General features: G+C 57.8%; 6 protein-coding genes across 16 annotated transcripts; 3 read left to right on the top strand and 3 right to left on the bottom strand.

Annotated features, from left to right (window-relative positions):
- The first annotated feature begins 28,968 nt into the window (after positions 1–28,968).
- On the top strand, positions 28,969–163,559 carry CELSR1 (cadherin EGF LAG seven-pass G-type receptor 1). 3 transcript variants are annotated; one of them, XM_027070428.2, is made up of 35 exons: positions 28,969–33,029; positions 81,145–81,783; positions 98,488–98,710; positions 103,120–103,235; positions 103,618–103,706; positions 122,099–122,256; positions 123,292–123,455; positions 123,913–124,038; positions 125,419–125,585; positions 130,845–131,030; positions 132,064–132,177; positions 133,053–133,227; positions 134,284–134,425; positions 136,050–136,170; positions 138,019–138,202; positions 138,540–138,641; positions 139,217–139,311; positions 139,804–140,013; positions 141,224–141,407; positions 142,944–143,087; positions 147,108–147,312; positions 148,334–148,501; positions 150,121–150,247; positions 152,304–152,504; positions 156,950–157,124; positions 157,623–157,735; positions 158,091–158,170; positions 158,789–158,915; positions 159,545–159,670; positions 160,074–160,168; positions 160,447–160,550; positions 160,804–160,953; positions 161,420–161,653; positions 162,178–162,439; positions 163,202–163,559. In XM_027070428.2, the coding sequence occupies exons 1-35, from the start codon at positions 29,411–29,413 to the stop codon at positions 163,224–163,226; spliced, it is 9,150 nt and encodes a 3,049-aa protein (XP_026926229.2). In that variant the 5' UTR covers positions 28,969–29,410; the 3' UTR covers positions 163,227–163,559. The 3 variants fall into 3 exon arrangements, with proteins under 3 accessions (XP_026926229.2, XP_053055502.1, XP_053055503.1); XM_053199527.1 differs by having other exon boundaries at positions 162,163–162,439; XM_053199528.1 differs by lacking the exon at positions 81,145–81,783 and having other exon boundaries at positions 162,163–162,439.
- A 4,701-nt stretch (positions 163,560–168,260) lies between these two features.
- TRMU (tRNA mitochondrial 2-thiouridylase) lies at positions 168,261–185,534 on the bottom strand. Of its 5 annotated transcripts, none has more exons than XM_027070429.2 (11): positions 185,379–185,534; positions 182,292–182,457; positions 180,026–180,132; positions 178,103–178,225; positions 174,195–174,367; positions 172,622–172,675; positions 172,471–172,537; positions 171,083–171,183; positions 169,716–169,860; positions 169,287–169,369; positions 168,261–168,773 (listed from the first exon to the last, which is right to left on the bottom strand). In XM_027070429.2, the coding sequence occupies exons 1-11, from the start codon at positions 185,458–185,460 to the stop codon at positions 168,609–168,611; spliced, it is 1,266 nt and encodes a 421-aa protein (XP_026926230.1). In that variant the 5' UTR covers positions 185,461–185,534; the 3' UTR covers positions 168,261–168,608. The 5 variants fall into 5 exon arrangements, with proteins under 5 accessions (XP_026926230.1, XP_026926234.1, XP_026926232.1 ...); XM_027070433.2 differs by lacking the exon at positions 185,379–185,534 and adding an exon at positions 180,236–180,356 and having other exon boundaries at positions 174,195–174,308; positions 182,292–182,307; XM_027070431.2 differs by lacking the exon at positions 171,083–171,183.
- Positions 185,535–189,262: 3,728 nt separating this feature from the next.
- Positions 189,263–208,676, bottom strand: GTSE1 (G2 and S-phase expressed 1). 4 transcript variants are annotated; one of them, XM_027070435.2, is made up of 13 exons: positions 208,558–208,676; positions 208,051–208,383; positions 207,702–207,807; positions 201,597–201,654; positions 200,890–201,493; positions 198,738–198,908; positions 197,837–197,963; positions 195,874–196,254; positions 192,911–192,983; positions 191,888–192,127; positions 190,771–190,975; positions 190,131–190,343; positions 189,263–189,686 (listed from the first exon to the last, which is right to left on the bottom strand). In XM_027070435.2, the coding sequence occupies exons 3-13, from the start codon at positions 207,721–207,723 to the stop codon at positions 189,603–189,605; spliced, it is 2,178 nt and encodes a 725-aa protein (XP_026926236.2). In that variant the 5' UTR covers positions 207,724–207,807; positions 208,051–208,383; positions 208,558–208,676; the 3' UTR covers positions 189,263–189,602. The 4 variants fall into 4 exon arrangements, with proteins under 4 accessions (XP_026926236.2, XP_053055500.1, XP_014919012.3 ...); XM_053199525.1 differs by having other exon boundaries at positions 208,081–208,383; XM_015063526.3 differs by lacking the exon at positions 195,874–196,254.
- A 2,064-nt stretch (positions 208,677–210,740) lies between these two features.
- Positions 210,741–234,139, bottom strand: TTC38 (tetratricopeptide repeat domain 38). Its single transcript, XM_027070438.2, has 14 exons — positions 234,000–234,139; positions 232,893–232,970; positions 230,942–231,023; positions 228,962–229,133; positions 227,701–227,874; positions 225,024–225,099; positions 222,134–222,253; positions 220,192–220,251; positions 219,022–219,060; positions 217,904–217,985; positions 215,949–216,114; positions 214,281–214,440; positions 214,013–214,086; positions 210,741–211,916 (listed from the first exon to the last, which is right to left on the bottom strand). The coding sequence occupies exons 1-14, from the start codon at positions 234,030–234,032 to the stop codon at positions 211,823–211,825; spliced, it is 1,410 nt and encodes a 469-aa protein (XP_026926239.1). The 5' UTR covers positions 234,033–234,139; the 3' UTR covers positions 210,741–211,822.
- Positions 234,140–236,608: 2,469 nt separating this feature from the next.
- PKDREJ (polycystin family receptor for egg jelly) lies at positions 236,609–244,117 on the top strand. The gene has a single exon (XM_015063550.3). It carries the CDS (start codon positions 236,609–236,611, stop codon positions 243,431–243,433), a length of 6,825 nt encoding a protein of 2,274 aa, XP_014919036.3. The 3' UTR covers positions 243,434–244,117.
- Positions 244,118–248,746: 4,629 nt separating this feature from the next.
- On the top strand, positions 248,747–252,882 carry CDPF1 (cysteine rich DPF motif domain containing 1). 2 transcript variants are annotated; one of them, XM_027070439.2, is made up of 4 exons: positions 248,747–249,051; positions 249,491–249,603; positions 249,852–249,963; positions 251,996–252,882. In XM_027070439.2, the coding sequence occupies exons 2-4, from the start codon at positions 249,491–249,493 to the stop codon at positions 252,140–252,142; spliced, it is 372 nt and encodes a 123-aa protein (XP_026926240.1). In that variant the 5' UTR covers positions 248,747–249,051; the 3' UTR covers positions 252,143–252,882. The 2 variants fall into 2 exon arrangements, with proteins under 2 accessions (XP_026926240.1, XP_053055499.1); XM_053199524.1 differs by having other exon boundaries at positions 248,762–248,836; positions 249,485–249,603; positions 249,852–249,967; positions 252,044–252,882.
- The last annotated feature ends 392 nt before the right edge of the window (positions 252,883–253,274 follow it).

The following is a 253,274-nucleotide window of genomic DNA, read 5'->3' as shown; positions in this document are numbered from 1 at the left end:
AGCTCTTCGGGAAGAAATGGGCCACCCGCCGCTGTACCAGACACACTGCCAAGCTGTGTGGGCATCTCGGAAAGGTGACCTTGGAACAAAGGAGCGTCTCTGAGCGCAATTCGAGAAGAGAGATCATCAAGGGCTTTTCTGGCTTGTGGCGCTGGGGAGATTGCGTTCTCTGCGGAGCGGGGGCCCTGATGGAGTTCGTGGCTCCTTAGCGGGGCTTAGCCGGGTCCCGTGCCGCGGGGGGTGGGGGGGTGGCCGGCAGCCCCCAGCCCGCGCGGGCCCGGGATGGGTGCTTGTCACCGAAACTTAGGGTTCTGGCTTCTGAGACTAACGGAGCGTGCCACCTCGTGGCCGCGGGCGACAGTGCAGGGGCCGGGCGCCACGCCCCCTTGGGTTGGTCCTGGAGGGTCGCCCAGCCCCCCGGCCCTGCCCAATCCCCGCCCAAAGTCTGTCGGGGGGCGCGTGGGCAGGGGCTTCCTCCTTAGCAACCCCACCTTCTGCCCTTCATCGGGGAGGAGGCTGAGTCAGCTAACCCGGGTCTAGACTCTGTCTTACCTGTCGTGTGACCCTGGAAAGACCCTTCCCCTCTGTGTGCCTCAGTTTCCCTACTTTGCAGGATGGTGGTCGGGCCTCCCTTCTTCTCACCCCTCACCGCCTCCGCAGCCAGGCAGAGGCTGGCATTTGGCACACCTGGCCCCCGTGGACCTGTATCTGATGCCAGACCACTTGGTCAGTGGGGCTGGGAGACCAGAGGGAGGACTTGCCACAGCCTGGGGGCTGGGGGCTTCTCGGAGGAGGTGTTTCCAAACCAAGGAAAACATCTGAGGAAGGGCAGGCCTGGCAGAGGCCAGAGGGAGGAGGTTGTAGAGGGGTGACAGCCTTGTCTGTCCTTGGGCCCATGGGGCTGAACAAGCATGGTGGGTGAGTGGGAGCTGGGGGCTTGTGAGCAGGGGTGACCTGTGCAGGGGGGAGCCCCGAGGGTTTGTAACAGCAACAGCATAGGCTGGACCTTTCCCAAGGTGATTGTAAGAACAAGAGAGTAAGGTGGAGAGTTGGGATCCCATGGACCAGCTCCGTCCAGTAGAACTTTTTAGAGTGATGGGAATACCCTATATCAGCACAGTGCGGTGGAGTAGCCACGTACGGTTATGGAGCACTTGAAATGTAGTTGGTGGCCCCGGGGACAGCAGTGCCCAGACTATGAAAGTGCATCGGAAAGATATGCTTGCAAAGCCAATGAAAACGTGAGCCTCGTGCTTCCCACCGAGGCCAGGCAATTAAGAAAACGATAAGACCACGGAAGAACAATGTCATTCAGAATTCGGAAGACTCAGAAAATGGACGATGAGAGGAAAGGAACAGTTGAGCATTGAAGAGGCCGGAGAACAATGAGAAACACAAGAGAGAGCGATTCTGGAAATGAAGACAAAACGGGAAGCGACCCCCAAAGGGAAAATCACAACCAGCAGCGGCTTGAGGTAGCCGGGAGGTAGAAAGTAGGAAACTTTTTAAATCACAGAGAAATGAGACAGAGAGATAAGGGATTAGTGGAGAGAGAGCCATGGAAGGCAGGCCAGAAAGGTCCCGCGCAGGACTGGTGGTTGCGTTCCCTGGCCAGAACACCGGATCGGTGGACCAGAGCGAATACCGACACTGTAATTCAGGAAGACAGTCCTGAAATTTAAAACAAGCAAACAGGGGCGCCTGGGTGGCTCAGTTGGTTAAGCGTCCGACTTTGGCTCAGGTCTGTGAGTTCGAGCCCCATGTCGGGCTCTGTGCTGACAGCTGGGAGCCTGGACCTGCTTCCGATTCTGTGTCTGCCCCTCTCCTGCTCATGCTCTGTCTCTCTCAGAGATAAATAAACATTAAAAAAAATGTAAACAACCATGAAATTACATATGGGAAGAGCATACTGCCCGCTAGGAAAATGGGCCCCGAATGACGAACGCTGAGCAGGTGAGCAAAGCCACTGAATGTTATTTATTTATGTATTTTAAAAAGTTTATTTAATTTGAGAGAGAGTGCAAGAGCAAGCAGGGGAGGGGGAGAGGGAGAAAGAGATCATCTCCAGCAGGTTCCACACCCAGCTCGGACCCTGATGCAGGGCTCATTACCATGAACCATGAGATCATGATCTGAGCTGAAATCAAGAGTTGGATGCTCAACCAACTGAGCCACCCAGGCGCCCCAGCCACTGAATTTTATTTATTTTTTGTTAAAAAATTATTTTATTGTTTATTTATTTTTGAGAGACAGAGAGAGAGAGAGAAAGAGGGAGCACGAGTGGGAATGGGGCAGAGAGAGAGGGAGACACAGAATCTGAAGCAGGCTCCAGGTTCCGAGCTGTCAGCACAGAGCCCGACGCGGGGCTCGAACCCAGGAACAGTGAGATCATGACCTGAGCTGAAGTCGGACGCTTAACTGACTGGGCCACCCACGCGCCCCCCAGCCACTGAATCTTAAAGGAAAAGAAAACAAGACCCTCTGGACACCCAGGTAAAAAAACGTTTGTGTCACTTGCAGGGAACAAATAGCAGATCGCCATGGAGTGTTGACAGCCGTGCTTTATACGTATTTTGCAGGTCTGAGGAAAGAAAACGTGAGCCCAGAATATTACGTCCTGTCCAAACGGCCTTTGGTGTGAAGGTTGCAGGGAGACTGCTCGTGTTGAGGATTATTGCTTTCACGAGCCTTGACTCAAGTAATCTACTGAGAACAGGCTTCCGAAAATGGACATGAATGCAGAGACAGCCAGCTAAGCGTTGATGATGAGCGCTAAGTACGTTTTATCTTCGGCATTAAACATAAGTGAGACGGTGTGGGAACCCTGCGGGGAACGAGGGAGAGGGTACAGAAAGTCGGATCAGCTGGCCGCTTACCTTACGGGGGTGAACTAGACATAGAAATATGGTTTTAAATCAGATTATAGGGAAGAGGAAGAAAAGAGAAGGAATCAAAGGCCATCAGCTAATTTCATTATTTGCTCCTGCTTGGGGACCAACAGACAATTGAAGAAGAAGGAAGGGAGGGAGGGAGAGAAGGAAGGGGGGAAGGAAAAAGAAAAGAAGGAAGCAAGGTAGGCAGACAGCGAACCAAGGATATCACATAAAGATATTGACATAAAGTAATCGTTACACCATATGTAAGGTATAATAAAAAGAGAGGGGAAGACAATCATTTATCTAAAACCGAGAGTGGTATAAATATTTTTCATATTCTTTTTTTTAATGTTTATTTATTTTTGAGAAACAGAGAGGGAGAGTGGGGCAGGGGCAGAGAGAGAGGGAGAGAGAAAATCCCAGGCAAGCTCCCAGCTGTCAGCACAGAGCCCGACATGAGGCTTGAACTCATGAACCATGAGATCATGATCTGAGCCAAGGTCAGAGGCTCAACCAACTGAGCCACCCAGGTGCCCCTATTTTTCATACTCTTAAAAAATTAAAAGATAGTTCAAATTTTTTTTTTTTTATTTAGGGGGCTCCTGGATGGCTCAGTTGCTTGAGCATCCAACTCTTGATTTAGGCTCAGGTCATGATCTCACGGTTCGTGAGTTCGAGCCCCGAATCCGGCTCTGCACTGACCACTCGGAGCCTGGAGCCTGCTTCAGATTCTGTGTCTCCCTCTGTCTCTGCCCTCCCCTGCTCGAACTCCTCTCTCTCTCTCTCTCTCTCTCTCTCTCTCTTTCTCAAAGATAATAAACATAAAAAATTTGTTCTTAATAAAATAAACTTAAAAATTGTTTAATGTTTATTTATATTTCTTAGTATCTCTACACCCAGTGTGGGGCTTGAACTCATGACCCAGAGATCAAGAGTCACGGGCTCCTTAGATTGAGCCAGCCAGGCGCCCCCCACTCAAATTTTTAAACAGTTACCTCAAAGAAGGGAGAAATAACAGGGTTCTTCTTCGAAAATACTTTGTTTGGTAGGGGCACCTGGGTGGCTCAGTCAGTTGAGCGTCCGACTCTTGATTTCGTTAGGCTCAGGTCATGATCCTGGGGTCGTGGGATCGAGCTCCTCATGGGGCTCTGTGCTGACAGTGCAGCCTGGTTGGGATTCTCTCTCTCCTTTTGCCTCTCCCCCGCTTGTGCTTATACACACACACTCTCTGTCTCTAAAATTAAAAAAATTAAAAAAAAATAGATTGGTTAAACACTGTTACATTTTTAAAAATCCTAAAAAATAAAAAATGAAATAAATGCACCTAAATAACATATTGGATGGCCACACCCGGGAAATTTGTTTCCAAGGGACCTTAAAATACACAAATCTGTCTACACACCTCTGGTGGTACATAGCTTCAGGACAAAAAGAAATACAAATATTTAATTCCTTTCAGTGATCATGTCGGTGCTCTTGTGGGCATTGGGTATTGTTTTTCTGAGATTGTTGGGTATGCAGGGTGGAGTAAAGCACCCAATTTTCTCAATGTGCCATTTTTAGCTCAGGTGAGAGGAGACAGAGGTCAACGGGTTTAAGTAAAAAGGCTGTAGTTCTGGATCTGAGTACAAAGTCAGTGTAGACTTAATGTGTATTTCTTTAGAACCAAATGTTTGCCTGCTCTGTCCAGTGAAAATGCCTTAGAAACAAGGAACAACCCGGAGACAGTGAGCACCCTCTGGAGGAGATTGTGATCTCTAATTCCCCCTAAAAGGAACCAGCTTCTTGGAAGCAGGCTGACTCCGGGTCAGGGAATGTACAGGATGAGCCTGGAACATCTTATCACACCGAAAAAGCAAGAAGCTATCCAAGACCACTGGGGTCACATCAGAATGACCCAGATGGCACGGAACAGTCTCCCACTGACCGGGGATAGGACAGTTAGCTCACCAATAAGGATTGGAACTGTAGTGGATTGAAGCACATTATACATGCTTAAATCCATCCATTTATAATGACGCCAAAAAGACGTTCACATTTCCAGGACTCTAGGGAATCGACCTGTTATTTTGAAACTTATAAATAAATCAGCCATTTATCCTACGTTTCCTATGTGATCTGTAACTAAGGTGACCACAGAGTTGCTAGGGGGAGGTTTCTCTTTACAGAATTTCAACCAATGAATGAAGCAGCAGTGGTAGAATTTGACCATCGCCATTTCGCACCTCTTCGGGGATTAAGAGGTCCAGGGCGATGACAGGAAGTGACCATCGGTGGATCCTAAACCACAAAAAGAGAGAAATCTGACATTATGGCAACTCCTAACACGAAACTCACCACCACCCCTGCCCCACCCAATGAAGTCATCTTGCCAAAAAATACTGAAGCTGAATCTGATTAAGCTTCTAAATCTGCCCCGCACGGTGGCCACTACCCCCTCACAGAGCTATTTACATTGAAATTAAAATTAACTAAAATGAAAAGAAGTGAAGAGTCCAGTTCTGCAGTTAAACTAGCCACACCCCAAAGGTGGTGGGATGTAGGGGGTCAGGTCGGTGCACCCTCAAAGTGCCCCCGGCTCCTCCCAGGGGTGGCTGACCCCATCCTGCTCACCCACGTTCTCGCACAGGACGAGGACCAGCATCCTGACTCCTCCCGCTTCCTGGCACTGGGCCGGGCTGTCCTGGAGCGGGGCTTTCGGGGTGCGGGAAATGCTGGCTGCCGGGGACCCACACAGGGCCAGCCCCACTCAGGTGGGGCAGCCCCCGATTTCTGTGAATCTGGCAAGGAATGAGCCAGTGCTGAGGCCCACAGTGAAGACATGACCTGCTCCTGGTGCCCAGGAAGGTCTGTCATTTCGTAGATGTCCCTTGACTGGGATTTGTCTGATGTTTTTCGAGGGTTTAGACTGGAGTCACGGGTTTGGGGGAGAGGGACCACAGGGGTGAAGTGTCCTTCTCATCCCACCTGTTCAGGGCATCCGTGGTCAACCTGACTGAGCCCCCGACCTTGACCTTGATCACCTGTGAGTGTGTTTCTCAAGCTTCTCCACTGTAATTTTCCTACTTTCCATTTAGTACCCTTTGGGAGGACATTGGGACAGGAACGTTTGTCTATCCAAATTTACCTTTATATAAATTTTAAAATTTATATAAATTCTTTATAGAAATTAAAAAAAAATTTTTTTTAATGTTTCTTTTCGAGAGAGAGAGAGAGCGTGAGCGGGAGAGGGGCAGAGAGAGGGGGAGACACAGAATCCGAAGCAGGCTCCAGGCTCCAAGCTGTCAGCAGAGAGCCCGATGTGGGGCTCGAACTCACGAACCGCAAGATCGTGACCTGAGCCGAAGTCGGACGCTCAACCGACTGAGCCACCCAGGTGCCCCAGAACACCATTTTAATTGTATTACTTTGTGGAGCTAATATTTGTTTAGATCTACCCACCAATTTTCATCATCTTTATTGTGACAATATACGCATGACAAAATTTACCATCTTAGCCAATGTTTAGGTGTATGATTCAACAATACCCAGTGCATTCACACTCGTGTGCGACCATCACACCGTCCATCTTCAGAACTCTTTTCATCGTGCAGAACTGAAACGCTGTCCCCATTGGACACTCACTCCCATTCCCCTCCCCAAGCCCCTAATGACCACCGTCCGCTTTCTATCTTTGTGGTTTAGACAACTCTAAGTAGCTCACGTAAGTGGAATCCCACAGTATCTGTCCCTTTACGTCTGGCTTGTTTCATTGAGCATGATGTCCTCAGGATTCATCCATGCTGTCGCAGGTGTCAGAATTTCCTTCCTTTTTAAGGCTGAATCCCATGTCATTGTACGGATGGACCACATTTCGCTTAGCCGTTGATGGACACTTGGATTGTTTCCACCTTTCAGCTATGGTGAATAATGCTGCTGTCAGTATGGTGCACAAATCTCTTCGAGTCCCTGCTTTCATTTCTTTTGGGCGTGTACCTAGACGTGGGTTTGCTGGGTCATGTGGGGATTCTATATTTAACCCTTGGAGGAACGGCCAGACTGGTTTCCACAGCAGGGGAGCCATTTTACGTTCCCACCATCAACACACGGGGTTCCAATTTCTCCACATCCTTGCCAATGGAATGCTACTTTCTGTTGCTGTCTTTAAAATAATAGCCATCCTGATCAGTGTGAAGTTGTATGCCTTTATAAATTTTTTCAAAATTTATTACTTTTTGAGTAGGTGCCATGGACTGAATTTTGCGTGCCCCCCAAATTCACGTGTTGAGCCCCTCGCCCCCAATGGTATTTGGAGGTGGGGCCTTTGGAAGGTGATTGGGTTTAGATGAGGCCATATGTTGGGGCCCCTGATGGGATCTGTGCCCTGTAAGAAGTGAGAGAGAGAGAGAGAGGGGTGCCTCGGTGGCTCAGTCGATTGAGCGTCCGACTTCGGCTCAGGTCACGATCTCGAGGTTCCTGAGTTCGAGCCCCGCGTCGGGCTCTGTGCTGACAGCTCAGAGCCCGGAGCCTGCTTCGGATTCTGTGTCTCCCTCTCTCTCTGCCCCTCCCCCACTCATGTTCTGTCTCTGTCTCTGTCTCTGTCAAAAATAAATAAACATTAAAAAATAAAAGATAGAAGTGAGAGAGAGAGAGAGAGATCTTTCTCTCTGTCGCTGGTCTGTAAGCACTGAGGAAGAGCCACGTGAAGACACAGCCTGAAGGCCGCCATCTAAACCCAAGAGAGAGCTCTCACTGGGGACTGAATCAGTCTGATCTCAGACTTCCGGCCTCAGGGACTGGGAAAAATCTGTTGTTTAGGCCCCTGCCCTCCCCACCCCTCACCTCAGCCTGTGGTATTTCTTATGGCGGCCAAGCTGACTGAGACACTAGGTAATGTAGTCACATGGTTCAACATTCAAAAGGCACAAAAGGCATCCAGGAAGCCACCTCACTCCCTTCACAGCAAGTCACACCCCTGCCGGGGAGGGAACATTCGGGCCAAGACCCCATAGTGAGACAGATGAGACAGATGAGACAGTGAGACAGGTGAGAAAAGTGCTCTAGGGAGAAGGAAGAGCCGGGCAAAGGCCCTGAGGTGGAAAAGACATTGAAGATGCTGAAAGGCGGCCCAGAGGCTGCAGAGGGGTAGCCAAGGTGAGCCCAAACAGCTTGATGGGCACCGGGCCCTGCAGGGGCTTTGGAGGCAGACTGGGGTCTGATTCCTGTTCCATCAGCTCCCGGGGCACAAGACCCTTCTCTCTCTCTCTCTGCCTCAGTTTCCTTGTCTGTAAAATAAGGATGGTGATTGCGCCTACCTCACGGGGTAGTGAGTGCGTTGGCTTCTGTAAAGCCCTTATGCCTGGATGCAGGGGCGACGAGAGGCCTGTCTCGCCGTCTCCCTTGCCTGCTGAGGAAACCTTCTGTAGTAGCCCCCAGGGGACTTCCCCCGCTGGCCAGAGCCGCGTCGCACACCCGCCTGGACCAGTCACCCCCCAGAGGATGCGTGAGGCAGGCGAGCGGCCTGGCGGCCAGTGTGGGCGGCTCTGACCCGCCCCAGGATGATGCCGAGCGCCCAGCCCCACCCCCGCTGCCTGGCTCAGCTGACGCATTTTCCAGCAGACTTTCCCAACGCAGGAAGCAGGGGGTCGTCTACACGTACTCGGGCACGGGCTCCCGCGGACGCTGTGGCCAGGGGCTCCGGGCAGCTCTAGGTGTGGAGGCTGAAGTACTCCCACCAGGACAGGAAGGAGGAGGGCGGGTGGCTGTGCGCAGGCAGCCGAGATATCCCTAAAGATGCCGCAAGTCAGGGGCAGGTTGAGAGGGCAGGATCGCCTTTGAAGGAGATGACTCTGGCTGCCGGTGAGGAACGGACTGGAGGGACGGGGCGGGAGACAGGGGGCCGGCGGGAAAGCTCTGGCATTGTCCGAGAGGGAGGTGGTGTGGCCTGGCCTCAGGGGGTCCAGACGTGAAGGCAGAGGCAAGGGCGCCGAAAGGAACAGGTGTCGCCTTTGTTCATTTCCACCTCCGGGGACTCTGCGGGCCTGTGATCTTCCCATCACACGCGGGAGCCAGGGCTCCCAGAAGTGAAGCCAGGTGCCTGGGCCACAGCTGCCAGCATGACCTGGACTCTGGAGGGTCTGTTCCATTCCCCAAGGGCTACCGAAAGCCCCCGGGCCCCTCCAGGCCCCCTAAAACCCCTACATCTCCCTAAATTCACCGAGACTTCCCAAGGTCCCAGAAATCCCAAGACTCTTAAGGTCTCCCAAGGCCCCCAAAGACCCTCAAGTACCCCCATGATGCCCCAAGACCCCCATGACCTCCCCAAAGGCCTTAAAGATCCATCAAGGCCCTCCGTGGACTCTCGATGCCCCAGGCCATTCAGACTCCCCAATCCCTTTCCCAACCCGAGGACCCAAAGTCTTCTCAAGGCCTTCCAGGCCCCCCAGACCCCCCCAAATCCCCCAGTCCCCAGAATCCCCGAGCCTCCCCAAGTCCCCTAGACCCTCCCAGGTCCCCCAAGACCTGCAGGTTCTCCATGACCCCCCGTCTCCCCAGGCCTCGGGCCTCCCTCGCATTGCCTTTTTTCCTGCGAGGTCCAGCGGGGGTCCCCAGGGGGGGAATCCAACTGGTCAGCTGTTCACTCCACTGTCAGCGGTTGGTCTTGGGCTGACCTACGCGGGGGGAGGGTGCCCCCTCAGGGTCATGTGACCGGGCAGGCACAGCCTTGTGGCGTCAGCGTCAGACATGGCCGCCTATGGCTCTGCTGTCTGCAAGGCTGGGAGGTCTCCCACGGGAGCTTGAGGGCGTCAGGGGCCTCCCCCAGGAAGGGAAACGCGCTGAGTGTCGTGCAGGGGGCTGAGGGCAGGGTCTGAATCCCTGCGCAGGACCCTAGGCCCCCCTGGAGCCCCGCCCCACAGCCTGCCCTGCCCATCAGTGGGAGAGCCGGCACCCCCAACCGCACACCCCTCCTCGGGTCGGCCGGGGTCTCTCTCAGGTCTAGCACTGCCAGGGCCACACCCCTGCGTCCTCGCCACCCCTCCCTGGTCCTCGTCCCCCTCCCTGGAGGCCCAGGGCCCTGCCCAGACAGCCTCTCTCCGGCTCCTGTCCCTGCACGGGCTGAACCCATCCACCAGCTCTCACCGAAACTCCCACAAGCTGCAAACTCAGTCCCTACCTCCTTGCCCACAGGATTCCCCCTGGGGCAAAACGGTCACCACGAGAAGGGAGGAGGGGCCCAGACAGGCTCTGCCTCTGGGGGGAAAGCCCTGGCCCGCAGCCTCCAAAGCCGTGACCAGATGAGTGACCTTTGAGATCCGAGCTCCGGGGCTCCTGTTTTACGGGGGGAGGAACCCGATAAGGAGGCAGGAGGGTCTGGCCACTGGCTACAATGCCTCCACTGGCTACAATGTCTCTTTCTTGGTCCTCAGTGGCCTCACTGCACCCCTGGGACGTGACGACTTGTCGTGGCCGCGGGCTAAGAGCGCAGACTCAGAGAGGGGCCACCTGGGCTTGAGTCCTGGCTCTGTGGCATACAGGCTGTGTGATCCTGGGCAGGCTGCTAGCCTGCTCGTGCCGGAGTTTCCCGGCCTGTTAAGCAGGGATCCAATGTGGCAAACCACTCACTAAGCATGGTTACCAGGAGTCAGTGAGTTAGTATTTCTAAAGATTTAAAACAGTGCCTGGCACATGGTAAGTGCAATGGGAATGGAAACTGGAGATTTCGTCCAACTGTTCATTGTTCATTTAGCAAATATTTCCCCAGCAGGTAGGTGTTCGTACTAGGTCCTGGCTGGGCCCTGGGTTGGCAGAGATGAACCAAAGGAAAATACAACGAAGGTATAAGTAACCACATCCCACAATAGCCTGGAACTGGCAATCTGCGACGGGTCCCGGGTTCAGAGGAACATGAGAGTCAAGATGGGGCACTTCTGGGGGTGATCAGGGAGGGCTTCTTGGAAGAGGGGGCATTCAGGTGGATATGGTGGCCTGGGCTGGCAGGGACAGACACAGTGCGGCCATTGATTGCTGACCGATCTGCAGGAGTCTGTGCTGGGCTGGCTGCTGAGTCGGCTGGGACCAAGGACCTGAAATGATTGCACAGCCGAGTGCATCCTTAAACCCACTTGGTTGGGTGACCTGTACATCACGCCTGCCTGGCACTTCCCCCAGGGGGCACCCATGCCACTGGCCAGTGGTCTGGGGAGGGACAGGTGTGGGCTAACATCTTCCCCACACTGCTCCTCTCACAGATCTCAGCTGAATCCCGAGGCTGGGTTCTGCACACCGCCACGACCCACGAGGCAAGACCCCTGGGAGCTGGCCTGCCCCCCCCCCCCTTTCCCCCATGCAAAGCTTCTGAGCCTTCTTCGTCCCGATAGGCCTCCAGCGCTTACCAAGGCCCAAGGCCATCATAAGGCACTGCTGGGAGCCAACCTGGGAGCCCGGGGCCTGCCTGGGCAGACATTTGGCCCAGGAGCCATTGAGCTGCACTGACTTCCGGGAAGACAGCCAACACCCACGCCAGCCTGCCTGGGCATACCCCTCACCTCCCGGCTAACTATGACGCAGCCATCAAGGCCTGACCCAGCCATCACCTGCTCTGGGCTGGGCTGGGGTCTCCATGGGGCCTCCAGCCTTGGGGCTTCCCGATGAAACGAGGAGTCGCACGTGACAGAAAAACTGACTCCCACCAGCTTAAGCAGAAAAGGAAATGTACTGGGGCGCCTCAGTGGCTCAGTCGGTTAAGCGGCCGACTTCAGCTCAGGTCATGATCTCACAGTTTGTGAGTTCGAGCCCTGCATCGGGCTCTGTGCTGCCAGCTCAGAGCCGGGAGCCTGCTTCAGATCCTGTAGCTCCCCCTCTCTCGGCCCCTCCCCTGCTAATGCTCTGTCTCTCTCTGTCTCAAAAATAAATTAAAAAACATTTAAAAAAAACTTTAAAAAAATAAAAAAAGAAACGGAAAGGTATTAATGCATGTAACCGCATGTCCTTCAGGCACGGCTGGATCCAGGGCTCAAAGAGCTTCTTTTTGTGTTATCTCTATCTCATGGCTGTCCTGGGCCAATATTCTCCCCTGACAGCAGCCTGAGGTTCCCTCTGCCCAACTGTTCTAACATAAGTTTTAGAACTGGGCCTCACTGGCCGTGGGTGACCTGGCTGGGGTCATAGGTATGCCCCCGGAGCACGAAGGACTGGGTTAGGGCTACGCGGACCGTGTGGCCTGAGGGTGGGGGAGGAGACGGGGTGCAGTTAGCAGTCAAAGGGGACGTGGAACTGCCCAGGTGTCAACACATCTGTCCACATCGCTGCAGCTGGCCTCCCACCAGGCCGCCTGCTGCTTGGGCAGGAAGAGCGTCAGAGGCCTGTGCCCCAGCATTGCCCTGCACAAGGCCAGCAACAGAGCAAGGGCTCTAGCACACTGGCTTGGGGTGAGGCTCTCAGTGCCTCGGCACATGCTGTTCCCTCTGCCTGGAACAGCCCGCTACCCCTCTCCCTCCTCCAGCAAGTTCCTCCGCATCCTGGAGGTCTGGAATTCTGATCGAACACGTGTTAGACTCTCGCGCTCTCTTCCTGGCCTCCTGACCTCTCTTCCATAGTTTCTGTCTCCTTATCTCCCTGTGCCGCCTCCTGGGAGATTTCTTCAGACCCGTGCTCTGATGTGCTGATTCTCTCTTCAGCTATTTATCGCATGGGGTTTAAAGTTGCAACGTTTAGGGGCGTCTGGGTGGCTCCGTCCTTGGTTAAGCGTCTGACTCTTGGTTTCAGCTCAGGTCGTGATCTCACAGTTTGTGACTTCAAGCCCCACGTCTGTGCTGTCAGCTCAGAGCCCTGCTTGGGATTCCCTCTCCCTGCCCCTTCCCTGCTCACTCTCTATCTCTCTCAAAAAAATAAATAAACTTTAGAAAAAGTCTCAAAGTTTATATTTTCTTTTTTTTTTCAATTTTTTAAACGTTTATTTATTTTTGAGAGACAGAGACAGAGCACGAGCAGGGGAGGGGCAGAGAGAAAGGGAGACAGAATCTGAAGCAGGCTCAGGCTCTGAGCCGTCAGCACAGAGCCCGACGCGGGGCTCGAACCCACAAAACGTGAGATCATGACCTGAGCCGAAGCCAAACGCTTAACAGACTGAGCCATCTAGGCACTCCTGTTTTGTCATCTTTTTATTGCGAATTTATACTTGATTGTGCTTCATTTGAAGGAATCCTGAAGGCCTATTGGGATGCCTCCCTCCAGAAAACTTTTGTTTGTCTGTTTGCTTCTGTCCATCACAAGGGGGGATACTCCTGACCGGGACAGTTCTAATTTAATTTCTTACTTGGGATTTCCTTGTCCGTGACATAGACTAAACGTAACCCCAGCTACTCCATGAGAACACGCCTGTGGTTGCAAATGTTTTTTTTATTTGTATTTTTTAAACTTAAATTCAAGTATAGTTGACACATGATGTGATATTAATTCCAGGTGTGCAACATAGGGATTCGACAATTCTATACGTTAAGCTATACTCTCGACCGTAAGTGTGGTCACCACCTGTCACCATAAAACCTTATTACAATAGTATCGACTCTATTCCCCGGGCTGTACTTCTCACTCCCTGTGACCTGCTTATTTTATAGCTGGAAGTTTGTATCTCTTCATCCCCTTCCCCTATTTCCCCATCCTTTCAACCCCCTCCCCTCTGGCAGCCGCCAGTTTGTTCTCTGTATTTACGATTGTTTCTGCTTTTTTATTATTTTATTATTATTTTTTTTACAATTTATTTATTTAAAGCACAATCAGGGAAAGTTGGGGGGGAGAGAGAGAGAGAGAGAGAGAGAGAGAGAATCCCAATCCCAAGCAGTCTCCACACTGTCAGAGTGGAGCCTGCCTCGGGCCTCAGTCCCACAAACTGTGAGATCATGACCTGAGCCGAAATCCAGAGACAGACGTTTAACCGACTGAGCCACCCGGGTGCCCCAAACATCTGATTCTGGATTTTGGCTCAGGTCATGATCTCACAGTTTGTGGGATTGAGCCCCGAGGCAGGCTCCACGCTGACAGTGTGGAGACTGCTTGGGATTCTCTCTCTCTCTGTCTCTCTCTCTTTCTCTCCATGCCCCTCCCCTGCTTGCACTCTCTCTCTCTCTCTCTCTCTGTCTTTCAAAATAAATAAATAAACTTAAAAAAAAGAGTCAGACATTCAACGTCCTGGGCCACCCGAGCGCCCCTGTTTCTGCTTTTTAAAATTTGTTTGCTCATTTGCTTTTAAGACTCCACATCAAGGTCGAATCATATGGTATTTGCCTTTCTCTGTCTGACTTCACTCACCATAAAATACTCGACGTCCGTCCAAGTTGCTGCAAAGGCGGGATCTCATTGTTTTTATGGCTGAGGACTATCCCACTGCATATAAACACATCTTGTTTGTCTGTCCTTCATGTATCGATGCACATCTGGGCTGCTTGCATATCTTGGCCATTGTAAATAATGCTGCAATAAACATAGGGGTGCAGATATCTTTCTGAATAAATGTTTTTGTTTTCTTTGGGTAAATATCCAGTAGTGGCATTGTTGGATCTTTTGATATTTCTTTTCTTTTTTTTTTTTTTTAGGACCCTCCACCCTGTTCTCCACAGGGGCTGCACCAGTTTGCATTCCCACCGACGGTGCCCAACTGATGCTCTCTTCCCACATCTTCGCCAACACCTGTTACTGCTTGCTTTTTTGATGTGAGCCACCCTGACTGAGGTGAGGCGCTGTCTCCTTGTGGTCTGATGTACATTTCCCCGATGACGAGTGATGTTGAGCATCTGTCCGTGTGTCCGTTGGCCATCTGGATGTCTTCTTTAAATATTTACTCAGGTCCTCTGCTACGGTTGCAAACTCTCAAGGGAGATTATTATCGTCGTTAAATATCTCCTATCTGGAGCCCTGAAGCAGACACCCAGATTTCCCAGCAGGGTCCCTCTGCGGGCGGGCAGATTCCGTTGGCACCACTCTCTCCTGGAGAAGGTCGCCTTCTTTGAGGATTGCAGCTTGATGGGCGGAGTCTTGGGGTCACCTCCTGACCGCCCACCACTTTGCAACAGCTCAGTCTCCATCTCTTATGAGCACCCGGGGAAAATGATCATTGCTCATCTATCTAGTTCCAGCTCTTTCTCCTCCCACCCCCTCCTCCTCCTCCTCCTTCTTTTTTTTTTTTTTTTTGGAAGGTGGGGCTTTCTTACAAGCTCAGCGATGCAATGAAGTTACGTCTGTAGACATTTATCCAGAATGTGGCAGCAGCCTGGCATCTAGGGCGTCTGATCACCAGGCTGCCAAGAAGGCAGGTCAACTCACCACTCATCCTGGATGTCGTACCCTTGGCCGCTCGTGTGAGTCTCAGCTTACTTCCCAGTGGGTTATGTTGGACCACCCCGTGGAATGGGGCCTGGCTCACGCCTGCTTCCTCTCGTGCTACGGAAAGCCTGTTCGCAGACATCGGAGGCTGGCGACGGCACTGCCTTCCTGCTGACGGCCCGCAGGGGTGGGCTGGGGGCCAGGGGGGTGTGCCCGGGGGCACGTGCTGAAGGAGTCCTGAGGAGACGCTGGGGTGCTGCTGGTGAGGCTCCCAGAGTTGGCCCAGCTGGCCATGTTGATTGGACACCATCTAGAAAACCACCGGATTTCCCCTCTGTTTCAGGCAGCGTGGATACAACCCGACCGAGCTCCTTTGAAGATGGCCATAATGAAAGAGCCTTTACGACAGTGACAGGGCGCCCGTCCCTCCCATCCCCGAGGACAGGCCTGGGCTCCGTCGTCCCAAGGGCTTTCCGGCGCCACTCACGCCCACCTCCTCTCATCCAGGCGTGCCTCGTCCCACACTGTCCACGTCCACTTGTCTCCAGCCCAGCCCTGCTTGGACCCGTGTCCCCGGGGCTCTGTCCCTGGAGATAGCCCTGGCCTTACTCATCCCATGGGGATTGATTGATCCTCTCCCCTGTCCCGGGCCCCCCCACCCCCCCGCTCGGTGCCACCTGATGGGAAGAGCTGGCCTTGGCCTTCAGAGGTCACCTTTGGGGCAGACTGCAACACGGGGCACTGACGGCTGTAATGGACAGATGCAGGGGGCAGCAGAGCACAGGAGAAGGAGCACCCTGGCCGCCTCAGAGGCTGGGGAAGGTGTTGGGGGACCCCCAGGGGAGGCAACATTCAAAGTGTAACTAGAACATGAACCATCCCTTTCCAGAGGCACAGACGGGAGGGGACGGCGGGGGCCCTCGAACGGGGGAAGTGACCTCAGAGTGCATTCTGGGAAGACGTGTTACAGGGCTAAGACTAGACCCACGTTTCTGGAACCCCGATGGCTGGAGCAGGGACAGAAGCGTCATTCCGAAGCCACTCTTCCTGGGTGCTCGGGGGAAGGAGGCCGCCCTCGTGGGCTGAGGGTCACGGTTTGCGAAGGGCGGTAGAGTTCAGGCAAAACAGCACTTTGTTACTACTTCTCGTGGCTCCGTGGGTTGGCTGGGCTCAGCTGGGCGGTCAGTTCTGCTCGTGGGTCTTTCACGCAAGTGCAGTCACATGGTGGCCGGGAGTGGATTGTCCAACCAGCTTTTCTCTCACTTAGCTGGAGCCTGACGGCCTCTGGGTGGCCTCTCTCTCCACAGTGCCTCAGCCACGAGGGCCTCCCCACGTGGCCTCTCTTCACGGGGATGGTCAGCGGCCTTCCCACAGTGGAAGGTCCCAAGCTGCCAGATCTTCCGAAGGCTTAGGTCTGGCCCTGGCCCAGCGCCACTTTGGCTGCGAGATCGGTGGCCGGTCCGGATCTGGCGTGGGAGGGGACCGAACGAGGGTGGGGGCACCAGGAGATGTGGCTCATTGGGGGCCATCTTTGGAGCCCGGCCACGGCGTGGTAGATCTTGTGTTCAGGCTCAGGTCTATGTATGGGACACCCCAGCCATGTTCTTGACCACGAGGACGCTTCTCTTGAGGGGCCACGGCCACATTTGGGGGCCCTGCTGGAGTCACAGTGAGGCCCCACACCTCTGAGAGCTGCTCCCGCAGCCTTATATCTACGTGACTCACAGGCATGCGTACGGTGCCTGTATCAGCTATCCATTGCTGCGTAACAACCCCCCCCCCCCAAAAAAAAACTTAGGAGGGAGTCTGCAGGCTGGTTGGGCAGTTTTGCTGGCCTGGGCTGGCTGGTGCACCTGCAGTCACTGCGGGTCAGTCCGCGGCTTTGCTCTCGTGGCCGGGCTCCCAGGCTCCAGCTGGGCCAGCTTCTCCCTGCTCCCTATGCTCTGTCATCCGCCGGCAGGACGGTCGGGCTTGTACCCAAGGTGCGCAGGGCTCGGCAGGAGAGCAGAGGGGCCCGGGGCACTTAGAGGCCAGGCTCGGACGGGCACAGCAGCACTTCCACTGGATTCTATGGGCCAAAACTAGTCATAAGGTCGTCCGCCAGATTCACCGCGGGGAGACAGCTTCCCCCTTCCAACGAGCTGAGAAGTCACATCTCAGAATGCACGATGCCCGACGTAACGAGGGGCCCAGAGGATGAATGAACCTCCAGTGATCCGTCTGCCACTGCCCCTGTGTGACGGCCCCTTCCCGGTGCCAGCAGGCCCGCGGGGGATCCCCGTTCGGCCGGACACCTTTGTGCCAACCCTCGCCCCTCCACCTCACCCTGATGACAGGACCACGCGGGATGCCCCGCCCGAACGGGGCCAGCTCAGGAGCCGGGGCCGATCGCAGCACACGGGGAAGCAGAGAAAACAGGCCAGAGAGAGATGGTGAAGGCAGGGGCACAGAGAGGCTGAGCGGCAGGAGGGAGGGGCAGAAGGAGGCTCGCACGACACGTATTTGTGGTTTTCTTTGTGCGTATATTCGTGTGTGTTTGCGCACAGGTGCTTAAGATGGGAAGGCTCAGGTGACCCCCACGCCTCCCTGTGTGCACGCCCCAGCCCTTTGGGTGCCCCGCCGTAGAGCGGGTTCCTCCTGCTGCAGCTCTGCACCCCCTTCTCCCTGGCAGTAGGTTGCGGGCGGCTCATGAGAGCCCCTGGTCGCCGGGGAGGTGCAGGTGGGGGGACGGAAGGCAGCCTGAGGGACCTGGGTGTGCACCTCGGCCCCTCCGATCACTGCCGCTGATCCTCTCTGGTGCCGACCAGACAAGGACAGGCCGTCTCACCCTCACCGGGTTGGGGGGGAAGCGGGGGCTCCCAGCTGCCGCGTCTGCCACACGGCAGCCTCCCCACCTTCCCGGTGGGAAACCAGAGCTGAAACCGACCAGAGACACGAGAGCCTGGTTCACGCAGGACCTGCAGCAGGTAAGCAGCGGGTGACCGTCTCGCCATGCTGGCCATCTGCAAAGGGGCCATCTCCGAAGGGTCCTGGGCTCTGCAGTGGTCCGAGGTGGCCGGGAGCGAGGGCCTTTGTGCCGGTTCCTACCACGTGTCCCTGGGCAGGCTGCCCGGCCCCTGTGAGGCCCTTTGCATGTGGGTGATGCTCCCACGGGGGAGATCAGGCAGTATCGTTACGACGGTGGAGCTGGAGAATCGTGAGTCCTCAGCGGGAGTTGGTAAAAGCCAAACCAGGCACCCTTACAGCGGAAGAAGCAGAGATGGAATTCCTCCCCGGGCGCGCAGCCGGAGAGCAGCGGAACTGGAACCCAGATCCAGGCTGCATCTGCCAAGCCCACTTCCCCACCTGTCACCGCCGAGCCGGCCTCCCGGAGGAGCTATGCTGCACAGTGGGCTCATGAGCAGGACGTTAGTCAAAGGAGTGACTTTCAAATGCCATAATTTCTGTCTATAAGAAAGACAAGAGAGCAGAACTCTCGTGGGACTGGATGCCTGGGGCAGGTCACCTGCTCCCTGCTCCTAGGAAACTCCTGGCCGGGGCTTTGGGGTGACCCACCTGTCACCTGTCCCAGCCTGGGGCCTCCTGTGTCAGAGGGAGCAGAAATCCTATCTGTACCCGTGCTCTCTGGGCACCACCTCACCATGGTGGGGACTGACTAGTTTTGTAAGTCGATCTCCTCCCCACCCTCACTGCTCTCCCAACGATCCTTGACCACGTCCCTCTCCAGCTAAAAACCCCCATCGCCTATAGCGTAAAGGCTAGACTTCTTAACCCAGCCCCTGCCTGCCTCTGACCTTACCCCAACCCCTGCCCCCTACATCTCACCCTCAGTAATACCAAACTGCTTATGCTCTCCCCCCATCCCGACACACACGCACGCACACACACACACACACACACACACACACACGAGTATTCTGTTCTTCTTTTATGCTTTGGCACAAATTTTTGCCTCCAGCTAGAATTCCATATTCCCATCTACCTGGCGAACTCCTACTCACACGTTAAAACCCAGCTACCCTGGAAAGCTTTCTCAGACACCTTTCCCCCTCACTTTCTCTTTGGAGTGACCCTGTCCCCTGGTTTTATCCCACAGTATTCTGACCAGGATGTGTTCAGTAGACTGAACTCTGCGAAGGCAGGCCAGCACATCAGATTCCATGGGCCCCACATCCAGTACAGAGCTGGGCACAGGGAGGTCCTCCGCAGTGGTGTGTGGCCCGGATGAAATCCAGCACCCTCACCCCGCACCCCTCCCCCCCGTCTTGGCCCTAGGAAACATTTCGGTGTGAGGTTTAGGGGTCACGGTGGAACCCCTCAGAGGGCCAGCCTCGGGAATGCTCCTGGCCTCCGCTCTGGGACAAAGGCCTCCTTTTCTTCCCAGAAACACCGTGGTCAGGAGTGACTGCTGACGAATGGATACTTCAGGCTTCTGTGGACAGCACTGCCCGGTCCTTTGTCGTTGGCAGGCCGGGGGCGGGGCTTCCCCGCGGAAGCCCCGAGCTTAACCCCCACATGGCAGCCAAAAAGAGTGCCCCCGTTCTGGATGCCCACGTGCTAACCTCCCAAACCTGCGAATATGTTGTTGGCGGCAAAGGAGTTAAGGTTGCAGGTGGAGTTCGGGCTGCTGGTCAGCAGTTCCCTCCAGAAGGAGAGCCTCCTTGAGATGCGGCGACTGCCCTCCGTCGTCTGGGGGGGTCCAATGTGATCAGATCCTTGACCGTGGAAGGGCGGAGGCCAGAGAGCCGGTTTCAGAGCCCAGGAACGTAGGAGAGGCTGTGGCGACTGGCCGCCGCTGGCTCTGAACTTGGAGGGGCCGCGAGCCCCGCGAGGTGGGCGGTCTCAAGAAGCTGGGAAAGGCAAGAAAATGGGTTCTCCCCGGGCCCCCCAGGAAGGCTGCAGAGCTGCTGACGTTTCCACTTAACTCGCAGGAGAGTACACGCGTGGCTTAAGCCGCAGAGTTTGTGGGATGCTGTTACGCCAGCCACGGGAAATGGATACAGCCCATTTCACAGAGGAGGGGACTGAGGCCCAGAGAAGAGAAGGGCCTTGCCTGAGCCCACAGCCGGCGACACTGCCAAGCCTCCGACTCCCTGCCCGGTGCTCCTGTCCCTGCCCAGCGTCCCCCCCCCCCGCCCCCGACAGGGACAGAGCCCCCAGCAAACACTCGCTGTGGATTCTGCACAGGGGTGAGGTCGGAAGAGGCGGCCGCACCCACTTCCCGGGGCGAGCGGGCAAGTGAGCGGATTTGGTGGACAGACAGGCACATGTGCCTCAAATCCTGCAAAGCAACCAATTAACCAATGTTGACAGAAGTTGGAACCTGCAGGAAACGAGGCCTCGGGCAACAGCCCCTCCTTGTCCTCGGGTCCCCCCCAAGCAGGCGGCGGCCAGTCGCGGACGTCACCTGGATCTGCTGTCCTTAGCTCCGTGGGCGCCCAGGGCCCACACTTGCCGAGCACGCCTCCTGCGTCCGGACCCAAGCCCGGTGGCTCTGGCCAGTTAATGGTGTCCTCCCCACCTTTTTTCCCTTTTGATCAGGGCAGGGTCTGCTCTCCTCCAAGAGCGGCAGGACTCAGCACGCGCACCAAGTCCCAGCAGGGTGTGACTCATCACCCCTGCCCCTGGGAGGGCCCTCCCCTGCCGGCACAGCTGGTGGGGCCCCGAGGCTCCCCTGCTGCCTGGGGGGGACCCAGAGCCCGGTCCCCACGGCCCCCGCCCCTCCACGACTCCAAGAGCCTCCAGGACCTCAGGCTGGCTTTTTCCCTGGAGGTCTCGGCTAACGCCTCCCTTGGCGTGGAAGGATGAGGGGATGCCTTTTCTCCCTGGCAGGTCTGGGGACCGGGAGCCCAGTGGTGTTGGTGGCTCCTCAGGGCTGCTACGTCTCACCTGGAAGCCACATGGGTCTTAGGCTTGTCCCCCGCACCCCCAGTTGCCAGATGGCCAGAGTTCCCACGCTTCCTGGAATTTGGGATTCCCGTGGAGGCCAGGTGGCCCTGCCCCCAGGCCCTGGGGGAAGCCCAGAGGCGGCCAGGTTCCTTCAGACTCCGGGCCAGGCTTCTCTGCCCCCTGTCCTGCCCCAGCATCCCAGCGTGGCCCCCTCCCCTGTCCTCTGAGTGGCTGCTCTTCCCCGGTTCTCTGGGTGACCACAGTCGGGAGGCCTGCGCTGTGTTTCCAACACATCCACACAGCAGGCAGCTGGCCTCTGGTGTTGAGTGTTGGGGGGCTGGGGGGAGGGGAGGAGCGGACATTCCATCATGACAATGGCAAAAATAGCGCCCATCTTTCAGCCACTGCTCCCGGGGGCTGGTCCTTCTCGGCTGCCATGTCCCTCCCCGCAGCATGCTTTTGTCCTTCAGATAAGGACACCGGCGTCCCTCCTGGGAAGGGGACTCATGCAGAGCAGGCAGACGGACAGGATTGGCTCCCAAGCTTTGTGACCCTGGTGCAGAGAGCTTTCTCCCCCCCGCCCCCCGTTTTTTGTTGTTGTTTTTAAGAAGATGTAATTAGGATTTGGGAACTTTCTTTATTTGTCCAGGTCTCCCTCAGAATCACTAATGGAATCATCCTTGCCCAAGGTTATCTTCCCTGCACCCCAAAAATACTTTGCAAATGGAGTGAAACAAACAAGGAGGGAAGCCTCCCAAGTCACCCTCTTCCTTCCAGGAGGGACGTGCGGAGGTGGAGGCTTCCTGAGGGAGACCCGGGGGACTTTTCCATTCCGCCTCCCCACAGCCCAGGGTTCTCAGGACAAGTCTGACCCGCCAACGGGGGCCCCTCTTTTTTTTTTTTTTTTTTTTTGACGGGCCCTTCTGTAGACAAAGAGGCTTCAAGGAGGAGGACCCTGGTGAGTGCTCCCCAGACTGAGTCAGAGGGAGACGGTGTGCAGTGGGGAGTCCCATGCTGGGCCCAGATGCTGGGGGGGACCCTGATGACTCCTAATTCCCCCATCCCCACCCCCACCTTCACTCCAGGGGCAAGTTCTACGGGCTCCCCTCTGCACCCCAGCTCTCCCACCTCCACGGCCCAGCGGTCCCATCAGGAAGCCCAGACCGTGGGCTTCCAAATCTGCCTCCCATCAGCCAGAGTGACGATTTGAAAGCACAGACCCTTCTCTCCTGCACTCCACTGCCTGAGGTCTTTCTGTCAGACTCACGAGAAAAACCAAAGTCCTGGCTGTGGTCCATGTGACCCCCTGCCACTCCCTGTCCTCTACCCACAGTGGCCTCAGACACCCCCGGTGCACACACTCCTGCCCCAGGCCCTTTGCACTGGCCGATCTTCCCTGCCCTGAGTGTGCCTCTCCCAGATGTCCTGCAGGCTCCTTTGTCACCTGGCTGAAAGGCCTTTCCAGATCCTTTCCCCCCCAGTAGCCCACCTGCCTGCCCCTCCCCCCTGCCACTCTGTCGCCATTGTCTATTCTCTTCCCCTGAAGTGGAATATTTTCTTATGTTAATTGTCTGTATTCTCCCACAGGCTGACCTCTCCAGGTGAGGGCAGGGTGCTGCCTGTTTTGTTAGCCATGGCACTGAATGGACATAGAAGGAATAAATGCGTGCATCCACGCAAGAGGGAAGGAGGCTACCGGGGGCAGTGAACAGAGAGCTGGCGTATCCCCGGCCTCGCGGCTGCCGGGGTGGGAGGCCCTCCTCCACAGGCCCGGGTGCTGGGATGGGGGGCAGAAAACCAGAGGCCACTGGCTTCCCACTTCACTCTGTCCCCCTCCTGCCTGGGGCATTATTAGCGCCCCTCCCTGGACCTAGAAGGGACCGAGGAAAGTCCCCCAGGAAAGTCCCCTGAGAGCCATTGATGACGGTGTGGCTGTGGTCACAATGTCAAAATATACAAACAAAAAATAACTTCAAAAAAGACTGCATGCGATTTTTTAGGGAGAAAGGTCTTGCCTTCTCCCCCCTCCATTTAAAAGGAAGGGAGGTTATGGGGTGCCTGGGTGGCTCAGTCAGTTAAGTGTACGATTCTTTTTTTTTTACTGTTTAATGTTTTAATGTTTATTTATTTGGGGGGGGGGGGAGGAAAGAGAGGGAGACACACAATCCAAAGCAGGATCCAGGGTCCGAGCTGTCAGCGCAGAGCTTGACTCAGGGCTTGAACCCATGAATCATGAGATCATGACCTGAGCTGAAGTCAGATGCTTAACCAACTGAGCCACCCAGGCACCCCGAGCGTCGACTCTTGACTTCGGCTAAGGTCATGATCTCATGGTTTGTGAGACTGAGCCCCGTGTTGGGCTTTGCACTGAGGACGGAACTTTAAAAAAAATTGTTTAAAGAAAAAAAAAGGAAGAGAGGTTGTTCATAGTCAAGAAGTGGAAACAACCCAAATACCCATCAGGCGATGAACGGGTGACACATGTGGTCTATCCATACAATGGAATATTACGCAGCCCTAAAAAGGAACAAAGCCCTGATTCATGGTACAACATGGATGATCCTTGAAAGCATGATGCTCAGGGAAAGGAGCCAGCCATGGAAGGCTGCATATCGTAGGGTCCCATTTATAGGAAGTGCCCACAGAGGCAGACAGCAGAGGAGGGAGCTACAGGGGTGGGGTGGGGGGTGGAGGTGACTGCTAATGGCACCAGCTTCTTTTCAGGGTGATGGGAACGTTCTGGAATCCCACAGCGTGATGGTTACACAGCTTTGCGAAGGCACTCAACACCACCGAGTCATACACCTTTAAAAGGGTGAATTTTACCGTGTGTGAAATATATTTTTGAAAAAGAAGGGAGATATGTGGGGGGGGGGGGAGGTGGTTGTGGAAATAATCAAGTTAAGACGACGGGCTTCCCCCCACTGGCTTTGTGATGCTGGGAACAACAATGACAGACACAAGTACGTCTGCCACTGTGGATGTCAGCCAAGTGCCCAGTTTTCAGTGGCATCCGCCTCCCCCACTCCCACCACGGACGGGGTCTCCGCTCGGCTCTGGTCCTGCCTTTTGTGGCCTTCCTTGGTCCCCGGGAGCCCCTCCACCTGCTCCCTTCCCCTGCAGGGGCTTGGGTACTGGATCTGACCCTTCCTGGTCGGCCAGCCTCGGGTCATTCCCTGCGGGTTGGGGACCCAAGGTGTTTGAATGCCAGCTCTGCCCCCTGCCATGTGCTGTGAGCCTCAGTTTAAGAAGCATCCAGCAGAGGGGGAGGGGCCCCCTTACCTTAACCTGCTGAGTCCCAGGAGCCCCGGTGTGGCGGTGTAGTCGGGAGGCCGCGTGGCCCAGCCGGCTCGGGCCAGCAGGGGTGGCGGTCTCTCAGGGCTCCACCGCCTACATTACGTGTGCACAGGTGCCCATGAGGGCCTGTTGCCGGCTGGTGCTCTGCTCCCCGAGGGCACCTGGGGGGCCCTTGTGCAGGGAGGGAGGCAGGCACCTCCGAGACTCCGGTGGGGCAGTGACTGTGCTCGGCCACTAGAGGCCAGTGCAGCCTGAGGGGGCCCAGGTGGGCCTGCCCAGGACCTGCTCCGAGGGCTTGAGGACCAGGGCGGGACAGGGGCCCCTTGCTGCCTTCAACCCTGGGCTCCCCAGAGATGCCGTGGTAGCTCAGGACACAAGACCTGTGGCCACAAGCCCCAGTCCAAGGGCCTGGGGACCTGAGAGAAACCACAGCATTTCTATTTAGAAGATTCTGGTAACTTCCAACCAGGAAAACAATTTTATTTTTTGTCACGAACGATACGGGGTCATTCAGGAAAGCCCTAGTACACGAAACATTCTAGACTAGGTTCTAAACTCCCTTTGCCCCCTCACTTCTATTAACCTTCTAATTCAGTTGAGGTCCCGTCTTTGTTCCGAGTTTGGACTTTCTCGGGATTTCCCACCAGTCAAACCCCACCCAAGGTGAGGGGCCCCGGGGAGCGAAGAGGGGCTTGATGAACTCTGTTTGCAAGAGCTTGTTCCCTCTGAACTCCCCCCACCCCAAATAACAAGCCCCAGCCCAGACTTGCTTTCTGGCTTTCACCACTGGGGTGTTTCTTTTTGCCTCCTCCCCATTTAAAGATCGGTTCAGGGATTTACTGTGTGAGGAACAGAGTCCAGAATTCATGTGGGTTCTGAGTCGAGCCCCCAGCAAAAAATGTTTTAAGATGCTTTCCAGAACATGTGCAATGCTAGGGATCCACAGTTCTGCCTTAAAATTTTTTTTTTTAATTTTTTTAAATGTTTTATTTACTTTTGAGACAGGGAGAAACAGAGCATAAACAGGGGAGGGTCAGAGAGAGGGAGACACAGAATCTGAAACAGGTTCCAGGCTCTGAGCTGTCAGCACAGAGCCCGACGCGGGGCTCGAACTCACGGACCGCGAGATCATGACCTGAGCGATGTCGGACACTTAACCGACTGAGCCACCCAGGCGCCCCTGTTTTTCTTTTTAAAGCACTCGCTTCACGTGAAACACGTCAGGGGCGTGTGCAAAATATAAACATCAATTAGGAGTCACTGAGCCCCTGACCCCAGGAGTGGCAGCCGCTCCAGGCACATAAACCAATAGACAAGTGGCCTCTCCGGGCACGGGCACCACTGCTAACCTCCAAGCTCCTCCCACTCTGATGTGACCCCACCCCCACCCCCAGGAGGGGCCCCAGAGTCAGTGAGTGGATGCTCATCCTCAGACACGGTGGGGACCCGCAGGGAGGGACTCCCGCTTGGAGCCCCCCCCAGGGGGAAGGGCAGGTGGGCGGGGCTCAGCCCCTCAGGTACAGCCACCAGAGGACAGGCCAGCCCCCAGGCATATGCCTTTGCCCCCTGACCTCAGTTCCCTTTCGGTGAACACACTGAGAGTGGACTGGATCAGGGGCGAGCACAGACCCCCTGGGAAATTGCATGAAAGTTACAGTCCCTGCCTCTGCATGAGCACGGGCATGGGCATGCGCCCCTTAGTGCACAATTTCAGCCAGGACCACTGAGGAAGTGATAAAACAACCATGACCTGGTGCTCAGTGACGATGACAGGGTAGCAGGAAAAGTTAGCCCTAGTAGACCTGCCCCAGAGCCAGGCCTGTGCCAGCCTCTTTATGCAGTCTTTTTTTTTAAGTTTATGTATTTTTGAGAAAGAGAGAGAGACAGAGTGCAAGCGGGGAGGGCCAGAGAGGGAGACACAGAATGTGAAGCAGGCTCCAGGCTCTGAGCTGTCAGCACAGAGTTCGACGTGGGGCTCGAACTCACGGACCACGAGATCATGACCCGAACCAAAGTCCCATGCTTAACTGGCTGAGCCACCCAGGCAGCCCTGTGATTGTCGTTGGTTTTTTGTTTTTTTTTTTAAAGTAATCTCTACCCTCCACACAGGGCTCGAACTCACAACCCTGAGATCAAGAGTCCCGTGCTCCACTGACTGAGCCAGCCAGGTGCCCCTACCAGGTCTTAATAATCCTCTAATGAGGCGAGGAATCCAGACTACTCTTATTTCCAGTCACTCCTCCAGAGTTAGGCCCTGGTGAAGGTCACACAACCGCTTAGAGTCAGAACTGGACCGCGACCCCTCTGAGGCGCCAGCCCTTTCGGATTTGTGTTGTTCTGCTGACGCACCTAGAACCCCTGCGGTCACTTCGCGAGCTGCAGCCTGCTTTCCCGCAACACCCCACCCCAGCTGCAGCCTCTTCCCCCCACCCCCCACCCCAGCTGCAGCCTGTTTTCTGCAACCCCCCACCCCCATTTAACACTGCAGACACAGTGCCTGTGCGTACAGAAAGGTGCATGAAGCCTGAGCGCAGAGTTCGATGTAGGATCATAAAGCCGCTAGCCCTGTCCAGAACTGGACGTCCCCCGCTGCCCAGCCCTCCTCCTGACCACACTCACATCACCTCCTTGCAGTTTCTGAATCTTTCCTCTGTGCGCATTCCTAAACACGCAGTCTGGGCCTGCTTGGGAACCCACACGTGAACGGAACATTGGGGTCTCTCTCTCTCACTGTCTCGGGACATCATGTTAGCCAGGTCTGTCCATGCGTTCCTTCCTCCCCCCACCCTGGGACCAGGAAGTGGCTCAGAGTGGCCCTGGCGTTACTTCACAGCCTGCAGGTGTCTTGTTCGGGGAAAGCATGCCCACACCCAAACTCATTCACTGCATTTGAATTTTCAAAAACCAGCAGGCACAGTGCAGCAGAGCCCTTTGTTTATATAAACCCCAACCGAACCTATTTAAAGTTCCTTTTGAGAAATACTCTGGGGTTCTCTCTGGCCAGTCTCTGCCTTCCCCTCACCCTGGCCTGGAGCTTTCCACTGCAAAGCTCTGGGCTCGGGATCCTCCTTGTCCTCCCCACTGGAAAACTCCTGCCATCTGATCCTCCCCAACCAAGAGGAAGGAGGTCCTGGACGGTCACACTTGAGGGATGATGGACTGTTCTCTTTCCTTCCCCTCCCTCCATGCACACATTTCCCGAAAGGGCTTGCCAGTGGAAACTCCCAGATTAAAAGATTCTAAAGCAAATCTACATTTAAGGCTAATAATAACCTCTTTAAGTCGTTGCTAATGGGAAGAAAATGCTCATTTTTGGCTTCAGCCTAAAGATACTGTATCCAGTAGCTTTGAGCGCTATTGGTTGAGTTCGTCATTTTCTGCTGACCCCTACCCCACCTGCGCTCAGTCTGGAAATGTGGGGGCCAGCACCTCTCTTGTCAAAAGTACCTGCTGGCAGCACCTCTCACCCAGATCTTTCTACCCGACCGACCCAGGGAGCCTTCTGGGAAGGAGAGACGCCACTGACAGGCCTAGGAGCTGTACTGGGGTTCTGGCACCCAGAGTTCTCCGGAGGGCGAGTGCGTGCCAGCCAGGGGTGGCACAATACTAAAGCCTCGCCGCAGGTGGCGGTGTGGTAGAGTCCTAACCCCCGCCCCACAAGCTGTGCTCCGCAGGAGGCGGCGGGGGTTGGGGGGAAATGTCCACCCGTTTCCCGCACAAGGCGGCGGTGCGTTGGTCAGGTCTAAAGTTCTCTTGTGTCGTCTTTTCCCCGCAGGAGGCCCCGGGCGTGGAGGCGGTGAAAGGGGTGCTGTCACACTTACAAAGCGCCCGCAGGTGGCTCCCCGATCCCCGGCCGCCGCGCTGCGGGAGGAGCCAGAAGGCCCCCGCGACCGGACCGCGCGACCGCGAACGCTCCGACCGGGCGCCTCCGCCGTCCCCACGCCAAATCCCAAATGTCAACCCGGGTCATTTTCCTTTTCGTTTACAAGTTGCGCTTTAAACCCAGTGGGACCCGAATTCGCTTAGTTGCCTATCGCGTTTCCAAGCCCAGGGAAGTTCTGTGGCAGTAAAAGCACCTTAGCCTCCGGCATGTTGCTGTAAACGTGTAACCGCACTCCAGCGCTACCCGCGGTCCGCAACCCGGGGCGGGCAATCCGACCCCCTCCCGGGCACCTCCGCACCCCCCAGTCCCCTCCCGGGTCCCACCTGCGCGGCGGAATCCGCCGACCAATTCTGCCGGCGTAGGCTGGCGGGGGGGGGGGGGGGGGGCGGCTCCGGGCCGCGCCCAGCCAGGGACCAGCAGAGCCACCGCCCCACTGGTAGCGGCCGCCCGGGGGCCCCCTGCCCCGCCTTTCCCGGCCGGGCTCCCTCGGCCCCGCCCCCCCACCCCTCCCCGGGAGGCCGGGTGGGAGGCCGCAGGGGGAGTGGGCCCGGCCTCCAGCCCCCGCCCCGGCTGCGCCCCCGCGTCTCCATAGCGATCCTCCCGGCGCGCACCTCCGGGCCGGCTCCCCCCCGGGGCCGAACAATACGCGGCGGGGCCGGGGGCGGGGCCCGGCGGGGCCGGGGGCGGGGAGAGCGCGGGCAGAGGGGGCGCGGGCCGAGCGCACCGCCCAGGCAGCAGCCGGCCGCCGGGGTCTGAGCGGCGCGGAGCGGCCCAGCCCGCTCCCGAAGCGCTGCCCCCGCCCTGCCCGGGCCCGCCCCGCTTCCCACGCCGCCCGGCCGAGCCCGCGCGGGAGCCACCTGGAGCCGCCCGGAGCCGCCGCCACCGCAGGTTGATGCGCGGCGCCCTCCCGGGACGCGCAGAGGAGCCATCTTGAAACCAACTTCACAAACTTTCGCAAAGTGCTCTCGAGGTGGAAGCTGCGGGGGAGACCGGGAGCGCGGCCCCCGGTGTCCCCGCCGGGGCCCCCGGGGAGGCAGGGCGCGGGCCGCCCCGAGGGCCCGGCGCCGGGCGCGCAGGAGCCCTCCCCCGGCCGCGCCGGGTGCATGCGGAGCCGCGCCGGGTGCATGGATTGTGCTCGGGCGCCCGGCTCGGGCTCGGGCTCCGGGCCATGGCGCCGCCGCCGCAGCCGGCCGTGCTGCCCGCGCTGCTGCTCCTGGCTGCGGCCGCCGCCCTGCCCGCGCTGGGGCTGCGAGCTGCCGCCTGGGAGCTGCGCGTGCCCGGCGGCGCCCGCGCCTTCGCCCTCGGGCCCGGCTGGACCTACGCGCTGGACGCTGCGCGCACGCCCCGGGCGCTGCGGGAGCTGCTGGACGTGAGCCGAGACGGGCGACTGGCGGGGAGGCGGCGCGGGCCGGGCGCGGGGCCCCGGGGCTGCGTGCGCCTGGGGGGGCGCCCGCTGCCGCTGCTCGTCCGCCTGACCGCCCGCGGCGCCCCGACGGCACTGAGCCTCCGCCTGAGGGTGCGCGCGCACGGCCCGGGTTGCGCCGCCCGGCCCCGCAGCCGACGGGCCCCCAACGCTGAGCTGCGGGCGCGGGCTGTGCTCACCGTGCCGGGGCCCGGCGCGGCGCTCTGCTTCCCGGCCTCGGGCGGCGGCGGCGGCGGTGGCGGGGCCACGCTGCACTCGGCACTCGCGGCCCTGACCACATTCCCCGCCTGCAGCTGCCCGCCGCGCCCCGGCCCCCGCTGCCCACGCCACCCCGTCTGCCTGCCGCCCGGGGGCTCGGCCCGCCTGCGCCTGCTGTGCGCCCTGCGGCGCGCGGCCGGCGCCATCCAGGTGGAGCTGGCGCTGGAGGCGGCCGCGGGGACGCCCTCCTCGTCGCTGTCGCCGTCGCCGTCGCCGCCGAGCCGGCCCCAAGCTGGGGCCGGGGGCCCGCGGCGGGCTCGGCGGGGCGCTGGCGGCAGCACGACCCCGCAGTTCCCGCTGCCTAGCTACCAGGTATCGGTGCCCGAGAACGAGCCAGCGGGCACCGGGGTCATCGAGCTGCGCGCGCACGACCCGGACGAGGGCGAGGCGGGGCGCCTGAGCTACCAGATGGAGGCGCTGTTCGATGAGCGCTCCAACGGCTACTTTCTCATCGACCCCGTCACGGGCGCGGTGAGCACGGCCCGCGCACTGGACCGCGAGACCAAGGACACGCACGTGCTCAAGGTGAGCGCGGTGGACCACGGCTCACCGCGGCGCTCGGCCGCCACCTATCTCACCGTCACGGTCAGCGACACCAACGACCACAGCCCCGTCTTCGAGCAGTCCGAGTACCGTGAGCGCGTGCGTGAGAATCTGGAGGTGGGCTACGAGGTGCTGACCATCCGCGCCACCGACGGCGACGCGCCCTCCAACGCCAACATGCGCTACCGCCTGCTGGAGGGTGCGGGAGGCGTGTTTGAGATCGACCCGCGCTCGGGCGTGGTGCGCACACGCGCGGCGGTGGACCGGGAGGAGGCGGCCGCCTACCAGCTGCTCGTGGAGGCCAACGACCAGGGCCGCAACCCGGGCCCGCTCAGCGCCACAGCCACCGTGCACATCGTGGTGGAGGATGAGAATGACAACTACCCCCAGTTCAGCGAGAAGCGCTACGTGGTCCAGGTGCCCGAGGACGTGGCGGTCAACACGCCCGTGCTGCGCGTGCAGGCCAGCGATCGGGACCAGGGGCAGAACGCGGCCATCCACTACAGCATCGTCAGCGGCAACCTGAAGGGGCAGTTCTACCTGCATTCGCTGAGCGGCAGCCTGGATGTGATCAACCCGCTGGACTTTGAGGCCATCAGGGAGTACACGCTTCGCATCAAGGCCCAGGATGGGGGCCGGCCTCCGCTCATCAACTCCTCGGGGCTGGTCTTGGTGCAGGTGCTGGACGTGAACGACAACGCCCCCATCTTTGTGAGCAGCCCCTTCCAGGCAGCCGTGCTGGAGAACGTGCCTCTGGGCCACTCGGTGCTGCACATCCAGGCCGTGGACGCGGACGCGGGGGAGAACGCGCGTCTGCGCTACCGCCTGGTGGACACGGCTTCCGCCTCCGCGGGCGGCGGTGCTGGGCCTGGGCCCCAAGACCCCGCGGCGCCCGCGGACTTCCCTTTCCAGATCCACAACAGCTCTGGCTGGATCACGGTGTGTGCGGAGCTGGACCGCGAGGAGGTGGAACACTACCGCTTCGGGGTGGAGGCGGTGGACCATGGCTCCCCGCCCATGAGCTCCTCCGCCAGCGTGTCCATCACGGTGCTAGACGTCAACGACAACGACCCGATGTTCACGCAGCCGGTGTACGAGCTGCGTCTGAACGAGGACGCGGCCGTGGGGAGCAGCGTGCTGACCCTGCGGGCCCGCGACCGGGACGCCAACAGCGTGATCACCTACCAGCTCACGGGCGGCAACACTCGGAACCGCTTCGCCCTCAGCAGCCAGAGCGGCGGCGGCCTCATCACCCTGGCGCTGCCGCTGGACTACAAACAGGAGCGGCAGTACGTGCTGGCGGTGGCCGCGTCCGACGGCACGCGCTCGCACACCGCGCAGGTCTTCATCAACGTCACCGACGCCAACACGCACCGGCCGGTCTTCCAGAGCTCACACTACACGGTGAGCGTCAGCGAGGACCGGCCGGTGGGCACCTCCGTTGCCGTCATCGGTGCCACCGATGAGGACACGGGCGAGAATGCGCGTATCACCTACGTGCTGGAGGACCCGGTTCCGCAGTTCCGCATCGACCCGGACACGGGCACTGTCTACACCATGACCGAGCTGGACTACGAGGACCAGGCCGCCTACACGCTGGCCATCACCGCTCGGGACAACGGCATCCCCCAAAAGTCCGACACCACCTCCCTGGAGATCCTCATCCTCGACGCCAACGACAACGCACCCCGCTTCCTGCGGGATTTCTACCAGGGTTCCGTCTTTGAGGACGTGCCGCCGTCCACCAGCGTCCTCCAGGTGTCTGCCACGGATCGGGACTCGGGCCCCAACGGCCGCCTGCTGTACACCTTCCAGGGTGGGGACGATGGTGACGGCGACTTCTACATCGAGCCCACGTCCGGCGTGATCCGAACCCAGCGCCGGCTGGACCGGGAGAACGTGGCCGTGTACAACCTTCGGGCCCTGGCCGTGGACCGGGGGAGCCCAGCCCCGCTTAGCGCCTCGGTGGAAGTCCAGGTGAGCGTCTTGGACATTAACGACAACCCCCCGGTGTTCGAGAGGGACGAGCTGGAGCTGTTCGTGGAGGAGAACAGCCCGGTGGGCTCTGTGGTGGCAAGGATCCGTGCCAACGACCCCGACGAAGGCCCCAACGCCCAGATCATGTATCAGATCGTGGAGGGCAACGTGCCCGAGGTCTTCCAGCTGGACCTGCTGAGCGGGGACCTGCGTGCTCTGGTCGAGCTGGACTTTGAGGTCCGGCGGGAGTACGTGCTGGTGGTGCAGGCCACGTCTGCCCCGCTCGTGAGCCGGGCCACCGTGCACATCTGCCTCCTGGACCAGAACGACAACCCGCCGGTGCTGCCCGACTTCCACATCCTCTTCAACAACTACGTCACCAATAAGTCCAACAGCTTCCCCACCGGCGTGATCGGCCGCATCCCGGCCCACGACCCCGACCTCTCCGACAGCCTCAACTACACCTTCCTGCAGGGCAATGAGCTTCGGCTGCTGCTGTTGGACCCTGCCACCGGCGAGTTGCAGCTGAGCCGGGACCTGGACAACAACCGGCCGCTGGAGGCGCTCATGGAGGTGTCTGTTTCCGGTGAGTGGCCGGCAGGGCTCCCGCCAGGCCGCCTGGAGGGCCACGAGCCGCGGGGACCTGCCAGGGGCCCGCCCGGCATGCCGGGGCGCATTTGGGCAGGGCCCGGGCAGCTCTTTGGGGATTTGTGGCCTCCGGTTGGAAGGTTGGTGCCTCGGGCTGGGGGCGTGCTCCCCACTTAGGCCAAGAGAGTGGGAGGGGTACCCACGCCGCTTCCCACAGCATTTTTGCTGGGAGCAGGCCTGGGCTGCTTCAAGTTCAACACCAGGGCTTTTTGGCCCTTTGCTCAGCGGGCTGTGGCTCCTGATTGTGCTATTAAAACCTGGTTTCCAGGGTTAACTGAGTGGTTGTCTGGTGTGCTTGGAGATGCTCGGCAGTCAGCCATCCCTCCCCCTGTCTGGGAAGATCAAAGGTCACTGCCCGCCCCGTGTGCTGGATGGAAATTGCTGGATGGTTCCCTGAGTCACCCTGTAATATGGCTGGAGTTCGCTCCCTTGGTGTCTCTTTTCTGTCTCCTCCAGATAATAACAATCTGGCTCATGTGTGCTTGTCTGTCTGGGAGCTCTTTGAAAAGCGTAGCCTCGTTTGATCTTGGCTTCTGCTCCTGGACGCGGACTTGTAATTTGGGTGTTACTTAGAGGCCTGCCCGCTTCGGCGGCGGAGCCGGTGTGGGAACCCAGCTGGCCCTCTCGGGCTGGAGGCGCGCCGAAGACTTAGACGGTCTCGGCTCAGCCGGGCACGTGCTTGGTTGGCGGCAGAGATGTAGTCCTCTGTGCTGCTGACCCCCGTGCGCCAGGCAGGACCCGCAGGGCCAGGGAGAGGGGGACAGATAGAGGGTGTGGGAACCGGGGGACACGGCGGCTTCTCAAAGGGACCTACGCCTAGAGACGTGGTCGGCTGGCGCGGCCAGGTGACCTTAAGGATGAGACCAAACTGTCACCAGGAAAGACTTGGATCCGTGGGTCGTTTGAGTCAACGTTTCGGTTGACTTATTTCAACAATAAATCATTACGATCCAGGATTGCTGTGGGAGCCCTGCCAGCATTAAAAAGTTAGTTTTCCGATTTGTTTTGTCTTCACAGTTGGCCATCGGGGTTGGGTGGCAAACGGTTGTTTCCAGTTTCTGTGGTTTGCTTATAAGGTCTGGAGCCTACAGATCCAGTTGGGAAAGGTGGTGCAGCCCATCAACATGAATTTTGGCCGTATAGCCCATCCGCAAGTGGCTATTTCACGTTCTATGAAGTTGTGAATTACAGGCAGAGAATACGAATCTGGGCAGAGAGCGAGGAATAAAGAGGCCCTCAGGGAAACCTGTTAACCAGGGTGATGGATATTCCAAGTAATGGCCAATTAAAAAAAAAAAGGGCTCTTTTCCTGAATGCCCCTTTGCTCGGTTTTGTTTTTTCTTATACAACTTTACCTGCGGGATGAAGCAGAGTGGAGAGAGCCTGTATGAAAGCGAGTTGGCAACATCCTAGGGTTTCGATTTCACAGGGGACACACGGGGCTTTGGTGGGAGCGGTGTGTGTGGAAGGGTGGATGTTTTGTGTGTCTGAAGCATCAGGAATGTGCCCCCTCCCCCCCACCGTGTCAGCCGGATAACAGGGCTTGGGATGGATTTCATTCACAAGAGGGTAGTTACTGAGCGCTGGCTTGCCCGCCTGGAGGGCCTGTAGTGGGGACCACAGTCGAAGGTGGGTTGGGGATCTGTGCTCCGCAATGACCGTCTCAGGGACCCAGTGCTGGGCTCTGATCCTGTGGCGACATAACGCTGTGCCACTCGGGCCCTGGGCCTCAAGTCTTGATTTCCCCCTCCTGGAAACCAGTGTTTACCTTTAACTGGGTTCTGATCGGACATCGAACAGTTTTATGAACTCTCGCACTTAGACTGACACTTACTCCTCTGGTATCTGGGAGGTGAGCCATGTTCTGCCTCTTGCCTCAGAGGAAATTCTCGAAGAATTACTTGCGAAACCGAATATTCCCGTGCCTGATCCCCGGCTCTGGTTCTGGATGGTTTGAATATAGATCACCTCGGGATGATCTACCACCTCAGGCCGTTTGACGGCTCTTTTTTTTTTTTTTTTTTTAATTTTTTTTTTCAACGTTTTTATTTATTTTTGGGACAGAGAGAGACAGAGCATGAACGGGGGAGGGGCAGAGAGAGAGGGAGACACAGAATCGGAAACAGGCTCCAGGCTCCGAGCCATCAGCCCAGAGCCTGACGCAGGGCTCGAACTCACGGACCGCGAGATCGTGACCTGGCTGAAGCCGGACGCTTAACCGACTGCGCCACCCAGGCGCCCCTTGACGGCTCTTTTAAAGCTCCCCGGGGAAGCCAATGACTGGAAACTGGAAAATCTGTAATTCCAAAACAGCACAGCTTTGTGTAGAAACAGCACGGCACCGAAAGATCAGTCCTTCCGACTGAGCCAAGGTGGATTCTTAGGTTTTGTGAAGGAACAATGGGGAAAGCTGTTGTTTCGCACTGACGCGCCGTTTTCACTGAAGTGTTACTGGCTTTCCTGATTTACAGCCATGCCCTAAAGCCTCTGATGCATTATGACTGCCCTGGAGGGGCTGGACGGACCAGGCAGGCAGTAGGGTTTTGTGGGAGCCAGGCCAGGAAGGGCTGGGGGCCTCCAGCAGAGGGGCCTGCCCGGGAAGGTGCACCTGGGGGCGGTGCCCGAGCTGGGCGAGACAGAGAGAGACAGAGCATGAACAGGGGAGGGGCAGAGAGAGAGGGAGACACAGAATCCGAAACAGGCTCCAGGCTCCGAGCTGTCGGCACAGAGCCCGACTCGGGGCTCGAACTCACTGACCGCCAGATCGTGACCTGAGCCGAAGTCGGCCGCTCAACCGACTGAGCCGCCCAGGCGCCCCCGGAAAATGTTTTTGACTTCTGAAACGGTCACGTACAAGTACCTGCCGTTCTTGGATGATATCCAGCGGTACAAAATGTTCGTTGTCTGTGCGACGGTTTTTGAACGAGGTTTAAAATTCCGTGATTGGGACCTTACTCTGGACGTTTTAGAAAGGCGGCGTTTGCATTGTTTGAAGCTTTATGACTGATAACCCGATGGGATCCTTCAAGCAGCATATGCTTGCTTCCCCCCCCCCCCAGTGTTTGTTTATTTTTGATGGGGGGGGCAGGGTCAGAGAGAGAGAGGGACAGAGGATCCAAAGCGGGGTTTGTGCTGACAGCAGGGAGCCCAACGCAGGGCTCAAACTCACAAACCGTGAGATTGTGACCCGAGCCGAAGTCAGACGCTTAACCAGCTGAGCCCCCCGGGTGCTACCAAATACTTTTCTTTAATCGTTCCAGATGTCAGTCTTGGAGGAACGTGCACATTTTTAATCCGCCTTGGACACGCGTGTGCCTGCGGGGTTAGGGCCTTAAGCCGTGCCTTATGGAACACAGCACTTGGTGGGAAGTGACCCTGCATTTGTGGGCATTGCGGACCTGTGGGTGTGGGAAAGGTAGCCTGTGTGGGCTAAGAATGACTGGTGGACAGATCACTCAGGGGTGCCAGAAAAGAGTGAAACTCGGTGAAATAAGATTGAGCAACCTTTCTGTTGTTTACCTTGGTGGGGAGTATATGGCATGAAGTCGTCTAGGCCTGATAAAGTTTTAAAAGGTATTTTGCCTAGTTAAATACAGGATATCGCAGGGACTTTTAAATAGGCGATTGCAAACAAGGAAATAGAGAGATGGCCCCGTACCAGGCAGCGTCTGGGTGTTTGGTCTTCTGTTTTTCTCCCAGACTTCACAGTGAGAAAAGGATGGGCCAGCTCAAGCCGTTTGAGCTGTTGCACTGGATTCTCCAGTGACAGAGACTGTTCCAGAAAAGTTAGGTGCTGCTCGAAGCTGGTTAGTATCCAAGGGCTTCGGTAACTCTGGGGATAGTCACTTGCTAACATACTTTTAGAAACACTGGCTCACTGGAGTGCCTGGGTGGCTCAGTCGGTTAGGCAAACCGACTTCGGCTCAGGTCATGATCTCATGGTTCGTGGGTTCGAGCCCCCGCGTCGGGCTCTGTGCTGACGGCTCGGAGCCTGGAGCCTGCTGCGGATTCTGTGTCTCCCCCTCTCTGCCCCTCCCCTGCTCATGCTCTGTCTGTCTCTCAATAATAAATAAACATTAAAAAAAAAAAAAAGAAAAAGAAACACTGGCTCAGAAACAAAGGAGTGTTTATTCTTTTTTTTTTTTAGGTTTATTTATTTTGAGACAGAGAACTAGTGGGGGAGGGGCAGAGGAGAGACAGAATCCCAAGCAGGCTTACCCACTGTCAGCGCACAGCCGGACACAGGGCTCCATCTCACCAACTGTGAGATCATGACCTGAGCCGAAATCCAGGGACGCTTAACCAACTGAGCCACCCAGGCAGCCCTGGGAGAGTTGTTTCTTTTATCGAGCACCTAATGTGTGCCAGGCCCTGGAGAGCCAGTGTGGCTCCTGTGGTCTAGGGATGATCAGATTAACACAGACAAACACAGAACAGAGTTCAAGAGGAGGGAGGTGCAGGAGAAGGTGGGTGTGGGGACTCCCGCTCCCATCATGAGCTGAAGCACCTTCCTGGCAGGGGAGTGGGTGTGGCAGAGCCCCTGACCTGTGGGGGGTTTTGGTGGCTGTTAGGGGAGATTTGGGAGAGAGCCGGCTGGGGGCCGAGGGACAGTGAGACTCCGAGAGTGGGTCACCCGTGGTTGTTGGGGAGTCTGAGGGCACAGTGTGCGTGAGCGGGGGAGCGAGGGGGTGTGCAGAGGGAGAGGGAGACAGAGGATCCCAAGCAGATTGCACTGCCAGCTGCGGAGCCTGATGCTGGGCTCGAGCCCATGAACCATGAGATCGTGACCTGAGCCGAAATCAGGAGCTGGGCGATTAACAGACTGAGCCACCCAGGAACCCGAGGGAAACTATTTTTTTTAACGTGGGAAAGATCACAGGCAGGTGAGCCCTTTGGAAGGTGGGGGGGGGGGGGGGCGGGTGGCACAGAGATCACGTGTGGACATAGACTGGCTCTGGTGGTTTGTTGGTGACGCCCGAGCTCCGTCCAGGACGTGATGCCCGTCGGAAAGTCCACTTGGGGCCCGGCTGACGCGCCCGTTGTGACACCCGAGAGCAGAAACCTGTTAAGGAGGCGGGTAGTGGGCGCTGGGTGCCTGGGCCGAGCAGCAGGTCCCACCTGGGCTGTGTCGTGTGGCTCGGGGCCACGGGCCTCCACCCTGCCAGCACTCGGATGCCAACACAAGTAGATTTTATCGTGTGGGGCAGAGCGTGTGGAAAATATTCCTGAGTTTGGCATGGTTCTCCTCAGCTCACCGCCTCAGGGGCAGTCGTTTTCTGGTGTTTTCAGGTCCTGTGACCTGAACACGTAGGGTCACATGAAAGCCGTAGGATTAGAACCCTGGCTACTGAAGGGGTGTGGTAAGTGACCACCTGCCTTCTGGATGTTTGCTTTGGGAGGGTAACTGGGGTGGCCTGGGGAAGTGTGGAAGGGTTGGGGGTCCCGGGTTGTAAGGGTCAGAGTCTGAGGGGGATGACGGGGAACCCTCTGCTTTCCCCTCCATGAGCCTGGGGCCCCGTACACAGCAGGTGCTCTGCAGTATCCGTGGGTCATTCGTGGAACGACCCAGAAGGGCGTGGGGGGAGGGTCTGCCTGCAGAGACTGCACAGCGGCTCCTCTGCCCTCCCGTGGGGGACGGGGGAGGGGGGCTGGCGCAGAGGCAGGATGTCCCCCACCCCCAACTTTGGGTCCCTCCCGTGCCTTGCTGGGGGCTTGGCCCGAGGTGGAGGGTGTACTCCAGAGCCGCATTCTCAGGCTTTTGCTTCAGGTAAGAACTTGTGGATACCTGGTAATCGGTTCCCCTTTTTGGGTGTGAACATTCCAAAGCTGGGAAAAGCCTATCACCAGCCCTTTATTGTTTTGTCACTCCCGTGAGCGTCTCCTGACGTCCTGGAGAGGGGCCATGATTCTTTCGTAAACACACATGCAGGCACGTACGCATATACACGCCTGTGCGCACACACAGACATACATAAACGCACATGTGTGTGCACGTACATATATGAATGCATGCGTACATATATGTGAATACGCAGACGCCCGTGCAAACCCGTACACACAATGTATGTATACGTACGTGTACATGCACGCACGTGTGAACACTGACACCCATGCACACATGCATGCACACACAGACGCACACACATGCAATGTACATATACACGCACGTGTACATGCACGTGGACACAGACACCCATGCACACATGCATGCATACAGACGCACATACATGCAATGTATGTATACATGTACAGGCATGTGGACACAGGCACCCATGCACACATACACGCACATGTACACATGTGCACACATACACAGAAACACACATGCACACATATGCATGCATGCACATGCACGCACATGTGGACACTGACGCCCATGCACACATGCATGCACACACAGACGCACATACACATGCACATGGACACAGACACCCATGCACACATACACACACATGTACACATGTGCACACATACACAGAAACATATACATGCACACATATGCACGCATGCACATGCACACATGTGTGGACACAGACACCCGTGCACACAGACGTATACACGCAACATGTGCGTTTATGTGTGTGTACATGCATGTGGACACAGACACCCATGCACACCCATGCACATGCAGACGCATTCTTGCACACACTCATGCATGTACACGGACACACATGTGGACACGCAGACATCCGTGCATACATTCATGCACATGCAAACACACAGACGCACATACAGACATGTACATACACGCATAGACACAGGTGCTCACAGACACATATGTGTGCAGATACACAAATACACTCATAGAGACACACACACAACTTAACCAACTATTCTGAAAGCAGATGGTGAAGCATAAGCTTTCTTTGCGGCCACCCCGACCCACCATTTCAACCTCTGCAGGGGCGGTAGGGTCACGTTGGCTGGCTTGGCCGTCCCTCAGGGCCGGGGACCCTGCCGGGTTGAGAGTGTGCCACGGACCACGGGCCTCCCGTGAAAGGGGCCACGCTGGCCTTGGGCTCAGAGGGGCAGCCACCAGACGCGAAGCTGTCCACTGTGCAGACAGCGGCTGTGGGGGTGGACCCTGGGGCTACTTCTGCACGAGCCTTTCGGCCGTGCGCCGTCGGTGAAGGTGAACGGGGTGAGCTCTGAGCCCGAGTGCTTTCTCCGTTCATCTCATGGGGTGGGCTTCAGGCCGGAAATGGGTCGGCGGGGACGCACCACCCGCTTCATCATCATGTGCGAGTGTTAGTGATGAGACAAGCTGCATCTTCCAGGCCGAGCCCCTGCCCCCCCCCCCCACCACCCGCGTCAGATCTTCAGGCCTGATTCATAGCAGCCGTGGAGGTGACAGGGCTGGTTTGCTCTCCTGGGGTGTTTGGAGTGGTCCCGGCCCCCCAAGGTGGCCCCGGGGAGAGGGGCCTCCTGGCCTTGAGGGGCCCCGTGGCTTTCCCAGATCCCACCCACCCTTCCCCCTCCCCCGCAGACACTCCCAGCCTGAACGTGGAGCCCGTGGTGGCTGGCTCCGTGCCTCAGGCCCCCCCCCCCCCCCCCCCCAGCACAGGCCAGCAGACAGCACCTGCAGGGTGTGGGGAGGGCGCACTGGGGATGCCTGTGCTATCCGGACGTGGCAGGAGCGGCTGGCCTTGTCCGCCCGTTCCCTTTCCTGTGGTCAAGCAGCTGTGAGGGCCGCCTTCTGCACTGGCTGGTGGATCGTGTCTGGTTCCATGGGAGCAGTCTGGGGGGGGACGGGGCCACACTGCAGGATGAGGAAGAAGGGGTCCTTGGAGCTGTCCCTGCAGAGCCGTGTCATTGGAACTGGAGTGCAGGACCAATGTGTATCGGGCGGGGGGGTGGTGGGGGAGACCTGAACCAGTGCAGGGGTCAGAGTCAGAGGCAGTGTGCAGGTGAGCACCAGCGGGAGCTCGCCCCAAACTGGCTGACATGCCCTTGAGGGCTTTTTAGCTTCGAGAGCTCAGATCCTGCTGGCCAGGGGCTGGCCTGCCTTCTTCCCTTCCCTTCCCTCCCTCCCTCCCTCTATCCACCAATCAAGATTTTTCCTTCTTTTTCAATATCTTTTTTTTAAGTTTGTTTTTGAGACAATGAGAGCAAGCAGGGGAGGGGCAGAGAGAAAGAGAGAGAGAGAAAATCCACACTGTCAGCAATGGAGCCTGATGTGGGGCTCGAACCCATGAACGGTGAGATCATGAGCGGAGTCGAAATCAAGAGTTGGACGTCCAACCAACTTCTTTCAATATTTTGTGTTTAATTCCACCTCTGTATTTTTATTTTATTTTATTTTTTTAGGATTTAAGAAAAATGTAATCTAAATGATACTTGGGTAAGGTAAACTTACAGCAGCTAGTTCAAACAAAGTCATATGCTGTGTTAGCATTCGGAGATAAGAACTCTCTCGCAAGGCAATAAAGTTTTATCAGCGAGCTGAGCGTTGAAGGACCGTTTTCGTAGAGGGAAGGCGTTCAGCGGCCCCGCTTTGGAGACTGCCGCACACGGCCGTGGTGTGGCCACAGCTGTCCTTTGCTGCGCTGGGACGCGTCTCTGGCGTTGGAAAGAGCGTGAGGTTTCCCTGGCGGTGCAGCTGGGTGGTACCTGAAGTGCTAATTGCTGATGCCGGTCGAGTCAGCGCCCCCCTGGGCCTCAGTGTCCCCACTGAAATAAGGAGGTGGGATGGTCGCCCCCAGGCCCCCCGTCCTGACTCCAGCTTGTATCATTCTGTAAGTGAAGGATCAGAAAAACAGAAACGCAGCCTAGAGATCTGGCTACGTCCTGGGAAACCTTTTTCTTGCCAGGAACGCTGTAGGTGCTGAGAAACTATTTAAATTTCTCATTTGAAATAGCTCATTTAAAAGCCATTATGAAATACTCACAAATCACATACCTGGTAAGGGATTACTGTCTAGAATATATAAAGAGCTTCTACAACTCAACAACAGAGAAACAGCCTGATTAAAACACGGACAGGGGACTTGAGTAGACATTTTGCCAGAGAAGATGTACGAAGGGCCAACAAGCACATGAAAAGATGCTCCACACCTCTCATCATCAGGGAAGTGCCGGTCAGAGCCACGATGAGATACCGCCTCACCTTTAGGATGGCTGTTACAGAAACAAAACAGGGCAGAAAATACGGGATGGCTACAATGTGGAGAACCTGGAACCCTCGTTCGCTGCTGGGAATGGAAAATGGTGCAGCTACCGTGGAAACAGTTACGGTGGTTCCTTGAAAAGGAGAATTTTGCCATAGGATCCAGGAACCCGCTTTGGGGAATGAAGTAAAAGCAGGGCCTTGAACAGAACTTGAACCCCCACGCTCATAGCGGGGCAGTTCACGATACTCGAAAGATGGAGGTCCCGAGTGTCCACTGCCAGGTGATGAGCAAAAGTGGCATATCCATACATTAGGAGTAAAAAAACTTTTTTTAATGTTTATTCGTTCTAGAGAGAGAGAGAGAGAGCGTGAGCGGGGGAGGGTCAGAGAGAGAGGGAGACACAGAATCCAAAGCAGGCTCCAGGCTCTGAGCCGTCAGCACAGCCCGATGCAGGGCTTGAACCCACGAGCTGCGAGATCATGACCTGAGCCGAAGTCAGATGCTCAACTGACTGAGCTGCCCAGGCGCCCTTGGGATTTTTATTTTAAGTTTGTTTATTTATTTTGAGAGCAGCAGAGTGAGAGTGGGGAAGGGAGAGAGAGAGAGGGAGACACAGAATCCAAAGCAGGCTATTCACTCACGGTCAGTGTTGCGGAGCCCGATGCGGGGCCTGAACAGTGAGCTCATGACCTGAGCCGAAATCAAGAGCCAGACGTTCAAGCGACTGAACCTCCCAGGGGCCCCCTATTTAGGTCGGCGCCTTTCGAGCTAGCGGCCTGGGACACCCCACCAGAGCCCCCAAGGCCACCAGATTGTCAGAGGACAAGTGACCTCTGTCTAGGAGCTTTCAGCAGAAGTACTGAGCCACCTCAGAAAACCAGAATATTCCATGGGCAAGGTTGTGGGGAGCAGTGGTTTGGGAACACCGGACGCAGTTTTAGCTCAGAGGATGACGCCCCAAGAGGTGAGGAGGGACACTTACAAGGGTCACAAGTGCACACTCTCTCTGTCTTTATAGCTCTTGGGAGAGGAGGTGGCCCGAGTGAGTAAGAAGTTCTGGGGTCTTCTGTGACCCTGCCCTGTTTTTAAGAGTCCCTGGTGCCACCTCCCGGAGAAAGGGCTCGGGGCGTGGGGTCACGAGGAGAGGCACCTGGCTCAGGACAGGTGGTAGCCATAGTCCCTAGGCCCGGGTCTTACCGGATACGGTGCAACAGTGACGGTTGCAGGTGGGGTGGACCCTGCAGAGAGCCTTCTCAGGGAGGTCGGGAGCCAGCAGGGTCTTGAGTGGGTCAAAGTGAAGGGTGGGGGCCAGGGTCTGAGTGTTGGTGAGTGGCCCCATTTGGGAGCTTGGAAACTGCAGCTTCTTGGGGACGGGGTGGGGCCTTCTTAGGAACCAAGTGAGCTCATGGGAGCTGAGCAGGATTCTCCCCGGGCCTCAGGCGCCAGGGTCGGCAAGGCGGTCCGGTCAGGGGCCAGCGAGGTCTGGGGCAGGGATTAGGGCAGCGTCCTGGGATTGCTCTTGGCTGCGCTGTGTGAGGTCCTGCTGGGCCCATCCCCTGCCTCCTGGTTCCCGCTGCAGCGTGTGCACAGAGAGGATTTGAGTTCCGCGTTTGTTGTCAGAGTGCGTAACACCAGCTCCCTCTCTGTGCTCCTCCTGGAAGGTTCTGCTTCACCTACAGATCTTTTTGTAGGCTGCCTCCTGGACTTAATGCGGGCTTCCTAGGTTCAGGGAGGGGCCACGGCCGGGTCAGTTTGCTCCCGTTCCCCAAGGTGATGGGCTGTGTGTCACCTGTAACACAGGACCTCAAACCGGTAGCTGAAAACAACAGAAATATATTCTCCGCTGTTCTGGAGGCCAGAAACCTGAAATCAACGTGTTGGCAGGGACACTGCGTTCCCTCGGAAGGCTCCTTCCTGCCTCTTCCGGTTCTGGTGGCCCCAGGACCTTGGCTTGCACTGGATCACCCCAGCTGTGCTTCTGTTGTCATGTGGGCTTCTCCTGTGTGTGGCCTGTGTGGCTTCTCTCTCGAAAGGGCACCAGTCATACTGAACCATGGGCACACCCTTCTCCTCTCGACCCCATCTTAATTTACATCTTCACTACATCTGCAAAGATTCTATTTCCACATTGGCTCACGTTCACAGGTACAGGGGTGGGGAGGTTAGGACTTCAGTGTGTGCTTTTGGGGGACACAGTTCCACCCGCTACAGCATGGTGCCCTGAGTTCATTGTGTTCAGTCAGATGGCGGAGGTCTGCTTTGCCCGCGTGGGCACCTGGGCACAGCGTCCGTCTCCCTCACTGTGATGCCACGTGGCCCATCGGGATCCTGCCCTGTTGTCCTCTTTTCCCTTGGGGGCTCCCCCTGCAGGGCTGAATATTGCATAGGAGAAGGCTCCCAACTCCCCACACCCCTCCGGGGATGACAGTGGCCCTGGGCCCAGCTTAGGAGGGAGGGGGCGTGGGGGGCAGGTGGGCGTGGTTGGAGTCGACAGCACACCTTTGCCTTTTGTGCCTTAACGCCAGTGACACAGCTGAGGGAGGCACCTTTTCGGTCCAGCTCTCTCTCCCAAGCATGGAAAATTCTCTCACGTGTAAGTGAAAGCGCCCCAAATCTTCAAAGAGAGGATGGAAAATATGAAAGTGTATTGTTCTGAGCGATTTCCTGTGCATCTGGCACGTGGCCGCCGGAGGTCAGGGGCGTGTGTGTGTGTGTGTGTGTGTGTGTGTGTGTGTGTATGCGTGTGCGCACAGGACAGGAAGTCGAGCCGTGAGTTACAGCGTGTGTGCGAGGGCCCCGCACGGTCTGGCAGATACGCCCGAGAAAGCAGGCGGCGGGCGGGGCGGGGCACGTCGGTGACTGGGTTCTGTGCCCGGACAGCGCCGCTCACGGCCCGCTAGATGAGTGTGTTTGTGGGGAAACCAGGCGGGGGTGACCCCGGAGGCAGGAAGCTGAGGGCTTCAGGGTTGGGACAGCTGTCCGAGTCCCCGGTTGGCCTGGGAAATCCATTGTGTGTGGGGCGGGGATTCTGTTCTTCCTCCTCACGTTTGTGCTACCCACCGGCCTGGAGATTTTTTAAGTTTACTTATTTATCTTGAGAGACAGAGAGCGAGCAAGGGACGGGCAGAGAGAAGGAGAGAGAGAATCCCAAGCAGGCTCTGCACTGTCGGCATGGAGTCCAGTGTGGGGCTTGAACCCACGGACAGTGAGATCGTGACCTGAGCTGAAGTCAAGAGTTGGACGCTTAACCCACTGGGCCATCCAGGCGCCCCCTGGCCTGGTGTTTTTTCTGAACCCAAAGTGAATTTGGAGCCGTGTGAAAACGGGCCCCCTTCCTTTCCCTGCAGCCAGGGGAACTGAGGCAGGGGAGCCTGAGGAGGGGTTTTCCACCCTCTCTGCAATGACCCATCAGGCGAGGGCCGCCTTCAGCCGGACACCCTGGATTCTCCTTCCCCAGAAACAGCGTCTCTGCATCTGAGCTCTTGGAAGCTGACAACCCCAGCCTCCAAGTCTTTCTCTAATAATCCCTGCTGAGAAAACGCAGAAAGAAAAAGAAAAAAAGAGAAAAGAGGGGCGCCTGGGTGGCTCAGTCAGTTGAGCATCTGACTTCGGCTCAGGGCGTGAACCCGCGGTTCGTGGGTTTGAGCCCCGTGTCGGGCTCTGTGCTGACAGCTCGGAGCCTGGAGCCTGCTTCGGATTCCGTGTCTCCCTCTGTCTCTCTCTCTGCCCCTCCCCCGCTCACACACTGTCTCTTCTCTGTCTCGAAAATAAATAAAAATGTTAAAAAAATTAAAAAAAGAAGAAAAAGAGAAAGAAAACCCAGAAAGAGCGTCTTGTGGCATGCCCAGCCACGACGCGGGCTCAGGTGGGATCCCATGGGTCGGCCACAGGTGGATCTGGGAAGCAGGGAGGGATGTGAGGTGGTGAGCGCCTCAGCTCCCTGTTCCAGCCCTCCGGGCGCTGCCTGGGTTCCGAGAGAGTTGTTTTTACACGCCGTGCAAACCGGTGAGAGCCCGAGAGAACGCACTCTGTGACCCTGAAGGGGCACAGGGGAGTGAGGTGACTCTGACATGACCCCAAGGGGGTGTCAGAGTGGCGAGAAGGGGCTTTGGAAGTGGGCCCTTCTCGGTTTCGTTTGACCAGATCGCCTCGTGTTGAGGCCTCGCCCTGCCCCAGCAGCCTGGTCTAAGCCAGGTGTCCTTCCCATGCACTTCTGGTACCCATCGGCACCCTAGAGCTTGGCATCCATGCCCGCTGGCCTGCTCGCTAACCCCTGTGCTCTCAGCACCGGCCGGGGAGGCCAGTCGGGGCGAGCGTGTGTGCGGGGGGGCGGGGCGGGCGTTTAGTACTTTACTGAGGCAAACCCGACTCTCCAAGGCATTTTGTATACTCCCCTGCTTTTCAGAAACTAGCTTTTGTGGGGCGCCGGGGTGGCTCAGTCAGTCAGGCGTCCGACTCCTAATTTCAGCTCCGGTCATGACCTCACAGTTGGTGAGTTCGAGCCCTGAGTTGGGCTCTTTGCTGGTGGTGCAGAGCCTGCTTGGGATTCTCTCCCTCTCTGCCCCTCGACTGCACTCGCTTTTTCTCTCTCTGAAACTAAACAAGTTTTTTAAAACATTAAAAAAATAAAAGAACCTGGTTTATTAACCAGGTGAACCAGGCAGGAAACAGCCACTGTCGGGATCTCAAGCAGAGAGGAATCTGAGGGCAAAGGAATCAGAAGGGATTCGGGGCTGAAGGAGGGAAAAGGGGTGCCTGCCGCCCCCTCTGTGGCCTCCGTCTCGGCCTCTGTGCCCCGGGCACAGGTGCTGTCACCCCCTCCGGGCTGTCTGTGCCACCCCGGGGTTGGACGAGGTCAGCAGAACTTTCTCGACCGGAAATCAGACTTCGAAACGAATCCTCTCCAACTTGGTGCCCTGGGGGTGGCAGGGGAAGGGGGCCCTGTGGGGCCTCACGGGAGACGCAGGACCGAGACCTGAGCTTGGAGGGGCTCGCGTGGGTCCCCCTGCCTCGTGGGGTTGAGCAGGTGACAGCGACCCTGAGTTCTGAAGGTGACGTGGGCTCCGGGTGTGGGCTTTGGAGCGGGCGCCAGGAGGCCAGCGTGGACTGGGGTGCCCACCTGCCGGGCTCGGGGCTGGAGGGCTATGGGCGCGGGCGGGCGCCCCGGGGGGGCGGGGTCTCCGGGCTTTTCCTGCCCACACTTGCACTTGTGGAGCCGCGGGATGACTCAGATGGGCGGGGCTGGGCCGGCTTCCAGGCTGCAGCTCTGAGCCCCACGGCAGAGGGGCTTCTACAGACACCGGGAGGGGGGCCGGAGAGCCAGCCCCCATCTGGGGACGTGAGAGGGAGCAGCAGGGTGGGTGACGACAGATGGCCTTGTGGTGTCCTCGCACCGTGTCCCCCCCCCCCCGCCAGGGACTGGTTCTGACCTACTGGCTTCCGGGATCAGGACGTGAGGTGGGCCTCAGCTTTCGGGCCTCACAGATGGGCCTCCGGGGGCCTGTTTCGGCGTGGGGGTCTCTGTGTCACGGAGGTTAGCGGCTCACGTGTGGCTTCAGTAGTATGGGTTAGGAACCGTGATGGCATTATCCGCAGCCTCGCCGGCTGGCCCTCAGCGCTGTCATCTTGTGGTCTCGGCAGGTCCCTCCCTGCCCTGGGTGGGGTGTCCAGCGGGGTGGGGGCAGATGTGCGGTCAAGGCTAGAGGCAGGTGCATTCTGGAGAGCCTGTTCTGGCCAGCAGGGCCGGGAGGTGGGAGAGAGGTGGATATACCACGGCTCCAGGCCGTGGACGCCCCTCGCGGGTGCAGGGACTGAGGGTGAATCACAGCAGCCCACAGGCGGTGTGTCTCATCGCGGTGGATCTGAAGCCCCCCCACCCCCCACGTTGATCTTTGCTCCTGGCGTCTTCTGGTAGAGGAACTGCAGGGCGCGGGTGTAGACGTAACTGCTTCAGACTTGCCGGTGTGGACAAGGATGCGGGCTGGCCCAGGCTTCCTGAGAAACCTTCCCTGGGGAATGTTCTCGAACGTGCGTTTTATCTCCTCGCGGATTTGCAGACTGACTGCATTGCCTTCGGTGATCACAGACGCGTTGCCTGTTTTTGTCTGATTTACAGAGGATTAAAATGAGCAGTTGGGCGCTGCCGTTCCCCGGTGCCTCCCTCCTGGACGCATGGGGCCTCGGGCTCGGGGCTCGGATGTGCAGCTCAGGGACCTCAGGACGGAAGTGACTTGTATTTCCCTGCAGGCAACAGCGTGCCGAGCGTGTTGTGGCAGAATTGGAATAGTTGACGTCGGGAGGAAAATGAGAGGGATCCGTCACCCCACAGTTATGTGGCCCGGGCAAGGGACACGTTCATTCAGTGCCTGGGCTGAGTTTCGAGAAGGGAGGCAGGCGATTGTGTCTAATTCCCCAGAGACGCTCACAGAGCTGGCAGCGACCGAACACGGAGGGTGCCCTGGCCGCCTGACCCTCCGTCTGCCCGCCCCCCGCCTTCCTGCTCTGTCTGCCGTCAGTCCTCAGTGTCACCCCGGGCTGCCCCATTACGCCTTGGGGGTCCCGGGGGACCGCGGCCCCTGCAGACTGTCAGTCCCACGGCCCCGAGCGTCCCGGGTCCTGGGTCACGGCTGTCCGTGCTGGGGATGCCCAGCCCAAGCCCGAGGTGAAGACGTGGTCCGTGTTTGTTGAGTGAATGAAGGAAAGCAAGCCAAAGAGACAGCACAGTTAACATTGTGTCATAAAATAGAACAAAAGGAAAGGTTTACTCTGTGTCCTGTTTGTTTGAGGGAACTGTGACACTGAGACAAACGGTGTCCCAGTGGTGTGTGTGTGTGTGTGTGTGTGTGTGTGTGGCCTCTCAGAGCTGAGGAGGGCCCGGAGGAGGCCCCTTGGCCGCCTGTCTTCAGGGAGCTCCCCTTTGTGCTTGTTCCCATGTTTTTCTCTGTAGCTGTCGCATTTCTGTCCCATCCACGGTGTCCCAGTAAACGTGGAACCAGAAAACCTGCTGAGCAGACATGCCATGAAGAAGGCCAACACTGTACATTTTTGATTTCTGAAAGCTTTATTCTGGGGTATTAATAGAAGGTGCTTTCCAGAATCCTAAACGTTTTTTAGTTTGTTCACGACAATAAGCTGGAAAATTCTGGCGACACAGGAAAGCATAAAGGAGAAAGCAGGACATCGCCCCAAACCCCAAGCCCGGAGCAACTCCTTGTTGGCCTTCTGGTCTAAGTCACAGTTTCTCCTCTGCTCTTCCGGGCTTTCCACGTGGCCGTGTGCCTGCCGAGGGGAAGGTGGCTTTTCTAGACGGTCACATGCCTTCCCCTCCGGCGCTGGCGGGCAGGGCTGTTGTGGTGACGGCCCTCCTTTCACGGAAGGACTGTCCCTTCGTCCCGGGGCAGTGGGGCCTTGGAGGTCCTGGTGTGTGTCTGGCTCACTGTAATTACCTTGGAGGGGACGCCCCAGGGGGAGGGGGTGACAGTCCCCTCAGGATGGCCCAGCAGCCGAGGGGTTCACTTCTTCAAATGCTGAGCTTGGAGTTCTCGCTTTGAGACAGTTACTTGTTTCACACCAAAGACCTTAGCTTTTTGACTTCACCTTAATGGGCCAGAGACTGGCTCTGAGGACGGCCGCTGAGACACCCGTCCCTCTGTACTGGGCGCAGAGGGTCCCGAGCCAGCCCGGCTCACTGGTCCCACGGCCAGCTCCTGCATATCTCTGTGTCCTGTCACCAGTTGCCCTGGAAAGAACACGTCCCTCTCCCCCTGCAGCCCCACGGCCAGGGGCTCCCTCTCTCCTCCCTGGCCCGGTGCTGTACATGAAGGGTGGCCTTCCTGGAGGAGGCATGAAGCTCCAGCTCATGCCCCCTGAGAGGGACGTTGGGGCTGAATGGAGGCGGGGAGGGCAGCGGGGTCCTTCACGCCTCATTGGATGGGCCACATACTCAACAAACAGCGTGCTGTGTGTGCGGGTCACAGGGCAAGCCCTTGTCTGGGGCTGCCTCTGGGCCTTCCCCTTGTCCGCCCCCCGAGGTCCCTCCCTCAGGGATTTCCCTGGCCCGGCTCCCTGAGGCCAGCCCCTCCCCGGGAGCCACGGAGACCCCCCTCCTTTGTCTCCCTGGCACACCCACCTCTGTCCGCCCCCAGAGCAGGCCTTCCCTTCTGTACACTGTTGACATTTGAGGCTGGGGTGACCTCTGCTGCAGGCCCGTCCTGAGCGTGGTAGGATGTGGGGACAGCATCCCTGGCCTCCACCCACCGTGTGCCAGTGACACCAGAGTCGTGACAGCCAGAGTTGTCTCCAGACACGGCCACATGTCTGCTGCCCAATCCCCCCCTCCCCCACATTGAGAGGACTGCCCTGGAGCCGGGCGGCCAGTCCAGGGGGCCAGCTCCATGGCTGTCGGCTTGACCTGTGTCTCCTCTGTGCCTGGCATAGCCTCGGCACTGGGGGCCCCCAGGGAACCTTTGGGGCTCACGGTATGTGTGGTCTGGTGGGTTTGGCCTGGGACCAGTTGCATTAACACAGCACAGAGTGGTAAAGGTGACCGGAGAGCGGTGCGGCCCCGGGTCCCGGGTGGGACGTGGGCTCAGCCCAGTCCTGCCTGGCTGGTTGCTTTGGGGTGCCCATCACCCTCTCTGAGCCCCGGTCTCCTCATCGGTAAAGGGGTGTGACAAGTGCCATTGTGCAGATGTCGTGGGGATGTGGGAACTGCGGGACTGCCCCTCCCGTGCCCCTGACTCATCCCCGCACTCAGCCTGGTGGTGCTCGGGCTCCCGGGACCCGGCCAGAAGGCTACGCTGCCCATCGGGGCGTCCACATCCTCCTGGCCCCCAGCCCCTCCTCACCCACCGCTGGCCCTGGGGGCCCTGCCGACTGACCAGGGGTGGAGGGGGGTGCCCGCCCAGGAGCCGTTTCCCATTGGGGCGCCGCCTTTAGAACGGAGCAGAGGGGACGGCTGGGTGCTGTCCTGCCTGGACACAGGCTGCGGTGGCAGGAGCAACGGAAAAGGAAACCAAGAAAGGCCCCCGCGCCCCGGACCCTCCCCAGGACACGTGCTCCCCGTGGCCCTTGCGGTCGGGGGAGGCAGCGGGAGCCGCACAGATGGCTGGCGCCCAGCAGGCCTGCCCTGCGGTCCCCTCCGCGTCCCAGGTGCCCAGACTCACACCCTGCAGCGTCTGCTCGGCATTACCCTTGGATACTTGGTCCTGGAATCCGACTTTTCTGGGGGAAACCGAGGCTCACGGAGCTGGGGCCAGGGAGTGAGACCGAAGCGGGCGGCCGCGGTGAGGAAGGGGGTCGCGGCGAGGGGTGTCGGGGACACTCGGAATTTGGCAAGTAAGCGACGTCCTTTAGGGATGAGAGGGGCCCGTGCATGTGAGAAATGTCACACGTGGAAGGCTCTTCCAGAAGGGCCGTGGGGCCGGCAGGTGCCAGGGTGATGGACAAAGAGCTCCACTGTGACCGGTGCCCTGCCGCCCAGCTCCCCATGCACAGGTACGCACCTGGCCTTCCTGCCAGAAGCTTCCGTCCAGGAGGCCAGTCAGCTCCCAAGGTCAGCTCGTGCTGTGGCCGGAGCCGTGGAGGTGACATTGGGGCGAGAGCAGGGTAGAAGGGGCTCTGGTCGGGGGCCGAGAAGGCTTCCCGTGTTGGGGCTTTTAGCTCTGCAAACGCCTACGGAGCGCTGTGGGTGTCTGGCCCTGCCCCCGAGCTTCCGTTCCCTTCCTGGGGGGACATGAGGGTAGGCCACATGCAGCAGGGACTCCTGTCCAAGGAAACGGCCGTGCAGCGAGTGGATCAAGCGGGCAGGACCTCGGGCCCCGGGAATTGGGAGGTGCTGCTCTCCGGACGACGCTCCCCAGGCGGCCTGCATTCTGATGCTGGGGCACCGTCACCTGCCTACCTGCCTACCTGCCTGGGCATACATGCCACTGTGTCCCCAGCACCTCGACGCGCCTTGCAGGGTCCGCCGTGGTGGCCAAGGAGGGCTGCCGGCCGTCGGGGGCACTGGCCGGTGGGCAGGCAGAACGGGACGCAACGTAAGTGAGGTGCAGAGGGCCCTGGGGCGCCCGGCCTTGAGGTGCTGAGTGTCAGAGGGGCCCGGGCTGGCGGGCGGTCGTGGAGGGCCAGGGGCCAGCGCTCTGTCTGGGCACTCGCTGTGCCTGAGCGCCACGGGGGCCGAGCCTCCCCTAGCATGGTCGTTCCGAGGAGCTCACAGCCAGGGGACGGGTAGACAGATGACCGTGGCTCAGGACGCTGTGTTGAGGGGGCGGGAGCTACTGGGAGGGGGAGGTGTTTGTTTCTCCGTTGGGTCGGCCAGCACGCCTTCGTGGAGCACCTACCGTGTGTCCGGCTGTGTTCCCTTCTGGGGACTTGGCGGGGAGCGACGCGGGTAGCATTTACCCTCTAGTGCAGACCCCGCCCCACGGAGCAGGGGCTCCTGGCACCTCAGAGTGGGTGGGTGCCAGGGGGCACAGCCGGCCTGTTGCGGGCAGGGAGGGCCCGGAATGCAGCCTCTGAGGCTGGGGCGGTGGGCGAGGACTGGGGACAAGGGTCAGGGGTAGGTCAGTTGGACCGAGGGGCAGTGAGTGGCCTGGTGAGGGGGGCGTGGGGAGGGTCGACTGCTGGGGTCTTTACTCCCACTGCAGGCTGTGTGGGGGGCCTCAGGGGTGCAGCCTGTGGGTGTGAGGGCCCCGCTGGAGGCTGGTGGCAGCCAAGCCAGCCCTGCACTCAGCGTCGGGGGGGCTGTCGGCATGGGGACCCCCCCCACTATCTCAGGGTGCAAATTTGCCCCCTTGAGGGGAGCCGGGCGGCTCCTGGTCTCTCCTCAAACTGTTGCGGGCGCTGGGGAGCTGGAGGGAGGGCCCCCTAACCGTGAGGCGTTTCCGGGGCCCCCCGGCTGCTGCCCCGAGGGTCTCCGCTGACGTCGGACCATTTGGGTGCACATTGTGTGCGCCCGGTGCGCCTGGTGTCACGACAGACAGCGGGAAAGGCCCCCCCCCCTCCAGCCTCTCTTCCCTGCTGCTGGTCACCTTGCAGAGACATCTCGGCACCTGTCCGCATGTGGATGGTAGCACAGGGATCTGGGAGTCAGAACACAGCTCCTGATCTTGGCAGCTCTGTGCATCAGCTTGTCTCGGCTGCCGCGCTCCACCGGGAGCCGTGCGCCTCAAAGGCTGTTCCAGAACTTAAATTCGGATGTTCTAGAAACTTCTTCTCCCCCCGCCCCCAAGGAGTGGTCTTTGGAGACGGTGAGAGTTCCAGGAGGTAGGACTCGTCTCTGGACTTGTTGGGACTTGGGTGGGGCCGGGGGACAGAAGGGCTTAGCTGGCCCCTGCTTAGCTGGACCCTTAGTGGTCTCAGGCCTGTGAAGGGAAGAGTAGGGCTGGGGTCTGCAAAACTGAGAGGAGCAGAGGCGTTCTGAGGAAGAAGGAGGGGCTTCCTTCTTGGAGCTGCTGCTTTTCCAGGTACCAGGTGGGCAGGGCATGATCAGAGTGCTGTGGTCAGAGGCACTGCCCTGGCAGAAACTTTACTGGTCCTTCCAGAACCAGCAGTCAGCGACGTCTTTTGGTGGGGAGGGGGGAAGGATGGGTGAAAGAGATTTACTTTAGCTTTAAAAAATTCTTTGTTTTTAAATTTGTTTTAAACATTTTTCTTTGTTTTTACGTTTATTTTTGAGAGACAGACGGAGACAGAGCACAAGCAGGGGAGGGGCAGAGAGAGAGAGAGAGAGAGAGGGAGACAGAGAATCCGCAGCAGGTTCCAGGCTCCGGGCCGTCGGCAAAGAGCCTGACGTGGGGCTCAAACCCACGAACCGTGAGATCATGACCTGAGCCGAAGTCGGACGCTTAACCGACTGAACCACCCACCAGGTGCCCCTAGTTTTAAAAAATTCTTAAGAAGCTTACTAACCATGGGGCGTCTGGGTGGCTCAGTCGGTTGAGCGTCCCACTTCGGCTCCGGTCGTGATCTCACGGTTCGGGAGTTCGAGCCCCCGCGTCGGGCTCTGTGCTGACAGCTCGGAGCCTGGAGCCTGCTTCCGATTCTGTGTCTCCTTTTCTCTCTGCCCCTCCCACGCTCATGCTCCGTTTCCCTATTTTTCAAAAACAAACATAAAAAAATTTTTTAAAAATGTTTTATAGTCTTGATTTATACCCTTCTTTAGGAAAAGGGAACAGTATTTCATGTTTGTCCATCATCCCTAATTGTTCTGAAAATTGCCAATTTGCTTTTGCAGTTAGATTCCTTATCCTTTATGTTTTTAATTAATTTTATTTTTATTAAAAATTTTTTTTTAACATTTATTTATTTTTGAGAGAGAAAGAGACAGAGCATGAGCAGGGGTAGGGACAGAGAGAGAGAGGGAGACACAGAATCCGAAACAGGCTCCAGGCTCTGAGCTGTCAGCACAGAGCCCAGCGAGGGGCTCAAACCCACAAACCGTGAGATCATGACCTGAGCCGAAGTTGGACGCTTAACCAACTGAGCCACCCAGGCGCCCCTTAATTTATTTTTTTAATGTTTATTTATTTTTGAGAGAGAAACAGCGTGTGAGCAGGGGAGGGGCAGAGAGAGACACACACACAGAGTCGGAAGCAGGCTCCAGGCTCCGAGCTGTCAGCACAGAGCCTGATGCGGGGCTCAAACTCACTAACCATGAGATCATGACCTGAGCTCCCCAGGCACCCCATCCACAGGAGGTGTTTTAAAGTCTCTTCTTCCTGTTCTACCTCTGATGGAGCGAGCGTGCATTCTTTAAAAAACTTCCTGACTTGGCCCAGGCTGTTCAGTATTTAAAGTTAATTGAGAAACGTCAGAGAAAAGCAGGAGAATGTGGGGAGCGATCGTGGGGTTCAGATGTCACTCACCTGGTGACCTCGGGTCTGTCACTTAATCTCTCAGAACCTCTATTTCCTTGTGTGACAAATGGGGACCGTGGTTCTATTTCACAGGTGTTTGCAAAGCACCTGGCAGAGTATTGGCCCTGCCATCAGGGCTCTGGGAGAGGGGCCTTTGTCGCTAGTGATTTCGATAGCTTATTGTCCAGTAAAATATCCTCTCTTCTTGTGGACCGCTTTTCTGCGTAGTTGATCGAAAACGGAACGATCTTGCCCGGCTCCTTCGGAAGAGACTTCCCTGGTACGTCCCTGAATGATGATGATCGTGCGATTTGTCTTTATTTCCAGTTCAGGTCAAGGAAGCTTGCGATTACGCCAGAGCGAGCGTAAAAAATATTCAGGAATTCTTTCCGGGGAGTTCGTGGAAAGACGCGTTCGAGTTCTTTCCTGCTGGAGCCGTTCAGATACCGAAGGGTGATGTTGGTTTTAAAATAACCCTGCAAAGCTCTGCCTTCATAGAGAGTCTTCAGCTGTGGCCTGAGGTGTGTGGCTGGTAACGCCTGGTGACAAGTAGCCAGTGATGGTTACTGGCGCTCCGGGCACCCCCCCCCCCCCACCCCGCTTCCAGGCCGCTTTCCAGTCTCCAGGCGAGGGGCGTGTTGGGGCGTTTCGTTGTGCATTTGAATGCCTGCAGGTCCCTGGAAGGTAGACCAGAGGATGTTTCTAAAGGACACTTCCGGCCAAGTGCCCTATGGCCGCGCGCCCACAGAGTCATTGTTGTAAATTCCCCCAAAGATCAAGAAGCACTGGTGTGACAGGTGTGGGCCGAGAGGGCCTCTGTTCTTTTGTGACAAGTTATGGCGTCATTTACGCCCCCTTTGGAAGCGGGAGCCCGCGTCACTTTGCCAGTGGCCTTTGTGCAGGGCTCCCATTCAGCCCGCCCAGTCATCTGAATAGGCCCCAGCCGCCGCTGTCATTGTCCCCGGGGTTACTCATCAACCGGGAGCTGCCCGTTTCCGTGGTTACTGCAGGGCTGTGAATGTGACCCCAGCCTTGGGGGAGGGGCTGCGGCAGCTCCTTATAAAAGGAGTTGAAACCCTGCACTGGGGTTTGCTGCCATGATCTGAGAACTTTCCTTGTGTCCCCTGCGTCCCTGGGGGCTGTGAGTCCCGGATTTCCTATTAGAGCAGCGCTGCGGGCCTGGGGCTAGGGCTCCCGAGGAGGACAGGCGCCCACGGGGCCTGGGGCGCTCCCGAGGAGAGGGGGCAGGGCTTTTGCTCTAGGAGGGGCTGGACATCTGGTGGCCTGGGGGTCTGAGAAGAGGTGGCTGGGCCATGGGCCTGGGGCAAGGGGGGTGCTGACCCCCCCAGTTTAAGAGTCCCAGTGGAGGGATACCCTGTGCTTGTGCTGGGGGTGGGGGGGTCAGGGGCAGCCCGGGCTGTGTCCCTGGTCCTTTTTCTTTTTTTAAATTTATTTGAGAGAGAGAGAGCTAGCACGAGCGAGTGCAAGTGGGGGAGAAGAGGGAGGGGCAGAACGGAGCCCAGGCAGGCTTGGCACCCTCAGCCCCGAGCCCGTAGCGGGGCTTGAACCCACCAACTGAGAGACCGTGATTCCAGGCAAGACCCAGGCACTCAACCGACAGCCCCCAAAGCAAAAGCAGCTTTTTAAATGTTTGTTTACTTATTTTTGAGGGGAGGGAAGGGCAGAGAGAGGGAGAGAGAATCCCAGGCAGGCGCTGCACTGACTGGGGACTGGATCTCAGGAACCATGAGGTCATGACCCGAGCCCACATCAAGAGTTGGACGCTTAACCCACCGAGCCACACAGGTGCCCCCGTGTCCCCGTTCTTGCTGCTGTAACAAAGTCGTGACTACTTTGTGTCTACACCAGTCTACACCACGGCTCCCTGAATAAATAGACACGTAACAAGTGAATTTGCAGCATCAGAGCATATGGGAGTGTTTACGTTTCGATCAGATCACCAAATTGTCTTCCAAAAATACGTCACTGGTGGGACGCCCGGGTGGCTCAGTCGGTTGAGCGTCCGACTTCGGCTCAGGTCATGATCTCACGGTCCGTGAGTTCGAGCCCCGCGTCGGGCTCTGTGCGGACAGCTCGGAGCCTGGAGCCTGCTTCGGATTCTGTGCCTCCCTCTCTCTCCGCCCTTCCCCCGCATGTGCTCTGTCTCTCTCTCTCTCTCTCCCCGTCAAAAATGAATAAACGTTAAAAAAATTTAAAAAAATTGCCCATCGTTCAGTTTTTACCTGTCTCTGATTCGTTTGAGGGGGAGCTTCTTTTCAAACAGTGTCTTGACCATTAGCGTTTCTTCCGTGGCCAGCTCCTGCTCTTTCTCTAGGTGGTTTCTGGTTGGGGTTGAGCATCCCAGCCCCAGGGTCATCAAAGTGCCCCAGGTTTTATTTCCATGTTTTCCAGTCTTATCTCCCTGCCATGCCTGGCTCTGTTTTGGGCGATGGTGGGAGGCGAAGGCTGGTTTCCCCAGCTGTATCAACACCTTTATTTGCGGACTTCACGCCCCTCCCCTTTATCTGGAAAGGCGCTCCCATGGCAGTTTCCATGTGGCCCTTCCTACCCGGCACCATCATGCTGTTGTAATGACAAGTACGTTATAGCATGTTCTGAAAGCCAGCTGGTTTTTTTCCATCATTTTCTTGGCCATTCTTAGGGATTTTCTCTTTTATGCAACCTTAATGCTCACCTTGTAAAAAGGGCTGTTGAATTAAACACAAATCTCCTGGGGGCAGTTCAGTCCAGACTCTTGATTTTGGCTCAGGTCGTGATCTCGTGGTTGGTGAGTTCGAGCCCCATGTCGGGCTCTGTGCCGACAACGTGGAGCCTGCTTGGGATTCTCTCTCATTTATCTCTCTGCCCTCCCTCCCTCTCTCCGTCTCTCTCTCTCTCTCTCAAAAATAACTAAATAAACATATATATATATATATTTTTAAATTCCATTGGGAACTTTGGTGAGAATTACATTGTGTTTATGGGTTACTTCGTGCAGTGGGTTGAATAGTGGCTCTCCAAAAAGGTACAGGTACCCGAAACCTGTGGATGTGACCTTACGTGAAAAAGGGCCTCTGCAGGTGTAGTTACGCCAAGGATTTCAAGGTGAGATTTTCTTGACTTAGGGTGGACGCCCTAAATCCAATGACAAGTCCTGAGAAGAGGAGGAGAGGGGGCGTGGAAAGAAGAAGGGTCCGTGAGGGCAGGGGCAGAGATTGGGTGGTGGGTGGTGTAGGACCAAGTGAAGAGCTCAAGGATTGCTGGTCACCGCCAGAGCTGGAAGAGGCAGGGAACAGGTTCTCCGTGGGAGCCTCCAGAAGGAGCCAGTCCTGCCAAGCTCGCCCCTGGATTTCAGACCTAGGCCCCCCCAGCTGCGAAAGGATATTGGGTTATGCCACCCACTTTGTGGTACTTTGTTACGGCGGCTCCAGGAAACGAATACACTTTGGAACAAAGTGGTTTCTCTACGGTGTTTTTGTTTTGTTAATTTTTTTTAATGTTTATTTTTGAGAGAGAGGGAGAGACTCACAGAGTACAAGCAGGGAAGGGGCGGAGACACACACACACACACACACACACACACACACACACACACACACAGAATCCGAAGCAGGCTCCAGGCTCTGAGCCATCAGCACGGAGCCCGACGCGGGGCTCGAACTCACGAACTGTGAGAGCATGACTTGAGCCGAAGTCAGACGCTCAACCGACGGAGCCACCCAGGCGTCCCTACAGTGTTTTCCTATTTAGAAACATGGAACGTTTCTTCATTCCTTAATGTCACCTCTGCGTGTTGTAGTAAAACCAACCTTGTTTTCCACATACGTGTTTCGTTTTAGGCTCATCTCTAGGGATTTTGTGGGGTTTGCTGCTCTTGTGATAAGGACTGTGTGTTTTCCGTTGCATTTTCTGACTGGCTGTTGCTGGGTGTTAAAAAGTAAGTAATGAATTTTTGTCTTACGGTTTTGCACCCGACCATTTTATCAAGCGGTCTTATTAATTAAAATAATTTCTCGGGGCGCCTAGGGTGGCTCAGTTGGTTAAGTGCCCAACTCTTAGTTTCGGCTCAGGTCACGATCTCACGGTTTGTGATAATCGAGCTCCGAGTCCGGTTCTGCACTGACAGTGCGGAGCCTGCTTGGGAGTCTCTCTCTCTCTCTCTCTCTCTCTCTCTCTCTCTCTCTCTTCTGCCCTTCCCCTGCTCATGCACACTCATGTGTGTGCGCACACTCTCTCTCTCCACAATAAATAAAAAATAATAATTTCTCAGTCCATTTCTCTAGAAGAGCTGTTGTATTGACTCCAAACAACGTAGGTCGTGTTTCTTTCTTTGAGCAATTTTCTCTCTCCCCCCTTTTTTTTCTGTCTTTATTTCACGGTCAGGTGGCCTTTACCATCTCAGACCCTGCGCAGACCCGTGTGTTTGTTCACAAGCAGGATTAGGACCTCCTGGCATGAAGTCCAGTAGTGAACTCTTGAGCAGAGATGTGTGCTGATGCTGGTTGTTGGTAATCTGTTAGCTCAGTTTTGGTGGCTTGTGAAAATACAGGTTATCCATTTTCTCAATCAGTATTCATTTGGTTTCTACTGTTGGCCAAACTTTGTTTTAGATGCCAGGTATGCTACATTGTAGTAGAAGTCTTAGCCAAGGCAATAAGACAAGAAAAAAAAACCCACCTACATGTAAACATAACACTCTATTACGAATGACAACACTGCTATTATTCACAGATGATATCGTTACCTACAAAGAAAACCCAAGAGAATATGCAAATAAATGATTTAAATAACGAGTTCAGCAGGATTGCTGCTACTTGGATAATACGCAAAATTACGTGTGTTTCTGTGTACCAACAATAAATGGAAAATGAAGTGACATTTATTTGTTTTTGAGAGCATAAAAGATCAAATAACCAAAAATAAATCTAATAAAAGTAAAATGTTGTGAGAAATTTAGGAAGACTTAAGAACATGGGTGGGGGTGGGGGAGTGGCTAACCATGTTCATGGAGTAGAAGTCTTAGTATTGTAAAGATGTCATTTCTCCCCAGACTGTTGTACTGATTTAGTGCAGTAGTAACCAAAACCCATATAAATTTTATATGTAAATAAAATTGTACGTAAATATACATGTAAATGAGATGGGCTGAGAAGAACCAAAGCCATCTTGAAGAAGAGCAAGGTGGGGGACCTGGTCCGCTGGATGCCAAGGCTTATTAGAAAGTCATTGTAATTAAGAGGGTCTGCCAGTGGCCAAGGATAGCCAGATAAGCCAGCAGAATTGACTAGAGAGCCCAGAAAACAGACTCCATATGTCTAAAAGCACAGCCAATTGGGATGCCTGGTGGGCTCAGGCAGGAGAGGATGTGACTCTTCATCTGAGGGTTGTGAATTCAAGCCCCATGGTGGGCATGGAGCCTACAAAAAAAAAAAAAAGTACAGCCAATCAAGTAACAAGGAATAAATGAAGAAATCAGAGCTGAATTACCCTCCATCAGGATAGTCTGCCTGCTTTTTTTTTTTCTGAATTTGCTTCATTCTGAATATTCTCTTTTGACCTTTCTTCCAGTTCACTAACTTTCTCAACAACAGGGTGTAATCTTTTCTTTTCTTTTTTTAAAGATTTTATTTAAAAAAATATTTTTTTTTACATTTATTTATTTTTGAGAGACAGAGAGAGACAGAGTACAAGTAGGGGAGGGGCAGAGAGAGAAGGAGACACAGAATCCGAAGCAGGCTCCAGGCTCTGAGCTGTCAGCACAGAGCCCGATGCGGGGCTCAAACTCATGAACTTGGAGATCATGACCTGAGCCGAAGTAGGACACTTAACTGACTGAGCCACACAGGAGCCCCTAATATTTTATTTTTTAAGTCATCTCTACACCCAACATGGTGCTCAAACCTACAACCCTGAGATCAAGAGTCACACATTTTACCAACTGAGCCAGCCAGGTGACCCATAGTGTGATCTATTCTTTTTTTCTTTTAAATGTTTATCTTGAGAGAGAGAGCATACACACGAGTGCACCTGTGAGCAGGGGAGGGGCAGAGAGGGAGAGAGAATCCCAAGTTGACTCTGTGCTTTCAGCACAGAGCCCGATGCAGGGCTCGAACTCACAAGCCGTGAGATCATGACCTGAGCCAAAGTTGGATGCTCAACCGACCCAGCCACCCAGGTGCCACCCGTGTGTGATCTATTCTTAAACCCATTTACTGCATCCCTAATTTTGGTTATTGTATTATTGAGTTCTAGAACTTTTTTTGGTTATTTTTATCTGCCATGGACTTTTTCTACAGTCAGCGTGTTCCTGATGAAACTTTGTCTTGTGTAACGTGGGGAGCACAGAATTCTAAAGTCTGCATTCTACAACTCTTATGGGGCTGTTTCTCATTGTCCCCGTGGCTGTTGATTTTCGTTCAGCTTGTTTTGTCTCCTTGTATGCCTGGTTATTTTTATGTGCTGGATGTTGTGTTTTCATAATCGTTCATAGAAATCATATGAAGTTAAGGATGCTGTTGTCTTCATCTAGAGAGATTTACTTTGGGTTTGGGCAGGTGCCAAGTGCACTAATGACCTGGGGTCACCATCTCATCATTTAGTAGGGATCGGCTGCTGTTACCAGTTGTAGTTAACAGTCTCCAGATCCAGCATAGGGGTTGGTCAGGGACGCTCCTCAGTGCCTCACCCTTGACATGTGCCTCTTCCGCGGGTGAGCTGGGGACACTTAGGTTCTCTGTACACTGTGGCCCCTCACCCCTTCTTTCAAAACGTGCTGTAGCTTAGCTGGTAAATGTAGTCATCCGTGATTATGCTGTTTCCATGGGAGATGTGTTCTGGGTTGCAGGATGTTACAACCCGCTAGCGAATGGGGGCTTCCTGCGGGAAATACTGTTCCTGAGAAGCAAATGGCGGTACACATCCTATGCTGCAAATGTGGATAGCCTGTTAGCCAGTGAAGTTAGTAGTGGGACCTGCACACTTTTTCTAGCGAGTAAGGTCTTCTCCTGATAGAGTTAAAAAGAGATGTGCTAACCAGTGTTGGAGCCCTGCAGTTGTGTAGATCCAGAAAACACAGACAGAGTCACCAAGAAGTGACCTGTGATGTCTTGTTTGTAACAGCCAAGGATCAAGGGTGTCGAGAGATCTAGGATCAAAAAGTCACAGCAGTTGTCCTCTGGCGTCTCAGGGAGACCCGTCATGGCCCACAGAAGCCGGACACTTCTCTTCCATTGACCGTTGCCTTCGGCACATCACGGGATGCTGGAAGTTTTCTCTGCCATTGGGGTTACCATGGCAACAAGCACCTCGCATCACCTGTGGCCTCTGTGAGTGTGACCTTCCTGAGTTGGCTGCTGGTCTGCAACATCTTCCTGCCCCCGTCACGTGTCACTAATCACCTCATTCGCCCCGCCAGGAGACGAAGCCGTGTGTCCCTGTGGAAGTAGATCCTGTCTTTGGTGGCAGAGTTCCCGGGGCACCTCCTTGTGGGATTATAAAACCCATGTCCTCCAGCGTGGAGCATCTTAGGAGGGGTCTTGGTTCTCGGCACCCCCCTCACTCCCATCCCGCACGCGTGCTGTCCTGCAAAGGCAGCACTCGAAGTGGGCGCCTCTCCCGCACCCGCGTCCTCTATCTCGTAACCAGGTCCTCTCAGAACCTCGCCCACAGGAAGGCTGGGAGGTATGGGTGTCCACATGCAGGCGTTGGCTTCGCGCAGCTCTGCCAGAGGACCCCCAGCGTGGGAGACAAGGCGCACGGCCCTGCCCTGGGCTGGCCTGGGTGGAGCCGTGCAGACCCGCAGGGCCGGTCCGCGCTCGGACCCACAGGTCCCACGGCCACAGGCCAGGGGCCCACGTGGTGGTCACATGAAGTTCTCCCAGGCGCCTGGGCACCCGCGTGTCAGGAGAGCCCCCCCCCCGCCCCCGCGTAGTTTACCCCTCTGTCCCTCAGCAGGCGCTGGGACCTAACGAATTTTCTAGAGGAGCCACTCCGTCGTGGTCCTCGCGGGCCCAAGAGACACACAGACAGAGGGGAGGGCTTCCTGGTGACGGTGGCCAGGAGGCCTGACTAGCTGGACAGAAGGATTGGTTCAGTCTGGTTCCTTATATACCTACCTTTCTGTCCCCAGAGAAAGTTTAAATACTTTCCATGTTCGTTTTGTCTACCTTCCAATCCTTCCTCCTGTTACCAAGAGCGTATTTCTGGCGCACAGGAAAACGCATCCACGTAAGAGCAACCCAAGTACTGGGGTCGCTTGAATGGAAAAGAGAATTAAAGGGGTGATTTTCGTCCGTGGTTGGAGTTCGGTTGGGAAGGACTTCAGGGCAGTGAGACAGGACTGTGTTTTTGAGCGAAAATTGCAAAAGCTCTCTGTCGCTCGTTTATATAAATGGCACACAGACACATTCGCTAAGACCACGCGGCCGACGACACGTTTGAATTTTATAACGGTAAGTGGGGATTTGGGATGAGCCTGGCCTGTGAGCATGGAGGTCGCCGGCAGCACCAGGCATGAGGGTCAGCCTCGTTTCTGGAACGAACAGGGGTGCCCGCACCCCAGGATCCGCCTGGAGCCGGGGAGGCGTCCTGGAGTGGACATCCAGCTTTGGCCGCTCTCTGTCCCCTTCTCCTCCCTTCTCCCTCCCACGTTGTCCAGTATAGAGGGGGCAGAGAGAGAGGGAGACACAGAACCCCAAGCAGGCTCTGGGCCCCGAGGTGTCAGCACAGAGCCCGACGCGGGGCTCGAACCCATGAACCGTGAGATCATGACCTGAGCCGAAGTCAGAGCTTAACCAGCTGAGCCACCCAGGCGCCCCCTTCTGTCGCTTAAAAGGGAATCCCAGCCCCCCACGTCTGCGGGCCACCGCTGGTGCCACATGAAGTGGCTCTTTCACTTCCAGGTCATGTCTCCAAGGTGTTGACGTGATCGTGACCCGAGAGTGCCCAGGCGAGTGTCCTTGCTCCATCTCTCAACGTGACTCAAACCTTTAGACCGAGAACAGGAGCGTGTGGACGGAGGCTACGGGTGGGAGGTTTCTGGAGCCCAGCTTGGCTCGGCGCTCCTGGGGACCCTGGAGACTCTGTTCTCAGGTCTTGTCTCATCAGATGTGAATTCGTGTGCGGACCCCGTGAGTCTGAGGGGCACGCGGGAGCCCAGCGGTTCTGGAGAGCCTCGCTTGTGGCCAGCTCAGCCCTGCAGGATGTGAGGCCGAGCCGTGAGGGGAAGGAAGGGCCTGCTCTCACGCTGACCAGGCTGGGCCAGAGACCTTGCTGTCCTTGGAACCTGGAGGCCACGGAGGGTAGGAAACTCGGGCATTTTCCTGGATGGACCGAAAGCTGTTCTGAGGGCTTAAGAGAGAAACCCAGGCCTGCTCCGAGCGCTGGCCTCTGTTGGCCTGCAGAGGACTGGGCTGGCGATCATCTCTGAGTTTTGGGGAGGCTGGGGCAGCGGAGGTCCCTCAGAAGCCGAGCGGTGGCTGCCCCCTGGGTTAGAAAGAGTGCGACGGCCACCCTGCACCTGCAAAGGCGGGGGGGGGGGGGGGGCCGGAGCTCAGGCCTCTGTCCTCCCGCCGTCCACACACCCTTCACGGCGGTGGCGATAGATGGCGTTTTGCTCTGTCCCCAGAGCAGAAGCTGTGGGAAAGCCGGGCCTCGGGTTAATCGTTAAAGGACCACGTCAGAATGCACACCACCCACACCCAGAAGTAACCCCGAGACAGTTACCGGCTGGCACTTTTGGCGTGGCAGCCTGAGGAACTGGGAACAACAGCCACTTGCTGGTGAGAAATTCCGAGCAAAGAGAATGCAATTAGGCCTTCCCTGAGACTGGTTACAGTTATTCGCTTCGGAAGAGCTCGGTCCCTGGCCGTTCCTCCGGGACCGTGTACGACCCCCAGGAAAGTGGCCTGGCCCTGGCTGCGTGGGGTGTGGCCCCTTCTGGGGGCCTGAGCAGATTTATCCCTTCCTGCCACGGTGACGCCAGATGTCACATGCTGAAAAGTGCCACCGCAGGGCGAAGGAGCGGTCTCCTCTCTTCAGCGGCAAACGCTGTTTCTGGCAAGTTCCTGCTGCGGCGGGACTGGGGAGGCGTGTGGGCAGTGCAGGAGACCCACCTCCCTGTGCCCACTCGCCTGTCGGAGTTGGGGACTCTGGCAAGTAAAACCACGTCTCCCTAACAGTCCCACTGGGTCCACACGCATTGCACATGCACACGCTCAGGCAGGCGCATGTGCACGCACACGTGAGCACATGTGGTTCACTGGTGCCCCTGTGGATGCTGCACACGTGTCCTCCTGGCTGCATGTGGGTCCTCGTAGGTGACCGTCACGGGCCGAGGCTCTGGAACAGGGAAGGCTGGGCTCCTTCATAGGACACGGCGGCCACGTCCCCCAGACCCACCTGCTGCTTCGGCCTCCGAGGCCATCCCTGTGTCCCCACCGGCCACGTGCCCCTCGAGGCCCAGCGGGGAGGGTGCGGGCCTGCGGCGTAGCTCTCCTGTGAGTGCCTCTGGGAGAGAGGGCACGCCGGGCTCCCTTTGTCACCAGGGGCGTGACATTACAGGGACAGATACCAGCTCTGAGCGAGCTGACCACCAGCCTTCATTGCTGAGGCTCACGGTGGCTCCTGCCCCTCCAGCCACCAGCTCTGACGCCCTCCCCCGAGCACCCCCAGCTCTCTGGCACCCCTCCCCCCAGCACCCTGGCACCCCTCCCTCCAGCCCTCCCGGCACTCTGGCACCCCTCTCCCCAGCCCCCCCCAGCACCCCACACCCCTCTTCCTCCCACCCGCACTAGCACCCTGGCATCCCCTTCCCTCCCCCACCAGGGCCCTGAAATCTCTCCCCCCCACCCCCACCCCCACCCCCACCAGTACCCTGGCACCCCTCTTCCTCCCACACCTTCATTCTTTTCTTTTTTTTTTTAATGTTTATTTTTGAGAGAGAGGGACAGAGCATGAGCAGGGGAGGGACAGAGAGAGAGCTGGAGACACAATCCGAAGCAGGCTCCAGGCTCCGAGCCGTCAGCACAGAGCCCGACGCGGGGCTCAAACCCACGAACTTTGAGATCATGACCTGAGCCGAAGTCGGACGCTTAACTGACTGAGCCACCCAGGCACCCCCCCCCCTACCTTCATTCTTACCCTGGACGCCCCCCCCATGGCACTTCCCATCCGAATTGTCTGTGGCCCCCGCTGTCACCTCCTTCCCTGAGGCTGAGGAGGGCAAGACTGCCTCAAGGGCAAGACTCGGTCTTTCCCCTTGGCGCCCCTGGATCGGGGCCTGGCTCACAGAAGGCCGCAATGTTTGTTGAATTAATGAGTGGCAACAGTTTTAATTAGTTAATTTGAGTTTGGGTTGCAGATTAGGATCGTTAAAAAGATTTATCATGCCCAATAATTTTTCATCGTAAACAAGTTTGTAAGCGTCGTCGGCTGCGGTGACCCCTGCGCGAACTTCTGCATCGGGACCTTGGGGCGCCGCACGAGGGAAGTCCAATTTGTTACTTGTAAGTCGTCTCTTAATCGCTTAATAATAGGATATCTGCTATTAGCCTGATCTCTGCATCCGTTCAGACCCACGCGGAAGGCGCCAGAGCCGACTTGGAGCTGGCGTTCTGCAACAGTGTGAGTGCGCCTGTGAGCGTGCAGCGTGTATGCGTGCCCGTGAGTGCGTTAGCGTGTGTGCGTGTGAGAGTGAGGGAGGCATCGCGCGGAGGAGGGCGGGGGCCGGAGGCGGGAGCGCGCACACGGCAGGTGCTTGGTGGAGAGCCAGGAGGCCCACAGGTGGGGAGCAGAGGTGAGACCCCACGGCCTTTAGGGAACGGGGCTGGCAGGCGGGCGTGGGGGAGAACTCTGCCCGGGATGCATCTCGGGACATTCCTACCGGACCGTGTCCTGACGTGTGGCCGTGTGAGATCGTGTTGAGAGCAGAGAAGGCCATCGTTGTCATAAAGGCCGACTGTGGTTCGCAGAGGCAGAATACGGTTCCGTTTTCTCCCTCTGCCCGAGGGCGGCCGCTGGTCGCCCCGGCTCCGGTCCGTTCCCTGGACTGTGGGGCCCGGCGTTCCCCGGGGGGACCGCATGGGCCCCGGCGAGCACAGACGGTGCGGTTGTGGATGGAAGTGGACGACGAGCCGGGTCAGCCGCCCATCTCGGAGATGCGCTGCTCTCCGATTTGGAGACGCTCCGACCCGGGGCAGGTTACAGGGGACGGGGCGTCAGCCGGCCACACGTTATTTTGAGCTTCACTTGAGATGTTCCCTCCCCTCGAGCCTCCCCGATAACGAGCCAGACGGAAGCTGCTTAGCGCGCTTTGAGTCTTTCTTGAATGCGCTCGCTCGCCGACTCCAGAATAGGCCCGCAGCTCATTAATTTCAGGGGATGGGAGTGGGGGGGGGGGCTGCTGACAAAGGCCACAGAGGGGGGCCACCGAGCAAATATGAGGAAGGAGGCTTGTCTCCCGCCAGAAGCAAATGCGCGGTGGAAAGTATCTTTGTCCTGCTCTGTGAATACTGGAGACTCATTTCACCATCTGGATGGAGGGGAAGGAAGCCCAAGAAAAGTAATTAAAAGACTCCGCTGAAGAAGCACACGTAGGACGGAGGGGAGACGGGAGGGAAAGGGTGCTTAAGATGCTCGGCTTTCTTGATTTGCTGCAAGATTTATGTTCCCCGTGAGGGTGCTGTGACTTCTCTCCTGCTTCCTCCACAAGGCTTCCCGGTTAATGATCGAAACCACAGCGTGCTACCTTGCTAATGTGATGCGAAAGCAGACTCTTGAAATTTAGGATCGGAATTTTCTTAGCAAATATTTAACCAGGAAAAAAAAAAATCCTTGCTTTTCTGTTCTCGGCAGTTGTGAGTTGCAAATTAATAGACGTCTGGGCCAATATTTGATCTTTTCTCCAAAAGAAAATGATTTGTCAGCTCTTCACTCAGCTGGAGGGGGCGGGGGGGGGGTCCCTGGAAATGATCTGTTGATGGTGGTGGGTGACTGGGCTCTTCGTTCCCCCGGGCAGCATGTGGGTGAGCTCACGGTGCTCCCGCCAGCATCTCCCACGGGCCTGGGGACGCCGTGAGCAGAACCCCCGTGCCTGGCCAGAGCAGGTGGAGCAGGGAGTGACCGATGGGATTCTTGGTGTGTGAGCAAAGCTGCCCTTTGTCCCGTGGGGAGTCCTGGGCTGCCCCTGGCCCTTTGAATTGAGGAGCCAACCCATCAAGGGGTCAGGGGTTTATTATAGCCTCTCAGTGCTATTTGCATTTCAAAAGAGGTCTCTGTAAAATTATTCTGGAAGGGACTTCAGGGCCCCTGAGTGGGGAGACATTTAGGGGCCAAGAGGGTGGCCCTGTGGTCTGGATGCTCTGTGGTCTCTTGAGCAAGGCTAAGCCCATGGCAGGCAGCTGCTACCACAGGCCGGTGTAGGGGGAAGGTCTTGCGCCCAGCAGGGGACTGAGCAGCCAGGGTGGGAGGGCCGTGTGCACGCCGGGTCCCCTGACCAGCTCCCCACCACCTCAGCTGGGTCGCCCGCACCTCCCTTTCTCTCCGCCCACACCCCTGGGTTTCTGGACTGAAGGCTCTTGGTGGTTTTCCCCACAGGTGCGCCCCAGCTGGGCCAGGGTCTGGGAGCCCTGAGGACATTTTGATTTCTGTCTTGCCTCGAGCGCCCTGTGCTGAGTTGTGCTTCCCCAGAAGCAAAGGAAGCATATCTGATGCTGTGGGTCCCAGTTGCCTATGTTGTTGCACATTTGCTCTTAAATAGGTACAAATTATTGGTATTAGACATCCTTACAGCTCCCTCTCCTCATTAAGCCTCTACAGTTAATAATTATTTTCTCTCTGTAAAGCGTTCGGGAGACTAGACACGTGCGGGCTGCCAGGCCTCCTCCCTGTGCCGTAGCGGGAAGGTTGCAGCCTGTATCCCCATCTTCCGAAGGCTGTGTGCCCTGGGCACAGCCCCTGAGCCTCTCTGGGCCCCACGTTCCTTGCCACTGGGCAGTGGAATCTCGCAGTGTGGCTCTTGAAGTGGTCACACATGTCTGGGGTGCAGGAGATCCCATCACCCTGCTTTTACTGATGAGGACACTGAGGCACGGGAGGTTCAGGAACTTGCCCAAGGTCACAAAGGTGAGCGGCAGGGCAGGACCGTCTCACAGCGAGTGTCTGCGAGAGCCAGGCAGAAGCGTAGGGCCTTTAATGGCCAACTGTTTGTGGCCCATGTATCACGGGGCAGCGCTCTGCCCTCGTCTGTTGGTTAAAGCTGTCCTAAGCCCACCTGCATTCAACAGGAAAGGGACACAGGCGTCGCCTCTTGGTGGGGGGTTGTCAAAGTATCCATGGCCGTTTTTTGGGGCCACCACGTTCTTCAAGCCCCCGAGTCCCAGACAGAGGGAAAACCTCACGTCCTTTCTGAGCGTCCTATCTCTGGGAACAGTGTCCCCCCCCCCCCCCATCATTCAAGCCAGAAACCCCTCTGCCTCTTTCCTTTGGTTAATAGTCCCCCGTTCCACTCCTAAAGAAACTCTAATAGAATTTCTTCTATTGGAAGAGTTCAAATATACCAAATATGGTCAAACCGCATGCGCGTGTGATATAAAAACACGTATTTTGGATTTGATCGTCGGTCGGCTCTGCGGTTACGAAAGTCGGGATACGACCTCGTCACAGATTCGAAATTCCAGAACTGTCTTATCTCAGGGTTTCAGAAAATAAAGGACCCTGGACCTGTCTCGTTGCGCTGTGGCTGTTTCTGGCATTTGTATAAAGGGGCCGTCCTGAATGTCATCTACAGCCCTAACCTTTTCCCTTAGCGCCATGTTGGTGTTCCCAGTTATGGTCGAGTCATTGTCACCATTGCACGGTCTTCCGTTCTGTGAACCTGCCCTCCTCAGTCGGTCTCTTCTGCTGCTCGGGCGTTCTTGTGGACGTCTCCTGGCCCGTGAGGGCGCGGCCTCCCCTGCAGTGTGTTCCCTGCGTGGAGTCGCGGGCCGTGGGGCAAGGGAATGTTGCGCACTCTTAGGTAGCAACAGGTGTTTTGCAGGGTGACTGGACCAGTTCACCTTCCCACCGGCAATGAACCAGGCTTCCTCTCCTTGCTTGTCCTCTCTGCCACCTGTTAGGGCCCGGTTTCTTAATTTTTGCCAAATCGCATCTCACTGTGGTTTCCATGTGCATTTTTCAGATTACTAATGACGTTGGCCCATCTTTTTATTTGTTTGAGGCTCAAAGACGTTTTGGTTTGTGGCTTGTCTCGTCATTGATTTTTATTTTTATTTAAAAAAAAATTTTTTTTTTAACGTTTATTTATTTTTGAGACAGAGAGAGACAAAGCATGAACAGGGGAGGGGCAGAGAGAGAGGGAGACACAGAATCTAAAACAGGCTCCAGGCTCTGAGCTGTCAGCACAGAGCCCGATGCGGGGTTCGAACTCACGGACCGTGAGATCATGACCTGAGCCGAAGTCGGACGCTTAACCGACCGAGCCACCCAGGCGCCCCTCGTCATTGATTTTTAAAATGAGGTTTTTTTGGGGGACATCTGGGTGGCTCAGTCGGTTAACTGTCAACTTCAGCCCAGGTCATGATCTCACTGTTGGTGAGTTTGAGCCCCCTGTTGGGCTCTGTGCTGACAGTTCAGAGCCTGGAGCCTGCTTCGGATTCTGTGTCTCCCTCTCTCTCTCCGACCCTCCCATGCTCACACTCTGTCTCTCTCTCTCAAAAATAAATAAACATAAAAAAAAATAAAAAAAAAAAGAGTTGGATGCTCAACTGACTGAGCCACCCAGGAGCCCCTATTAGGTTTATTATTTTTTTTAATAAATTTTTAAAAATGGTTTTCATTTTTGAGAGACAAAGGGAGACAGAATGCAAGTGGGGGTGGGAGTAGAGAGAGAGGGAGACACAGAATCCAAAGCAGGCTCCAGACTCCGAGCTGTCAGCACAGAGCCCGACGCGGGGCTTGAACCCACGAACCGCGAGATCATGACCTGGGCCGAAGTTGGATGTTCAACTGACTGAGCCACCCAGGCGCCCCTGTTAGGTTTATGCTTAAGTGCAATGTAATTTTGCTGCTGTTATACAAGATACGTTAACAATTACATTTTATGAGACTGGCCTAAGGACGCTCCATGCCCTTCTCTCTCGCCGCCTTGCTGAGTGCTCGTGTGCATTCTCACAGGTTGTCTGTGGAGCCTTTGGTGTTGTCTGTGTTGGCACTCGTACCTGTGATGAGTTCATCTTCCTTTCCATTCATTCATTCGGCGTATCGTTCATCCATTCATTCTCTTGCACCGACCTTGGCCTCCGACACCGTATGGAGGGAAATGGTGGCGGTGGGGACCGCTGGTGAGTACTGTGTTTGCTGTTGGGGCTTTATAGACGCCCTTCAGTGGTTTAAAGGAAGCACCAGTCTCTTCTGTTTGTCAAGAGTCTCTAAAGTTTGTTTTTTTCTGAGAGAGAGAAGGACAGAGAGAGAATCCCAACCAGGTTCCATGCTGACAGCAGTGAGCCTGACGACTCAGGGCTTAAACTCACAAACCGTGAGCTCACGGCCCGAGCCAAAATCTAGGGTCGGTCGCTTAACCGACTGAGCCCCCAGGCACCCCAAAAGTCTTTATTATGAAGGATTACAGAATCTTATTGAATCTTTTTCTCTATTGAGATGCACATATGCTTTCTAAACAACACGTGGTGGCCTTCCTGTTCCACAGGGACTGGAGGGACTGAAGGACTTGGGGCTTGGGGCGGCCCTAACCTTCATCACCAGTGCTTCCTGGGGACAGTCAGAATTTCAGAGGCCCTGCTGGTGAGCGTGGGGGTCGAGGGCCAAATGCGAGTGCAGCCCAATGTTGCTTGGGGAAATAGAAACCTCCAGTGTTACGTGAAGCTGGGGGGGCAGGTGTGTGTGCACAGAAGTCCAGCTCAGAAGAGGAGCCAGGGAGGGAAGGGGACGCGTGTGCATTCACACACGCGTTACCCACCGGCAGGGAGGCCGAGGGTCGCCGGCCACTGTGACCATCCCGTGGCTGGAGCAGGAGCGTGAGGAGGCGTCTGCCCGGTGGGGCCGTGGATGGCCCAGAGCCTGGAATGTTCCAGGCTGGCTCCTGTCCCTCCCCAGTCTGTGGGCTAGGGGTGGACCGCTTGCGGGCGGCCGGGTAGGTGTGCGCAGGCCCCTGGGCTCCGTGGCCAGCGGGCGGGCCGGGTTGGGCTGGTGTCCTTGCTGTGTCCAGGGTTGGAGAATGTGGTGGTGTCGCTGGGGGGCCAGGGGCCACATGGTCTTGTTGGAGGGTGTCGTTTGAGAACAAGACAAGGCACTCCAGCTCTCTCAGACACAGGTGGTGTTTAATCTTTGCCTCAGGGAACTCTGCCGGTTTTCCTAGGATTTCCTTGGAAGGGGGCAGAAGGGTGGCCTTTCGGGCTCCAGCGGGGAAGGAGGGCGGGTCTGGGCAGGCTTTCCGCTGGCCCCGCTGGCCGAGGGGAGCCCTGGACGGGCGCCTGTTGGCATGGGGGCCTCGGGCCGGCCCGGCAGCCACAGGGCACTGAGCCCCGAGCCCAGACGCTGCCGGGCTCCTAGTTCATCGCTGGAAGAAGAGTCTGGAAACATTGGTGTGGCTTCCTTGAGCGGGCTTGTTGACCGCACGTGAGCTGTCCCCAGCGGCCGTCCGCAGTGTCCCGGGCACTTTTGGTTGGGACAGGCGTGAAGCCTGCCTGGGAGCTGGCGCCCCTGCCCCGCTGCTTCCCTCCTGGCCCCAAAACAGCCTGTTTCGGGACCGGGTCACCAGCGTGCGTCTCTGTGCGGTCAGACTTCTGGACTCCTGTCCCCTCATTGTGCAGTCGGTCCTTGGAGCAAACGAAAAGCAGGGCAACAAATGTTCCCGGGAGAAATTCTGGGCGATCCCGGAGAAGCCGGAGGCGCCCGTGTTTTCCCTGCGGCTCTGCACCCCCTTGGGTGAGGCCCCACCCCGGCAGTTACAAGGCGTCTCTACGGGAGACGGCTCCTTCCGGCCCGCAGGCCACGGCGGCTTCCGGGCGCCCTCCACTCCTCTCCCCTGACTTGGTTCATGGCTCGGCTTTAAGGAAATCGTTCTTGAAATGCCTTTTAAAATATGCCACCCCCCAGCCCCCTTTGGCATTAACCTTACTTAGCCAGAACAAATATCTTCCTTGATATTTTCCCCGTCTTTGGATAACATCGTGCAAAATAAAGCAGATTTTTATTGCGTCCTTCACTCTCGTTTTTACTTTTGTTTTTAACCGAGGTGAAATTCAGAGCACATGAAAGTGTCCAGGAGGCGCCTGGGGGGCTCAGTCGGTTGAGCGTCCGACTTCGGCTCAGGTCCTGATCTCGAGGTTCGTGAGTTCGAGCCCCGCATCGGGCTCTGTGCCGACAGCTCGGAGCCTGGAGCCTGCTTTGGATCCTGTGTCTCCCGCTCTCTCTGCCCCTCCCCGGCTAGCTCTGTCTCTCTCTGGCTCAAAAAGAAATAAACATTTTAAAAAATGATAAAAAGAAAGAAAGAAAAGAAAGAAAGTGTCCGCGTCAGGGTGGACAGCTCGGTGGGGCTCAGTACGTTCTCAGTGTCGTGCGTCCGCCCTGCCTCCCAGCTCCGCACACGTCTGTCCCCCCACAGAAGGCCTGTGCCCATCTGGCACTCACTGCCCGTTGCCTCGGCACCCCCCAGTTCGTTTTCTGTCTCTATGGTTCCACCTGATCCAGACATTTCCTAGAAATAAAATCATACAATATGTGGCCCTTTCCTTCTGACTTTTTTTTGTTGTTTTTAATGTGTATTTATGTTGAGAAGAGAGAGAGAAGAAAGGGGAGGAATCTTAGGCAGGCTCTGCTCTGTCAGCACAGAGCCTGATGCGGGGCTCGAACTCACAAACTGCAAGATCGTGACCTGAGCAGAAATCAAGAGTCTGCCACTTAACCAACTGAGCCATCCAGGCGCCCCCCGCCCTCCACCCGACTTCTTCACTGAGCACAGTGTTTGAGATTTACCAGTGTTGTGGCATGAATTCCTTTTTAGGGCCGAACAGTACCGCGTGCGTTGTGGGCATACGCATTGTGTCTATCCGCTCGTCTGTTGCTGGACACTCGGGTTTCCCCCTTTGTGGCCGTTGTGACTGATGTTGTTTTTCATGCGCAAGTTTTGGTGTAGATACACGTTTTCAAGTCTTTCGAATTCCGCCAGGGAGTGGGACCCTGGGTCATCTGTTAATTCTCTGGTTAACTGTTCGAGGAACCAACTCTCAGCTTTTAGCTGGAGGCTCCTTATCTTGACCAGAGCGCCCTTTCGCCACGTCTCAGCCCACGGCTTCTGGAGCCACTCGGAGCTGAACAAAAACCTTCCCCTTTGGGGTGTGGGGCCCGTTAACAATTTCACCTTCAAGAGGGTTCCCGCAGCTTGGACGTGGTGAGCGAGGTCAGGGTCGGGGAGGGGTTGTAAGCTGCAGAGCCCGGCCGCCCCCTCCGAGCGGGTGGGCTGGGCCCAAGTGGGGGACCAAGGGAAGGGGTGACGGTGGGGGGGCTTGAAGGGAGAGAGGGCCGAGCACTTGCCAAGGTTAATGGGGAGGGTGCCTGCTGTGACTGGGGGCTGGGGGCTCTGTGGGGGTGTGATCGTCCCCCAGGTAGGTGTCAGGATGTGGGGAGGGCGTGGGGCCTGCAGGGCAGGGGCAGAGGGAAGGCAGCAGAGGTGGAAGTTCTAGGGGCGAGGAGGACTCAGTTTCCAGAGGAGGAGACACCCGGAGCGTGGGCTGCCTTAGGGGGTTGTAGGACCCTCCCTCTCGGTTGTCAGACGGAGGTCACATGGCATGTGGGGAGGAGGGGGGGCTGCTGGCTCCGCTCTCTTTACCCCCCACCCCCTGACGCCAGGCCCAGCAGCATCGGCTGCCTTCAAGTTCACTGCCAGATGACCCCCTGGGCATGTTGAGAGCACGTGTGAGGGGCGTCTGGATGTCGGTAAGACACCTGAGGGCCCCTCCTCTGTGGACGGGGCGGGGGAACAGCCTCTTGGTGGCCGGTGTGCACCCCGGGTCTGACGCTGGCCTTTGCCCCGCTGTCCCCCACACACGTGTCACCCCGTTCCCGCGAGGAGAGCCCGCATCCTGAGACGAAGGTTCTAGGTGTGGCTCTTGCCGCCCAGAGAGGAGAAGCCGGACGCCCTCCGGATAGCAGGGCAACACAACACTCCTCTTGTCTGCCCTCAGTCTGGCCTCAGAGACACGGCCAACGCCGCTAGGGAGGCTCCTGAAAACCACTTCAAAGTCCCCCGGCTTCGGGTGGGAGCCCCGAGCAGCCCTACCTGTTGTGAGGCCTCAGGAGAAGGGGGGCAGGATGAGGGACGGCACACAGCCTTTGTCTCAAACCTGCTGGACTGGCAACCGGGGCCCTGGGGCTCCGGCTGTACCCTTCAGGCCTGGCAGGGCGTTGCCGTGGGAACCCGGGGTGTCTCCCTGAGCCCGAGGCGTGCATTGGGGTGGGGTGGCCTCGACCCCTCTTGGCACCGGCTTTGTCTTCAGCTGCCGGTCCCCGTGTGTTCAGAAAGTGCCTTCTCCTCCTCTGTGTGCTTGGGAGGTCCTCCCAGGCCAGGTGAACAGTCCTCCGGGCCCCCATCCACCATCGGTAGGGGTTGAGGCCAGTCAGTCCGGGCCTGCCACTTGCTGCCCAGGGGACCTCGGCTGGGCTTGCTGGTCAGCCTCTTTGCTCCTCCGTGTCCTCATCTGTGGAGGGCCAGCAGGGGTGTCCCTCGCAGGCTGTGACAAAGACTGAAGGGGTAGTACTGGGCAAGACGTTAGAAGGCAGAGGTGGGGCCCCATGTGTGCACGGACCACTCACTCCGTGAGGGTGTTTCTCCTGCGTCCACCCCAGAGGCCAGCGGCACTGAGGACCTCCATCCGCCTCTGGAGCCCTGTCTCCCCCCACCCTACGTGTCCGTCTGTCCCGGGCGGACCAGTGTGCCCTCAAGGTCAAGCTCACCGGGAACCTCCGGATGCGGTGTTTTTTGGAGACAGGGTCTGTGCAGATGTGACCAGGTAAGCTTTGAGAGGAGGTCACCGTGGCTCGGAGTGGGCCCTCGCCCAACGACCGGCGAGGGGACTCTGGACACAGACCCACATGGGGAGGAGGCCCCAGGCCGACCAGGCGGAGATCGGTGAGGTGCACCTGCCGGCCAAGGAGTGGCTCGGCCCCCCGGCCGCTGGGAGAGACTCCCACAGAGCCTCCCTGTGCAACCAGCCCATGACACCTCGACCTCAGACTTCTGGCCTCCAGACCGAGGATAAGTGCGGTGTAAGCTGCGTAGCCTGTGGCACCCAGGACACTGACGCACCCTGCTGCCAATGACATGCCAGGCCTTGCCTCTTGTTCGCTTCGTGTGCCAAGAAGTTGTTTCGTCTCCAACTGCGCGACGACTGCCGTCCCTCCGTGGACACCCACCTCCCCGCCGCCTCCCGGGGGCGCCCTGGCACCAAGTCTCGCAAACGCGGCTCTGTCCCGTGTCCCCGACAGGCCCCCGGCTCCTTGAAGGCCGTGGCGTGACTTCTCCCCGCAGCGTCTGGGCCCGCCACAAGGGACGTGATCGTAGAGGACGGTGAACCTCTCCAGCAAAGCCAGAGGGGTGGACAGGCCCGGACCCCCATGGAGACCCGTGAGGCTCTCGCGTTGCCGATGGCTTTGCAGGAAACACGGCCGGTGAGCGTCCCGCAGCCGTGGCACCTTCTGGCCATCTGTTCTGTCTCTCTCCTGCTGTGTCTCGGGGACAGCGAGGCGACTCGTGTTTGCCAAGGAAAGCAGCGGAAATGGCACTGGCCGGATCTGGGGGCGCCGCGACCCTGGCTTGAAGCTGTCGTTCACAGCCGCGGAAGAAATGCCTGCGGCACAGTCTGGGGAGAGCCCCCTGCAAGCTCCGTGCCTTCTGGAATAAAAAGGGGCTTTTGAACGATAAACCCGATGGATGTGCGTGCAGGGAAATAAAAAGATACAGGGAAGTATAGAGAGGAAAGTAAAAGTTACCAGATATCAGCAACCTGAGATTCCTAGGACCTCACATCCCTCAAAAGTGTCAGGGTCGTTGGGGCGCCTGGGGGGCTCAGTCGGCTGAGTGTCCGACTTGGGCTCAGGTCATGATCTCACAGTTCATGGGTTCGAGCCCCGCGTCGGGCTCTGTGCTGACAGCTTGGAGCCTGGAGCCTGCTTCGGATTCTGTGTCTCCCTCTCTCTCTGTCCCTCCCCTGTTCATGCTCTCTCTCTCAATAATAAATAAACTTTAAAAAACATAAAAAAAAAAAAGTGTCAGGGTCGTCCAAAGCAAGGGGAGTCAGAGAAGCTGTCCCAGCCCAGAGGAGCTAAGGAGACGTGACAGCTAACTGTCGTGTGGGGTCCTGGATGGGGGCCTGGACGGGGGCCTGGACGGGGTCCTAGACCAGGAAAAGGGCAGGAGGTGAAACTAAGGAACTCATGTAATAGAGTCAGTAATAGGGGAAACTGAGTGCCGAGTGTATGGGAACTCTGTACTGTCTCCTCAGTTTTGCTGTAAATCTAAAACCGTTCTAAAATAAAAATCCAGGGGTGCCCAGGAGCGTCTGGCTCGGTTTCAGCTCAGGTCATGATCTCACGGTTCGTGGGTTTGAGTCCCATGTCGGGCTCTGAGCTGACAGTGCAGAAGCCAGCTTGGGATGGGATATTCTCTCTCTCTCTCTCTCTCTCTCTGTCTCTCTCTCTCTCCCTCTCCCCGCCCCCCCCCGCCCCTCCTCTAGGCACTCTCTCCCTGTCTCTCTCAAAATAAATAAATAAACTTTAAAAGTAAAATAGGGGCACCTGAGTGGCTTAGTCAGTTGAGCGTCCGACTTGGGCTCAGATCATGATCTCGCGGTTTGTGGGTTCAAGCCCCACGTCGGGCTCTGTGCTGACAGCTCAGAGCCTGGTACCTGCTTCTGATTCTGTGTCTCCCTCTCTCTCTGCCCCTCCCCTGCTCATGCTCTGTCTCTCTCAAAAAATAAACATTGAAGAAAATTAAAAGGACAACAAAATAAAAATTGGTTTAAAACAAATTCAGCGGCTCAGGTAGAACCACTGTCAACATCACAGATACTTTGCTCTCCTTCCCGATAGATCTCTGGGCTCATGTACAATAGCTTCTTTTGGTCTGCGTGAGAAAGTAACTAATTTTTACCCCAGCATCCTGCTGTCAGATCTGCCCCGCTGTCACCGCTGTGGTTTAGCAGGCCGCGCCCTGTGGTTGGGACAGCCCATTTGGTTTCCACGGGCCCCATGTATGGGCAGTCAGGTGCCTGTGGCGGCCTAGGAATCCAGCCCAGACGACATACGTTCAAGGCAAGGCCATTGTCTCCCAGAACCTGGGGTGTCCAGGAGGATCCCTGGTCTGAGAGAAGCTGACCGTGAGATCCACATAAGGCGCACGTTTTGTTTACCAGCACATGCGACGTTAGTTAATAGTTAATGCTATATTCTGGCCACGTTCCCGCTCCGTCCCTGAGTGGAGATGTCTGTTCTTGGAACGTGGCTCCCTGTTCGTGGGCATTCCTCAGTGCGGTGCCCTCCTGGCTGCCCGCGGGTGGGTGGTTTAAGATGAAAAGGATGTTTTCGTAACACGTGCCACCAGAGAGTAAGCAAACGATACCCAGTATCTTGTATTATTATTGTGGGCATATGGAAAGGGAGGGAGGGAAGGAAGGAAGGGAAGAGAAGGGAGGGAGGGAGGAAAGAAAGAAGGAGAGAGGAAAGCTAGAAAGGGAAACAGAGAAGAAGACCTCACCAAAAAAATAGCTTCGATGGGATGCTGTTTGTGCACATGTGTCTTGGGGTTGAGAGGTGAGACTGGAAATCATCCTTCTTCCCTGCCCCTCCCTCCCTGTGTTCCCCCCCCCCCCCACGAATGTTTATCTGGCAGCTTCTGAGTGCCAGCAGCTGGTGCAGCAGGGTCAAGACCTGCAGGTTCTCAGTCCTCAGGGGCTCACGGAGGGAGAGATGTAAACCGCAAAAAATCAGGTTATGCCACTTCTGGGTGGGGAAAGTAGGGCGGTGGCAGAGCATAGGTGGGGGACTTGGAGGTCCCCTGTGATGAGAGACATTCAGCTGAGGCCTGGATGGCCGAGGAAGCACCCCCGCCCCCAGCCAACAAGGAGGGCGGTGCTCTAGGCAGAAGACAAGGTGTGCAAAGGCCCTGGGTCAGGAAGAGGGAGCGGGGTGGCAGGTGGAGGGTGATGGGGACACGGAGGACCACCAGATGGGGTAAGAGGTGTGTGTTTTATTCTGGAAGCCCCTGGGGGCCCTCAGGGAGTGGCATGATGAGGGGGGCATTGTAGTGGGAGGGGGACCCCAGACTGCTACAGGTCCAGCCCACATTCCAGGGAGGGGAATAGATGCTCCTCTTGGGGGGGACCGACCTGCATGTGGGGTTGGGAAGAAAGGACAGCGCTCTGCCACAACGTGCTTTGCCACTTTCTTTTGCCTTACTTTACTCCTCCTGACTGTTCTGGCCCCCGGCCCTTTGCACGGGAGCGGCAGGCATGTCTGGCCACTGACTCCGGTCCATTTGTGCTCCGTTGAAGCTGTAGCCAGAATGAGCCCTCGCCTCGTGGGCTCTCCACCCCGAGGTGATGCCAGTATCATTTCCACTGTCGACTTCGGCCCTGCTGGGTTTTCGCGGGGACTGGACGGAGCAGTGACAGCACTCTGTGCCCAGCTTTCTGAGCAGCGGTGCCTTCGCTGGGGTGAACTGGGCTCCCCTCCAGGGGCGATGCCCATTTTCTCAGGATCTCAGGTTTGCTGTGGTCGTCAGAGGGAGCACCCGGGAGCACTGTGACCTCGGGAGCAGTTACGTTTTCTTGTGTGGACAGGTTTTGTGACTCGGGGTCCCTCCCAGAGTGGCTTGTGGCTCCCAAGGGCCCGAGGAAAACAGGCCCAGTGTGCAGAAGCCTCGATGCCTCTGTTCCCCGTGGTTTTAGGCTTTGTGCCTCCGTGGGGACTGTGCTGGGGCCACAGCGACAAGGTGGCCTCCAGATTGTGTCATTTGACCTGCCCTCTCAGTGGTCCCGGCTTCCTGGAAACAAGCGGGGCAGGGCTCCCCGCCATGGCTCCTGCCCCTTGGCGGGGGAGGCCCGTCAGGCGTGGGCTGCGAGAGGGTGGGAGAGGGTCCTTGCCTGGCAGGGGCTCACTGGCCTGCACAGATGGCCCTGTGCCCCATGGGGGTGTGCTCGTTGGGGGCACAGGTACAGGGACCCAGAATCTGAGCTGAGCCAGAGGGATATGAACTTTGCTGGGTTTTTCTCAGGGTCCCATAGCACATTTGAGGCAGGGCCTGGGAGGCAGGTGAAAACCCCCTGGGTGGGGGTGCTTGCACCTGTCAGGGTGCCGGGAAGGCCGATGGTCCCACCCCACAACCACCCTGGGGAGAGCCCCTGGGGCCAGCCCTTGGGTGACTCCCCTGATTCTGGGCTTAGAACGGCCTAACCAAAACATCCCATCCCTTTCCCGTCTCGCAAAATCCTAAGTAGCTGGTTTCATGGTTGGCTGACCCTTGTCGGTGAGGTGCAGCCCTGTCTTGTACGTGTCTTTGTAAAGCAGCATTTGCCGAGCGTCCGCCGTGTGCTGGGCACGTAGGGATGAATAGGGTGCAGCTCAGCACAGAAAACCCTTCAACGTGGCGTGGACCAAGGCCGTACCTGGACGGCAGCATCCTGGACGCCGTGGGGTCTGGGCTGGGCTGCGGGCGGGTGGGATCGGAGTGGGGGCTCCCGGAGTCTGAGACGGGTGCAGAGGTGGTAGAAGGGGGCTCAGTGGCCCCACGTGTCTGGAGCAGAACGTGCGAGGCGGGGGACCCAGGTGGCGGTGGCCCCGGGATGTCCTGCTGAGTGGTTGGGGGTCCGCGGGGTTCTTTCGAGCAAGACAGACTCAACAGGAGCTGTGCTTTGGGAAGCCGGGTGTGGAGGGAGAGGAATGGGGGGCCCGGAAGGCAGGGGTCAAGGCGGCGGTCGCGGTGGGGGCGGGGCGTGGGGCTGGCTTCGGCCGGCCGTGCCCGGGTGGGGCTGGCGGGGACCCGGACCCCGAGTGACCCCGACCCTCCTTGTGTCCACAGATGGCATCCACAGTGTCGTCGCGCTCTGCACCCTGCGGGTCACCATCATCACGGACGATATGCTGACCAACAGCATCACCGTCCGCCTGGAGAACATGTCGCAGGAGAAGTTCCTCTCCCCGCTGCTGTCCCTCTTCGTGGAGGGCGTGGCCACGGTGCTGTCTACCACCAAGGACGACGTCTTCGTCTTCAACATCCAGAACGACACGGACGTCAGCTCCAACATCCTGAACGTGACCTTCTCGGCCTTGCTCCCCGGCGGCGTCCGGGACAAGTTCTTCCCGTCGGAGGACCTGCAGGAGCAGATCTACCTGAACCGCACGCTGCTGACGGCCGTGTCCGCCCAGCGCGTGCTGCCCTTCGACGACAACATCTGCCTGCGGGAGCCCTGCGAGAACTACATGAAATGCGTGTCCGTGCTCAAGTTCGACAGCTCGGCGCCCTTCATCAGCTCCACCACCGTGCTCTTCCGGCCCATCCACCCCATCAACGGGCTGCGCTGCCGCTGCCCGCCCGGCTTCACGGGCGACTCCTGCGAGACGGAGATCGACCTGTGCTACTCCAGCCCCTGCGGCACCCACGGCCGCTGTCGCAGCCGCGAGGGCGGTTACACCTGCGAGTGTCTGCAGGATTTCACAGGTACGTGTCGCTCCCCGGGCCCCGGGCGGGGTTGCACGCGGGGGGGCCCTCGCCGGCTCCCTCGGTCCACTCCCCTGCCCGGCGCCAGTCCGTGGCCTTGGCGGTGACGCCGGGAGCCGCACGTCCTTAGCCGGCGGGCGGGCGGGAGGCAGGCTTCCTGACGAGCCCTCCCAGGTCCCTGTTGACCGCGTGTGACTGGAGTCGCCCTCTTTCCGAGAGCGATGACGGCGTGAGGGCCACCTGAAAACCCACGTGCCGGAGATGACACGCGCTTCCTTAGGCGGCTTCAGGTTGGAGGCACTTCATTCCGGGCTTCGGGTTTAATTGGCTACTGTAAACAGTGTGACTGGGATGGAGATCATGAGCCGCTGATCACACGGGTCTGGAGAGCCGGTGTTGGTGTTTCTCGCCCGGTGGTCGCCGTAGAGGTTACGTCTCCTCCGCCTTGAACGCACACTTGCCCTGAGACGTCCTGACTCGTCGCGAAGACGAATTGCTCCCCAGGCAGCCGGCGGTGGGTGTTTAGAAATAGGTAGTCCGAGCAGCACGATGCGCACGTCCTGGCCTTGGCCTTCGATCGCGTGTTGCCTAAGATCATGGCCCATTTGAAAAACAAGTTTCCGGTGGCCTGAGAGCGGTCTGGCGTTTTGGGGAAGCCGTCTAGGATTAGGTGGGACCTCATTCATACCGGACGTAGCTTCGCGATTCCAGTATGGACTGTGGCCCCGGTTATCCTGTTTAGTATAAACAGCCGAAAAATCATTATCTGCTTGTGTGGGACGTGGCACCGTTTATGGAGCTTAGCACAGGGGTTTACGGCATTAGCCGGTGTGTGTTAAGCAGGAAGAGTAAACCCGGGGTGGGGGGCACAGTGGGAGGAAGACGGCCGTGCCTGGCTCTCTGAGTCAGAAGAGGAGGAAACGCGCCAGAGGGAGGCCGTTTGGCAGCCTGAGGAGGTGGGGGTTTACCGCGTCTGAGCCCCAGCCTGGTTATGATCCGGAGTACAGCGTGGCAAGAAAGGCACCTGACCGCCTGCCCTGTGTCCTCCCCTCCTCCCCATGCCTCTTTGTGGCTGGCTGGCTGTCCGTCTGTTTTGTGAGGCTCCAGAAGGGTCTGCCCCGCTGGCTCGGCGTGTTAACCCTGGATTCCTGGCTACACTGGGGCTTGGTGGTGGGCCTGGACGGGAGGCTCAGGAGACCCCTGCCCCCGCAGTTCCTGCCTACGTTGTCGGGGCTCTGGCTGTGCCCACAGGCCTGGACCAGGCTCCCCTCTCCCCCACTCCTCCCTGCCCTGGGTTGTAGTGGGCACTCACCACACGGTCCCGGTGCGCCCCGACCTCTCCTTCCCTGATCACCGTGACCAGCTGGGCTCTCAGCTTCTCCTGAAGCGGCTGACCAGATGTGCCAGTGCTGGTGACGGGGAGGCCTCCCCCGTGAGCTGCTGTCCCCTCCCCCCTCCCTTGCCTGTGGCCTAGACGGGGAGTGCTTCCTCCCATGACTTCAAGTGGTGATGCTGTGGCTCTTGACCCTGGGAAAGGGCTGGTGTGCTCTAGGGACTCAGCTGGCGTTCAATTACTCCCTTGCCCCCCGAGTATTAATGGAGTGCCTACTGTGTGCCCGGCCACTGCACACATCAGACCTGCCCCTGCCCAGTCGGGTGGGGCACCTTGGGTTGTCTGCGTGACTGGCCCTTTCACTGATCAAGACACGTGGCAGTGGGGGCCTGGCAGGGGACAGTCCCTCAGGCACCCTCTGCGCTCTGATCGAGGCCTAGGATGGGGTCTAAGGTGAGTGGGGAGACCAGCTTCGCCTCGGGGGCCACAGCAGCAGGCCTGGGTTCCAGAAGTCCCGGACGTAAGCCCAGGGCCATGTCTGGGCTGGGTAAACCGTGGCTGCTAGGGACCCGTGGATTCTCTCTGAAGAGGGATCGACCTGCTACATGGAAGGGACTTCCAACGTTCTTAGATTTCGTTTTCATCACGGGAGTCATTGCTAGAGAAATAATGACCGGAAACGGCCCCGCGTGTCAGAAGATCCGCTGAGAGGCCGTGATTGGCGTGGGACCCATCTGAGTGTCTCTGGCCCTGAAGTCATCATCTGTGTTTCCCTCGGAGATAAGACAGGCCCAGACTGATTGTTTGGACTCAGTCCCCCTTCCTCCGTCTCTCCCTTTCTCCCTTTGAAGCCCCCCTCCTCTTGCGGGAGGTAATTGCGTTCATTTGCTGGTGCTGAAGGCTGCCTTGTCGTCGAGGGGGTTTTGTTACTTGCTCCTGGGTAAGCCGAGCCCAGGCCGCCGTGGGGAAGTTGGAAGCAGCCCAAGGCCCCTGGAGGACCCCGGCTTCCTGTGCTGCCGATGGACAGGAGACGGGCTGGGTGAAGGAAGGTGTCAGTTAATCTGAGGCGAAGCTCCCTGAATTTGGTGCTGGAGAAAACACCCCCAGCAGCAATCCTGTGTTTTCTTAAATCCATGCTGGCCTGAGAGAAGGACCGAGGCCCCAGCGATGGAGGGCTGTGCGCTGGGGCGGTAGTCGGGGTCCGCAAGTGACCCCACTCTGAGAGCAGCAGGACATTATGGCTGAAGGCGTCATGGTCGCCGTCCTGATTTCCTCTAGAACTCGGCAGACGTCTGTTCTCGGCCCCTCGGTGTCTTGGGTCGTAAACAGCGGGGTGTGGTTTTGGCTAAACCCCCCCAAAGGTCGCCGTCCCCTTCTTCCTAATCCTCGCTTCTGCACCTGTTGCCTGCTGCCACCACCTCCCTCAGAATCCGCCTCAGCGCCGTCCCCTGCTCTGGAAGGTTCTGGAAGGTTTCCCAACTTCCTCGGTGCTGTGTTTATGTGTTGGTCGCTCTGCTCTCACCTTGGGTGTGATCCCCTCATTACCCTGCCTCTCAGGACAACGGTAACTTAGGGCTAATATTCACTAGCCTTCGGTGCGCTGTGCTGTTCTAGATGATTCCACATGTGTTACCCCAGTCCCCACATCAGCAACATGGCCCCGTCTGTAAGCGGAGAGACGAGGTGCAGAGCAGCACAGTATCTGGCCCGGCCGTTCTAACTGGGGTGATTCTGCCCCCGGGGACAGCAGGGGGTGGGATCGGGGGGGTGGAGGCCACACGTGCTGCCCACATGCTCCGAGGACGGCCCCACACAGACAGCAGTCCCGCCAGCGTGTCTGCGGGAGCGCAGAGCCACCGACTGCGTGATGAGTGCAGGTTCCCCCAGGTCTTCCTGGATGTCACCTCCCTGCCTCCACACGTGTCCCCTCCTCTCGTCCCCATTCCCTGCGTCCGCCCCCTGCTCGGCACTGGATGGCCACAGCACGGGGCACACAGAAGGTGCTCAGTAAGTGCTCATGCACACACGATGGGGTCAGGGGTTCACTGGCCTGGCCTGTTCCTCCCTGTAGCCAGAGGAGGCGTCCTGGAGGCTCCTTCTGTACGGTGCTCGGTGCTCCAAGCAGTGCCTTTGCTGCTATTGTCACTGCGCTGGAGGGGACTCGGGGGGATGGGGTGGCGCTAAGGTATTTATGACTCTGTCCCGCTGGTGTGAGAGCTGGCCCAGCTCCAGTTCTCACAGCACAGCTATGTGCTAACGCGGGCTGGCAGGCCTCCCCCTCCTCCCATACATGCATCTTCTCGTCACGGAGAACGAGGTGATTTATCATCACAGATGAACGTCTGCCCACGGGGTGCATTCCTGAGAAGGCAGCGACTTTGATAGCCCGGGGGGCAGGGAGAAGGCTTTCCTCCGCACTCTGCCTGTCAGAGGGGAGGCCTGGCTGTGGCCCGGGACCTAGACCGTCAGGGTGCGCCCCCACCTTGGCCGCCCTGGCTGTCTTCTTCGTAGGGTCCTGTTTGTTCTCGAGCGTACGATTTGTTTTACTGGACCCTGCATCGAAATGGTTCTCCTCAGCATCGAAATAGGTGCTCCTTAGCAGAGATGTAGTCTGGGAATCACTGGGTCAGTAGCCACTTAGGAGTCTCGGTGATGCTGGGTTTAAGCTTTGTGCTAACTACCCCTGGGTGGAATGTCCCGTTTGTGCTGTGTGAGAGCCTTCCAGGGAACCTGACTGCCCCCCGTGGTGGCCTCCCTTGGACTGGGGGTCCTGACTGTCCCCCAAGGTAGTCTCTCCTGGGCTGGGGTCCTGACTGCCCCCCATGGTGGCCTCCTCAGGGATGGGGCCCCTGACTGTCCCCTGTGGTGGCCTTCCCTGTGCCTCCCCTGCTGGGGGTCCCGACTGTCTCCCGTGGTAGCCTCCCCTGGACTGGGGACCCTGTCCCCTGTGGGGAACTCTCCAGGATGAGGACATCTGCCTAAGCTCAAGGCCAGAGAAACCTCTGGTATACAAACCGAATCATCTTTTCTGTTCATGGAAAATATTTAAAATCACTTCTGGCACTTCTTGGATTCTGTTAAAAAAATGCACATTACCCCCAACTGCACGTTTTATCTTGAATTCTCCTGTCAGAGTCATGGTATTTCCGTCATCACGGGATGCACGAACGTGCTGCACAGTCCCAAGCAGAAACCCCGCGCCTCCGCGTGAAACTCTGTGTTCTCAGCTCCACGGCCATCTGTGAGGGGAGGGGCGTCCACACCGTGCGGGAGAGGAGGTTTACCAGCTCCTGCCGCGGTTCACGGGATTGGAGGTCCCCTTGGAAGAATCGTCAGCAAGGCGAGTTTCGTCCTTAAACCAGGAAGTTCGTCATCATCATTCAAAGTGAAAGTCATTGGGGTGCCTGGGTGGCTCAGTCTGTTAGGCAACCGGCTTCGGCTCAGGTCACGATCTCCTGGTCAGTGAGTTTGAGCCCCGCGTCGGGCTCTGAGCTGACGGCTCGGAGCCTGGAGCCTGCGTCGGATTCTGTGTCTCCCTCTCTCTCTGCCCGTCCCCACTCACGTTCTGTCGCTGTCTCTCTCAAAAAGAAATACACATTGAGAAAAAAAAGAATACATGTTCTTTGTGGACATTGACGGGTCCCAAGGAACTGCCCCACGTCTCCAGTGCCACGCAGGAAGTGGAATTTGAACCATCTGGGGGCCGAGCTGCTATTTGTATGGACGACGGAGGTTTCTGTTAGCATTCTGGCTGAGTTTGGACACGCTGCTGTTTGAGAACTGGCTTGGTTTTCCTCTGAGCTGATTCGGTGGTGAGAACACCGCTTCCCAGCCTCGGGGTTTGCAGCTGCCGGGTTCACCTTCCGCCAGCAGGTTCTTCCCCAAGGTCACAGGACTGTGCCCAGACCCTCAGCCCTCCCCCCTCCTTCCCTCCCTCCCTCCCCCTGTGGTGGCACGGCCAGCCCACTCACCACTCTGCCTGGGCCGGGGGGCCCTATGCCTCTGTCTCCAAGGGGTACAGGGCCCCCGCCTGTCCCCACCTGCACGTCTTCTCTCTAGGAGACCTCCCCACACCTACCCTCACCCCTACCCTCAGATATCCTGGGTCATTAGAACCAGATCCTAGTCCTGTGTCTGAGACGTCATCTTGGGGCTCATTCTTGAGACATTGTAGACAGAGGCAGCTGCAGGCCCAGAAGGGCACACGGCGGGGGGGCCCTGGGTGGCCCCACCGTGGGGACTGTGACTTCTCAGCCTGTGCTCAGGCCCCGGGGCAGTGTGAAGTCTGTGTCCCATCAGGACTGGCTGGGGGCCGGACTGTGCGGGTCAAGACCCTCAGCCAGGCTCTGCCTCATTCTGGAGCCTGGACACCTCCTGAGCCGCCACCGGTGTTCTAAGCCCACATCCCTGGCCTGTCCCCTGGCTCGGAGGGACCGTGACTTTGCTCCAGGGGGTTGGAAGTGCCCTGTTGAAGGGGCCAAGGTGGTGTCCCGGGCACTCAGGCCCCGGTGGTCGGCTCAGCTGACCCTGCCTGGTCACCACGTGCGGGCAGGTGTCCAGGGCCCTCTGGTTGGCCTCCCACCAGCTTTGGCAGCCGAGACCTGTGATGTTTACTCGCGCTGTGTTCATTTAGTGCCTGCTGGGTCCTCAGCCGCTGCCAGCCAGGGGCACCACAGCGGGCTCGTGCTGGGGGGCGCAGCTCCTGGTCCACTGAGGCTCAGGGAGATGCGGAAAGATTTAAGGGCTGCGGCTTTCTGTGGGCGACTGTCCCCAGGAAGAGATGGCTCCGGAATCTGGCCGGTCTCCTTTGGCGTGATGAGGGTTGGGTCAGTGTCCTGGGGCTTACCTGGGGTCTAAAATAACCCTGGCAAGGCCCTTCCGTGTCTCCTGCAGCTCCTGGTGGCCTCAGGTGGCCCTGGGCTTGTGGCCACACCGCTCCCATCTCTGCTTCCGTCCTCGCACAGCCGGCCCCTGTCGCGTGAGGACAGATGTGACGGCAGGGGGCTCACCCGGGTGATACGGGTCGGGTCTCACATCCCAGGACCCTTAATTCCATGGCATCTTTGGCCTATGAACCGATGCCCACAGCTTCTGGAAGTCGGAACCTGCACGTGTCTTTTCGGGGCCCCTGGTTAGCTGACTTGAGGGTTGGTTATTTTCTGTGCCCTTCACCCTCTGATGGGCGTGAGGAGTGGGAAGGTGGGGAGAGCACCCCTTTCCTAAAAGGAGGGGTCCTCGGGTGTGGCTCGGGGCTGGCACTTGGCTGGGCCGCCTTTCCATCCCGGGGAGTTTAGAACCCACACTGATTATTCCGGTTAGCCGGGTTTCAACCCTCAAACATGTCGGTGACTCCGGTAAGAAGAACCAAAGAGGTGGGTAAGCCAGAATCGTTTTCCTTTCCTGCTGGAATGCGTTTTTTATTTATATTCAAAAAAAAAAAAGAATGGGTGTGTCTGGAGTTCTGGGAAATTGCTTCAAAGACAATAATGAAGTCATTCGAGAAGGCTCAGAGGAGGCCCAACCTGGGCAAGGTCTGGGCTTCCGGCTTCCCCTCCCTCCCGGCGGGGGGGGGGGGGGGGTCGGAGAGGGTGGGCGGCAGGTGTCTGGGCAGCAGAGGCCTTTTCTGGCAGCCTTGCCCCATGGAGGGGGAGGCTCCAGGGCAGATCCAGGGCAGAGCCAGTCACCGGGAGGTGAGAAAGTCAAACAAGGAGTGTGGGGGAGGGGGGATCCTAGTCCCAAGAAGCGAGTTAACAACCGGGAAATCACAGTACCAGCCTGCCAGGTGCTCAGCTCAGAGCTTTGCAGAATTAGCACATTTCACCTTGATGCTAGCCTCCTAGGTGCTAGGGGTTGCTCCAGGGCAAGACACAGAAATCCTGCCGTTGGGGAGGGATTTGCAGCGGGGGAAACTGAGGCACCGGCCGGGGGCTTGCTCAGGAAGCCTCTGTCCCGGGACAGCGGTGTTGCTCCTGAGGGGGGTGTTTGGTAGAAGGGGCCGCCGAGGCCCTGGGTGGGTGGAAGGATGAATGGGCATGTTTTCCCAGTGTTTAACCATTTCTGACGGAGACCCTCAAGTGTCCCCTGTCCCTTGTCTCCCGTCTCTGTGCTTCCCCCGAGGAACCACGCTGCTGGATCGTGTCTTGTTTGTTAAGATTTACCTTTGCAAAGTAACCTGACACCCACGGTGGGGACTGAGGTTCTGTGTCCTTGTGTCTGAGGACCTGACTCTGAAGCCGTCCCGTGTTGGTGACGGTGGGGCCTACACTCTCTCCGGACGCTCTGTCCTCCGTGCGCCTTATCGATCTTTAATTCTGCCTAAACTTCAAGCTCCAAAGTGTCTTTTGTGCTTCAGACCTGACTTCTTCCCTCGCTGACTTTGAAAATACTGGTTTTTCTAGTTCAAAGCCCTTGGCTGTTTCTGAGGACGAGGAGGGAGCGAACTGTCCCTTTATTTACTGAGCAGCTTAAGTCATCAAATTTGTACGTGCCCTTCCCCTCCTGTCCAGGAGGGTCCGAGGGTCTCTGTCTGGCCGTGCCCCCCTCTCCCAGCTGGCTGGGGCTCCGTCACCTCTCTGGTCTCCGCCCGGAGCAGCCACGGGGCAAGTTCTGAAGCTTGGTCTTGGAGGTGCCGATTCACATCAGCCTCGCCCTGGTTCCAGCCCCGAACCTCCTCGCCCCTCCTGCCACGACTGTCACACAGCTTCCACCCCACACACACACTAGATACACATCACACCCCAGAGACATACCTACACAACACACACATCTCACACATGCACACACATACCCCACCTCGACGCCACCTGCTTGCCTGCCTGCTCTCTGTGCAGTGACACCGAGGTGCCCGGCTACCCCTTCCTCTTGCACAGACATCCTGCCCGACCGTGACGTCCCGGTGGCCAGGACCAGGGCTCTCCCGTCCCTCTGCTTGGGCCCCTTCTGGAGCCTAGTGGTCGCGCTGCCCCTCTGGCCACGATCCCCAGTCGTTCCGGCAAAGCCCAGTTCACGGGCTCCCGGACCCAGGCGTCCTCTCTTTCCTCCATTCTCCTTATCTTTAAGGAACTTGCTTGTTACATACAAAAAATGATATGTTTTATACACGGTGCTGGGCCTCCGTTTCTTCATCTGTAAGATGGTGACTAGAACGGTCCCCATGTGGGACGCCTGGGTGGCTCAGTCGGTTGAGAGTCTGACTTTCGGCCCGGGTCACGATCTCGAAGTTCGTGTGTTCGAGCCCCGCGTCGGGCTCTGTGCTGACAGCTCAGCCTGGAGCCTGCTTCCGATTCTGTGCCTCCCTCCCTCTCTGTCTGCCTCTCCCTGCTTGTGCTCTGTCTCTCTCTCTCTCTTAAAAATAAACCTTAAAAAAACGAAGAAAAAAAAAAAAGCGGAGTCCCCATGTCTGGGGATTAGAGTAGCAGCGATGGCCGGGCCTCACTGTCCTCCGTAACCCCGTGTTCCCCGCAGTCACCTTGCAGGCGAGCCCTTGGCTCCAGCCCTTGCCCGCTGGGGCCTCTCCTGGGGATTCAGCCACAGACTGAGTGAGGGTCTGTGGCTCAACACTGCAGGCCGGGGGCGGGCAGGCAGTGTCCCCTCGCTCTCAGCCCCGAAGCTGGTGTAGGACAGGCATCCGGTCACGGGCATGTGCGTGAGGGGGCTGGAGGGGCCTCGGCGCTGGGGAGCTTCTGTTTCGTTGTTAAGGGGAGTCCTTCCCCAAATTTCTGCTTGGGGTTCTGCACCGGGGCCAAGACCAGGAGGCCGAGCCCTGTGTTCCTCACCTGCGGGGGGCTTGTGGTTTACTGTATGCATTATTGAGTGCGGCTATCGGTTTGCCCAGGTGAACCCGATCCTTGGCGTGGGGGTGGGGCTGGCACTCGTCACGGTGGCAGGGGGTGGTGGGGGTGCATGGCAGGAGAGGGGAGATTCTCCTCAGAGTCGGAATGACCCAGAGCGAGCATCTGACCCTGAGCAGGATGTCAGGATGTGAGAAGCCCGAACTTGACTTGAATGAGGACTCCCAGGAAAGGAACGATAAAGTTAATTCTGGACAGGAAGTGTGTCTGAGAACATGTGGGTTTCATTTTAATAGTGTTTCTAATGAGAACTGTATCAGATGGTAAAGATATGGGGCTCACTAAGGCTGATCCGAGTTAGTTACCTAAAGTAAGATCATTTTTATTTATTACTTCATTTCATTTCATTTCATTTCATTTCATTTCATTTCATTTCATCTTAGAGCATGCAGGTGGAGGAGAGGGGCAGAGGGGGAGAGGGTTAGAGAGAGAGAGAGAGAGAGAGAGAATCCTAACCAGGCTCCAACCTCAGTGCAGAGCTCATGACCCTTGAACTCGTGACCCTGCGATCATGACCGCAGCCAAAATTAGGAACCAGAGGCTCAGGCGCCTGGTGGCTCAGTTGGCTGAACGTCCAACTCTTGATTTCAGCTCAGAAAATGATCGCACAGTTCGTGAGCTGGAGCCCCACGTCAGGCTCTCACTGACAGCGCAGAGCCTGCTTGGGATTCTCTCTCCCTCTCTCTCTGCCCCTCCCCTGCTCATGCTCTCTCTTTCTCTCTCTCTCTCTCAAAATAAGTAAATAAAACTCAGAAAATAGATTCAAAAAAACAAAACTGATTTTATCACGTCTCTTCCAAGTTCGTGCTCGGTGATGTCAAGGTGGTAGCCTGAGATTGACCGAGGGGGTGTGCACACCGTGGAAATGGGAAATGGGCAGGTCGGGGCTCCCCTCACCCGGGCCGGCTCTCAGGATTCGCCAGCACCCCACTGCATAGGACCTACATTTAAGAGAAAGTGTTAGTAGATTCTTACAGTGTAGACAGATGAGCTGCGGTGGCTGCTGTGGGAAGTGCCCGTAGGAGACCCGGGCTTGGCCTGAATGAAGGTGCCAGAACCCAGACAGAAGGAGCTTCCCAGGCTCACCTCGCCCGTCTGAACACCCAACACTCCCGAGTCCTCACTGGCCTCTTCTCCAGAACGCGCGTTTAACTATAAAAGTAATTCTTCATTCATTACATCAGCATTTTCCCAACACCGTTTGAATCAAATACACGAATTAGTAGCTTTTATAATTCCGTGCAGGCATTAATCATTGGCTTGGACCCGGGAAATCCTGGCATTTTACGATTTCATTTTCCGAGCATTTGTCTCATCCCTGCCGCGCGCTGGGCGTGCATCGGGCGCCCCCTCTGCGCCTGGCACCCTCTGCGTGCCGGACGTGCTCAGACTTGGCTCCAGAGACCTTGTCCCGCCCTGGAGCCTGGGGACACAGATGCTAACGAGCAGCCCCGCAGCCGCTGCCAGCCTGGAGCCAGAAGCTTCTGGGCCTTTTAGCGTCTGTCATGGGTGCCCTGGACCTGGTCAGGCAAATGGGTGCAGCTTGCTGGGACGGGACTGCAACCGGGCACAGGGAAGCCGCCCCCGGAGGCCAGGCCCACAGGAAGGGGGCCACCACCAGGTTATCATTGGTGACCACCTGCATCACCTGTCGTGTCCCCGACAGCCCTGGGAGGAGGGGGGCCACGCGGCCGGAGTGTGGGGCGCGCGCGAGCAGGGCGTTCGTGGGGGCAGAGGTGTGGCTGAGGGCCGGGCCTCGGGGCGGAGTGGCGTCTTTGTGGAGCCGTGCGTTGCCGCTAAGCCAGCGCCTGGCAAGGGGAGCGTTCTGAAAAGCTCTCTCTGGAGTTACGTGGAGCACAGGCGGGTTCGCAAGTCAGTGGGCGGCTGGCCTGGGTTCAGGGCGTCTGTGGCGAGGTGGCTGTGGTTGTGTGGATGGAGGCTGCACCTCTGGGGTGCAGGTGGCAGTGGAGGTGAGGGATGGGACTCCCTGAAGTGACGGGGGGGAGGGTGGCGGGCGGGCACTGATGGAGATGAGGGGGGGCACTGATGGAGGTGAGGGGGGCACTGATGGAGGGGAGGGGGAGGGGCACTGATGGAGGGGAGGGGGAGGGGCACTGATGGAGATGGGGGGCGGGCACTGATGGAGATGAGGGGGAGGGGCACTGATGGAGATGAGGGGGGCACTGATGGAGATGAGGCGGGGCACTTATGGAGGTGAGGGGGAGGGGCACTGATGGAGGTGACGGGGGAGGGGCACTGATGGAGATGAGGGGGAGGGGCACTGATGGAGGTGACTGGGGGGGGCACTGATGGAGATGAGGGGGAGGGGCACTGATGGAGGTGAGGGGGAGGGGCACTGATGGAGGTGAGGGGCAGGGGCGGGGTGTCTCTGGGCCCTGGGCTTGCCTCCCGTTCAGATGGTGGGGGCCCCTCCACCAGGGAAGAGGAAGACGGGGTTTGAGGTGTGGGCTCTGTGGGGCGGTGGTTGGGTTGGTTGGTCGGGCCCAGAGGAGCGGGCCGAGGCATGGCTGTGGAGGTGGGGAGCCCCCTCGCTGGCCTTCGGACAAGGCTGGGGAAGAACGCCCCTGAGCGCAGAGGAACCAGAGCCGAATGTCACTCAGAAGCCGGCGAGGCGGCCTCATAGGTCAGATGCTGCGTCACCTCCGGGCGCTGGTTGCCGAGGCCAAAATTTACCACGACCCTAATTTTAGGACAAACACAGAAGGCTGCTGTGGTGGGTTAAGTAGTGTCCCCCCAAATTCATGTCCAGAGCCTCAGAAATGCATCCTCATTTCAAAATCGGGTCTTTCCGGATGTATTAGTTAAGGCTCTCAGGATGAAACCATCCCAGATTTGGGGCCCCCCGACATCTGGTGACTGGTGTCCTTGTAAGAGAAAGGAGGGGATTTGGGACACGGGACATATGTGCATGTGAAGGCAGAGACTGGAGGGGACGTGGCCACAAGCCCGGGAGCGCTGGAGTGGGGAAGGCAGAAGGCCCTGGAAGGATTGGGACCCTCCGAGGAAACCCCTCCTGCCCACACCTCAGTTCTGGCTTCCAGAACCACGAGAGAATAAGTTTCTGTTGTTTTAAGCCATGCAATTTGTTGTCATTTCTTCCACCAGCCTTAAGAAACCAGTATTTATTGGAAATGAAAAAAAAAACTTTACGGTTAAACCAAAACAAACGGCTCCATGGAAACAGCTTCATTCGCAACTTATATTAAAAAAAAATAGCACGATCTTGAAGAAAAACAGGGATGACCCCCCCATGGGACCACCAGGTGATCTGAGTGCTCAAGTCCCCGTGTGGCCGTGGGCGGGACGGGCCCCGTCACGCCAGCCGTCCTTCTGTTCCTCCTGGGGAAGGAAGTTTCCCTGCAGCTCTGGAAAACTGGTCTGTAAGCAGGAAAACCGGGAGCCAGAGTCAAGGTCACATCTTCGGGGACCGCAGAGCTCTCGGGCTGGGCGCGCGGCCTCCTGTCTCTGGGCCGCGGAGGCAGGCCTGGGGAGGACATCTGCAGGCCGGCGTGCAGGCAAGGGCTGGGCTGGGGGCCTCGGAAGGCTGGCGGGGGCGGGGGGACGCAGGAACACCTGGACCCGAGCCCGCGACGCTGGTTCTGGAACGCCTTGGGGCGGAGCGCTGTGGGAAGGGCCTAGTGGGGCCTCCCTTTGTTTGCTGTCACGGTTTGGGGAGCACTCCCCCGCCCTGTCCCCTCGCTGCGGCTCCGTTCCAGAATACTCTGTACTTGGCCACCGACATGCCAAGCTGGAACTCGGGGAGCAAACACTCCCACATGTCATACACGTTTTTCAAGCAGAGATTAGAGAGTTTGAAGTGTGCGGAGGACAAACACACGTTAAGCTAAGCATTGAAAAGGAAGGCAGGGAATTTAAGAAGCCCGCGGGCTGTTCACCTGGAGGAGGCCGGGAGCACTGGGTCGCGAGTGTGAGGGGGTGAGTGTGGGTGGGGGAGGGTGTGAGTGCACAGGCGTATGTGTGAGGGCACGTGTGTGCACAGCTGTATAAATCAGCACACCTGTGAGTGTGTGTGTGTGTGTGTGTGTGTGTGCACTAACATAAGCCGCATGGTGGCCGAGCCCAGCGCTGTGGCGGGCGGGGCACCCTGGTAGCCCCCCAGCCAGCTGGGGCCAGCAGTTTCCATGGAGGGTGGAGCTCGAGGGGGTCCAGGTGGGTCCGTGGGCTCCTGTCCTTTTCCTCTTACTTCTGAGCGGGTGCGAACCAAGCCTCTCTGCCAACGCGACCCTGGGTCAGCCCCTGCCCGGGAGAACAGGTGGGTGGGCTGGCCGGGGCTTCTGGCCTGGCCCTGGGGGTCACTGGCCTGCTGGCCCCTTCACGGTCCTGGACTTTAGTTAGGAAGTCTGCGATTTCAAGCCACCCCGCCCCCCGTTTTCGATGGGGCTCAGCCTGGAGCAAATCGTACTTTTTAGGCGTTGCGACTGGGGCTACGTGGGGGAGGGGGAGGGAAAGCCCAGAGTGTTTGGGAGCACCACTGGTTTGCGATGGTGACCATAGGTCAGTTTGGCCTGTGCCTCAAAAGTGAGCTTCTTGGAAGCACCCCCTCGGGTGGCTGAAAGGGTTTTCTTACGCTGGTCAGCGATCGCGCTCTAGAATCCTCACCGTCAGAGCTCGGCCTCCAGGAACACTCTGAGTCCCCACGATCTGCGTTCTCAGGAGCTGCGCCTGGGGGTCGGGGGCGCAGGACGGGCCGGAGAGGAGCAACAGAGTCCTCTGCTGACTGTGTCCCCACCTCCGGAGACGGCCAGCTCTGGGCCAGGGCACCAGACCCTCCAGCTACTCACAGGGTGTGGGCTGCCCCAGCAAGGGCGGCTTCCTGGCTTGGGGGGGTCCGGGTGCAGAGTCTGGTGTGAGCCATTAACACCCACTCTCAACAGCACCTCATTTTCCTTGTTCAAGATTGATGAGATCCTAACATCACCCTGCAGTCCGTTCACATTCTCAGCGATCTCGCACGTGCCTGCTGTGGGCTGACTCGTGTCCCCCCCCGCCCAGACTCGCGGGTGGAAGCCCTGACCCCCAGCCACACAGGATTAGCGTCCTCGCGAGAAGAGACACCAGAGAGCTTGCTCTGCACGCACGTGAGCACAGTGGGCACCCGGGGACGGGCTCTCACCAGGTGCTGGGGTGGCCGGCACCTTGACCGTGGACTTACAGCCTCTAGAACCCTGAGCAATGAATGTCTGTTGTTTGAAGCCACACGGTCTGCGGGTATTTTGTCAGTCAGCCTGGTTGGCTAAGGCGACGCCTGGGGATCCCAGTGACTCCTGGGCTCCAGGAAGCTGCTGTCGCTTGAAGGCCACTGTCCCCGCACCACGGCCCCTCCTATTAGACGTCTCTGGAGTTGTGTGATTCACATCCCTTCGTACTGGTCTTGTACTAATCTAAGAGCACGGGCATCACTAAGGGAAAATGGATGGATATGACTGTTTGCAAATACGACGTCTCTGTGGCTGCAAGTATGTAAACCTCAAGCCAGGAGGGAGCGGCCACAGAAATGACAGAGGAGAGTTGATTTCCTTCGTTTATGAGGAGCTGATAGGAAAACATGCACAGGAATTACCAGGTGGCTCCAGGGACAGCAAATGCACATTGTCAATAAAATGCACAGAGATCCTGGGGGCGCCTGGGTGGCTCAGTCGGTTGAGCATCCGACTTTGGCTCAGGTCATGATCTCGCGATCTGTGGGTTCGAGTCCCGCGTCGGGCTCTGTGCGAACAGCTCGGAGCCTGGAGCCTGCTTCGGATTCTGCGTCTCCCTCTCTCTCTGTCCCTCCCCCACTCTCACTCTGTCTCTCTCTCAAAAATAAATAAACATTACAAAACCCCAGCACAGATGTATATTGAAAGTGATTTGCAATAGAAGAAGCTATAAGCTACCTACATGCCATCAATAATAGAGTAAGGAACGTTAGTGACTGAAGCTTTGATGGGTCCTCTAGTGGAATTCTGTGCAGCCAGTAACAAGGGGCGGAAGCAGGTGCACTGACAGGAAAGGACTCCGAAGAAAGTGATTCGTTCCTGAGGGCGTGCAGGAGACCGCTGAGGGCTTTTACTGCCCTGACGTGTTTTTGTACAGTGATGGGGGGGAGGGGGGCAGGGGTGCAGATGTGAATGTCATACGTTCATTTTGAAAGGTGTTCATGTAGTGGCACGTGGGTAACTCAGTCAGTTAAGCATCTGACTGTTGATACTGGTCCAGGTCATGAGCCGAGGTCTGTGAGATCAATGCCCACATCAGGCTCTGCGCTCACAGCACAGAGCCTGCTTGGGTTCTCTCTCCCCCTCCCTGTCTCTGCCTCTCCCCTGCTTGCATGCACGTGCTCTCTTTGAAAAATAAATAAACAAACATTTCTTTGAAAAGGCGCTCATTTAAAGTCAGTAACCGGTGGGGGCGTCTGGGTGGCTCAGTCGGTTACGCGTCCCACTCTTGATCTCAGCTCAGGTCTTGATCTCAGGGTTGTGAGTTCAAGCCCCGTGGTGGGCTCCGTGGTGGGCATGGGGCCTACTTAAAACATAAATGAAATGAAATGAAAATCAGTAACTGGCCAAGAACATTGGCGGGAGCTGGGGAGTGAGTGCCTGCTCTTTAGAAGCTCCAGTCCGTTCACAGGTCTTGGCGGGGTGCTGGCGGCTCCCCTGTGTGTGGCAGAGGCAGGCTGGGCCGCGGGGTTGGGCCGCCCTCCCCGTCCCTGGAGCGAGCATCAATCGTGCCGGCAGACCGCTGCCGGCTGCCAGCTCGGGGTCCACCCCAGCCTCCCAGAGCGTGTCCCCCCTGTTGGCGAGTGCGGGGTCCCTCCCTGCCGGCGGGGTCTGACAGGCCTCTGGAGCAGAGGCAGTCTCTCTGGGGAAGCCTCCGGGACCCTGCTGTCACCACGGCGGGATGTGGGGACACCGGGGCGCCTGCCCTTGGCGAGCTCCAGGCTGGCGAGGGGGCCAGGCGGGATTACAGACACACCGGGGTCCAGCGTTGGCCACGCTCTCGGGGCAGTGCGAGGGGGCGCGTGGGGCGGGAGGCCTCCCGAGGTGGTGGCCCTGGGCCCAGCGTGCTCCCTGCGTGCAGCCTGGTCGCCCCCTCTGTTCTGACTGTGCAGCCGTTGCAACAGGCACGGTTGTGGGAGGGGACCTGGGGCCCCCCCTTATTCTCATCATGTCTGGATGATTCTCGCAGAAGAGAAGGCCCTGCTGGGCTAGCGGGGTGTAGCGTTCACCCCTGCACGTTCCTCTGTCCCCCGAGCGCGGGGACCCCGGCAGGGCTGGGGCAGGGATGGGACCTCTGTGGAGGAGCCCCCTGGGGTGTTTCCGGGGAACTGTCCCGGGATCGCCCCCCCCGGGAGCGGGGTGCCACCATGCGGGACGACTGCGACGCGGTCCTCGGAAGGCCCCGGGCCCTGCAGTGTCTACGCGCTGCACGGAGACGGCCGCCCGCGGGTTGGGTTCCGGGGCCGCAGGGTGACCTCTCCCCGCCCGTCTCGTCCCGCAGGAGAGCACTGTGAGGTGAACTCGCGCTCCGGCCGCTGCGCCAACGGCGTGTGCAAGAACGGGGGCACGTGCGTAAACCTGCTCATCGGCGGCTTCCACTGCGTGTGCCCCCCCGGCGAGTTCGAGCGGCCCTACTGCGAGGTGACCACCAGGAGCTTCCCGCCCCGGTCCTTCGTCACCTTCCGAGGCCTGAGACAGCGTTTCCACTTCACCGTCTCCCTCGCGTGAGTGCGTCCCGAGCGCCCCGCGGGAGAGCGCCTGGTGCTGCAGCAGCCGTCTCCAGGGGACAGCGGGGCGGCGTCCGGGGGCCTTTTGGTCACAAGGGCAGAATTGGGGGCCCTTAGGGTCGCCTCCTGGTGGGGACGTGGCACCTGTGCCCTTGGAGCAGACATCTGCTCCCTGCCGGCTGCCCTTTGAAGACGGGCTCCTCTCTGGGGGGTCCTGTCCCCCCCCCCCCCCCCGCCCACCACCAGGCGAGGGGTGCAGTGCAGCCGACAGGCCCTGGGGGGCGCTGGTGGGAGCTGCCGCCCAGAAGAGTCGGCTGTGAGGCCTGGTCTTTGTGGTGAGTGGCCAGGCATGTGCCACCGTGGCTCCAGCCCAGTGGAGCCCGGTGCAGCCGGGAGTGTGGGCTGGCTGCTTCGGGGGAAAGACCGTGAGCACAGTGGGCACAGGGCAGGCCAGGCCTGTGGACAGGAGCTGGGAGCCGGCCTGTGCCGTCTCGAGGGCCGCACGGTGCGTTTCCAGCGGTGAGCGTGGTTGGGGCCGGTGCCCTCAGTTTGCTTCAGCTCATGCTTGTTGAGCACCTGTTATGCCAGAGATGCTCTGGGTAACGGGTGACTCAGAAAGACTTTAGACACATCCTTAGGGATCTTCAAGTCCAGTGGGAGGGACTCTAGAAATGCATGCTGGGAAAGGCTCCCCGATCATGTGGAGATCCCGGGCAAAGCCAGCTCTGGAGGGCTGGGACGCTGGACATGTGGTTCAGGCTCCCCGACCTCTCCCCCGGGAGCCCCTCTCTTCAGAGCTGCCTGAGGCTCAGGGCCCACCTTGGCCTCTGCCCCCGCCTCTCACCCTGTCGCATCCTACGAGCCCCTTGAGCCCTCGTCCTCCTGTCCCCTGTTTGGCCGCTTGGCTTCTCCCTTCCCCGGCCCCAGCACCTTGGCCTCATCCTCTCTCCCTGGTGAGCTGCTGTGATGGCACTGGATTCGTCAGCTTGGCCAGAGTCAGCCTGAGTCCCGTTGGGCCTGCCCCCTGCCACACGGGGCTTGAGTTATCAGTGGGTTTTCTGCACTGTGGCTGGGACCTTCTCCCCCTAAACTGGTTCTCCACCCAAGCTCATTGGTCGGGGGTGGGAACTCAGGCCCGACTTCCTGATCCTGATTTTTGTCCTGATTTCAGCTTGTTTATCATGCTGAAGTCTCCAGGGTGGGTACCCTCCCTCTTTGAAACCTTTAAATCACTGCGCAGGGTCCCTGGCTGCCACTCCCTGCTCTCAAGCTCCCGGAGAGCCACGCCTGTCACCACCGTGCTCTGGGGAGGCAGGACATGGGGCTCGGCTTGGCCCTCCAGGCCTGGATGGCTGTTTTCCTTTGACTATAAAGGCGGTTTCGAGGCTTGGGTCACTTGGAGTCCCATAGTTTTGAGGCTGTTGCCTGTTTTATTTGGGCCATGGTTCCACCACATTCTGTAGAAAGGCTGATGAGGGTCCCTCCCTGGGGCGTGGCCTGAGGGCTTGGGGGCGCAGAGGAAGTGTCTGGGGCAGCTGGCCCTCAACGCCGACTGCCGAGCTGGGCCCTGGGTGCCGGGCCCTGGATCCTGGCTCTCTGCCCGCTCGGGATGCCAGGTCTCTGTCCTCAGCCCGTAAGACCTGCACCCAGAAGTCCCACCATGGGGGCACAGCCTTCCAAACTGGGGCTCTGCCGTGGGGTCCCCAGCCACTCTGTGCCCTGTGTGGCTTGATGTTTAAAACATCATGCTCCTGTGGGCGTCCGCCCTCCCGATCAAAGGCATTTTGGGTCTCCTAGCACGTGTTATCCCTGGCCTGTGACGCGCGGGGGTTGGGAGCCTGTGACTTTGACGACCGCGCAGCCATGGCCCTCAGTCACGTGCTGTGCCGCGACCACCGGCAGCGAGTGAGCAGCAGGGAGCAGGTTCCTGTCGGAGGCCGAGCTGAAAGGGGACCAGAAATGCCGGTGCCGGAGGCGAGCAAGCCCGGAAACCGACAGAGGAAGTTTGTTGGCTCCAGACTCAGGGAGAATCTGAGAAATGAAGCATTTGATTAACGTCCGGGTAACGTAATGTGATTGATGTCCTCTTGCTTGTCAGATTTGGTGTCTTTAGCTGATTCCGTTTGCCAGCAATTTATGGGCAGTTTGCCGTACGCGTGGCCACGGCCAGGGCGTCAGGGCGCCGCTGAATCAGTGAGGAGTTTTTTAGGGAATGGCTTCGGAAGCAAAAATCCCGAGAAGTCCTCCCAGAACTTGAGCAGAAAAGCAGCTACGCTCTGGGGGCCGTGCTTCGGGGGTGGACACCCCGTGGGAAAGGTGGAGTGGGGCGCCTTCCTCCTCGTCCTCCACCCCCTGCCCCCATCCTGTGTTCTTGGCCTCTTCCCCAGCCCCTCGCCGCATCTCCGTCTCTGTTTCTGGTCTTTCCTCCTTGTCTTGCCCTGTCCAGACCTTCCCCTTGGCCCTGGGTCTCTTGTTAGGGCTCTGTGTCCAGCGGGAGACCTCTGGGTGCCAGCTCGGGGCGGCGGGGGGCATGCAGGGCCGTTGGACACGAACACCTCGTACCGACTCCCACCTTGGTCCAAGGAGAAACCCACGGCAGAGGCGCCTGCCCGGCAAGGATTAGGCGTGACCCAGGAGTCTCCGTCTTGTCCGTAATCCGTGCCCTTCTTCTGCCTGTTTCCCCGCAGACCCAAAGCATCCCCTTCGCTGTGCGGGGGTTTTCTCTACCGTGTCATTGGATCTTGCTGATGTTGTAAACAGAGGGGGAGGTCAAGATGTGGACGGGACCTGTTTGTTTTAAGGAGCTCAAAGGAAAGGCTGAGGTCAGATGCCCGAGGCAGGGTCTGACACTCTTGCTGCTTGAAAACAGATAATCCAACCTTGAATCAAAGGAAATAATTTCCCCCACTTAATCTCCGGTGAGACAGACATCAAGCTCGCTCAGGAAACAGTTCCCAGGTTCCTATAGGAGACGTTCTAGGTTTTCTGTAACCAGGGTGTCGGGAGGCGCCCCAGGTCTGGTCGAGCTGGCCTTCTTGGGACCCCGGGGTTGGCTGAAAGATCTCTGAGAATGTTTACGTCTTGTTGACATACGTGGGTTTTTTTTTTTTAAATGTTTATTTATTTTGAGAGACAGAGACAGTGCGAGTGGGGGAGGGGCAGGGAGAGAGGGAGAGAATCCCAAGCGGGGCTCGAACCCACAAAGCCATGAGATCATGACCTGAGCCGAAACCGACGGTTGGATGCCTAGCCAACTGAGCCACCCAGGCGGCCCCAAATAAGTGGTTTCTAACTCTTCAGATGCCTGAAGTCGGGCAGGTCTGTTCAGTTTCACCCCTCTGGTTTCCAATCATGCCTTCATCCGTTCATTTGTTTATTAGCACGTCGTTATTAAGCACTTATGTGGACCAGACCCTGTTTGGGGCTCCAGGATGCAGTAGTGAGTGAGAGGCAGTTCCTTCCCTTGAAGATCATAGCTCTTACACACAAATAAATAAACAGCATAACTTCAGAAATAGACTAAGTGATGTCATAGATTTGAGCGGGTGGGGGCACCATGTAGATGGAATGAAGTTTACAGAAAGTGCAGTCAGTGTCTCCTGAGAGATCTGCGGAGCCAGGGAAGGTTGTTGGGGGGCGGACAGCAGGTGCAAAGGCCCTGGGGCAGGGAGGGGGTAGTGTTTGGGAGCGCAGGGAAATGGCGGTGGAGACTAGGGACAAAGGCCCTGAGGCAGTCATCACCACCAGCCTCCCTGCGTGGGTGGTATTGCCTTGAGGAACGTGCACAGGGACGTTTCCAGTAACAGAACATGCACCGCACGTGTTTCTTTTTCTTCTTCTTCTTCTTTTTTTAAAGTTTATTTATTTTTGAGAGAGAGAGAGAATGGAAGCAGGGGAGGTGCAGAGAGAGAGGGAGGCACAGAATCAGAAGCAGGCTCCAGGCTCCGGGCTGTCAGCACAGAGCCCGACGCAGGGCTCGAACTCACCACCCGTGAGATCATGACCCGAGCCAAAGTCGGACGCCCACCCGACTGAGCCCCCCAGGCGCCCCTGCACCACACGTGTTTCTGTTCACACGCCTCTAACTGGTGCAGTGGCTGGGTCGTCCTCCTAGGACACGGTTCAGATGTCCTCTTTTCCTGTCCTCCCGGCCGTGGAAACCAGATTCCTCTGTGGTATCTGCTTTGCTATTCCCAGAAAAGAACATCGCCAAGCAGGTTTTATGGGTCGCCGACTCCTGATGAGAAAAATGAGTTTCCCGGGGACGAGAGTCTTTCCTGAGTTGGTCCCCACGCTCTCGCCCTCTGCCGGCTGGGCGTGCCGCGTCGTTCCCCTGACCCCGGCCGTCTGCGGCCCCTCGGTGCGGGGCCATTCGTCCTGTGACGTGCTTCTGCTTGGCCCCACAGGTTTGCCACCCAAGAGAGGAACGCCCTGCTGCTCTATAATGGCCGCTTCAACGAGAAGCACGACTTCATCGCCCTGGAGATTGTGGGCGAACAGGTGCAGCTCACCTTCTCAGCAGGTGGGGCCTCCTCCCCAGGAAGGAGCCGCTCTCTGAGCCCTTCACGGGCACTCTGTCGCTTGAAACTACCCTTGTCCTTTGCAGCACCTTTAAGTGTGCTCCCTGCCCGTGCCCTGGTCCTGTTGGGGATCTGTCCTGTGGGGGGAAATGCAGAACGCACGAAGGTGTTCATGGCGGTGTTATTTATGATGCTGAAAAGACAGAAGGCCCGGCTCAGGGTTCCAGACATTGGGGAACCGTTGGGCATCTGATCTGTAGATTGGAACTATTTAAAGAGCCGTGAAGCACGTCGTCACCCACGTTGTTGGCAGAGAACGTCGATCCAGGCTGTCTCATCTGTGGCCCGCTAACCTGTGCTCTCTCTGGACTCCCCCACCCGCAGGTGAGGCTACCACAACGGTGACCCCGCAGGTCCCGGGGGGCGTGAGTGACGGGCGCTGGCACTCGGTGCAGGTGCAATATTACAACAAGGTAGGACGGGGTGCCCCCCCCTCCCCCCCACACACACCGCTTCCCGCCAGCCTGGGCGACCAGTGGCCAGGCCCCAGCAGCTCTTCTGTCTGAAGTCATTCATTCATTCATTCATTCATTCATTGTTTAATTTTTTTTTTAACATTTATTTTTTTGGGACAGAGAGGAACAGAGCATGAACGGGGGAGGGTCAGAGAGAGAGGGAGACACAGAATCAGAAGCAGGCTCCAGGCTCTGAGCCGTCAGCACAGAGCCCGATGCGGGGCTCAAACTCACAGACCGCGAGATCGTGACCTGAGCTGAAGTCGGACGCTTAACCGACTGAGCCACCCAGGCGCCCCTGTCTGAAGTCATTTATACTCCGAAATTTAAAAAGTATATACTGGCTGAAAAAGTTCTTTAGGAAGTGTTTGTTGAGGGTCTGTGTAAGTGTCCCCAAGCCCTGTGCTGGGGTCGGGGAGACTCGGGAACCCCCAGAGGTCCCCCTGCAGTGGAGGGAGGTGTGGAAAGAGTTTCTTCATTGCAGCTGCTTTGGCTTGGGTTATTGCCGGTGGCTCCGGTGGCTAAAATTCCAGGCCATTCAAACACAGCTCCAAAGCCAAGATTGTCCGTTCGTACCCGGATGTAACACGAGAGTCAGAAAGGTGGAGGAGATGCTGTGGAGGTGTGGGCAGTTTGGTTTCGTTTTATTTTGCCGTTTCCTGGCTTGTAAGGAAAGAGGGTGTGTGTTAAGCGCTTTCATCAGAACTACCCCACTTTCCATGGCTGTAGCGTTTGCAAGCCGCTTTTCTCTTTCCTGGGAAACTCCAGGGCGCCTCCCACCGAGGGTGGGCGAGAGACAGCAGCCTTCTCTTGGGCACAGATAATGAGACTTGTGCCCCTGTGTCCTGGGGGGTCAGGAGCCCCCGAGGACGGGGCTGTGCCCCGTGGGCCTCTGTGTCCCCGTAGCTCGGGGCACGATCCCTCTGAGCCCAGGGACCCTTCTGCCTGCTTGAACCTGCTGCAGCCAGCTGGACAGACAGGTGGACAGAGACACGCCCCCTGGCTTCTCCATTCATGTACTCTGGGTAGCTTTCCTGCGTCCAACAGCGATCATGGGGGCTGAGCGCCAGCTAAGGGTGCAAGCCGGTCAGAGTGGGCCGAGGGAACCCTCCCCCCCCCCCCCAGAGCCCGTGCTTCTGTCAGGGGAGCAAAGACCACATACCTGGTGCATTTTCTTTCCTGCCTGTGTGGGAACACACCTCCCCCACCAGACCCGGCTGAAGGCTTTGCCGGCCGTGGCGTCCCCATCAGAGTGCCTGCACGTAGCGAGTTCTGGAATCTGCCGATGGCCCAAACAACAGTGTGTCACAGTTGGGCGGGGTCGGGACCGCTGACTTGGCTGCCCCTGCCTGTGCCCTACTGCACCATCCCTGGCCGCCACCCGCACAGAGGGAGCACCCACCCTCCAGGGGCCTGCCTGCCGGCAGCCAGCTGTTAAACACCACAGCCAGGCAGCCCCCGGCACGTCCCGGAGGAAGGAGCCTCCCTCCAGGAGGCACGCAGAGGTGGGTCCCCGGCAACCCGCCCCTTCCGTTCCCAAGGCCGGCCTTTCAGCAGCAATGAGCCGCTGAGCCAGACCCTCCGCGCCAGGATTAGGCCTTTCCTTTCCTGGAGCTCAGCTGTTTCCTCTCTTGCCTGAGGTTATTCGATGGAGGGAACCCAGCAGTGTTCACTTCTATCTTAAGGCCTCCTTTGTGGGGTTTGCCGGCCACACAGTCGGGGAAGTGTTCGCAGAGATGATGCACCTCTGTCTACTGGGGGGGGGGCGGGGAGCAGGGGCGGGTATTTTTTGTCTCGCTGCCCGAGGCTCTTCTCCAGATGCAGCGACGACGATCTGAGTGGCCCACGGCCAGGGGTAGGCACATTTGTTTGCAGGGGTGAGAGGGCTGCCCGTCCCAAGGCAGGACGCCCCCGGGATAAGGGGTGAAGGCAACCCAGAAAATGGACCCTAGGGGCTGGTTGTTCTGCCCTCCGGCCTCTTGTTTTGTGGTCCTTGCCGACTGTGGTCCTCGGTGAGGCCTCACCTGCAGGCCACAGGTCTCCCCAGTGGCTCAGCCACGGGCCCCTCACCTGCACTCCATTTACAAGACAATGTATCTGAATAATTCAGGGCTGTCAGGGAGGGTAGAATGGTGGAGAGTCCCGCCCCTCGCTCTGGTTCACACGCCCTCCCTCCTGTGTCTCCCAGGCGGGTCTGCTCTGCGTTGCCTGCGTGGGAACTCCCTGGCCCCCACGGACCCTGCCCAAGTCTTCAGGGGGCGTGGGGGCCTGGGAATCTGCCTGGGCCTTTTTATCAGGCAGGAAGCAGGGAACCCTCAAATAGGATGGTCCCAGCAGGGCTTATCCCTAAAATAGGGTGTGGGGCATCCACGAGGGCTAGTGTGGGACCCTGGACTGGTGGCCGCAGCGGGGCTGTGGCCGTGGCTCCCCTCAGGCCTGGAGGAACAAGGGGACAGCAGAGCCCAGAAAGACAGAGACCTGGAGAGAAGCCACTTACATGGAGCAGTGACCTTCCGCAGAGGCTCTCCTGACAGCTTGCCCTGCCCTCCCCCTGATCTCCTGTTGGGCTCCCATTGGCCAAAGCCAGCCAGAAGCCGGACACAGCAGGCCCTTGATAAGGTCGTAGGGTCGGCCTCCCACGCAGAGAGCAGGCAGTCAGTTTACTTTTTCTCCGCTTGATGACGTTGTAGACGAGAAGGTCTGCAATTCACCTTCCGTGAGAGGAAGGTACACTGGAGTCTTTTCTGGAAAGGTGTTTCCAAAGCAGCCTCTTTGCACAGGCATGTTGAACTTTGTCAAGCTCGGCGGAGCCCCTCCCGCACCCCCCCCTGCGGAGGTTCAGGGCTGGTCTGGACTATTTGTGATCCTGACTCCTGACTCTGTCGCGGACGTGCATTGTTTCCGAGGCCCTCTTAGAGGATAAACGTGTGCACCGCCAACTCGCAGAAGAGCAAACGCACCTGATGGGAGAGGTTTGCAGAGTATTTGGAAATGACGCTTTATTCCAAACTCGGGTTTGGCCGCAGGGTGGCTGCGGGGTGGGGAGACTCAGGCTCCCTGTGGAAACGGCTCTCACGTGGGCGTCTCATCTCTTTGCTGTTCCTGCGGAGGATTCTGTGCAAGGGGGCACTGGGTCCCTGAGCACGGGCCTGCTGTCGTGCTGGGTGTCTGCAGGGGTCACATCGAGGCCCCTCGCCGTGCCCCAGGACCTCTCCGCCGGGGCTGCGGGCATAGACCCTTGTTAATGAGAGGTTTAGGATGGTCCTGGGGAAACCAGGATGGCTCATGTCCGCCTTGACCGTGGCATCAGGGGGTGTCCGCCCAAGCCAGCTGTGCGCCCCGGGAGTCTGCACAGACGTGTAGACTGGGCAGACACGGACGTGCCAGGGAGGCGTGCTCCTGGGACACATCAGGCAGGGTGGCCTGTTTGGGGCATGGGGCTCGAGGAGAGAGTGGGTGGTGGGAGTGGTGGTCACACAGGGCCAGATCGGCTGGGGGTTTTGATGTAGGATGAAGAAGGGGTTGAGGAGGGCGTGAGGCGTGTTATGTAGGTGTCCGCACCTCGGGACTATTGACGCCTGTCATTAGCGCCTCATTCTTTGTTTCCGAAGGGTGTTAAGCAGTGACCCTGACTTCTATCCATTAGGTGCCAGCAGCACCCCTCGTTGTGACAACCAGAATTGTTTCCGTCTATTGTCAGGTGTCCCCACAGGTGCCTCAGCAGGGGAACTGATGCGTTGGCCGGCCGTACCCACCTGGATGGGACGGTGGAGTCCCTTGAGGCTGGGCTGGCCACACGGTCCTGGGTAGGCTTGGCCCGTGCTGGCTCGGGGCCACTCCGAGATGATGTGGGCTGCGTTTAGTAAGCCCGGAAAGTATTTTCATTAAGAAAGGAGAGCTCGAGTTAAATGGAAACCCCCTCCAGCATCAGTATTCTCTCCTTCTGATTGGACAGAGCATCCAAGTGCTTCAGATTTCCATGACCTTGGTGAAAGGGGCTGCTGGGTGTCGTCAGGACCCTGCCCTGTGTTTCTGGAAGTCACTCATAAGCTCTGGGGTCTGAGCCGCACATTAACCTCCAGGAATCTCGAAGGGAGTGGGTGATGTGCGGGGCAGTGCAGAGGAATGACCCCACAGGCTGCCCCCTGGGCTCGGGGTGGGGGTCTCCCTCTGCACGGAGTGCTCCAGAAAACCCAAGGGTTTCTGCCCAGAGTCTTGTGTCAGGCTGGTTTTGATGGGAGCCCTCCTGGGGGGTCATTCCTACAGACCCCCTGTGGTTCAAGTGTGTGGCCTTGGGGTTGTGGCTGCCTGGTCTCCCTGATCACTCCTTGCAGCCCTTTCTTCATGCCGTGTGTTCACTCACCGATATGTGGAGCGTTTATTGAGTGTCTACTGCATGCCAGGCACTGTTCTAGATATGGGGACGCACAGAGCACAGAAGGGGTAAAGCCATCACCTGGGAGCTCCTGTTCCAGAGACGGGGGAGGGAGAGAGAAGAGGGAGGAGGAGGGAGGGGAGGAGAGGGAAGAGGAGGAGGGACAGAGAAGGAGCAGTGAGCACCTTCCTTGAGCTGACTCTTCTGGACAAGTCGGCCTGCATGACCTCGCCCCTCCCCACCCCTCCAGCAAGCACTGGGCCAGGCAGGGGAGGTGTGGGGCTTGTGTTGTTTGGGCTAGAGCCCCCCAAGAGCCTGTCCTTGTGAGATGTGTCCAGAAGGGTGGAGAGTGGCTGTTAATAGAGAGTGATCGGCATGTGCTGCTTTCTGAAACGGTGCAGATGTCAGCAGCTGTTAACTGTTGTTTTTCATGAGAAGGGACACGTAGTTCTCTTGTCGAGTCCGACTTAGGGGGAAGCGGAGAAGTTATTTGGCAGAATAGAGGGTGGTGCAGCCGTGAGGAGGAATGAAGTCGATTTCTGCGTGCTGACGTGGAAACGATCTCTAAGAATGTTGTTCATGGGTTTAACAACCACACTGAAGGCCGGGTTGTAGACCGCACACTTTTTAATCTCAAATTGCAAACTTTTGGAAGAATCGCAAAGTTTAAATAAGAACTCATTCCCTTTGACCAGATTCCCCAGTTGTTGACATTGTTCCACGTTTGCTTTATTATTTTCTACCCCCGCACACATAGCCTCATGTTTCACCTGCTGGTCTGAGCACCCTCGATGCTCACACCTGTGTCAGGTGTCACTGTGCTGGATGTCGGCTGTGTTCTAATTCCGTCAAGCTCTCCCAATGTATACGTGTTTTTTTGTTTTTTGTTTTTTTTTTTTTTTTTGCTAGAACAAGGAATTCTCTCTTCTTTCTATTCATTTATATTTGGTATGGTTTCACAAATTCCTGTCTTACTCAATGGACCATAATCTATCCTTTTCATTAATTCGATGTTCAGATTAGTTCTTGTTTGGCCCGTGTCTCAGATTTGGCCAAAGGGACACAGGTGTAAGGGCCAGCTGTATCTAGCTCCGGCCTTTTGACTCCCCTCGCCATTTTTATTAGTGCGCCTTTGCTGGTTGGCACAAAAGGACGTTCCAGGCTTATCTGGTCCTCAACCCCAGCCCTGGAATCAGCCATTTATCCATAGAACTCTGGATTCTTTTTGCGACAAACGGCATTTAGAAACCAAGATTCGGGTGCCAGGTGTGCTTGGTGCTGCTGGGGTGTCTCACTCTCTATTTCTTTCATAGGCAGAGCTGGGACATGTGTCAGTGTGTAGTTGTGTGTGCACAGACTTGTATGCACACATGGAAGTTCACGTTTGTTTCATCTCTACTTGTTGAAAGCCTCAAATTCCATCCAACGTAGGCTCATTCTAGTGTTTTCCTCTTTTCATGTTTGTAACCCTCTTCTCTCAGTGAGAAACCTGTTCCCATTAGCCTCAATCTGGCCATTTATTTTCTCACTCCACCATTATTTAAACAATGTGCTGGCCCACTAGGCCACCACCTTGCAAGCCGCTCCCTCCCTGGGCCTGACTGTACCACTGACTCCAACAGGTGCCAGGAACAAGAGGCCTTAATGGAGATTTGGCTAATGTATCAAATTATTCAGAAAGTAGAGGAAGGAAAGAAGGAAGGAAGTTTGTTATAAAACTTGTTGTGAATTTGTAGGCAATGAAAATACAAAATGCCAAAATATGCAGGATGCAGCTAAAGCAGTACCATGAGGAAAATTCATAGCACTGAAAAAATACTATCAGAAAGAAAGTCTCAAATCAATAATCTAAGCTTCCACCTCAAGAATCTCCAGTAACAAACACACTGAAGACCTGGTTGTAGACCGCACACTTTTTAATCTCAAATTGCAAACTTTTGGAAGAATCGCAAAGTTTAAATAAGAACTCATTCCCTTTGACCAGATTCCCCAGTTACTGACATTTTTCCACGTTTGCTTTATTATTTTCCACCCCACCCCCCCATATGTCCTCATATTTCACCTGCTGGTCTGAGCACCCTTGATGCTCACACCTGTGTCAGGTGTCACTGTGCTGAATGTCGGCTGTGTTCTAATTCCGTCAAGCTCTCCACACGTGTGAGTTGGCAAAAGAAACTCAAAGCAGGCAAGCAGATGGAAGCAAATAATCAGAGCAGAAATCAGAGGAGTTGAAAATAAAAAAATACAGAAAATCGATGAAACAAAGAGCTTTGGAAACATCAATAACACTGATCACCTTCTAGCCAGATTGACGAGAGAAGGGAGACAACACAGTTCCCAGTGTGAGGAATAAAACAGGATATCAGCACAGACCCTGCAGACACTGGTGGTTAGTGGAAGAATTCCACACGCAATCCTCTGTATGGGCATTTAGGACCCAGACAAAACGGTCCAATTTCTCAAAAATGCAAGCCACCACAACCCACCCGGTATGAAATAAAGAATTGGACCACCTTGCTGTTCAAGAAATGGAATTTGTCATTTATTAAAGGACATTTTTTTAACATTTTATTCATTTTTGAAAGAGAGAGAGAGAGAGAGAGAGAGCGCACGCGCGCAAGAGCAAGAGTGGGGGAAGGGCACAGAGAGAAAGGGAGACACAGGATCCGAAGCAGGTTCCAGGCTCTGAGCTGTCAGCACAGAGCCCGACGCGGGGCTTGAACTCATGAACCGCGAGATCATGACCTGAGCCGAAGTCAGATGCTCAACTGACAAAGCCACCCAGGCGCCCTTGGAATTTGTCATTTAAACACTCCCCAAAATGAACCCTCCAGGCCCAGATGGTTTCACTGGTTAGTTCTACCAAATGTTTAAAGAATGACACCAATTCTATACATCCCTTCCAGAAAAATAGAAGAGGAGGGGACGCTTCCCAGGTCACTGGGGCATTAGTAGTACCCTGATATGAAAACCAGATGAAGACAGCACAGGGCACCAGAGGCTGGTGTATCTCGTGACCCCGTGCAGCTCATGTCCCCGTGGAAGCCTGTACATGGCATGTTCACAGCAGTCCCGGACTGGACTCCGTGGGTGAACACTTAAAGGGACTGTGGTGCATCCCTTGCGTGGAATGTGGGCTGTGACTCACGGTTCTTGCAGCAAAGACACATGCTGAGTGACAAAAGCCAGCCTCACAAGCTTAGGTACCGCATGATCCCATTTACAAAATGTTCTGGAAAGAACGAAAAGGACTGAATTGGAGAAGAGAGTAGTAGTTTTCCGGGGCCGAGGTGGGGGCAGGAGGGACGCAGGTGTGTCTGTGGAAGGACCACAGGTGGGGTCCTAGTGATGATGGAACATTCTCCATCCTTCTGTGATAGTCTTCTGTTTTGCAAGATGTTTACCGTTGGTGGAAACCGGGTAAAGGGCACATCAGATCTCTCTCGTTATTTTTCTCAGTTATGTGCATGTCTGTGACTATCTCAAAATAAAAGGCTCGACTAAAAGAACCTTGAAAGACATGGGGCACCTGGCTGGCCCAGTTGGTGGAGCCTGCGTCTCTTAATCTTGGGGTTGTGAGTTCAAGTCCCACGTCGGGTGTAGAGATTACTTTAAAAAACCTTTAGGGACACCTGAGTGGCTCAGTCAGTTAAGCGTCCAACTTTGGCTCCGGGCAGGATCTCACGGTTCATGGGTTCAAGCCCCGTGTTGGGCTCAGTGCTGACAGCTCGGAGCCTGGAGCCTGCTTCGGATTCTGTGTCTCCCTCTCTTTCTGCCCCTCCCCAGCTCGCACTCTGTCTTTGTCTCTGTCTCTCTCAAAAATGAATAAACATTTAAACACATTTTTAAAAAATAGTAAACTTTAAAAGTACTTTGAAAAAAATATAAATATGTGCTGGCATATGCATATTTTTTTTCTGAAGGGTATCCCCCTGAAAAAAAAACAACAAAAAAACCCCAAACCCATCAACAGCATGTATCAGAAAACTTTTGCTAGGTCACAAATCACCGTAAAGCATGGTGTCTTAAAACATCAGATATTTATTATTCCTTGTGATTCTGTGACAGAAGCATTGGCTGTGGCTCTTTTGTAAACAGCCTATCACATGCTGGACAACTTTGGGGGAGAAACATGAGAAAAATGGTATGTTTTGTGTTCATTTTGTACCTTTCTGTGATTTTTTTGTGTGTTTTACATGCTCTAAATTTTTTTTTTTTACGTTTATTTATTGTTGAGAGACAGAGAGAGACAGAGCAGGAGCAGGGGAGGGGCAGAGAGAGAGGGAGACACAGAATCCGAAGCGGGCTCCGGGCTCTGAGCTGTCAGCCCAGAGCCTGACGCGGGGCTCGAACTCACAGAGTGTGAGATCATGACCTGAGCTGAAGTCGGACGCTCACCTGACTGAGCCACCCACGTGTCCCTCTGAGGGTCACTTTTTTTTTTTAATTTTTTTTTAACGTTTATTTTTGAGACAGAGAGAGACAGAGCATGAACGGGGGAGGGTCACAGAGACAGGGAGACAGAGAATCTGAAACAGGCTCCAGGCTCTGAGCCGTCAGCGCAGAGCCCGACGTGGGGCTCGAACCCACAAACTGTGAAATCACGCCCTGAGCCGAAGTCTGACGCTTAACTGAGCCACCCAGGCGCCCCCGTGTTTTACGTGTTCTTAAGAGTATAGCAGGAATGATGGGTGATGGGACTACGAACCAATTTTGTTTTCTTCCTTTTAACTTTCTGTTTAAAAAAATCGTTTGATTTAGAGAACGTACGAGACAAAGAAGCCAAAGTTTTACAAGTTTAGGAACACTTTTGCCGAGGACATCAAGGTGGGAGACGAGAGAGGCCAGGTGGGGGTCTGTCGTCGCCGCCCCCGCACGGGGGTGGGGGGTGGGGGGTGGCATCACACTGGCTTTGCTTCTCCCACGGACAGAGCTGCACAGTGACGTGTGGTTAAGGTTTCCTCTGGGCAGGGTCACCCCGTTCATCCTGAGCCTCCAGTCTGGAGTTTGACTGCTTTTGTTTCCTCTCCGGCTGCGTTTCCACGGATACAGCCAGTTTCTCGGGGACCAGAATGGCCTCCGCTGTGTCGGCCCCCGTGGGTAGTCGATAAATCTCGAACAGCCATGCTCGCATAACAGGTGCATTCCATTTGCCCATCAAATCGGAGGGCAGTGTCTGTAACCACGTTGTCCTTCATCTGGGCCTGGAGGGGTCGTGCCTCCCAGGGACGCCAGTGGGCGGAGAGAACAGTGTCCTGAGTGGCCTCTGGGAGGGTCCAGGTGGGGTGAGGGGCCCGGCCTGCGGGCGGCCGAGCGGCTGGAAGTCGCCTGCTTCTTCTCCAAAACACGGCCTCGGCAGATGGTAGGCAGCCACCTGCTGTGGAAACATACCGATTCCCCGGGACACACACAGCCCCACCCTGGGGCTTTTGTGTCCACGGGCTGTGTGGAGAGCCCGCCTCCACCCGGGCTCCTGGTCGCGTGGCGGTCACTGTCCTGCACCTGCTGCCTGCCTCAGCCCTCCATCCGTCCCAGCTTTCCCGGGCGCCCCTCCCCCTCCCAGGCTTCCTCTCTTTTTTTTTTACCTCTGCCCTCACCCCCCGGACGAGGACATTTACCGACTGGGGTCCACACGTCCACCCATGAAGGAGGAGGAAACTGAGGCTCAGAGTGCGGCCAGGAGGGTCAGGGCTGGGGTCCAGGGGCTCTCACCCACTCGTGGGCTCTGCCTTCTGCAATTTGGATCCAAGGGCTAGCACAGATTCCCTGACCCTGGGGGCCTTGGGAGAAGCCAGGGGCCTGTGGGGTCTCTGTGCTGCTGTCTGGACTCTGGGAACCGAGAGGGGCCTGTCAGGGTCCCAGCAGGAGCAGACAGGGCTTTGCAGGAGTGTGTGTGTGTGTGTGTGTGTGTGTGTGTGTGTGTGCGCGCGCACGCACATGCATGTTAGTGAATGTGAGTGCGTGCGAGTGTGCACGTTTCCCATAAGCCCTTCTTCTCTCTTTGTCTGAGGTGGCTTTTTGGAAAGGTGGCCTGTGGCCTGTAAATCTGTGCATTCTAAGTGACCTGGTCATTGCCGAGAGCTGTCATCCTTTCTCTCCTGGGAGGAGTGGGTTGAGCGCAGAGCCTGCCCATGGGCCCGGGTCCCCTTCTGCGTGTGGCCCCAGCAGGCCCGGGTGTGTGGATCCCACATGCGGAGTGACGTGAGCTTCTTATCTAGTGCCTGAAGGTCCCCCCAGTTCGTGTCGAGCAAAGCCCCCAAGAGAAGGAACGTTACCCCAGCTTTTTAAGAAAGTGCTGTTTAAACTCCGGGGACCCCAATTTTAAGCCCTCTTATTTGTCATCGGAGAAAAGACCACCCTCTGAGCAGATCTGCACAAACTCCCTGGCTCCCAGAAAACCTGGGGGGCCTGCTGGCCGAGCAGCGGGGGGACCTGCCTCCTGCCGGCAGGGACCACAGCGGAGGCTCCCGGCCCCCTCACGGACCCCAAGAGCTTTTGTCTGGTGAAGGGTCGGGCTGGTGAGCGGCTGGCACCGTGCCCCGTGGATCTTTTCCAGAACAAAAGTCATCCCCACGGAGATCAGGGGCCCTCAGGAGATGCCGATTTGTATAGAGTGCCGAGCACGCAGGCCGCCTTCCAGCCCTCGGCTCCCACGTTCCCCCGCGTGTTGTGCGTCCGTCAGAAACGCACAGGGTTCCTCCTCTACCTGTGGCCACAATCGTGCGTCAACTGGAGTTAACCACCTGCCCGAGAAACAGAAGACGCTGGTGTGATTTTTTTTTTTTTTTAATGAAACTCCAAAGCGAGCAGCGGATTCTGACGTTTGTCGGAAATCTTTTCTTCTTAAAGCTCCCCAAACAAGAGGAATCTGCTGGCACAGTCCAGCACGTTCTCGGAGAGCGAACAAAGGAAGGACCCCGGAGCTCTGGCCGCTCCGCGTTCAAGCCCCGGAGAAGAATCCGAGCCTTTCCCTGGAGATGCGTTCACGTGCAAACTGTTGACTGCTCCTTTCTTCTTCAAAGGCGTGAAAAGAAGTTTGTTGTTTTTTTAAAACCACAGGAAAACATACAGAAGCAAAAATACAGGGAGAAGAGCCATTTGCGCGGTTTTCTGGCTTTTCTTCCCATCCTCGCCCAGCAGCGCGGCAGCCGTGAACTCTGCGGAGCGCCCCCTTTGCGCCCGGGGTGGTGCCACGGCCTTCGCGTTCATTGTGCGTTTCGTCCCACGAGGGAGGCGCTGTTTTCACCCCTGCTTCACAGAGGGGCCTGGCGGGCAAGGCAGCCAGGTGACTTTCCCCAGTGGGGTCAGGATGCGAACTCGTCGGGGGCTGTGGACGCTGCTGTCCCGTGTCCCCCGCCGGCCTCAGGCCCTCCCAGCTGGGCCTCACGTTGGGGCAGCCAGGCCAGCTCCAGATACACTCTGCAGAGGGGTTCAGATCCACTTCTCTGTTTTGTTTCCCAGTGACCTTAGAGCGGGTAGCTGTGAACTTTGTGGCTCTCCGGGAGGAGCTGCCCGGCTCGGACTGGTACGTAATCCACACCAGGTCACCAGCAGGTGAGGGAGTCAGGAGCGCCTGCCCCCCTCCTCAGCCTCGCTGTGGGCAGGAACTTGGCGGCCAGGAAGTGACCTGCCTGATGTCCCATCAGGCGTGCAGGCAGCCATTTGCTGCCCGTCCCCTAGGGGGGGATGCTGTGTCCCCAGGAATAGGTTCCCGGCGTCTTTATGGAAAAAAAGCCCAAAATGTCTGGGCTTGTTTTGTCCTTAATATATAGATATATATACATATTTTTAATTTTTAATGTGTATGTTTGAGAGCGAGCATGAGTGGGGGAGGGGCAGAGGGAGACACAGAATCGGAAGCAGGCTCCAGGCTCCGAGATGTCAGCACAGAGCCCGACGCAGGACTCGAACCCACAGACCGTGAGATGGTGACCTGAGCCAAAGTCGGATGCTCAACTGACTGAGCCACCAAGGCCCCCCTGTCTTTTTGTCCTTGATATTCAACTCAAGAAGTATATATTTTACAACTTAATTTTGGGAGACCTCGGAGTTTCGGCTGGCAATTTAGTCGACTTCTTAAAGCTGCTGAACAGGCCCCAGCCCCCCCCCCCCCCGATTGACAGGGCAGATGAGGTGGAACAGGGGAGTAAGCCGTGGCTTCGGGGCTGCCTCCAGGCCCTGGGCCGCTCACACCGGCCCCACGAGGGGAGGCAGCCGGTTCTCGGCAAACAAGCCGTTTTGTCCTCATGGAGACGCCGAAACGTGTGCTGAGGTCTGAAGACGCCTGGCCGGTTCTGCCACCTTGGGGAAGCTGGTCTAGTCAGTGTTGCTCTTGGGTTCCTCGCACGTTTCCGTGGCAGATCCGGGGCGCAGGGGAGTCCGCTCACTGTGCGTGACGTGGCCGCGCCCTGTCATGGGATTCAGTACGAGTGGGCACGTGAGGTGACCGCAAGCGGTTGGAACATCGGGGTGAAGCCGCCGGGTCCCTTAGCCTGTCCTTCCCCTGTTCCCCCACTGCCCCTTTCCTGCGCACTGTTGCACGTGAATCCCTGTAGGCTGGTCAGCAGCACTGTCATGGGGTCCACAGCTCCCGTGTGCAGGCCTGACCAGAGAGCAGGTGTCCTGGGAGGCGGTCCTGGCCCGCCTGGGGGGCAAGACCCAGTTCACACCCGCGTGTTATGGGCGGAGCTGAGGCTCGCAGTCTGGTGGTTGAGCGGAGTTCACGCAAAGCCCCGCGGGGAGGCTCCTGAGGAATTTGGTGTGGATCCTGGAAGCCTGGGCCGGTGGGGCTGTGTTCGGCAAGCCCTCCCGTCCGGTCTGAACCCGCTGTGTTTGAGAAGCGACGGCGGGGTACGCGTTCGAGGAGCGACGGCGGGGTACGCGTTCGAGGCTGCGTTTTGACTTCTCGCGACGTTCCCGCAGCCCAGCTGCGTGTGAATTCTCTGGTGCAAATTTCGGTTGGTCGTTCCTGACACAGAGCGGGAATCCACTCCGTTCCCAAGCCTGGCCGCTCCAGGTATCTGGTTTCGAGGAGCCCCCGCGTCGCCTTCCCCTGCAGCCCACGTTTGAAACTGAACCCCACTCGCCTCCCCGATGAGGAATTGTTTGCAGCGGGTTAAAAGGCTGTAGAAACGTGAGCGCTTTGTAAGGACCAGACGCTTTTGTACACGCAGGCAAATCTCCACCAGCTGCTCTAGAGCAACTGGAAGGAAGCGTGGGGGAGGGTCTGCACCCAGCGCAGAAAATAAATTGAAGGGAAAGGAAGAGGGACAGGACCCTAAGTGGTGACTTCGGTTTGGGGGACGCCATCCTTCGCCCAGCCTGTGTCCAGCCCCTTTGGTTGTGAGAATCATTGCCACGAGGTGTCTCTATTTCCTGGGTGTTTTTCTTCTGTGCAAATGGGTGGCACACTTTTAACGATTCTTAGGAGTATCCGGGGCCGTTCGTTTTGTCTTCTCTTGTCCCTGTGCGCCCTTCCGTGCGCACAGAGTCTCGGCGCGCTCTCCTCTGCCTGTGCCCGATCCCCGCGTCAGCGCCCCGAACGAGCGGCTCAGACTGCTTTGTCTTTTTCAAACGCGACAGGTGGACGCACAGAAGTAAGCCTGGTGCTTCCACGGCCCTCCGATTTCCTTCCCACTGGGGATTCCGTCGACGTGCCGGCCGCGCGGGAGGGGACGCGTGTTGTCTTCCCCGGGCGAGAACAGATGACCTGAGCCCAGATCAGATACACCTGCTGCTGTCTTTGTTCCGCTTCTCCGTCCTGCCCCGTCACGGCTGCCTGTGCAGTGACGTGCGCTCGGCCCACCCTGACCGAGCGCTTTCCCTCTGTCACGCGTTTCCCTGCCGGTGACCGTCTCCGCAGGAAGGCCACGCACTGTCATCCCCGCTTTAGAGACAGAAATGGGGATGGCGCTTCCCAGAGGTCGTCCAGGTAGAGAGTGGCCATGGGGGTCGAGGAGGGTGGAGGCCCATCCAGAAAACTGGCTTTTTTTCTTGTTGAGATGAAACTCACATCACATAAAATGAACCGTTTTATTTTTTTGAAGTTTATTTTTGAGAGAGAGAGGGAGACACAGAATCCGAAGCAGGCTCCAGGCTCCGAGCTGTCAGCACAGAGCCCGACGCGGGGCTCAAACTCACGAACCGTGAGATCGTGACCTGAGCCGAAGCCCGACGCTCAACCGAATGGGCCACCCAGGCGCCCCCCAAAATGAACCATTTTAAAGTGAACAACTTGGGGGGGTGCCTGGGTGACTCAGTCGGTTGAGCGTCCGACTTTGGCTCCGGTCACCATCTCACGGTTTGTGGGTTCGAGCCCCACGTTGGGCTCTCTGCTCTCAGCACGGAGCCTGCTTCAGACCCTCTGTCCCCGTCTCTCTCTGCCCCTCTCCCCACTCATTTTCTGTCTCTCTCTCAAAATGAAATACACTTTAAAAAGTAAAATAAAATAAAGAAAAGTAATAATAAAGTGAACAACTCTGTGGCACTTGGTGCATTCACAACATTGTGCAGCCCGCTGTCTCCGTCAAGATGGGAAATATCTTCAGCCCCCTGAAAGGAAACTCTGTACCCACCAGCGGTCTCTCCCACTTCCCCCCAGCCCCCGACCCCCCGTGCCTGCTTCCTGTCTATGGACTTGCCTCTTCTGGGCATCTCTTGGAAACGGAATCCTACAACAGGGGGCCTTGGTGGCTGCTTTCCCTCGGCATCATGTCCTGGAGGTTCATCCGGTCGGTGGCTGGTGTCAATTCTTTGTTCGTTTAAGGCTGAATCGAACTTCCATGGAATGGAGAGGCCACGTTGTGATTATCCGTCCTTCTGTTGCCGGACGTTTGGGTTGTTTGTGCCTTTGGGCTCTCGTGAGCAGCACTACCGTGAACACCAATGAGCGGGTTTTTGTGGGGGTCTCTGTTGTAAGTGTCTCGGGTCTGTCCCCAGCAGCGGGCGTTGCCAGGTCCTTTAACCTCTGTGTGTAAGTCATGCGTCTCAAGTCCCCTGCCTTACGGACTTCCTGTACGATGGCCGCCCCCCATGCTCTCTTGGTGTTCTCCCGCCGGGGCTGACCGTGCGGTGGCTGTCGTCACGTGTGTTAAGCAGACTGGCGGGCGTGTTAGGTTGCTGTCCCTCGTGCTGCGTGTTCTGGGGCAGCCTCGGGAGGGGCGGGATGGTGGGGTTCTCCCGGGCACTTCACTGTGTCTCCCCTGCTGGCCCTTTCAGTTCTTAATCTGAGAATGTGGGGTTCTGTGGCCGAAAGGGCCTTCGCTTCCGACCTGACGGCCCCTGGGTCCGGGAGCAGGAATCGAGAAGCAGGTGTTGGACGATGTTTATCGGAAACTGTCTGTTCTCCTAAAAGTCGCACTTGCTGCTTTGATGAAGTAACACCAGGTTTTGAAATCTCTCTTTTTTTTTTTAAGCTGATTTATTTATTTTGAGAGAGAGAGAGAGAGAGAGAGAGAGAACAGGAAGGGAGGGGCAGAGAGAGAGGGAGACACACGATCCCAAGCAGACTCCACGCTCAGCACAGACCCCAACGTGGGGCTTGATCCCATAAACCGTGAGATCATGATCTGTGCTGAGATCACGAGTCGGACGCTCAACCGACTGAGCCCCCCCAGGCGCCCCTGAAGCCTGTCGTAAGGGTGGGCTGCTCTAAATACCAAGGTTGATTTTTGCAGGAGGTAGAGGGGGGAGTCTTTGCCTCGTTTTCCTGCCCATCCTGCGTGGATCCTGGAGCTCTGAGCCGGTTTGCGGTTTTGCAAACAGGAGCTCTGCCTCATTAGAGCTTTGCAAGTGTAAATGCCATTTTCGTCTCCAGAGAAGTCTCCCGCCCATCCCCCCAAAATGCAGATTATACGTTAAAGATAACCCAGGGCCACACAGCCTGGGGATGGCTCTTCCCCAGGGATGGCAGCTAACACTTAGGCGTCCTATAATAAGCACTTGTGCCTGTTTTCCAAAGCGGGCTGCTGTAACTGAGCGAGCAAGCAGATTATTTTTTATACTCATCTGACTTGAATAACCAAAAGCGAAATCTTTAAGGATAGAGCTTATCAGGTCTCATGATCATCAACTGGTGTAAAAGAAACTGAAGAAGCTTATCCAGGAACTAGGATACCGGGTGGCATTAGATTTACCGAAGAAGGCTTTCCAGGAGACTCGTGTATCTCATTTAATGTCATTCTTGACGTCGCTGTAACATAGTGAGGACAGGTATTCTAATATTTGTATTTCTTAAAGACAGGGAAACTGAGGTTCACTGACAGGCCTTGTGCAGTCAGATGGTTGGCCAAGAGGGAGTGGTAGGCTTCCCCGGCATCACCATGTACAGTGGTGCAGGCTGTGCACTGCCCAACTTGGGACGGGGTTGGGGGGGGCACCACCAGGGTGAACAGGGCACCCCCTGGCATCACACGGTGTGGCCACCTGGCTGAGCTCCTGTTACCAGCAGCTTCTTTGTCCTGCCTTCTGGTCCAGTGTGCCCCATCAAATGGATGCTTCTTTATTCCTCTGAAAACCTGAAGATTTCTTTTGGCATCAACTGTGTCGTTGTTATTTTCCTATTAAGAGGTACGGAGGTGATTTGGTTAATCCTCTATTATGTTTACAGCTCCTCGTTTCCAATACTGTTGTAAAGAAGTACCAGTTTGTATCGTCTTATAAACACAAGCGGATCCCAGAACTCTCAAGTGGGGACACTGGGCCTGTTGGTCTTGGGGGTGATGGGAAGGATTGCTGGGGGCTGGAGAAGGCGTGTGTCTGTGGGGAGGGGGGAGCCGTGTGCCGACTGGGAGGCCTGGTGGCACTACGTGGACCACCAGCCACCCATCTGTCTGTGGGTTGGACAGACGGGGAAGGTTGCCTGGCCCAGCCCGTACCAGCCCTCTGGCCACCTGCTATATTTCTGGAACTTTGAGACCCGCACACTCTTGTTGTCAGGCTCCCGGCCTCACGCCGGAAGGATGTCCGAGGGCTGTCTGGGTGGACGTGCTCAGTGTCCTTGAGGGACAGGCCAGGAGACCGGTGGGGGACGCCCAGGGACAGGGCCGGCTGGGTGTTACTGTCATTGGACACTAACCACAGCTTCCTTGAGAAGGGAACCTGCTTCTTCCAGAAGTGAGCCGGTTACCCCCCAAGTCACCGATTCCAGAGGAATTCTTGTAACCAGCCCTGGGTGGGGAGACTGTGTGTGAGGCCCGCAGGGACGGCCGAGGGGGGAGGCTTAGGAGGCAAGTGGGGCTTGGCCTTGGGGCATGAAGGGTGGTTGACTTTGGGGCCAGTAAAGGGCATGGGAGGGTCACTCCGGGACGAGGAGAGGCCCCTGGGCCCAGGAGTGACCAGGAGCACCCGGGGGTCCACGCTCCAGGAACATGGAGGGGTGAGCAGGAGCCTGCTCGGGAGGCATGTGGCCAAGGCGTCCCAGGGCTTTGGCGTTGGCTCCTGTAGCAAAATACCACAAACTAGGTGGCTTAGGACAACACGGTAATGGAGGCCAGAAGGCCGCGGTCACCGTGTCCGCAGGGCCCAGCTCTGTCAGCGGGCACCAGGGGAGGGTCCCAGATCCCGGTGGTGCCGGGGAGCCCCTGTGCTCCTTGGCCTGCCGACGCAGCACTCTGTCTCTGCCTCCGTTGCCACGTGGCATCTCCCCGTTTGTCTGTCCCTGGGCCTGCCTTACAAGGTCACCAGTCACATCGGATCAGGGTCCCCCCTGCTGTGGCATGACCCTGCTTAGCTAATTACACCTGCAGACCATTCATTTCCAAATAAGGGCACATTCGGAAGCTCTGGGAAGGACGTGAATTTCAGGGCTCCCCAGTACAGCCGCTTCGGGGGAACTAATTTAAAACAAGGCCGTCCACACATGGCCTGGCCACGTCCTCATCCCCTGCGGACGGGAGGCATGTGCTGGCGCTGGTGAGCCCACCGCGGGCACTTGAAGGGGACACACTCATGCCTTCTGTGCTTTCTGTTCTCACAGCCCAACATCGGCCGCCTGGGCCTGCCCCACGGGCCATCTGGAGAGAAGGTGGCCGTGGTGACCGTGGACGACTGTGACACGGCCGTGGCTGTGCGCTTTGGCGGCCTCATCGGGAACTACAGCTGCGCTGCCCAGGGCACACAGAGCGGCTCCAAGAAGTGAGCATCCCCGGGGCTTGGCGGGGGAGGCCCAGGCAGTCACCCCCTGTGACGGCTGCTCCCAGCAGGGCCGTCCAGGGCGGGACCCTGAGGCAGGGCACCTGGGGCCCCAGCGGCCTGGCAGCCCCTGTCCAGGCTGGAGTCAGATTCCCTCCCCTTGTTTGGGGCACCTTCCCTCTGACACGTTAGAACCTTCTAGAATAAGTCCTCTCATCAGTTCTGCCGAAAGTAATGGCCAGACCAACCCCGAACGGCCTGGCTTGTGACGGCTGGCTTGATGACCCCAGAGACTGTGGGATTGCTGGCCTCGATCCACCAGGCACGGGTCCCTGCGGTCCGGTGTTGGGTCAGTAAACCTCCCTCTGGTACGTCCCGGAGGTTTTCTGTGGATCATCCTAACTCGGAAGCCCAGACAGCCCTAAGGCCAGTTTTGTGATGCCGGCCCCACCAGCCAGAGCTTTGCTCCTTCCTAATTGCGTTGTGGTGGAGTATTTAAGAAGCTTTCGACGTCCACAGTTGGAGGACCCGATCCGTGCCGGGCATGGGAATGAAATATGCCTGTTTCCCCCCACCCCACCCAGCTGTGCCCATTGTACCGAGAAGAAAGCTGTCGCCTGGAGACATTAGACCCCTTGCCCAAGACCACCCTGCTGCTCGTGTGGAACCAGGGCTCTCGTGTGCTGTGACCTCTTTAAGGTCATCAGAGCCCGGGGGGGAGGGGTAGTGCCACGATTTGGCATTGACTTGTGCCTGCTGGGCTGCGTGTTTGGCTTCGACTGGCCCAGGCAGTGGGTGGGACTCCCGTTTGCCCGGCTCTGATGCAGGTTTGAAGAGTCTGAGGCACAGAGAGACGTGAAAGCCAGTGGTGGCCCCAGAACCGGGACCTGCCGTGTGTGGTCTGACCTGTGGGCTGCCCGCCTCCCCTCCTCCCCGTTCAGTTACGGACGTTCAAGTGGATGGGTGTGCCTGGCGGCCACCGGGATGTTACAGCAGCTTCAGGGCCCCCGACGCTGCCTCTCATCTTTGCCCCCGCAGGTCCCTGGATCTGACCGGCCCTCTGCTCCTGGGAGGCGTCCCCAACCTGCCCGAAGACTTCCCCGTGCACAACCGGCAGTTTGTGGGCTGCATGCGGAACCTGTCCGTGGACGGGAAGAACGTGGACATGGCCAGCTTCATTGCCAACAACGGCACCAGGGCAGGTGTGAATGACCGCTGGGGCGCACGGCCGGGCGTTGGTGGCCTCCTCCACGTCCTGGGCAGTGACTTCTTCCTAGAGCTGACCACACCTGTGTGCAGCTAGCGGTGGGCTGTTAGGAGGGGGGCCCGGGCTCACGGATGTGCTGCTCTTGGGGCCTGGGCGTTTGGGGTGCCTGTGACACCGCCGGGCTGGGCAGGGCACTCGGTCCCCCAGTCTTGAGCATGTCACCAGGTGACCCGACGTCCCTGGACACGGGCAGGGCTTCCTGTACCATTCCGGGTCTGACCATCGGACTGCCACCAGAGGGTCCCGGCCTGTCCGCCTCCCCTCGGGGCTGCTGCTCACCGGGCTGCTTTCACACCGCGGGGTTGGCGTCGGGGGCAGTGACCGGTCCCCCCGAGGCACGATCCCTTCACGTCTCCTGCTCTGAGAGCGTACCGCGTGCCCTGTGTCCTCAGGTTGTGACGCTCAGAGGAACTTCTGTGATCGGACGTGGTGTCAGAACGGGGGCACGTGCGTGAGCAGGTGGAACACGTATGTGTGCGAGTGCCCGCTGCGGTTCGGCGGAAAGAACTGTGAGCAAGGTAAGGGCCTGGCATCCGTGCCCGCCCGACCTCGGGGCCTCGGACGCATTGCTGTCGGGTGACGGGGCTCACGCAGGCTGGTGCGGCCAGGGCCACAGCCTCCAATGGCGTGTGTGTCCCCAGGCCTGGGTCTGGCGGAGAGAGAGGGTGGGGACGGGGGGGCTGCAGGAAGCTTGGGCTGCAGGGGGGGCCCGGCTGCCGGTGGGACACACGCCCACACCCAGAGTTCCTGTTATGGAGGCCGTGGGGCCCGGCCGGCCGTGGCTGTGCCAGAGTGAACAGATGCCAGCATTGGATTTGTAAGAGCAGGAAACAGACGGGCCGGGGCCCGTGAGGCTGTGGTCCCCCAGAGGCAGCCGCCAGCTGGCGTGCCCTGTGCTGTTGGCGGGTGTGCCCCACCTGGGGGATGTTCCTCTGTGTGACAGCCGGGGTCTGGAGGACACGGGGCAGCTGGCCGGCACCCCGTTTGTGCAAGGGTAACACACTGGATGGGGTGTTGATCCACCTCTGTGGTCCCCCCAAACATCTGGAGCCCTCGGCTGGCCAGCGGCCTTCCCACCTCTGTGCCCATGATCAGGAAGAGAGAAACAGTGGCCCGCATGCCTGGGCATCGGAGCCCCCCCCCCAGACACAGATGAGGGTTGGTTAGGCCACAGGGTCGACGTGTTTCTCCGGGAACACGTGTGTGGTATTCACTGCAGGCTCACGCCGTCCCACGGGGAGACCACCCTCCCCACAGCCCCGCCCCCGCCCCGTGGGCTCCCCGCACAGCCCCGCCCCTGCCCCGTCGGCGCCCCACCCAGTAGGTGTCACGTAGGGCAAGGGAGGTTGGGCTCACCACGCCCCCCAGCACCCCATCTGCTGAGCCCAAGGATTCTGAGCCACGACATCCAGCCCGAGAGCCCCGCCCATCATGCCCTGGCCAGGGCTGGGAACCCCCAAGCCCCAGCCTCACTCCCGGTGAAAGTGGCGCGTGCCCTAGCGGGCGGGCTTCTGTAAGCCGCTGGCTCCTGTGCTCGGAGACCTAGAGATGGATGCCCGAGACTGGCCTTCGTTTTCGTTTGGTTGGTTCGTTTGTTTTTGAGATAGAGTGTGAGCAGGGGAGGGGCAGGGAGAGAGGGAGAGAGGAGAGCGCTGACAGCTGAGAGCCCGGCGTGGGGCTCGAACCCACGAACCGTGAGAGCACCACCTGAGCCGAAGGTGGGTGTTCAGCTGACCCAGCCACCCAGGTGCCCCTGAGACTGGCCTTTGTATTGCAGTGAAAAAGGCCCAGAAATTTTTCCCTCCCCTCTCCCGGGAGCCCGTCCTGCCCCCCTGCAGCCGGCAACGGTTCTCAGAGGCTCGTCTGATACCTGGGGCCCCGCGTTTCTGTGTCCGCAGTCATGCCTCACCCCCAGCGCTTCAGCGGGGAGAGCGTCGTGTCCTGGAGCGACCTGGACATCACCATCTCCGTGCCCTGGTACCTGGGGCTCATGTTCCGGACCAGGAAGGAGGACGGCGTGCTGATGGCGGCCACCGCAGGCATGGCCTCCAGGCTGCGTCTCCAGGTGAGGGGGGACCACGTCCCACCCCGGGCGAGCTGAGTGGGGCAGCCAGAGCCGCCCAGGCAGCACCCCCCACCCCCAGGAAGCACGGGCTCCCCGTGCACACAGGCAGGGAACCTCACCCCTGCGCCGCCTCCCTCCGCCCGCACCGGCCCGGCGGGGTCCCCAGAGCGAGGAAGAAAGGAAACACGAGCCTGCTTTCCCAGCCAGCCGCACAATCCCGCCATTCATGCCAGGGAAGAGCGCAGGGAATCCGGTGTGCAGCCACGATTCCCCCTGGGGGGATTGATTCCAGCACTTTCTTTTCTTCCATTATTCCTGAGACGGGGGGTGGGGCGCACGGGGCCAGCTGGACCCAGCAGCCCAGCTCCTCAGCTGCGAAACTCAGCCAAGGCGTGTTGTAGACAGCGGCTGTGGCCTGCGGGCATTTCGGAACTAGAGGGGACGCAAGCTGCACCTTCAGGTAGAGATGGGGGGCCCGGGGCTGGGGTGCCGCGTGTAGGTCTGCGCCCCGCGCTCTGCTGGGGCTTTCCTCGACATCCCGAACGCTGAGTCTCCTCCCGCGTGTGCTCTCTTTACCTTTTTGCAATTTGCTGTGTTGTCTATTTTAAGTGTCAGATAAGCAGAGTTCCTAAGAACCTTTTATTTTCTTTTTTTTTAATGTGTATTCATTTCTGAAAGAGGGAGAGAACACAAGCGGGTAAGGACCAGACAGAGAGAGGGGGAGACACCGAATCGGAAGCAGGCTCCAGGCTCTGTGCTGTCAGCACAGAGCCCGACGCGGGGCTGGAACCCACGAAGCGCGAGATCATGACCTGAGCCGAGGTCGGACACTTAGCCGACTGAACCACCCAGGTGCCCCTCCTAAAAACCTTTAAGAAATGGTTTAAACACACCGTATTCGTTAATCTCTGTGCCACAAAGAGCTCCCCCTGCATTTTCCCAGCTCCACAGAGATTGCACTTGGAAAAACAAGGAAAGTTATGGCCGTTTGTGGAAGTCACCCAGCGGCCCTGTTAGCCTGCCTTCGTGCCTCTGGCCCAGTGTCCTGGTGGCCGGAGGGAGGGGCTCTCACCGTCGACGCCAGCCTGCGGTTTTGCGATATTCGAGGGCCCAGGAGACCCTGCCACCCGGGGAACCTGGGTACGGGCCTGCTCTCTCTCGGCTCCTGGTGCCTTCTGTCTACAGTGACGGGGGGAACAGGAGGTTCTTGAGTAAACCCTCCACTTCCGAGCCCTTCGGCCAGGGGGCCACACCCAGGGATTGTCCCTCTTAGAAAGCCCACTTTCTGACCCTTCTCAGAGCTGATCTGCCTCCTGATGCAGCAGCGGCACGTGGGACCTGTTCCTCGCCACTGCCCTGGGCCCAGGGACTGGTCCTTCTGCCCAGTGAGGAGTGGCCTTAGTTCCCAGAGTAGGCTGTGCTGCGGTCAGAAGGTCAGACGTGAGATGGACCCCACGGAGCGTCCACTCCAATCTCTTTTTGCTCAGCAGAGGCCTAGAGACTCTGGGCTCTGGGTCCCGTGGTTCCCTTGTGCCCCGGGCTCTGTAGTGCCCACAGGACCCCCTCCCATCGCCCCTGTGGGCTGTCCACCTGGAAGCACTTGGAAATGGCAGGGGCAGCGGGTGGGGACACAGGCACTGTCCAGCGCCTCCTGTGGGCTCTGTGTCGGAGGTCAGTGTGGGCAGGACCTCGAGGGCTCCCAGTGGACAGGCGGGCCCCAGACTCGCCCACGGATCAGTGAGGACAGGGTGCCAGGGGGCCACGACTAACCCTGTCCGGGCAGGGGGGCTGGGGGCTCAGAGCCCTGACGGAAGCCTCTCTGTCTTCCACCTGCCCGGCTCACCTGCGTCACCGCTCAGCGGCATTTCCAGCGCGGACCCATTCGGGGGTGCTGAAGGGGGTACCTCTGTGCCTCCGATAATTTCAGCTGTCGCTGTTTCTCCTTAGTAACTCGTGACTTCAGAGGTTTCCAGGCAGTCCCAGAAGCTAGGTCCGGGCCAGAACTTGGCAAGCACACTTTTGCCTCAGGATGGCATTTTTCTCCGTGGTTATCTCACTGTGGAAACAAATTAAATTGGCTCTTTCGATTCAGGTGATGAATTGGAACTTGTAGGTTGTCCTTTGGCAGCGGGGTCTCCGTAGGAAAAAAGTATGCTTTCAGGAGGAACAACACTGAAAGCCACAGACTCCCGTATTGTTTGAGTAATTACGTTATGGGTAGCTAATCCAAAAATTTAGGTGTTTTTTTTTTTTTTTGGCCAGGGACTGTGGCCAGCCCCTCCCTGTGGAAGGCTGGGTGGCAAGAGTGGTGGCCTTGGGGGGAATCCTCCAGACCTCGGTGGCCACCCAGAAGGGCGCTCCAGGGCCCGAAGGCCGGTCAGCTGGGCGTTACTGGAATGTTCTGGGTTATTGCCATGTGGTGTGTTTGAACACAGGCCTCCTGCAGACCCTGTAAGCTCTGTGGGGCGGCCGCGTAGGTGTTCCTGGCCTCTGCGGCAGGCCAGACAAGCTACGTAGTCCCCCTGCAGCCCAAACAATTTGGGTAATTGCACTCAGGCGCCCTCGCTTCGCCTGCATTGTCAAGGGAGATAACCTGGCCATTGTTGAATGCTGCCCCTCTTAAATCCGGCGACAGACCTGAGGTGGTGAGCAGTGACTGTGCATGGGCCTGGAATTCATTCTATTGCCTTTGTCTGTAGACATATGTCATTTTTATTGTTGATCCACTGGCCTCAGGGTTTTGTTGCAAGGAAAGAGCATAGCCAGGGAGATTAAGGACGTTGACTTAAACTTCTGTGGACAAATGGAGACAAAGCCGAAAAAGGTAAAAAAGTCCTCTTTATTTCACTCTCGATTAAGACCCAAAACCAAAAGGGGCGCCTGGGTGGCCCAGTCGGTTGCGCGTCCAACTTCGGCTCAGGTCACGACCTCACGGTTCGTGAGTTCGAGCCCCGCATCGGGCTCTGTGCTGACAGCTCAGAGCCTGGAGCCTACTTCGGATTCTGTGTCTCCCTCTCTCTTTGCCCCTCCCTTGCTTGCACTCTCTTTCTTTCTCTCAAAAATAAATAAACATTAAAAAAAAATGAAAGGAAAATAAACATTAAAAATTTTTTTAAAAAGACTAAAAAGCAATATACGTTATTGGTTGCATAATCTTGGTAATCACTTAAAAACATTTTCTGTTTTCCATTATGATTTCTTCTTCGATCCTTGGGTATTTAGAAGTATGTTTCTGGATTAGCAAACAGGTGGCGTTTTCTAGTAAATCATTTTGTTGTTGATTTTTGCATAGTTGCAGGTCAGGGAAGGCATGCTGTGTGATTTCAGACCTTTGAAACGTGTCGAGACCTGCTTCACAGCCCAGCATTTCATCGTTTTTTTTGTGTATGTCCCACCTATGCCTTGAAAGAATGTGTGTTCTATAGCTGTGTTCTGTAGTGTCCTATATACACGAAGTGAGTGAAGTTTGTTCATTGTGGCATTCAGACTTTCTCTGTCATTGTTGATTTTTGTGCCTGCTCAGTTGCTGAGAGAAGGGAGTTTTAAAAGTTTGCAACCCTTCTTGTTCCTTTTAGTTCTGTCGAGTTTTGCTTTATACATTTTGAGGCTATGTTATTAGGTGCATACAAATTTAGGATCGCTTTATTTTCCTGGACAAGTGACTCTGTCATACTATGAAAATTGCCTTATGTCTAGAATTTTTTGTTTGCCTTCATGTCTACTTTGTCTCCCTTTGTCTCACTCTACTTTGTCTCACATTAATAGAGCTACACCAGCTTTCTTTTGGTTGGTGTTTACGTGATGTGTCTTTTTCTAACCTTTACTTTCAACATTTCTGAATCCTTATATTTTATGTTTGTCTCTTTTAAGCAGTGCATTCGTAGTTGTTTTTTTTAACCTATTCTCTTACTTGAAGCCGTCTTTAAACATGAGTATCTTGGGGCGCCTGGGTGGCTCGGTCGGTTAAGCGTCCGACTTTGGCTCAGGTCATGATCTCACGGTCTGTGAGTTCGAGCCCCGCGTCGGGCTCCGTGCTGACGGCTCGGAGCCTGGAGCCTGCTTCCGATTCTGTGTCTCCCTCTCTCTCTGCCCCTCCCCTGTTCATGCTCTGTCTCTCTCTGTCTCAAAAATAAATAAACGTTAAAAAAAATTTTTTTTTAATAAAAATAAACATGAGTATCTTAGGTTAGTTGCAGTGCTATTTTCCCATCTCCTTACATGTCTTTCAACATGGTAGCTCCAATCTTGTCTACTGAAGTGTAACATTTACCTACAAAAGGAAGAGTCTACTGGTCACCTGAATCTGTCTCCTTGAAAGTTCTGTGATTCCTCAAGTCTGTCCTCGAGTCTGTGTCTGATGATTCTATTTCATGGATCCACCCGGGGCGGCGGGGGCAGGGGTGGTCTGTTTCCATCCATTCTTTCTTGTGTCTCTTGGTTTTCACACACACTGTCTTATCTCCTTGGGTATGTGGTTATTTTTGATCGAGTGCCGAACATCGTATTGAAAACACAGATAATTTGATGCCAGAATGGTGGTGTGGCTGTCCCTCGTGTTTGCTTCCGACGGGCACCCCCACATACCTTGGGTGGGTTCCGAATCCCAGGTTCTGTCATCCTAGCCCCAGGAGCCTGGAAAGCTTTGCTCCTCTGTTAGGCTCAGCTGACAACCATCAGCGGAAGGAGACCCTGAGCTCCTTTCTGCAGATTTCCATTTGCTACCTGGTCGTGGCTCTGTAACCCAGCCTTGGGTCACTCAGCACTGCATCTTGTGTTTCTCGGTGTTCTCAGGAAGAGGGTTGGTCCACGAGGGGAAACGAGATCTTGGCGTTAAAGATGTTTTCTTAAAACAGGAATGTCTTAGGCCAGTTACTTGGCCTATGGCTTTTTTTTTTTTGGTTTTTTTTGGTACATATATATAAATGTGGTGGCTTGAATCCCATCTCATAAAGTGGAACATCTGCCTCCACAAATAAGAACCCGGTAATCATCTGAGTCTGTGACTGTTCCCAGTAATTAAGCCCCACGTGAGTTATCTTACCTGCCCTCTGTCCACATTTGACACTTCTTGCCACGGAAAAAGGCATAGGATCTTGAAGAGTGTTACGGGCAACAAGAAATTACACTTGGCCTACTTTTTAGGTTTATCTGTGGCCCAGTGCCCTGTTTGCAGGGCTCTGTTATGTAAGTGACTGCAGAGTATTTTCTGTTCTGCTGTCGTCACATCAGTTGGTAGGTCTGGCTCTCCCTGTCCTACAGATCCTGAACAACCACGTCCAGTTCGAGGTGTCCCACGGCCCCTCGGACGTGGCATCCATGAGGTTGTCCAGGTCACGCGTGACTGACGGGAAGTGGCACCACCTGTTGATAGAACTGAAGAGCGCCAAGGAAGGCAAAGACATCAAGTACCTGGCGGTCATGACCCTGGATTATGGGATGGACCAGGTGAGTTGGCACCTGTGCCCTCTTTGGAACAGGCACCTTCACCGGGTGTACGGAGAACCGAGTGACCCCTCCACGTGCCGGGACGTGCCGGAGCCCTGGAGGGTTTTGGGACACGTGTTCGGGCCCCCCTGAGTTTGGGTCTCACATCCTGCCTTACGCTGCGGTCACCAGTGTCTGTGCCTCCTCCCCCTGCCAGATGGCCAGCTCCTGGACTCAGGAACTGGACCCCATCCGTCTGTTATCCCATCGTGGTGCCCTTGGCACCTGTAGCAGTGGTCTCTTTCAGCAGAGCTGACCAGAGTGACGACTGTGGCTTGGTGCTGTGCCTCTGGGGCACACAGATAAATAACACACGGGTCCTCGCCCTCAGGGTGGGTGGCGCGTGAAGGTGGGTGAGCAGATGAGCCCGGGTGAGCAGAGGGGGCAAGCGATGGGCGAGTGGCATTCAGAGCATGCTTGGTGAACCACACTGGGTTTCTACTGGTGGCGGCTGGTAACGAGAGGCCCTTTTTCTGGGACGTCCGCCCACTTCGGGGGCTGCTTGTGAGTTTTCTGCCCTCGAGGTCTAGGCGCATTTCCCACCTGGCTCTGAGGATAAACAGCTGTTCTGTTCCACGTGCAGCCTTGCAGGGCCTGAGGGTCCAGCAGCGACGTTCGTAGATGCCTGCCGTCCTGCTCGTCCTTTCCGTTCGCTGCTGTCTTCTAGTTCACCAGCATTTTCCTGCAGTGGCTCATCAGCGGTGCCCCTTGTGGAGGTGGGAGGGTTGCCCCCGTCCCCCCGGCCGGCCATCTTGGCTGGGCCGGGCGGGGAGGACGTGCATCCTGGGACCCGGTCCCCACTCCTGCCTGTCACACACAGACGGCTGCGTTCTCTCCTGAGAAGGCCGAGCCCGGCTCGCCCCTCTGTTTGGAGGCCCACGTGTCCTCGGGCTGTAGGGAGCTCGCCCAAGTGACCGCGTCGTCAGCCTCTGGGCATGTTCTTCCCAGAAGATGTTTCCAGAATGTGGATGTAGCCCCCCCTCTCCCGCCACAGGACACGGTGCAGATCGGGAACCAGCTTCCGGGGTTGAAGATGAGAAGCATCGTCGTGGGCGGCGTGTCCGAGGATAAGGTCTCCGTGCACCGCGGTTTCCGGGGCTGCATACAGGTAGGGCAGAGCCGTGGCGCCTGCCCCCCCGTGGGCAGCTCGGGGCCCTTGGTCCGCCTGCTGCTTTTCAGTGAATGAGTCATTCGTCTGATAGCCGACCCAAGCTTAACAGTCCCGCTTCCAGCTTAGACCGGCCCTCCCCGTGGTCCCCTCCGGCCCTCCCCCCGCATCCCCATCACCGCGTCACCGTCCACCACGGCAGCTTTGCCTTCACGTCCTGTGTGGCACGTGCCCCCCGCTGCCTCCCCCGGGCCCCCCCCCCCCCAGGCCCGCCTGAACCTGCTCATCCCCCGGAGCAGGTGTCCTAGCAGCAGCCGGAGTGACCTGTCAATCGAGTAGCTCCGCTCGCGTGCCCCTGGCCTCCCACTGCGGGAAATGAACTCCCGACCTGCCTCCCCTTCACGGCCCCCACCCTCCTCGGTGACCGGGCAGTGCCGTCTCTGAGCGCCAACCCCCTCCCCCCGCCAAAGCGCCGTCCCGCAGCGTGGAACTCGCCGTGTGCGTCCCCACCGCGGTGATGTGCAGGCCGCCCCGCTACCCGGATGCCCCCGGCTCCCACGAGACGCCACCTTCGTCGGCGGCCGCGCTCTCCTGCCACCCGCATTCGCTTTTCCTTCAGGACACCAGCCACGGAACTGTCGGAACGCGGACTCGCTCTGACTCCGTTTCCGGGCGGCTGGTCTACCCACCTGGTGCTCATGCCTGCCCTGGTTCCACCTCCCTGCCCCCCACGCAGGTCCCAGCTCTGTGCATACGTGAAGGGTTGCTTTTTGACGACCAAGAGAACTTGGGGCCCTCTTACCCCCTGGTTACTTTGGGGGGTTCCCCCCACCCCAAGACACAGGGCTGAATCCGGCTGCCCCTCTTTAACTCAGGGGGTGAGAATGGGCGAGACGTCCACCAACATCGCCACGCTCAACATGAACGACGCCCTCAAGGTCAGGGTGAAGGACGGCTGTGACGTGGAGGACCCCTGCTCCTCCAGCCCCTGTCCCCCGCACAGCCGCTGCCGCGACGCCTGGGACGCCTACTCCTGCATCTGTGATAAAGGTGGGAGCCCCGCCCACACCCCCCGGCACCCTGCAGCCCCTGAGCAGAGGGCCGTGCTTTGGCCTCGAAAACACACGGAGGAGAGCGGCCTTGGAGCAGCCCCCGACCCGTGCGGGTCTGCGGAGGGCGGAGCCTTGTCACTAAGGAGTGTGCCCTCATTCCCCTCTTTGTTTATATTTACTTATTTTTGTATTCGCTTTAAATGTTTATCTCTGAGAGAGAGAGAGGGAGACTGCGAGTAGGGGCAGAGAGAGAGGGAGACACAGAATCCGAAGCAGGCTCGGGCTCCGAGCTGTCAGCACAGAGCCTGATGCGGGACTCGAACCCATAAATCGTGAGGTCGTGACCTGAGCCCAAGTCGGATGGTCAACCGACTGAGCCTCCAGGCACCCCTCTTTTCATTTTTTTTTTTTTTTTGAGAGAGAGAGAGAGAGAGAGAGAGTAGGAGAAGGGGCAGAGAGAGAGAGAGGGAGAGAATCTCAAGCAGGGTCTACACTGTCAGCACAGAGCCTGATGCCGGGCTTGAACTCACGACCCATGAGATAGTGTGACATGAGCCGAAGTCAGACACTTAACTGACTGAGCCTTCCAAGCGCCCCTGGGCCTTCTCTTCTTAAAGTTCGTTCCCATGTCTGGTCCTCACCTGAGGCACAGGGGACACTCCAGGCTTTATCCTCAGGGCACAGGATGAGGGGAGGGAAAGAATTCGGGAACAGCCCACACTGTAGAAGATTATACTCTCAGCCTGAACGTTGAGGTGCTGCCATCCTGCTCCGCTCGTACCCGTCCCCCGTGTGTCCTGGGGAGGCCGGGCCTCCTGCCCTCCTGGGGGGTCCCTTTCTTGCCTTTCCAAGTCTGACCCACCGAACGTTTGTGCTTCCCGTGACTCCCCCATTTCCCTCGGGGACATAGCCCGGAGAGTTGGGGGAGCCACGACGGATCGCTTGAGACGTCTTGCCCTGCAGGCTGGGGCTCCAGAGGGCGGGCCCGTGATGCCTCGGGCAGATTCTGGCGGGGGGGGGGGTGGGGGGGGGTAATGCTGGCCTGTCCCCGCAGGGTACTTTGGAAGGAAGTGCGTGGACGTGTGCCACCTGAATCCCTGCGAGCACGTGTCGGCCTGCGTGCACAGCCCCAGCTCCCCGCGGGGCTACGTGTGCGAGTGTGGATCCAGCCACTACGGGCAGTACTGCGAGAACAAGTAAGACCCCGCCTGTCGCGTCCAGCGGCTCCTTCTCGTGACGCCTCTCCTCTTGTCACTTAGCACAAAGATACGTAGGATTCCAGATAACACGGACGTGGCCGTTTGTTTGTTTTTCAAATTGGGCCAGAAACGAGTAAGAGTTGAACTGGCACCTGGGACCAACCGCGTTTGAGCACGCTCCCACTGCGGGGACATACGGCGTGACTCACGTGTGTAGAGCCCAGCCGTGCACAAAGCAGGCGGGCACTGGGGTGCGGGGGGCCAGCCCTGCAGGCCGGGCACAGAGCGTGGCTTTTTGGAGGCCACGGAAGCCTGGCAGAAGCGTGGCAGGATCGAGCGTGGGTCTCAGAGGGCCCCGGCCGCCGCGTGGAGCGCGACGGGAGCAGGTGAACGCCGGAGGCAGGGAGGCCGGGAGGCTGATCGTGCCCCCGAGGGCTGGCCTTGCGGGGGCAGAGGGCGGCAGAGGCGGGAGGGGGAAGGTGCCCCGCAGCTCTGGGGTCCCCAGACTGTGAGTGCAGATCCGTGAGCACCTGGCTGGAGCCCCCGGCTCGGCAGTTCTGACGTGGTTATTTTTATGCCCCTGCTGTGTACACAGTCAGTACTTAGTAATTGCTTGCCAGGTGGGTGAGGGAGTATGAGAGGTTCGCTGCCGGCTGGGCGGGTGGGGGGACGGAATGCCATTAGCTGAGACGGTGAACACAGGGCGGAACCCGAAGGACGTTTGCTTGGGGAGGTGCGTCCCACAGGTAGGGGGGTCTGCAGATGATGCTCCGGTGTGTGGTCAGGGTGGGAGCGGAGGTAGGGTGACAGTGACAGGCAGCGGCCAGAGCCCGGGAGGGGTGAGCGTGGCCTCGTGACCTTCGACGCCGCACGTCTGCGGGCCTGCTGGGCTCCCGGGGCACGACCGGGCCTGTGTCGTGATTCTGAAGCCACCACTGGCTCCAGCCCATGGCTGCACGGAGCCGACCACGGTCCAGGTCACATCCGTGGAAAGGCAGCTCTGAGCGTCTCCGGGGACGTGGCCAGTGTTTGACTCAGGGCACCCGGGAAGGCGTGGATGCCCCGGAATCCCTTACTCAGGATCTGCCCGCCGAGGACCTTTTGCCGATAGGCGCCCCCCCCGCCCCCGGGTCCTGCGGAAAGGTTGCCAGGGCAGTCAGGCTCGGTCTGCTCTGTTGGGGCTGGGGTTGAGAAAGTCTGGCCCGGCAGTGGGGTCACTTGTCACTGAGCGCCCCCGTGAGCCAGGCGTCCTGGGGTGGACACCGACGGGTGCCGTCCCCGCGGCTTGGAACGTGGCGAGGTCACGCTGATGGGACGTAAGCCCAGTTTGGGGTGCTCGCCTGTTCTTCCGGGTAGAAGAAAAAATAGCGAGCAGACAAATCATTTTAGAAATAAGTTTTGCAGGTAGAAGCCCTCCGGACATGGGGCCCCTGGAGGCTGGGATCCTGAGGGGTCACGGGAGAGTGAGGCTGGGGACGAGCAGGGGGGATACGGAGGCCACCGCAGGGGGAGGGAGGGGCCCAGAAGCAGGGTAGCTCGGCCTCCTGGCCTGCGACAGTCTTCGTCTGGCTCCAGGAAGGGTTATGCACACCTTCCCTCTGCTGGCCTGTTTTCCCAACAGGATCGACCTTCCGTGCCCCAAAGGCTGGTGGGGGAACCCCGTGTGTGGACCTTGCCACTGTGCCGTCGGCAAGGGCTTCGATCCTGACTGCAACAAGACCAACGGACAGTGTCAGTGCAAGGTGAGGCCCGGCCCGCGGGCGGATGGAAGCCACGTCCCCACCGCCACCTTGGGGAGCCAGCCCCGCGGGATGGGCGAGTGCAGGGACGCGTCTGTTTGGACATAGATACACACACCCATGCGTGCACACACACACACACCTCGACGTGGACATATATGCACGTGCACACACACATATGTACCTGTGCATGTGCACACACATCCACCTAGACATACACACACGTGTGCTCAAGCCCTAAGCCCCGGGAAATCGCGACTCACCGATGTCCCCGGTACACCGGGGCTGGTCTTTATCCCTGCGCTGGTTTGGCCCGTGGGAACCCGAGTCCTTGGCCCCGCGCCCCGCTGGTAACCGGAAACAGTCTCTGAGAGCCTGGCTCACCCTCGCACCACTGCCAATCTCCTACTTTCCTGGTCTTTTATCAAATTTCCTCTCCGCGATGGCTGTAAGTTTTAATCTATGAAAAGCTTTGGGGCGCCTGGGGGGCTCAGTCGGTTAAGCGGCCGACATCGGCTCAGGTCGCGATCTCGCGGTCCGTGGGTTCGAGCCCTGCGTCGGGCTCTGGGCTGATGGCTCAGAGCCTGGAGCCTGCTTCCGATGCTGTGTCTCCCTCTCTCTCTGACCCTCCCCCGTTCATGCTGTGTCTCTCTCTGTCCCAAAAATAAATAAATGTCTAAAAATATTTTTTGAACTATGAAAAGCTTTGCCTGCACCCCACCTGGGGTGTCTGTCATTCTCCTGCACGGTGCAGTCACCTCGTGGTGCCAGTCTGCCACAGTGCTCTTGGGACAGCCCGTGGGAGACCGCCTGCCCCCGGGTGTCCTGGAAAATGCCACGCACCTTCAGAATCGTGTCTACACTGCTATGTCGAGCCGCTGGTCACTTGAAACCCAGAGGAGAGATCTGCCCCCGTTGATGAAGGTCGCAACTGCCAGGGCGTAGGGTTGTGCCCACCCAGGGAGGGAAATGGCCGTCACGGGTACTCTTGGCCGTTCAACATCAGTAACGTCCCCCGTGCACCATGGCGCTTCCAAAAACCGAACGCTGTCTCCTGAAACGCTTACATCTGCTCCAGCCGGAGCAGGTCAGGACCGGGCCAACCACATGGAGCCAGACTGGGTGGGTCATCTGTGGGAGGAAGGTGGCGAGGGTATTTGGGAAAAATGTACCTGGGATTTGTTCTCATCAGAAATTACAGAAAATGCACAACAGTATATTAAAGGTGACGGTGACACCCATCTCCCCTCCGGGGGCGACTGCTAACATTCTAGGGCCTTCTCCAAGACACTAAAACACACAGAGTGGGGACAGTCCCACGCTCCTTCCTGACACAGGAGCCCGGACACTGGCCGTGGCTCTGCCCAAGTCACAGCCCCATCCCAGTCTTCAGCGGGGACGCTCGAGTGACCTGGCAAGGGCAGCGTGGCCAGTCAAAGCCTGGATGGGCACAAACCCAGGACCTTGCAGTCTGAAGCCTGTGCTCTGGGCCGTCACCCTGACCTGCCCAGTGGTGGACACTCCGGTGGCTTCTGGTTTCTCTCGGTTAAAAAAGACGATGCAAGGGCCATCCTTGTCCTTCAATCTCCATTGGAATCCAGTATTTTCTAGGACAGATAGGCAGGCTTCCCACAAGTCTTTGCTAAGAAGTTAGAAGGGTGCTTTCCTGGAGACTGCACCTGCCCGTCCGCCATGGCGGGCGCCCAGGAAGCCCCCGGCGGGGGGATGTGGGTGGAGGGCAGCAGAGAGAGGCCCAGGAACCGCGCTGTAACGTTGACGCGCTCCGGAAGAATCGAGGTGTAGAGCCCCGCCCGTGTGCGGAGTCCCACGCACGGCTTCTGGCTTTCGCAGGAGAATTACTACAGGCCCCCGGACCAGGATGCCTGCCTGCCGTGTGACTGCTTCCCGCACGGCTCCCACAGCCGCGCCTGCGACATGGACACTGGGCAGTGCGTCTGCAAGTCGGGCGTCATCGGCCGTCAGTGCAACCGCTGTGACAACCCTTTCGCCGAGGTCACCATGCTCGGCTGTGAAGGTCCGAGCTGCCCCTTGAACCCCTCAGGCCACGTCGCAGGGACAGGCTGCTGGGCGTGTGTGTGCGTGCGTCCACGTGTGCACAGAAGACTCCCGGGGCTTGGGGAGGGTCGGCAGCCTCCCGGCCTGCCTGTGTCCACAGGAGCTTCAGGTGACCTGGCCCTCGCGGAGGGCATGGGTCAGAGCCAGGGCCCCGCCCTCCCACGTTCTCACGCTGATGAGGGAAAGTGCAGGGGTCCGGTTCTCGACACGGGTGCAGCATGTGGGGCGCTGTGCACCCTCGCGGCCACGGCCATGGCCACGCCCGGCTGAGTGGCCTTCTTTCCCCCGTCCTCCAGTGATCTACAATGGGTGTCCCAGAGCATTCGAGGCCGGCATCTGGTGGCCGCAGACCAAGTTCGGGCAGCCGGCCGCGGTGCAGTGCCCCAAGGGATCCACGGGTAAGTGCCTTGGCCTGTGGCATCCATTCCAGGCAGGAAATTGGTTGAGGCACGTGGCTTACGGGAGACTTGGCCGAAGCATGGGAACTCACGGGATGTTCTGCGTTGACGAAATTTTGTTCCCTTAACTGTCAGTGGCGAAAGCTGGAAGGGCTGTAACGCAGACACGAAGGGCACAGTGGCCGGGATCGGGCAGGCTGCGTCGCTGTTCCCAGCGCTGGGTTCTCTGTCATGTGGGGGTGGGAGCCGCGTCCGCGCCCCGAGGGGGGTCGGGAGGTCCAGTGAGACCACGCATCAGAGTCGGATTCGCAGCAGGCGTGCAGACAGACAGACGGACGCTCGTCATTTGGCAAACGACGGAGCCGACTTCTCTTTTCGTGGACTTGCTCACATGTTTGCTCCTAATCGCTGGGCGGCCCACGTGGCACCTGCCTGGCCCCAGCCCCGCCCAGGGCTGTGCTTCACTCCTGGAGTTCCCGTCCCCGCTGAACAGACGGGATTTGCGTGCATTCAGGTAAACGAGCGTAATTAACAATTGGAATTTCAGGGTTTCCTCTCTGTTCCCCGTTCCCCAGGGAATGCAGTCCGGCACTGCAGTGGGGAGAAGGGCTGGCTGCCCCCGGACCTCTTCAACTGCACCACCGTCTCCTTCGTGGAGCTCAAAGCCATGGTAGGCTGGGCCTCGGGGGGGGGGGGGGGGGCGTGCACGCGGTGGGGTCAGGAGAGGGGGCAGGTGCGAGGCCTCCGCATCGCCCCAGCCAGGGGCTGGGCATGGCTTGGGTGCATCAGCGCCCACGTCTGTTCTGGGCACCCACAGCCGGGCGTGGCTGCTCCTCCCGTCAGGGCCAGCCCCGCGCCTAGATCTGGAAACGCGGAGTCCCCGCATTCCGGTCCCCTGCCCCCGATCTCGCCTGTTTGTCCCCGCGTCCCGCTCTTTGTTCTTCCCTCGGTGGTCTCTTTCCAGCGCCTTTTGGCCTGACAGCCCCTCCTTTCTGGTTCCATAGTTAACGACCAAAGCTCGTTTTGGGGTTTTGGACTTTTAAAGTTCTCATCTGACGAGGAGGCTTTTACCGGAAGGGAACAGATTTCTGAGTGACAGGAAGGAGCAAAGCGGCCATGGCAGCCGTGCGGACATCTCGGGTGCCCCCCCCCCCCTTTCCAGAATGAGAAGCTGAGTCGGAACGAGACGCAGATGGACGGCGAGCGGTCCCTGTGGCTGGCCAGGGCGCTCCGGAACGCCACACAGCACGCGGGCGCGCTCTTCGGCAACGACGTGCGGACGGCCTACCAGCTGCTGGGCCGCGTGCTGCTGCATGAGAGCGGCCAGCAGGGCTTCGAGCTGGCGGCCACGCGGGACGCCCACTTCCACGAGGTGAGGCCGTGGAGCAGGGAGCCCTCGGGGAGGCCCCCAGGCCGAGGACGCGTCTGGGCCCAGGCGTCCTGCGGGGTTGGCGGGCGGCCTGGGTCTGCCCTCAGCCGTTCAGGGTCGCCGCACCCAGCATCCCCAGGGCAAAACTTCACTTTCCGCGCCGGAGCCGGCACGGGGGCCCGTGAGACCGATGGCGGGTGTCAGGGGCATTTTGGCGAGGGCACGGGCGGGTCACGGCCTTGGTGGTGGGGACAGTCACGGCCGCCGACCACTGACCACTCAGTACCCGCGTTCCGTGTGGTTTAGTGACTCGGCCCCTCACGCCCACATCCCGTAATGTAGCATGGTTACTGCCGCGTTTTACAAGTAGGGAAACTGAGGCAGAGAGCGCCAAGGGCACGTAGCCTGTAAGGGGGCTCCAGAGTCTGTGCTCCCACCTCGAGGGCCTGCTTTCCAAGGACACGATGTCTCCTACGAAGCACATCCTGTTTTCTGTTGGAGTAACTGGCCCCTGAGTAACGTTTGCTTAGAGCGGTGGGTGAGGAGACGCTCATTCGTCCCGACGTTTGTAAAGTGCCGGGCGGTGAGCAGTGTCACCCGTGCTTCCTCCGGACTCCTCTCCGGACCTCCCCATCCTACAGAGCCCCCGGGGATCCTCTCATCCTCACGGAGCCCCCAGGGAACCTCTCCATCCGTAGCAAGGCAGGGCCCCCTTGATTGCATTTCAGTCCGAGCCCCAGTTTGGGCCGATGGAATTCGTTCTTATTTCTGAGTCTTTGCAAAAAGAAGTTCCCCTCCTGGTTTTCACCCCGGAGCCCCTGTGGACAGCCCGGGTCACCTAAACCCTGAGACGTCGGGGTGGGGGGTCAGGAGTGTCACCACAGGGTAACCCGCTCTGTGTCCTTGGGCCACATCGCTACGTGGTCAGCAGAGGGGACGGCGGGGGGCTGGAGTTCTGATGCAACCGAGGGCCCTCCCCGTGCCTTGTCCCCTTGGCGTGGTGGGAGGGACGTGGGGACGCCCTCAGCAGGCTTCTCCGTGACACGTGGCTCCTGCCTCTGACACGGAAAACAGGGAGGATGTCTCCCCATCCCTGAGCCTGGGCCGGCCTGGTCTGGGCGAGCTAGAGGCCTTCCCGAGCCGGCGTGCTCCCGGCCATGCCAGTTCGGCCCCGCTCACCGCCTGAGCGCCCTCTGTGTGTCTGTCTGAGCAGGACGTGGTCCGCACGGGCAGTGCCCTCCTGGCCCCGGACACCCAGGCCGCGTGGGAGCAGATCCAGCGGGGCGAGGCGGGTGCCGTGCAGCTGCTGAAGCGCTTTGAGGCCTACTTCGGGAACGTGGCGCGAAACGTGCGCAGGACCTACCTGAGGCCCTTCGTCGTCGTCACCGCCAACATGAGTAAGGGCGCCGGCCGCCCGGGTGCGCGCTGTGCTCCGGGCGTGGCCCCTGCTGGGCCGTCTTTAGGGAAGGGTCAACCAGCTGTGTTTCCTCGTCCGCAGAGAGACAGGACCCCCCTCGTCCTGGTGTGTGAACCGGGGAGACGCACACGTCACTCTCGCGCCCAGAGAATCGGGGGCAGCTGAGGTGAAACGCTGCAGGCTGGACCATGGGGGTCCTTCCAGAACTTGGCTCTGAGGCTGTCTAGGGAAGCGGGTGTGGGGTCTGCCTGCAGGCCCAGCCCTCCGGGCTCACGCCGGGGGGCGCGGACCCAGGGAAGGACAAGGGGGGCAGGCTGGCCAGGCACCTGGTGATGGGGGAGCATCTGTCTGCCCTTCCCGAGTCGGGGGCTGAAGGTCAACAGAGCAACTCCCTCACGAACGGAGTCACCCTAGCGCCCAGGACGGGCCATTCTGAGGTCCGAGGGTTTAAATGCTTCCTTCATGGGGAGCAAGGCCCCCTGCACACCCACCTAGACAGAGCTGGCAAGCCCCTGGGCGGGGGCCATCTCCCTACAGGCGGGGGGCCCTCGTCTCCTCTTGCAAATGTTTGTTAACACCCAGGTGGGGGGCACCGGGGCAGCCCTGGGGATTGCTTTATGTATATCCGTCACCGGAAGGGCCTGACTGAGCCTTAACCCAGAAGTGGCGTCCCTGCCGTGAACCCTGGGGCTGACTGGGGAGGGGCCCTCGCACCCTCACCAGATGTTCGTGGGGTCTGACCCTTCCCGAGCCCCCGACTCGGCCTGCCCTGTGCTGGGGTGGAGGCGGGCTCGGGACCCCGGCACCACTGGGGGCACGGAAGAAGGGTGAATGTGCTGGGCGTTCTTGTGTCTGCCCTGGAGGAGGAGCAGGAGTGGACTCGGGGCGGGAGCCCAGCCCTTGCTTGTGTGGGTGGCTGGCGATCCCCCCTTCATACCGGGGGGTGTTGAACCAGACAGACGGCTCAGTGGGCTGACTTTGGGGGTCGCCCCGGGGTAGCTGTGGCCTGTTGGTCACCAGGCCCCTCACTGCAGAGGAGACCAGCACCAACAGAGAGGCGCCCCAACAGCCTCAGTCTTGACAGTGTCCGAGAGCAAACAGGAGTCCGTAGCCCTGGGGTCCTGTCTCTGCCAGACGGGGAGACAGTTCCGGTTTCTCTTGCCTCCGCGGCAATCTGTCCGTGTAACCTGCAAGGCACAGTAGCTGCAGGGGTGACACGTCATGGTGGGGGGGGGGGCAGGAGGTGACTCTGCTCAGGTACCGCCACTTCTGCACCACGCTGCACCTGAGACCCCAGCCAGACGGTCCCCAGCGCCCCGTGATTTCTGACTTCACGCGCAGCCCTCGCGCTGTGTAACTCTTGGCGGGTTTAAAGAACGCGGAAAACAACCAGTAGATTCTGTCTGAAAGATCAGCGGTCGGGGCCGCGGCTCCGCGGTTTGGAAAGGGTGACGGTCGAGGGAGCTGTCGGTGGCGGGAGTGGGGGATGGATGACAAGGGAGGCCTGTCCCCACAGTTCTTGCCGTGGACATCTTCGACACGTTCAACTTCACGGGAGCCAGGGTGCCGCGGTTTGAGGACGTTCGTGACGAGTTCCCGAAGGAGTTAGAGTCCTCTGTGTTCTTCTCGGCCGACTTCTTCAGACCCCCCGACAGGAAAGGTAGAGCCCCGCAGACACCGCGGCTGCCCTTGGGGGGTCCCCCTTGTGGGAGTTGGGGGGGCTCCTCCCAAGGTCCTGCGACAGCGAGCAAGACGGTTCTCGGTAGCAAAGCGTGTTGTGTGGGTTTGCGGCACAGGCCTACCCTGAGTCGGGGAGCCGGGCGCGGGGCGGTGGCTGGGGTCAGACCCCAGTGGCCGCGGTGGGTCATTTCTTTTTTTTTTTAATTCTTTTTAATGTTTATTTAGTTTTGAGAGAGAGCACAAGCAGGGGAGGGGCAGAGAGCGAGGGAGACGCAGAATCCGAAGCAGGAGCCAGGCTCCGAGCTGTCGGCACAGAGCCCGACGCGGGGCTCGAACTCACGAACAGTGAGATCATGACCTGAGCCGAGGTCGGATGCTCAACCGACTGAGCCACCCAGGAGCCCCCGTGGTGGGTCATTTCTTACAGATACTTGGCTCATTCGTGACGGGATACACGAGAGAGTGCTTAGGTTGTGTGTGAGCTGTTCTACCCCGACGTACAGGGAAAAGCTGTCGGTAAAATCTTAGAATCCACCCGCCCCCCAAAAAGCAAGCCAATTCTTCAGTCCTGGCTTAGGGTTATTTACCAAAAGGCTTAAACATTTGGAATTTTCTTAAAGTATTTTTCACCGATGCACTCCAGATACGTCTCAAAATATAGGGGACTTGTGACATTCTGTAACGGCGAATTTAAAATCTGGAATGTTTTTGGTAAATTAGTTTTGTCAGTTCTGTGGTATTATTATTCAAGTGCCAATTTTTTTTTTTATTATTGACTTTTTTTAAACGTGTATTTTTGAGAGACAGAAACAGAGCATGAGCGAGGGAGGGGCAGAGAGCGAGGGAGACACAGAATCGGAAGCGGGCTGCAGGCTCCTAGCTGTCAGCACAGAGCCCGACGCGGGGCTCAAACCCATAAACTGTGAGATCATGCCCTGAGCCGAAGTCGGATGCTTAACCGCCTGAGCCACCCAGGTCCTCTGATGTAGGGTCCACCTTGACACTGACCCCACCTTTCAAATAATTTGGGACCCATTTGGGTTTCCAGCTCTCAGCAGTTTGTCCACAGCTGCCCTCGGAAGGGACGTGTACGTGTACCTACGAATATGGCATCTTACCTTGCCCTAAAAAAGCAGGCTCTTTCCCTGACATTGTCGGTGTTTCTGCTTCTGGACTGACCCCTGGGTCATCCTCTCTCTGGGAGCCTGTGGCATCAGGAGTGGACACGCGGAGCCTAAATGGCTTTAGAAGGTCCCGTGAGAAAAGCTTCTGGCGCCTGCTGCCCTCCTGGCCTTGGGACAGCCGCCGGCTGATGCGCAGGTCCCCTCGGCCCCGCACGTGGTGTCTTACTCAACTCGTCGGTTAGCTACACCACCAGCCCGTAGTAAACTCCGCCAATTCTTCTGCTGATGACAAGACTCAGCCCCTGGCTCCTGTGACCTCCCTTGCCCTCCAGTTTCTGCAAACACCTGGCTCACCACGTGGCAGAGAAAAGTATCCTAAGCTCCCGTAGCCAAAAATGAGGGCGGGTCTCCCGGGGGGAGAGCTTACAGGAGGTGGAGGGGGTGCAGCCCAGCCCCCCAGCCCCTTGGTGTCCCACTGTCTGCTTCTGTCCCTCCTGGAAGACCGTCTTCCTCGCCTACAGGACGATGACTTAGATGGAGCCCTAGGGTTTGGCTCCGAGGCCTGGCCTCTGCCCACCTTTCACCCGCCGCCTCGGCCTTGCCAGCCTGACTCAGACACTGACCTTCCCACCTTGGCCCCAGTCTTTCTTTGCCTTGACTGCCCCCCTAGGCGGGCTTTTGTCCCAGCTCTGGACTCCGGGCCCCTTTTGTCCCCATGCCATGACCCACCCTTGGCCCAGATGCCTTGCCCAAGGGGAGCCTCTGGGACCCACCTGCTAGCCGGCTGGTTAGTTAGAGATGCAGAGAGCCAGTCAAGTCGTAGGAGAATCTGAGGCTTTGGAGCCAGCCAGTCACGGAGGCCCAGAGCAGACACTGGGAAAGGGCGGGACGCTCCCAGGAGGCCACCGTGACCCGGGACGCTGTCCAGTGCACCCGGCGGCCTCTAGTGTGATGTAGTGCTCCCCAGAGGCAGCAGCCCTGCTGGAGGAGGAGGACAGAGCCCTGGCGAGCCTCTGCTGGCAGCCGGACCGTCTCCTGCTTCCAGAAGCAACTAGAAGAGAGGCGGCAGGCAGGACCAGGGGGAACTGAGTCGGCATGTTTATCTGGTGCCCACTCCATGGGGTCATCCAGGAGTGAAGTCCTCGTGAATGTTCTTGCTGTGTGAAGATAGTCACATCCGTCCAGGTCAAGTCTGAGCCCTGGGGGGGGCATCCGGCTCTCGGGTGGAGGCCCCGGGCAGGGTCACCCAGCCTGGGGGAGCGCCTGGCCCTCTCGCTCAGAGAACCCCGCAGCCGGCACTGCCCTCTCCCCCACCCAGAGGAGGAGCTGGGGGCGGCTCAGGTGGGTGACCAGTGTGCCACAGCAGGCGGAGTGGGTGGTAAGGCCCTGCAGCTGGCCCGGTGAGGAGGCCTGGCCTCGGCCTCCTGCGCTGACCTTCCAGAAAGCCACTCAGTGCACACCTCGGAAAACAGTGACCTTCGAGACACCGGGAGCCTCCTGCCCTGCCCGACCCCAAAGCCAGTGTCACTGAGCAGCCTGATGGGACTAAACAGTGCTGCGAAGCAGTCAGTGACCCTGGGCGGGGTCAGGAGGTTGAAGGTGCCCTCTCAGAGGGCCAGACATCGGTTGGTCAGATGGCAGTCTGCTGGGATGAGTTACTTGTTCTGGGCTGGGGCCTTTCCGTGTGCAGTGTCCCCCTCCAGGGGTGGCAGGGATGAGACCCGCCCCCGCCGCACCTCGTGGCCCCTCCACAGGCTTGTCTCCCGGGGCTCTGCCCCTCCCAGAACCCCTGCCCTCAGGGCTCGGCCCTCCTGTCTCCCTGGAGCCCATGCTCAAGACGCGCTCAGCGCTGGGCGGTCTGGATGTCTGCAGGGGTGACGTCTGCACCAGATGCTGCCAGGGGCATTTTGTCAGTCGCTGAGAACGTGGGCGAGTGTGGCCAGGTTCACAGAGCATCGGAGGGAGTGTCCCTCTGCCGGTGGGACGGGCAGGGCCGATAGCCCCTCCTGTGACCCCGTGTGGACACTGGGACTGGGGAAGGTTTGGACCAGGGTCTCTGGCACCCGTGGTTCCATGCCGCAGGTGGTGGCAAGAAATTGTAAGCGTCTACGCCCCCATAATACGTGTGTTGACTTATTGACGTGGTCTGTACCTGACGTCTTGCATCCCTGGAGCACGTATGACCTAAAACATGCCCGTGAGTCACATGGGATAAAAGCGTGGGACGCAGACCCACACGAACGGCACCCTGTCCCTCCCGCGTGCTTGTGGGGCAGCCCTGGCAGAGACCCCTGCCCCCGGGGGAAGGGATCAGCCGTCAGCATGTGATACTTTGAAATATACGTAAAACGTACTGCCCTAAGCACCCTTGGCTGCAGAGTTCAAGCTGCGTCCTGTCCGTCCGCACTCGGGCAGCTGCCGTCACCCTGAGCCCTGGAACCTTCACCTTGTGTCTCCCCACGAGACACTCAGGCCCCGGCCCCCCGGAGCCCCCCTTGTACTGGCTGTGCATTTCCCGGTGCCCACGGAAGGGGAATCGCGCAGTACTTGGCTTCTCCCTCCGAGCATCCTGTGGTCCGGGCTGGTCCACGTGGTGGCAGCTGGTGGTACTTTATTCCCCCGTGAGGCCGAAGCCTGTCCCGCCGTGGGTGCAGAGCACGTCTGGGACCGAGAGTGTTCCCTGCCTTGGCGCTTCAGGGCACGTGCCCGGAAGTGGGGTGGCGGGGTCACGTGGGGCTCCGTGGTAAACCTTTTGAGGAGCCACCTGCTGTCTTCCCCTGAAATCTCAGATTTCAGGCGGCGCTTGCTCGCGTAGGACGCGGTTTGTGGGGGACACAGGCGTCCGGACCCCATCCTCACGATCGGCTTCGTTGCAGAGGGCCCCACGGTGAGGCCGGCCGGCCGGAAGGCCGCCCTGCAGACGGCGCCCCCGGGGCCCGGAACCGAGAGGGAGGCCCCGTTCAGGAGGCGCAAGAGGCACCCCGATGAGCCGGGCCGGTTCGCCGTCGCCCTGGTCATCATCTACCGGACCCTGGGGCAGCTCCTGCCCGAGCACTATGACCCTGACCGCCGCAGCCTCCGGTAAGGCTTTCCTAAGTTGCCACCCGGACGTCTGAGGACGTCACCCCGTGACCCTGGTGCAAGGCCGCAGACCGCTACCTGCGGTCTCCCGGGGACAAGGTTCTGGGTCTCCGGGCGGGGCCTTCCCTGGTGTTTCTGCCCGGAGCGCCCCCTCCCCAGCACACACCCCGCTCGTGCCTCGATGGACACCGTTGCTGCCCTGCACTCCGCGGCGTAATTCCTGCCCGGGGGACTGTCCCCCCCCCCCCGCCCCCGCACCCGTGTGCCCCGGGCCGCCGGTGGCCCCCCTTCTGCCTGGAGAAACGAATGCCGCCCACGGGGGCTTCGTGGCCCCCCTCAGAGCTGGGCCGCCACCGAGGCTTTGCTTTCCAACCGTCGTGTCATTCTCCACACGTGTCCCTGGCTCCCCAGTGTTCATACTCCTCCTTCTTCGTGGCCGGATGAGATTCTGCCGTGAGGTGTAATTATTCCGAGCTCCGGTCGTTTCCAGGGCTTCCACAAGGGCAGCGACACCCTCGCACACACCCCTTCTTTCTCTTCATTTTAATTTATTTAAAAAAATTATTTTTAATGTTTATTTATTTTTGAGACAGAGAGACAGGGGAGCAGGGAGGGGCAGAGAGAGAGGGAGACACAGAATCGGAAGCAGTCTCCAGGCTCCGAGCCGTCCGCACAGAGCCCGACGCGGGGCCCAAACCCACGAGCCGCGAGATCGTGACCTGAGTCGAAGTCAGTCGCTCAACTGAGCCACCCAGGCGCCCCATCTTTCTCTTCATTTTTAAATGTCCGAAGTCCACCTTTGACCCAGACATGCCGCCCACGTCCCCCGCACCTGTCCTGGCCGTCGCAGAGCTGCTGCCTGGCCCGGGCCCTTCTCCGGAGCAGCGGCTGAGGCTCCAGCTCTGCCCTCCTGGGAAGACGTGTGCCCTGTGTGTCCCTGGGGCGTGTCCTGGGGTCCAGGGCTTAGACGAGTGTCTTCTGAGTGTCCTTCCGTGTTCCCGCTTCTCCCCCCCGCCCCCAGGTTGCCTAACCGGCCGGTCATTAACACACCAGTGGTGAGTGCCGTGGTTTACAGCGAGGGGGCCCCGCTCCCCAGCCCCCTGGAGAGGCCCGTCCTGGTGGAGCACACCCTGCTGGAGACCGAGGAGCGCACCAAGCCCGTCTGTGTGTTCTGGAACCACTCCATCACGTAAGGGTGACGCGAGGAGTCGGCAGCCACCCCCACCCCCAGAGTTATGCGTTTATGGGGGGGGGGGTCATTGCTACAGCCCCCAACACTGTTGGCAGAGTGTCTTACGGGGCAGGAGGCGCATCCTGGGGGTATCAGAGTTCCCAACACAGTCCCACATACGCACGTGCACATCTGTGTGTGCACGGATGTACGCGGCTAGGAACACAGACAGGCACCCGTGTGCACCCGTGCGCACAGATGCTCATAGACATCACCCGGGAAGGTCCACACAGAGACAGCGCCATGCACCTGTTGGACTCCGCGATCCGGCAGCCAACGAGTGCCTGATCGCCTCCAGACGAGGCAGGGGCTCGTTCTAGACGCGCATACGAGGCAGGAGTCAGAGACCGGGCCCAGGGCCCCTTCCACAGACAGCAGAAAGTCCCAGATGTGTGTGTGTGGGTTGGGGGGGGCATCCTTTTAACAGCCAGCGGTCCCCGACCTCACCTGCCCACCCATGAGATCAACCCAGCTGCCGCTGGGGCTGCTTTTACCCTTCGGAGGCCATACCTGCCCCCCCTCCTCCCCCCCGCCTCCATGCTTGAAACGAGGATGGAATTTTGTGCATCTGGGGGTTTGTTTCTGCGCCTCACGGACATTCCCTAACGTCATGGTTCACGTGGATGGAGAAGGTGTCCGCCAGGCAGGGCTCCAGCCGCCCTGTGCTGGGAGCTGGTCCCCAGGGAGAGCCCTGCAAGGGGCTCCCCCTGGGCCACGGGCTCGGCTGCACAGAGACCTCGTGTCTCCTTGATTTCCCAAATTCTGGTTAATGAGCAGCCAGTATCGTGTCTGGAGTATAATAGACGCTTGGCTCACAAAAGAGAGAAAGAAGGACCCGCTTTCACCGCGAGGGAAGCGTGAAGGTCTGTTTGGCATGTGTTAGGCACAGCAGTCTCTCATGGTCGCCCGATTGAATCCCAGCAATTAGCTGTAGCTCTAATTACACTCTGGCTGCTTTCTGTGGTACCTATCACCCCCAGATGTTAGCGCTCTTGACAAACTGGTATTAGCCTTCACATCCCATTTCACAGGGGAGTAAACTAAGGATCAGAGAACTTACTTGATTTTCCCAGAGTCAGGGAGGGCAGGGCGCTCTCTGAGCCTGAGACACGCCTGTAGCAGCCTGTAGTCATCTGGGGTTTCCCATCAGTAAAACGGGGGTAATAATCGGCCCCTGCTTCCGGGCGCTGCCGTAAGACGTTGTGCAATCTGCAGATGAGAGCATAAAATGAACGTGAGACACTATTTCGTAAACCACCTAGACTCAAAAGAAGACAGAAGTACAAAGCGGCCATTGTAACCACTATTATTTCTGACAAAAGGGGCGTCCGGTGACCTCAGACATCCCCATTTAAGTTTTACTGCGAGATGATGCATAAACCACGAACTTCAGAGGGTAGAGGCACTCCCCCGCCACGAGAGGGAAGGGAGAGTGTCCACGCGGTCCCAAGGGCTGCTGTCCTCCTAGAGGGTGACCGTGGCTTCTGTCTCGGGCGACGTGAGGATGCACGGGGGCAGCTGGGCCTCGGAGACCCCCTGGAGGAAGCAGCCGTCTCACGCCTGCCTTTCCTCTGCAGCATCGGCGGGACCGGAGGGTGGTCGGCCAAGGGCTGCGAGCTTCTGTCCCGGAACCGGACCCACGTCGTCTGCCAGTGCAGTCACACCACCAGCTTTGCCGTGCTCATGGATGTCTCCAGACGAGAGGTGGGCGCGGCCCCCACGGGCAGCCCTGCCCACCTGGCGAGGGTGTCCAGGGATGAATCCCTTTGCACAGCTAGCCTCCCCCCAGACCTGCCCCCTCAACGAGTCCTATCTTCCCTCCCGGGCATCTCCAACAAACCCAGTCCATGGTTAAAACCTGTGTTTGGGGGGGGGGGGGGGGGCTGGCCAGAGTCTGCCAGGATTTCCAGAACAAAACTCCTTGGAAAGAGTTTTCAAAGAGCCCGGCTGTAAATTAAAACCCACGGTGGGAGACCCTGAGCCTCAGACTGAAGAAGGCCCTAGAATATACCCTTACTTCAAAGCAGGATTCTCCATGTTTTTCTACCCCACTTTATTTTACTTTATTTATTTTTAATGTTTATTTCTGAGAGAGAGAAGGTGGGGAGGGAGAGAGCGCACATGTGAGCAGGGGAGAGGGGCAGAGAGAGGGGGCACAGAATCCGAAGCAGGCTCCAGGCTCCGAGCCGTCAGCACAGAGCCCGACGAGGGGCTCGAACCCGCGAACCGTGAGATCGTGGCCTGAACTGAAGTCAGACACTTAACCGCCTGAGCCACCCAGGCGCCCCTGTTTCTACCCCGCTTTAAATTTTAAGGGAGGAAAGAGCCGGCTGGCCGGAACAAAGCGAGTGTCTCCCGTTAGCACGAGACACGCGTGCTGGCCCCGGAGACTCAAAGGAGGGGGCTCTGTCAGGAGCCACGGAGGCCGGCTGCTGTTTAACCTCCTCGCATTTTCCACGGCCTGGGAATGCAAGCCGGCCTCTGCCAGCCTGAGGGTGGATGGGGTGAATAGAGCAGCGGGCCCCCCAGCAGGCATGGCAGCGAGGTCAGCCTGGGCCCGGACGTGTGTAGACGTTGGTGTCTCAGAGCCAGAAGGGAGGCCTCACCTGTCACCTTTGTTTCAGACCTGGGATGTGTCCTGGGAGGCCAGGCCGTTGTCCCTCCCAAGGGCCCTCTGGTGTGCAGGGGACCAAATTTGTGTCCCACCGTTGGGAGGGTAACAGCCGTGAGTTGCTGCTGATGGCGGCCAGGGTGACGAGAGGGGAGGGTGTGCCCCCAAGCCTTCCCCTGACCGTGGAGCTGCTCTGAGCAGGTGGCACTTAGGAGCAGGGAGCCCTGGGTTCTGACCTGGAGGGGGTGTGTTATTAGTGGCCCTTGTTCACCTAGGGGCGGGATGGGGGGGACCTCCCCGAGCCAGGAAGCTGGGCACTGCCGGGAGCAGACTAATAGGTGGGGAAAGCCGAAGTTCGGGGACATGAAGTCAAACGGGAATAGGACTCCCCGCTCCCTGCCCCGGTGCCTCAGGGCCAGAGCCCTCTCGACAGCCGGGCACAGCCTCCGGGCCTCCCCAGTGCCGCACCTGCACGGGCCGCAGAAGGAGAGAGCCCTGAGCCCTCAGCGCCCCGGTCCCAACCCTGTCCCGGCTCCCAGCCTTACCCTGGGTGGCCCGGCTCGCAATTCTGTTCGAGTCGTGAGTTCAGAACGCTTTCCGGAAGTTACTGGAGAGCCCAAGCTGGTCGTTTCCCAAGTGCCAAGACTCCGCCCGGGCACCGGGCCGTGGACAAACGGCCCGTTTTGCAGAAGCACAGGAGACAGTTGCAGTCCGTGCCGCTGGGGCACATCTGCCTGCTGCGTAAAGTGAGGGTCTGTCTGGAAGAAGTCCCTCTCGGCTCAGAATTTGGGGCAGGCGGGCTCCGCACCTCCTGGAGAGTCGGATTTACGTGCGAGGGTTTCTGTTTTCATCTGCGCTCGTGGTTCTTATGATGGCAAAACACACACAACACAGGTGCACTCCCTTAGCCACGTTTAAGTGGACCGTCCGTTCACCGAGCTGTGCCCCCACCCCCCGGTCCCCTTTTGCCCCCCACCCCCCAGCGATTCATTTGGCTTTTGTCCTCAGTTCTTCGCCAGCCTGGGAACCACGTCACGGCCGCGTTGGTTCCTGTCTGTGATAGTTGCTACGTTAATGAGCCTTTACTGTCCACAACCTCCATCAGAGCGAGGCCCTTACGTTCTCCTGCCTCGCCCCACCTGCCCGCAGCACGGGGAGGTCCTGCCCCTGAAGATCGTCACCTACGCTGCCGTGTCCTTGTCCCTGACCGCCCTGCTGGTGGCCTTCGTCCTCCTCACGCTGGTGCGGACTCTGCGCTCCAACCTGCACGGCATTCACAGGAACCTCATCGGGGCCTTGTTCTTCTCCCAGCTGGTCTTCGTGATCGGGATCACCCAGACCGGAAACCCGGTGAGGCCCCTCTGCCCCCTCTCCTTGCGGGTCCCACCCTTCTCCGAGGCCGGGGCACGTAACTCGCGAAGGAGCGAGGGGAAGTGGCCGCAGCGCAGACGCTGAGTGGGTTGGCCTGGAGGGAGGAGGGAGAGTGGGAGGTGAGCTGAGGCTAGCGGGGGCCCAGGGCTGGTGGGCCTTCTGTAGGATGCGAGAGAGCTTAGCCCCCGACATGTCGGGGTGGAGGGAGGGACGGGCTGCCGGCCTCGGCAGGGTCCCCGGGGGCTGGGGTGGGGATCAGCCGACGGGACAGGTAGTAGGGAGAAGCACAGGGATTCTTGGGGGTTTGTGGCTTAGGCAGCGCCTGGCTGGGGGCAAAGCATTTCCCGTTTCTACAAAGGGGACTTGTAGAACGCCAGGGTCACAGCACAGCATGCCCACGGGGGGCACGGGTGGAGGTGTAGGCTGTGTGCCCAGGCTCTACACACACGCCTGGGCTTACTGGATCCCCCCGGGGCCCCGGGAGTTGGGGGCATCCCTTCTCACAGGTGAGGAGCCAGGACCCGAGAGCTTGAGGGACGGTCGGAGGCACACGGCACGCCCTGTGCGTGTTCCCTTGTGTGTCCGTCACAAAGTGGGGACCCTGATAGCCCTGGGGAGACGCGCGGCCAGCTGAGCACCACACGTGCAGATGCAGCGAGGGCGGGAAGCGCACCGGTTATTCTCGCCTGACCCCGATCTCTGCCAGGGCGAGCCGTGAGCCCTCACTCTCTCTCACTGGGCCCTTCCGAGGGCACCGCCACCGATTGTTGGTGACATGGGGGCCGCTTCTTCATTCCCCTTGCAGCAGGGACCTAGCGATTGTCACTCTGTCACACCCACCAGAGACCCGGATCCCACAGGCCCTCCCATCCCTGCCTGTGGAGCCCACCTTCCCGACATGGACGCAAATCGCGGCTCATGAGTTTCACGTGCCCAAATGGTGCCATGGTGGGCCCGGTTAGGGAAGGGCTGACCATGACGGTGGGAGGGGTCCAGGATGAGTGGGGACGGGTTGGGTGTCGACCGGAGCCCTAGGGGCCACGCCAGGCATTGTGCTGTGGAGAGCCGTGACCGGGGCTGCATGGCAGGAAGGTGACCGGAGGGCAGAGTCACAGCCAGGGTGGGGTTGTTTGTCCTGCGTCCACAGGATGGAGGCCTAGCACCAGGACAGCAGGCACGGGGTGGACGGCGGGCGTCGGGGCCAAGTGCACAGAGAGACCAGAGGGAAGGTGCCTTAGGTCTCCAGAAGGGGGACAAGGAGGGGAGGATGCCACCAAATGAGAGGGACACTCGGTGGCTGGCCACGCCGCTGGGGGCTGGGGAGAGTGTGGAGAGGTGCGTGGGGAGGCGTCCCCGCCCGTGACAAAGAAATGTATGCGAATGGGCCAGCCCTAGGGGAGGAAGAAGGCGTGTATAAAAAGACATAGAATGTTCTAGCCCACTGGTCAGAATGTTCTAGCCCACTTGCATGCCTGGGCTCCTCCTCCTCCTTGTTGAGACCCCCTCAGGCGGCCCGACCTCCTCAGGAGGAAGGGGGGAGGTCGAGGCAGGGTGTCACAGGCAGACAGCCTTGAAGGCCTCAGGGACTTCGCGGCGGTGACTCATGTAGCAGCGGGCTCGGCCGAGGACAGACCGCAAGCATTTGCCAGCCTGCCCTCCAGGGTGCCCCTTGGACTGGCGGGAGGGGGGGCCCTCCCCCAGGGTGGTGCCGGGCAGGGGTTTCTGGGCATCCGGCCGGGCAGGTGCGCCTCTGCCCCAGCGCAGGTCCTTATCGGCGCATCAGACAGGTGAAGGCTCTGGGTGGGAAGCCACATGACTCATTTCAAGCCCTTCAAGCGTGCCCTTGAGTGGTCTCAGCCGCGGCCGAGCCGCACCTTGCAGCTAAGTAGCACATGTGAAACGCAGGGAGGCCGCCCGCTTATTTCGCTGATTTCGAGCACTGACCCATCCCCCTGCCTGGAATGAGCTTTCAGCCAGCGGCGCACTGGGGAGCCGGGAGGGCAGGAGTGCCGGCCGCACATAACTAGGGGCCTGGCTCGGCGCCTGGGTTTCATGGGGTTTCTGCAGACTCGCAGGCCCATCTCTGGGCGAGGTGTTTCATCTCCCGGATCACTGGCAGGTTAAAATGATTTATTGTGCATTAGCATTTTGTCTGTGTTCTGTTTCTGCAGAAGGTAGTACGTTTAGTGCAGAAGTCTGTGCGTGTCTTAGAGCCCCATTAAATTGTGAAATGTATTTCTAACAATTTTTTTTTCAAAGGGTGGTTTCTGTGGGTTTACTTCTCCCATTATTTAAGGCAACACGCCAGCCCACCTCATTGTCCTTCCTTTTCTGAGCCAACTGTGCTCTGCGTATGGGGCACGCTGGGGCTGTTTGGTGTGGGGTTCCCCTGCCCCGGGCTCACCCTTGGCATCCCGACGGCCCTGCCCATCGCTAAGGGCAGACTCTCCCGTCTCCTGACTCTTGAGTCAGGCAAAGGGCAGGATGTCCACTCATAATCTAAGATGCTGCGTTTCCTTCTTTGTCCTGTGTTTGACGAATGTAAATGCTAAAATCGTTTCCTCCCACCTCTCCGGGGTTCAGAAGAACCTGGTCTGTGGAGGTTGACGTGGCAACGGGCGTCACTTATGTGCCCAGCCGGTTCGTGCTCTGGTGAGCTCCCCACGGGGAACATCGAGCTGGCACCTGAGCCGAGCAGCCTTCAGTGTGGGTCAGGGTGGTGGCCCTGTGTCTCCTACTCCTGTGTCTGTTGGGTGGGGTGGGGGTGGGGTCTCCCTGGGAACCCCTGGGAACCTGGGAGCTTGTGCTGATGGGGCAGCAGCCAGGATTGGACAGAATGTCTCTCGGGAATGGGGCGGACTGTGGCCTGGGGGAGGGGTAGTCGTAGCCCTGTAGCCTGGAGTCGGGCCAGGAGGGGCACTGCTGGGTGTGGGTGGGGCCAAGAGTGGGTGGGCCCAAGAGGGGCGGAAAGGAGGGCCCCGGGGACCTGGATGTGGGTGTGGCTGGGAGGGGCGGGGGGTGTGGGTGGGGCCAGGAGTGGGGTGGTCGTGGGGGGCGGGGGCTGGGTGTGGGTGGGGCCAAGAAGGGCGGCAGTGGATGGGGCCTGGGTGTGGGTGGGGCCGCGGGGGGTGGGACCAAGAGGGTGGGTGGGGCCTGGATGTGGGTGAAGCAAGGAGTGGGATGCGGCCAAGAGGGGTGGGGTCCTGGGTGTGGGTGGGGCCAGGAGGGCCAGGCCTGGGTGTGGGTGGGGTCAGGAAGAGCAGGGCCTGGGTGTGGGTGGGGCCAGGAGGGCCAGGCCTGGGTGTGGGTGGGGTCAGGAAGAGCAGGGCCTGGGTGTGGGTGGGGCCAAGAGGGGCAAGGGCTGGGTGGGGGGGGGGCCAAGAGGGCGGAGCCTGGGGCTTTCTCTTCTCGCCCCTTTCACAGTTACCCTCTCTGTAGCGCCTGACCAGCTTCTTAGGACCTGGCGGGGCACCTGCCCACATCTCGCAGCCAGCCGGCCTCGGGACCCCTGGCCAGTTCAGCCCCTCCCTGTGAGGCTGCTCTGGACCTAGGCACAGGGCTGTTCGAGGTCCCTCCTAGAGCACCTCGCACTGCACTTTCACTGGTGGCCTCAGAGACTTGACTCCCTGTGACCAGTGTCCCCAGCCCCTCCCCGATACTGCTTTCTTCCCATTTGAAGGGACACGGGGCTGGCTCACCAAGGCCTGGAGAGGCCGGGATGCTGACCCTCGGCTGCCCTGTGGAAGTTGGTTTTCTCCTCCCACTGGTGGGGGGGGGGGGTAGCCCTGCCCAGCTGAGGACTGAAACAGAGCAAATACTCTCGTCTCTGTTCTTTTTGGGAGGCAGGAAGTATATGGCTCCGTGAACTCAGTGCAGGCAGGATGAACTTATCTGACAGTGAGGTCACGAAGCGTGGGGCCTCCCCCTCCCTCTGACCACACCTGCTGGACCCTGGAGACCCACACAAGGGTCCAGGGTGGTGGGTGACGGCCAGCATCACAGCCTGAACCGCTGCCTCTGTGCTTCTTGAACTTTAAAGCCAGTGTCACGAACATGCAAGTTTCCAGCTTCAAATGGAAACCCTAGAGGCTCTGCCTACCGTTCGCCCCCTGGCTGGATCGCTCCAGGCAACGATCTGGGTTGAGGAGTGGGTCCCCTGAGGCCCTCAGCAGCCTCACTTCCTGTCCTCTGTTCCACGGTGGGAGCCTGAGGCGCTGTGACTGTGCCCAGCCATTCCTGGTGAACCAAAAAGAAAAACCAACTCACTCGGCTTCCCTTCTCAGACCTCCATACCCTCACGTTTGCAAAGTGGTGTGATTTGGTCACTAGCCTCCCCGCCCTGTGCCCCTTTGGCCCTCGGCCCCAGGCGCGGCAGGCGCGGGCTCCCGCGGGGCTGGCACTGAGCCGCACTCCCTTCCGCACAGTTCCTGTGCACGGTGATCGCCATCGTCCTGCACTACGTTTACATGAGTACCTTCGCCTGGACCTTTGTGGAGAGCCTGCACGTGTACCACATGCTGACCGAGGTGCGCAACATCGACGCCGGGCCCATGAGGTTCTACTACGTCGTGGGCTGGGGCATCCCGGCCATCATCACAGGTGAGGACTCGAGCAGCGGCCCAGCTGGGGTGGCCTGGACAGGGCACCCGCCACCGTTTGGGGAATCCGCGTGGCGCTGCGGACACAGGTGCCCGTGTCAGGTGAGCCCGTGCCCCCGGGCCCAGGCGGACGAGCCCTCTGGCCTCCTCTGCCTTTGGTACCCAGCTCGACTGGCCCCCAGTGGAGGAGCCTCTGCCCTTGGGTCTGCACACACGATTGTGAGCCTTCGGTGCCCGCTGCGGGGGTGCATCTCCCGTCAGGTGTGGGCTCCCTGGGAGCTGAGGCGGGTCCGTTCGGGCTTCCGTCTGTGGCCGCCGACACACAAAAACTCCACGTCCGCCTGCTGTGTGCATGGCTGGGTGTGGATGTGTGGTCTCTATGTAGCATGTACGTGGAGTGTGTGTGCAGGGCTGGCTGGGAATGCCCGTCCCGTGACCACTCGCCCCCCGGGAGGGGCCTCTCCCGCGCGTGGCCCTCACCCCCTCCCCTGCTGTCCAGGACTCGCCGTGGGCCTGGACCCCCAGGGCTATGGAAACCCCGACTTCTGCTGGCTGTCCCTTCGAGACACCCTCATCTGGAGCTTTGCCGGGCCCATCGGAACGGTTATAATTGTGAGTCTGGGAGTTCCGCAGAGCCCACGATTCTCGGGACATGGGAAGTGGGGTGCACGGGCTGGAGGCGGTTTTGGGGGCCAGCGGCTCCTCAGAGTGGCCTATTGGGCGGGAAGGCCTGATCTCACGGTGACGAGGCCTTGCCCTTAGGCCTGTGGATTCCGGGTTTCCTTCCACATCCGTCTGTGGATTCCGGGTTTCCTTCCACGTCCAGGTCCACGGTGAGGCCGCCCATTCCAGCCTCTCCTCGAGATGCAGGCACAGACCCTCCAAAGCGTTTGGTCTTTGGAGATCTGTTGAAGTGATACCCACGAGCTGGCCGCCTGACTTTGGTGTTTTTGGAACTTTTTTTTAGGTCAACACAGTCATTTTTGTCCTGTCTGCAAAGGTGGCCTGCCAGAGAAAGCACCATTATTATGAAAGGAAAGGAGTCATGTAAGTGGGCGCCCACACTGACCCCTGGGGCAGGTCAGCACACCCAGCAGAGCCCCCAGAAAGCACCCGTCACCCAGCGGCCAGGCCCTCGGCCACTCCCCAGCTTGGCCACTGGGGTGGCCTCGTGGGTGGGTGGGCAGGGCAAAGTGGGGAGAGGCCAGGGGCGCTGGGGCGCATTGTGGAGGAGAGGGAGGGGGCCCGGGGAGAGGGGCGCGGGGATCCCGGAGATGTTGGGGCGGAGGACCCGAGGCGTTTGGTGGTCGAGACGCTGAGGGCTCAGGGAGGAGGGGCAAGCGATGAGGCTTGGGCTCTGTCCCCCTCACCCGGGTCATGTTAACAGATGGGGATGGAAAGGGGAGGGACGATGACAGCGGGTGGGGGGAGGTGCCGAGGTGCAGGGCAGGACGCAGCAGAGTGGGGTCAGGCAGGGCGCGGTGGGGGGTGCTCTGGAACTTTCTGGGTCGGTGACGACGGTGATGTTGCGCCCCGCAGGAGTGGAGAGGTGGTGGGTGCTTTAAAATGGTTTTGGGAAGGAAGGGAGGGAGGGGTGGACCAAAGGGCGCACCCCTGTGGAGGGGAGGGCGGGGCCGAGAGTCACTCCCGCCCCTCCCCCCGCAGCTCCCTGCTGCGCACCGCCTTCCTCCTGCTGCTGCTCACCAGCGCCACCTGGCTGCTGGGGCTGCTGGCCGTGAACAGCGACGCGCTGACCTTCCACTACCTGTTCGCCGTCTTCAGCTGCTTGCAGGTGGGCGGCCGTCAGGGTGCGCGGGCGGCCTCCGCGTGGGCCAGCCCTGGTGAGGCCACGGGTCACTTGTGCTCCCTCCCGTCTGAAACGCCCGGAGGGCGTCCCCGGGGACATCCTTGACCCAGCGTCCAGGCCGTGTGCTCGCTCTCAGGACACACGGGGCCACAGCAGGGCGGTGTGCCAGGGGTTACGGTGAGGCCGCCCCGCACACGGTTCCGCCCCCCAAGGAACCTGTTGTCGCCAGCCCAGCTCTGTCCATGGGTTCCTCAGGGACCCCCACCAGGGCACCGTCCGTAGCCCAGCCAGTGCGGGGGCTCATTCTCCCTCCGCAGGTTAGAGTAGCTCCCACTTGTGTCCTCAGGGAGGGTGTTGGCCATTTAAGTTCACACCGAGGGCTTCCCAGTAAGCTGACTGAGGATGTCACGTTGGGGACACGGATGGCCTGGCATGGGGGGGGCCTTCCTGGCCCTTGGCTGCCCTGCCCTGCTCCCCGGAGCAGGCAGAAGCCCTGGGGAGGGGCGGCGCCCTGTGCGTTCCCAGGCAGGTGGGTGGGCAGTATGGCGGCCACAGGACACTGGCTGCTTGCCCGAGGGCCAGTCCCTGCCCTGACCGGCCGCCCCTCCCTCCAGGGTCTCTTCGTCCTCCTGTTCCACTGCGTGCTCAACAGGGAGGTCCGGAAGCACCTGAAGGGAGTCCTCGCCGGGAAGAAGCTGCACCCGGATGACTCGGCCACCACGAGGGCCACCCTACTGACGGTAGGCGGTCCCCAGGGACCCTGCGTGGGGCCGGGGGTCCTTGTGGGTGTCCAGACCAAGCGTTAGACACAGCTGCATGGTCTCGGAGTCCCTCTCAGAGGGGGCATCACAGAACTCCCTTGGAGAGTGGCACCGAGCCTGACACCATCCCTCATGTCCTGGGGAGAGAGCACAGGGTCTCTAGATGGGGTCTGTCACAGTCACAGCCCCACTTTTCAAGGTCTCAGAGGACAGGGTGGGACCCCAACAAGAAGCCGTTGCTGTGGGAAGGAAGCCATTCCCTGACCACCGTGGGGGAATGGGCACAGTCAGGGTGCTGGCACTGGGGCTTGCCATGGGGACAGAGCCATCCTCTGTACCCCGGTGGCCTCTGCTCTGCCAGTGACCATGTCCCCTCCCCCAGCGCTCCCTCAACTGCAACCACACCTACAGCGAGGAGCCCAACATGTTCCGCACGGCCCTGGGCGAATCCACAGCCTCGCTGGACAGCACCATCAGGTCAGGCTGGAGCCAGGCGTCCTCGCTCGGGGGGGGGGGGGGGGGGCAACTCTCGGGGCAAATGCAGGCTGCCAGGCCAGCTGGAAAGGCCCCGGCCAGTGTGCTCTGCTGTTGTAGTTGATGAGTTTCTCCGTGTGTTCTCGGGGTCTCTCATGGCAGAGAACCTTCCAGAGCCCCACGGGGCCATCTTGGCACATGCCCAAAGTGCTCAGTGATGTTGGGTGGCCATGTCGTGCCCCTGAGTGATGGTGCTGAGCCCACCCTCTTATGCTCTCTAGGGACGAAGGGGGCCAGAAGCTCAGCGTGTCCTCTGGGCCAGCGCGGGGTGGCCATGGGGAGCCAGATTCGTCCTTTGTCCCCAGGAGCACCAAGAAGCCCCACGGTAGGTGTCCCCTGGAAGCCGGTCCCCCATCAACCTGGGCATCTCCCTCCCAGGTGGCCACGGGTGACAGCTTCTTGCTGGCTCTTGTCTGGCCCACGGGCCTCACGGTCACTGGACGTGCAGCTTCGAAGAGTCTGCGGCCGCGTCGCATTCGGAGGGTCAGCAGGGAGACGATTTCTCCCCAGTGCCCGGGGCCCAGCTGGCCCCATTCTGCCCTTGGCCTGAGCCTCTGTCCCTCCCGTCCACCCTGCAGGCCACGATTCAGACTCGGATAGCGAGCTGTCCCTAGATGAGCAAAGCAGCTCTTACGCCTCCTCACGCTCATCGGACAGCGAGGACGACGGGGTGGAGGCCGAGGACAAGTGGGATTCGGCTCGGGGCCCTGTCCACAGCACCCCCAAAGGTGAGCCAGCAGGGCTTAGCGAGCTGGGGGCCGGGGCTTCCCAGGATGCAGCAGCCTGGGAGGGCAGCGGGGGCGGGGGGGGCGGGGTGCTGGCTGGGGGAGGGCCCTGTCCTCAACATCTGCAGAGCAGAGGCAGGGAAGTCTGGGGGGGGTGGGGTTCTCTCTGGGGACCCCCACTGCAAGGACTGCACAAGCTGGCCCCCACCGTGCTGCAGGTGCCGGTGTGAGGCTCCAGAGTGTTGGGGTGCCACGGGGAGATTGCAGCCTGGGCCCCCACTGTCAGGACCTTCGCTCCCTGAGCGCCTGGAGGGCGCGCCCCTGTCAGGCCTGCAGCTCCGGGAGGACCGGGCCACTTAGGATGCAGGCTCCCCACGGAGGGACACCGGGGAACCTTCCAGGGGGTGTATGTAGCTGCAAGCCAAGCAGGGACCCTCCCCGCTTGGTGATGGTCCCTCCTGTGCCCCAGCGGACACTGCAGCCAACCACATCCCCGCCGGCTGGCCCAACGAGAGCCTGGCTGGGAGCGACAGTGAGGAGCCTGGTGACAAGCCGCGCCTGAAGGTGGAGACCAAGGTCAGCGTGGAACTGCACCTGGATGAGCAGGGCAACCACTGCAGCGAGTGCCCCCCAGACCAGGAGAGCGGGGGCCCGCCGAGGCCTGCGGGAGTGCCCCCCAACCCGCCCCCTGAGCAGAGAAAAGGTACCTCAGAAGTGGAGAGGGCCCCGTTGTCCCCAGGAAGCCTCTCCTAGCAAAGGGGGCGGGGCGGGGGGGGGGGAGAGGGACGAGGACCGGACAGAAGGGGTATCATCTGGGAGGGGGCGGGGTCCTGGGGGCGGGATGCAGGCTAGGACCAGGACAAGTGGGCTGGGGGGGGGGGCGGTGTAGGCGGGGGCGGGGCCCGGGAGGGGCTGGGTGCAAGTGGGGAGGGGCAGAGGGCAGGTGGGGGCAGGGCAGAGTGTAGAGGGGCGGGGTGCAGGTGGGGCAGGGGCGGGGCAGGGGCGGGGCGGGCTGCAGGTGGAGCTCGGGCAGGGCCCTGGGTCCTGGCCGGCATGGGGGCTGCGCAGAGGCGGCCATTGGGCCCCGCCGCCTGGCGCTGAGACCCGAGGAGAGAAGGGCAGGGGCTGAGGGGTGCGCGGGTGGGTCCGCAGGGACCAGTCCGACCGGAATCCCCGCATCCGGCAGCGTCAGCCTGAACGTGACCTTCTCAGTCTCCGCACCAACAGGCATCTTGAAAAACAAAGTCACTTACCCGCCGCCGCTGACCGAGAAGAGCCTGAAGTCCCGGCTCCGGGAGAAGCTGGCCGAGTGCGAGCAGAGCCCCGCGCCATCGCGTTCGTCCTCCCTGGGCTCGAGCGACGGGGCCCGCGCCCCCGACGGCGCCATCACCGTCAAGAGCCCACGCCGGGAGCCGGGGCGCGAGCACCTCAACGGGGTGGCCATGAACGTGCGGGCCGGGAGCGCCCAGGCCGCCGGCTCCGACTCCGAGTGAGTAGCCTGGGCCTCGGCTGCGGGGCTGCGGGGCTGCAGGAGCAGCCCCTAGCCAGCCTTCCCTCTGTCCCTTGTCGCGGGACAGGTGTCCAGTCCAGAGAGGGGCGATGCTCAGGGGCCCAGGGGCTGCGCCGGGGTACCGGGGAGGGGAGGGGCCTCTGCGGGGGTCAGGACAAGTCGGCCCCAAAGGAAGCGGACTTCTGACCTGGTGGAGGGGGCGGGGGCTGGCTGCTGACATTGAGGCCCTGTGGGGGCCACAGTGGCCAAAGCCCCCAGGGCCTGTCCAGCCCTGAACTTCCAGAACTTCATACCGTGCCGGACCAAGCACTTTGTAAGGATCTCGTCCAGCTCGTTACTGCCCTGTTTTGTGGTCGAGGACGCCAAGGCTCTGGGGCGCCCCTCTGCAGAGGCGAGGAGCTGGGATCTTGGCCTCTTCCCGTAGCTGCTCCCTCCCACAGACTCCCAAGGGAGGAGCAAAGACCGGGAGCCAGGTCCTCTAGAACGGCTCTCTTAAAACAGAGTTCGGTTGCTAACCTTGACACCCCACGCTCCGCGGCGAGGCTGGCTGTGTGGACACTCAGACGGGCCTGGCCTTCTGGGCAGCTCAACCCGCCCCCTCTCCTGCCTAGCGCAGCTGTGTCCACATAGGAGCTTGCCCTCCTCGGAGCCCCCGGGCATCCCCTGTCCCCTGACTGGGGATTTCTGCTTCCTGCCCCCTGTGGGACCTCGGCCCACCTGCTGGCTTCTTCCCACGTACAGAGGCAGCAACGAAACCTCAATCTGAACCATCAGGAAAGCGGGACATGAGCCCAGCGCCTCCGTCCAGGCCCCTGTGCTGCGTCAAGACACCCTTGGAGCCCAAGGGACCACGGCCTTTCCAGTGAAGCAGGCCCTGGCGGTGGGGGTCCCTGTGGCAGCAGCCCCCTGGCTGGTGTGACGGACGGTCTGGACACAAAGCTCTGGGCTGCCCCCAGGGGCTCAGGGCCCAGCTGACCCCTGACAAGTGCCAAAGGCCACAGGCACAAGGAGGCGTGGACTCCCGGAGGCTGGCACAGCTTGATCCAGACCCAGAGCCGAAGCCGTGCGCCCGCGAGCCAGGAGCGGGCCCAGGCAAGAGCTGGCCTCGAGGGAGAGGAGCTGCCTGGCCTGGCTGGCTCTTTGCAAAGACACCCCTCGTCTTAAAGCAAAGGACTTTGCTTCTTTGAAAAGGTGTAGATGCTTCTGTATATTTGTATGGAACTCTGAGAAGGCGAAAGCCTGTGTATACTTTGCATTTGTACAGATTGATACTGAGAGATCTGCAGAACGACCGCTATTTTTTTTACACAAGGGAGAGTGTACGGTTGTACTTGAATCTGGCACGCATCGATGCAGCTGGTGTCCCAGCCGATCGGAGGTGGGAAGTGCGTCGGGAGTGAGGTTGTCTTTAAACAGAGGCTCCTGCTGCTGCTTTCGGCCAGTACACAAGGACTGTGGGCATTACACACAGCTGCCTGAATTCACACACGTTTGCTTTCGAGACGTTTGCCATCAGCTCCCAGCTGCCTCGACGGTGGTGGATCTGAGACAGAGGCAGGGTGGGACTCCTGCAGGTGCCCCACGGCCGTCCCCCACCCCCGGTGCCCACACTGGGCCCGCTCTGGGCCCTGCAGGCCTCCCTGGCCCCCTTCCCAGGCCATGTGGTCCTGCAGGTGGGGACTTCTGTTCCGCTGCTCCTGTCCCCAGTGGGACCTCGGTGTTCACACGTTCCCGATTCAGACGGAGGTGTGAGGTCTTCCAGGAGGCCACGTTCCTTCCTGCCAATTCTCCAGCTCTTTTAGACTCTGAGGATCTGCGGGAGGGCTGGGGCCCCACCCCCGAGTCCGACCAATTGCTTCATTTTGCTTCAAATGGCCAATTGTGCACAGGGACAAAGCCGCAGCCACACTTGTCAATGGTTACCAGGCTGTTTTTTGGAAGCTCATACCGAGGATCGGCTGGGGCCGTCCCACTGTGGGCAGTTGGCACAGTGCGGCCCAAGGGCTGTGGAACCGGGCCCAGAATCACTCAGACACGTTTCATTCGTTTTCTTTGTTCTTTGAATCAGGCGCCCAAATAAATTACTAGCACAGCTGCTTCCAAATACGAGAAACCATAAGATATGCTAACATCAGGTGACTTCCACGGCGCAGTATTCTGACGGAAAGGAGGGCGCTGCTCGCGACACCAGGGACCGCGTATGTGAGACCAGTCTAAGGCCACGCACTTCACACCCAAGGGAAACAGCCCCCACGGTCCACAGGCTGGAATGAATGATGTGCCTTAACAGGTGAGTGGCCTTTTGAAGACGGAAAATGATAGCATCAGTAAGTGTTTACCACCGACGAGACGCTTCCTACGTAAAGGACGTTTTGACATTCGCGAGTCTGAACACCCACCTTCACACCATCACGGCCTCTTCTGCGACTCGGGCCCTTTCAGGTGGTTTTTGATTTGATCAGAATTGTTACCAAAAACCAATGGTCAAGTTTTATTAAGACAGGAAAAACTGTAAACCTATTTTTGTGACTTAAGACTTTATAAGAGATGAGACACTGGAGATTTTTTTAACAAATGTCTATTTATTGTTCAGAACACTGGAATCGCAACAAGAGTCTGCAATAAATTAAGATTTTTGAACGTGTGCTTCTGCCGTGCTCATCTCCCCCCTCCCCACTGCCCTGCCCCCCTTCCTGACGCAGCTGTGGAAGGGACCTTGGACAGGATGCCGAGGACAAGCCGGGGGAATGGTGGGGGAGAGGAGCTGTACTAGAACTTTCTGTCCATTCTCCTGACAGAACTCTGGACAAGCTGGCCCTACTTGGGTGTGCAAAGGCACCAGCCCGGGGCCTTTCCCTCAGGATCCGTGCACGTGGTGAGGGTGACGGGGCCTGGCAGTGAGGTGCCCACTTGGGAAAGAGGCACGGGGGGGGGGGGGGGGGGGAACACGTGTTCTGCTTCTCAGCCCCCACCCCTCTGGTCTGCCAGGGTCTTCTGAAGGTCACCTGGGGGGTACAGCCCTAGAGCCTGCTGGCCCCCAGCTGCGCGGACAGGGCAGTGGGAGGGGCCAGAGTCCCAGCTCAGGAGCTTGGCCCGATGGCGCCCCCTGGCCGACAGCTGCCCCTGAATCTCTGAGGCGACACAAAGTGGCCTTCCACAGAGGGCCGGTGGCCTCAAGGGCACAGGGAGGGCGGGCAGAGCCCAGCAGGGGGAGGAAAGCACTGCCAGCTGGAAGGCTGCCCTGCGCCTCAGGTGAGGCCTGGGTGGCCCGAGCGGCAGCGGCGGGTTTGCGCCCGTCCCCCACCTTCCTCCACCGGCGGCCGGCAGGCTGCGGATCTGGCCCCGGGCTGATGAGACGGGCAGCGCCTCCCTGCGGCCTGTGCCCAGGGCGCTTCCTCCCTGAGGGTCGCCTTGCACAGAGCAGGGTGGGCCGGTGGGGCCTTCCCAGAGCGGCCACAGCTTACAGCTGGGCTCATGGGCAAGAGGCCCAGCCAGCAGGGCAGTGCATCAGGGGACACGTGGGCCCGGGGAAGGCTCCGTGCTGTCCCCTGAGCAGGCAGGACGAGGGTGGGGTTCCGGTTCCGGCCTCCCCGCCACCGCACACCCAGCGGTGGTCCGCCTTCTGGCCGAGGCCGAAGCCCCACCTCTCGGGACGCACTCCTTTACCTGGATCACGGGATGGCTCCCAGACACCCCGGGGCAGGCCCACTCCCCTCTTTCAGCCTCGGGAGCCTCCTGCTGGGGGGGAACCTGGGGGATGGGCCCGGAGCTAAGGGTGGGGAGAGGGCAGACTGAGGAGGCGGGACAGTGGGGTTTCAGCTCTTTGGACGGCATCGCTTCCCTCATCAGGTGGTGTGGGGGCCCACTCTGGTCCTGCCTCTGGGAGAAGGGGCTGGCACCTCGCTCCCGGCCCCGCTCAGCGGCCTGGTCTTAAAGCCCCCCAACACTGCGTCACACGAAGCCAGCCACAGGGCCCAGCGCACTCCGTGCCCTCGGCCCAGGCTGGCAGGGACATGCGGTCAGGCCAGAGGCTGGCCTCCCTGCAGGCTGCAGCCCCCACACCAAGGCTGAGGCAGGCGCCGAGCGGGGTGCCCGGCCCAGGCCTCCCTTCCCGGCTACACGGGACGGCGGCCCCTCTGCTCTGAAGCACAGCCGTCCTGACGCACACGGAGAACCAAGGGCAGCGGGACCCCGTCCAGACACAGGTCTCAGTCACCCGCCCCCCCTCCCGACCTGCCACACCCGACTGCCTGAATCCAACGGCCTGCCTCCTTCTCCAGGCCCACAACCCACCTGATCTGTTCGCTCCCACCCGTACCTCAGAGACCAGAGGGATTTTCTGCTCAAAACCACCTAGGCCTCCCTCCCGTTCAGAAGGAAGCCCACTTCTCACGGTAGTCCTCTGGGGCCTGTGATCTGCCTCAGGGGGAGGGGGTTCACACCCCTGGGACCCAGACCCAGGACTGGTCCTGTCCCCACTACAGGCCCTGAAGGGCGGGGCCACGTGACAACCTTCCCGGGTGCTTCTCCTGCAGCACCATGCCTGGAGGGCTATGCTACCTCTAGTCTAGAACCTTCTGTCCTTAGAAGACAGGGAACCACACTTCTGGCCCCCACAGAAGCTCAAAGCACCAAGAATGTGCTGGGTCTGAGGCCAGTGAGAGAAGGGAGCCCAGGCTCTCTGTCCTTAGCAGAGCAGGGGGCTGAGCCCTTGGGGCGAAGCACCAGGAAGCCTGGAGGGGGTGCTGCCCTGCCCAGGCCCCACCTGCAGGGCAGGCAAGCTGGAGGCAGTGGGGCCCAGACACGGCCAGGCGTCCCTAGGAAAGGCCGATTTCCTGCCTGACCCACCTGACAACTCCCCCACACCCCCAGGCAGAGCGTCTCCATACTTCCCACTCCCAAGGCCTGGGGCTGTTGCCCAAAGGAGCCCTTACTGCACACACAGCAGGCGAGGGGCTCTCCAGGACTCTGCGGTGATGAAAATGCCCCGGGGCCAACGCGTGTCTGTCGCCCACTCAGCACAGCTGGCTCTGAAGTTTTTATCCTCACTTGCCAGGCAGTTCTCGGCCTGGCCTGTGCCACAAAATGCACGCATGCACGCACACCTATGCTACGGGCTGAGTTGAGTGTGCCCCCGCCAAAACCGGAATGTCGAAACCCTGAATCCCCAACGTAACAGTATTAAGAGATGAGACCTTCGGAAGGCACTTAGGTCACGAGGGTGGATTCCTGGGTGGATTCCTGGCGAACGGGGTTAGTGTTCCTGTAAGAAGCCCCAGAAAGACCCCCTCACCCTTTGGCCGCGTGAGGACACAGCGAGCGGTCGGCTGTGAACCTTCAGGGGAGGCTCGGCCGACCCCGCTGGCACCCTGACCTCGGACTTCTGGTCTCTGCAACCGCGAGGAGCAAACGTGTCGTTTGTAAGCGGCCCCACCCGAGATGGCCGGTGCCAGCAGCCCAGACAGACGGAGACACACAGGCACACGCTGCCCTCCTCCCTGGGACGCAGGCCCCTCAGGCCTTCCCTGGGAGGCAGCCGGGGCACCGAGCATTCTGCAGGGGGAGGGGGGCCTCTGGTCCTCAGGCCCTCACACACCCCGAGGGCGCCCTTGCAGGTGGGGCTTGGCTCAAGTCCAACACCCGCCCCCATCCCCCGCCACAGGGGAGGGAGGGCACGGTGGGAGCGGGGAGGTGGGAGCGGGGAGCGAGGCCTCCAACCCTCCTCCTGCCTCTGAACTGTCTGCCTGCCTCTCTGCACCTGCGGCTTCCACCCCCCAGGAGACCCCCGTCAGAATCCGTGTCCCAGACAGATGTTTTATTGACTGCTGCTGTCCCCGCAGCCTCCTCGGCCAGGTCCCCTGCGTGCCTGCAGGTGGGAAACTTTCCAGGGAGCATGAAAGAGCCACTCTAGAAATGGGGCACTTGGGACACACCCACTAGCCAGCAAGTCTTTCTGGCCAGAGCGCCGACTTGGAGAAGCCAGGGCTGGCCTCTCCGGGACTCTCCTTGGCTCTGGCGGCTTTCTGGAAGCTCAGCCAGCCTGGAGGGAACTGGGGCCGCACACCCCGCCAAGCTCCCCCTCGCTGCCCCACCCCAGGCTCTGTTCCTCCGTGTCCGCGCCTGGCGCTTGCCAGCAGCCGCGCCTCCTTCAGAGCGTGGGACCCAACCCTGGGCCGCTGCCCGGGCCATCGCTGGGGCCCTCGGTGGACACCCTGGACTTGCTCTTGCCCTTCTGGAGTATGTAGGCAGACGGCCCCAAGCGCAGGATTTTCCCGCTGCCCAGACACTCATCCCCTTTGTAGAAGACGGCAAACTGAAGAGGAAAGAGGCCCGTGTCACCAGCAGTGGGACCTGGCGCCAGACGCCCACAAGCAGCCAGCAGTGCGGGGGTGGGGGAGAGGGGGAGGGGCAACGCTCTGCCTGCCCCTCCTCTGTCCCCGCCCCCACGGGCCAAGACAGGGCAGCTGGGCCTCCCAGTGGCCAAGCAGGAGCAGCCCTCACTGCTGTCATGCCTGGGGGAGGCATGCCGGGCGCGGGGCTGGCCGCGGCTTCCACCCTCGCTGCCCGGGTGACCTGAGCACCCACACCCGCTCCGCACGTCAGCCCCCACCCCGTGAACTGGGTGCCCTGGTGGGGAGGAAGCGCGGCACGTCCTTCCGGAGCACGAAGCCCACTGGCCAGAGCCCTCTCAGCTGAGCCAGTCCTAACGCCCAGGGGCTCCAGGCCCTGCACCCCCAGGGGTCGTGTGAGGCCCCGTCCTGCCTACCAGCCGGGCTCTCCCTCCTCCCTCTGCAGCACAGCACAGGGCCGGGCGTGCCCGACTCACCTGTCCCGGGGCGAGGGCCCGCACGGCCTTCACGGCCGTCACCCACACGGTGCCGTCTTGATTGAGGGTCAGCACGCACGGCACTGTGTACGAGAGAGGGGTCCTTAGAGGGGGCACCGGCCTCTCCACGCGTGGTCTGCCCCAGGCCTCGCACCCCCAGGGAGGAAGGAGCCCCGCCCGCCGGGGCCCACAGGCGCACGCACCACCTACGGCCCGGCCGCCACAGCCGCAGCCCCTGCCCGCGGCACCGACGACGGAGGCTAGGCCGGCCTCGAGCCTCCCGGTGCCGCTCCCAGGGCTGGCCCTTGAACAGGGGTTTGGAAGGGGTCATCCAACCTAACGGTGGGGGACCGTCGGGCAGCGGGTCTCACGGCGGCCGCTGCTCTCAATTGGGCGCCCCTGTCTGAAGGGACCCTCCCGCTCAGTCACCTAGCGCCATCTGGTGGCGGAACCGGAAGTGGCACTCCATCATCTTGTCGCGGACCAGGGCGGCGGGCGGCTCCTCTGCGATCCAGTGCACGCGGCTGGTCCGCAGCAGGTCCCGGTACAGAGCCGGGTGGTCTGTCCGGGGGGCCTGCGGAGCGGAGCGTGCAGGTCAGGGCACCGAAGCCCCTGGCGGGGGCGCCCACCCAACCGCACGCCTACTGGTAACTGGGGCATCGGCCACGGAGACTCGGGACCAGCCCACGGCCTTCCGGTCCCCGTTCCACACGGGAGGAAACCAAGGCCCAGGAGGGAAAGTGTCTCGTCACGGTCACACACGGCGGGCGGCTGACCACAGCACGCTGCCTGCAAGTTCACGCCTTGCTGCCCCCACCTGCCTGGCGCACGCTGGCTTGTCTTTCAAAAAGGTCACCTCAGGAAGCCCATCACACACCAAGCGGCTGAGGAGAGAAGGGACAGGGCAGGCTCCCCGGGGCTGTGCTGGGGCCATCTGCCCCTGGGGCCCTGTCCCCACCCCTCCCCCCCCCCCCGGCAAGGATATCCTCATGGGGACAAACGTCAGCTGATGACCCTATGGGTTTTTCTAAAAGCAAAACAGACCACTGAAATTTTACTCTAAAACCACTTTAATTCATACACGACCACAACCCCTGACCCGGCTTCTATGCCTGACAGCTCTTCCTGGAAGGAGATACCCAGAATCAGGGGGCGAAGCCAACTGGCCTCTCGGCCGGTGTCTAAGACAAGATCCCCCGGTTATGTGACAGCATGAGATGGCACCCCGCTCTCTCAGAGCAGGGCCACTGTCAGGGGGGAGGGGCTATCCTGTAGGATGTTAGCAGCACCCCGGCCTCGATCCAGCAGGGGACACTGCCGAACGTCCCGGGGTGCAGGGCAAACGCACCCCCTTTGTGAAGCCCTGCTCTAGAGCCCAGGGACGGGGGGTGGGGGGGCACGGAGGTCCGGGGCCCCGCTGTGGCACACAAACCGGTCTGGTCCTGGCTCCGCTTGGACCAATGACTTGCTGGAGCCTGGGCGAGCCCCGTCCCAAGCACTGAAGCTACCTCCTCTCTGTGGACCTTCGGGCTCTCTCCTAACAAACAGTATCTACACGTAGCAGCTAACGACACAACTGCTAGAGCGACCGGTGTATGGTAAGAGCCCAAGGAGTACCTTAAACAAACTCCTGGTACCTTGGGCCAGTCCCAGGAGGACGCAGAGGAAAGGCAAGGGTGGTCCGTCAATCACTGCCGCTCCGTAGGGTCTCAGCAGCCCTGCCTGGTCTCACACACACTGTGGGCTGTGCCAAACACAGACCTCTGTCACCTGCCTAAAAGGCCAGCCCGACTCACCACAAACACGTCACCCTTGGTGCCGTCCTTCTCCACCACATACCAGGGCTCGCGTAAGCCGCCTATCCTGGCTCTCTGGCCCAAAGTATACAGGAACCAACCTACGGAAATACAGTTTCTCAGGGGACTGGCACCAGCCCCCTCCCAAACAGCACACCCCTCCTAACCGGAAGGGGTGGAGGAAGGGGGACAGTCAGGAGGCTCCGCGGACCACCGCCGAGGGGTAGTCCTGACCACACAGCTGAGCTCGTCCAGGCCCTGCCCCGCGCCTGGGTGAGGCTGCACCTCGCAGCCCCGGAAGGAGCCAATTCCACTTGCTGGACCGCCCGACCCGCGAGCAGCAGGAAAGCTCCTTTAGAAGGTAGACTGGGCGTCCTCCGGGCCCACGACCCCTTCCTGCCGAGCGTCCACCAGCCCCTCTGACGTACAAACCGCACGGGGGCTGTGGCATCCGGGCCGCCCCCGACTGCTCTGTGCACTCCTCCATCCCCGCGGAAAAACATCACAAGACCAGATGGCCAAGCCACCACCCCCTCCCTCCCTCCTGAGGGGATCACAGTGCCCCGGGCCACCGTGCTGGAGACGGGCAGGCAGCACCCTGCAGTTCTGTCCCCAGCAAGGCTGTCGCCTCCACCTGTCTCCGCTCGGGGACGTAAAAGCCCACCCCCGACAGGAAAGTGAAGCCATCTACCCAAACTGGGGCGGTGGATTCCAAAGAACCACCTGTGAGACTGGCCACATCTGAGCACCAGCCCCTGCCCCCCACCAGGTCAGGCACGCTCTGGGTCAAGACCTACCTGGCCATCCAGGGCCCGAGGGCTTCTCTGGCTCCAGGGCACAGACCCACCACTCACCAACCCAACATCTATCCCCCCCCCCCCGGGCTGTGAATGCTGGCGCCTGATTAGTCGGTCGCAGCCTCCCCACACCCGCTCTGTGCAAGCTCACGGTGCCCCCCTGAAAACGCCTGCGCGTGAGCAAGCAGCACCCCAAGTGCAACACCGCTGCCTTATGCGGACACCCTCCGATCCCACCTCTTCCTTGTTCTAGATCTGGAAGCTCCTACTCTGGAATCAGTCGATCACACTTCTTCCACGAGGGTGGAATGTTTTCTTTTCATACAGATAATTCCACGTGCAGGGACAGAACACCTAACCGGAGAGCGAAGTCTTTCTGACTCGGATGGCACCCCTCTCTGAGCCGCAATGCCTCCCGGCCACAGCCGCCACCACGCTCCCTCGCTCACCCGCGACCCCCACCCACAGGCTTCTCAGACTCACGGGCAGATGTGGAAGGAATTACAGGCTTCTCGCCTCAATTTCCCACAGCGGAAGCCCGCTCCACGACTCGGGGAGTTTACAACAGGGCAGCCCGAGGCTGTGTCTCACCTTTATGTGTTCCCAGAACTCTATTGTCTTCTATGGAAATAAATTTACCAGGCCGAGGCTGCAGATACTGGAAAACAAGCACTTCCTTACTAACGGATCCAAGTCCAGAGCAGAAACACGGGTCCACACTCACGCGTCAAAGAACACTCACCTGAAGGATGAAATTTTCAAAATTTCTTTTACCGACGAAGCAGATGCCCATGCTCTGAAACGAAAGGAGGGCTGTGCGTGAGGCGAACGAACAGGCAGCCGGCGTCCGCACGAGGACACGAGGACCAGCCAGGCCGGGAGAACGAGAGACGGGCACCTGGGCCTCGCCGGGCCCCACCGCCTGCCTTGAGCCTCGGCACACCTCCGGGCTCCGGGCCTGGCTTTCCTCGGCCAGCACCCACAGACACCAGTCACACCCACAAACAGACCCGAGGGGCCCGCAGAACCTCCTAGCCTCTCCTCTTAGCCGGGTCTTAAATAATGGACCCCGACCCTGGATCTTATGAGCTCAGCGAGGCCACCATCACGTCCACCCCTGGCAGGATGTGGCCCCTGCGCGGCAGACGTCAGCCCAGCTGCCCCAGGAGAGAAAATGACAGCCGTGCGAGCCGTCAGACCACCGTCCGGGAGCCATGGGGGACACGGGGGCCAGAGCAGGACCCGGAAGTAGAGGGGGTGGGCCAGAAGCTGAAGCATCACAGCAGAGTCCGTGGAAGAGAGGACGCCCTCAGGGAGGCCTACTCCAGCACAGAAGACACGCTGGAACGCGCTCCATGCGGCTCCTGTCCCGTCACGGCTTTCTGGCCTGTTCTCTACGGTGCGTCTCTGCAGTGTGGTGCCCCCTCCCCCAGCTCCCGCCACAGAGCCACACCCAGAAATTGAACAGGTAAACAGAGGAAGAGAGATGATGGGTGGCGGGATGTGTCAAAGGATGTGGTCCTGGGAAGGGACGGTCATGCTCGTGCCCAACCCTGGACGTCACCCGGTCAGACCGAGCGCACCGAGCCTGCGGGACCATCCCCTAGCACTGAACCTCCACCACGCTGCCCTCACCTTCACTCCAATGCATGGGCTCTTTCTTGCCTCAGGGCCTTTGCACATGCTCTTTGCACTATTGGGACTGTCTCCCCCCACCAGCCCTCTCTGTGACACTAAAGCCTGTTCATCCCGAGGTCTTAGGTAAACGTTAACTCCTAGGAGCCCGTCCTCGGGTGGGGGTCAAGCCCGATCTAGTTAGAGCCCCCTGGTGTGAGGAATTCCTTTCACAGGATCCTCTAATGTCCTACACAGACGTTGTCTAATTTTACGGTGGTTTGCTTCGTGAAGACACCGTGTACTCCTCACCCACCCTCACAGGCCCGGAGCACAGCACCCTCGACTGAGGGGCTGGACGAGTGCAGGCAGCGCCGGAGCCCTGGCCCGGGGCATCTCGGGGCCTGGTCCTCACTGTGCCACCCTTGCCCGGCAGGCTGGGCCAAGAGCACCCACTGAGCCACCACGGCTGCTGTGAAAAGCTGCCCACCCCGGAGTGGGGCCGCGGAGGGGTCGGGGGGGGGGGGGCGGAGAAGTCCCGTCTCAGCGGCCTTCTGAATGTGCACAGGGCCTCCCAGAGCGCGCGACCCCACTCTCTCCTGACGTTAGAGCCTGGGGAGGACACGGGGCGGTGACCCCAGGGCCCTGCTTCTCCCCAGACTGCGGAGAGGGTGACGCGAGCACAGCGCCCTCGACCCTACCTCTTTCTTCTGAAGCACATGATGAAGTCTGTTCTCTGCAGCTATTTTCTTGACAAAATCTTTCGTTAATCCCCCCAGAGGGAAAAGGGTTCTCCTCAGGGCATCTTGGGAAACCTGGCTGAGAAAGAAGGTCTGGTCTTTAAAGCTGTCAGCTGCTTGCAGAAGCTTTACCGCTGCCGAGAGTAAAGAACAAAACAAGTTGCAGAAATAAAAATGATGGTACTTTGCTCCGAATAACGTCTTTCCCTCTACTCGGACTCTCCCTGGCCTGTCAGAAGCAAAAATCTATACTCACAAGCAGACTACTAGAAAGACAAAAAACACAACAGACGATCACCACGGGTAAGGGGAGAAAAACTCTCCCTAATTCATCTACCATTAAAAACGATGCAGGGGAGGGGCGCCCGGGGGGCTCAGTCGGTTAGGCGTCCGACTTCGGCTCAGGTCATGATCTCACAATCTGTTGAGTTCGAGCCCCGCATCGGGCTCTGTGCTGATGGCTCAGACCCTGGGGCCTGCTTCGGATTCTGTGTCTCCCCCTCTCTCTGCCCCTCCCCTGCTCGTGCTCGCGCGCTCGGTCTCTCTCAAAAATAAACATTAAAAAAAAAAAAAGATACAGGGAAGGCGGATTTTATGCGATAAGGAAATTTATTCCAGTTCGCACATTAGATGACAGTATTTTAAATGCCACGTGAAACCGTTCTGAAGTGCTAAGGTGAACTGTCTAAAACGCGCAGCCACGTGGGAGGCGAGTGGGTGACAGGACCCCCAGACACCCCCCACGTGGGGTCAGCTGTGCGGTTCCCCACACCGCCACAGTGTCGCGCCCCGGCTGCCCCCAGGCCCCAGGCCCGCAAGAGTGCCTCGAACTCCTCCCCTTCCTCAGCTCAACGCTTCCTGCTGAGAGTCACACAGGAGTCTGTGTGGCGCTCCGGTGCCCCCACTAGAGAGAAAACCGTCTCTGGCTCTCAGGCAACGGTGCACAGGTGTGACTGACCGTGGCCCTGGGACCCCGCATCGGAGGCGGCCCAGCTCCAGCACTGGGCCCCACTGACCCGGCCCGGCACGCGGTGGCACCTCCACGACTGGGACCGTCAAGCTCCCGCTCCGAGGTTCAGGGACCGACGGGAAAAGCTACGCAGGCTACCGGTACACGGTGCCGAGAGGCCGCCACCCGTCACCCTGAGGGCACACTACCTCGTGCGACGGGCCCAAACACACGTGTGCCGGTCAGCCTGGCACAGTCACGTGTGGAACACGGGCTCTGTGCAGGTCATGTTCACCCGTGACCTCAACCCTGATTCTCACTTTTGCCGTGCAAAGTTGGACTCTCCCCATTTTACAGACGAGGAAACCGAGGCTGGGATCACTGAAGGGGTTCAATGGAACGGTGCAGGTGCAGGTGGGTGCTATTCCCTAGTTTTCTAGGCACAAAGCAACAGAATCAGTTGAAAATGAAAAACAGAGTTCGGCCACCCGGCCATCGGTAGGCATGCTCGTTTGCCTAATGCTCCTTGTTGTTTCAAAACAAAACCCAGTCAAACAGCGTCCACATGAAAACCCCAGGACCTTGGAAGCAAATCCTCACAGTTTGGAGTTTTTTAAAACAAACTCAAAAACTATGATTTAAAAAAAAATTTTTTTTTAATGTTTTTATTTATTTTTGAAAGAGACAGACAGAGCATGAGTGGGGGAGGGGCAGAGAGAGAGGGAGACACGGAACCAAAGCAGGCTCCAGGCTCCGAGCTATCAGCACAGAGCCTGATGCAGGGCTCGAACTCACAAACTGTGAGATCATGACCTGAGCTGAAGTCAGATGCTCAACCGACTGAGCCACCCAGGCGCCCCTCAAAACCTACGATTTAAAAAAAACAAGTTGACAACCGTTAAAGCACGGACAGGAACATCTGGGAGATATGCACGTGCCAGGAACCTTCGCACAACCCTGAACCTCACGCCCGTGGCTGGCCGACGGCGCCCCCACTTTGCACAGGTGAGGTAACCAGACACAAGGCCAGGGCCCAGGAACGTCGGCTCTGGGGGCCACCCGACCCTGCGCGCGCTCTCCCCGGGGCCCGGGCCCAGGCCAGGAGGCTCTATTCCAGGTCTCTGGGGCAACTAAGTAAGAATTCAATAAAAAGCTCTAGTGTGCCTAAAAAACACACTAACACAAAGACACGGTTATATTATTAAGACCACCACACGTTAAAATTACTCAACAAAACAGAGGTCAACGCAATCACAAGTTTCAGAGTGCCTGTGGCCTAGCAGAAAGGTCCAGACGGCTCTGGAAGGCAAACCGTGTTCTAGGAGACAAGTGAGCATGCCTGTTCCACATGGAAATAAACCCTTCATCTACTCAGGACCCTTCAGTCCGTATTTACTCGGTGGATCCTGCTGTGGCGCCCCCGAGTGGCGGGGTCTGCGCTCTTCCCCCGCGTGGAGCGGCTTCCAGAAGAGTGGCGGGGAGCGGCTGGGAGGGGGGCAGAAGGCGCCTGTCCTCTCCCCCACGTCTGTACCTGAGGCCAGAGGCCCAGCACCTGGCAGACAGCAGTATGTGCTGGGCCTGCGCAGGCCGGGAAGGCGATCTGAGCGCCCTGTGCCGTGGAGGAAGAAGGGCTGCCGGGCAACAGCCAGCACCCTGGGGGCCCCTGCAGCACGATGGCCGTGGCCTTCCGACCAGGCCCAGAGACACGGAGGACAGAGCCCAACTGGGGCCTGGCACAGCAGGACGAGCGTAAGCTGTGGAGCCGGGCAGAACTGGGCTGGGATCCAGGTGTAATGCGGCGGGATTCTCGCACAGAGTCGCGACCCCGAGGCTCTTCTTTCCAGGAAGCAGCTTTATTCCTGCCGGCGCCGCTCAGTTGGGTTCGTACCCAAAAAACGGAGCCCCGAACTCCACGTGGCGTAGATTTTTTGTGTGTTTTTTACTTCTTTGTCTTCCATATATAGTAACACACAAACATGCAGTCTGATTAAGTGATCTCACGTTACAAGGTCATGAGGGAAGGCGCGGTCACGTACGTGTGTGGCCAGCTTGCCTTGAGGTTTTTTTTTTTCTTTCCTTAGGGAGGGGACCCTATCACATTACCACCAGAGGCACCCTGGCCAAATGACTTCATCCAAGCCTCAGTTTCCTCATCTGTGAGACGGGACAAGACTATCCACCTCCACTCTAAGAGGAGCCAATGGAACGTGTGCCTGTAACAGCCTGGGCTTGGGGCAAAGGGGAAGGTGCCGTGAGGCAGGCGGTCAGCAGGGCGCACGTGCACAGTGCCAACCCTTCAGTGCTCCCACATCAGTGGAAACTTCCCACTCGCATATGGCTCTGGGCCCATTTTGTCTCTCACTTTATGGTGACGCGAATTCCTCTTTTCTACCAACAGATGTGTGCCAGGACAAGCCAGCAGTTGGGCGTTTTTCTAGAAAGGTGAAACTGTGCTCCCTCTAACGCACATAAACTGATCTGCATACGTGATCTCTGTGAACGGATTTTCCACCGGCCTGAGCATCAGGCCCCAGCACCTGGGTCACACTGGGTAAGTTCTCGAGCCCTCGAGAACTTGATGGTAAATAACGAGGCCTGTGAGCACTCCAGCTATCAAGCATCTCCTCAAATATCACGGGAACCCTCAAATCACCAGCACCCAGCGTACAGAACTGGGCTGCACACCAGATTCAGGTTCCAGCCAGCCGGTGCCCAGGCGCCCGACCGGGACTCCCGCTGCCTAATCCCGGGCTCTGAGGGCAGACAGCCCTCTTGGTAACTGTACTTTTTCAAAACAAGCAAGCTAGTCTGGAACACAGAGACCTGGAGGGCCTGCTCAGAGAGCGACCCGTTGCTACTCTCCGAAACATTTTCCTCTGTGCACAAATACTTAAGGTCTGACCTGGGCGCTTTAACTTACCATTTCTAACTTCAAATCGATCTCTGAAAAGCCCTTCTGGCCTCTTAATGCGCTTCTGCTGAAAGACTTCCTCATCTTCCAGTGAGGTTCTGGCATAGTGACCTGTGGCGACCGCGTCTGCTCCTGTGAGGTTTTTAAAAACACAAGATCAAACTTCAGACGCGCAATGGCCGGCCGTGGCCTCCTCGGGCCTGGGGAGCTCAACGAAGCACGCGGACGCCGAGCCTCGTACTGGATGGTCTGCAGAGGGCCGCCTCCACACGGGGTCGGTCCAGGGGAGGGAGGCTCACCTTTAACTCTTCATTTAAACTGATACAATCTTGCTACAAGGTTCCAGTGCAGCTTTAGGAACCTGTGAAGAACCTTTAAGACCCCACAGCGATCGCATGGCCCACCAGATGCCCGGTCTCCTCACACGCTCAAAACCGTAGTCAACACACAATCCAGGGACCGGTCACGCCCCCCCAGAACAAAATGGGGCTAAATGTCAGCCCCCCAGACGCGGCCCACCGGGGCAGGGCACGGCAGACGCCAGACCGCAGGCTCGAGGGCCGCTCCTGGGGCCCCAGACCTGGGCCCGATAGCGTACGAGAATGGGCCGTCGAGCCTGCATTTCTTTCTCCTCACATTCAGTTCTGACGTTAGCCATTCAAAGTCATCCGGACTTTTGGAGTCCGTTTCGCAGGCGTCATCGTGGTCTGTGAACCCACGTTCTGCCACCCCCTCGGCTGCGGTCGCTCGTACGCTCGATCCGCGAGCCTGCTCTGGGCCCACCTACGTCGCCACAGCAGTGCTGACGGGACAGAGAGGCCAGCAGTCTGGTGACACTAGTGGACTGCCCGCACAGGACAGTCACAATAACACGTCTTGGCGCATGGCCGCACACGGCAGGGTGAGCCGCCCGGGACAGAATGAACCGAGGGGCCAGAAGTGGGAGCTCCGGCAACAGCAGGACACAGGAACAGGACGGTGGGCGTCACAGCAGCAGACACGCAGACGGTCCGAGCAAGCAAGTGGGCATCAGGGAAGTTCACACGAAGGAAGAGGGGCGCCCCAACGGGCACACGGACACGAGCGAGGAGAACTACCAGAGTAGACAAGATCTGCAGGTCAGCCGTCTACAGGTGGCAGGGCCACGATGGGTGGTTTTGTTTCTAGAGGGCGCGTGTGTGTGCATGCAGGGCAGGGGCAGAGGGGGACAGAGAGAGAGACAGAGTCCCAAAACGGCTCAGACTCAGCACGGAGCCCGATGTGGGGCTTGATCCCGTGACTCCAGGATCACGACCTGAGCAGAAATTGAGAGTCAGACGCTCAACTGACTGAGCCACCCAGGCACCCCTCGATGGGCTTTTACAACAGACCACCAAAACGTGGCTTCAAATCCAGAGAAACAGAGACCCAGAATCCAGAATCAGGTACAGACCCAGACCTGTTCTCAAGGCAGAGCAGAAAGCCACGAAGAAAGCCTGCTGAGAACGTCTCAGCAGGACTAGCAAAAAGGAGGACCAGCAAGAAACCAAACGCCGACTTTGCTGAGCTCTAACTCAGGCTTGGGAAACTTCCGCTAACTATAAGCACGCCTGGAACCGGTGCTGTTCTGAGCAGAACTGGACCTCAGCTCTCAGCTCTCCGCCAGTGACCCTGTGTTTCCGCAGGATGTTCTCAAGTTCGTGGCTCCTGAACCAACAGCACAGTCCTCGCACCCACGCGGTCCACGGTGAAGACGCGCGCGCTCTTCCGTGCGACCCTGTCATTTGCATATTGCCAGAAAGTTCTTTCTTACTCGGTGAGATAGAATATTACTGTTTTCACCGCTTCCTTTCCTTCTGGAAGACGAAACTGTTTACGAGGATTTGGCTGCTGACTATCTCTGAAAACCTTGTGACTTTAAAAAGATTAAATGGAAATAATGAAATTACTTACCGAGATTATCCACAGCATAATGGAAAAAACAGCTGAATTTGATATGCTTGTTGCAAACTATGTCAGGATTGGGAGTCCTTCCTTTCTCGTATTCACTTAAAAAATCACTGGAATAGAAGAAAAAGACTTTTGTTTCTGAGTGCGAAACATTCCTCAAAAAAAAATACGTCTGTTAAGTTACTTGCTTAACTTGGTTTCTCCTTCTCTTACCAAAACCATAATTTTCCGTAAAATAGGAGAGCTTCGGTATACGGCCGTTTCCAGTATTTTCATCAAATATTCCTTTAAAGCCGGGGGCACTTCCCGTCTGGATCTATGACAGTGAATAAACCTGGACAGAAAGTCAGGTATCACCGGCCACTACGGCTCAGCGGCCGTTCTGTCTCCCCAGAGGCTCACGGGGCGCGGGGGAGGGAAGGGGGACTGACCCAACTCCAGCCTCCCCTGACTTCGCCCACAAAAGGCGGCTCGAGTGAAGAACGTGCCGGAGACAGCGCGGGAACGACCTCATCCAGAGCGACAACCGGGGCTCTACTAGCTGTTCCACCAGCGGCCTGGCGACCCAGGGCCCTGGGCAAACGTGCCAGCAAGGACCTCTCCCACGTGGCTGACACGCTCCAGAGGGGCCCTGGGGGCCGCCAGGGCAGCGGCAGCCCAGCTGGACTCCTGTTCTAACCGGCCGGCTGCCCGGACACAAAGACCGTTCGGCAAGAGCTTCGTGTCTTAGAGCAGTCACTTCGGGAGGACCACGTCCGTGTGTACTCGCGCGACAGGTTGTACGGTGGGCAGGTGGGACCGTGTCGCTCCTCACTGACCCACGACGGTTACAGACAACAACGCTGACCGCGAGGGTCACGTTATGAAGACAAACTAAGAACCTGCACAAGGTCCCAGTCACATGAGCATCTCCAACCTCAGCAGGCGATGCCGAGCTGTGTTCCTCCCGCCTGTCACTCCGCTCAGAACGGATAAAACTCGTGTTGCTCCGTACTTCTCTTGTTTTAATTGCTAGAAAGTCATCGAGGGTTTTCCTTTTTAATGTCGGTTTATTTTGAGAGAGAGGGAGAGAGAGAGAGAGAGAGAGAAAGAGACAGACAGACAGCATGCACGAGCAGAGGAGACGCAGAGAGAGGAGGAGAGAGAGAATCCCAAGCAGACGCTGCGCTGTCAGCACAGAGCCCAACGTGGGGCTCGAACCCACAAACCGTGAGCTCATGACCTGAGCTGAGATCAAGAGTCAGACGCTTAGCTGACGGAGCCACCCGGGCGCCCCCAAAGTTGTCAAGCGTTTTATTAAACCGTAAACTAGTTAAGGTAGAATCCATGCTTTACTCTCTTATGTCCACAGCCCCCAGAACATTCTCTACGAAACAAGTATCGAGTGAATGTTGAAGAGGTTAAGCGTTCATGCTGGTTTACAAAAGCCAGGGGAACCATTCCCTAAGCGGTGTAACGAAAGACAGGTCAGTGGCATCAGCAAGAACCAGAGCGGAGCCTGTACAGTGGGAGGGGAGAAGCCCTGCCTGCACCCCGCGAGGGAGATGGCAAGAGACCCCTGAAGGCCAAGTGGGTCTTGGACAGAATTCAGAAGTCTCTGAGCCAGAGAGTGCTATCTTTATGTCCCCAGAGGCGGCACTGGGCCCAGGACAGAGCAAGCACCTAAAAATCATTGTTGGGAATGTTATTAAGATCTTTTTTTTTTTAAGTTTTATTTATTTAAGTAAGCTCTACACCCAACGTGGGGCTGAAACTCACGACCCCGAGATGAAAAGTCGCATGCTCTTCCGACCGAGCCAGCCAAGCACCCCCGTGTTAGATTTTTAAAGTCTTTGTGTGTGTATGTGTTTCGTGTTTTCAAGAGGCAGAGTGGATCACCTAATTCTTTTTCCCAGAAGCCCCCAATCCCTGACGCGCACGGGAACCACCGTGTGGCACCTGCCAGGCAAGACCCCGGCCTTAGCTACCTTCCCCTACGTCAGCAGCAGAAACGACTCAAGGTTCACGAAGGCATTAAAGAGACTTCTGGCAGGTGGCACAATAAGGAGAGCCAGGCTGCTCCGGGACCCAGGCATGGCCTCTGACGAGAGCTCCCAGGGCGGCTGAGGCCTCCCACGCGTGGCCTCTGGCACCAATGCAAACAGCACTGCCCGCGTGTCTCCAGTCTGGCCAACTATGGCGCGGCTTCCCTGGGAAGGGCGGCGCGGCTTCCCTGGGAAGGGCGGCACAGCACACGAGGAAGCCTCCCGCGTCTCTGAACCGCACTCACCTGAACACGTCATTCCAATACTCTTTCACGTAGGACACTTGATGGAACGGGATGTCTAGGATCTGGCAAACTCTGTAAGCATCTTCACAGTCTCTGTCGGCAGTGCAAACCCCGTGTTCATCTAGCGAGTCCCAGTTCTTCATGAACACCCCCGTCACCTGGTAGCCTGGGGAAGGGAGGAGGCACAGATCAGAGTCCATAACCAACCCTGGGTGAAAAGGCAGCGGCTTCTGAGCTCCGAGCAGCTCCCCGGCGGGCCCCCCTCCCACACCACACCACCATCTGCTGGTTCGCCCAGAGATGTCTGCTTTGCTACAAGGCCCTCAAAGTGACTCACATCTTAGCCCAAGACACCTGACTTGCCGGCTGGCTGAGATGCTCCCTCGGCTACACTCCCACAGCACTCTGTAAAGGCCTCCGACATCACAGTGCATGGCTGGACTGCAACTGTTGGCCAGCGTTTACCCCCAGGCAAGCAAGATGGTATATTTGCATCTTTGTGTCCCCCCCTCTCCCCCGCATCAGCACGATGCACGCCCAGCATGCGGGAGAGGCTCGGCAAATGAGTCATGAATCAGAGAGCAGGAACTCAACTTTTTTTTTTTTTTTTTTTTAATGTTTATTTTTGAGAGACAGAATGCGACTAGGTTGGGGCAGAGAGGGAGGCACAGAATCCGAAGTAGGCTCCAGGCTCTGAGCTGTCAGCACAAGCCGGACGCAGGGCAGGGCTCGAACCCACAAACCACGAGATCATGACCCAAGTTGGACGCTTAACCCACTGAGCCACCCAGGCGCCCCTAGGCTATTCGATTATAAATGCTATACTAACTTTATCTTTTATGACCCAGTTTTTCCTTTTCTGTTGTAACAAAGTACCTAACCAAATACTGGAAAGACCAGCTTAGGTGAACTACCCAGGTGCCTGCCTTGCAGGAGAAATGTTTCTTTCTACATGGGTAGGCTCAATGTAACAAAAGCCAGAACACATGACTCCAAAGAACAGAGACTGGATGACAAAGCTTTGCCAAAACTAACCTACAAATTTGCAAGACCACCCCCACCCAGCTGGTTAATCCGGTTAATCTGGCCCTCCCCACTCTGCTTCCCAGAGCACCTGACTCCCTTCTCTCTCTCTCTCTTTTTTTTTAATATTTACTTTTGAGAGAGAGGGAGAGCACAAGTAGGTGAGGGGCAAAGACAGAAAGAGAGAAAGAAAGAAAGAGAAAGAGAGAGAGAGAGAGAGAGGAGAGAGAGAGAGAGAGAGAGGGAGAGGGAGAGACACACACACACACACACAGAATCCAAAGCAGGCTCCAGGCTCTGAATTGTGAGTTGTCAGCACAGAGCCTGATGCGGGACATGAATATGCGAACCGTGAGATCATGACCTGAGCTGAAATTGGACACGCAACTGACTGAGCCACCCAGGCGCCCGACTCCCTTCTCTTATAGCTCATACCACACTGGGCTCTGTTGGGTGTGTTCCAATCAGCCCCCTTCTGCAAATCACTGAAGCATGGAGCTCTTCAAAGGGCAGGGACTACATCTCGTCCAGCCTGTCCCAGTGCCCATTACAGAACCAGAGCCAAAAAAGGGCTTGTGGAATGGAGAGAGCTCCACGCATCCCATTCACACCTGCATTCCAAGTGCCCAAAAACGAAAGGCTCACAGCAGAGGGTGCACGAATGTCACTTTAGAACTCCACTCATCTCTAACCTCATCTGCCTGCTCATTCTTCCCTTGGAGACGGAACCCGCTTACAGGGGCACCAGGCTCAGGCGCTCTAGGACGGGACCTTAGCGCTTCACCCATCCTGAACTTTCCAGAGGGCACATGACAGCAAGTGCACCTCCAACAAGACCAGGAGAGCCTGTGATGCCAAGGAGAGGACCAAGCTCTTCCTTTGCTGAGTCCATCAGCTTCCAGCACTGAGAAGGAAACCCCAGGAAAGGCTGCCATATGAAGTGAAACAGTCTGGAGCCTGGCTGGGGGGGGGGGGGATGACCTTCCTGAAGAGTAAAACCGTGTATCTGGCCTGCCCACGTCACTCAAAACATGTCACACACGTCATCGGGGACCTTCCAGGGCTCTGCAAGTCTGCCCAACCTAAAGTGCCTAAAATAACATCTTAACCAGGGCGCTACCTGCTTCTCTACCCTCCTCTCCTTCCACCTCCCTCTGGCCAACACTGCCACACCTCTGACCTTCTGCTCCAGCTGTGGACTCTGCCAGAAGCACTTACCTCCATACTGCAGGCCCCCAATTCTCTGCTTAGTGAAACCCTAGTCTTCCTTCTTCAAGCCTTGCCTCAAACACCATCACCCTCTATGATGCTTTGATTTTCCCGTCCTCAAGTTAGAGATGTTTCTATTTAACACCTTCAACTATGCCTTTCACGAAACCTACAGTTGTTAGTGTGTGCTAATAACCACTGCTGTTTTCTCAATGCCTGACATGTGCTGGGCACTGGGGTAAAGCTTCTGTATGTGTTAAATGCTTCCACTAAGCCAGTGAGGTAGGATTAGCTCCACTTCACAGAAAAGGGGAGCTTAACTAACGTGCCTGAGGTCGGGAACCCCTCATTCATCCCTGCATTCCAAGTGCCCAGAATGAAAGGGCTCACAGCAGAGAGTGCACGAATGTCGCCAAGTGGATGAGGTCTCACAACGAGAAGGACCACACAGATGGGGAATTCAGCTCATCTCGGCTCCCGACCCCGGGCACTCTCTAGACGCCAGCAAGGCACGGCGAGCACCGACGATCCGCTGACATCTCGGCAGACGCGCTGAGGACGCGTTGGCACCTCGAGGGCAAGGGCCTGTCCGGCGCGGCCCCTGGGCCGCGGGGGTCAGCTCGTTCAGGGCCGCCCGCGGCCTCCCAGGGTCAGCGCCGTCCCCGCCGCCGTCACTCCAGGCAGAGGGCTTCGGAGCCGGGGAGAAGCGCGGCCCCCCAGGGTCAGGATCCCTACCACTGGGTCGGTAACCGGGCTGGCGGCGCGCGGGGGAGCGCCCAGGCGGTCGCGCGTCCTCGACCACCCCGTGGAGGGTGAGGGGCCGGGAGCCGGCGTCTCCGAGGAGGGGTCGCTCACCTCTCCGCTTCAGCAGCAGCGCGGCCACGGCGCTGTCCACCCCGCCGGACAGGGCGCACACGACGTGCCGCGCCACCTGCATCCGCACGCCGCCAACCTCCCCAACAGCAGTCGCCGCTTCCGCGCCGCGCCGGAAGCCCCGCCCCCGCCGCGGCGTTGCAGACGCGGCCCGGGCGGAAACGTGTGTCCGCGCGCGACGTTCCGCCCTTTGCCCGGGCTTCCGCTCCCGAGGCCCCGCCCACGCCCCCTGCACGCGCACCCTAGCTCGGGCTCGCTGCCGCAGCTGCGTGGGCTGCTCCGGGGCGGGGCTAGCGTCTACTTCCGGGTGCACCCGCGGACGGGCTGGAGGCGGGCGAGGAGACGGGGGAGGGGAGGAGCTGGTTTCTAGGAGAGGGCACCTCTAAGCAGGAGAGCCAAGTGATCTCATCTAAATTCAGGAAGATTCTCCTGGGTGCCCTGCGCAGAGGACGAGCTGGGAGCCTGGTTAGGAGGCGTGACAGCCACCTAGGGAAGAGATGTACTTGCAGGTAGAATCTAGCCCTTGCTGCGCGAATGGCTGTGGGGGGATGAGAAAGACCGTGGAGGACTTGTTGTTTCTCTTCCCGGAGGAGGGGGTGACCTGCCCGATCCGTGTCAGGTGCCTGGGGAGAATCGGCTGTTCTGAACGAGTGCGCACGGGAGCGCACGCGTGGGGCAGCCGGGCAGAGGACCGGTGGCGGGCACATTTCTGGAGGACAGAAACAGGAGAACCCGGAGACATTCGCTGGGCCTAAAGGAAGACAGTGGGAAGGCAGAGGGGTGAGGGTGTGGTGAAGGCAAAGGAAGAGGACCAGATTGGAAACCTGAACGGAGCAGGGCGGGCGGAGAGCCTGTAAGAGCGAAGAGGTGGTCACTGCGGAGTACCAAAGCAGGGGATTGGCCCGGCTCAGACCAAGAGGGTCACGGGGCCCAAAGGACTGATTTGGGTTGACACCAGAAGCTGCGTGGTCCGCACCAGCAAAATACAGGCATTCTGTAAGTCAGCGACTCTCAACTTTATTCACTTCAAACCCAGCGTCACGTTTTACAGGGTGGCCCAGAGGTGACACCAACCTACACACAGAACCACAAAGAATGCTTCTCTAACCGGTTTTTACTTTTGCAATACGCCACGTACATATAATAGATGTTCCGTTTGGTTCTTTTTCATTTTGAAATACTGCAGTCCACCAACATAGTGGTGAAGTCTAAAGTAGTCCACTCCACTAAATTAGTTTCATGTAGAATTTGAACCATGCTTTGAAAATGCCAGGGAGGAAATGCGGCAGCAAATGCAAATAAATGGAAATCGGGCCAATAACACCCCCCACCCCCCCCACCCCCCCCCGCAAAGCTTCAGGTTAGAACTGGGCTCGTTTTCAATAGTTTCTTGACAGGTTGACAGTGGGCGCAAGTGTTTAAACTCGGATGATTATTAAGGCAAGGCATTTGCCTGAGGACAGAACTACCTCGAGGGTCTAGAGAGAAACGAGGAAGGCCCCCAGTCTCCATTTCCCAGAAGAGAAGCAGGAACTGCCAGCTGGAGAGTCGTGGCCGCCGGTGCCACGAGCATGCACAGGGCGAGCTCCCCGACAGGCAGGAAGGTCACAGGGCCCCTCGGGGAAACAAGAACGACTGCTGTTTCTGAAGAGGGTGTCACCCAATAACACATCCAATGAGAGTATCTGTTTCATCTTGGACTTCCCAGAAGAGATGAGTAAACACAGTATTTGGCCACCTGGCCTTGGGGCAAATTTTGGGGTGAACCTTTAGTGGGGTCTGTGGCAGTGGCTGAACCACGGGGTGGGTATTTTGGCTCAGTCTAGAGGACCACGCCCTTCCTGGATGTGGCAGTTTGGTACAAGGGCAAAAGCCCAGTTTTCCTGCCCAAGCAGAGGGATTTTTTTCAGGTCTGCTACACCCCCCCCCCCCCCCCCCCCCCGCCAAAGTGGCTGAGACAGGATACATTTGCTACATTTTCTGCTGCTTTTCAGTTAAAGGCAAGGTATTTCAGCTACTTTGGATGGCGCAGCGATAGGAAAGACAATGAATTCTCAAGTGCCATGTGCTAAGAGCGATGTAAGATTAGATTTCAGAGGCTTGCACCAGAAAATTAATGAAATATGATAAAAACCGGGTGAAGTTGGGCCTCTTAAACCCAGGAGGGTGGCCCTCTAGTGGCAGCCAAGGTCCTGTCTCCAGGGCCAGTGTGTCCTTTCCCACACTGAGCCCTTCGGGTGGTGCACTTAGGAGGAAAAAGAGAGCCTGGGGGACGTTCTGCCAGGAGGTGCTGCGTATCCTACACGTGCCTTTCGGGGGCCGTCTCCCACCCATTTGAGAATTAGAGTCCTATTACTTCTGTCTTGCCTGAGGACACCTGCAGATTGGATGGCACCCCTGGGCCCCAGTAAGAGCCTGGCCGCTCCTGAGGCAGCCTGGGGGGAGGGGCCCAGGACGGAGTGCCCAGCTCACGCCCTGGGTTTGGATGGGATGGCCAGAGCCCCACTAGGTGACCGTGTATTAGCTAAGAGTTCAATGCACCTCCCTCCCACCACTAGGCAGGGAAGCCTGAGCTTTGCCCCCCACCACATCCCCGGGGCCACACGGCCTGCCTCATCTCCATGAACACGTGGGGCACTGGGCCGGCTCAGTCCGTGGAGCGTGCGACTCTTGACCTTGGGTTCGTGTAGAGATTACTTAATAAATAAATAAAACTTTTAAGAAAACAACATGGGAATGAATTGATTCAGTTCCAGGTTTGGGGTTTTCCCCTGTGAATCGCGGGGCCACGGAGGAGGAGTGGGCCGCTGGGCTTCCCACAGGATCCCTGCTCCCACCAGCCGGGGGGGGGGGGGGTGGGGGGGGGATTCAGACAACAAGGTGAGTTGCTCGGAGTCTAACCGTGGTCTATTCAGACGACTGCGCGAGGCGCTCACACGTCCGAGCAGCCCCGCCTTTGAACGTAAAGCTTCTACCCACAGGTGCAGCCATCCTCTTCGGGACGTCTGCTTCCCCTCTGCAGACACCACAGGAGTCACCTTCCGGTTCCCGGCGTTAACCAGAGAAAGCTCAAAGTGCAGTCCCCCGCTCCCCGGCTCTCCCCGCTCAGCCCCGGTCTCGTGCAGGAAACACCAGGTGGGAGCCCAAAAAGCAGGTGCACGTAGTGCTGTGTGCTGTGAGGCCACCGAACTGAGACTGAGAAATTTCCTCAAGAAGTGAGGTCTCTATACACACCAGTGGCTCGCAGGCTAGCTGGCTGTCAGAAAATATTAGAACGGCTTCAGGCAGGGACTACGCTGCCCAGTGGCCCTTAGCTCCGTTTCCTCCTGCCCTCGGGCCAAGGGCTCCAGCTTTAGCACAGCCGAGGGGTCCGCTCCTCAGACAGGTGGCTCCTTACCTCTCTCACCTCCCCCTCCGTCCTGGCCGCCACCTCCCTAGAACGGCCCGCGCCCAGGGCGTCTGCATGCAGGTGCAGACTGCTGATCCTGCCCCCGACCGGGGCGGTGGGGCTTGGGGTCTGCATCTAAACCAGTATTTCTTCATACTCAATTTTGAAAATCACTTGGGGAAGGGTGTCCAGGTGGCTCAGTCGGTTGAGCGTCCGACTCTTGGTTTCGGCTCGGCCCGTGACCTCACAGTTCGTGGGTTCGAGCCCCACATCAGGCCCCGCAGCTGGCAGCTCGGAACCTGCCTGGGATTCTCTCTCTGCCCCTCCTATGCTCGTGCTTACTGTTTCTCAAAATAAATAAGTGAGCTTCTAAATAAAACCACTCGTGGAAACAGTGTGACTAACATCAATCTGGCATACTGATTAATAATTAAAATAGTCACACCTGCTTAAAAATCAAGATAACCTTAAAATCGAATTCTGCTTTAATACATTTTCATTTATTTTCCAATTTAATTTAAACCTAGACTATTTACCTTTTCATGCAAACTTAATTTTAAAAATAGTCACTTGCCATTTTTACACGCAAAAGACACAAAACAAAATCCTTCACCTCCAGCCCAGCGTGTGGGGCAGCGGTAAGCTCGGGGCCGATTGCACAACATCCCCTCTAGGCCCGGGACCCTTACTTGGGGTTGTTTGTTGTAAACAACAACCACGAAACAACTGCTCCCAAGATTTATTTCTAAGGGTTGAAAACCACCTTAGGACTGGCAGTTCTCTTAACGAAATGTAAAACGCGAAGGGTTTTATTCTCCTCAGAACTTGAGAAGTGGCGAATCAACATTCTCCTTGTCAGCCTCGGGACTCAGCTGGATCAGAGGAGAAGTCAAGTCTATCAGCTGCAAGACAGAGGCGACGGGGTGAATGGCGCGGCCGCGTGGCCCCTCCCGGCCCGCGAGCCCCCTCCGCCGCGGCTCAGACACACTGAAAGTGCAGCTAGCATGTCTAAGAAGCCGGAAGGAGAAGATGCCACACGGAAGAACTCTGAGTCCTTGACACACATGTGCTCCCTCCTCACAAATCGGGCCCTGGGGGACCCTGGAGCGACAGTGATGGGACCCCTGCCCTCGGAGAGCTCCCGGGCCCCCAGGCAGGATCCCGCAGCAGGACTTGGTGAATTCCAAGCTCATGCCACCGCTGGAGGGTACCCCAATACGTGTCACTTTAGAGACCTCAGGGGCTGCTCTCGAGGGTCACCGCGACGTGCCCTGGGAGGAGGAACAAACCCAGAACTGAGACCACCCGAGGCCAAAGCCCACATGGAACCACCTGCTACTTCTCACCTGTGCCACCTCGTGGAGAGGCTTGGACGCGGTGGTTCTGTTCATGTCCGGAGTGTTGATCAGCAGGTCAATCAGAGGTCTGCCTTCAGAGCCCGGAGCCACGCTTGCTTCTGGAGTACCGCCCAGGTCCACAAGAGGGGGGCTGACGAGGGCTGGGCCCTCGGCTTTCGGAGCGATGGCAAGTTGCTCCAGTCTAAGATCCACAAGAATCGCCTAGACGAGAACACGAGATCTGAAGGCAATTCTGGTACCTTTCTGTCCACCATGTTGAGAAAACAGGAAACCCAAGGAAGGATGGCCTTTAGCGGGGACAGCTGGCTGTGGTGTGCACGTACCGATGGGTGGAGTTCTCTCCTCCTCGGCCACCCCCACACGGCCCCCCAACTCCGTCTGCCGCCCTCTGGCCGATGGCCCACACTAGGGCTCCCACCGGCCTCTCCCACGGTCACTCTGCTTCCTACTGCCCGTCCTCTGGGCAAACACAGGAGGAGGGGAGAGGCTGGAGGTCCTGACTCCCACTCTCTGGCCCTGGGGGCCCGGGGACAACAGATGAAGTCCCAGAGAGGCAACTCGGCGGACCACCGTGCTGAGTGACCACGCGGCTTGGGGGCAGAGTCCAGGGTCCCGGAGAACACGGTACCTCACGAGGGCATGTGTCTTCGGGTGGCCGGGCCGCAGCTGGCACTCCTTCTGCAGTGATGCTTTTTGGAACAGCCAAGTCGCTCTTTTCAGGAGAAAAGTTAAGTGCCTGTGGCACAGCCGACGGGGGGGAACAGGACCCGTCAGACGACGAGTCCTCGCGCCTGGAGGCAGCCTCGCTCCTGCTCGCCCTGGTTGGCGCGGCTCTGCGGGGAGAGAAAGGGCAGACCCCGTGAGGGACCGTAAGTGCTGGCTCGTCGGGCTAGGATTCTGTTCTGGGAGGAGACGTGTCACACGGGGCAGGGCGTGCTGGCTTTGGTTCCGGCTCCATCCGCGACAGCTCGAGTCCCTTTCTGACCTTCAGCTTCCTCGTGAATAAAAATAAAAGGCCCGAATGGTCTCGGAGGTCCTTTGGCTCTAAAAGCTTACCAGCCTGCTACCCACACGGGCCTGTTTTACGCCCTTCCCTTCAGTCCGCGAAGTGGACAGAGACACGCTTGCTCCACGTTCAGGTAGAGAGGAGAGAAATGCTCCGATGAAAATGAAGCAGGAAAACGGAATAGAGTGACCGGGTAGGGAGGCGGGACTTTCCAGAAAGGTCCCCGAGGTTGGCCCCTGAACGTGGACTTGAACCGTGGAGGGGCAGCGCATCCCAGACGGAGAGGACGGCCAGGGCAGGACCGTCTGCCACGCGCTGAGGGAGGGGGCGGCGGGGCTGGAGCAAAGTGACAGGGACGGGGGCAGGGGAGGCGGGAGAAGCAGGTGGAACGGACGCGGTAGCAAATGCGGAGTCTGTTTCTCAGGAAGCCTGAGTGTGGTCACCCCTGGCCAAGACTACGGGACTGTCCTGGGGGCCCGGTTGCAAAGACCACACCAGACCCCAGACCCCGGGTGTGGGTGCACCTTACTGAGTCTTCTGCCCAAAGGGCTCCCCCCAGTGAGAGGCCACGGCCCACGGCGACGGGGTGATTGGCAGGTGCCGTCCCTGCTTGCCCAGCCCTTCAGCCCAGTCGGGACAGTACGCTGGGTGGGAACGAGGATGTTGGAGCAAGCAGGTGCCCTCCCGCGCTTCAGGGAGCCACCGACAGGCTTCTGTGGCCATCGCCTCTGCCTCTTACCTCACTGCACATTTTTTCCGGAGTTCAGAGGAAAGCCGCGGAGCAGACACACACAGGGGAGAAGCCAGAGCTCTGGGCACAGTTTTAGGGGTCACCCGTGGAAGGCTGGAGAGCCGACGGCTGGCGGGCGTGGGCAAGGCTGACCCACGCCTCGTACTCACAGGGGTCGTCATACTGCTTAAATGTCCTGGTGAGGCCGGCCCAGATGAGTGTCCAGCGGGAGTGCTGTGGACAACTACCCTGGAAAGACAAAATGAGAGTCTTCAGCAGGCATGAACAAAAAGAAGATTCTATTCATCCGATATGCTAATGCAGTAAAAAGTCCTGTGACTTCAACAGACGAGACTCAGGCCTGCGAAGCCCGCTGGAGGTCTGCTCTAGGGAGGCAGGGCCACCGCCAGCACCCTGGGAAACCCTGCTGTCTCCGGACGGAGCATGTGAACGCACCTCGTGGGAGGTCCGCAAAACATCTAAACATCACCTCTGACAGCGTAGGTATTTCCACGAGGAAATCCAGAGCCACAGCGGGGACTGCCCAGGCTCACACGCACACAGGGAGCCGTCACTGCGTGTTCATTCATTCTAGCGCTCGGGTCACCTGAACCCCACGTGAGCGCACAGGACTGAATGCGGGCACCCGCGGCTCATTTCTCACACATCCCGCTTTCCAATCTGGCGATACGTGTGGCTGTAACCGCTGGTGAATCCTCCTGCTGATTTGTTCTGCGGTTACTGATAAAGACAGTCTGTGTGGAGTCAACCACTATTTTAAATAGGTCGAGGGTCGCCGGGGGGTTCCGTCGGTTGAGCGTCCGACTTCGGCTCAGGTCATGGTCTCACGGTTCGCAGGTTCAAGCCCCGGGTTGGGCTCTGTGCTGACAGCTCAGAGCCCGGAGCCCGCTTCGGATTCTGTGTCTCCCTCTCTCTCTGCCCCTCCCCTGCTTGCACTCTGTCTCTCTCTCTCCCTCTCTCAAAAATAAACGTTAAAAAAAATAAAATCAAAGGAAGTGGACGACTCCTCACCTTCCCACTGATGTGCAGGAATATGGCCTCTGTGCCCGACAGGACTTTGGCATTGCACTGTCTGCAGGCTCACCTGAGCAAGAGAGGAAGTGTGTCCCGTCAGTCAAACGTGGATCAAGTGACAAACCCACCGCAGGGCCCTGTCCCTACTGTCCCCGTGTCTGCTCTACCAGGACAGCTGGTGTCGCGACCACAAGGGTGCTCGCGGCCACGGAGGGAGCCCGCTGCCACGGTCGCAGGGCCGCGTGTTCTAACGGCGTGGGGCTCCCCGTGGCCTCTCCGGCACTGAGTTTATGAGAACAGTTTGGCCCAGGGTGAATGATGAACGGTGTTCATGGACAGCCCTGTCCCTGACACCGTGAAGAAAAGAGAAACCGATTTCAGAGGCGCGTGAGGCGTCATTAGGGGCACGGGCAGCAGAGGGTAGCAGCCGACGGGCACTGGGACTGGTCCAAGTCGGCGAGACCGGCAGATGACCGTGTGGTTGGAGGAAAGGCAGCCAGAGGCACGCCGTGGCCTCGGGCACCCGGGAAGAAAGGCAGCCGACGCCGCCAAGCACACTCGGTGCGCCCCGTGCCGTGGACGCTCCGAAGAACCGCTTTCAGCCAACACGCTGAGCTCCCTGCCATGGAAACCTCAATCTTATCTCCAGGGGTGACCGCTCCCACGGGGCCCGAACCCACACCTTCAACCACCTGCTCGGCACGGCCCTCAGCACAGCCCCGAACTGTGGCACCTCGCGCTCAACAGGTGCAAACCGGGCCAGTGGGCTCTACCCGGGGCTGCCGTTCCTCCAGCCCTCTCCTGGGCCCCTGGGCGTGGGAGGCAGCACCCGGGCGCCCCGCGGAGGCCTCCGGGTCACTCCCGAGTCCCCTCCCACGCCGCCACGAGCTCCCCTCCCCCCATGGTCTCCTGTCCACCTCACGGCCGGGCTGCCACGGAGCCCTCCCAGCTTCCATTCTTGCCCACGAAGGCCTGTTCATCACTCAGGGGAGGGATCTGCTGGAGGCCAGGACTCCCCACCTAAAACCCTCTTCCTTAGCACCTGCACTGGCCCCCGGCCACCTCCGTCCCCACCTCTCATGACCCTTCCCCTCGTTCACTAACTTGGCTGAGGTTGCTAGTGTTTGATCAGTATCCGCCCTCTTCTTCTCAGGAAGGAACCTGAGCGGGGCGAGAAGACAGCACGTCTTAGCACCCCTGGCAGGGAAGCACGGTCACATGACTGAGGCCTGAGCGAGGGGACAGAGAGGGGCACACACAACTTCCGTAAGCGCTCTCGCAAGGTAGGGGTGTGGTCCCCTTCGCCCGTCCCACCCTCGCAGCTGACGGGGCGGAAGGTGGGGCTGCAGCAGCTGCATTGGAGGATGAGGAAGAGACACCGGTCACGGCAAAACGAGACAGAGACGGCCTGGGTCCTCAAAAGGCTTCAGGGCATTAAAGGCCACCTGTACCGGCCAGCAGTGCTGGAGACTTCAAGAGACAAGCACCTCTACTTGAGTGAAGCTACAGGGACCCTCTCCCTTAAGGCAGCTCTGCACGACCTCCCACGTTACGTGGATTTCTTAGATTCATCTGCCTCGACCGAGCACCTGCCACCTGCCACCCTCCAGATACCACGCCGGTGCCACTCATAGCCAGACAGGGAGGCAGCCCGGGTCCTTGGCCACGGAGGAAACACACGCGTGCAGAGGGAGACTCCGAAAGGCCAAGGTGAGGACAGCCACTGGGAACAACGGCCACCGTTCGCACAGGGCTGGAAACTGCCCACGTCCCACCGGCCACAGCAGGGACCTCGGGAACACGCAGCACGTCCGGCAGGGACCAGGCAAGCACAAGTCAGCAGCAAGGCCACCTGTTCCCAAGGGTATAGGCCACTCGAGACCTGCCCCATCGAAGCTTTAAAACAATCCTCAAAAGGCTCAAGTTGACCTGCGATTGAAATGCCCGCCAAAGCAAGGTTCTACTTCTTAAAGCAAAGCAACAAAATGCAGATCTTCCAAGATTTTAAACCTATACTGTAAACAACGATTACACACGAAGAGGCAGGAAAATGTGGTCATAATCAGGAAAAAAGTCAGTCACTAGAAACAGACCCCCAAATGACCGGGAAGGTGGCATTAGAAGAAACAGTGTAAATCAACTGTCATAAATATGTTCAAGAACTTAAATAAACACCATAAGGACAAAGATGGGGAAACTACAATGTCAAAAAAGAAAAATGAACTGAATGGGCGTAACCACAGATTAGACGCGCCGCAGAGAAAGACAGGTAAGCGTGAAGACAGGACGTTACAGATGTCAAAACTGAAACACAAGAAAAGGGGGAAACCCCGGGCCTCCATGACCTACAAGCCACATTGAGAAGTCTAGACACATGTAGTTAGGGTCCCTGTAACTAGGGGCAGCAAGCAAACAGAATCTGAAGAAATAAGAGCCAAGTTTTTTTTCCAGAATGAATTAGAAACATCAACCCACAGATCAAAGCAGCTCAGGAACCCCCAAGAAGGATAAACTCCAAAAAAGCCACTTCAAAATTCGTAATAATCAAAATGCTGAAATTAACAATAGACAGGAGCTCCTAAGAGGAGCCTGGGAGCAGTGATGTGACGGAGGGAAGAATGCGGGATGGGGATTCCACTGAGTGCTCGTCCAAAATGATGCAAGCTAGAAGATGCTAGGACAACATATTCAAGGTGTTTTAATAGCGACGCCTGGGTGGCTCAGTCGGTTAAGCGTCTGACTTCGGTGCAGGTCATGATCTCACAGTTCATGGGTTCGAGCCCCGCATGGGGCTCTGTGCTGACCGCTCAAGGCCAGGAACCTGCTTTGGACCCCGTGTCTCCCTCTCTCTCTGCCCCTCCCCTGCTTGTGCGCATTCTCTCTCTCAAAAAAATGGATAAACGTTAAAAAAAAAAAAAAAAAAACTAAGAAAAACATACAGAAAATGCTCCATTCCTCACCAGTAGAAAACTTGGGGACCTTAAAGTGACTTGTTGGGGTGGGCATCGCCTTTGTCTTGCAGGGTAGCCGGGAATCACGCCCTCTGGCACTCCCGGCCGTATTCAACGGAGACGGCGGCGACCAGCTGGAATGAGAGCTCAGCCCCGGGCCTCCCTGTTCCAGAGTCCGGGCTTGGGCGACAGCCGCGGGGGTGAACGCCTTGGCTGGCTCCCTTGTCACCTCTGCAGCCGAGGTCCATTTACTCCTTCTGCAGGACGCGCCCCCAGGGCCTCCCTGCAGGGACTGCCGGGACACAGCAGGTCCCACTCTGCCTGACTGGCTGGTGCATGACACAGGCGGGGAACTGTTCGCAGGAAAACTTGCAGGTTCACTTGATTTAGCTGGAAGAGGAGACACGACGTCTGGTTATGGCTGAGGCCTGGGTCACTTTTAAATTATGAAGTTACTTGACAAACACAAGGTACGCTGTCTTCACCGTATCTACCTGAAAATGTTTTCAAGTGAAGGAAATGTATTTCTATCCTCACGATCTCCATGTAAGAGAAACACAGGACCTGTGAGCAATATTCCGTACACCCGTCAGGTAACATCCTCAAACAGGACAAGCTGGGTCGCTCATGGCTCAGCCGAGTGCGTTGTAAGGTACTAACTCTAGACGCAATTACCAGGACACACGTAAGCGTACGTAAATTCGAACTCTCCCCCTCCACCGACTGTGTCAACAGCAGACATCTACGCTGGCTGAGCAGACACAAGCGGGCGGTCCAGCCGTGCCTCTGGGCAGGGAGGAAGGGAGGGAAGGGCGAGAGGAGGCGCATTCATCACTGGTGGGCTCCCTCGAGTCCCAAGGAGGCTGGGTCGTGGCCATCACGAGCGCCATTTAAAACAGAAGGACGGCGAACGAGGTCCTCAGGTGCCAATATGCCCCGTGCAGAAGGCAGGCTGGCGAGATCCCAAAGAAGGCCTCGAAGAGAACGGCTGATGCCATAGCTCTTTTCTTCAGTGCGTAATGGCTTTACGGCGCTCCCCCCCCCCCCCCCCACAACCGTCCTGTCTGACCCAGCCTCCCCAGTGTGTACCACGCAGAAAGACCCACACTCAGGCCCGTTCCACGTCCGTCTCAACCTTTAGCGGCTAGGAACGCAGGGCCCCCGAGTGAAAACAGTGCTGACGCCCCGCACCGCCGCGGCCACTCAGGCCTCACAACCTCCGACGAGACAGAACTTCCTTTCCCCGAACGCGGGCCACGCGCTCCTTCTGATGCCCGGAAGAGCGCGTCCGGGGAGGCTCTGTCCTGCGGTGTGTCCGGTTCCGGGAACAACTGGAGTTCTCTTGGCCGCCACCTGGCAGCGGGGGCTCCAAATCACGTCGGCCTAACTCCAGAGCTCACGCTTTGCGGTTTGACAAAACGCGCACAGGTCTGCACCGCAAATAACGCGTGGAAGAGGGCGGAGTCCTGAAGGGAATCCAGGGCTTCCCCCCACAGGTCACGAGGGCTTCTCCCCTTTACCACCAGATGGCGCCCTTGGCTTGCGAAGGTTACCACCGTGCAGAGGCGGGTTTGGGTCGGGGTTTAAAGAAGCACAGGCACTTACAAGGGCCACGTGCCCTACGTTATCTGGAACAGTCCTATTTTTAAAACCTGTGTGTGACTACATGTCAGTGGGCTGGTCTCAGCGTCCTCGTGTGTCGCGGGCACGTGGAGCGTCCACCAGCTTTGGGACGGCTGGAACCACCCTGCCCTAAAACCCCTGGCCTGAGCGTGCCCCTTCTCAGAGGAGAAACCCTGGAGGGCAGGGGGCCCGACACAACGTCTCCTGCCCCAGACCGCAGCAAACCCTCCAGAACCTTCTGCTGAGTCTACGTGGTTCTGTGAAAACAGTCTCAGTGGGTCAGATAGCATTCAAGGCCTTGCCTCTCGAGACGCGGGCGGGTCTGGGCAGGAGACACTGGCTGGCTTACCTCTGCAGGTGGCCGGAGAAGCACACACACTGGAAATCCCACCAGAAACAGACCCTGAGGAAGACGACTTCCTTGAAAGACCGCCAGCACACCCACTTGGTTTTAACAGGGTCCTCTTCGGCGCCAACTGAAACATTAAAAAACAGAGTCATCGAAGATTGTTATCTACCCATTACTTTTTTATGCCAAAATTGGGTTTAAAAATATTTTTTTTAATGTTTATTTTTGAGAGAGAGAGAGAGAGAGAAAGTGAGCAGGGGAGGAGCAGAGTGAGAGGGAGACAGAAGATCTGAAGCGGGCTCCTCGCTGACAACAGGGCTCCGACTCATGAACCATGAGATCATGACCCGAGCCACCCAGGCACCCCCCTAAAATAATTTTTAATAATTGAGTAATCATCATCTTAAGTGTAAAGAAAAGGCCAAGCAGTACTTCTCAAGCGCGGTCTTCAAAGCCCTGCATGAGTGAGAAACGTGGGGGACTCCTGAAATGCAGATGTTGGGGCTCTGACCCTGCCCCCCGAGTCTGTAGCTGGGGCCCAGCTTCTGGCGAGTACATCAGCGGTTCTCACACGCAGCACCGTTTAACCACAAAGCTGCGGGCGCTCGTCTCCAGGCCTGTGAGCTGCGGTTTCCAAGCACGGACATCCCATCTCGTCTGAGGGCAGCCGGAGCGGCGCAGACACACACAGGCTCGGAGAGGCGGACTTTTCCCAGTCCACGGAGCCCCCCACGCACGCCAGGCCGTGTTCTCTGCATTGCAGCAAGCTGCCTCTCACGGGTCCCAGTTTCAACCTTCCTAAACTTGACTTCAGTCAGAGACACACCACATGGTACCCAAAGCCGCCCCTTTATTCTCCTTGCTCACAGGCCACACCCACCCACAGCCCCGGCAGACCCACCTTGCTCAGGACAGGGAGCGATCGCTTGCCTTGGACCAAGTGGCTGCCTCCGGCCGGCAAGCTGGCGCCCTCCCGGGCAGCACTGGATTTGTCAGGGGGCACGGCCCCGCGGGATTCCTTCTCATTTAGGTTTCTCACGCTGGAAGGGCTAGCTGGTATCCTTTTCATAGGCTGAAAAATTGCAATTTGAATTGAGAGCACTGTCTGGCCTTGAACAATGCGCAGATGCACCAAGGCGTCAATTTCGAGCACCAGCAGCACCGTCTATCTTCCCAGCGCTGTACGTACTCAGTTCACCCGTTGGATGGAAGGGATGGAAGCGGACACGGCAACTGGCTTCCTCTGCCAAATTACCACGGACAGAAATGACGATGGCGTTTGCTTCCTCATTTAAAACAGCAAAATAATACTAAGATCGTTGCAGGAGAGAGATCCCCTAAAGCTATTCCTCAATCAGGATTCTTATTTAAAGATGATGAGGAAAGTGACTCTAGTGACAAAAACTCTTAAATGCTGTATGGAGAGGAATCACTCATTAAAAGGTCATTTCCTCTCCCCGAGAGGCAGCTCAGTGGCAACGAATCTTCTCAGAAGAGTACTGAGAGCCATTTTTCTTTGGAGAGCAGAGTCAAACAAAGAATACATTTCTGACATATTTAGACGCAAGGGCATTCCTGGCACTGACCCCTGCGGATAAAAATAACCCCTTGTAACAAGGAGCGCTAATGAGAAGCGGCAGCAGCTCATAAGGTCAGAGCAAGGAAACAATCACTTTCTTTTTCCTTCACAGCATTTTAAAACTTGAGATCTACCTCATGGACGTAAGTTCGCCATCTGAAGGTGTGCGTTGTCAGTGGTTTCTGCACGTTCACAGTGCTGTAAGGCCACCGTCAGTATAATCTTAGACCATACTTGTTGTCCCTGAAGGAAACTGCTAGCCATTAGCAGGTGCCCCCGCCCCCCTACTCCCTCAACCTCCCCGCCTGCACACTGGCTAACCTACCCCCCTCAATACAATTCGCCCATCGTGGTCCTTCATGCCAACAGGATCGTACAGCAGGTGACCTTTGGCGTCCGGCTGCTTTCACTAGGCAGGTCTTCAAGGGTCATCCATGTTCTACTATGTACTAATATGGCATTTCTTTATTGCCTGAGTCCAGCCCACGTGTTACACACAGAAATCCGTGCGCGGGTCCACGCATTACATAGAAGACCCGTGTCCCTCTTGTTCTGGAGACCTCACTTTGGAAATTGACATCCAAACGGGCTCCGGCAGGAGGAGTTCGTGTGATTAAAGGAACGACGGCCCAGCTCCTTAGGGGAAGCGATGGCCAGCACGCCTCCTCCGTCCAGGGTCCAGTGCGGCACAAGCGCCTTTAGCTCGGATCAGTTCTGGGTCCTGAGCGCAGGGAGTCGCACGGTTCGGGAGATGTGCTTGGGGAGGGAGGGCGCTCCCCGGCCCTCGCTAGCTGTTTTGCACGGACCCAGACTTGCTCATGACCCCACACAGCATCTCCGTAACCAGCTCAGAGAGCTGAGGCCCAGGGCCCCGGTTAGGAGCAGAGCTGAGAAGCGGTGCTCGGCGGGCTCCAACCTGCTGCCTCTCCTCGCAGCATAACTTCCTCCCCTGAGTGAGGCCGGGTCAGCGAGGCCTGGAAGCAGCCGTGGTGTGACCCTCCCTTTCTCCTGCCCTAGCGCTCTGCCCTACAAACCGCAGGGGCTAACCGCACCCCAAAGACCTGCCCGGCCACTGCCACTGCCCAGGACGGCTCATCCATTTAATTCCTGGGAGGAGAGCAGTCTCAACAAAATCCGGTTCAGGGAGGGGAACTGTTGGAAGCTGCTTGTTAATGCAGATGAAACCCCTAATGAGCAGGAAATCCGAAGCTGTAGCATCTAGGAAGGGATGTTTTTAAGTCATCCCAGGAGGAAGGCAGCCGCGCCTGCGTCCACATGCACCCCAAACCCAGCTCCCCGTGCCACTCCTGCCCCCCATGGACTTGCGGTTCCTCTGCTTCCCAGCCCTCAGCCCAGCTACGTTTCCAAGCTTCTCCCCACAACGGTTTCCGTTAGGGCCATAAACCGCGAGGGCTAAGACGCGAGGGAGCACCTAGTCCCGCACACGCAGGTCCTGGCACGTGAACGTGTCTACCTGCTCCGCGGCCGCATGAATGGTTTTCCCTCTCACAGACGAAGCTCGGGGCCGTACCAACTGGCTGATGACCTTTTTCTGAGGCCCTGCCTGGTTTGGAGGGGGAGCAGCACCGGGTTCCACCGGCAAGGAAGAGCGAGGCGAGTGCAGAGGTCCCTGCGTCTGGGCTTGGCCGGCCTGGGCAGATGCTGCCCCCCAGGGGGTCTGGCTCAGCGGTGCCCTCAAGGGGCTGTCCGACAGGTAATATGTCTCCCTCTTCAGCGACCTGGGGCTCTTCCTCATTTCCATTTCTTTCTCAAACAGGTTTATTTTTAATTTCGATTCCTGGATAAATCTCTCCACGCTCTGGCTCCAAAGGTCTTCGGGCCTGGCCGCTTGGGCTGCCCTGTTTTTGCTTTTGCTTTCGATCTGGAAGGCCAGCAAGTGAGCCTCCGTGTACACTTCCACAAACTTCTCCCCAGTGAGAGGGCTCCAGGTGAAGTGACCTTCCGAGCCTGGCAGAAGTGGTTCTTCGGGAACGTGGGGATTTAACTCTAAGCTGGCAGCGACACATCTTTCTTTATGCCCCACGGGTCCAAAGAAGACTTCATCATCTTCGTTTGCACTGTTTTAAGACAAAAGGATCATTAAGGACACTGGCAGTTAAATGAAAGACCTTACCGAATGCGGTTAAGCCCAAGGCAAGGGAAGAAAACTCATCCGTTTACCTTGAAGAAGACAGTGAAAGATCGAAGTCAAACTTTTCATCGGCCAGGAGAAGAATGTCTGTGGGGGGAAAGTCCCGTGTTATTTGAGGGCTGGGGTTGATAGAGAGAAAACATTACCAGTCTCTACAGCTATAAAAACAATGACAACATTTCACTCCCCAAAGTGTACCTTATCATGATTTTAACAGTCACCTCATCACAGAGGGCTCAAGGTTATCTTGGTTTTTTTGTTTTCTTTTTAAAATAGCATCAGCCGTTGTGTGTTTGCTGAGCTGCCCCAAAAGTCTAAGTCCTTATCTTTAAGGTATAATCTAAAATGCATTCACCAAGTCATTGAACTAGTTTTTTCTAGACTAGGTAAGTCATTTTCAGGTTAGAGCATTTTCAAAAAACCACCTGCTTCAGGTTCCCTAGAATTAAATTCCTGGCTTACAAGCCATAGAATGCCTACTGCTCTTTGAAAATCAAATTCCCTATCATTCGCATGTGCAGTCGCCACTCCATTCGTATTTGCTGACTCCCTTCGCTTCTAGAGCCCAACTCGCCCCAGAAGAAACTGCACTCTGTATCCCCCATAGCACCTCCATAGGCCCGGTCTAATAAGCCTGCTCCCTCCACCAAACCTCCAGCTCCCAGGCAACTTCTCCCCCCCTCAGCTCCCCCCACCCCTGCATCGCCTTGACCTGACCTCTGTCACCACACTAGCCCTGCTGCAGATGTCCCTTCACTCTTCCGGGGCCCCAACTAGACTGTAAGCTCCCCCAAGACAGCAAATGTCCACCACTCTCCCAAACTCCCTCGTGTCCAGCAAGGGGCCTGGACACTTGGCAAATAATTATCGAAATGTGCTGAACGGGTATTTCCACCACGTAAAGTTGATACAGTGCTTTCACAAATCACATCTTATTTGACCCTCATAAATGATGCAGCACACTTATTAAAACCATAAAGATTTAACATATACTAATATCCTAATTAGACCCTCGTTAGTCACACCAATTTTTCTTAATTACCCAATCAAGGGAAGGGTAGAAAGCACAAATGCACAAAAAAAGTAAAAGGAAATAAGCAGAGAGAGAGGAACTGAAAAGATTCATAAGCTAGTCTGCTCAATTCCAGGCACATAAACCTAAGAGCCTGGCTGAAATGGATAATTTTCTAGAAAACGGAGTTTATTTTTTGTATTTAAATTACTTAAATTGATTTATTTCTAAAACGGACTCCAGAAGAAAAGGAAAAGACCTTAACAGTTCAATGACCACGAAATAACTGCACAGACTTATTCAAGGGCTCTTCTCCTCAAAAGAGCCCAAGTCCACGATAGTTTCACAGGAAATTCTGTCATGTCTTTCAAGAATGGATCATTCCAGAACTATTTATATTGCTCCACAGGATAGAAAAAAGGAACTTTCAACTCACTTCTATGAAGCAAGCATGACCATACCAAAAACCTCTAAAGTTAGCTCAGAAGGAAAGCAACAGACCAGGTTCCTAACATAAAAATCCTAAATAGGAATATTAGGTAACAGAATCCACCAACACATTAAAAGAAGAAGAATAGGGGTGCCTGGGTGGCTCCGTCGGTTAAGCGGCCGACTTCGGCTCAGGTCACGATCTCGCGGTCCGTGAGTTCGAGCCCCACGTCGGGCTCTGTACTGACGGCTCGGAGCCTGGAGCCTGCTTTGGATTCTGTGTCTCCCTCTCTCTCTGCCCCTCCCCTGCTCGTGCTCAGTCTCATTCTCTCTCTCTCTCTCTCAAAAATAAATAAAAACATTAAAAAAAAATTTTTTTTAATAGAAGAAGAATAATAGATCGTGACTAAGTGAAGTTCGTTTCAGGACTTCAGGATGGCTTAACTTTACACAACCCAGTAACACAATTGTTCTATTACTGGATCTGAAAGGAAAGCCGTAGGTCACAGCCATCTATGCTGACAAGACACTTGAAAAACTGCCACGAACTTTGTTGACTTTAAAAGCCCTTCCTAAAAAGTAATGGGTACCCGACAGATACGTGTTGCCCTACGAGGAAGCATCCACCTAGAGCCCAAAGCCAAACTGGGGTTTAATGGGATGCCGTCAGAAGCGCCCCTTCTGAAGTCAGGAGCGTACATGTGCGATCAGTCAGGACAGGTTAACCCGCGCCGACATGACAACCCCCGAGTCTCTCACTCAGCCTCTAATTCTGCTGAGGGTGGGCTTGGGCCCTGCTCTCCGCCCTCCTCTCTGCACAACCCAGGAGCCTGGGGAGCCTGGTGTTGGTGCGGAAGAGAAGGGAAAGAGCAAATCCCGTGCCAGTTCTCGACGGCCCGGAAGTAACACATACACAAACCACACTCCCATTTCACTGGCCGCCTTTCCCGTCCCCCGAGCTGAATCCTGCCTCAAGCAGGTGGGCAAGTACAATTCTATCATGTCCCCAGGAGGAAGGAAAAAAAAAATAGAAAGGGGGAAAAAAGAAAAAAGTGGAAATACTAATAAAGAGCACCAGAAACCACCATCTCTATGTAAATTAACCCGCAAGTCAGCATGAGGGATAATGGAAGTCCAAAGAGGAAACTCCGTGAAAGCTGGGCACTTGGAGACGATGTCTGCTGTCACAATTCCTGACACAGATCTGGATACACTAACTAACACAGACAAGGGAAAGAACCTGGAGGCAAAAATACCATGGTGCACAGGTGCTAAGATTGTAGACACCAAAAAATCGCATGAATACTGTCATGAGTAGTGAAAGGATGCAACCAGGTGGCTGAGGACAAAATCATCACACAGCAATCTACGGTATTCACGCCTACCAAGAACGGTTAGAAGACACGATGGAAGACAAGTCCTCATCACAAAGACCTACGTTAGCGGCAAACCCCACAAAATGCAGATACACAAACCTAGCAGGAAACACGTAAGATTCACATAAAGAAAACTCAGTATATGATAAAAGTAGCCTGCGAAATAAAACGGGAAGACAGAGTATTCGATAAACGGTATTTTCCCTTGGAGGAAAATACATATAAAAGGAATAAGAAGAACCCACGGGGAAATTATGTTATAACCTGGAGTGAGGAGGTCTAACTATGACACCAAAGTGGAAGCCATAAAATAAAAGACTGATAGTACAATGTATAAATAACAATTTTAAAACTCTGCATGGCAGAAATCACCATGAGCAAAGACAAAGAAACAATAAGCAGGGAAAAAGTATTTGCAGCTCACATCACAAAGGGCTCATCTAGGAGCAGTGCCTACAGACTGCTAAGAAAACAAACAGTAACAGAAGAACTGACGAAGGGTAAGAGCAGAGAAAATAACTGATGAAATGACATAAAACAAAAATAACCCTGAGATTCCACTTCTCCCCTATCAGATTGTCAAAGATCAAAAAGTCTGGTGCCATGCGGGCAAGGCTGCGGGGGAGAGACCAGTTCCCAGACTGCTGGGGAAGGTGTCACTTGGCCAGCCCTCCTGAGTCACCCGGCAGCACCTACAAAGCGCAGGTGTCCCCCGGCCCAGCAAGCGGACTTGTGGGAGTACATCTCACGGGCAGTCACAGCGCAATTCGCCGCAGCAGCCTTTGAAAAAGCAAGACACCGGACACAAACTGATTAACGTCACCCACAGCAGATGGGAGAAATTATAGCACCCAACCTACCCCCCCGAAGATGGCCACCACAGAGACACAAAAGAGAACAGGAGCCCTGTGTTGACTTACAAAAAGCATCAAGATAAATGAGGTGCCCAAACCAGGACGCAGCACAGGGCCCCATCCGCTAGAAAAAGAGGACACTCGGGGGAGCCTGGGTGGCTCAGTCGGTGGAGTGTCAGACCTCAGCTCGGGTCATGATCTCACGGCTCATGGGTTCGAGCCCTGCGTCAGGCTCTGGGCTGACAGCTCAGAGCCTGCAGCCTGCTTCAAATTCTGTGTCTCCCTCTCTCTCTGCCCCTCCTCCATTCGTGTTCTGTTTCTCTCTCTCTCTCAAAAGTAAATAAATATTAAAAAAAAATTTTTTAAGAAGAAAAGGAGGGCAGTCAGCCGACAACATATACACATACTGGTTTCCTCTTGCACAGATTAGCTCCGGAAGATCGAACGGACCAAAGACATCGATGGCCTTTGGCGGGGCGGCTGGGTGGCTGAGGGGGAGGCTGCAGGAGGTGGCAACGGGCAGGGTCAGATCCTGGAGGGTTTGCAAGCCCAGGCAAGGAGCTCCTGTTTTATCCAAAGTGCAACAGGAAGCTACTGGAGGTTTTAAGCGGAAGAGTTATGATCTACCTTGTGTTTTCAAAAGGTTACCCTGGCTGCTGTGTAGAGTGGATGAGAAAAGCAGGCGGTATCTCCTGAAATCACGCATTGGCCAAAGTGCAAAATGTCCGAGTGGGTGGAAGTGAGTTAATGTGGCTGAGAGGCACACGGTGGCCCCTCCGGGTGGGGTTGGAAAGAGGGAGATGGATCCAAAATCTATTCGGAAGGTGGAAATCGCAGTAAATGATGATTGAATGAACACGGCCCCTTCACAACTTAGCTAAGTATATGGAGGAGCCGTTCCCTTCCATGAGAAGACAGAGAGCAGCCCAAGAGCGGGGAGATGGGGGCACACTGAGTATGAAGTGCAGGACAGGGGAAGATGCCAAACAGGTGGGTGGATATACAGCCCAGAGCTCGGAGGAGAGGCTGCGCTCAAGACAAAATGCGGCACCACTAGAAAGGAGATGGCTTTTCTAAGTTTCCTTATTATTTATTTTGAGAGAGACAGAGACAGCCCAAGCAGGGGAGGGGCAGACAGAGCCCAACACGGGGCTTCAACCCACGAGAAGGTGAGATCAGGACCTGAACCGAAATCAAGAGTTGGACACTTAACAGACTGAGCCAGCCACACGCCCTGCAGATGGGGTTTAAAGCCATGGGAATGTCCGAGAGCCCTGGGGTATGGATACAAAGAGACCCCAGAGACCTCGTCCTGGGTAAGGTTAGCTTCAAAAGACAGTGGAGGAAGAGGAGGCTGCAAAGTGATGGATAAACCAACCAGAGAGGTAGAAGGAAAACCAAGGCTGCCTTGGAAGCCAGGTGAGAGGGAAGTTTCCAGAAGGAGAGGTCAGATGTCATTGAGAGGTTGACTAACAAGAACAGAAAAGGGATAACAGGTTTGGCACCATGTATGTTGTAAGTGGTGAAAGCAGCTTGAACAGAGGGGTGAGGACCGAGGGGTTGGTCGAGGAACGTGGGAAAATCGCAGAACAAATAGAGAAAGCTCTGGAAGGCGGGCTCCCAGAGTGGAGGATATGGAGACAGAACAGAACGTATCTGTGTGTCAATGACAAGCAGGAGCGAATGAACGGACAGGCACAGGGTGAGGCCACGGAGGGAGGCTGACACGAGGGGTGTCCTCATTAGCGGCAATGAGGATTCTACACGCACAAGGAAGGGACTGGTATCTGAAAGGGAGGAGAAGGGGGTGCAGCGGCAAATCCCTTTCTAGACAATGAACAAGTGAGGGGATGGGCAAAGTCTCTAGCACGGTTTCAGCAAAGCGGAAGCGATCCGGGTACCCCGTCTGCCTGCCGCACAGGGGTGCGTGAGGAACAAAGGATAGGGGATGTCGACAGGCTTTAAGAGAAAAGGCGGGTGCGGCCCTTCCCTCATTCTGCGAGGCTGGATTCTCGCCGGGGTGCTCAAACCAGACAGGGACAGAGCGAGAGGAAAAGCCGCCAAGATTCTGAACACACCTTGGCAAACAGAAACCGGCGACAGACGCGGAAAGAACGCACCGAACTCCCTCCCACAAGTGTGTGAGTTCCTGCGAAGTGCCAGGCAGTGTTCTCCGCACTGGGTGTACACAGCGAGTAAAACTGGAAAGGATCCTGCTACCACGATGAGAATCTAAAGCCGTGTTGGGGAGGGGGGGCGGGGTGCGGTGCGGGATGCAGAAAACGGAATGAAGGAAGCCGGAAGGATGCAAACCCCCTGAAGACAGGGATCGTGAGCCGCACGGGCACAGAGCACAGGGTGAGCACTGAATAAGCCAAGGAGTACGTTCTCACAGAAGCATGAACGCCACCTGCATCCTCACTGAGCTCCCTGCACGGCGGCGCTGCGGCCACAAGGACATACCATCCTTCTTGGGAACCTCCATCCCTGCCTCTCGAGACTGGCTGGCTGAAGGCGCGTCGGTCGCCAAGCGTGTCCTCCTTTCACGACGAGGGCTGTCAGGAAGTCACTGCGGGAAGGGCGGGGCCAGCAGGTGAGCCGGTGTCAAGGCCCAGGACGCCCCCACCCCCACTCCCGACCCCTCCGCCCCCTTCCAGCGGCCGAGCGCCCCCAGGCCGGGAGCTCCGGGGGCCCGATCGGGCCGGCACACCGCGGCCGGGGGCCGGACCGGTGGGGGAGGGGGGGGGAGACCCCGACAGCCCCGACCGAACGCGCGAAGGGACCCCGCAGCCCGAGCCACCCCGCCCCTCACCCGAGCGGCGGCGACGCCTGGCGACCGCACCTCCGCCCGGGATTTAAACGCGGCGCGGCGAGCGCAGCGCGGGCTGCCGATTGGCCGGTTTGAACGGGCTGCGCAGCGTCGCTGCGCCCGGTGCATCCTGGGGGCCGCGGCCGGGGGAGGGCGGCGCGCGTGCGCACTGCCTCCGCGCGCGGGTGGGCGGTGCCCGCCGGCGTTCCGCCGTGAGCCCGCGGTGGGCGCGCAGAGCGGGGCGGGGCTTCCTTGCTGCGGGTACCGCGTGCCCGCCGGTTTGGCCCGGGGTGGCTACGCGTGACAAGGGACGTGGTTCCGATCCCAACTCTTCATCTGTAAATGGAGAGACTTCATTTCCTACAGCAGGATGTTGACTGTGAAGACCGAACAAAATAGGTGCACCTGTCTGCTTCGTAAAGCAGTTCGCACCGGTTATAATACCGTAGCAAGACCCGGCCCCTGCCCCTGCCCCTGCCCCTGCCCCTGCCCCTGCCCCGAGGAGCGCACCGGGTGACGCTGGTTTGTGCCCCCGCCCCCCGGGCCAGGAGAAGCTGAGTGGTGGCGGAGAGCTGTGATGAGGGTCTGAGCCTGGCCAGAGGTGTGCGGCCCAAGCTTCCCCTGGGCTTCACAGCCGCTGGGGGGGGTCCTGCGGGGGCAGATTGGAGGAGCGCGCAGGGTCCCGTGATCGAGTCTGCATGGGGGAATGCACAAGTTGGGGCAAGATCCCTGATCTGAGCGACGCGAAGCACTGACGGTGAACAGGGCAGTCCGCGGCAGCTTGAGACTGACCTCGCTTGAGCCTTGGACTGGCGTTCAAGTATATGTAATACCCACCTCGTGGGCGGGACAGTGGCATGAGGGGGTCCCTTCAGGACACAGTGTCATGAAGCCGTTACCCTAGGTATCTGGCACTGGTGGATGTAGCAGGATGGGGGAAGGAGGCGCCAGGGATGACGCCTAGGGTCTGCCCTGGGAAGGAGGGAACTCCAAAAGGGAGAGCACCATTGTCAGGCATGATAATGAGCTATTTATGTGGGGCGGGTTGGGTGGAGAACTGTCCAGAAGGCAGCCATCCTGGGCCCCGGACCTACACCAAGAAGCCTTCCAGGCCGTCTGGCATTTGGACCATCCACACCAATCACCCCCATTTCACTGTGGTCCCTCCTCACTTCTGATCCTGAGTGCAGCTCCCCAGGAGACTGTGAGCCTAAAAGGCAGGGTGGGGTCACAGTCATGTGATGTCCCCAGCTTCACCCAGCCCAGCACTGGGCCCCAGGCAAGAGCTGAGAGCTCGGAAGCTAGGTATTCAAGGGAGGTGGGGAGTCTAGCAGCTTGGAAAGAGCCCAGCCTGCCCTCCGCATCCCCTTTGGCTGGTCCTGGCATCCCCAAACACCTCTTTTCTATTGAAGGGCTCCCTCTATCACCTTCAACTTCTGTCTTCACTCCCCACTGCACTCTGATGTGCTGGGTCCCTGGACCCTGCCTTTCCCACCCGAGTCTCTGTCCAATGGGTCCTTTCTGAATTCCATTGTCTTTTGCTCAGATTCCTGCTTAACTACGTAAGAAAGAAGGTGCCAGGCTGACCCAGGTACAAATCCCAGCTGCAGGTATCCGTCAGGAGCCTTTGGGTCGCAAGAAACAGGAAACCAGCTTCAAGCTGGCTTTAGAGGAGAATTTACTGGCTCAAGGAACAGAGGTGCAGGAATGGCCCTGGCTTCAGGTCTGGATAGAAAAAGGGGCTCGAAGGAGGAGGGCACAGGGTCACGTCCTCTCCCAGCTGCCTCAACGGGGTCCTGCACACCCTCAGGCAGGCTGGTTTTGCTGGGCCCACAACCCCGGGAGCCCCAGGCTTCCCTCCACCTACCAAGGCCTCTGGTAAGACACAGCTGGTCTCGTACTGCCAGTGCTCAACCAAGGGCCCTAAGGCCTAGGCCTGCCTGACCCAATCCCCTGCACAATTGTAGCAAGGGCTCAGGGGGTGCCTGGCCCAGATGTCAGGTCCCCACAGCCCTGGGGTTGTCTGCAGGGGGTGAGCGCCCCCAACGCCCGCTCCCGATGCTCCTCTCCCTGTATCGTGTCAGCACCTAGGAGGTGCTCAGGATCAGCACTGATTATCAATAGCTTGTTGCTGCTGAGTCTAAACGGTATCGTCCTCCATCTGTCCTATTGTGGGCCTGCCCATCAGACACATTTCTTCCCTCCCCCAATAAGATTCTGCTTCATTTCACCAATGTTCCTCGACGGGTCCTCAGTGCAGGCCAAGTGCTGGGTGGTGCTGGGACAGATCCCATCCCTGACCTGAGGAGGTCACAGCAGGGGAGGAAAGGGCATCCTCGCCAGCCTGCCCCACACGAGTGGAGGGCTTCTCCGAGGAGAGACCTGGGTTCCGCCTTCCCCGGCCACTCTGTGTCTTGTTTGGAACCAGGAGAGGGGAGGGCAGATGGAGTGTGAGCCTGCTGTGTCATGGCATCCGGCAGGAGGGGACAGCTCAGGATTGGAGGGCAGGCTCGCCTTTAGAATGTGTCTCTATCTCCCGAGTAGAGACAGCACCCCTCTCGAAATCCTATTGTAATTACCCATTGACTCACTGCCCCACCCACACCCCAAGTTCAAGGAGAAGCCTGCCTCCTCCCCATGACCCAGGCCTGACACATGGGACATGTGGAAAGGTGTCACCAGCAAGTCAAAAGAACTGATTACCTAATTTATTTTAATCTCAGAAAATTTGTCTAATCGATTTGGAGGCCTCCACTGCAGGAGACCTGCCCCCTGCCTGAGTCCCTCCCTAATGTCAGCTTACACTGAAGGAACCTGAGAAACATTTAGGGGCCAGGATCGCCCCTCACGGGCGCATTCCAGTGAAATCAGCAACTCCCTGATTTAAGGGCCAGGTTAAGAAAAGGGGGAAACTGAGACTGAGGCAGCATTTGTAAAACCGGCTCGGATCGTGGTAAAGCCACGGGCCACAGTGCTGTGTGTTTGTTGCCACAACAGGGCAACCCTGGGCTCAATCCACACGCCCCAGAAAGTGTGTCAACTCAGTGCCTGTGCACTCGTATGATTAAAGTCATAGCTGGCAAAGGGAACCACATACCCGAGGCCCCTTGATCGGCACCACTGAAGCCCCCTGGGAAGCTCACAGACCTCTCCAGAGCCGGCAGAGGGCCCCCACATGCTTGTGCTTCTTTGAGGTTGGGGGGGGGGCAGCTGGGGGACCCACAGACGGTGAGGTGAGGCCTTGCGGAGGCCCAAGGCGAATCTTAGGGCCTCCACTAGCTGTGACCCGGGCAAGTCACTTCCCCCATCATGGGGGCCCTCAACCAAAAGATGGGACAACAGATCTAGAATATGAGGAAGACAAGGTGAGGGTTTATCCCAGGGGCAGCCTGGGGAGAGGGGGTCCCCAGGGGCTGTGTGGAAGACTGTCCTCCCTGAGCTGCGCTGGCCTCCAGCCAACCCCGCCTTCCAACCCTTGAACACCAGGAGATGCGGGAGTGCCCTGCGAAGATACAGTTTGCAAGGCAAGTGGTAAAAAACTAGTTTGGTTCTAACTGCTTGAGGCTGCCCCTCAGCCCTGAACAAGGACGAAAAGATCCTGACTCGTGTTTAAAGTCGATTGGTGTCCCCGCTCCCTGTAACGCTGCTGGTTACAGGGCTTTTTGCTTAAAGCTGCAAAATTACTCAACAGAACCACCTAACGGGCTCTAGCCGCTTCTAACCCTCGAAGCCAGGGGGCAGCCGATCTGACCCTGGGGAGGGGGCCAGGCCTAGCTCACTGCAGGAGGTGGACGGCCGCAGCCTTTCGGATGAGCCGTTGGGTCAGGGGTGAGTTCGGCTTCAAGGCATCACGCTCCATCAGGAGGCTCCTGTGGAAACAGGGACAGGGTCTGTGGTGGAATCTTCTAGAAGGATGTGGGGCCTGATGGTTCCCGGGCCCCAAGGCAGGACAGGCAGCTCGGCCTGGGGCTGAGATGAGCAGAAAGCAAGTTGCTCCCCTTCCCGGGCTACCGGAGAGAGGGGACAGGAGGGACAGAGCCCAGCAGCAGGAGGCCTGACCTTGGCAGGGGGACCAGGTGGTGAACCAGGCGCGGGAGGTTCAAGGATGAGAAGGTAGGGACTCCAGTGCGTAACCAGAACATCCAGTGTTTGGAGAACATTTTGATGCTGTCCCCAAGACACACATAGCTGGGTGAGCACATAACTGTGGCTTCATCTGCCTCAGGAAGCCAGGACCCATCCTTCCACCAGACAAGAGGGTAGAACTGGACTGTGGGGGTCAAGGGGAAGCCAGGCACGAGGCCCGCTGGGAAGGCCAGTGGCTATGGAAAGGCAAGTCTGAACAAAGCAAGTATCGTTTAAGGGAAAGACCCCCAAACAATTGACAAGAGTGATTCCGTGGGGTGAGGGGGGGTTAAGGGGCTAGGCCTGGCCCTAGGGGTGGGGATGCCATTGCAGGGGGCCCAGGATCTCCACCTTGGAGGGGAGGGGCGTGAGCTTCCTGTCAATGACAGGAGGGCACTCGGAGGCGAGCCTGTCACCCTGGCTGCAGCAGGTGGCCCTCAGTGGGCTCATGGGCTCCAGGCTGCCTGTGGGGCCCGTTCCCCCTCAGCTCGCCCATGGACAGACCCCCTGCTGCATAGTGCCCTCTGCCCAGCCCAGAGGCTATCCTCTACCCACCATGGCAGGCCCCCACCCTGCACCTGCCCCAGCTCCCCTGCTCCAGCCCTCAGCCCTCCTATCCAAAGGGCCTCACCTTCCCTGCCAACCCGCACCCACACCGGGACCTGGAACTCTCTAAGGGATCTGCCCCCTAAAGAAAGGGGTGTGGCTTTTATGAACCACACGTGTCCAAAGATGCTTCAGAGTCTTAACCGATTCCAGAGCGTGTACACCTGTTTCATCAGCACTGAGAACACCTGCACTGCTCCGTTTGGAAATGTTGTTGGGGCAGCTGGGGCTCATCCAGCATGCACCGCCTGAGCCTACGCTCAGACCCTCGGGCTTTCCACCTGACTTCCAGGGCTCCGCCAGAGGCCACCCGGGACTCACCGCAGGGCTTTCACTGGCTCTCCTGACACCTACCCACAGCTCCTCCCTTCCTCCCTTTCCCTTCGGTGTTCTGGGGTGGGGGGTGCAGGGGACCCATGAGGAGGGGTCACATCTCACCCCAGAGGTAGAAGATCTGGTGCAGGAACCAGCATGGAACTCGGCTGCCCCATGTAGGGCAAGGCGAGTCAGGTGTGGGAGCTCCAAGGCTGTTAGTGAGGGCTGGGCTTTGCAGAGCTTTCTTCTGGGGGCACCCCCGCCCCCACATCCCTAACCCTCCAGCCCCTCCTCCTAACCAGACCATGGGTCTGGTCAAACCCGCTGGTTTCGGGCCTCCCCTCAACTGTCTTCTCCAGGACATCCTCTCTCCCTAACTCCCCACCAGCTCCAGCTACCCCACAGCCTTGAGGGCAATGTGCCCTGCCCCAGCCCCATTGTGCGTGCGTGCGTGCGTGCGTGTGTGTAAGAGATAGTTGCTAGCGTTACTTCCCACATGAGAAAAAAGAACCACCCGCCAGGCCTTGGGTCTGCCTGCCACAACCTCCCCCCCCGCCCCGCCACCTCCTGGAGCCCAGCAGTCAGCCCCGTGAGAAAGAAAGAGCATCCCCAGCAGAGGATGCGGCATGTGCAAAGGCCCAGGACCCTGAAACAGCAGGTCGTGTTGGGCAACTTACAGCAAGGCTCGAATGAGGAGTGGGCTGGGGAGGGCAGGAGGACCAGCCTGGGGGTGGGTGGACCCCCTCTGGCCAAGCCGAGCATGCTAACAGGGAAAACCAAGCCCCCCCCCCCCAGCCTCGGGCGGTGGGAGGTGGGAGCCTCAGGGCAAGCTGGAAGCCCGTGGGGAGACCCCCGTGAGAGAGGGAGCGATGCTCAGAAACGTCCCCAAGCCCGGCGTGGGTGTGAGCGAGGAACTCACCGTGCCACGTTCTTGTGGACTCCAGAAGTGCAGTTCAAGGCCGCGTGGATCAGTAACTGGTTGAAGACGTCTCTCTGAAAGGTCACCAGGCAGGTTGGGCTCCTGTAACGTGGGATGAGGGATGGGAGCCCCCACCCCACTGCGGGCAGGGCTGTTCTCAGGGGCAAACTTCCCAGGGGATGCGAATGGTAAGGACACCCCCGCACCACGGGCGCCCATGCCGAGAGACCCTGCCGGACCCAGGCTGCTGGTGTGGCCGGAGGCTCACCTGGGCATTGCTGCCTCCGATCTGGACGATACGGTAGCGGATGGGCAGGAGCAGTTCCACGACACGGTCCGGGTTCCCGTTCTCGGCCTCCACCAGGGCCTGGCACAGGGGCAGCCCCACGTCACGGGCCAGGAGGTGCTGGGAATTCTCCCCGGGGGACCTGCCAGCCGGAGAAGGTGCCCTCAGTCACCTGCAGGGCACTCTGCGCTGCCCGTCACAGCACAGATGCCTCCCTGCCTGACTCAGGCGTCCTGAGGGAAGGGTGTCCCCGGCTCTGGGCCTGACACAGCAGGTGCTTTGGTCGGGCGAGCCGACAGAGGAGAAGCGGCCAGGAAGGGGAGACGAGGGGGTTCTCTCAACCCGGGGTTGAACTCTGCTGTTCACTAGCGACCTGACTTCAGGCAGGCCCCTCAACTTCTGGCCTCACCTTGCTCATCTGTAAAGTGTGGGGAACAGTGCCAACCGCTCAGGGCTGTCAGGAGGCTTGCAGACGATGCGGGTAAAGGCCTGGTATTGGAGTTGGCCCCGGGGCCGAGGCAGACGGCTGTCACGGCCCCTGTCTCCCTGCTGGCCCTCAGGTGGCCGCTGGTCTGGGTCACAGGGCCTGCAGCCATGGAGGCAGCGGCCGGCTCTAAGCCTGTCTTAAAAGCCAGAATCAAATACTCGGGGTGCCTGCGTGGCTCAGTCGGTTGAGGGTCCGACTTCAGCTCAGGTCATGATCTCACAGTCTGTGGGTTCGAGCCCCATGTCGCGCTCTGTGCTGACAGCTCGGAGCCTGGAGCTCCGGATTCTGCTTCGGATTCTGAGTCTTCCTCTCTCTGCCCCTCCCCTGCTCATGCTCTGTCTCCTTCTCCTTCAAAAATAAGTACACATTAAAAAGATTTAAAAAAAAATACTCAAGTGCTTGGTGGGCTCCCCAGGCCTTCCCTGTGGTGAAAAGACAGCCAACAGCGGACACCTCTCCTGAAGCTGCCTCCCCGGCCACAGGCCACGGTTCGTGCAGCACAGCTCTGGGAGGAGGGCTAGGGCAGCGGCCGTGGCGGTGGCCAGCCCGCGCGTGGCCCCCAGGACAGACCACCAGGGGTCATGCCTCCCGCAGCTCCAGCCCTACAGGCGGGGCTCAGCTACATCCCCGGTGGCCCACGCTGCGGAGGACCCTGGGCTCCCCGGAGCCTCCACCCCCCCATGCCAGGAGCTGTGCCAGGGAGCTGTATGACCGTGTCACTGCACCTCCCTCTCCTGCCACTGTCCCCAGCTTGCAGAGGAGGAAACTGAGGCTCAGAGCAGAGATCTGAGGCTCAGTCCGGGATCTCAGATGCTGTAAGCAGCAGGTCTCTCTGGTTCTGGGGCCTCACCATGTCCCCCGTGGGAGGCTGTGCCCATGACACAGATGCTGTCACCCCCAGCCGGGAGATGTGCCCCATCTCTCGGGGGAGCAAGTGTACCCCGTGGGATACATCCACCTGGGAGCACACGCCTGTGGGGCACACGCGTAGCGGCAGCCGCCCCCCCCCCCCCCGCCATGGCATCCCCACAGCCGTACTCCCCGAGGGGGCGCCCACCCCCAGCACCCCCGGCGGGCAGGGGCAGGGGCAGGGACGGAGCCGGCCTCGGCACGCCCCCAGTACCCTGTTGCCCTCTCAGCAGGGCCCAGTCTGCGGTGCATACTCGCTGGCATCCTGCAGGGTGGTCAGAAGCTCCTGCGTGGTCTGGGGGTCCCGAGCACCCAGGGATGCCATCAGGAAGTGCACGTCGTTGAGCAGCAGGATGTGGTCACGGCTGTGCTTCTGGGTCACCGACAGGACGTCCTGCCACCGCTCCCCCACGGACACCCCTGAGGACACGGGGAAGAAACCACAGGCCTGGCATTCTGCATGAGCACGTCCTGCGCGGGGGCCTCCTGTACCCCCACACCCCCCAGAGGCTGGGCAGGGGAGCGGGGCCGGCAAGCGGCATCGGGCCTCATACTGAGGCCTTCGGGCCCATTTTATGTTAACTTCTTGTAATTATAAAAGCAACACGTTCATAAGGTAAACAAATTAACCTACTGAAGGGTAGTAAGTGCAGTTTCTGGCCCCTTTGACAGCCCCCAAAACCATTTTCAAAACTCTCCCTGTGGGGGCGCCTGGGTGGCTCAGTCGGTTAAGCGTCCGACTTCGGCTCAGGCCATGATTTCACGGTTTGTGGGTTCGAGCCCCGCGGCGGGCTCTGTGCCGTCAGCACAGAACCTGCTTCAGATCCTCCCTTTCCCTCTCTGTCCCTCCCCTGCTTGTGCTCTCTCTTAGTCTCTCTCAAAAATAAACTTTAAAAAAAATACATAAAATAAAATTCCTCCTATGGTTACATATGACGCCTGAGAGATACAAGGTGTTTTATAAAAATCTGCTCAGTTAATAATTCTCCCACCTTCGTGTCTAGATTTCTCAACTCTATAGACAGCCCCTACCCTTCTCCGCTCCCCAGCAGCACCTCCCGACTCCCAGAAGTTACTAGCTTCTTCCTGCTTCTTGGGGGCACCTCCCGAAGTGGTTTGGGAGATGTTGCCCTTGACCTCTGTCTCGGCCTGTCAGGTGGGACAGGTCTCTTGAGTCTCCACTCTGTGGTGGGGGAGTGAGTGTCCTTTGTCTTGCCTCCACATGCCCCTGGCCCCACGACTGTGCCTCCCAGCCTCTGTCCCTCTGAGCCGCCCCCCACACGTGCACCAAGGTGAGAGGCTGCAGGGTCCCCAGAGAGTTCCAGGCGGCTTCAAGCCCTGCCTCTGCAGGCAAAGGGCTCACAGGGTCTCTGGGTCAACAGGATTCCACCTTTCTTCCAGGCCCCTCGACAGACCCGCTTTCAATTTTGCCGCTTTACCATCTGAACATCGTGAGCTGGCCTGGAAAATGCAGTAGCAGCCTCTGCTCTGGCCTTGGCCTACCCGAGCTCAGCCCCAGCTGCCTCTCAGCCTGGACCACACCGACCCTGCTCTTCGGTCACTCGTCCCGTAGCAGGTTGCCGGTTTCTGTGTCCTGGGGGGCAGTGGACAGGCTGCTCCCTGCACCTAATATCCTTTCCCATCCCTGCCTGGCACAACCCTGCACACCCTAACATGGTTCACATTTCAGCTCCACGAGGAGGCCTTCCTGGAACCCTCCGGAAACAGCTTGCCCTGCCCAGGTCTCATCCCCACGTTGTCCCGTTGACCCAGGGCCTGGAGCGGATACAGGTTGGGCCTGAGGGGAAAGGGAGAAGCATCTGGCAACCGGCTACCTGCAGAGTGTGGGATGACAATGTTGAGAAACCTCGCTCTCTGAAATCCCGGGGAGTTGAGAAACGGTCACCTCCCTTGTTCTGAGAGAGGAGGCAGCACCCAAAGAGAGGTGGCCAGGTGCTACCCGTGCCCTGCGGGTCCGGTGGGCAGGCCGTGGGAAAGGCACGGGGCCCAGGGGCCTCAGCCGGGCCGGAAGGCAACTGCAGAGCCGGCACCCAGGCCCACAGACGGGCAAGCCACTTGGGCCTGCAGCGGGGCCCTGAGTGGCTCGATCATCAGCTGCTGCCCAGCTCTGGGCCCAGGTCCCCTTCCTCTCGTCCTGCGGGAGGAGAGAGGGCAGAAGAGCGCAAGGGGAGTACGCAGACCGGGCTACCTTCCATGTGCAGCCGGTACAGCATGGAGCAGCTGTCCACCACATCCAGCATCGCTCCACTGGCCTTCAAGCTGGGGAGGATCTGGAAGACAGGGGCGGGGCGGGGCGGGGGGGGGGGGCACATGAGGGGCCGCAGAGATGGGCCACGCGTGGGGCCTGCACGGAGCCAGTCCTCAGCAAACAGGAGCCCCCACCACCGCCCCTCTGCCTCAACTACCAGGATCATCCCCTTGCCCAGGCCTGTGGCAGCTCCGGGCTGGAAACCTGAAGAAGAGAGAACCATAGCCTCCAGCAGAGGCCAGGCCAGCATCTGTCACCTCCGGTCCCCAGCCTCAGGCCATGCCAGTGGGAGGCTGTGTCACCAGTTCCCAGGTCAGCATTCGGCTGGCCTGTCCCCCACGGCACTTGAGTAGTCACCCTCCACTTCTCACTACACAATCCTGACAAAACTCGACAGGAAGACTCAACTGACACTTTACTGAATGTTTTCCTTGGGTTTAGAGCCCTGGGCCCCAGGCATTTCTGTGACCCCGGTCTCCTGTTTCAAAGTCTGCACAGGGGTTCCCAGGAGCCGTGAATTAGGCTGGTTGTCTCTTAAAGGCACACGTAGGGGCTGGAGGAGGGTGGGTGCGAGCTAGTGTTCAGCGGGCACGGAGTTACAGTCGGAGAAACCAAAGAGTTCTGGAGACAGGCCGTGGTGACAGTCAATGGACCCAGGGCCGCCAAACCATACGCGCAAAAATGATCCCGGTGCAAATCTCGTACATATTTTGCTACAGTGAAAAAAGTTCCCGTGGGCAGATCACTGATTCTACCAGAGAAAAGCAATCTAAAATGACTAGAGAAAAGCCCGGGATGCCAGAAAGGACCAACTTAGATGCGTCATTCTACCAGCACCCACGGCGCACAGAGTCCCCGAGGGTCTTCGACCCATCTGGGTCACGGGTTACGCCGCTACGTGGGGCAAGAATTCACCCCAGCAGGCCTTACACAAGAGGGGAGTTCTTGCTTCAGCTGTTGTTTCTGGCTGAGACAATACAGACGGGCTCAAACACCCGCTAGAGACTAAAAAGGCAAATTTTTGCCCTCAACCAAACTAGGTGCAAAAGTAGACTTACGTGCGTATCGTAAATGGTCAGCGCGGCCTCGTATTCGCCCTGGAAAAATCAAGAATCAAGGTCCCGTGATCAACATGCAGCGAAGGGGAGGGGCGCCTGGGGGGCTCAGCCGGTTGAGTGTCTGACTCTTGATCTCGGCTCAGGTCATGATCTCACAGTTTGTGAGTTTGAGCCCCGCATCAGGCTCTGCACTGACCGCCAGGGGCCTGCTTGGGATTCTTTCCCTCCCTCCCTCCCTCTCTCTCTCTCTGCCCCTCCCCCATTCGTTCTCTCTCTCTCTCTCTCTCTCTCTCTCTCAAAATAAACTTTAAAAAAACAAAAACATGTAGCAAAGGTGAAATGTAGCAGAGGTGAAACGTACTATGAGAAATGAGCCGAAAAGCCAATCCCCACCCCCCACCCCAGCACATCCCATGGCGGGGGGGGGGGGGGGGGGGGGGCAGGGGCAGTGTCCCAGAGGGTCTTAGGGTGGAAGAGGAGAACCACTTCTTCTCTGGGCTCTTGGCACCTCTGCTGCTAAGGGGACAGTTTCTATTGAAGCATTATTGTCCCCATTGTGCCTGTCAGACTCTTAGGAGCTTTCTCACGTTATTTTTCTAGTGTTTTTTTTCCCCCTGTATTTTCCTTGTCTTACGTTCAATGGGGACCACTGCTTTCTTCCACACACTGTGTCACTGCATCTCTGTGTCACCGCGGACCCTCAACTTCTGGGCATTTTCCTTTGGGCTTTTAGGGAGCTTCTAGATTTCTTCCACGATAAGCACCATTGTAAGAAGCTCCCGTACGAAGGGGACCGAGGGGCAGAATCCCTGGGGGCGAGGCTGTTCCCCACACCCTCACTCTCACTGGAACAAAGCATTTGGAGGGTCTCACAGCTCATTCAGGTGCAGCCTGAGGGGTGGGAGCTTCGTTCACTCCAGCGGCTGAGGACACTTGACCTAAATTGTGTCCACAAATTACATGCGGCTTACACGGCTTCCGCGTCCACACAGCGAAAAACACCTAACGTAGTTTAAGCCTGAAGAGCTATTTGAAAACCTTAATGCTCTGTTACACCAGACACCATTTAAACATGCAAACCCAAACTGTTATCCCGGGGAACCAGCAGAAGGTAGACAAATATTTATTTCTCTGGACATCTTTGTAGGATAAGACAGCTAACCAGCTTACCTTCTCAATCAGATACAGAGCCCAGTGCCAATAATTATGACAAGCAAGCATATCAGAGTCCTGGGGGGAGAAATGAGAGAATTAGAGAAAAATCTGACAGCCTGTGGGAAAAAAAATACCAGCTGTGGTTTTGTGACAGTGCAGGACCGTCCCCCGACCTTGAGTGCGGGAAAGGTTCCCCGGCACCCATGCTGAGGCCGGCCTGTGCCGGGCACCTCTGTGCCCCGACGTCCCCGTCAGCTCTGAGGACGGTTGACACGGAGGTCACCCTGCTCCTCAAGCCTCAAGAAAACGAGCGATGGATCCACAAACAGGTGCCGAGGCCCCCGGGGTGTCCAAATCCCAATAAAGCCGCAAGGATCAATGAGCCCAGGGCTGGACTCCCCTCAGGAGCTGGCGAGGCCGGCAAGGAAGGGGGGGTGTGGCTGACGACTGGCAGTCTGCAGGCCCCATCGTGAGCACTAACCCTTCCTTCTGTGAGGCTACCGCGAACACTTCCTCCTCTACCTGGACACCACCTTCTACCTCCTGGAAAGAGGAACTGACAACACCTTCTCCAAGGCCCACGTCTGCTTGACGACACCCAGGCTGCCTGTGTCCCCTCTTCCTCACAGGCCCCTGCAGGCCTTGGTGTCTTTGCTCAATCTGGCTGGAATACCCTCCACCTCCCCATCTATCACCTAGCAAACTCCTAGCCACCCTTCAATACCCAGCTCAGGGGCTGCCTCCTCCAAGAAGCCTTCCGTGACCACCTCACCCTCAAGTCCAGGGGGGTTGGATGCCTCCTCTGAGTTTCCACATTCCTAAGAGTGTCCCTATCATGGTGTGGTTCATGGGCTGCTGGGAAGCTGCTCACTCCACTTGATCAGGCCTTTTGAGGACAGAGAAGTCTGGGCTGGACTCTCCGTGGGGTCCCCAGGGTAGGATCTTGACTGAGCTCCAGTCTGCGGCAGGAGGAGGAGGAAAGGGAGTCCCAGGCCACACTATCTAAAGCAAGACTGTCCTGCCAGGCCAGAGGCTGCCAGGAGCCACAGCAGGGGACAGATGCAAGCATTACCCGGCCAGACTGGGCTGCCTCATTTTACACATGTCTTCAACCAACACCAAGGAGAACTCATTTGGGGGCTTCCCAGTTGTTACAACAGCAGGTATAGAGATGAGGAAACTGAGGCTCGGAGGGTCACTTTCTTGCCCTAGGGTCCAGCCAGGCCTCCAACACCCAACACCCAGTAAAATCGCAGCGTCTGGGGGAGGGATGTGGATGGAATGTGCTGGAAGGCCCTGGCCCAAGCCTTCCCTGGCCTCCCTCGGTTCTGCCTGGGTAAGCCCCTGGCCCTCAGCCCAGAGGATATGGCCACACAGCTGCTCCTCCTCCCCCAGACTCAGCACTCTCGCAAACACTATCAGTATCTGCCTAGGGGAGCCGACTGCACATCATTGCCCCATCGGCCCCTGGCTGCGCCGCGTGCTCCCCGAGCCCACCTGTGGGTTCCATGCTGAGCCAGCCGGCTGGTGGTAAGACACAGCTCAGGGTTCTTACAGTTCTCCCCCGTGCCAGGCTCTTGTGTCCTCGGTCATTTTCTGACCCGTTCCTTTACACCAAATGCCCCAGCCCAAAACTTCTAGAATCTTCTAGATTCTAGAATCTTCTAGAATCTTCTAGAATCTTCTAGAATCTTCTAGATTCTAGATTCTTCTAGATTCTAGATTCTTCTAGATTCTTCTAGATTCTAGATTCTTCTAGATTCTAGAATCTTCTAGAATCACCTGCAAAACACCAGCAGGTTGCGGGGAGCCCTGTGGGTCCCTGGGGACACTGCGGCTCGACACAACCCAGCTCCCCCAGAACTAAGCTGCAGCCTGTAACTTCTGTCCTTAAAGCCTTAACCCAAGGGGATGGGCGGAATTTTCCAGGCAGATGGCCCATCGACATGAATCGTACCTTCCAGTGGGTTTCTGAGTGCTGCATAAATTCCAGTCCATCCTTGATTTCTGCTCTCATCTCGTGAATATGGGCGATGGTGTGCACCGACCATGCGTCTGTCGGGTTAATGGACAAAGCCTACGTGGGGAGGGGGTGGAAGATGGTCGGAGGTCACAAGGATTAGTCAGGCCGCCTGGTGACCAGGTTATGTGGGGACCAGGGGCCTGAGCTGCTGGAGCGCGTGCGCACCGGGCCCTGCCTCAAAACAGCAGTGACCCCGAAGTCCAGCCCCGCTGACCATCTACAGGATGCCACCAGCGAGGATCTCACCGCCCATTTCAAAGGTGAGGAACTGAGCTCAGGGAGGCTGAAAGACCACAGCTGGGTCTTTCCAAAGCCAGGACCCATCCTCCTGGCCCCAGAGCCTCCTGCACGCGGCCGAGTCACCTGCAACTTGCCGGCCAGCCTCTCTGGGCCTTTGTCCCCCCTGGTGAGGAGCAATGCCGCCACCCCCTCGGGGCTGGCCTTGGAGATCAAGTGGATGCGGTGGGCGTGCATGAATGCTGTGCAGACTGCCGAGTGCTCACGGCTGCCCCTCGTGGATGACCACGCGTGTGGCAGCCCGGGCTCATTCTGACGGGATTGCTATGAATAACAACAGCCACTCACGTGACCGGGGAGCCTGCCGGGTGACCAGCAAGGCGGGCAGGACACGGGGCGTGATTCCTACCCCCTTGTAGCTTTCTTTTAGTCCTGTGTTCAGCTCATGCTTACTGCGCACCTCCTAAGTGCCCGGCACAGAGCGGCAGGCTGAGGCTCAAAGTGGCCCAGGGGACAATCCACACGAGCCCAGGTCCTGCACACCAGGCCGCTCTTTCCTCCAGCCCCACTGACTGCCTCGGTGCCCCGTGCCTTTCACAGAGGCAGAGGCCTTGGCCTGGCACCTGCTGTGAGGTCTAGGCAGACAGGTCTTCCCCGGTAAGCCTGCCTCTCTGCTCCCACCCGCTGCTTGCACGGGCCGGCCCGGTCCACGTGGGGGCGCTGTTAAGAAAGAAGGTGTCCTCGGGGACAATGGGCACCTCGGCAGAGCCCTGCAGGACCAGGACACTTCGGGGACTGCAGGGGCACGGCAGCGCCGACCTGGGGAGGGGGTGTCCTGAGAAGGGATCCCCTAAGTGTGCTGCTCTCCTGCGGGGCACAGCTCAGGGCAGGGAGTGGCCCAGACCTACGGCCAAGATTAGGCCCCACCTTCCACCAGGGGCTCCAGCTTCCTCCCAAGTCTCCCTGGGACAGAGCCAGGAGGCACTGCACGACCCGCCCTGCCTGTCCCCCTAACCTTTGCCCTAGGGCCCAACCCCGCCCCCATCGCCCTGAGCCTCAGCCTATTACGTGGCTCCAAGCTTCCTGAGCTCAGCAGGCTGTGCTTCCCCTGCCTGAAGCCCTTTGCTCTCGGGGCCCCTGGGGTTAGGCACGCAGAAGCTCACGGCCCAAGCATCACCACCACCACCACCACCACCACCACCACCGTGAGGCCTCTCCAGACTCCAGCGGAGCCTGGTGCAGCCCACCCTCGCTCTCCTGGAGGCCTGGCAGTCACTGTCACAGCATGGCCTTGCCCAGTAATCACCTCGGGTGTACTGGTGTTGGGCTCAGAGCGTGGCACTCGCTCGAGTGGGTACAGCAGGAGAAAGGGCACCCCATTCCACCACGTCCTGCTCCCGGTGGGGCGTCAGCCTGCACCTTTTGTCTGCCCTCTGGCTTCTCGAGCCGGTCTGACAGCCCTCCGGCGCTCAGGGCACCTTCCCGTGGCTGACCCGCTGGACAGCGCGTCCTGCTCCCTCAGGCCATGGAGCCCAGACCGCCATGGAGCATGGAACCGTCCCCCTGCGCTCAAGTCTGGGCTCCATCTGTGTAACTGGAACAGGTTTCAGAAACCTCATGGCCGCTTGGGCCCCCCAAGGGTGCAGGCTGCCCCCGGGGGAGGGGTGCTGTGGGCAACCACGGCAACGTCTATGGGGAGGAACACTGGCTGGGATGTGGGGGGAGCCGGGTCTGGTGCAGGCAGCCTAACGGACGGTGGTCGGGTCAGGCGGCCCCGGTGAGCAGACACTCTGCCCTCCCTGAGCTGCCTGGACGTGAGCAGGCTCCAGCCATGGCCTCTCTGCGCCGTGGCCCCCTCGTCTGGATGGCGAGGAGCGTGCTGCCTCGCAGCGGAGGGATGAGCAGACTAGAGTGGGTGTCTGTCACGGAGCCAGGCACAGGGCGCCCCCGGGTACGCGACAGCCCCTCCCTCCTGGGGTCCGTTTCCACTCCTGGGAGGAGAGGGGCTGGAGGACACGGCCTCCGAGGGCCGCAGAGGACACCACGAGCCCCAAGTCCACCGCCGCGGCCTACTGCTCGGTCCCGGTCCGCTGGTGAGGGGCGTCCAGCATGCACCTTGGTACCAGCCGGCCCTTGGCGGGAAGGGCCCAGCCCGACAGGAGGCGCTTGGCAAAACCACACTCCTCTGCACCCTTCACCATGGTTCCCTCCCTCTGGGGGGAGGCAGAGGTCGAGGGAAGAGCTGGCTGACAAGACCCCGGCCCCCCGGGTCAGGGGCCACCCGGAGGCAACCTTTGTCTGTGACCGTGGAGCTCTGGACAGAGACAGACTAGAGCTCGGGGAGCCTGGGGCGGCCCTGCACGGGGCCCCGAGGGAGAGGTGGACACAGCTTCCCCGGGCCTCATTCACCTTCCTGGCCCGTGGAGGCAGTTTGCGGACTGTGGGAGGGCCTGCTGCCCTTGCTGGTAATATGAGTCCTCCCCAGGGTCTCTCGGGAAACCGGACCAGAGTGGGGGGGGGCGGGGAGGGGGAGCCGTGTGGGCTCTGCCCCCCCTGACGCCACCCCTGAGGGGAAGGGCCCACTTACCTCTTTGGCAAGCTTTTCTGCCTTGTCATAGAAGTTGGTTTCCATCAATCCAAAGGAATAGATGCCTTTCACGTAGCTAAAAAAACAGAGAGGAAACAAACAAAAAGTCTTCAACAACAGTGGACTGTGCAACCCTCAGTATGGGCCGAACCATGTCCCCCAAAACGATGCTTGAGCACGGACCCTAATTTGGAATGCAGGCGTTTGCAGACGCCATCGAGCTGAAGTCCTGCGGGACGAGGGTGGGCCCTAGACCCAACGACGGATGTCCTCACGAGAGGAAGGAGAGGAGGACTCGGACAGGGATGTACAAACAACACACGAAGGATGGAGCCACGTGAACACAGAAGAGGCGCCGCAGCCACGCAGCTGCAGGCCAAGGAACACCCCGGATCACCAGCTCCCGCCGGAAGCCACGGAGAGGCGAGGAAGGAGCCTCCCCTAGAGCCTCTGGAGGGAGCACAGCCCTGGTGATGCCTGGATTCCCGACTTGTGGCCTCTGGAACTGTGAGAGAATGAACTGTCGCTTTAGGCGGCCCGGTCTATGGCACTTTGTCCCAGCAGCCCCAGGAGATGGACACACGCCCCCTCCAGGTACCACCCCAAGCACCAGGCTTCCCAGCAACTGGACGCTGCTGATCGGTGGGGAGTGCCGTGACCCCCCAGCGTCGGCACAATCGTCTACCCCAAACCCCGTCTCTGCAGTGGGCCCCTCTGCGACTCACAGCCCACCCCCTAAGCATCAGCGCGCTGTCTCCACTGAGGACGACAAGGGCCCTCTCCTGCCTGTCCGGCTGGTGACACCCACCTGGAGGCACAGCCCGGGACACCTGCCTTGGGAAGTACTGGTGAGCACAGGCTGGCAGTGGCTTCTCTGCTGGCCAGCGGCATGCACACCCCCAGCCCAGCCCCGCCTGTACTTGCTGGACAGCTCCTCCCCAGACCCCAGCTCCTAGCGGCCAGGACCCGTCTGTCCCGCTCGCTCCTGGCCCAGGCCCGGCCCGGGAGGGGACACTTCACTGAATCAGCACACACTGCCATTTCTCCATCGCTCGTCTGTGATCATCAGCACTGAGTGCCGGGCCAGTCACATGTGACAGAGGCAGTCTTTTGCTGTAGTTTTGTGGGATCCCACGAAAACAAGGAAGAACAACAGAGTTTCTACTGGTGACTCAGGTGTTATCTTTACTACCGCGCATAGTGACAAAGTCTAGCTCTCACGATTCATAGCTGCAGTGTTCTAGCACACGGGCTTCCAGACTTTTCTTTTAAATACTGCTTTCCTTCTTTTTTTAAGTTTTATTATTTATTGAGAGAGAGAGGGAGAGAGAATCCTAGGCAGACTCTGCACTTTCATTGCAGAACCAGATGTGAGGCTCGAACTCACACACCATGAGATCGTGACCTGAGCCGAAGTTGGACACTTAACTTACTGAGCCGCCCAGGCACCCCTTAAATATTTATTTCTTTTAAATATTTAAATATTTTAAATATTGCTTTTAAATATTTATTGGGGTCATTTAACCTTCCACATTGAAACATGCATTGAATGCTTATGGTGTGCCCAGTATTGTTAGGCTCTTGGGATGGTTACTCTCATGTGTCCCCTTGGCTGGGCTATGGTACCCAGTTGTTCGGTCAGTTGTTCGGTCAGATACTATCTAGATGTTTCTATGAGGGTATCTCTCAGATGTGATTAAATCTCTCAGATGTGATTTAAACCTACAGACTTTGAGTGAAGCAGATTACCCTCCATAATATGGGTGGGCCTCGTCCAAACAGTTGAAGACTTAAGAGAGAGGACCGAGGTCCTCAGAAGAAGGAATTTTGCCTCCAGATTACAACATGGACTCCCCAGACTGCTGGCCCGTCCTGTGGATTTCAGACTTATTTGCCAGTCCCTGCACCTGCATGAGCCAATTCCTTAAAATCAATCAATCTCTGCCCCATATAAACATGTAAATAATATAGCTACAGATATTCATACCCTACTGGTTGTGTTTCTATAGAGAACCCTGCCTAACCCAGCTCTCCAATCCACGGGGCTGTCTGATTTTCACAACCATCCTGTGACTAAGACACAATGAAGGCAATTCTGTGCAGCCATCACACGGGAGGGAGTACCGCTCAGGTACTCCAGGCCTCCCTCTCCTCCTGAGCACACAGCAGAGCTCCACTGCCTGGTGTCCTGGGGGGAGGGGGGTGACCAGCTCTGGCCAATGACTTGGGAGTGGCAGGGTGGCTCTTCCTCCGTAAGCCTTGCCACCGTGAATCCCTCAGGGGTGCCCTCTTCTCTCCCTCTCAGTGACCAGTGTGTCCAGAAAGCATCTTCACCATCTGGGACCCTGATGTAGGAGGGAGACAATGACACGGGTGCAGAGCCCTGGGCCCTCCCACGACAGGGGTGTAGCATGTGTGAGAAACAAGCCTCTGGAGAACCAGAGGATGCTTGTTACCACAGCAAAAACTACCCTGGGCTGACCGATACACATGCTGCTGCCTTGTTCACAGGATGCGAGGAAGAGCAAACAGATCTTTTCACTTTCGAGAACTCGGAGAAGAGCCACAGCAGACTCACGATTTCCAGGGCAAGGCCAGGAGCCTTGCCATGCTTTTAGGACAGAGGAGAGAGAGAGAGAGTAAGAAAGAAACGATGTGATTTCCAGTTGGCACATACCTGCTAAGGGGGATGTCGGGCGTCCAGAAGGGGTATATCCGAGCTACAGAATCCCGCATCTGTTCCTGGTAGCCCAGATAAAAGTAGGCATCGTGGGAAAATTTTAGGGCTAACATGTCTGTTGGGTGGTCCCAGAGAATCTGTTCCCATAGTTCACAGGCTCTGGAAAAGTTCCTGAAAGCCAAGGAGAGATTTCTCAGCAGCGCTGAACACGTAGTTCATACACATGTGGTGGGCAAGAGGCATCGTTTCTTGCCAGAGTCTGATATATGTATATATGTATTTAAATATATAATTACATATACTATATGTAATATATAATTATATATTACAATATATGTTTATATAAATATTCCTATATTAAATATTTATATTTACATAAATATATTTATATATAATATATATTTATAATATATATACATATATATGAGAGACAGAGAGACAGAGAGATGGGGTGTGGGGAGAGAGACAGAGGAGAGAGAGAGAGAGAGGGAACATATTCTACATACACCCACAAAAAAGCTTCCATGTTAGGTTGTGGCTCAGAACATTGAAAAACCAGTGGGAAGTTTTACTCTGGAATTTAAACAAACAAAAAAACTGGTTTAACAGGCTGCCAAAGGCAATCTCCCTGGGACCGGGAACGAGCTGCGTGAGGGGGAGCCAACTGAGGGGGAAGCCCACCCCCGTGCCCTGCCGTGCAGACACCTGCCACTGACTCAGCCCCTTTTGTTCCTGCTTCGGAACCCATGAGACATCAGCTCAGGACGCCTAGCTGTGCGGGGCATCTCCCCTGGCTGCGCAGACGCAAGGGGCTGTCCCAGAAATGGGCTGCGGGACCATGAAATACAGGGGGACAGCTGTGGCCACAAGGGAGACGGGGGACGGACAACCCGGAAGGCTGTGAACAGATGTTCGCGAGGGTATGTTGGGGCGAGGATAGGGCGAGTGCTTTCTGCTCTGGTCTTTCATACGTTTCTGTAACGTGGTCCTATCATTTTTGTCACAAACATAACACCCAATTCATTTAAAGAAGGAAAGTTGTCTGGATGCTAAATTGGAAATCCTAGCCAACTGTTTTCTCGTTCTGCAGTCACGTGAAGGCACAGCAGACGGGCAGGATGTGATTTTCACTGAGAGATGGCCACGGGAGGCAGGGCGAGCCCACCCCTGGTCCCGCTTCCCAAGGGCGGTGGAGGAGCCCCCGGGGCATCGCCCAGCGCGGTCTCAGGGTGCCAGCCACGGCCGGGGAGGCCCTCACCCCTTGGCAAAGGTCTCCACTGCAGACACGTGCAGCCGCTCCCGCTGCGTCAGCGGCTGTGTTTTGGAGACCTCCACCATTGTCTTCACGGCCAGGTCCAACTCCCTGTCCAGCCTCACGGAGCTTCCGGTGCCGATCAGCACGAGGCCATTAGAGATGGCATGGCCCATCGCTGGCGAAAGGTTGGAAAGCAGCAGCTGGTGATTCAGGGCGTCCAGCTCCGCCCAGCCCGGCCCCGCCCCGCCCCGCCCCGCCCCGCCCGGCCCGGCCCCGCCCCGCCCGGCCCTGCCCTGCCCTGCCCGGCCCTGCCCTGCCCTGCCCGGCCCTGCCCGGCCCTGCCCTGCCCTGCCCGGCCCTGCCCGGCCCTGCCCTGCCCTGCCCTGCCCTGCCCAGCCTCGAGTGGGGAATAAATACCCACATCCCTGGAGGGGCAGGCCAGGCGGCTGGTCGGCTGTGCGCCGGGCCCCCCCGCAGCAGTGGGGAACCCAGCCTGGGCCCTCGCCACTCACGAGGAGCGAAAGCAGCCCTAGAGACACGCTGTACCTCCGCAAATATTTTTCCAACAAGGGCATTCTGCCAACGTCTGGAGCATCTTCCTTCACTGGGTGAACTGCTCAGGGCTGCCTGCCGGCTCCCACGACCCCCCAGCCCTAATTTCCCTCATCGGCTGATATTGTCACTACCACCAACGCCGGGCCTCCAGGGGGCTGCTGAGGAGATGCTCCATGCAGGGGGGGCTGGTCCCTGGAGTACAGTCTGCTCAGCCACTCATGCGCGGAGAGCTTTTTGGGGGGTGGGGGACGACAGGGGAGGGTATGCCTTGTGCCCTTGTAGCAACCTTGCTGGCAGGTCTGCAGACCCCCGGGTCCCCCTTGAGCTTCCTAGCCCCCAGCCTGAAAGAGGCACGGGGTCCGCCGGCATTTGGAACTCAGTCACTGGCGAGGCCGGAGACCCAGGACCCAACCAGAGTGTTGGGACGACCCATGTGGCCCCCATTTCTATCCTGGGGCCCGAGGTCTGCTCAGAGAGCCGGAGCCCATTCCTGGCTCCTGGTCCCCCATAGGCTGGGCTCAGCTTCCTTCTTCCCCCATCCCGTGCGTCCTGTCCTCAGCGGGAGCTGGCCACAGTGGCATGGAAAGGGACGGTGGTTACTACCCTGCCCTCCTCAGCCCTTCCTCCAGGCCTGGAACCCCACCCCTCCTGGGGCCACCCTCCTGGGGTTCCGAAATGCACGGGGCTGACCTCCCCATGCCCTCTGTGCACACGGCTCATCTGTGATGCCAGCCTCCGTCACTAGGCCCTGGCGGCCCAGATGCTCGGGCTAAGCCTCACTGGTGTCCTAAAAGTCCCCAGGAGCCACCTCTGGTGTTCTAGGTCAGCTCTGGAAAACAGAAAGCCTCATGTGGTCCTAGCCACCCAACTACCAGCTGAGTGGTTTGGGGTACGTTTCTCATTCTCTTTCCTCCCCTGAGAAATAGGACCGGTGTCTTCCCTGTCGACCTGACAAACAATTAGGGAAAAAATTAGAAAGATGCCTTACAGGGGTGCCTGGGTGGCTCAGTCAGTTGAGCGTCTGACTTCGGCTCAGGTCATGATCTCACAGTTCGTGGGTTTGAGCCCCGCATCGGGCTCTGTGCTGACGGCTCAGAGCCTGGAGCCTGCTTCGGATTCTGTGTCTCCTTCTCTCTCTGCCCCTCCCCCACTCATGCTTTGTCTCAGTCTGTTTCTCAAAAATAAATAAATGTAAAAAAAATTTTTTTTTTCAAAAGAAAGATGCCTTACATGGAACCTGGCATCTCTATGAAGGCAGTGCTATGCCAAGCCTACCAGTGGCTCTCGTCTTGCTGCCCTCCCTCCGGGCAAAAGGCCAGCCTGGTCACTGCCACCAGCCTGCCCTCCCCAGGCCAGTGGAGTCTCTCAGTCAGAGAGCGCTCGGACCCACGAGACGTGGCTCCTCAACCGGGGGACAGCATCACTCACCGAAGGTCGGATCTGCTGCCTTGAGCTTTGACAGGCAGCCCTCAATGCCACCAAGACTTTTGTCATTGGTCCATTTGACATACTGAAATAGAAAAGGCAAAACAACGTTGTCCCCAGGGAGTCCTTAGTTCGCGTTAAGGAAGGCATGTGTCTGAATCTGGATTTTCTCTCTAGACAACGAAGTATTTCATGACCTGAACTGCACCCGGGTTGGTCTCATGCGAAGAGCCTGAATACTCGTAACTCAAGGCACACTTTCTAGGGCGGGTGAGGCCCCCATATTCAGGAAAGAAGCATCTAAAGAAAGCTTCTTCCTGACAGGTGACCTGCCCCGAACATCAACTTCTTTAGCCATTAGAGGGGGCCTCAAAGTCGGGCGCCACAATTGGAACCTTCCTACTTTCCATTCATTCTTTTCCAAAAAGACCTTCAGGGGCGCCTGGGTGGCTCAGTCGGTTGAGCGTCCGACTTCAGCTCAGGTCGTGATCTCACGGTTCGTGGGTTCAAGCCCCCCATCAGGCTCACTGCTATCAGCACAGAGCCCACTTCGAATGCTCTGTCCCTTCTCTCTGCCCCTCCTCACCCCTCTCTCTCTCTCAAAAATAAAACAAAAAATGTGTCCTATCAAATGTCTGACCTGCATCTACACAGAATTAGCAGAGTATGCTTTAATAAGACACGGGGGAGTTGGAGCGGAGACCCCCACACTCGAACACAGGATGGCCCAGAAATGCTGATAATGGGACAGAAGATACACAGGCAGGGTCCGGGGAAGGACTGTGCTACACTGAGGAACGGGCTTTGTAACAAATCCGGGGCTCTACTGGGGCCAAAACGTGCAGGAAGGGCACAGAGTTCAAATGAGCACAGTGGAGTCCTTCGGCAAGCTCACAGCATCTCACTGGTTGTTTCTTGTACTTATGTTTCTAGAAGCTTCCTCGGTCCTTATGTTGTGTGGATGGAGTTCGTAGGCAGGGTTCTCACTGCTCATGATAAACCCGGCTCTAGTTTCCCATCGGTGTATACAGACCCAGGCCTACCCTGCTCATCATCTGCCTCACTGCAGGAGTCAGTGCAGCTCTCTGAGCCTCAGTTTCCCCACCGTCAAACAAAGTGGTTAGACCCTACCTCTTGAGACCCTCCTAGTTCTAAAACTGCAGGCTCCTTCACTGGTGTTAGAAATTACTGGTAATACGGTGGCGGGTCTTGGAGCAGCCATAGATGAGAGTGGTATATTCAAAAATTGGCCCCAGCCAGGGGCCGAAGCCCGAAGTGGAGGGGCCCCATATCAAACCCTCAGCAGACCATAGAGGGAGGCCTGGGGAGAGTCAGCATCCTGATAAACATTGCTGTCTGCCTGACCCTGGGGGCACCTCTCACCCACACCATGGGTTGTCTCCAACACGTTCCCATGCACCAGGGTCCGGAGTACACAAACTGCGCTGTAACCCACTGCTAACATCATTACGCAATTGAAAACAGCATCCCCTACTTCCCAAGCTGTTGGCTGTGGGGCCTGTAAGCATTACGAAGCATGTTTGGGTCCCCTGTTTGGGCCCTCCTGTACCCAAGTTTGCCAGGAGATTTGGGCAGGAATGGGGCGGAAGAGCTTCACTGTTTATAAAACAAGAGTGCTGATAAAGATGTGAAGCTTAGGAAGCCTTGAGTGCCACCCTTGCTCGTGGTCATCGTCGACCGGCTTTCCTGGGAGAGTACATCACACGACACGGGAGTCTGGCCGTAAATCTAAGCAAAGCCGTGCTGGATGGGGGTGCGGGGCATTGTCTTGCACTTGTGTAAGGACCGTTCATTGCGTGGTGTAAGTAAATGTAGCTGTTCGATGGGCCAGAACATTTAAAAATGAAAAATAAATCAGTTAAAAGCATTTGGTAATTTTAAACACCTCCCCACCGGCCGTTAGAGAGGCCGCCGCACTGCCGGGCAGGCATACCTGGGTCAAGGTGGCATCAAAGAGCTTGCAGGCCTCGTTACTCGTGGTTGACAGTGGGAGGCCCGCATCCTTCCATGCCTGCACACAACAAGAAGAGACTCTCAGGGCTTTATTCCATGTAGTCCTCCAGCCATAAATGTGAACCCCAACCCCCGAGCACAGAAGATCTCCAAATGCCTCGCGTCATGTGAGTGTGGGTTTCCATATGAGCCAGCCTTGTGGGGCTGGCAGGGACTCTCAGATTTCATAGACGGTGCAGAGCAGAGGAAGCCGAGTTGTGGGTGCGAGGGGGCAGATCCTGATGCAGATCCCAGGGGTCCCTAAATAGCTGTGTGCCTTCTGGCAACATCCTCTCTCAGACCCTTCGCTGGCCCCGAATGGGGCTCTGGAGGATGCACGGGGTGACTGTGAAGTGTCTGCCAGGGGAGCACTCAGGAAACGGGAGTCCCTGATCTGGCTGAGGGGAGGTCTAGGGGGACAGAAAAGGGGTAGAGCCTTAGAGAGCTTGGCCGGGCAGGGTGGACTTTCCAACTGGCAGGCAAACACGGTATCTGCCAAGCACAGTAACAATACCTCTCCTCTCTCCACTTTATCAAATGATGCAGACCTACAAGTCTGTCAGCAGAAAGATCTAGAGATCGTTAGAACTGTTCACTGTTAGGGCTGCCCTTTGGATCCTGCCGGGGTGCACAGACCTGCGACCCCGCCCTGGGAAGGAAAATGTCCTCTACTCCCTGAGCACAGCGGGCAGCTCCTCAGGCTGCATGGCTGGGGGGCAAGTCCTCCGGCTCCTCTGAACTTCACCTTCCTCATCTGCAAAATGGGTTCAGGCTGCCCACCCTGGAGGGTCCGAAAGAGACACTCCTGCGCCACAATGGCTGGGGCTAATGCATTATAGGTCTCGGGGTCTCCGCGGGGTCCGAACCGCGCCGCTGGGGTCCCACAGGAGGGTACTCTGGTCCCTTCCTGCACCCAGGTGCTCGCCTGTCCCTCGGGGGCCGGTTCCCCGGAGGATCCAGGGTCCCGCGCAGGTCGGTCCCGTCCCCGCCGCCGAGCGCCAAGCCATGCCGGGGCCGCGGGGCCCGGCCGGGTTCAACCTCCGCGTACCTGGCAGTCGCGCAGCGGAGCGGTGGCGGCCATGGGGGCAAGTGGGTGGCCGGGCCGGTGATGTGGGTCCGGGCGACTCCGCACCTTCCGCGTCGGGGCGGGAGGGTGGGGCGGACACCGCGGGGCGGAGCTGCCGCGCTTCCCCGCGAGCTCACTGGTCCGCGGCACTGGCCCCGCCCCGCCCCGGGGGCGCTCCGAGGGGGTCCTCGCCTGCCGGAGGGGAGGAGCCGCTGCGGGAGCCTCGGTGGGCGCACTCGCCTCCCCCGCAGGGCAGCGGGGCAGCTCGGGATTCGCTCACCGTCCCAAGTCCTGCCCCACTCCCGCCAGGGGGCTCCCGCCTGCAGGCGACCCTGTTGGGGCCGCCGCCGCGGAGTCCCTCGGGAGGCAGGGGGGCCCTAAGGCAGCGGTCACTTTCAAGCTCTTTGGAGTCCCCCGCGGAAGCCTGGCGCGCACACGTTTCTAGAGGTCATTTTTTGAACTGAAGCAAACCGTGCTCACAACTACAGTCTGTGGAAGAAAATGTGCTATATGATCCCCTTAGGTGGCGTTTACCAACATGCAAAACAGTGCACTGCGGAGGGACTGGTTCCTGTGTAAACAGTCAAGAAACACGAGACAGCAGCAGAAACGAAACTCACATCAATGATGCCCTGGTGGTGCTGAGAATTCTCTCTTGCAGGGCACGCGGAGGCCTGGGACTGCACTGGGATCCTTCTATCTCCTTGGCTGGGATGTGGGCATACCAGTGCTCTTTATTTTTTATTTATCTTTGTAGATCTCAGATATACACTTCTCTGCTCTGCCATGCCGGCAAAACTTGTCCAGAGTTTTACGTGGTTGTTTGAACCACTGACACTGCACTTGTCTGGGACACTAAAGGCCCTCCGGGCCCAAACCCAGCCGCTGCCTCCGCCTCCGGTTCCTCATCATTTGGTCTGACACAGCCCCTTACTTGAACCACCTCCGCCACCCCACCCCCTTCCTATGGCTTCCAGGACACCACACCTGCCTGGTTTCCCGCCAGCCCCACTGAGGCTGCTTCTCTGGCGCCTTGTTGGCCTGACCTCTGAATACTGGGGGAGTCCAGAGTCTGCCTTCTCCATTTGTGCCTCCTCCCCTAACATGACCTCTGATGGCCCCAATCTGAGTTTTCAGCCCTCATCTTTCCTGTGGTCTTAGCTCAGGATGCTAAAACAAAATACCCTAGAGTGGGGGCTTGAGCGGTAAATATTTCTGGCAATACTGGAGCCGAAAGTCCAAGGTCTGGGGGCCAGCGTGTCAGGTACTTGGTAAGGGTCGTCTCTCTAGTTTGCAGATGGCTGCCTTCTTATGTCCTTTCCTTGGTGTGTGGTGCACTCAGAGAGAATGCAAGAGAGAGAGAGAGAGAGAGGATAAGAAAATAAAAGCCCTATTAAATGTTGCCTACAAAAGAACGCTTTAATATAAAGACATAAATAAAGTGAAAGTAAGTGAATGAGAAAAAATACGCCATATAGACCGTAGGCATAAGAAGGCTAGTATGGTTATTTTACTTTCCAGTTTCACTGAGATACAATTAACATATAACTTGGCTATTTTAATATCACATAACTAGACTTCAAAACAAAGATTATTGCTAGAGATAAACACAGACATTTCACAATGATAAAAGGGCCAATTCATTAAGACATGACCTCAAAATGTGTATACATCTAATAGAGCCTCAAACTACATGAAGCAAAAATTGACAATTAAAAACAGACGATTCTCTAGTCATACTGGGAGAGATTAACATCCTCTCTCAGCAAGTGATAGAAAAGCTAGACAAAAACCCAGAGAGGACATGGAAGATCCAAGTGTCAGTACCAACCATCTTGAGCTGGTTGACATTTATAGGACAACCCACCCAACAAAGGTGGGATAAGTGCACGTGGACAACACATCAAGGCAGACCACACTAGGTATGAGCTTTCAAGCAAGTCTCAATAAATGTAAAGGGATCAAAATCGCATAGAATGTGTTCCCTGACCACAACAGGCTTAAGCTAGAAATCAAAGCCCATAAAATTTCACAGAAACTCCAGATATCTGAAAAATAAACCACACATCTTCAATTTGTAGGTCAAAACCCAAACAGGGGAAAGTAGAAAAAAATTTAATTGAATGGTAACGTTAATACCACAAACAGGCAGGATGCGGTTACGCAGCGTTTGGTGGGACACTTAACAACCTTAAATGCTTCTATTAGGAAAGAAGAAAGATCTACAATCGGTGACTCAGGGTTTCAACTTAAGAATGAAGAGCAAAAAAGAGAAACCCTGGGTTTTCGGGGAGCTCACAGACCCCGTCTTGAAACTGGATATTCCCAGGGGAGTGGGATTCCCGCTAAGGGGCCTTTCAGGCTGTTGGGAACCTTGGCAGAGTTAATTCCATCACTGCTCCCCGATCGAGGCCTACACAGGCGTGGGAGGGGGCGGGGGGATCCCGGAAGCCCAGGCCCCACTCGCCGCTCCAGGTCGTGACCCCGTCGCCCCTGTGATCCCGCGGCTCGCGCCCCACCCGCGGCCGTTGGCTGGACCCACCCCCGGCGGCCTGCGGCGGCGGCTCCCAGGTTCCCGGGGAGGCGGCGCCATGCGGCCCGGGCCCGCGCTTCTCCTCCTGGGCCTGGGCCTGGTCTTGGGCCTGGTCTTGGGCCGCGGCCGCCTCCCGCGGCCCCCGGATCCTCGCACGGCCCGGGCCGCGGTCCTCGTTCCCGGGGCGCCCGGCCCCCGCCGCCAGGGCCCCTCCTCGGCCCGCCGGCCCCCGCCCGCCGCGCAGGGAGACGCGGCCGCGCTGCGCAACTTCGGGGGCGCCCCGGGCCTCGGAGAGCCGGGCGGCGGCGTCCGCCTCCGCCTGCGGCCCCGCGCGACCCCGGGCGGCGGCGTGGTCCTGAGCGGCGGCGGCAGCCTCTGCCTGCCCCGCGGCCCTGCGCGCCCTCTCTGCCTGCGGGTGCGCGTCCTGCTGCGCGCCCCCGGGGCCGCCGCGCCCACGCTCGTGGACCTGCAGCTGTGGGCGCGCCGCGGCCGCCTGTCCCTGCTGTGGCGCACCCCGCTGCACGGCGCGCTCGGGAGCCCCGAGTGGACCTTCCGCCTCGTGCCCGTCCCACCGGCCAGCGTGCGGCGCCCCCGCCAGGCCTCCTCTGCTCTGCCCGCCGGCGACCCTCGCCTCTACGCGGGCTTCGTGGCCCAAGCCAAGTGCCCCACGGATGGGCCCACGCCTGTTGTTTTAGAAGCCGTCAACTCGGACGGCCCCCAAGCCATCGAGTCTTCGGTGTCCTGCCAGTTATCCGCGCGGTTGCCCTGTGTTGTCAGCCTGGTAAGGATCAATAGGGACCAAGATCCGGTGGTGTTGAACAGGAGAATGCACACTACCTTGAATGCAACCTTTAAGTACGACTGCCTGGAAGCCACCTTATTTAATCCGAGCTGGCAAGTCTTTTCCGTGCCCTCCGTATCCGACGTGCCGGACTGGAATCAGCCTTTGGACGTACCACAACTCAGCCTAGGGAGGACTCCAGCGTATATGGAAATCCCCCCCAATTCTTTATCTTGGGGGGTGTACGTGTTTAACTTCACTCTCACCATCTACACAAGGAAGTCAAATACACCTCGGGCAACAGGCTCCGACATCGTCTACGTCACCGTTCTTCGAAGCCCCCTACAGGCGGTGGTTATTCCTGCCAGGCCCAACATAACAATGAATTTCACAGATTCGCTGGTTCTGGATGGAAGCAGGTCGTCGGACCCAGATTCAGGCAACTCTTCAGAGGGACTCCTTTTTTCTTGGTACTGCACCACAGATAAAAATAACTACCAAGGAGAGACAATTATAGTGGTAAGCAGGAAAGTCTGTCTCACTGCAAAGCAGACTGATCTGCGGTGGAAGGAGACCTCTGGCCCCATCCTGTCATTTTTGCCAAGAACACTGAGAGGCAGAGATGTGTATTATTTCAGAATGGTGATCCGGAAGGGCAGTAGAACAGCGTATGCCGATAGGAGGGTGCATGTGCTCCCAGGACCAAGACCCGCAGCACACATTTCATGCATTGAAAATTGCAATCGTAATTTGATTATTTCAGATCGATTCTCTTTGTTTCTAAATTGCACCAGGTGTGCAGGAGACCGTGATTACTATAAGTGGTCGATTCTGTCGTCTTCAGGTAAAGAGATCATATTTGATTGGGCAAGACAAACCACAACAGGGAGGGCCAGGGCTTATCTGACCATAAAAGCTTTTGCTTTTAGGGATTTTTCCGAAGCTGAGTTTTTGGTTTCTGTATACTCAATAACTTGGAGCGGAGTGGGCTTGACCTTGAGATACTCCTTTGCTATTAACTACGCTCCTCAGCCCGGGCAGTGCAACATCAATCCAGCTAAGGGACTTTCACTTTTAACCAAGTTTGTCATCCGGTGTACTAATTTCACGGACAAGAACATCCCTCTTGCATACAAAATAGTAGTTTCTGATTTGTACGGTTTTGGGCAAATCAGTTCTGTGAAAGAGAACACCTTGGGGGCCATCCTGTATTGGGGGCATGAGTCCACATCACCCCCTTCCTTTCTCCCCGTTGGTGGATTGGCTAATCATTATGTCATGAAGATCATTGTTCAGGTATATGACTCTCTAGGAGCCTTTACTCCGGTGACCCTGCACGCCACCGTACGGGCTCCTACGGACAAAATCTCATCAAAGAATGTGCTTGATCGATTATTCAATTTCACCATGGGAACAACTTCATCACTCTCTACTTTGCTTGACCAGCGGGAATTTTTGCCTGCAGGCTACTTAATTTATATAGCAGCTTCTGTGGTGAATAGCATGAAAGCTGACTTAACTTTGCAAGCTGACGAAACCAGACTCCGGGAACACCTCGTCAACCAGACTTTCGTTCTTCCCAACAGCACTTTGGAGGAAATTAGCCAGGTGGTCGTGTGTATGGCTAAAGTAACCCAGACAACCTCTGGATTCACTCGAATGGCTCAGAAACTTGCCACAGTGAGGGTCTGGCAAGCCAACCATGCCCTACGACAATCTCATCAAAAACATAAATCCTTTAGCTCTGAACAAATAGAAATCGTGAGCACTGGGATATTAACAAGTCTGTCTAATATCCTTAAACTGAGTGTTCCCTATGAAGTAGTGGATGAGCCTTTCTATGGGTTGGAGTTTCTAGCAGACACAATATTGGCTGGCATGGTGCCAGGGAATGAAACCACTGCAATGACGGCCTCCAGCTTTAACATGTACCTCAAGAAAACAGAAAAGCAGGATATTAACGAGGCCTTCACCAACAAGAAGCTCGGCCGAAATTATTTTCGTCCAGTGCTCAATGCGAGCAGTGTCCCCCTTCTGCCTGAAAATGCTCCGATCTCCACCATGTTTTGTGAGTTTGCAGATGATCCCTTTCCTTGGTTAAGTCAGCAGGAAAGCTATTCTGCAGAGGTGGTTGGGTTCAAAATGACAGGCATCCCCGCCAAAGGCAACGTGCTAGAGATCACACCTGATGTGGTCGAAGTGCACATCGTCAGAAGAAACCTGAGCTTTGCAGCTTTTAATCTCACAGTGGGACCCGACAACGCGCCCCACAAAGTTAATGAGCCCTTCAAAAGGACGACGGGGGAGTTTAGCTTTGAGGTGGACAGCAGTGCAGTGAATGAGGTGCTGGTCCATATCATGACGGAAGTCACCCTGGTGTTCACGGTATTGGTATATGCTGGCAGTGAGATCACCCCCGCCGCTTTGGTGGCCACCTTCTTCGTGCCCTATGACATCCCTCCCATCGCCAACCAGAGTGACCTGTTTGACCAGGCCTGTGTGGTTAAGAAGGCCCGTGTGGTCTGCCTTCCACCGTCCCTGCTGCAAGTCATAGCTCAGCGAGGCAGCTCGTCCGAGTGCACCGTGACCATGGCTCTGCAGGCACCTCGCTTTGTCACGGCACCCAGTAACAAGCTAGTGAGAATCGCCCTTTTCAGCGTTCAGTGCTTAGACATGTACGGGATCCAGAGCGATTGGAGAGAAGACAACTGTGTTCTCGGAGAGGAGACCACCTGGGACAGAATGCACTGTATCTGCAAAAACCCAAGGAGGGCCCGGCGGCAGCTGGCCACGATCAAAAAAGCCGGCCTGCACCTGCAAACCCACTTTTTGACGGCCAATGTGATTGTGGTCCCTAATCCCGTAGATCTACGGCTGGAGGTCATCAGGAATGTCACCCAAAACCCCGTGACTCTCTTCGCTGTACTTTTCATTATGCTCGTGTACGTATTCCTAGCGTTCTGGGTCTTGCACAAAGATGCCACGGACCAGCTTCTTCGGCAATACGTGATAATCCTACCTGACAACGATCCTTACGATAAGGTGTGTTACCTGCTCACCATTTTCACAGGAATGCGCTGTGGGGCTGGGACCAGGGCCAACGTCTTCATCCAACTTAAGGGAACAGAGGGTGACAGCAACGTGCATTGTTTGAGCCACCCCTATTTTACCACCCTCTCCCGTGGAAGCATCAACACTTTCCTCCTCACAACAAAACGTGACTTGGGGGACATCCATTCCATTCGTGTGTGGCACAACAATGAGGGCAGAGCCCCCAGTTGGTATTTAAGCAGAATCAAAGTGGAAAATCTGTTGAGCAGACACATCTGGCTGTTCCTCTGCCGAAAATGGCTTTCTATTGACACCTCTTTGGACAGAACATTTCACGTTACCCCCCCTGACCAGCCTCTAGAGAAAAAGGACTATTTCCTGATAGATTCCATTTACAAGCTGGAGAAAAATCACATGTGGTTCTCTGTTTTCTCCGGGGTCAGTGCTAGGCCGTTCAATAGGCTGCAGCGGCTGTCCTGTTGTTTAGCCATGTTATTGTCTTCCCTTTTATGCAACATTATGTTCTTTAATCTCAACAAAAAAGAAGACACGGATCCCAAAGAGACAAAGTACATCAGGTCGATGATGATAGGATTGGAAAGTGTCCTAATCACCATCCCTGTGCAACTACTGATCGCCTTTTTGTTCACCTATTCCCAGAAGGAACCTCGCATGACTGTAGAGGAGGTGTCTCCCCAGAAGACCCCCTTGATGCGAGTCCCAAGTGAATACTGGGAGGAACATCTGAAAAAGTGGCACGCTCAGGAAACGGACGGTGCCCCTGCCAGAGTGGCTTCGAAGCTTCCCCCCAGGAAAAGCCCTAAAGCTCCCAAAGCGCCAGAGCAGCACTGGGGTAAGAAAGCAGAGGGCAAGGTCTCCCGCCCCCGAGATGTTAACATGAACGCCAGTAACCGAAACGCAGAGGACGATCAGGAAGCTGCTCCTGCGCAGCCGCCCTCCCAGACGAATCCTCTAGAACTCCAGGAGAAGCACAGGATCGTCCTGCCTGGGTGTTGCGTTTATATAGCATGGTTCTTGGTTTTCGCCACCTGCAGTATATCCGCGTTCTTCATTGTATTTTATGGGCTGACCTACGGCTATGAAAAATCCATAGAGTGGCTCTTTGCTTCGTTTTGTGCGTTCTGTCTGTCCATTTTCCTGGTGCAGCCGTCCAAAATTATCCTCCTGTCAGGCGTCAGGACGAGCAGGCCCAAGTATTGTAAAAACCTCTCGTGGGCAAGCAAGTACCACTACACTGAGATCAAGCTGTTCCACGCGAAGATGGGCCCGGAAGAAATGAAAAGGCGACACGAGCAGATCACACAGCTGCGAAGCTCAAGGATGTACCAACCCCTCACCGAAGACGAAATCCGAATATTCCAAAGAAAGAAGAGAACCAAGAGGAGGGCGCTCCTGTTCCTCAGTTACATTCTCACCCACTTCCTGTTTCTGGCGCTCCTGCTGAGGCTCGTGGCCCTCCTGCGCCACACCGACAGCTTCTACTACAACCAGTTCATCCGCGATCAGTTCTCTGTGGACCTCGGCACGGTGACCAAGCTGGAGGACATCTACCGGTGGCTGGACCACGTGCTGCTGCCTCTGCTCCACAACGACCCGAACCCAACTTTTCTTCCCGACAGCTCCTCCAAGATCCTTGGCCTTCCGCTCCTGAGGCAAGTGAGGGCCAAACCCGGCGAAAAACTCTGCCCGCCTGCCCAAGACTTTGGGCAGAACAGCACCGACAGAGACATCCATTGTCATCCGGAGTATGGCACGGACCCAGAAGACACCAGAAGCTACTCTAACGTTTGGGATAAAGTGGGTAAGCGGGCTGTGGACAAGAACACCAATGGGTTTACTTACAAGCCTCAAGAGAAGACGTGGGCGTATTTCTCCCATGGACTCTTACACACCTACAGGTCGGGGGGCTATGTGTTCTATTTTTTTCCAGAACAGCAGCAGTTTAATTCCAGCATGCGGCTCGGGGAGCTCCAGAGCAACAACTGGCTTGATGAGAAGACCTGGGCCGTGATTCTGGAGCTGACCACCTTTAACCCGGACGTCAGTCTATTCTGCAGCATTTCTGTCATTTTTGAGGTTTCACAGCCAGGAGTCGTAAACACGAGCACGTCCGTGCATTCCTTCTCGCTTGCTGACTTCGACAGGAGGACGTCCGCTGAGATCTACCTGTACGCGGCCGTCCTCATTTTCTTCGTAGCCTACGTTGTCGATGAGGGCTACATCATTTTGCAAGAAAGGGCCTCCTACGTGACAAGTGTGTACAATTTGCTCAACTTTGCTCTAAAATGCATATTTACCGTGCTGATTGTGCTCTTTCTCAGGAAACACTTCCTGGCCACTGGCATAATTCAATTTTACCTGTCGAGCCCCGTGGAGTTTGTCCCCTTTCATGCAGTTTCTCAGGTAGATCACATCATGAGGATCATTTTGGGTTTCCTGTTGTTTCTGACCATCTTGAAGACCCTCAGGTACTCCAGATTCTTTTATGACGTGCGCCTGGCCCAGAGGGCCATTCAGACCGCCCTCCCCGGCATCTGCCACATGGCGCTGGTGGTGTCCGTGTATTTCTTCGTATACATGGCCTTTGGCTACCTGGTGTTCGGCCAGCACGAATGGAACTACAACAGCCTGATTCACGCCACACAGACAATATTCTCCTACTGCGTTTCGGCTTTTCAGAACACCGAGTTCTCCAGCAACCGGGTGCTGGGGGTCCTGTTCCTCTCGTCCTTCATGCTGGTGATGATCTGTATACTGATCAACTTATTTCAGGCGGTGATTTTGTCGGCCTATGAGGAAATGAAGCAGCCCGTGTACGAGGAGCCATCGGACGAAGCGGAAGCAATGACCTATCTGTGTCGCAAGCTAAGGACCATGTGTCGGTGTATGTTCTTCCAACCCAAGGCCAGAGACAAACCGGAGTTCTTTGAGGACATGCTGTATGGGCAGCCGGAGAAGAAGAGCCGCCGGTATCTGGGGCTCAAGACCAGAAACGTTAACGGGAAGAAAATGGTTTATCTCGTTGTATGATCAGGGACAGTGTCAAGAACCACAGGCAAGAGTCCCGCCCCCTCTCCGCCCCAATCTACCTTCCCAGGGCAGAGCCTTCTCCTGCTGAGACTTGGCCCCCCCCAGGGCTGGGAGCCGAGAGCCTGTGGCTCCCTCATTTCCTCTGGGACCTCCCTCTGCAGACCAGGGCCGAGCTTCCCGGCCCCGCCCCGCCCCGCCCCTTCCCTCCCCACCCCTACCTCCCACACTCCAGCTGGGGCAGGGCTGGAGGGACCTTGTGGGGAGTTCCAGGATTTGTTCCCCTGCATTTGAAGTCAGGGATGGGAACTGACGGTCGGAAGTCTGAAGCTCCCCACCTATTCTTTCGGGCGACTGCAAGTTAAAGATGTAAAGTTTAACAACACTTTCCAGGCCTTGAGACATGAATTTCGTTTAATGACCAAAAGGTTGTGTGTGTTGGGGCGAGGGTTCACAGTGAAAGACAGCAAATGTTCTATGTGTGTGACGACAGTAATATATCCATCCGGGACTGGGGCTCTGGGTTGTTGATGGCATGGTGGATTACTTAGGAGTATTAAAGAAAATGTGGCTTATTGTTTAAGAGAAACAGGGGTAGTAGTCTTATAGTTTCACTCAGAAGCATGTTCATTTATGTAGATGCCACTTTAAGCTTTATCAGAATTAAATGTGAGCTTTCTTCTCTGAGAGTTGCAGTGATTTCTGCTTGAAGGGCATATACTTGGATGGCTCCTGCCTTCCACGTGGCGGGCCGGCAGAGGGGGACGACCAAACCAGGGGGGTGGCGGCTGCGTCCCAGGCGCTTGCGGTTTCCCCAGGGCCCCTGCGGTCCTGAGCGGGGCGGGGATGGCCATGGCACTCCGTGCTCCATGCGACTCGCACAGCAGTGTCCACAGGGCAGATACGGTTTTTCTAAGTCCCCTCGTGGGGAGGTCATGGGAGTGGCCGGGTCCATACCGGCCCGCTGGCCTCCACTGGCGTGCACGTTCGTAGATGGTACCCCTCTTTACCACCTGACTCCTGAACAGGTTGAGAACAAGTAAACACAGGGGCCAAATAATTACTTTTTACCTGCAGAGGCCGGTTGTGGTCCGGTCAGATCCATGCACTTGCCTGTGGGAGTGCAGGATGACAGGGTTTAAGCCCCAGCCATGGGAAGCCGGGAGCTCTAAGCTCCCCTTAGAGCTTGGGAGACCTACACAGGCATGGGGTCAATGCGCCCAGACACTCTTCCCAAATTAGCAATCAGCTGAAGTCTGGGCCCCTCTCCAGGCTCAGGGCACACCGGTTGGCCTCCCTTCCCAGGAAGAATGTTCTGGAGCTGTGCATTGGGAGGGAGGGAGTGCCAGCTGGAGAGGCCTCCTGGTGCAGGAAGGGGACCACCCCCTCCTGGTACCGACATGGAAGCCGTCTGAGCGAGGACCAGGCAGACAGCTGTAGGTCCAACGAAGGAGACGAGGCTCTCAACTTCTGGTTACAATGAGAAGTCTGGCGGTCACAGGACTTTCCCACGCATATGAGGAAAGAAGACAGTGCCAGGGGCCTTCTAATCCAATAGAGCAATGATAAGTATTATATGGTTAAGAAATGTAGAAATGCCAATGCAACATTATCAGGAAAACAAAGTAACAAGTGAGACAAAAATACAGGGTTGTTTTGAAGGAGTTGTCATCATCATCATCGTCATCGTCATCATCATTATTACCTTATTTTCATACACAAAAACATAAAATGTGAATGGTTCTAGACTTTTCCTCCTGTTGGGTTGTGACTGCTTCCTCACCGGGAGGGAAAAAGTGCATCCACATGGGTTTCTCTGGGGACCCTGTGCAGTTCAAGCAACAAAACCACAACTTAGCAAGTTTAAAGCCGTTTCTAAAGATTCCTTTGTCCTCCTCATATTTCCAGGAATAGCGTAGTTGGCGACAGTTCTGAATACCCTCCCAAGTCCGCACCGAACAGGAAACCAAGATGAACGTTCTTGGATTTGTTCTCAGTTTAGCCCCTTAAGAACTCTGGAATTCAACAAATCTTCTAGAGAGCTCTCCATCTGTGGCTCTGGGCGGGGGGCTACATCTGCCTCAGATTCTTGTTCATTCCAAAAACTTGCATTTTTTACAATTTTATTTTATTTTAGATAGAGTGTGCACGAGTGGCCAGAGCAGAGCCCAACATGGGGCTCGAGCCCACGCAGAAATCAAGAGTCGGATGCTCGACTTGACTGAGCCACCCAGGGCTCCGAAAACTTGCATTTTTAAAAAATCTTTTTTTTTTTAAGTTTATTTATTTTGAGAGGCAGAGAGAGCGAGCAGGGGAGGGGCAGAGAAAGAGGGAAAGAGAGAGAATCCCAAACAGGTTCCCGCACCGTCAGCACAGAGCCTGACGTGGGGCTGGAACTCATGAACTGTGAGATCACGACCTGAGCCGAAATCAAGAGCCGGATGCTTAACCGACTGAGCCACTGAGATGCCCCGGAAACTTGCATTTTTAAGGCCTGCTTCTGTATGTATATTTTACTGTTCAAAATTTACTTAAAAGTGATACAACAGTAAAGGCATTTTGTCCATAGGCAACAAAAACAGGTCTCTAGATGCATCCTCCCTCCTCCACACCACAGAGAGCTGAACTTTGCCTTCGTTGCCTTGAGCCTGAAGGAAGCGCCGCCGGTGGTAAGTCTGGTGTGTGGCTGGTATTCAGTGTATCATGTGTGTATTACAAGGGCTTCACTGGGCGCTGGTTACATTGTTGTTCTTTGTGCAGATTCATTTTGCCATACACTTAGGAAGGCTGGACTTTTCTGGATGTATATTCTACTTTTACAAGCTTACTTTAAAAACTCAGGCCTGGGGCACCTGGGTGGTTCAGTCTGTCAAGCATCTGACTTCAGCTCAGGTCCTGATCTCGAGGTTCGTGGGTTCGAGCCCCACGTCGGGCTCTGTGCTGGCAGCTCAGAGCCTGGAGCCTGCTCCCGATCCTGCGTCTCCCTCTCTCTCTGCCCCTCTCCCACTTGCACTCTGTGTGTGTGTCTCTCTCTCAAAATAATAAACATTAAAAAAAGTTGTTAAGTACCGCCAGAACATATGGGTAATTATCTTCCCTAGCAAGTTACTCCTTGGGGAAGGTGGCACCAGGAGATGTTACAAGCCTCCATATGTCTAAATATTTAAAGGTTATGAAACAAACTTACAAACCATTACATATAATATATTCTATCCACCTACCTTGACAGACACACCTTTGTAATGAGAAAAAACTATGTAAAGCGATGGTTTTTATATAGCTGAAAATTGGCAAAATATCAAAGATAACTGAACTATTATTGTGTACATTTGGGTGTTCTCTTGATGGGCCACTGGCCCTTGGATGAGCAAAGAGACGTACATAACTATCTGTAAAGTATTATGTATGCATTCCTATAAAACTGTGTTCTTTTGCAGTCATTACAGAAAAACATCGTGTTGATAAGAACAAAGATTTTCATATAATTATGTCCTGTGGACGATAATGCTAAGTTACACAACTTTTCCTGAGTCCTCGGAGCACATGGATTGTTTCTAATTATTTCAGTTGGGAGAGCATGCACTCTCCTGAGGGGAGTGGCAAGTGGAATTCTCGATAATTTTTTAAGTTTATTTAATCATTTTGAGAGATAGTATGCACAGGGGAGGGAGAGAGACAGAGACAGAGACAGAGGGAGAATCCCAAGCAGGCTCGCGCTGTCAGCTCAGAGCCTGACTCGGGCCTCAAACTCACAAACCATGAGATCATGACCTGAGCTGAAACCAAGAGTCGGACGCTTGACCGACTGAGCCCCCCAGGTGCCCTGGTCAATAAAATTCTTAAAGATAATTTTTTAAATGTTTATTTATTTTTGAGAGAGAGAGGCAGAGCAGGAGTGGGAGAGGGCAGAGAGAGAGAGACAGAGGGAGACACAGAATCTGAAGTAGGCTCCGGGTTCTGAACTGTCAGCACAGAACCTGATGAGGGGCTCGAACTCCTGAACCATGAGGTCATGACCTGAGCTGAAGTCAGATGCTTAATCGATTGAGCCACCCAGGAGCCCCGTCAATAAAATTCTTAAATCTTTAAATTTAGAATTGAACCCACGGATGTCAATGTCATGTTTACACATCGTAAAGACAGCACATGTGAAAAACTTTCATTTCTTCATCTAAATGTTATCCTCATCTCATGTCTACCACCATTTCTCACAGTTGACCTCCATCCAGAAGGTATTTGTGTTTTGCTAAGTTCACATTTTCCAGTGCTGGGACATTATTAAGAGAAGTGGAGGGGCACCTGGGTGGCTCAGTCGGGTAAGCGTCCGACTTCAGCTCAGGTCACGATCTCACAATTCATGAGTTCAAGCCCTGTGTCGGACTCAGCGTTGACTGTGCAGAGCCTGCTTGGGATTCTCTCTCTCCCTCTCTCTCTTCCCCTCCCCCTCGCTCGCTCTCTCTCTCTCTCTGTCTCTGTCTCTCAGAAATAAACATTACTGTTTCATTGTTTCATTGTTTTGATATAGTGCTTATTCTACATGTAGTTTCTCTACATGTAGCTGAAATCAAGAGTCGGCTGCTTAACTCACTGAGCCACCCAGGGAAACTATTTTAAAAAATATATATTTGGGGATAATATTAAACCTTGTGGATTTTTTTGGTAAACTTTTTCTTATACTAAAAGCTGTGGATAGCTCAAATTTAAAATTAACTTTACTTTCTATCAAAGACGAATATTTGCTCTTTGAGTATTTCCCTTGGCTCCCCTATCTAGTCCATCTGGTAACTTGTCTAACCTGATCTCTATCCTGAGATCAAGGTCGTGTATCTGAGTGGTTACAGGTTATATATGCAATGCTTCCTCCAGATGGTCCACCTTTGGGCAGACCCAGAAAAAACGCCCAACAGTAGAAGATCTTTGAATTGATCCAATAAATACCCTTGCTGTAAGCACCCCGAGGTCAAAACCGCTAGAAAGAACATCAGAGCGCTTGTTAAAATCCCTGGGGCCCAGGTCCAGGAGTAGTTGTTATTCCCAGATACTCCTTATTTCTCAAGTCCCCAAAGGATAAAGTCCCAACCCCCGGAGAGCAAACGGGAGCCTGGGACCAGCCGCAACACTATACCCGCTCGACGCGCTCCTACCAGAGAAAGATCTGACTCACTCTAGCCGCCGCCGCGCCCCGCAGCCGGAAGTCCACCCTGAAGTTCCGCCCCAGGCTGCCGGGGGCGGGGCCACGCACGCGCCCTGGGCCGGGGCCGTCGGGGGCGGGGCCGGGGCCGAGGCCGGGGCCGGGGCCGTCGGGGGGCGGGGCCGCGCAAGCGCCTTGGGCCGGGCCGGTTACCGGCGGCGAGTGGCGCGTCCTGGAGGCGCTTGCGGCTCGGCGGAGGCTTGTGGTGTCCCGGGCTCCGAGGTCCGAGCGGCCGCCCGCGGCGTTGGGGTGGGATGGAGGACGCGGGAAGGCTCCCCGGAGGCGGGCTCGGCCGTGCGCGGCCCTCCAGGAAACTGAGGCAGGCAGGCGGAGATGGCGCGGCCGCCTTCCGGACGTAGGGGGGGGTGCTGACGAAGCCCGGGGAGACTTGCATCGGCCCCGTTTGCTTAGAGAAGCGCGAACAGGATCAGTACGGAAAAGAAACCCCGTAGATGTGTATATTCAAACTGCCGAAGGCCAAAAATAAGAGAAAATCTTGGAAGTAGCCCGAGGGAGGTTCCGGAGGTGGAGGTGGGGGGAAGCCTTGTAGGTGGAGCGAGAGCGAGGAGGCGGGCAAGTGCAGGACGGCGAAGGGTGCGAGTACCTGGAAATAGGTACTGTCGGAGGTAAAGAGGGCTCAAATGGCCAGGGGCGGAGCGGATTCTGTAGTCCGTTGAGGCTTGAAGCATCGCCCAGAGCCTTGATTCGCGCGAACTTGTGTTGACTTTGTCCGCTTACTTTGAACTTGAGGTTCCTTGTCTGTAAGGAGTGTCCTGGGTCTTACGGTAAGAAACACGCAGCTGGAGGCTTAGGGGATGAGCACAGTTCCTGGTTCTGCAGGTGACACGCCCTGTCTCTTGAACTTGCAGATGGAGTGTGAGGCAGACCACCGTCCCCTGGGTGTGTTTAAGTGCCAGCTCTGTGCCCTGACAGCCCCATACAGCTACGTGGGGCAGAAGCCCCCTGACACCCAGTCTGTCGTGTGAGTACCCTGTTTCAGGCTCCTGGCCACGGAAGCCCCCCCCTCCCCCAGGCCCCCTGGCCGGAGCTGTTGGCTGGTGCCAGCCTGAGTGTGATGCACGACTTGGGTGTTGAGCTGTAGGTCCATCCCTGTCCGGGCTCTGGACACTTCAGGAGTGTCCTGAGGCGTCACCCAGCTCCTCCGGAACCTCCAGGCCCCTTCCTACCCCCCTTAACCCGGAGACCGACCCCTGCCTTCCTGTCCTGCAGCTTTCTGGAGGAGAGTTACGTCATGAAGGACCCCTTCACCTCAGACAAGGGCAGATTCCTGGTCCTTGGCTCTCAGTGCAGTTTGTGCAGCCGGCTGGTGTGTGTGGGCCCGGTGGGTAAGCTGCGTGGGCTGGGGCTGCCTTCCCTCCCTCCCCGTGGCCGGGACTCCACATGCACGAGTGTGGGAAAGGTGATGCGTGAGCCTTCCTGACGTCGGCGTGAGCATCCGCCTTTCCTTGCTGGGTGATCCTAGGAGGCCTCCCAGTCACTCGGTGGGGGCCGGGGGGGTTCTTGGAGGCCATTATGGATGGACCCATATCCTCATTATGGATGGGTCCTGTGGCCAACGGAAGTGAGCAGACAGGCAGAGGGGTGGGCTGGGGTCAGTCGCAGGGTCTCCGTGCTGGCTGAGCAGTGGGTGCTGACAGCCCTTCCCCCACCCCGCACCAGCCATGCGGGTGGCCATTGTTCTTCTCTCCGTGGGACGGTGACCTTCTTCCTACTTGTTCTTGGCGGGACCTTCCAGAGGAAGGAACTGTGCTTTCTGGAGCATTCTTGAGCATTCCTGTGCTTGGGGCCTGTTTTACCAGTGCAGATTCCTTCAATCTGGCCCAAGCCTAGCTGGGCAAAACCGTATTATACTGATCTGATAGATGAGAAAACTGAGGTTTGGAGAGGTTGAGTGGGCCCAGTCCACCAGGGTGGTGAGCCTGTTGTTTGAAAACCCGAGGATGGAGGGAGGTGGAGGAGTGCGCCCCCCGTAACCCGAGTGACGGGCAGTAGAGGGGTCCCTGGGCTTTCTGCCAGGGGGCAAAGTGCCAACAAGGTTTAAACAGCCTCTGTCCCTGCAAGGCCAAGGTGATGAGATTTGACGGGGTGGGAGGAAGCCTCCGCGAGGCAGAGGCCTGGGGTGTTTGGAGATGGGCGGCTGGTGAGGACTCAGTGGGAGAGAGGAAGCTGCGAGATGAAGACCGGAAAGGGGGGCGGCGCCAGGTGGCGAGAAGCCTTGAATGCCACGCTTACAAATTGGGCTGCCCTTGGTGAGCAGAGGAGAGGGTGCCCCACGTGGTCTCTGAAGTCTCCAGTGTTCTTTGATGGAACAGTTTGTTAGTGACAAGTGAGTCCTCTCTCTTACACGGGAACAGCTCTCTCCTGAGAACTGTAGGAAGGGCAGCCTTGTCTTAGCTGAGGCACACTCTGAGCTGCTGGAACAGAGACCCCAGAATACAGTGGCATGATTACGACAAACCGTATTCACTTATTTTTCATACGTGTAAGAGTCCAGAGCAGGTGATGCCGGCAGGAAAGACACTGCTGCCACTCAGCACGTCACATCCACTGGGTCCACGGTGGCTGCTGCGGCTCCTGCCATCGTACCTATGCTCCCGCCAGCAGGAAGAGACAGGGAGCACATCCCCATTCCTTCAAAGGGCATGACCAGGAGGTGGCACAGAGCTGCCACGTGGCCACACCCAGTGGCAGAAGGGGCTGGGAAAGCAGTCTTTGGACAGGGCCTGGGCAGTGAGTCTCCGTAGTTCAGTGACAGAGGATGGGCACAGGGGAGAATGGCCGTGGTTGTGACCTCCTGCCCAGACCAGCCACCTGCTCGTGGCCCTTTCGGTCTGCGGTGCTGCCCCCAGCACTGGTGGTTGCCAAGTCTGTGTCCCACTCGTGCGATAACCAGGAGAAGGAGGGATCTAGGATTTCTGACTGTTTAGGTGTGGCCTCTGCTCCGGCTTATTGTTTGCCCTTGACCGCGACGGAGCAGGGCAGACCCCAGAGTCTTTCTGTGCCATCCCGCCTCTTTCACCCTGGTTACCCCAGGCCTGCATTGCCTCTCTCTTTGTCGCCTTTGCCAGCCTCGGTGGGTGATTATCACAGGCTCAAAACCCCCGGACACCCCACTGCCTGAAGGGTCTGGGTGTGTTTCCTGCCCCCTCTCTCCTCCATCTTTTCCCCTTAGGTGATGGCCACGTTCTTGGAGGGGGCTGGCCGGCCCCCAGCCCCTGCTCTCCCTTGTGCTGTTCTGGTCACCCCTCCCCCACCCCCCCGCCGTGTGTGGAAAGGGCTGGGCTTGGGGAGGAGCTGCTCCGTGCTCCCCATTCTGTGGTACTTAGCCCCACCCTTCCCCTTTGCTCTTTCAGGAGTGCAGCTTATTCTATTCCAAGAGATTTTGCCTCCCCTGTGTCCAGGAGAACATCGATGCCTTCCCTTGGGAAATTCGGCAAGACTTGGGGAAAAGGAAAGGTCCGTCAAAGAAGCCTGCCAGCCAGCCTGGTTCGAGGACATGAGTGCAGCCTGGGCCAGGGAGGGGGCTGAGCTGGGAACTGCTCTGCCCAGCCCTTTTCGGGGCCATCAGGAGCAGCATTGGGAGCTGGAGGGAGCTGGGGCCCAGCCTGCGGCAGCAAGAGGACAGGGAGACGTGCGGAGAAGGCCCTCAGAAGGCTGACCTCAGACCACACCTCCTGCAGACCTAGCCCCGTCCAGAGCCGCCCTCGACGTTGAGACCACAGGGCAGGAACCGAGCAACGGCTGAGAACTGGCACAAAGCCAGCCAGGGCTGGGCCTGCTGGCCCTTCTGCTCTCCTTCCGGACCTGGGGCTCTAGGCCTTCCTGCAGGGTCATCTCCTGGCTTGTTTCCTGCTCACTCGCGGCCCCCTGGGGGCCCTCTGTGCCCTTCGCACTATTCGTCAGATCCAGGAGTTGCCTCCAGGTGGACATGGTGCTCTGCCCAACCCCGAGGACACAGAAGCCAAGGGACAAAGCTCCCTGTGTTGGCCCAGGCCACCTGTCCCTTCCTGCTCACCTGGAGGCAGGAGGGCTGGGGCCTCCTGCTTCCCGTCCCCGGAAGTGAGCGTTCACATAGATCACACAGGACAGTGACCTGCGGGAATGTGCCCGGGTGTGTGGAGAGAGATTGGGGGGCCTGGGGACAGTAGGATTTCACTTCCCACCCTTGTGATGCTTAGAACATGTTTTTAATCTCGATCACGTGTTAGATTTATAATTAAAAACCCAGACAACCAGTTAACGTTTTGGAGAGTAATCCTTCCCCTGAAACATTTGCAGGACAGCCGTTCTCCGTAGCACTCTGGGTCTGGCGTGGAGTGGGGCTTGGGTGTCGCTACTTCCAGCCTTTTTGGTCCCCTCAGGCTCTGGCTCCAGCCCAAGGGAGAGGAATGCCTTCCCCTGCCTTCCCTTCCCTCCCTCTGCTCTGGAAACTTCAGGGAACTCAGCACCAGCCCTCAGTGGACTGTAGGCTGCCCCGGGCACCCCTGCCCTCCCGGCCCCCAGGCGGTGACACACTCAACCACGTGTGAGCCTCTGTGGTTCTCAGAGGGCAGAACGGGGCGCCCTCACCTAGTAAGTACCGCAAGGCCAACTCGCCGGCCGGCAGAATGGTAGATGCGTGTTTGAGGAGAG

Source organism: Acinonyx jubatus, chromosome B4 (genome assembly GCF_027475565.1).
Source record: "Acinonyx jubatus isolate Ajub_Pintada_27869175 chromosome B4, VMU_Ajub_asm_v1.0, whole genome shotgun sequence".
Lineage (NCBI taxonomy): Eukaryota > Metazoa > Chordata > Mammalia > Carnivora > Felidae > Acinonyx > Acinonyx jubatus.
The sequence above is the reverse complement of the archived record's forward strand: the minus strand, read 5'-3'. Positions and strand labels throughout refer to the sequence as shown.

What these genes read in the sequence shown, in the direction of transcription:
- CELSR1 (XM_053199527.1), top strand. Translation starts at nt 29,411, where the DNA reads ATGGCGCCGCCGCCGCAGCCGGCCGTGCTGCCCGCGCTGCTGCTCCTG. An exon ending in CCTCCAGGCTGCGTCTCCAG is followed by an intron (nt 125,586 to 130,844) that starts GTGAGGGGGGAC and finishes CCTGTCCTACAG; the next exon opens with ATCCTGAACAACCACGTCCA. An exon ending in TATGAAAGGAAAGGAGTCAT is followed by an intron (nt 158,171 to 158,788) that starts GTAAGTGGGCGC and finishes CTCCCCCCGCAG; the next exon opens with CTCCCTGCTGCGCACCGCCT.
- TRMU (XM_027070429.2), bottom strand. Translation starts at nt 185,460, where the DNA reads ATGCAGGTGGCGCGGCACGTCGTGTGCGCCCTGTCCGGCGGGGTGGAC. An exon ending in TTATGCTGTGGATAATCTCG is followed by an intron (nt 178,226 to 180,025) that starts GTAAGTAATTTC and finishes AAAACCTCACAG; the next exon opens with GAGCAGACGCGGTCGCCACA. An exon ending in GGGCCCTCGCCCCGGGACAG is followed by an intron (nt 168,774 to 169,286) that starts GTGAGTCGGGCA and finishes TTTCCTCTTCAG; the next exon opens with TTTGCCGTCTTCTACAAAGG.
- GTSE1 (XM_027070435.2), bottom strand. Translation starts at nt 207,723, where the DNA reads ATGGAGGTTCCCAAGAAGGATG. An exon ending in CTTTCACTGTCTTCTTCAAG is followed by an intron (nt 201,494 to 201,596) that starts GTAAACGGATGA and finishes GTCTTAAAACAG; the next exon opens with TGCAAACGAAGATGATGAAG. An exon ending in AAGACACATGCCCTCGTGAG is followed by an intron (nt 190,344 to 190,770) that starts GTACCGTGTTCT and finishes GTTCTCGTCTAG; the next exon opens with GCGATTCTTGTGGATCTTAG.
- TTC38 (XM_027070438.2), bottom strand. Translation starts at nt 234,032, where the DNA reads ATGGCCGCCACCGCTCCGCTGCGCGACTGCCAG. An exon ending in CAGAAAAGCTTGCCAAAGAG is followed by an intron (nt 222,254 to 225,023) that starts GTAAGTGGGCCC and finishes CTCCCCACGTAG; the next exon opens with GCTTTGTCCATTAACCCGAC. An exon ending in ACTCAGAAACCCACTGGAAG is followed by an intron (nt 220,252 to 222,133) that starts GTACGATTCATG and finishes TTCTCCCCCCAG; the next exon opens with GACTCTGATATGCTTGCTTG.
- PKDREJ (XM_015063550.3), top strand. Translation starts at nt 236,609, where the DNA reads ATGCGGCCCGGGCCCGCGCTTCTCCTCCTGGGCCTGGGCCTGGTCTTG.
- CDPF1 (XM_053199524.1), top strand. Translation starts at nt 249,491, where the DNA reads ATGGAGTGTGAGGCAGACCACCGTCCCCTGGGTGTGTTTAAGTGCCAG. An exon ending in CCTGACACCCAGTCTGTCGT is followed by an intron (nt 249,604 to 249,851) that starts GTGAGTACCCTG and finishes CCTGTCCTGCAG; the next exon opens with CTTTCTGGAGGAGAGTTACG. An exon ending in GGTGTGTGTGGGCCCGGTGG is followed by an intron (nt 249,968 to 252,043) that starts GTAAGCTGCGTG and finishes CCCTGTGTCCAG; the next exon opens with GAGAACATCGATGCCTTCCC.